A 288,358-nucleotide genomic window follows, 5' to 3' on the forward strand; every position below is an offset into this window, starting at 1 on the left:
TTAATGTATAGCTATATACATATACTACGTGTAGGGGTATATGGTTATGGGTTTACACTGCAGTGGGGTACAGTGAAAATACTATAATCCGGACTGAACCGTTCAAAGTGAATCGTCCTGATTAACAAATGTCCGGATTAACGAATTATGGGGACATTGCTCACTCTGATCATATTTGGATGTTCCGTACAGTTATTGTCCGGAAAGTGATGTTTCCAGTTTCAAGGGGTTCAGACTTATAGAGTCTTCCTTTCATTGAGCATATACGTTCCTGTATTAATGCCTAATATTTTATGCTTTATTTACAATAATCATGTTTGACATATGCGACCACCCATGAGATACGGGACCTTATTGGTGAAAAATCATATTATGACCTCTCATATTTTAAAACTACAGTATCTTAAGAACACGAAAATACAACTCATAAGCTTCAATTCATATTTATTACAGAGATACACGGCATCCAACATTTGGACTCATTATATGCAAAGTCCCAATTTCAAACGCAAAAACTGTAAGCATTGCAGTTTCTAGATATTATGTCTGATCAATGGAAAGTAGACATATATGCTGAAATGTTTTGAAATAATAATAATAATAATAATAATAATAATAATAATAATAATAATAATAATAATAATATTTTAATAATAATAAAATAATTTTTCTGTTAAGTACGAACTCAACAGAAAAATGAGATATTTTGTACATTCCGCACACATGGCGATTTTTACGGAAGTTGACGATAAACGTCTTTCTTTGTGACATCACAGCACAATTATATTGTATCCTAGCATCCATAAGGTCCCTATTCTCCTGGTGGGTCTCATATGGTAGAAGCCCTTTTTGACGAAATTTCTTATCAGGTACATGATAAAACAGCTTGTCAAGCGAAGCATTGTTATGTAAGTTAAATGTCAATGAAAAAACTGTCATATTGAGTTATTTAATCTAAAGCTGACATTTTCAGGGCTCAAGTGAAACATGAAAAGATTTTCAGGTTAATCTTAGGAACGTCACTCATCCTAATATGGAGATTGTAATGAGCCTGTAAGTGTGACACAGTGGTGTCTGGCTGGACCTTCTTGTAACCGCAAGAGCCCAGTCAGTTCACAATTTCATTAAAATCAGTGCTTGCTACAGCTCCACAAAGATCTAAACGATATCCCAATAGGGGTCGCGGCAGAACGACCTTTCATCCGACTATTGAAACAGAACGTCGCTAGACGAGATTGCGATAGCGAAAGTCCCGATGTGTTTTTAATCACGCAACCTCGAGAAGATTAATATGGGGTATTCCGAACGACCGTTACGGACTGTACGACTGATTCCGAATGGTAGACATCATCTACCACTCGCATCTTAGGATATAACTTGAAACGGAAGATACTTTCTATAGTCCGTGTTACGTACTGCCTTACAGTGTCCAGAATTGTTCACTTTTCAAACTGAATCGAGAAATTTGTCTCAAAAAGTAGTCTGACACAGAAGTCGCCATTTGGTGCCGTAAAGCTCGAGAAGGATAATTTCTGATTGGCTAATGTCGACTTCATGTTAGCCATTTCATTGGTCGGTCAAAGTTTGTGAAATATCGTTCCGACGTGTCCTTAGATCGTTGGTGTAGCGGAAGCGGGGTCTAAGGTGACATTTCTTTTGAAATTGGTGGGTTCATTGCAAACAATAGCCTGACAAATTATGAAATCCATGTTTAACGCGTCAATATTCCAGCTACATGACAGCGGCCTGTAAATAATCGAGCCTGGAACAGAACATCCAGTGATTGATATTGTGAGCAAGGAGCCACGCCATCGGGGTACGTTAACTCGACATCAACCAAGTCACTGATTCTGACCACCCGATCCTTTTAGTCAACCCCTACAACAAGCTTAGGTTGCTTGGGGCCAATTCAAACCCGAATCTATCCGCGTTTTGTATGTTTCATGGTTAAAGTAGGTTAAAGATCTAGCGTGGATGAGGCGGGGTGAGTGAGAGGTAACAATAACATCATCAACATCATCAACATCATCAACAGCATCAGTGCAGCGGAAGTAGTGCCGCCACATACAGTATCCCCTCCGTCAACAAGTTCATGCAGTCACCGTCTACGACTGACGGCGGATTACATCGCCTAGTGGCTAGGCCTGGGTTTGTCACCGCCCTTCTGTCGACACACCAACACCGGCGCTTGGGAATGATGGAGGATGTAGTCGCTGACGCTGCCGAGAATGGTACGTCGGATTTTACCATGACCTCTCGTGCCGGTCACCACGTACGTAGCGTCCATCTTCTTAACCAGATCGCAGATGGCGTGCCCTGGCTTGTTGTCATCTAGAACCATCACCTCGCCTGTCACCTGTGGAGATTTCAACCGGGTCAACATTATATAGAAGGGTGATTATTTGTTTATAAATAAATTGCAACCGAATCCGTCGAATTTGATTGGTTAACCAAGCAATATATTTCGCATTTATGTTTCCAAAAAGCGGAAACAACATTAGACCCGCCCATTAACAAACTGCAACTTCCTGATTGGCTGATTTTAGAATAGGCTTGTGTTGCAGTATTGCGAACCATGTCACTCATTTCGTACTGTTGTCAACAGTTTCCTGTGTGTCTGTGAAGTTATTGTTGACGTGTTTATTTATGACAATGCACTTGAATATATGTTTGAGTTATAAAAATAAAAACCGGTGTCTGCACCGACTTGGACACCGGGTGTTTATAACTCCATACACTCCATAAACGCAAAAAAAACATTGAAGAACGTTCATAAGTATTTGTCAACAAGAGAACACCTGTATCTTGTTAATGGTGAGGTGAGGTGAGGTGAGGTGAGGTGAGATGGGGTTTTACATCGTGTTCAAGATTATTGCACTTATATAGCGATGTGCATGCACGTGTGTGTGTGTGTGTGTGTGCGTGCGTGTGCGCGCGCGCTTGTACTTGTAAGGTCCGAGTTTATAGTGCTAGCCCACTGAGATATCATGCCGCAGATTAACATGAATACCCGACTCAGACACAGTATACCGACTCCGAACCGACCAGTCCTTCTTGTTGCCCCTTAATGCCGAGCGCTAGGCAGGGTAATAACAAGTACCATCGTTTAACGTCTTTTGGTAAGACGCGGCCGGGATCGAAGTCCGGGCGGACGCTCTAACACTAGACCACACAGGCGGTCTCATAATACAGACCAGGATACCCATGCAAACGTACAACAAGCATGATGTTTGGGGGACCCTTTCTGACACTGAATCCAAGAAGTGCGTGGAGGTCATGTCTTGCATTGTCAAGGCGTGCCATTACTGGTCTGCACTGACTCGAACTTTAAATGACGAGTGGTGAATTTCCTCCAGACAACAACGATGATAAAAGTGAGTGACTTAATAGTTTATGCCTTATCGGCAATATTTCAGCTACATATATTAATGAGTGATATGGGTGTTGCGCCGCTTTGTATTCTTGGTGTAGTATGGCGTGTCAGCTTGAAGTCAGAGGATCCTGGCGGGGTTAAGGGACGCAACTTTACACAGCGAATTCCGGCGCCTCAAGCGAACATCCATGCAGTCTATCAGCTGTATAATCCCTGACGAACGATCATTCTACGGACATTAGGGACCAAATGCCTGACCTAGTCATAGCCTATATGGCTATATAACGGTCGCCTCTAAATATGGAGTCTCGGTCAGACAAACTAATGGTTGATAGCATGAACACCGATCGGCGCCGGCGAGGTCCGGTGACTCACAGCTTACAGCACACAAGAACCATTCGATCCATGATTCCGTCCACTCTTTGGACAACCCACATTAAAACTAAATATATACAGGATAGTGGTTTCGGAGTTATCTTCAAAATTTCCTCAAAGGCCACTACCTTGACTTGGACACATTAGTTAAGTGTTCAGCAACCCATGCTTGCCGTAAGTGGCGACTAACAGCGTCGGGGGGTCAGGCTCGCTGACCTGGTTGATGCATGTCATATCGTATCCCGACTGTGTGGATCGATGTTCATGATATCAATCACTGGATTGTCTGGTCCAGACTCGATTATTTCCAGACCGCCGTCATATAGCTGGGGTATTGTTGAGTGCGGCGTCAAACAACAAACATACAAAAACACATCTTTTATGTGTTAAAGCGCAATAATGCAACACAATCCTCACTCACCAGGGATCTGCTATGAGATGTTTGTTATGATTGAAATTCGCTCGGATTGCAAGATAAATGTCAACTGTACCAGAATAATGCCCCCCGGGGTTGTAAACAAAAGCGACAAAGCAATTTCTATGACCACAAACAATCTCTGTTCAAACAGATTCGATTGTAGGCTCAAATACAAACAACAGAAATACATCATTATTCTTCTTTGAGGGCATTTACTCGTTAGTGTGGAGAAAAAGGATAAGTTATGTATACAAACGACTTCTTTATTACAATTGAGGCAACGTTTAGGTGTAGATTCGGACACTTTAATCAAACAAGGGATATTTGTTCATACACCGTGTATAAACATCATCAAACTCAACCTTATCTTCTGCATAAATACCAACCATCCCTAAGCATATAACCCCATACTTCATCTTGTTCTTCATCACTTGCTTGATAAAGATGTCAGAATCTACACCGAAACGTCGCGTCTATTGTAATGAAGTAGTTGTTTATCTGTAAGAATTGTCTGTGTTAAAACAAATACATCACAAGAAACAGAATGGAATGAGCCTTGCTGATGAGAAAAATGATTATTATGAAGGCAGCATTATGAAACACAGTGTTATTCGTAGATAAGCTATCTATCTAAGTGGTATAAAAATTGCCTGGCAAAAGAAAGTATACACCTATGTTTGAGGGTGGCTTATCATGACAAGAAAAAGAAATGGTTATTCGATGGTGATGCATTTGATACGGGTATAATACAGTAAACTATGGTTATAACGAACACGCTAAAACGAACTGACCGATATAACGAACTTATTTTTTAGTCCCGTCCATTTGGTGTATATATGCTGCATATATGCTTATAACGAACTACGGGTATAGCGAACTAAAATTAGTGGTCCCTTTGAGTTCGTTATAACCGTAGTTTACTGTAGTTGCGTTTTGGACCTTAAGTTTACAGTGTTTAAGCGACTGTTTTTACCTTGGTAACGGCAGGGGACACCAGAAATGGGCTTCACACGTGACGAGCCAATGCTGTAACCCTTAGGCTTACATCGGAGTCGAACTCCGTCCACTCACTCACTCGACAGACAGGTGCCTACCCGACTCACCCCATACTTGTTCATCTCTTCCAGGTATTTGGCCTTCAGCTGCTCGGTCTTACCGTTCACCTCCAGTATCATCTCCTCGATCCGGGCCGGGGCTGAAACAGGAGGGACGTGCATATGGATAATTATACATTTAATATGATTTACCTATACAGCAGTGGAATAGGTCCCCGTTAAACCTGGCTTGTGAGGTGAGGTGAGGTGAGGTGAGGTGAGGTGAGGTGGGGTGAGTTCTGGATTCCGATTCCGATTAACGTATTGCATCTTGATGAATATTCCAACTAAAGTTGCTGGGTGAGTGCGTGCTTGCTTGCGTGCTTGCTTGCTTGCGTGCGTGCGTGTGTGTGTGTTTTGAGAACAACCTTTTTTCAGTTGTATGCAACAACTTATTCATACACTCAGCGCCATCAATCAGTTTATTCGTTTACACTATTATCACAAAGAGTTTGACGATTGGGTATTTTCTACAAAACAAACTGTTCAAGTTTATCACCACTGTTAACAAACTATTCATATTGAGCATATTTCTAAAGAAACTATACATGTATAATACCTACCCACCCCCACCCCAAATCAAATGGATGCTCCCATAGCGCTTTCATAAGTACTTTAGGTAGACAGGAGCCCAGTTCAGCCTTTTAACTGTTGCGTAGGCATACATTTCTTTTGGGTTAAAGCCGGCGCCGCTGGAAATGTCGAAGTTGGTTTGGAATAAAATCTGCAGACGTTTGCTCTAAATTTAATTATAGGTAAGAAAGAGAACAACCAACTCGAAACTAAGTTTTCCAGTTTACCTTTCACCAGGGAATTAATGTGATAGAGCGACGACATTAATTCCCTTGGGAAAGATACACCGCAATTCCTTGTTTCTCGTTAGTCGTTCTCATAATGCGTCCCAAAGGAAATCACCGTTCACACTGCACAAGTTCAATCGAAGTGTGAAGGCGACGCTTCCAATTCGTGACAACTCGTTGTTATTCCGGAACAAGCCGAATGGTCATCTTGCAGGCTACGAAAAGAGGCGAGTCTTGACGAATGGTATTTCCGATACAAGTACTCATTTAGGGTGTGATTCGTTTTGTGTTAACTGCAACGCGTCTTGCACCAACCGTGAAAAGCTCATGGGGGTTAATGGGAATCCATGCATGTAAAAAAATTCCAAAAAATTCCTTTACTGGTAGTTTTACGTGAAATGTGATGATTACATGGGGGTCTATCAATAAAAGATATCAAATCTATTTTTAAAAGCCCGGAAACCCATTTTTTTAGTAAACTGTTGGGCAAAAGAAAGTATACATCCATGTTTGATGGCGGCTATAAATGAAACACACAAGAAATAGTTATTCGCTGGGGATTTATATGACACGAGTATCACAGCTGTGGACCTCAAGTTTGCACAGTTTTTCGGCGACTGTTTTCAGCCTAGTGATGTTTTGATGACGTTTGTAATTGTTTGGTCACGTCTCATTTTCAAGTGTATATTTTCTTTTGCCCAGTAGTTTATTTTCGTGGGTTAAGTGTTGTCAAACACTCTTATTGAGACAGGGTGTTTATGAGGATCTCGTGTTTTCCAGCGTTTAGATTTGCGGTGTAGATTGAAATCAAAATCGATTTCATTGAAAGAAACATTCATAAAGGGTTATTTTTTTGAAGTTGTAAACTTTCTTGTAATATTTGTGAACATTACTTGTTTTTTCGTGGTGAGTTTATTCTTTTTATACAGAAACTCATCAACAACGATAACTTTCAGTGGAACAAACCCGTCTATATGGCTCCAGCAGCGATGATTTGTTGCCTTAAAATAATCTGAAAAAAAATCAGTTGCCATGGCATTTGGACTTCATTTTACCAAACTTTATTTCTCAAGTTTGTGTGGTGGCGTGGGTTAAGAAGGAATGTTTGAAATAGATAATCAAATTTAGTTTCATTACAAAAAAAATGTTTCAGTTTGTTTTCACGAGATGCAAAGCTGAAAACATGCATTTGCGCGTCACTAAGAACATGGCGTCCGTCCGTCCGTCTGTCTGTCTGTCTATCTATCTATAATATATATATATATATATATATATATATATATATATATATTATACAGATCATCTTTTGACTCTTATATTTCTCTCCTTCTCTCTCTCTCTCTCTCTCTCTCTCTCTCTCTCTCTCTCTCTCTCTCTCTCTCTCTCTGCACTCTCTTAGTAGATGACAATACGCCCTCGATAAGTACAGTGTTATGATCTAGGTCAACAGCAGATCCATGACAAATATTTATAAATATAAACACTCCTTAGCTGCACAGTTATGAAGCCTGTCTACATGTTTTATTAATTCGCCAAACTAGTGGAAAGTTTCTAGAGTTAAAAAAGGTTTATTCGCCTCTGAGATAGCTCATTAGTTTTAAGCAAGATTTATGGCCAAAAAACATACATAATTTCATACCGCCTTCCTGCCATCTAGGCTCCTTACGTCACTGAGGAGAAAATAACGCCTGAGCATAAAGCTTAAAGTCGAGAGCCGTCTTGCGCTCCTCTAATGCAAACTATATACAGCTGGTGGGGTTTTATTACGTTGGTTATTTTACGCATGTTCGTGAGAGACATATATACATATCCAGTGAACATATACAAGCATGTAGGGGCGGTCGGGTAGCCTAGTGGTTAAAGCGTTGGCTCGTCACGCCGAAGACCCGGGTTCGATTCCCGACATGGGTACAATGTGTGAAGCCCATTTCTGGTGTCCCCCGCCGTGATATTGCTGGAATAATTGCTAAAAGCATTCACTCACTCACTCACTACAAGCATGTAACTAGATAGGGGTTGGTTTAGAGTTACTGTGACCTGTCTCATCATTTCGTTTCTACGGCTGAAATGAAAATCCGCTGTTTCCTTAACTAATGGGGGCACGGGTGGCCCAGTCGTCTAAGGCGCCGCAATTCGCTGTGCAGAGTTGCGTCCCTTGGGCATATCAGAAACCTATCATTGTGGGTTTGAATCCCGGTTCACCCCGATTATGTTTCTAGGTTTATCAGGTAAACGTTTGAGACCTGTATCACTTCGGGCTTTCCTCCCACATTAAGCTGACACGCCGTGATATAACTTGAATACTGTTAAATGCGGCGTTAAACCCAACTCACTCACTCACCTTTGCTAAAGTTTGGACTTATATCAATCTGTAGTTGTGGTGAAGTGACGTCATTGATTATTTTATAAACGCAGTAAACGCGCTATGGTGTCATAGGACTTTCTGGTCCATCACTGGATTTTTATGTCTGTCGTCGCATGACAGGGGTACTGCCGTGTGGCGTTAGGCAACAAACACACACTTGATTTTTTATTCCTACTGTGTGAGTGGCGGGTGCTGCCGGTGGAGCGGGACATGCTTACCCATTTCGCGAACACCTGGTGTCATCACCGATTTTCAGTTAACTGTTATTTTTAATATATTTTCCAACACAATTTTGTCGATTACGCTCTGTGGAATCATGATTATTTTCTTGCGCTGAAGTTTTATACCCTATATTCTGTATTAATGTTCAAGAAAAGGGGCCCTGTGCACCCCGATTATGTTTCTAGGTTTGTCAGCACCATACCCGTGCTCGTGGGTTTCACCAAAGTGGTAAACGTCTGAGACCTGCATCACTTCGGGATTTCCTCCAACATAATCTGGCACGCCGCGATATAACTGGAATACTGTTAATGCTAATGTTAGCGGCGTTAAACCCAACTCACTCACTCACTCAAGAAAAAAGGCAGCCACATAAAGCCTTTAGTAAGGTGATGATAAATACATCACAAAAAGAAAAGCTAGCTACATAAGTTTTAATTAAGCTACATAAACTATACTGAAACTTACAACCATAACCACATCAAATTTAATCACTGAACCGTATGTATTAATATGATTGTCATAAGAAACGTTTGGGAATCCTTAATCGTGTGCTACCTTTATGGGTTTAAAAGATACCTTATTTCATACAAGAGATGTAAGTCTCATTTTAACTCCCATACAAATGACAGTACGACTATAATAACGTTTTGCACACCAACAGTGCATGCACAATATCATGTACACACCGTGTCATAAATAAAATGTTTTGTCGACACATGGTGATTGCTTATTGGCAACAAATATGGTTGTAAAAGATAGCGAAATCTGATGGTGGGAGAATACGTAACGTGGCGTGACGTGGCGTGACATGACGTGACGTGACCTGATGTCAAGATAACCATGCTACCTGAAACCACTAACCACTGAGTTACAGTTAACCAGCTAGCATTGACTAGTTAGGAGGTCCTCCGTAAACATACAAGTCTCAGGGGGCGGTCGGGTAGCCTAGTGGTTAAAGCGTTCGCTCGTCACGCCGAAGACCCGGGTACAATGTGTGAAGTCCATTTCTGGAATTCCCCACCATGATATTGCTGGAATAGTTGCTGAAAGCGGCGTAAAACCATAGTCAATCAGTCATTCCAAGTCACAATGCTTCGGCGATTCGCCAGTTTCGGCTTTTTGTCGCTTAAAAAAAAAAAACTTCAATATTTTTTGCGTTTATAGGGTATTAATGTAAAATCCCGGTGTGCAAACTTGATAAATCTGCTTAGCATGTGTACGCACCGGATTTTACGTGTATTCATTCCATACTTGCAAGTACATATTGAAGTCAATTCTTATAAATTAATACATCAACAAAAAAAGCTTCAAACTGCTTATTTAATGATGAACACACAAAAACTGTAGACAACAGCGACATCGTTCACCACCGTAATGCAACTCAAGCCCCGCCCATTCTATTACCCGGAAACAGTTGTGCATTCCTGAATTTGTTTTCTGTTTATGGATCTATAAACGAAAATGTTTGCTTGTTTAGTCAATCAAATATCATGACATCACTGGCAATGTATTTATTTGTTAATAAACTTGAAAAAAATGTACATAATTAAAATCCATATTTATTAAATTGATTAAAAAGGCCGTGATAATATTACCACTTGAACAAAATGTCGGAAGCATTTCGTGTTGCGCATTAATGAAACTTGGAGACAAAGGAAACACGTCATACCTTCACAGCCAGTGACAGTGAGTACAATTATCAGGGTCACCTGCACCGAGCTATATTCCTAGTCCGGGAAATGAAAGAATTATTAGATTAATCCATACCGAAGGCAGTAGCTCTGTTTAATGAAGTTGTACAGCCCTCTTATTAGACCTTCAGTCTGAGAGAGCGGCGCGTTCCCTGCAGGGAGACCAAGGGATCCATTCGCCACTCTGTTGAACATGACGACAGCTGTTTTGGTCATCTTGATTAATGCCAGGGAATTGAAACTACCAGTTGTAGGTGCCATATGTGACTACTGTCATTTAGTATGCGACTACTCAGAGAATAACCGACGGGTTACGAGGAATTGCGGGTTATCTGTCGCGAGTGAATGAATGGAGTTAATCCCGAACCTTCAGCTGAAATTAAATTTTAACCTTACAGAGACACGTAACTAAAGTAAACGTTTTGATGATGTCATCAGTGTGTGACGTCATGAATAATGGATGACGTCATATCGCTTCAAATGACCAATCAGCTAAAATGCATCTATATCGGAAATTTATAACCTTCAATCTTTCAACCCTTAATGTGTGTTTGTTTGTTTTGTGTGTTTGTTTGTTCGTTGTTTAACTCCGCACTCAGCAATATTCCACGGCGGTATGTGAATAATCGATTCTGGACCAGACAATCCAGTGATTGATATCATGAGCATCGATCTATGCATTTGGAGTGATGACATGCATCAACCAAGTCAGCCAGTCTGACCACCTGGTCCCGTTAGTCGCCTCGTACGGCAAGCATCGTCGTCTTTGGCGGGTAGTATTGTCATGTTGAAACGTGTGTTCTCGTACCCTTCATACAATGAATCCAGTTCTTAGATCGAGGTGGGGTAGTCGGGTAGCCTAGTGGTTAAAGCGTTGGCTCGTCACGCCGAAAACCTGGGTTCGATTCCCGACATGGGTACAACGTGTGAAGCCCATTTCTGGTGTCCCCCGCCGTGATATTGCTGGAATATTGCTAAAAGCGGCGTAAAACCATACTCACTCACTCACTCTTAGATCGAGGTATCTGTGAGAAACATCACTGGTGTACGATCATATATTCTGATCACTTTGCGATACTTCAGGGAGTGACTGAGTGAATGTTGTTTAATGCCACAGTCACTCACTCACTGATACCTTCTTGTGATAAGACTTCCTTCGGGCTTTCCTCCCACATTAAGCTGACACGCCGTGATATGACTGGAATACTGTTAAAACGGCGTTAAACCCAACTCACTCACTCACTCACTCTTGTGATAAGAAAACATGTTTGTGTTACCATGCCCAGTCAGAGATTACTGCTCTGGTTTGTCTGCTCTAGACTCGATTAGTAACAGGCTGTTTATATATTACTGGAATATTGCCAAACACCATCCACTCGCATACTGTACGACATGTCATGGCTCTGTTGAAACAGCTGTTTATTGGGAATGGAGACATTAATAACAGAGGAGCTAAAGAGGCTGTAACTCACGGTTGATTTTATCATTTTGATTTAATTTTTAAAATATAATTTGATTTAAAACTTTAAAAAAATTAAAAAAAATTTGGATAAAACTCAACTGCTGAAGGGTATCTTCGACATCTCTTCTTTAAAAATCAATCAATTTGCTTTTTTTCGGCAAAATTTTACATTTCAAACAGTGTAGGAGTCATGTGGTTGAACATTCTTTTTTTTTACCCCAGTCGTCATTGAACCAAATTATTTTTACGCGAAATTACTCATTCACAGATTACTTTTAACAAACTTGTTAGAAATGAGTGATGGTTAAAAAGACATTATCAAATTTAACAACGGTTCTTTCGATTTTCAATTTCATTAAAAAAGAAAATCGATATAGTTTCTTTTGCCCCTCAGTTTATATCTCAGAAAGCAAGTTCACAAAACTAGACCGTCTGTTTGAACTTGCTGAAAAACAATGTTGGATCAGGAGCAAGAGCTAATCAATTTTCAAACACAGATTCATGAATATTTATAGATTAAAACTGCCCGTGAAAAGTCTGGCAAAGGTAGCAAACTGTTTGTTTACATAACGGTATATTGGATGATGGTAGCTGATGGACTTCTCCCGCTTGTAATCTAATTGTATGTAAATCTTTTATCGAGTGCATACAATTCTGGTCATACGAAGTGTTACATTCTCGTGCGCTTTTTTCAAGTCACTTATTTTAAAGAATGAAGCTGTGAAAAGTATGGTAGCCGAGAGGGGACATCGCTTTCTCGTCTTCAAATGTGTCCGCGAGAAAGCGATAACACGAGACGAGACAGCGACATTCATATCGCTTTGTTTGCTGTTTTACGCCGCAATCATCAATATTGTAGCTATATGACGGAGGTCTGTGAATAACCGATTCTGGACCAGACAATACAGTGATTGATATCAGGACAACGTGGGATACCTTGACATGCATCAACCAAGTCTCGAGCCTGAGCACCTTTAGTCGCTTCTTAAGACAAAATTGGGTTGCTGAAGACCAATTGTAACCCGGATCTTCACGGGTAAAGGCAGTTACACTTGACACATGACATGCCGGTGCAGACCTCCACGTGCGCCACTTTGTCAATTATCACTTTAAAAACTGTCTCCATACAACTAATAATTGCCCCGGAAAGCAAACATACCGTAAACTACGGTTATAACTAACTCAAAGGGACCACACATTTTGGTTCGTTATAACCGTAGTTCGTTATATGCATATACACATCATATACACCGCAAATGGCCGGGAAAAAAACCTTGTTCGTATATCCGTCAGTTCGGTTTAAACGTGTTCGTTATAAACGTAGTTTACTATGCAGTAAACTACGGTTATATCGAACTCAAATGGGCTACTTATTTAAGTTCGTCATAATCGCAGTTCGTTGTAAGCATATATACAACATAAGACAGCAAATAGCCGGGGCCAAAAAAATAGGTTTGTAATATCCGTCAGTTGGTTACAAGCGAGTTCGTTATAATCGTAGTTTACTGTATTCTCGTCAAAGGAATTTCCAGGCTTTTTGTGTTGTTTCAGAGTTTACACATTTCCAGTTTGAATACGATCCTTTTTTAAGGACATTTCGTAAATACAGAACTGCAGTACAGCAATCATGTTTTGTTGTAATTACAGTGAACATCACTGCCCTGAAGGCCAGCAGCAGAAGCCATGCATCTGTCGACCCAATTATTATCTCCATCACACAAACACACTCGCGGCAGGATGTGGAGCAAGAATTCATTGTTTCACAGCACGTGTTAAGAGTTTCCTGGGAGGGGGTGGGGGAGCGAGTTGTACCATTCAGAACTGGCTCCCACAGGAGATATCACTTGGATGAGATCAAATGACACTCGTTGATAAAAGTGGAAGCCTGGGAATTTTTTCCGCTCTCATCAACTCGTGTTGATATATTTGACATCAAAAGACACGTGCGTGAGATATATAGAGACTCTAACCCGAGTGTCTTTAGATATCAAATATATCAACAGGAGTTGATAAAAGTGGAAGCCTGGGAATTTTTCCGCTCTCATCAACTCGTGTGATACTATTTGACATCAAAAGACACGTGCGTGAGATATATAGAGAATCTCACCCGAGTGTCTTTAGATATCAAATATATTAACACGAGTTGATAAAAGTGGAAAAATTCCGAGGCTTGCCGAGGGTATTTGACACTTTTATCAACGAGTGTTGATATATTTGCTATCCAAAGACACGAGGGTGAGATTTTATTTATCATCCAACATCATTCTTCCAACTTTTTCTGTTCGTTGACAGTAATTACCAGTCTCTAAGTGTAAAAAGTACTGCTAACAGCTTCAGTAGCAGAGCCATTAGTGATGTCATTTGATTGTGACGTCATGGTAACCAATGACGTCACAATGGTCTGCAAAGCATTGTGGTGTAATTTCACTGCAGCGATATCTACAGTGTAGAAATCGCTTGATCTCATCCAAGCGATATCTCCCGTGGGAGCCAGTTTTGGATGACAAATGCCTGTTTATATGTCACAGGAAGAACAAATGGAATTTCTTGTGGATATTTCACGGAGGAAACCTGATAAGGGGTCGAGTGGGGTGGGTGGAGAAACAGAAGTCTTGAAGGCTTGACTAACCTGAACTTGGATAGTTTTAAGAAGTTTGGGGAACTGACATTTTGAAAGCATCATACCGTATGTATACCACAGTCGTATGTTTCATAAAAGTGGTGACCGTCTGAGACCTGCTAATCTTCCCAAGGCAAGGGAGTTAACTGACTGGCCAGTTTCCATCCTTGCCTAACTAAAATATTGCGTTATATTTTGGCTTGACTCACGAGTCTTTGCATAGTCGAATGAAAAGCAACATGGCGACTACCGTGTAGATGTTGGTCGACTGCAGGGTTTTCAGAGCATGTACGTCAAATGGGCGTCGACAGATATTTTCCATGTTTTTACGGAAGGTATTCAGGTGTTTTCGTGCACTTTGGGATAGGATATTGGATCAACCGCGCTCAAGCAATTCTCGACTTGTTCATCAATCCAAGAGTCCTCCCGTTGGTGATTCCAAGACTGTCACCAAGTGAACTGCCTCACTGACATTAGAAGACCATAGGCGATCACGAAGAACATACATAGATTTAGCTAACTCAATTCATTCTTGTAACACTGCACCAACATCGGTCAGTCCAAAGTGGATTTATTTCAGGATTGGACTAAATCTTTATTCAAGACCACTATATAGCAATTTGAGAAATAATCAATACATCCCCTTTTTAGTCGTAGATTATCGTGTTTCCTCGGCTTGTCTAGACGTATTCTCCTGAAGATAGCATTAACCTGAAGAACACTATCAGGGCCACTGACACATTGTACAACACTACTGACTATTGCTGGAGAGTGCCCCCCTCTTGTGGCGGCCAGATAACTGAACTATGTACATAATTAGGTTCATTTGGGCCATTTAATGTTGGACCTGAATATGTTAAACTGAGGAACACATCACAGGAACATCTTAGGAACCGATCATTTGACATAGTTGAGGCAGGTGGGAAGCCTGGGAATTGTTTGAAAAAAGTATACTGTGCCCCAAAGTACTGTAAAAATGTTTTGCCTCAAGGTGGAAAAAATATGTTGTGCAAAGAAAATGTATTGTTCCCAACAAATGTACATTCTATCTGTAACCAAAATATATACATTTTCTGACGTTCCTGAAATTCAACATATGTCACGAAAAAATGTTGTGAAATACATCTTTCGCGATTTGAATAGTTATTACTATATTTGTGGATAGAAATCTTTGAGTACAGATTCTCAAAATAGTACTTTCAAGAGCCCATGGCAATTCCGGGTTACAATAGGTCTTCATGGTCAACAGGCTTAGCAAACACACAAATATTTGCCATTTGCTTTTTTTCTGATGTTGCAACCCATTCAAGATGACGTGTACATGAGAGGTCATAAGATTAAGTGTTTCCCCAACGCCCAGCAAGTTCGCAACAGACTCAGTATATTTCATGGTTGAAATTATATCTGAGTATGTCTCTCTGTCCTCTAAGAATTTTATCAACGGTGATAACGCCTTCTCCTCATTGGTTCACCCCTGTTCCCCTCAAGTTGAGCTATCTTCACACCTCGCAGATTGTAGCCATGGTCAAAAGGGAACAGTCCTTAATGTTGCATTGGCATGATGTCAGCGAGAGCATCTTATGATACCACCCTTCTACATTGCACATTATAGCGAAAATATAAATAGAATTATCATTATACCGCCTGCGTGTCATCATATTGCGTGACGACAGCCATTATCACGCCCATTGTTAGGTGACGTCATCAGGTTTGTTTCTATGGCGTTTCCATATTTGTAAACGTGGGTCAGTGACATTCGTTGTGTGTTGATTGCAGTAAATGTTTCAAAAACGATATTGTTGTTTATGTTTATTTGATAACAAATTGTATCCATTTTAGCTATAATAACGGTCTTCTGCAAATTATAATGTCCTGAAAAATAGCGTTACCATTATAGTATGAGTCACTGACAGGGTTTCTCGATATTTGAAGACGGAAACAGAATTTTGACTTTGTGAATATTACTGGTTAAGTTACCATGCTTACTGCTTACGTTGTGGACAATACGGCCCCCAATAAGCATATGTCAATGCACATCATTGTCAACACAGTCTTAGTGAAGAGCAATGATAGAGGAAGAATGCAACTTTCTCAGAATTAATGACGATGATGACAACAGTGAGTGAGTGAGTATGGTTTTACGCCGCTTTTAGCAATATTCCAGCAATATCACGGCGGGGGACACCAGAAATGTGATGACAACAGAATGTGACTGTTCGATGAATTTTTGTCCGACGGGACCGGGTGTGTAGACGACAGATACATCTAGAACGTTCTGTGACTTCATTTACTTAACATTTTGTTGCATTGTTTGGATGTTGAGTCGTTCTGATTGACATGTGCCTACTATCACTGTTTAATACACAGAAGGGAACGTTATATGTGTCCCTATTCTGATATATAGTCTCTGGTAGTATCTAGTACTTTCGTCAAAAGTAGTCAACTTTCATGGATCATTAACATCATTCGTAAATGGAATATCCTCTGGTTTCACCAATCATAATTATCCTATCTCCTCTATAAGACGCCTGGGGGTTTATTTATTAATTTGGCGTAAGCCGTTGAGTCGGGACCTATAAGAGCCAGGCGTGTATTGAGACCCCTGGTGTATTCTGTTTAATGCTGACACAGTGAGAACTCACTGCCAATCTTCCGTCATACAAAGGGTAAAACGTTCATTATTAATCACCAACACATCTCAGTATTAGAGGCTCGGCATCTAATAAAGGCCCATCCTCTATTAGACAGGGCAAATACCCTGGCGTCAATTAGAGGCCGGGTGTATTGAAGGCATGAATGACATTTAATGCAGGATATACGGTATATTTCTGCAAGTGTCAATGCGCCTGTGGCAACGCAAAAAATATCCAAATTCTAAATTGATAATTTGGTCTTTTGAAGAATAGGTCATTTTATTAAGATTTTTGTGAAAATTATAATATAACAATGTTCAACAAACTGTACCTTTCTACCTAGTTCAACGAACTTTACATTTAACATAGTTCTAGAAAGCTTTTAAAGAAAGCTTTTATTTGGTATATGGCAGAGTGATATTAATTATTTCTGAAATGATGCATAGTTGCATACCCGAAAGCTTTTATTTGGTGTATGGCAGAGTGATATTAATTATTTCTGAAATGATGCATAGTTGCTTAATAATATGTATGCTGCCAAGTTGAAATAAAATTGCTGACTCAAGACTTTTAATGATGAATTCGGTCAGAAATAGATTTCTTGACCCTGGAAAAATAGGTAAAGACACCAGAAAAAAGATTTATCTTTGTTTTTAGTCGAGATATGAGATATTGAAATTTGAAAGGCGGCCATTTTGAAAAATGGCCTCCAAGGTCACCAGAAATCTAATCTGGTTGGGTTCCCGCCTTGAATCAAATTAATTTGGGATAAAACTAACAGTGTGCCAAATTCCATACTTGTATCATACAAAGTGCACTATCTGACCAAAATGGGAATATAAAAAATGTCAGCAAGCTATCAGTTTGTCGTATGAAACGACTTAATGAGTGGAGTGGTGGTTGAGTGGTTTCCATCGTATCCCAAGAGCGTGGATCGATAATCATTGCATCAATCACAGGTTTATCTGATATAGACTGATTGCTTTATTTACAGACCGTCATCATATAGATAACACCTTGCTGAACAACCAAACAACAAACAAACACTTCTTCCTTACTGGATGTGTATACTTGCTCCAACGAATGGGCAATTTCCCCTTCACTTGTGGTCTGATCAGAATCAAACAGTACCAAACTGTGACGTGTTTGTTTCCGACCCCAAGGGACAACTGAACGACTTATCGAAATCGAAGTGATTGCTTTCTGAGATGTGTTGCTCAACAATTACTGTGGGGAGCCCTCGGGGAATGGCAGCTCAGCCTCATTTCCGAATTCCCATATTTCTCGAATTCCTCGTCTGATATATTTAAAAATCTGGTTCCGGGGCAGTGCAGTAGCAATCAACACACATCGGCATCTTGTTAGCTGCCGAGATTTCTCCCAACAGACCAGTCAATTCCGAATTTAAATCCCCCGGCGTACTTTCAATGGAGAATGCGTTCCACGGGCTGGTGGGGATCTAGGTGTGTTGGTGGGTTAATATTTAAAGTGACATCAGCAGTATTTCACTCATACCGTGATTAGAAAAAAAGATTTACACTAATAACGAGGATAAGGGGTTTGTTTTCAGCGACATATGTAAAACATAGACATCGTATCTGTAAACAAGGGGTAACTAATTTCGATAATAAAACTTAGGGTCGCAGTATTTTTCATATACCTGAATACTAATCTTTTTTAATTCCATATTCTGGGCTCCACTTACAACAACGTGCTATGGATATTCTAGTATTATGTCATATCATACAGGGGGCACGGGTGGCCCAGTCGTCTAAGGCGCCGCGATTCGCTGTGCAGAGTTGCGTCCCTTGGGTACGCCAGAAACCTAAGATTGTTGGTTCGAAACCCGGTTCGTCCCGATTATATTTCTAGGTTTGTCAGCACCATACCCGTGCTCGTTGGTTTCACCGAAGTGGTAAACGTCTGAGACCTTCATCACTTCGGGCTTTCCTCCCACATTAAGCTAACATGCCCTGATATAACTGGAATACTGCTAAAAGCGGCGTTAAACCCAACTCACTCACTCACTCACTCATATCATACAGTAAATACAAGCGACAAAAGACATTTTGATAATCGTTAGAATTCTCTACTGAAAGAAGAGTGGGCGCGGATCGTACCAGCGACCCACCGGTCTCCGAACAGACGCTATATCCACTAGTCTACGGAGCTGGTCCAATATTCATGGCAATAAATGAAGCGATAAAACCCTTTCCATAGCCAATAGAAAGATCTGCATAAAACAGAGTCGATTGTACGATTCCGACAATATCATGAGCATATGGTTATGAATCACTATCAAATAGTGATGATACCAGGTGTTCGCGAAAAGGGGAGCCTATCCTGCCCCGCCGGCGGCACCCGTCACAAACACATGCAAAGGCAAGTCAATTGTTCACCTGAAAAAACACGGGAATGTATGGTCTAACATATGAGACATTAATTTATTGTCACTGATGCGTCAAATTTGGAAGCATGATCTTCGTGTATGTGTGTGTGTGTATGTGTGTTGTGTACATGTGTATGTTTGTGTGTGTATATGTGTGTATGAGTGTGTGTGTGTTTGTGTGTATGAGTGTGTTTGTGTGTGTGTGTATGTGTGTGTGTATGAGTGTGTGTGTTTATTTGTGTGTGTGTATGAGTGTGTTTGTTTGTGTGTGTATATGTGTGTATGAAGGTGTGTGTGTGTTTGTGTTTGTGTGTGTGTGAGAGAGAGAGAGAGAGAGAGAGAGAGAGAGAGAGAGAGAGAGAGAGAGAGAGAGAGAGAGAGAGAGAGAGAGAGAGAGAGAGAGAGTGTGTTTGTTTGTGTGTGTGGGTTATTTGTTTGAATTTGTGATCTGGAAAATGCTGGATCAATAAATATAATTTTGTCCATATAAATATAAGTTTTACAAAAGAAAATAGTTCGCGGGTAAAGCTAGGTGTTATAAACATATGTTCTTAGCTCCTCCTTTCAGAATATTGATGCACTGATGCGGAAACATTTCGGCGATTCTTGAAAAATACGTCATCAATAGCCGTAAGACGTAAGAGCCGACTAAGGAGGAACGGGTGGCCACAATGTATGACCAAATGACTGATGGAACACCAGCGTACCCCAGTGGCGTGATATGAGAGGTGGAATTTGATTGGTCAGGGGGATGGAAATATAAGGGACATAGCCACTGGTGGGGCTACGATCGAGCCACGAAATTCCAGCCTAGTTGAGCAAGGATGAAGGCCGGACTTCTCCAGATAGTTAATGCCCTTGACTCGGGAAGATGGGTCCAGACCAAGGTTGTATAACTGGAATATTGCTGAGAGCGGCGTAACACAACATACACTGTCTCTGTTAGTTTTTTTTGCAGTCCTTATGTGGAAAGGATTTTAGACAATTTTATCGATGTCCCAAACATTTCAAGCCGGAGGCTCCATGACATTTTGAAGTATATAGAGAACACAAAAACAACATGTTCATCGTTTCTTACATTTTTCACGTATGTGAATTGATATACGTTTAAACATATTTTAAGGATATTCTCCGTACAGTATATATGTTACATTACAACTGTAGAATATGCACTTTCCCTGTTATAACACGCATATTACTTACACTGACTTAATTTACGAGCCCCTTATACAGCAGCATATGCCACGAAGGTGAAATATGGAAAAAAAATTGTTATTGCATTGCGGTCCTCGGTTGGCGTCTTGTTTTTTCCAGTGTGTCTTTATATGGAAATAAGTTGTTGCATGCAATTCGCATTTACAATTGTCATGATAGAGATAAAGTCGCCTTGACATTGGTTTGCATTGAAATTAACGCTTCTTTATTCCAAAAAAGAGAATTCATTCGGAAACACGATCACCACATCAAATTACTGTACTGCTAGTGGTCTATTTTTAACATGTGTAAATCGATAGGGATACGCTTTAGAAACACGCGAGATGCCTTTGTCAAAATTGATAAAAGTCAATAACACTACATTTTTCAGCGTTATTTTCGAGCATTAACAAAGACATAAATATCATGTAAGTTTGTAGTCTATGACCCAATGATATTATGTTGAGGACCCCTGTTGTTTAAGAGGCTGCTTGCTACTTTATAACAAGCTCTTACAAATGGATGTTTAAACAAACCACTAGCAAGTCGGGGTAAGAAATAGGGAGACGTCTTGCAGCTCATTTAGAGAGTTTGCGTCAATTGTCAGTAATGCTCCATCAATATGGCAGCAGTGGATAAGCAAGAATAATGAGTTACACACAATGCATTATGTGGGGAATCAAACCCACATGTCCACGGAACGTGTTTATACTGCAATTCTATCCTCCGCTCTTTTGCACTCTGACTTCGCAACTTCTCAGATATGCGCAGACCAAGGTCTGGTCTGGTGCATGTGATCACGTGCTGAAACATTTGATTGATCCGACCAATCATAGCAACTACCTGTCTGATGTTGAGCAATTTCTTGGAAACGATTATTTTCGCAAAAGCATCAAATGATGTAATTATACATCTTTTGTGGTCTTCGCGATCAATGACGTCATGGTCAAGGAGTAGTCAGTGTTAACCAGGCACTAACGCCCACCATACCCCTAACGCACTACACTAGCTCTAACTTCAACCTTGCCCCTAACCCTTACCCTAAACCCTTACTTCCACTTCAACCTTATCTCTAACCCTCACCCTTAGCCCTAGCTCTAGTTTCAACATTGCCCCTAGCCCTCACCCTGAACCCTATCTCTTACTTCAACCTCGCCCCTAACCCTTACCCTTAACCCTAGCTCTAGTTTCAACTTTGCCCCTATCCCTTACCCTTAACCCTATCTCTTACTTCAACCTCGACCCTAACCCTTCCCCTTAACCCTATCTCTAGTTTCAACTTTGCCCCTATACTTTACCCTTAACCCTATCTCTTACTTCAACCTCGCCCCTAACCCTTCCCCTTCACCCTAGCTTTAACCTTGCCCCTAACCCTAACCCTTACTCAAACCCCTTGTCTCTTGATCCTACACCAATCCCTAACCCTCATCCTAACCCTAGCATTACCCAAACCCTGACTGACCCTAGCTCTCACCCAAACCTTGCTCCTAACCCTAAACCTAAAACCAAATCCATGTCCCCAACCCCAACCCTAATCCTTATCGTCCCTGATATTACCTCTTACCCTAACTGACACCTCACCCCAGCCTTACCGAACACTTACCCTGAACCCGAACATTTACCCTGAACCCTTACAATGCTTCTAACCCATGTCAAGCCCTAACCCGAGCCTTGCTCCAATAATTTATTTTTCTGTATGATTTTACCTTAATGATGGGCAAGTCTAGAATATGTTTTGTTTGTTGTTTAACGCCGGACTCAGCAATATTCCAGTTATATGACGGCGGTCTGTAAATAATCGAGTCTGGACCAGACAATCCAGTGATTGACGTCATGCACATCTATCCACGCAATTGGGACCGATGACATGCATCAACCAAGTCAGCGAGCCTGACCACCCGATCCCGTTACTCGCTTCTTACGACAAGCATAGTCGACTTTTACAGCAAGCATGGGTTGCTGAAGACCTATGGCAGGTCTAGAAAAGCGGCCAGTCTGTGGACGCCAGTCTTTTATACAGACCCCTTGTTCTTATTATTTATATGATCTACAAATTATGGGTTAAGCTATTAATCATTGTCTTAGAGAACTGAACAAGTCAAGCCTAACCCTACTTTGACCAACGGTGGGGTGGCCTCGTGGTTAAAGTGTTCGCTCGTCACGCCGAAGACCCGGTTTCGATTCCCGACATGGGTACAATGTGTGAAGCCCATTTCTGGTGTCCCCCGCCGTGATATTGCTGGAATATTGCTAAAAGCGGCGTGAAACCAAAACTCACTCACTCACTCGCTCGTCACGCCCTAGAGAATGAGTCTAGAATGATTAAGCAAGTCTAGATTGCCTCAGCTCTATGCCAATGTAATTAAGCATAGTTGTGGGTTCCGTTTATATTTAGAACTATTTTTTTGGAATTACGTGTTAGTCTAGCATAGTACTTACACGAATCTCCCGACCCCACAGAATACTCCGGACATGTGGCAATTATCACCTTGTTGTCTGGGTGATGGAAGTTGTCAATGTACCCTGAAACAAAACATCAAATTGGTTATTTTATAAAACAACAATCAGTTTCGTTAATTGTCAGCGAGCCTTTGGGGCACTTTCTCTCGAATAGCTAATATATTATTGATGTAAAGCTACATACACTAAATAACCGTACATTGTACGTTCAAGGACGCATGTGTCGTTGTGTCAGCCAATCATTTACATTCATTCCTATTTGGTAACGATGGACGTTAGCATTGGAGCATTTCCGTATTCCAGTGTAGGAGGTATTATGTGATTAGTGGCGCTTGTTTCCGAGTCCGTTTGGCTGATGTGAGCTAGTCTGGATAAAGATGAAGAGGTGCTTAATGAGTTTACAGGGCATAGCAACATGGGTTGGGTCTCGCCGTGTCTTGTTGTCATGTTTCCCAGGAGGATTGAGTTGTGGGGTCTGACGCTACTTTAAATGAGCAATATCAAGCACTATTGCTACAGAAGAATGGACCTCGTACATTGGACCCATCAGACGATGAGTGAGTGAGTGAGTGAGTGAGTGAGTGTGTGAGTGAGTGAGTGAGTGAGTGAGGGAGGGCGGCAGGAGAGAGTCAGTCAGTGAGCATAGTTGAAAACCTCAGTTTTCATTTTAAAAAGGGACACCAGGATAGGGGGTAAGAGTTTTACATATTGTCGCAATCACAGGAAGATTGATTGATTGAGCGAGTGCGTGTGGTTTAACAGCACCTTTAGCATTATGTCAACATTACACCAGCAATATTACGCCATGGAAATGGACCCACCACAGAAAGCTTAAGCGGTATGACGAACTATAATACGTATATTGGAAATGACACTTGATACAGACTAGATGTTAAACCCTACTTTGTGTGTGCAATATAGACAATTCCAGGGTAAAGTGAAAACAACTCCTTCACTACAGGGCGTTAATAATACATGTCGCAAGCAGTGTTCCTGGTCTTCTCGATCAGGCTCAGCTGGAGCTTCTTCTGTCATGTGATGTAGTACAAACATGTAGCCAAATATACATGTGGAACTTAATTAGCGTACTTGTACCTCATCATTTGATGATGATGATGATGATGATTTCGCATTCGGTTACCTTATGTGGATGCGATATAATTGTTGTAAACATAACATGTAACATGTAATTACTTAGGGTACCTGTACCTCATTATTTGGTGGTGGTGGTGATGATGATGATGATGATGGTGATGATGATGATGATGATGATGATGATGATGATTTCGCATTCGGTTACCTCATGTGGATGCTATGTAATTGGTGTAAACATAACATGTATACATGTTGCAATTACATAGCGTGCCTGTACCTCATGATTTGATGGTGGTGGTGGTGGTGATGATGATGATGATGATGATGATGATGATGATTTCGCATTCGGTTACCTCATGTGGATGCTATGTAATTGGTGTAAACATAACATGTATACATGTTGCAATTACATAGCGTGCCTGTACCTCATGATTTGATGGTGGTGGTGGTGGTGATGATGATGATGATGAATGATGATGATTTCGCATTCGGTTACCTAATGTGGATGCTATGTAATTGGTGTAAACATAACATGTATACATGTTGCAATTACAAAGCGTGCCTGTACCTCATGATTTGGTGGTGGTGGTGGTGGTGGTGATGATGATGATGATGATGATGATGATGATGATGATGATGATGTAGACATAGGCATCTCATATAATTCACGCGAGCCGTGAAGGAAACCCTACACTTGTAACCTTATATCGTGTGTGTTTACATTCAACTCGGCTGTATGTCTTATTTAATTCATGTTTATCATTAACAAAAACATCATTTCCACTCGCCCGCAAGGTAAAGAAAGACGTCGTGTTTTAACACAGTGTCTTATTTACCCGTGAAACAAGGATGGCGTTGAAAGCACCTGTGACTAACTGCACGTAAGTGGTTGTGTATAACCATCATCTGTTAGTTTAGGTCTGAGATACACAGCCTGTACAGTTAGCTCAAGGACGACAGTACACCATCGACCAGAGAGTCAGCTACGCTATCATTTAATACAAGCAATCAAGGAAAGGTTGCTGCAACTCCATATTTAGACCCAAAGAGTTAACTTATTTTAAAATATATATCTACAAAATAGAAAATCAAATCCAAACGGAACCAATTCTGTATGGGGGGCAGACTGCCCAGTAGTGTATCGCCTCTTCAAAGCAGAGTTTGGAGCTCTTGTTCTGAGACATATCGCTTTGTGGTCTTTGTGGACCACTGTAGTGGAGATTGTACATTGATGCAAAATATGATTTTTAGCTGTGCTTTTATTAAGTAAGCTAGAGATATCTCGACAATCATATATTTGTTTTTAATGTCCCACGTGTTTTTATTACGCTCTCATTTATAAATTTAAAACACCATCCAGCTCCCAGGAAAATGAAAGAATTTCCAGTTTCATAAAAAAAACCTTGCTCTTTTCTATTGGAAGACTATCTTTTCTATTGGAAGACTATCTTTTCTTTCGGAAGACTATCTTTTCTATTTGAAGACTATCTTTTCTATCGGAAGACTATCTTTTCTATTGGAAGACTATCTTTTCTATTGGAAGACTATCTTTTCTATTGGAAAACTATCTTTTCTATCGGAAGAATATATGAAGAAGGGGACATTTCTTCAGGCTGCAATTTTTGTAATAGGTAACCGATCGCGCAGTTTCAAGCAGGGGTTGTTATCATAATTTGAAACCTTCAGCTGATCTGGTGAAAGACCATCCGACTTGTGAGGTACAATCGACAAATGTCCGAGGTCCCGGCTACAGAAGCAACATGTCATCATCGATGGATGAACATCCCTGCTTTTCAGCTCTGATTCCCACAGTTGGAGAATAATGTATTGAACAAATCATTTTACAGAGGACGTAGTTCTGCATTTGGGCTGTGATAGATCGCTTCCTGTACAAGCTCAAAGAGAGAACGTGAAGTCATTATGTGCGTATTGTACCGAGTTATTTTTCTGTGAATAGGACGATTCTAATTTGTAGGGATTCTGTTCCTGTTCATGAGGTATAGAATCACTAGAGACTAGATATCGTTTGCTGTTGTCGCCTCAGGCATTGCTGTATAATATAACTGGACTCTAGAACGACCGGGACTTATATATTGTATTTAGTTGTCGCCTCAGCTCAGGAATAGCCCTATAAATAACTGGACACATTAATTGTTAGACTCTAGATATCGTCTTTAGTTGTTGAATCAGGCAATGCACTATAATAAAGGTAATTCAAGGACACCACGACTCGAGAATTCTAGAATTCTGCACTACAATATACCTGGACTCAAGGACGACCAGACTCTAGAATTCTGTACAATAATATACCTGGACTCAAGGACGACCAGACTCCAGAATTCTGTACTACAATATACCTAGACTCCAGGACGACCATACTTTAGAATTCTGCACAATATTATGCCTGGACTCAAGGACGACCAGACTCTAGATTTCTGCACTACAATATACCTGGACTCCAGGACGACCAGACTCCAGAATTCTGCACTACAATATACCTGGACTCAAGGACGACCAGACTCTAAAATTCTGCAGTATAATATACCCGGACTCAAGGCGACCAGACTGGCAGACTCTAGAATTCTTCTTTAGATGTCGCCTCATGCATTGCTCTTACGGTCTATGATATACGTATAATCTAACATAAGTTAGGGGGAACAGAGGCCTGTCTGTACACACATGTCCACTTAAAACGTGATGTAGTTGTTGATACCAGCATACGTAAGTTCAGTCTAATGGCGTTATCTAGCAACGACAATAAACATAAGACGTGCTGTATCAGTGTTATTATGGAAACCAGAGCTCCTCCTTGAAGACAACGAGTAGCTTGTTACTTGAAAGAGTCGCAAGATTGGCAGCCGTGTGCAAGTTATAACTGTCTCATCTGTAAGGTTGGGGCGAGGGGGGGATCTACGTTTCCCATTACTTAATTTGAATCCCACCGGACGTGGGAAATACGGTGTCTTTACGTAACTAGATGGTTGAATATGGATGTGTGATATACATATCTTGCAAGTAATTAAATATATAACTTCCTGTGTTTTCAATTTAGAGGTTTCTAAAGAAGATTCGATAACTGAAAATTTTATTTGAAGTATGAGTGACGTTTGAGAATTGGTGTATTTCAAAATAACTCTCTTCAGTTTTTTCATGGGATTCTTTTGAAAAACCACATCGCCTCATTGACTTTAAATTCTAGGACCTCAACTCTATATTGCGCAAAGTTATTAAGTAATATCAATATCTTAAATTGCCCAACGTGCAGGTTTGTAAAGTGCATTAAAGAAATTGTTCTTTGGCGGTGACGGTCAAACGTATATTCTATGCCGCTGGCAGACCAATCGGAATGAAGAATTCTAAAATGTCACGGTTGAAAGAAATATAAAACCACCATGCCACACTTGACCGTGGGTTGAAACCGCCCACGTTATCCGAGGGGGTAAGCAGCAAGCATATATATATTACCCCCACGTTCCGTCAGCGCTGGTCCCCACCCGCACTCTGCGTTATACAACTCTTGATGGATTAACGGGAGGGTAAGCCACGCGGTCCGGGGGGTGAAGGTTAGATGACATGAACAAGTTGACGTGGGGGTCATGGTGATTGTAACACGTCAGCTGCGTGAGCGAGGGGTGAGGAGGGGTGAGGAGGGGTTGACACCTCAGTCAACGAGAGAAGGGAGACGATGTTTATTTCTCATAAATCACGGTAGTGACATTGAGAAGGATTGCAACCACATCACCCAGAGAGTCAGTGATTACCATAGATGAGTTACTGTGCTAGATTTGCCAAGGCCGGGTCGATACAGGAGTGAGTGAGTGCGTGAGTGAATGAGTGAGTGAGTGAGTGAATGAGGTTTTACGCCGCTTTCATCAATATTTCAGCTATATCACGAAGGGAGATTCAAGAAATGGGCTTCACACATTGTTTGTTTCTTTGTTGTTTAACGCCCCACTCAGCAATATCCCAGCTATATGACGGCGGTCTGTAAATAATCGAGTCCGGACCAGACAATCCAGTGATTGACATCCTGAGCATCGATCCACGCAATTGGGATACGATGATATGAATCACCCGATCCCGTTAGTCGCCTCTGAAGCTGGACCCGGTTTCACCAAGCAGGCTCAGTGTTATGATTCATTAACCATGTTTGAAATATACTGCGGGTCGTAAGGGCCTGCTGAGTATAAAACTCAGCCCGAGAACAAATCTGTCGGCCCGGGCCTACGGGCCGATGTCTATTTCGAAAAGTGGACTAAAGTCTCCACACAGCATCTACATTTTCTTCGAACAAAACGAAGCTCACTGATCGGATTATGTGTGATTTATTGAATCACGGAACATCCGTTCGGAATGAATTAATGCTGAAAGCCATGAGCTATGGCTGTTGAGCAGTCAGGTCCAATGCACTTTCATCTGCCCATATAAATCAGTCGATCTCGAAAGGTAATGAATCTATCGTATTCGTAGCCATCACTTTCAGGACTATTTCTGACATTAACTGGCAAGCGTGTCAACACCAGAATTAGGTTACATATGTAAACAGAGCGTGATGTATGACGATGTCAACATTTTTCGTACGTGGTCACACAAATTCGCCACCTTGACATGTTTGTCAATTGCTGGAGGCGGTCAGTGTCGCCCTTCATCACTACAGCTGTCTGTACTCCTTGGACCTTGATGTAACCTGCACTCTACGTCTACATACATCATACATGGTCGCCGCCATATAGCTGGAAAAACAAACAAACAAACAAACAAACAAACAAACAAACAAACAAACAAACAAACCCCTGACAAAACAGAAGAACCAAAAATGGATCCCCGAAAGGTAGAATTGGCCTGCTCCAACCTATTTAGAGTCAACTAAAATGGACTGGGTGGTCAGTATCTCGTGTGATTTAGCTGATAGCGAGTCACCGTGACCGGATGCCTGGATCGGTGCTCATACTTTCAGTCACTTGTTTGCTTGACGCAGGCTCGATTGTGAACAGGTTTTGTGTTATATGAATAGTTTCAATACAGTGCCTTTGGCTGTAACATGTATCAACACTCTACGAACATAGTATCAAGACAATATCAACGAATGTTGATATATTTATGTCAGGCGACACGAGGGTGAGAATTTTTTTTTCAATATCATAATGAAGCAGTAATAAGGCTAACACTGTTTACAATTTTAAAATCTAGTTAATGTTTGAGATTATGACAGATTATGAACGTTTTGACATAAGCCTTAATTCGGGAAACCCTCATTGACATCAAAGAACTATGTTAAACTGACACCTGATGTAATAGAAACGCTGTAATGAGATAGGACTGTATAGTGTCAAATGTCGCTACAGTGCAGGACAAGGTGATCGCTCTCAATGAGCTTTCCGGCGGGGGATGTAATACACACTTAAGGTCCACCATTGTCACCTGGTAAATGTATGCGTCGCTCCACTACCCAACCGAACCCCCAACACCTACACCGCACATCTGTGTGGTCCTGTACTAGATGAAGCTGTTTAGAACATAGCAACATGTACGTTGTATCAGCGTCATTGCCATAAACAACGTAGACACATTAATTAACATTCCAGAAAAACACCTGCTTTGATGTTGACAAGATAGAAATTATGCCTGACATTCGTTGTACCAGACATATACTGAGGCTTTCCTTCGCTTTAAGCTTAAAACAAAGTCTCAAACATGTTTTTTATACAGAACAAGCTTCTGAAAGATCTAATTCCAACAACAGGTAGGTTTAAAGCTTAAAAACAAGTCTTAAACATACACAAGCCTATAAAGAACAGGCATCTCATAGATCTAGTTTCAAAAAGAGGCAATTCGATCTCTCAAACAATAACAGTTGAGAAGAAATAAGTTTGTTTTTTACAGAAAAACAAGTTATTGCTTGCAGCCAAGCCTGAGTCACAGCCCCATGTAGAACAACAACGCACTGATCTATCTTCAACAAAAGGCAATTCATGCTCTGAGAGAATAAACTGTCCAGGGAAGACACTTAGCTACTTACAGGGTTTAATCCTACATCCCATTGTGCCTACATCCCAATTTGCCAACATAAATATGAAGATTCGTTATCCTCAGTGCCAGACGCAGCCACCATTCAATTTGCATCCTTTGCAAGAGTGAAACCAGGGTCCACTTGCACAAAGCGATCTTAGCGCTAAGATGATCGTAACTCCCATACTTTAACATAGGCTTACACTAGTCTTAGCGCTAAGATCGCTTTGTGGACGTGGACCCTGGTTTCACACTTGGATCCAAATTGAATGGTGGCTGGGATGTAGGCACAATGGGATGTAGGATTGAACCCTGTAAGTAGCTAAGTGGCTTTCACTGAAAAGGTACCTTCCCGGAAGTCCATGTCGGAAGTTCAGCTACAGGGAGGATGGACGGAAATGAAAATCGGAGATCAGTTTCAGTGTGTGAATGATGGTGACGAGGACAAGCTGCTTGTGTTTGCCACTGATGATATACAGAACCGTAATATATCCGTGACTTTCATTATGTGTTATGTTTTTTATTTCATTTCGCAAGTGTTTCCCATTGTGCCCACATTGTTTTGTTGTCCCAGTATGGACAAGATTATCTCATATCACAGATGAAGCAGGTACCAATCATGTGCATCATCTTCTGAGCATCAGACCGAAACATTTCTGTAGGCCCAGTTGGACTTTAGGCACATTGAGAGGACACCGCTTCCAGATCAATCAAGCCTTATTGTCTGAACTGAACTAAACTGAACTGAACTGAACTGAACTGAACTGAACTGAACTGAACTGAACTGAACTGAACTGAACTAAACTAAACTAAACTTTGATACATGCAGGTCGCTAGCAGTGACATTACATTCAAGTATTGATTATACAAAATGTATGAAATTTTCTTTCCAGGTTTGAAATTTATCATTATTATTTTATACAACTTAGTTTCTTCATTTTTTCCAATCTTCGGCTTTTAAAGAGTAAATTCATTTTATACATGTTAGGTGTAATATAATATAATAATATTTATGCATTAGTTGTTTCCTCTCTTCTTCAAATGAAGGACACAAATAACAAAAAAATGAAATTAATCACTTTTGTCATACGTTAGGCACAGTTCGCATTTTCTTCCAGATAATGGTATTTTTCTTCCATCTGGTGAATTGTGATTGGATGTTTTAAACAAGAGTAGAGTTCTCCAATCGTTTATTAATCATTTTTTGATGAAATAATTTTCAAAATTTCCACAGTCATTTGTTTACAATTCTATACATGGATCCTTTGGAAGAGTCATCTCTTACAATAACAGGATTGTAACTGGATATGATGAGGTTTATCTTCAACTATATTTTTAAGATTGCCTTGACTTTAAAAATCTTGTGATATCCAAAGGTAGAAATGTTATAAATAACCATTAACCATTGTGTGACGAGACAGGGCACTGGTAGTTTACGCCTCTGCAACAGGAAGGTTATGAGACAAGCTGGCATGTGATTTATTTATGTAGCCATAAACAATGCTGTATTCAAATTAGACATTTTACCTTTCACCAAATGACAATAATGTTTGTTTTATGTCAGTGACAATATCTCTAATTATCATTTTGAGACACAATCGTTTCTGGCAGCATCTGCCGTGTCACTCGTTTTTCCCCGTTAAAATCAACTTTCTGCATGGGTCTCATAGTTCTCTTCTACTACCAGACATTAATAAGCACACTGCAATATACATCACCATTTACATATGATACGGAATAATGGGGATATTTGTGTGAATATTGAGACGTAGACGTCTTAAATATAACCGACAGTCGGGGTTTCGATGCCAAGCCGCGTCATACCAAAGGAAGTTAAAAGATGGTACTTGTTATTACCCTGTCTGGCACTCAGCATTAAGAGGCGCAAACAAGGACTGGTCGGCTCGCAGTGAGTATACTGTGTCTGAGTGGGGTATGATATTAAACTGATACATGGTATCTCAGTGGGCTAGCCCTATAAAATCAGCATTAGTCCGGACTAGTACAAGCAGCCACACGCATACACGTGCATGCACGTCCCGATATATTTGCAGTATTCTTGGAAGCGACGTTAAACCCCATTTCACCTCACGATTTAATATCATTTATAGTAACTGTAACACATGTTCTATAACTTGATCAACCATAAGAATTCACATTTCATTATCTGCTGTTAAAATGGACCTATTCAACATGGGAATGCTAACGTGTAGACAAGCATTGGGTGCTAAGGACCTGTTCTACCCAGGAATTCGAGCGGCGAGACATTTAGGTGGCACAGGGGACCAATTCTGTGTTTGTTGTTTAACGCCAATTTATTCCAACGGTGGTCTGAAAATAAATAAGTCTGGACGAGACAATCCAGTGGTTGATATTATGACCAACGATCCGAGCCGTCAGGGTACGATGACACACCATCAAACAAGTCACGGAACCTGACCACCCGACCCAGATAGTCAGCTTAGGAAATTAACGGATAGACAAGCAGTAGTTACTGGGGACCTATTGTTCTTTCTAGGGACTTAACGGGTAGACAGGCAGAAGTTACTGGGGACCTATTGTTCTTCCCAGGAAATTAACGGGTAGACAAGCAGTAGTTACTGGGGACCTATTGTTCTTCCCAGGAAATTAACGGGTAGACAAGCAGTAGTTACTGGGGACCTATTGTTCTTCCCAGGAAATTAACGGGGAGACAAGCAGTAGTTACTGGGGACCTATTGTTCTTTCTAGGGAACTAACGGGTAGACAAGCAGTAGTTACTGGGGACCTATTGTTTTTCCCAGGAAATTAACGGGTAGACAAGCAGTAGTTACTGGGGACCTATTGTTCTTCCCAGGAAATTAACGGGTAGACAAGCAGTAGTTACTGGGGACCTATTGTTCTTCCCAGGAAATTAACGGGTAGACAAGCAGTAGTTACTGGGGACCTATTGTTCTTTCTAGGGAATTAACGGGTAGACAAGCAGTAGTTACTGGGGACCTATTGTTCTTCCCAGGAAATTAACGGGTAGACAAGCAGTAGTTACTGGGGACCTATTGTTCTTTCTAGGGAATTAAGGGGTAGACAAGCAGTAGTTACTGGGGACCTATTGTTCTTCCCAGGAAATTAACGGGTAGACAAGCAGTAGTTACTGGGGACCTATTGTTCTTCCCAGGAAATTAACGGGTAGACAAGCAGTAGTTACTGGGGACCTATTGTTCTTCCCAGGAAATTAACGGGTAGACAAGCAGTAGTTACTGGGGACCTATTGTTCTTTCTAGGGAATTAACGGGTAGACAAGCAGTAGTTACTGGGGACCTATTGTTCTTCCCAGGAAATTAACGGGTAGACAAGCAGTAGTTACTGGGGACCTATTGTTCTTTCTAGGGAATTAACGGGTAGACAAGCAGTAGTTACTGGGGACCTATTGTTCTTCCAAGGAAATTAACGGGTAGACAAGCAGTAGTTACTGGGGACCTATATTTCTTACCGGAAAATTAACGGGTAGACAAGCAGTAGTTACTGGGGACCAATGATTCTACCAAGGAAGTTTCAACGGGTAGACAAGCAGTAGTTACTGGGGACCTATTGTTCTTTCTAGGGAATTAACGGGTAGACAAGCAGTAGTTACTGGGGACCTATTGTTCTTCCCAGGAAATTAACGGGTAGACAAGCAGAAGTTACTGGGGACCTATATTTCTTACCGGAAAATTAACGGGTAGACAAGCAGTAGTTACTGGGGACCAATGATTCTACCAAGGAAGCTTCAACGGGTAGACAAGCAGTAGTTACTGGAGACCTATATTTTTTACCGGGAAATTAACGGGTAGACAAGCAGTAGTTACTGGGGACCAATGATTCTACCAAGGAAGTTTCAACGGGTAGACAAGCAGTAGTTACTGGGGACCTATTGTTCTTTCTAGGGAATTAACGGGTAGACAAGCAGTAGTTACTGGGGACCTATATTTCTTACCGGAAAATTAACGGGTAGACAAGCAGTAGTTACTGGGGACCAATGATTCTACCAAGGAAGTTTCAACGGGTAGACAAGCAGTAGTTACTTGGGACCTATTGTTCTTTCTAGGGAATTAACGGGTAGACAAGCAGTAGTTACTGGGGACCTATTGTTCTTCCCAGGAAATTAACGGGTAGACAAGCAGAAGTTACTGGGGACCTATATTTCTTACCGGAAAATTAACGGGTAGACAAGCAGTAGTTACTGGGGACCAATGATTCTACCAAGGAAGTTTCAACGGGTAGACAAGCAGTAGTTACTGGAGACCTATATTTTTTACCGGGAAATTAACGGGTAGACAAGCAGTAGTTACTGGGGACCAATGATTCTACCAAGGAAGTTTCAACGGGTAGACAAGCAGTAGTTACTGGAGACCTATATTTTTTACCGGGAAATTAACGGGTAGACAAGCAGTAGTTACTGGGGACCAATGCTTCTACCAAGGAAGTGTCAACGGGTAGACAAGTAGTAGTTACTGGGGACCAACAATTCTACCCAGGAATCCCATCGGGAAGACAAGCATGGGTTGCTGGCGACCCATTCTACCCAGGAATCTCTACGGGTAAACAAACATGGGTCATTGAAAACTATTCTAAGTGGGAATCTCAACGGGTAGACGTTCATTTGGTACTAGGAGCCTATTCTTACCGGGAATCCCAACATGTTGACAAGCCCGGGGTACTGGAAACCTATTCTATCCAGGAATCCCAACGGGTTGACAAGCCCAGGGGTACTGGAGGCCTATTCTATCCAGGAATCCCAACGGGTTGACAAGCCCGGGGTACTGGAGACCTATTCTATCCAGGAATCCCAACGGGTTGACAAGCCTTGGGTACTGGAAACCTATTCTATCCAGGAATCCCAACGGGTTGACAAGCCTTGGGTACTGGAGATCTATTCTATTCATGATAACCAACAGGGTTCTTGATCTTGAGGACATTTCAAGGCCAAATTTGCTCAACTTTTAATCCTGAAATTTATCTGACATGTTCCTGACATTTTGCGACAACAGACAGAATCTGTCTTTGAAATACAGGAAAATTAAATGAATGTCGAAAGGCGAGTTCCTATTTGAAATTTGACCCTCAATGTTCATCAGAGTGTCTAAGGATACATAAGACAGATGCCACATTTGCCACAAAGCGAGAGATGAATCCGCCCACGTTAACCAAGGCAGTTTGACGGCAGACATGATTACCCACACGTTCTGTGTAAGACGTGATCCTCACCCCCGACACTCCGCGTTACATAACTCCTGATGGATGCTCGGGAGGGTAAGCCACGCGGCCCGGGGGTGAAGGTTACATAAACAAGTTGACATGGGGGTCATGATGATTGTAACACGTCCCCCTGTCAGCCGGGTGAGCGAGGGGTGAGGAGGGGTTGACACCTCAGTCAGCAGAATTACAACGACATCACCGAGACGGTCAGTCATTACCCTTGACGGATTACCGTGCTAGATTTGCCAAGTCCGGGTCGATACAGGGTTCTTGAAATAGAAGTTAATAACAGCTGAAGCGAAATTGGGTTTAACGTTGTGATAAGATTATTGCACTTATATAACGACGTGCATGTGAGTGCGTGTGTGTTTGTACTTGTTCGGACTAAAGCCGTTTTTCAGTGCTAGCCTCCGAAATACCATGACGCCGTTTAACATGAAGAGCCCACTCAGACTCATTATAGTGACTCCGAGCCGACCAATCCTTGTTTTATCCCCTTAATGTCGAGCGTAATAATTATTTATGTCGTGCGTTGGGCGTTAACAGCGATTTGACGACTTTCTGTTGCAATATTGCACTGCGGGGAATCTTTAGGGGTTGAAATCTGAGTCTTGGACATGATTAACGAGCGTTTCGACCAAGCTTCCGAAACCACTGGACTAAAAGATCTAACAGTTTCTAAGTTTATTTGTTTGAAGTAGATCTCTATTTAGACATCAGCTGTTTGAAATAAATGGGTTACAGAACCATAAGTGTTATCTATGAGCTATATCTAAGTTGGACCTGGACATTTCGATGTCGGTTCAGTCGAATGTACTGATATATATCGAACTATTTGGTTTAAAATACTATCTATAACAAAATGGCTTAAACATCTTGTCAAGCAACTTAAATCGTTTTGTTTCACTTACATGGAACCTGCCCCATGTTTTTTTACTTATGTCTACTCACAATACTTTATTTGTAAGTAAAAATAACCATTACAATTGGATTAAAACAAACATATAAATTGTTTTCAATTGCTCCGTAGTTTTACAGCGATGGTAGATGTGTTAAGAAAGGTACGAGATATACTTGCGCTTCTCAAAACTGTTAATGTGGAAATGCCAACTTCGAGATAAAGGTACAAAATAGTAAAGTCAAAGTTGGACCCAGTACGAGGATCGCGCGAGGATGTTTTTTTTATCTCGTTCTTCAAACCGGGGGTATAATAGATCTATTGTATTCTACCTATCATTTTAGATGACTATCTTAATACATTGATTGGCACGCGTGTCAACACCAAAATAAGTACAGATTGTAACTATGGCGTGATGAACGACGGTCTGTCAACATGATGTGTAGGTGGTTATAGAAAGACCTACCACTTTGACATGCTGGGCAATTGCTGTAGGCGGTCAGTGTCGCCCTTTATCACCACAGGGGCGGTCGGGTAGCCTAGTGGTTAAAGCGTTCGCTCGTCACGCCGAAGACCCGGGTTCGATTCCCGACATGGGTACAATTTGTGAAGCCCATTACTGGTGTCCCCCGTCGTGATATTGCTGTAATATTTCTGGAATATTGCTAAAAGCGGCGTAAAACCATACTCACTCACTTTATCACCATAGCTGACTTTTTTCTCTGCACATATACTCTGATTTAACTCAACGTCACCTCTTCGTGTGTCTTTTAAAAGCTTATCATGTTTGAGAGTGAGTCTGGTTTTAAGCAGCTTTTAGCAATATTCCAGCAATATCAATGCGGGGGATACCAGAAATGGCTTTCACACATTGTTCCCATGTGGGGAATCGAACCAGGGTCTTCGTCGTGACGAGCGAACGTTTAAACAACAAGGCTAACAGCGCATAGTAAGTGGCTTATCTTTATTACGTGTAATTGAGAAAACATGATTGTTTTACCAAGAGTAAAGATTATCACCTTTCGTTCGGGTTGCAGCAGGATTGCTTTCGATGTACACTGCCGGGGTATAGAAAGTATCCACGTGAAAATTGGATTTGTCCAAAAATGTTTCAAACCTTATCACAACGTTACAAGGGTGAAAACAGGCACCGAAACACTACAAACTTAAGACCCAAAACACAACTATGATACCCGTATCAAATACGTCACTGTCGAATAACTATTTCTTGTTTCAACTTTTAGTCACCTTCAAATGGTTGTATAACGTCTTTTGTTCGGCAGTTGTTTTGATTTAAACGCTCGACTTTCTTTGAAAACAAATTTGATCAAACAAAAATGGTACTGTGGTAAGAATAACCTGCAGCCGAAAAATGAACTAAATCTTAGCAAATGCCATGACAACGCATGTTCTATGATTCATAAGTGTATCTCCGGATTTCACTTCCGCTATATTGACTGACATGTGCCAGCTGAAGCATTTCGGTCCTTGACATTAATGTTGGAATTTACAGCATCATGTCAGCATAGCGTGTCGAAATCTGCTAACCGAGGCTAAATAAGATTATAGCATTTAACCTGAGCAAGCTATTTTTAAAGTTCTTATATTATTTAGTTCTTATACAGCTGGGAATATTTCCTTAAAAATGTGCATTCATGGATGCTAATTTAATATATCCGTTTCAATGTGTATGATCGTAGATATACTTGGCTGACACTTCTAAATTTTACAGATGGTATTTTACATCAATATAAGTCCGTAACGGGAAGGGGCATGGTGGTCTAGTGGTCGAAGGCGTTGTTCAGAATGGGTTCGAATCCAATATTCGCTGTCATTATTAGTTTGTCAGAAAAGTAACCAAAGTGAGTGAGTGAGTGAGTGAGTGAGTATGGTTTTACGCCGCTTTTAGCAATATTCCAGCAATATCACGGCGGGGGACACCAGAAATGGGCTTCACACATTGTACCCATGTCGGGAATCGAACCCGGGTCTTCGGCGTGACGAGCAAACGCTTTAACCTCTAGGCAACCCGATCGCCCCCGGTAACCTAAGACCTGCTTTCCTCCCAAGCGCAGCTGCCACGTCGTGTTTTAACTGAAGCATAATTAAACGGTGTTGGGGACTTTTAATCCAACTCACTATAACTCAAAGTGGAAGAAACTTGAATTACAGATTGTCGACACACATGTAGGTAGAGATTGGCATTGGGGCAGGTAAAACCATGCAGATATCTCGAAAATCAGCGTCATTTCGGGAAAACAAGTTTGAGTGTATCAACTGTTTTTTTACTTGTGACCTTGAAACAGCTCTAAAACGAGGTCTGTATGGTGTCCCGTGTCGCTACAAAAAAGACAAGGTGACCGATCTCAATGAGTCACATCCGAGGATGTATTACACAGGTCCACTAGTCTGTCACCTGGTAAATGTGTATATATTTAGTAGAAGTGTCATCACTGACTATGTAGACAAATTCAACATAAAGAAACGTCCATGCATTGGTTTGTTTATGTGTTTGTTTGTTGTTCAACGCTGCACTCAGCAATATTCCAGCTTTATGAAGTTGTCTGTAAATACTCGAGTCTGGACTAGACAATCCAGTGATTGACATCATGAGCATCGATCTACGCAATTGGGATACGATAACATGCATCAACCATGTCATCGAGTCTGACCACTTGATCCCGTTAGTCGCCTCTCACGACAAGCATAGTCACCTCACAAGCATTTGTATATAGATTGATTCGAAATTATGGCTGTAACTGGTTGCATAAAAATGGCTTTCTAACCTTGAAGTATAAAACTAGGCTGTAAATGGTTGCATAAAAATGGCTTTCTAACCTTGAAGTATAAAACTAGGCTGCAACTGGTTGCATAAAAATGGCTTTCTAACCTTGAAGTATAAAACTAGGCTGTAACTGGTTGCATAAAAATGGCTTTCTAACCTTGAAGTATAAGACTAGGCTGTAACTGGTTGCATAAAAATGGCTTTCTAACCTTGAAGTATAAAACTAGGCCTCAATAACTGGTGTATCCAACGCTCCTGTATAATACACGTATCTGCTTTCAAGAAGAGGAAATTCGAACTCTAGAGTCTAGAATACAAGTTTGCGGCGAAAGTCACCTTGCCGCCTGTAAGATAATGAGGCCATGAAATAAGACAGAAGGGACATTGTCGCGTTGTCGCCCTTACAAACACACGCAAAAAATATCATAATTAACCGTAGCGCGACATCGCGACAACGAGATAAAGAGAAAATGTCTGTTTTAGGATTCCATACAATAATAAGTTGTTGCTGTTGTTGAAGAAAATACCATTTTGCTAAAGTGAGTCACTGCGTCTTCGTGTTGTCCAGATGTCAAGGTCAAGCAAGCAAATATCCCTCACTGACATAGAAATGGATTAGAAAAATCCTATCATACCCATCAGACCCACTTTGTAGTCTTTTACCGTTACACAATGGCGGTCATAAATATAAAGTCAGTGCACTTATAACGGGATATTTCCTACCGTTTCCACATATGTACATGTTAGTGAGAAATCTGTTTTTTCACATGTTGAGTTGCATTCACGATTGGGAAAGTGTATTGAGTTTAACCAAATTATTTGGAATACGACATTACTTTTGTGGATAATTGTCAAACCATAGAGGTATTCTTACGAAGAACATGCATATGCATACTTCTTAGAATCAATTGGGAACATACAAATACCGGGTTGTGTAATATTGTGTTCACAATAAACTGCGCTGTGCAACAATGTACAATATACTGCAATGTGCAATATTGTATGTACAATATACCGCGATGTTAAATATTGTATTCACATACCGTACTGTGCAATATCATATTCACAATTTACTTGCCTGTGTAATATTGAGTCACCATTTTCCACTGCTATAGTCACGAACGGATTTACCAGGGTTTATCAATTTGTGCTGAAGATTCGCGAATATATTGTTGTTGGGTTCCAGGCAAATTTGTTTGTTTGTTGTGTTTGTTGTTTAACGCTCAGCAATATTCCAGCAAGGTGACAACGATTTGTAAATAATCGAGTTCGGACCAGACAGTCCAGTGATTGACATAATAAGCATCGATCCACGCAACTGGGACACGTTGACATGCATCAATCAAGTCAGCGAGCCTGACCACCCGATCCCGTTAGTCGCCTCTTGCGACAAGCATAGTCGTCTTTTATGGCAAGCATGGGTTGCTGAAGACCTATTCTACCCCGGATCTTCACATGTCCAGGCATGAAGTAATTGACCTCTCCAACACACTTTACATAGTGGGATAGCTATGTACATGCTCTGTTCGCTGATGCTTATCATAATGAGAGATTCAGTTTGAAACAAAACTGTACTCAAATCTTGAATTTCAAACAGTCGTATTTATCGTGTTTGTCTAGTTCACGTGACTATCATATTACACAACAATATACTTATATAAATATTGCTAGATATCAGATTGTAGATCCATTAAACCACAACTGTTTTCTCTCAAATATTCGGCTGTCCTGCTGTTGGAACTACACGTGGAAGAATCGGTCGTTATGCGGTTTACATGTAGATGATGCAATATCACTACTCCATCGTTGCCCGAGGTATTACGTAGGTAGCGGAAGAAGCCGAGTGGATCCGAATGGTATATCTAACTGTTGTGACGTGAACAGGGGTGTGTGTGTGTTGGTGTGGGGTGTGTGTGTGGGGTGGGGTGTGTGTGTGTGTGAGGGGGGAGGGGGCAGTCTTCCACGAGGGAATGCTTAGGGGAACTTGTGAGGGGATTAAGTAACAAAATAAGATTATATGTGTTCAAAAGGTACATGATAACTTTCTACGTACCTTATCTCTACCTTGCCTTCTTTTTCATTTGCGAGTTGTTGATTTATGAAAAATGTATCTGACACAGATATATGGTAATAATGTGACACAAGCAAATTGAGGGTGTTTCCCTTAGTGTTTTGACAGACACTTGTCTATCAGCATACGGTAGACTATAAACATACCGCGCCATCGTGTATATAAATCTTCTCAGTACAGACATGCTACTACCATAACGATCGTGTTATCTATAATAGATCCTACCACCAGTAGGTTTCAGACCTATGGGGAATCCGGGGAATAATGTCATCGTATCCCAATTGGTGAAACGATGTCATTCGGTGGATTGTCTAGTACAGACTCGGTTATTTACAGCCAGCGATTATACAGTTGGAATATTAATGAACGCATCGTTAAGAAACAACACGAAACACAAATCAGGACAAATATAAGATAATGGCCATTTTGGAAATTCGCCAACCTGACGAATGTATTGAGTGAGTGACGTGGGATTTCATATTACATCGGCAATGTTTCAGTATTATTAGCATTTCGTATCAAGTTTTTTGTATTTTTTTAAGTAATGCATATAATGTAATAACTACCATAGAATTAAATACAATGTACGTTGTAAGTTGTACGATTCCGAGGAACATTTGTTTATGAATAACTATTAAAAAGTGATCATACTAAGTGTTTGCGAAGAAGTTAGCGCATCGCTTCCCCCCAGTGAGGTCCGTTACAAACACATGCAAAGGCAAGTCAAGTGTTCACCAACCCAAACACAGGAACAAATTATGTACGATAAGTCACAGCTACAAAACATTTCAATTCAATAAAAGTAAAAGAAGGTAAAAGATATCATTAAGAGAATAATAAATTCAAAGTTATTGCTCGACAACATTAAGAGCTACTCACACTGGAACGCGTAGCCACTGTGGTCACTGAGGTCGGCAGCGAACACAACTTTACAGCCGCTCATCTTAAGTTCAGCTCGTATCTGTAAAAGTTTACTTCTCTTCTAGTACACCTGGACAGCCCGCTCTGGAATAGGACGCAACAACGACATATAACAGCGGACTGGCAAGAGCTCATCCAGTTGTGACGAGGTCACCGTGTCACTGCAGCTGATAGTTTGTGTTCCTCCGCGGAAGATCTCGGCGCATCTGAAGCAACCTGTCAACAAGATAGAGTGAGTCAGACAAGCCCTTGCTGCTGTGGGTTTACGCTATATGTAGCCGACACGTAGATCTGATATATTATAGGGGGTAGAAGATTATATAAGTTAGTCATAATGTTTTACGCCGCAGACAGACACAATTCAGGCTTTTCAGCTGGACAACGTAAATATAGTCCCGTTTGGACCATGCAACCATCGATCCCATTCGTCACAACTCGCCCCTTTCCGTAACCTGCAAGAAGACTTGTCCCCCTATCGATGAATGTTATGTGCGAAAATACGAGAAAGAAATCAGAATGCGCTTATAACTTGAAGTACTTCGGTCAAAGAATCCCTCAGGAACAATTTGAATTTACATGTCTTGCATTTAAAAATATACCAAGGATACAGTTAACTATGTTTATTCATACTGTATAATACTGTAGGTCCTGATGTGTTTTCAATAGCATCTGGACTATATCGGGGTAATATTTGTGAATAATTACGCCTGAGTTGACAATACTTTTTAGCTATGTCTTTTTGCGCTTAGGCAGAACCCAATCGCAAAAATTGCCGCGAGAGGGTCACGAGTCGCTATTCGGTTTGTCACGGAATAACACGAGTTGGTCACGAGTCTCTATTCGGTTTGTCCCGGAATAACACGAGTTCGCCACGAGTCTCTATTCGGCTTGTCCCGGAATAACACGAGTTCGCCACGAGTCGCTATTCGGTTTGTCCCGGAATAACACGAGTTGGTCACGAATGGTTTGACCAATGCCATCGGAGCACGATGACCTGAAACCAATCGTAGATCCTGTCCACCTGACCATCCAATACCCATAGGATCCCACAGGGCTTTTTGTTTGTTTGTTTATTTCTTGTTTGACGCTTTACTCAGTTTTACTTATTTACAGAGTTTTGTAAATAATCGAGTCTGGACCAGACAATCCAGAATGATATAAGGCAAGGGTTTCGTTGTTGGGATATATAAAACACTGGTATGAATTAAGAAGTTGTATAAAGATGACGTGTGGCGACGGGACAGAGTGGCTAAAATAACTGATGTAATCTCTGTTAAAGAAAAAGGCTTATGGTATAGTCATTTTGGCTCCTTTTTTCACAATTATTTTCCAGTAAAACACAACTTTGTTTTGACATACATTACATTATAGTCATCTATGCATACTAACGGAAAACACCGTGATTCATATTAATTTCAATATAAATATATTAATCCTGAAGTTAGTGAGTGAATGAGTATGGTTTTACGCCGCGTTTCGCAATATTCTAGCAATATCACGGCGGGGGACACCAGAAATGGGCTTCACATATTGTACCCATGTCGGGACTCACTCACTCACCTAATATGGCATAGATGTTTTACAACCATATACAGATGTCAGATGCTTGAAGTATCACACGGTGAATTAAAACAAGTGACACTCTCTCTCAATGTGTTGAGTCAATACCAGCATAAATATTTGTATAAAGTGTTTTTCTGTCTGCCAGACGGAACGCAACTGTTGTGCGTTCAACTGTTTGCACATATTATATGTTCTGTTTCGATGCCTCAATATGATATTAGAAGTTCATTAAAAACACATTTTGCGACACATTAACTTGAGATAAGTATTTGAAATAATTGAACACTTAATTTTGTCACTTTGATCTGGGAATGTTGTCTTGTTTTTGAAGTTTTGAGTCATGTGTCTGTATTAGTTCCCCCGTAGAGTATAGAGGTCAGCATGGGTTTAAGTGCTGTGATGAAGTGTTATTGCGGTAGCATAAATACACAGGAATGCAGTCTTCTTTATGGGCCTAAAGCTGCGGATATCTTCGTCTCAGCGGTGGTTGTTTATGGCCTACACACAGTTCAGACAGCGAATACATCATGATGTATAACCACATACAGGTGTACCTGGCATACAGGTGCATCACACACAGGTGTACCTGGCATACAGGTGTACCTGACATACAGGTGTACATCACATACAGGTGCATCACATACAGGTGCATCACATACAGATGTACATCACATACAGGTGTACATCACATACAGGTGCATCACATACAGATGTACATCACATACAGGTGCATCACATACAGGTGTACCTGGCATACAGGTGCATCACATTGGCGTATACTTGTATATTATATATGGTTTTCAAGATGACGCATATATTTGAATGTTTTTATATTATATATATTATAATAGATATAATTATATGAAGTTGACAGCACAACGTATAAATTATTATGGGTGTTAAATTTCCTGTGTTACATTTGTTTTAGAGTTTTCTTCACATTCCGATTATTTGGATTTTTGTATTAGTAAGGTGAGATATATTTACGTCTTTCTGATTCAAATACTGGACACATAGACCGAAATTCAACTCCAATGTCGTTTTTCCACAAAGAAGATAGATTCAAGTCAATTGTGGTACTTTTCCCTTCTTCCTAAAAAACGGGTGGTTCCACAGGGTATTCTTTACTTTGTGTAGCAGTAATGAGGGTGCCCACCCCCTCCTCCCCTGAATCGGGGATGTACATACAGGTGTACATCACATACAGGTGTACATCACATACAGATGTACATCAAATACAGGTAAACATCACATACAGGTGTACATCACATACAAGTGTACAATACATACAGGTGTACATCACATACAGGTGTACATCACATACAGGTGTACATCACATACAGGTGTACATCACATACAGGTGTACAATACATACAGGTGTACATCACATACAGGTGTACATCACATACAGGTATACAATACATACAGGTGTACATCACATACAGGTGTACAATACATACAGGTGTACAATACATACAGGTGTATATCACATACAGGTGTACATCACATACAGGTGTACAATACATACAGGTGTACATCACATACAGGTGTACATCACATACAGGTGTACATGACATACAGGTGTACAACACATACACGTGTACAACACATACAGGTGTACATCACATACAGGTGTACAACACATACAGGTGTACAATACATACAGGTGTACATCACATACAGGTGTACAATACATACAGGTGTACAACACATACAGGTGTACATCACATACAGGTGTACATGACATACAGGTGTACATGACATACAGGTGTACAATACATACAGGTGTTCAACACATACAGGTGTACATCACATACAGGTGTACATGACATACAGGTGTACAGTACATACAGGTGTACAATACATACAGGTGTACATCCCTTACAGGTGTACAATACATACAGGTGTACAATACATACAGGTGTACAATACATACAGGTGTACATGACATACAGGTGTACATCACATACAGGTGTACAACACATACAGGTGTACATCACATACAGGTGTACATCACATACAGGTGTACATCACATACAGGTAAACGTCACATACAGGTGTACATCACATACAGGTGTACATCACATACAGGTGTACCTGGCATACAGGTGTACATGACATACAGGTGTACATCACATACAGGTGTACATCACATACAGGTGTACATGACATACAGGTGTACATCACATACAGGTTGTACGGACATACAGGTGTACATGACATACAGGTGTACATGACATACAGGTGTACATGACATACAGGTGTACATGATAAACAGGTGTACATGACATACAGGTGTACATCACATACAGGTTGTACGGACATACAGGTGTACAATACATACAGGTGTACATGACATACAGGTGTACATGACATACAGGTGTACATCACATACAGGTGTACATCACATACAGGTGTACATCACATACAGGTGTACATCACATACAGGTGTACAACACATACAGGTGTACATGACATACAGGTGTATATGGCATACAGGTGTACATCACATACAGGTACATCACATACAGGTGTACAACACATACAGGTGTACATCACATACAGGTGTACATGACATACAGGTGTACATGGCATACAGGTGTACATGACATACAGGTGTACATCACATACAGGTGTGCAATACATACAGGTGTACATCACATACAGGTGTGCAATACATACAGGTGTACATCACATACAGGTGTGCAATACATACAGGTGTACATCACATACAGGTTGTACGGACATACAGGTGTACATAAGATACATGCACACTTTGGGAGAGCACGGGTTTCGTGCTGACAAACAATGGATCTAACTATACAAACAAGGGCAAATCTAGAATTCAGGGTTACGAGCTTCGGATCCCGGCACACGCAACACTGTACAGAGTAGCGGCAGCGCCCTTGACGACTTAAGTGGAACCATGGAAACCTCACAATGAAACGTCACTATTAGGGCTCTACAGCACAGGCTTAGCTCACAGTAACCGCTTAATTGAGTTCCTTAGGAGGTAATAAAACACCTGAATTGAAAAATCTATATTCTGTGACCGGCACTACAGCCTTACCCACAGGCATGTCGGAACAGCACGAATGATTCAGTTAAACCTTGAACTTATATATGCTGTGCGCCGCAGTTGGCAATGTTCCAGTCATGTCACGGTGGGGGAGGAGGGAAGGGGATGGGAGGGGATGGGAGGGGTGGGATGGTCACTAGAACAGGCATCATTTAACTCCATTAACTCGATATAAAGACGAGGTAACATTAGGGTTATAATACCAATCGACACAATTGTCTAATCGCGTCACTCCGCTTGTCTCGAACAACGAATAAATCGATGTAATTAGGATGGTCCCGTGAATCCAGAAGTTCAAGTTAAAGAATTGACCATGTGTTGTAACTGTGCTTCAGAAGTATAAACATAGTTTTCAGTCATACATATATGCAGATGTGTATGTACATTAGGTAAACATATACTTGTATATTATATATGGTTTTCAAGAGGACGCATATATTTGAATGTTTTTTATAATATATATTATAATAGATATAATTATATGAAGTTGACAGCACAACGCATAAATTGTTCGTGTGGGTGTTAAATTTCCTGTGTTACATTTGTTTTAGAGTTTTCTTCACATTCCGATTATTTGGATTTTTGTATTAGTAAGGTGAGATATATTAACGTCTTTCTGATTCAAATACTGGACACATAGAGCGAAATTCAACTCCAATGTCGTTTCTGCACAAAGAAGATAGATTCAAGTCAATTGTGGTACTTTTCCCTTCTTCCTGGAAGATGGTGGATATATCCAAAACGGGTGGTCCCACAGGGTATTCTTTACTGTGTTTAGCAGTGATGAGGGTGCCCATCCCCTCCTCCCCTGAATCGGGGCGGTCGGGTAGCCTAGTGGTTAAAGCGATTCCCGACATGGGTACAATACGTGAAGCCCATTTCTGGTGTCCCCCGCCATGATATTGCTGGAATATTGCTAAAAGCGGCGTAAAACCAAACTCACTCACTCACTCCTCCCCTGAATCCCGACTACCATGAAATTATTCACTCTGAATCCCATTGTTGACTCCTGGAACAGGAATACCACTTTAACACAAATCTCAAAAGCGCATCTCGGAATCCACACTACGAAGGCAGAATGTCAATCACAGACGAAAATCTATTGACCACGCTCCTAGGTCAAAAAAGGATGCGATTTGATATTAAATTAGTGAAAACAAATCGAAAAAATATGATATATAATTATTTTTAAATGTTATAACTGCGAACCAAATACGATTGTATTTGCGTATCGCGTGCAACCCTGATGAGTGCTGAATCCTCTCTAAATACGCCCTGAATCCCAGGTACCAAAATGGGATTGGTAGCTTCAGCAACCACGAATTTGTATTCATGAAACGTGTTATACTATCAAGTGAATATTACCAATAAACAGATATAGTCCTAACGGTCTCATTTCTAGCCATACCATGCAACACGGGATTATGCATTTGCGTCATTGGTGAGGGTTTGAGTGGCGTTGATGGAGACTGGTGTTCTGAAGACCTCATGGACAGCGACGATGACGGAACATCCTGCAGATGGCACGATCATAGATCGATCGTAGACTCGACTGTGTGTCTATTTACACTGCTATGGTAATCAGCTTGTACAAACATAGCCCAGGTATTTATTACAAGCCTCCTTGATTACATTGTACGGATGACACGAGAGATGGACCAGCTGTCGTAACAGTTGTTATGAAATACCGTTATGCAGTCATGTATAAAAATTATATTATTTTTATTATTAATAATGTTTTGCCTTCAATCCGATACAAGCGTATTTGACACGATACATGTGTCTATGACGACGATGGGTAGAAATTGTTTAAAAAGGTTGCCCATTTATGTTTGTGTTTGTTTGTTTGTTGTTTAACGCCCCACTCAGCAGTATTCCAGCTATATGATGGTAGTCTGTAAATAATCGAGTCTGGACCAGACAATCCAGTGATTGATATCATGAGCATCGATCTAGTCAATTGGGATACAGGTCTTGCCCATTTATAATAATGATATATTTGAAAATATGTATTTTTCATTGAAACCATAATGCTTTTGTTAGAATATTAATAATATTTATCTGAATGATTTGAGTGATTTCATGAGTGGGTATTGTTATACGCCGCGCACCGCAATATTCCAGCCATATCATATCTGGAGATACCACAATATCTACAGTGTATTCATATTGGGGATCGAACCAGCATCACTGGCGTGACGACAAACACTGTACCCACTGAGCTATCCCCACCTAGCCCTGAAGAGCTATCATTGAATAACAGTAACTTTTCTGTATTTGTTAACGCCAAAGAGTGAGTGAGTGAGTGATTAAAGGGATATTGCTTGACGCAACGCTAATTCATCTATGTGACGTAATCGAGCCTCGATATGGCAAACCAGTGTTTGAAAACAAGAGCACCGACCCACTTCACGATGACACGCAATCAGCATGTTGTTATTATGATAGGGTAATATCCTCGCTGAGCACGCCTTTCTTTCGTTCTAATGGGACATAGGGATAGCCTAGTGGTTAAAACGTTCGCTCGTCACACCGAAGACCCGGGTTCGATTCCCGACATGTGTACAATGTGTGAAGCGTATTTCTGGTGTCCCCCGCCGTGATATTTGCTGGAATATTGTTAAAAGCGGCGTAAAACCATACTCAGTTACTCACTTATTTCTCCAAAAATAATATCGATATATTGCACATTTTCACACCACTAAATCACGAAACGATGGATGCGTGAACTCCGTTATTTAAAACTGGATGACTCAATTTGGATGGAATCCGGTTTTTCTTAGAACTGAGCATGTAGAACGTGACCATATAAAAATGTGTACAAGCACCATACATGAATTGATGTTTAGGAAGGGCGATTGGGTAGCCTTGTAGTCAAAGCGTTCGCTCGTCACGCCGAAACCCAGGTTCGATTCCCGACATGAGTACAATAATTGAAGCCTATTTGTTCCCGCCTTCAAATTGCTGGAATATTACTAATAGCGGCGTAAAACCATACTCACTCAGACATTATTGTGACATAATGTTGATAAAATACTCGAATAAACCTTTATTAAGTTAAACTAATGGCATATTTATTAATTTATGAAGGGATATTGCCGCAAAGTATTCATTAATCTAGCTCCAAATGTCAGTAAATGACAAATATATTGTTCAAAATCCAATTTTCTGCTTCCAGCAACCGTTCTGGAAATTCCCCCAAATGTAATTGTGTTCCATGCCGTACCATAAAACCATATTATTACTATAAACGCATTAGCACGCCCGGCTCCGTAGTTGGTGCTGTATGACGTCACAGAGGCGGTCGGTGTCCGGCGGTATTAGGGCGGGGGGGGGGGGGGGGGGGGGGGGGGGGGGGGGGCATTGGGCTTGTATCGGACAACAAAACAGGGTATAATGTCAAATGTGGTTTAACGTCGCCTTCAAGGTGTTGGTGAGCGAGGTGTGTGTACCTATGTGGGCGTGCGTGCGTGCGTGTGTGCGTGCGTGTGTGAGTGGGTGCGCGTGCGCGTGTGCATGTGCGTGTGCATGTGCGTGTGCGTGTAGGGGCTAGTTGTACTAGTCCGGTTCTATAGTGCTATCCCAATGAGATACCATGCAGCAGTTAAATATGGATACTCCACTCAGACACATTAAACTGACAACCGGTCCTTGTTTTGTCTCCCTTATTACAAAGCTCCAGACAGGGTAACATCACGCAAGTACCATCTTTAACATTGATTGCTCCGACGCGACCAGGGATCGACCATCGACAATACGATAGACACGTGTTCTATCCTAAAAGGTCATAAGTTTAGAGAACTGTTGTGAAACGGATGTCTATTTAACCATCACTCATTTCTGCAACAGTTTGTAAAAAGTAAGTCTGGGTAATTTTGTGTGAAAATAAATTGGTTCAATGAAGACTGGGGTTTGAAATGTATTTGCACCCCAACGACCCCTACATGTTGAAATGTTGTAAATTTGTGCCGAAAAAGATGCAAATTTATTGATTCTCAAAGTTAAGCTGTCTAAGATATTACCCATCAAGTTTAAATGAAAATATGTTTAAAAAAATAAAACCATGTGGTATATTCTTAACTTAAGGCCAGTACAGTCCATTTTTATTATACAGTAAACAGTATAACGAACTCAAAGAGACCACAAAGTTTAGTTCGTTATAACCATAGTTCGTTATAAGCATATATACAGCAAAATACAGCAAATGGACAGGATAAAAAACCATTTCGTTTTGAGCGTGTTCGTTATAAACGTAGTATTAACGCTAACTTAAGATATTGTTGATTGATAAAATTAACTTGGAGGTATAGTTTCGTTTGCTTCTCAGTTCATTGTTTATCTCAATCAATCAATTGATGCCCTAGACATTAGAACAAAGTCTCAGTTCCACACGAATTAATGCAACCTCCAGCCCAAGACAGTGAGCTCCAGACTATGAGACACAGACCCGTTTACTTTATGCCACTGTTTTCCTATCCTCCTCTTCCTCATCCACCCCCCTCCACACCATCATTAATATTCATCATGGTTATCATCAGAGTCATTCTGGACCTTCACATTCTGAGCTCTTGCGCGTCGTCTCCTCTTGAATTTGATTGATTGTGAACCATGGCTTGGCATAATAATATACAACACTGATGACATAGTGCCCCATCCCTTGAGTATCGTGTGCAGGAGACCTTAAACGTTCTTCCTAAGAATTTATTAGAGACAAGCGAATGGAATATGTGCTTAAGTAAGTATATCCATCATATCAGGTCGAAGAGGGCATCTACGTCAGCATTGAGTTTCAGGTTCTGTGGCATACTGCGGTCGGGTAGCCTAGTGGTTAAAGCGTTCGCTCGTCACGCCGAAGACCCGGGTTCGATTCCCGACATGGGTACAATGTGTGAAGCCCATTTCTGGTGTCCCCCGCCGTTTTATTGCCTGAATATTGCTAAAAGCGGCGTAATACCATACCCACTCACTCACTCTGTGCCTCACTGTGCTTTGTTACAGTTCTAGCTCGTTGGTAACTGGAATTACACAGCAACTCGCGACATGACATGGAATCACGAAATATCACGATGATTGACGAAGATAGCTGCTTGTGTGCTCATACAAGCTATTATGACGATAAGGAATATCAGTTTCAATAATGACACATTCGTGAAGATCCGGGGTAGAATAGGTCTTCAGCAACCCATGCTTGCCATAATAGGCGACTATGCTTGTCGTAAGATGCGACTAACGGGATCTGGTGGTCTGGCTCGCTGACTTAGTTGACACATGTCATCGTATCCAAATTGCGTCAGTTAAATATAATATTCACGTTTTATTTCATTCAGCTCGCGCCCGTAACGTACGTACGCTGCACACGCGGCTTAATATATGTTGGATTGTAACCACATGATCCAAACTTAATGATGATATTTACCTTCAGCAAAATGTATATTTCTTGAAAAGCGCACATTTAAATTTTGTCATTACTGTACGTAATATTCCTTCATGGCGTGTTTTCAATTTATAAGTATTAGCACCGTTATTTTCGTAACTTAATCATCGGGGTATTCGCGATTCTATTTCAAGTTGCGAGGTCTATAGCATAGTTCGATTGTCCGTACACGCAATTCCCGTTTAAGATTTAAACACTTACAGTACGTTAGGCTCCAACTGAGAACGATGTGTTGCAAACAGCTCCATCAGTAGTAGTCACCATCAGCAGTGACAGAAGCAATTGTCAGATTGCGATTAAAATTGTCATGAGACGACCCCTCTTATGGTGTCATTCCCTGTACCGTTGTGTAGCGCGTGCAGTATGTGTTTGCGCTGTTCCTCCTACCGTTGTGCCCCCATCCGTTCAAGATGTAAACTTGTACACATACCAACATGATAGTTTCTTAAACAACGTTTTCCAGTGATGGGAATAAAAATAGCAAACAACAGATCTTGTTAGGTACAAGGTATTCATTGCCGTGTACCGTATCGACATTTAATAGACTATTCCTGATTTTGAGTTATTTTGCAATTCATCGTTCTCATTTGGAGCCAAACGGATTATAGATGCCGTTCAGTAGTGAAGCGGAACTGAAATCAGCATACGTGCTTTTGTACAGCTGTTGTGTGAGACGATTGATGAATGGTTTGAGTGAGGGGCTATGACTGCACTGATTTAATGATGCCACGAGAGGTGAGCAGGCGGCGCCGTCAGTGACAACAATTTCCGTGGCAACACATCTAACTTTTAAAATAGGAGGCACTTCAATGAGATCGATAGGGGAGCTAAGATACCAATATCAGGAACTTATGTTTGTTTTACGACTAATCTTTACCCGTGTGAATGTAGATCTGAAGCATGTTGTGTCTGAGCCTACTGTGTCTGTTATTCACTGTGTGCCGCCTGTTGGTGTCTCAAGGGAGGATATCTGTAGTCTACTGGTGTCTCAAGGGAGGATATCTGTAGTCTACTGGTGTCTCAAGGGAGGATATCTGTAGTCTACTGGTGTCTCAAGGGAGGATATCTGTAGTCTACTGGTGTCTCAAGGGGGGATATCTGTAGTCAACTGGTGTCTCAAGGGAGGGTATCTGTAGTCTAATTGTGTCTCAAGGGAGGGTATCTGTAGTCTACTGGTGTCTCAAGGGTGTGTATCTGTAGTCAACCGGTGTCTCAAGGGAGGGTATCTGTAGTCAACTGGTGTCTCAAGGGAGGATATCTGTAGTCAACTGGTGTCTCAAGGGAGGGTATCTGTAGTGTAATTGTGTCTCAAGGGAGGGTATCTGTAGTTAACCGGTGTCTCAAGGGAGAGTATCTGTAGTCTACTCTTGTCTCAAGGGAGGATATCTGTTGTCTACTGGTGTCTCAAGGGAGGGTATCTGTAGTCAACTGGTGTCTCAAGGGAGGGTATCTGTAGCCAACTGGTGTCTCAAGGGAGGGTATCTGTAGTCTACTTGTGTCTCAAGGGAGGGTATCTGTAGTCAACCGGTGTCTCAAGGTAGGGTATCTGTAGTCTACTGGTGTCTCAAGGGAGGATATCTGTAGTCTACTGGTGTGTCAAGGGAGGGTATCTGTAGTCAACTGGTGTCTCAAGGGAGGATATATGTTGTCAACTATAGTCTTAAGGGAGAGTATCTGTAGTCTACTGGCGTCTCAAGGGTGTGTATCTGTAGTCAACCGGTGTCTCAAGGGAGAGTATATGTAGTCTACTGGTGTCTCAAGGGAGTATATCTCTAATCATTGGTGTCTCAAGGGAGGGTATCTGTAGTCAACTGGTGTCTCAAGGGAGGATATCTGTAGTCAACTATAGTCTTAAGGGAGGGTATCTGTAGTCTACTGGTGTCTCAAGGGTGTGCATCTGTAGTCAACCGGTGTCTCAAGGGAGGGTATCTGTAGTCTACTGGTGTCTCAGGGAAGGTATCTGTAGTCTACTTGTGTCTCAAGGGAGGATATCTGTAGTCTAATTGTGTCTCAAGGGAGGGTATCTGTAGTTAACCGGTGTCTCAAGGGAGAGTATCTGTAGTCTACTTGTGTCTCAAGGGAGGATATCTGTAGTCTAATTGTGTCTCAAGGGAGGGTATATGTAGTTAACCGGTGTCTCAAGGGAGAGTATCTGTAGTCTACTCTTGTCTCAAGGGAGGATATCTGTTGTCTACTGGTGTCTCAAGGGAGGGTATCTGTAGTCAACTGGTGTCTCAAGGGAGGATATCTGTAGTCAACTATAGTCTTAAGGGAGGGTATCTGTAGTCTACTGGTGTCTCAAGGGTGTGTATCTGTAGTCAACCGGTGTCTCAAGGGAGGGTATCTGTAGTCTACTTGTGTCTCAAGGGAAGGTATCTGTAGTCTACTTGTGTCTCAAGGGAAGGTATCTGTAGTCAACCGGTGTCTCAAGGGAGAGTATATGTAGTCTACTGGTGTCTCAAGGGAGGGTATCTGTAGTCAACTGGTGTCTCAAGGGAGGATATCTGTAGTCAACTATAGTCTTAAGGGAGGGTATCTGTAGTCTACTGGTGTCTCAAGGGTGTGTATCTGTAGTCAACCGGTGTCTCAAGGGAGGGTATCTGTAGTCTACTGGTGTCTCAAGGGAAGGTATCTGTAGTCTACTTGTGTCTCAAGGGAGGATATCTGTAGTCTAATTGTGTCTCAAGGGAGGGTATCTGTAGTTAACCGGTGTCTCAAGGGAGAGTATCTGTAGTCTACTTGTGTCTCAAGGGAGGATATCCTTAGTCTAATTGTGTCTCAAGGGAGGGTATATGTAGTTAACCGGTGTCTCAAGGGAGAGTATCTGTAGTCTACTCTTGTCTCAAGGGAGGATATCTGTTGTCTACTGGTGTCTCAAGGGAGTGTATCTGTAGTCAACCGGTGTCTCAAGGGAGGGTATCTGTAGCCAACTGGTGTCTCAAGGGAGGGTATCTGTAGTCTACTTGTGTCTCAAGGGAGGGTATCTGTAGCCAACCGGTGTCTCAAGGGAGGGTATCTGTAGTCTACTGGTGTCTCAAGGGAGGATATCTGTAGTCTACTGGTGTGTCAAGGGAGGGTATCTGTAGTCAACTGGTGTCTCAAGGGAGGATATATGTTGTCAACTATAGTCTTAAGGGAGAGTATCTGTAGTCTACTGGCGTCTCAAGGGTGTGTATCTGTAGTCAACCGGTGTCTCAAGGGAGAGTATATGTAGTCTACTGGTGTCTCAAGGGAGAGTATCTGTAGTCTACTCTTGTCTCAAGGGAGGATATCTGTTGTCTACTGGTGTCTCAAGGGAGGGTATCTGTAGTCAACTGGTGTCTCAAGGGAGGGTATCTGTAGCCAACTGGTGTCTCAAGGGAGGGTATCTGTAGTCTACTTGTGTCTCAAGGGAGGGTATCTGTAGTCAACCGGTGTCTCAAGGTAGGGTATCTGTAGTCTACTGGTGTCTCAAGGGAGGATATCTGTAGTCTACTGGTGTGTCAAGGGAGGGTATCTGTAGTCAACTGGTGTCTCAAGGGAGGATATATGTTGTCAACTATAGTCTTAAGGGAGAGTATCTGTAGTCTACTGGCGTCTCAAGGGTGTGTATCTGTAGTCAACCGGTGTCTCAAGGGAGAGTATATGTAGTCTACTGGTGTCTCAAGGGAGTATATCTCTAATCATTGGTGTCTCAAGGGAGGGTATCTGTAGTCAACTGGTGTCTCAAGGGAGGATATCTGTAGTCAACTATAGTCTTAAGGGAGGGTATCTGTAGTCTACTGGTGTCTCAATTGTGTGCATCTGTAGTCAACCGGTGTCTCAAGGGAGGGTATCTGTAGTCTACTGGTGTCTCAAGGGAAGGTATCTGTAGTCTACTTGTGTCTCAAGGGAGGATATCTGTAGTCTAATTGTGTCTCAAGGGAGGGTATCTGTAGTTAACCGGTGTCTCAAGGGAGAGTATCTGTAGTCTACTTGTGTCTCAAGGGAGGATATCTGTAGTCTAATTGTGTCTCAAGGGAGGGTATATGTAGTTAACCGGTGTCTCAAGGGAGAGTATCTGTAGTCTACTCTTGTCTCAAGGGAGGATATCTGTTGTCTACTGGTGTCTCAAGGGAGGGTATCTGTAGTCAACTGGTGTCTCAAGGGAGGATATCTGTAGTCAACTATAGTCTTAAGGGAGGGTATCTGTAGTCTACTGGTGTCTCAAGGGTGTGTATCTGTAGTCAACCGGTGTCTCAAGGGAGGGTATCTGTAGTCTACTTGTGTCTCAAGGGAAGGTATCTGTAGTCTACTTGTGTCTCAAGGGAAGGTATCTGTAGTCAACCGGTGTCTCAAGGGAGAGTATCTGTAGTCTACTGGTGTCTCAAGGGAGGGTATCTGTAGTCAACTGGTGTCTCAAGGGAGGATATCTGTAGTCAACTATAGTCTTAAGGGAGGGTATCTGTAGTCTACTGGTGTCTCAAGGGTGTGTATCTGTAGTCAACCGGTGTCTCAAGGGAGGGTATCTGTAGTCTACTGGTGTCTCAAGGGAAGGTATCTGTAGTCTACTTGTGTCTCAAGGGAGGATATCTGTAGTCTAATTGTGTCTCAAGGGAGGGTATCTGTAGTTAACCGGTGTCTCAAGGGAGAGTATCTGTAGTCTACTCTTGTCTCAAGGGAGGATATCTGTTGTCTACTGGTGTCTCAAGGGAGTGTATCTGTAGTCAACCGGTGTCTCAAGGGAGGGTATCTGTAGCCAACTGGTGTCTCAAGGGAGGGTATCTGTAGTCTACTTGTGTCTCAAGGGAGGGTATCTGTAGCCAACCGGTGTCTCAAGGGAGGGTATCTGTAGTCTACTGGTGTCTCAAGGGAGGATATCTGTAGTCTACTGGTGTGTCAAGGGAGGATATCTGTAGTCAACTGGTGTCTCAAGGGAGGATATATGTTGTCAACTATAGTCTTAAGGGAGAGTATCTGTAGTCTACTGGCGTCTCAAGGGTGTGTATCTGTAGTCAACCGGTGTCTCAAGGGAGAGTATATGTAGTCTACTGGTGTCTCAAGGGAGTATATCTCTAATCATTGGTGTCTCAAGGGAGGGTATCTGTAGTCAACTGGTGTCTCAAGGGAGGATATCTGTAGTCAACTATAGTCTTAAGGGAGGGTATCTGTAGTCTACTGGTGTCTCAATTGTGTGCATCTGTAGTCAACCGGTGTCTCAAGGGAGGGTATCTGTAGTCTACTGGTATCTCAAGGGAAGGTATCTGTAGTCTACTTGTGTCTCAAGGGAGGATATCTGTAGTCTAATTGTGTCTCAAGGGAGGGTATCTGTAGTTAACCGGTGTCTCAAGGGAGAGTATCTGTAGTCTACTTGTGTCTCAAGGGAGGATATCTGTAGTCTAATTGTGTCTCAAGGGAGGGTATATGTAGTTAACCGGTGTCTCAAGGGAGAGTATCTGTAGTCTACTGGTGTCTCAAGGGGGGATATCTGTAGTCTACTGGTGCCTCAAGGGAGGGTATCTGTAGCCAACTGGTGTCTCAAGGGAGGGTATCTGTAGTCTACTGGTGTCTCAAGGGAGGATATCTGTATTCTAGTGGTGTCTCAATGGAGGGTATCTGTTGCCAACTGGTGTCTCAATGGAGGGTATCTGTAGTCTACTGGTGTCTCAAGGGAGGGTATCTGTAGTCAACCGGTGTCTCAAGGGAGAGTATATGTAGTCTACTGGTATCTCAAGGGAGGATATCTGTAGTCTACTGGTGCCTCAGGAGAGGGTATCTGTAGCCAACTGGTGTCTCAAGGGAGGGTATCTGTAGTCTACTGGTGTCTCAAGGGAGGATATCTGTATTCTAGTGGTGTCTCAAGGGAGGGTATCTGTTGCCAACTGGTGTCTCAAGGGAGGGTATCTGTAGTCTACTGGTGTCTCAAGGGAGTGTGTATGTAGCCTACTGGTGTCTCAAGGGAGGCTACTTTAGTCAACTGGTGTCGCAAGGGAGTGTGTATGTAGCCTGCTGTGGAGAGGAACTGTCAAAGTATATGCTGCTGTAACGTTGTTTATCTGTCGAAGTGCTGCCCGCGGTCTGTGAGACTGTCGCGTGTACAGGGCACTTACAACGGTGGAGGATGAAAGGGGTGAATGGCGGAGTGAACTGTGTGACTCAGCGGATAAAGATGTATACCTTCCACTCCTGATCATTTGATCACATTCAGCAATCAATTTCCAAAGCCGTTTATAGGGGAAGGGGGCATGCGCTAAGGGAGCATCACATTGTGAAGATCCTTGCAGCAATTAGACGACTGCTGAGTCGGATGCTGGTAATTAGATGGATGCTACTGACGGCACTGCTCATATTGATTCTCCCATATGTTTCAAATTCAATGCTGAATAATTGTGACAGTCGTGTCTTATATGTATATATAAGTCTAGAATATCTGTCCATGCATGGTCCAATATGTGTCTATTCACTGTCTAAATTATGTGTCCATTCAAGGTCTATATTATGTATGTGTCCATTCAAAATCTAGAATTTATGTCCACCAATGCTCTAGAATATATGTCCATTAATGCTCTAGATTCTGTGTCAGTCCATGGTCTAGAATCTCAGTCAATCCATTGTCTAGGATCTGTGTCAATCAATGGTCTAGAATCTTTGTCAATCAATGATCTAGCATATGTGTGTTAATCAACAGTCTACAATCTGTGTCAATCTATGGTCTAGAATCTGCGTCAATCCATAGTCTAGAACCTGTGTCAATCCATAGTCTAGAATATGTGTCAATCAATGGTCTAGAATATCTGTCAATCACTAGTCTATAATCTTTGTCAATCAATGGTCTAGAAGTTGTGTCAATCAATAGTCTAGAATCTGTGTCAATCGAAAGTCTAAAATCTGTTTCCACCCATGGTCTAGAATCTTGTCAATCAAAGGTCTAGAATCTGGGTCAATCAATAGTCTAGAATCTGGGTCAATCGATAGATTAGAATCTGTGTCCACCCATGGTCTATAATCTCTAATCTATGGACGGAAACTCCCTCTCTCATGTTTCTCTCCTTTCACCTTTATCTCTCCTCTCTTTTTTTATCTGTAGCCCTCCCCTCTGTCTCTGTTGTATATCAACACGCGTACTCAAGCAATGGGGGCAAGTTGGCCGTACATGTATTAATACAGGGTATATATGAAGCCTGGCAGAATCCCTCCCCTACTGTCTCTGTTGTATATCAAAAAGCGTACACAAGCAATGGGGGCAACTTGGTCTGACTTGTTTTAATACTGGGTATATATGAAGCCTGGCAGAATCCACCCCCCCCCCCCCCCCCTCTCCCCTCCCCGCACTCTCATTGCACTAGATGATGGACCTTGAAGATGGTGTTATCAGTCATAAATCAAGATAATAAAAAAATCGTTCACACATCTGCACTGGGCTGTGACTTCGCTGACGTTGGAAACAGTACGGCGGAGTGACGACAGCCTGTATAAAATACCGATTTAAAAAATGTCTTACTCGAAACATGCATTGACATGAGGGGGTGTATGTTCAATCGCCAGAGATTATCGACTGCCAATAGGTGATGTGACATCGATCATTACGTACAGACACACTCAATACACACACATGTGTAAATCACTGGTTGTATACCAGGTACAAGAGGTAAAGGTTAAGTTATTGATCATACATACAATGGACGTAATACAAGTCTATCGTCAGCGTATCATAACCCACGAACAAATGCATGTACATAAACACAGGTAGAGCCTATAAACTATACACCGTCTTCCAAGGTTTAAATGATAAAGTCTTACTTTCCAATATGCTCGTAGTGAGATCGCTCCTCCCTCGAAGACTTCCAGGAACCCGGAAGTGATGGAGATGAACACTGATGCTTAGTGACCGGACTGGCTGTTATAGAATGACCACTTCGTCAGCTGGAAAATCGTGCGTTTGTGGCAAGCCCTCACATCGGATCCCTCCAGCATGAGGGCTTGTATTGATCAGCTGATTCCGACTGCGCTAAAGGCTTGGGAAGAGCGAGCAACGGGCAGGCTACTGATGTGGGGAATTCGGCTAAAAATACCCACTTTCAACCTAAGTCTAATAAATCAATTAATCGTATGGGGACTGAAGAAATACTATTATGAGATTGGCTACCACTTTCTCCAAAGCATGTTGAGATATGTGTCATTGGCTGTCTTGATAGGCGACAGTTAACGTTCATCAATGTTTTTGTCAGCTTCATCGGTGCCCGGGGAGGCATTATTACACGGCCCCGATATCGGGGGATCCGGATCTTGTTACAGGGATGACTCAAACCGACATCAACTGCATTAATTCTCTGGGATGACTTGCGATTGAGTAGCATTCATGAAGTACGTTCACAATGTTGTTAGACTGTTTTTTAAAGTCGGCCAAATTTGTTATTTTGGTGAAAACTTTGTGCTCTCTTCTCAATATTACGGTTGTAAGAGAGTGTGGCGTGTGTCATTCTCCAGTAACTTCGACACACTGAAATGAAGATTTACTTAATTTAATGTTTAGATAATACCTCAATAAAGACATGTCAAGGTAGAAAGTTAAACAAATCGGTCATTTTAAATTAAGCACAAGGATATATATAATCGGATTGGAACTGTATATTACTCGAGAAAATATTGTTAGAAAAGTTGATAATTCGATGGCAGGTGATGTTCTACGTATATTATAAGATCATCTAGGTAGATGCAAGTATCATCCACCTATATATGAGTATCTTCTACGTAGACGAAAGTATCATCTACTTAGATATAAGTATCTTCTACTTAGATATAAGTATAATCTACATACATGAAAGTACCATCTACCAAGATAAGTTGTTTAGATTGTGGCACTACTAGGCTTCAATAGTTTGGGGCCTCTCCTGGAATCCCTACGGTTTGCAGATTTCATTGATTTGAACAGTGCACGTGGTAGAACACCACGTGTAGAACACCTCAGGTAGAACACAACAGGTAGAACACCACAGGTAGAACACCACAGGCAGGACATAACCTCAGACGTTCATCGCCGTCAAGGTCACACGATCTTCACACAACACGCGACCCGTGAAGATCCGGGGTAGAATAGGTCTTCAGCAACCCATGCTTGCCGTAAAAGGCGACTATGCTTGTCGTAAAAGGCGACTAACGGGATCGGGTGGTCAGGCTCGCTGACTTGGTTGATGCATGTCATCCCAACTGCGTGGATCGATGCTCATGATGTCAATCACTGGAGTGTCTGGTCTAGACTCGATTATTTACAGGCCGCCGTCATATAGCTGGAATATTGCTGAGTGCGGCTTTAAACAACAAACAAGCCAACCACGCAATACGCAAGTCAAACAGAACGTTCATTAAGACGAATATTTGCAGTATTCGAACACATTTCTTGTCTTCACTTTTGAATTATATTTACATTGAAACATTTATCCTCCAGTTTTGATCTTTCAGCTATAGGTACATGCTTGATCTTGGATATAAGATAGTTTAAACCAGCTGCATGTCCCAACTTACAGACAACTACCTACATCATACATGTAATCTACGTTAATCTACTCAATAAAAGAGTACTTTAAGTAATTACGGCAAACCCGTGACTACTGCTTGTCATGTGGTGTATTATCATCTGTGACGTCTAAGAGCGAGTGAGTGAGTTGGGTTTAACGCCTCTTTAAACAGTATTCCAGTTATATCACGGCGTGTCAGCTTAATGTTGAAGGAAATCCCGAAGTGATGCAGGTCTCAGACGTTCACGACTTTGGCAAAACCGACGAGCACGGGTATGGTGCTGACAAACCTAGAAACATAATCGGGGCCAACCGGGAAATCGAACTGGGATACGACGACATGCATCAAGCAAGTCAATAAGCCTGATCTTTACGATAAAGAATAGGTTGCTGATGACTAGTTCTACCCCGGATCTCCACGGGTCGAACAATACATCCTTCCATAGAAAATAGATTAAATCAACTGTATATAATAATACCAACCTAGCATACACATACCGTATTAAACACATCACCGTCTAATAACCATTGCTTGTTTGTTGTGTTCTCAGCCACCATCAGACTTTCTTTTGCCCGTCGGTTTATGTTCACGAGCGTCCGCCCGGAGAGCGGAAGGGCCGGGGTTCGATCCCCGGCCGCGTCATAGCAAAAGACGTTAAAAGATGGTACTTGTTGTTACCCTGTCTGGCGCTCGGCATTAAGGGGCTTAAACAAGGACTTGTCGGCTCGGAGTAAGTACACTGTGTCTGAGTGGGATATTCATGTTAAACTGCGACATGGTATCTCAGTGGGCTAGCACTATAAATCGGCATCAGTCCGGACTAGTACAAGCAGCCACACACACACACACACATACACGTACATGCACGTCGCTATATAAGTGCAAAAATCTTGGATGCGACGTTAAACCCCATTTCACCTAACCACTTTATGTTCACGACAGCTATATAAGCAAATGATGAACGTTTTGTGGGAATTGATGTTTAAGAATAATACCGCAACGTATATATGTATACATTATGTTTGTTTGTTTGTTGTTTAACGCCGCACTCAGCAATATTCCAGCAATATGACGGCGGTATGGACCAGACAATCGCCTCTTACGACAAGCAAAGTCGCCTTTTACGGCAAGCATTGGTTGCTAATGACCTATTCTACCCCGGATCTTCACGGATCGTATACATTATGTATAAATCGCAATAGTTTTGATAACGGTAAAACATATATATGGTACATTTAAACAGAATCTCATATACATATCAACTCCACCTTATACAGTTGAATCGCTCATAAAATGCCCATGACATATTTAAAGAAAACGATTCCGTTTCAATACACGGAACGAACGCGCCTAGAACGTTTTGAAAGTCAACCCTGTAACGATACAGGGGGCACGGGTGGCCCAGTCGTCTAAGGCGCCGCAATTCGCTGTGCAGAGTTGTGTCCCTTGGGCACGCCAGACATGATTGTGGGTTCGAATCCCGGTTCGCCCCGATTATGTTTCTAGGTTTGTCAGCACCATACCCGTGCTCGTGGGTTTCACCGAAGTGATAAAAGTCTGAGAACTGCATCACTTCGGGCTTTCCTCCCACATTAAGCTGACCCGCCGTGATATAACTGGAATACTGTTAAAAGCGGCGTTAAACCCAACTCACTCACCCAATCACTGTCACGAGACACAAGTGCCACGACGAGACATTTAAATGTAAAAATAATGGTGCATAATAATGGAGTACCCTGGTTAAACTGCAGTATCTCAGTGGGCTAGTATAGTTAGGTATCTCAGTTGGCTAGCACTATTAGAACTAGTACTAGCAGCCCCTAGTATCTAGTATGGACTGCTGGCGACTGGACCGACGCTGAACGAGTTGAAATCACTGACCTATAACCCCTAACATATTGACGCTGACCAACTGGTTAATTTTACAAATATCCTGGAGAAGGTGTTCACCTTCTCGCTGCTGAACGCAGAGGTACGTCATGTCGTCATGTGCGCGCACACGCACGCACGCACGCACGCACGCACTCAGACAAACAAACACACACACACACACACGTCGCTATATGATTGCAATCAACGCGACGTTAAACACAATTTCACCTCACCTCACTTCCCCGCTGTGTTGCGGCAATACTGCTGAAGAAGGCGTAAAATCTCACTTAATAAGTTGAAAGCCCTGATCTGAACGTCCATAAACACTGCAGCCAAAACCTAAAACGTCACGGTGTGGGAAGCAACGACCGGCTTTCATCAGCGGCGTTGCGTGCAAACGGCTAAACCCACAAGGTTACGGCACCCTGGTCCATCTGTTGACCTATCGAGAGCAATCTTTGAAACATTTACATTTGATGGACGAGAAAGTGGTGCGCTATTGAAAACAAGGTGAGGTGAAATGGGGTTTAACGTCGCGTCCAAGATTTTTGCACTTATATGCACGTGTGTGTGTGTGGCTGCTTGTACTAGTCCAGACTGATGCCGATTTATAGTGCTATCTCACTGAGATACCATGCCGCAGTTTAACATGAATACCCCACTCAGACACAGTATACTGACTCCGAGCCGACCAGTCCTTGTTTAAGCCCCTTAATGCCGAGCTCCAGACAGGGTAACAACAAGTACCATCTTTTAACGTCTTTTGGTATGACGCGGCTGGGAATCGAACCCTCGTGAACATAAACCGACGGGCAAAAGAAAGTCTGATGGTGGCTGTGAATACAACAAACAAGCAATGGTTATAAGGGTAACAACAAGTACCATCTTTTAACGTCTTTTGGTATGACGCCGGGCGGACGCTCTACCACTAGACCACGGAGGCGGTCATTGAAAACAAGCAGCAAGACAGATCCCGGGGTGATGCAGAGGCATCACACAATTAAACAATAAACTAGCGCTTGAATTAACAAAGATGACGTCTAAGGAACCAAGTGAGTGTGTGTGTGTGTGTGTGCGTGCGTGCGCGTGCGTGCTTGCGTGCGTCAATGTATGTGCGTGTATGTGTATGTGTATGTACATGTGCGTGTGCGTGCGTGTGCGAATACTCGCATCAGTTTTAGAACCATGAGGCTCATGCTTAAAATGTTTGCTCGTCACGTACATCTTACGTGTGCACACACAGCACTCACGTACATAACTTATGTACAAAACTCACGTACATAACTCGTCTATAACTCACACGCATACCTCTCACGTATAACTCAGGACATTACGCCATTTTGCCTGTTCCATGAGTGAGTGAGTGAGTATGGTTTTACGCCGCTTTTAGCAATATTCCAGCAATATCACGGCGGGGGACACCGGAAATGGGCTTCACACATTGTACCCATGTCGGGAATCGAACCCAGGTCTTCGGCGTGACGACCGAACGCTTTAACCACTAGGCTACCCGACCGCACCTGCCTGTTCAATGAGATACTTCTTTCTCCTACCCACGCCTGGTACTTTGAAACCGTGTCAGGCCAGATATTTGTCTTTTGTATAACAGTTACTGTCTGTCTAATATCATCTGCTGTTTCCTACCCCAGTGAAAGGGAGAAGGAGTTTTTACCAATTGTCAAGAACTCAATCCGTGATGACACATCATCTGGACCTAGACTGTATGTTCATCATTCGGTGAGACCCATAAGCATGGTATGGGATTCGAACCCACGATCATTTTGCGACAACTGGGCCATCCGTGCCTACAAAAAAGGTGAGGTGAAATTGGGTAAAATTAACGTCGCGTCCAGGATTATTGCACTCATATAGAGACGTGCATGCACGTGTGTGTGTGTGTGTGTGTGTGTGTGTGTGTACTAGTCCGTAATGTTGCCGATTTATAGTGCTAGCTCACTGAGATACCATGCCGCAGTTTAACATGAATACCCCACTCAGACACAGTATACTGACTCCGAGCCGACCAGTCCTTGTTTAAGCCCCTTAATGCCGAGCGGCAGACAGGGTAACAACAAATACCATCTTTTAACGTCTTTTGGTATGACGCGGCCGGGGATCGAACCCCGGACCTTCCGCTCTCCGGGCGGACGCTCTACCACTAGACCACGGAGGCGGTCGCCTCCAAAATAACCATGAGCACACAAGAGCACAGTTTGAGAAGTAAACATTTATTTCAACAAAGGATAAATAAATTATGCATATAAAATGGCATCTCTGTACAAATCCTATGTTATGACCCGACAAGGATTTCATCAATGTTTGGCATGAGTTTCTCCAGCAGTAATACTAGATGTGATGAGGATGAGGATGAGGAACAGTGCGAAGTCGAGTTAGCAAGACGCTTGGACAGTCCCGAATATATAATTCGAAAACTAAAGCAAATACAATTTAACTCTCTTGGAGCGCTCAGCATTGCTCATGTTCACATTAACCGATAGCATGGGATGAAGATTGGGCCGTGTGTTATGGTGATGGATGAAACACTGGCATGTCTGAGAATGTTAAGAAATAAATCCAGAAAATATAAATGGGAATATAGAACAGAAATAGATGGATAGTCTTGGGATTCCAGTATATGTAATGGCAGTGTTGTCCAACAACGTATGATTGCAAAACTATGGCGACAACCAAGAGGCAAGGTTAGGTTAATATCATGTTTTCCTTTGGAGATTGCGTGGTCAATAGTATGTATAAAGTTAAACCTCATTAATCCGGACTGCACATTAAGTAGTGAAAACAATGACCGGATTAAGGAATCATGGGTACGGGGGAAGTCCTTTGGTCATATATCGACGTTCCCCGCAGTAGTCGCGGGCCCGGATTAACAGTGTCCAGACTAGAGAGGTTTCACTGTAAAGGGTGTGGTAGAAAGGGATAGGACTTATGTTTGCAAAATTAAAATGAATGTGTCAATTCTCATTATTACACCATCGAATGTTTTCATAATTTCAATATTGACAAAGTTATCTAAAGCACAATTGTAAATATTACGGGAAAATCACAATATTAAAGATAAGTTAACAATAAGGGACGATCTTTTTTATCTGTTTTTTTATGTGTTCACTCTGTATTTAAGTATATCGTCTGTAAAATACATTGGACAAGCGCATTTATGATCAATGACGTAAGTTTTTTTTATGTACATAATTTACATGGTGTAATTATTCAAATGTATATAAGGTCGTTAATGAAGGTTAGAAATTCAATGTGAAGGAAATTCAATGTGAAGGAAATTCAATGCTCATTTTAAGTTTTCCATGACGTGATTGTCTCAAACAATACAATGTACACACACAGAACAGAGTGACACAATGAAATACATTAACGGAATATGTACAGACAAGCCCACATTCGGTTCCTGGGACCTGGAACATGTGCTTCCCGTTGAATGGTATCTGAGAGAGTTATCTCCCCTTGTATGTGACTTCAAGTCCAAAGTTCACAGCTCAGATACATTGCACCATTCATTGCCGTGGCATAATATACACAATACTTGACTCCTCACAGCGTCAAGGAATCCGCTCATTGTACGATTAGTCAACGACTTATCCTCCTTCTCTTCAAAATGATGTTGAGAGTTCGAAACGGTTTCTATGAAGACGCTTCAACTGGTTCTACAAGTGGGTGAAGCCGTCTTCACACATGTCGCTGGTTCGAGTGGGTGGGGTGTTATTGTCTAAATACACGTAATCTTTTGTGTGAAAAACTTGGTCCTCAGAATTTTTATCGTCGCCGAAGTACTGGTTGTCATTTCGCACAGAACCGTTTTCGGATTGCAGTCCGTTCAGCTTAGGGTGGTGCCAGCCATTGGATTGCATGACGTTGGATTTGAGAGTGCCACCGAAATGGACGTTAGTTCTGGATTTGGAGTGATCTCCTTTCGACGAGGTCTCGGAGTAGACAGATTTGATTGGACCTCTTCTGGTTTTGAGGGTACCTGTCTTTATCAGCTGGATCCAGGCGAGTCGCGCCTCTGGGTTGTAGAGGCACCGGAATACGAAGATGAAGAATCCTTGCAGTGAGTTGAGGATGCAGAAAAGATAGTTGAAGACGACCCTGGCTTCGTTGACTGCGATTGGTCCAAACACCCACGTGACACCAAGGAGAATCATGACTGTGAAGGCTCCGCGCACCTGGGCGGGGGTCACGTGTTCCTTGTCCTCGCGCTGCTGTTGTTGAAAACGAGGCTTGAGGATGACCCTGGCCACCATGATGAAGACGATGGTGTTGACGAGGACGATGAGGCAGCCGGGGCCGACGAGGGAGACGTAGTATGCCACCTTGTTGGCCTGGGAGATGAAGCAGCTGCAATGATGAAGAGTGTTTCAGTCACTTGGGGTTTAACGTCCCTTTGAGTTATAATGTGTGTCAGCTTTAATTGAGGAAAGACGCAGGTCTTTTATGTTTGGTCATGTTTACCGCTCACGAGCGTGAGTTTGACGCTGACAAACAAAGGATCATAATCGTAGGTGAAACGAAATTGAACGTCGCGTTCAAGATTATTGCACTTATATCGCGTATGTGTGTGTGGCTGCTTGTACTAGTACTGGTTTTATAGTGCTAGCCCACTGACTGAGTGAGTGAGTATGGTTTTACGCCGCTTTTAGCAATATTCCAGCAATATCACGGCGGGGGACACCAGAAATGGGTTTCACACATTATACCCATGTCGGGAATCGAACCCGGGTCTTCGCTTTAACCACTTGGCTACCCGACCGAATCTCTTCAACGCGTTTTTATATCACCAGGACGCTGTGATATTGAAGTAATATTACTTATTACGCCCTTATATTTTTATGTGGCGAAATTCGCCATGCTGTCGCAGCAATGATATCATTATAGAGCTGTCATGTTGCTGACTATGCGGTGAAAGAGTTTTAATATGACTTACTACGCCCTAAAATAGCAGCACTGTTACTTTGTCTGTTTGTTTGTTGTTTAACGCCGCACTCAGCAATATTCCAGCTACATGACGGCGGCCTGGAAATAATCAAGTCTTGACCAGACAACCGAGTAAATAACATTACGCAATTGGGATACGATGACCTGCATCAACCAAGTCAGCGAGTCTGACCACCCGATCCCGTTAGTCGTCTCTTACGACATACAGAATAGCTTTTTACGACGAGCATGGGTTGCTGAAGACCTATAATTCTACCCCGGATCTTCACGGGTCCAGATCTGTTGCTGACAATGTGATGTCAGTACGCCATGCTATTGTAGTAATATTGTTGACAACGCCGTCAAACGACCCTCACCAAGACTGATGCTTTCAAGTAAATATATACTGATCTAGGTACTCCCATTTCATGTTAAAATCCGTCTGGTGTTTAAGGGGTTACCGTGATGAGGTTTAAATACTCCACACGAACATGGAAAAAAAAGCACAGCCCCAGGTCACTTATGTACTTACAAGTCATATGCGGGTCGGTAATTATTGAGGTCCACTGACAGCGTGATCACAACTATCACCACGGGGACACCTGGAAGAGACATTTACGAAGATTAATATCATGCAACTATCATGTCGATATCATGTAAATATCATGTCGATATCATGTAAATATCATGTCGATATCGCATAAATATCATGTCAATATAGTGTAAATATCACGTCGATATCGTGTAAATATCACGTCGATATCATGTAACTATCACGTCGATATCATGTAACTATCACGTCGATATCGTGTAACTATCACGTCGATATAATGTAACTGTCACGTCGATATCATGTAACTATCACGTCGATTTCGTGTAACTATCACGTCGATATCACGTAACTATCACGTCGATATCGTGTCAATATCACGTCGATTTCGTGTAACTATCACGTCGATATCACGTAACTATCACGTCGATATAATGTAACTGTCACGTCGATATTATGTAACTATCACGTCGATATCATGTAACTATCACGTCGATATCATGTAACTATCACGTCGATATCGTGTCAATATCACGTCGATATCGTGTAAATATCACGTCGATATCGTGTAAATATCACGTCGATATCATGTAAATATAACGTCGATATCGTGTAAATATCATGTAAATATGTCGATATCGAGCAAATATTATGTAAATATCACGTAAATATGTAAACATCATGTCAGTATCACATGTAGTCGACTAAAAGTAGCAATTCTCAACTGGCTGTGTGTGTGTGATCGGACGGTACCGATGGATGGTGCTCATGCTGTCGACCACTACTGTCGAACACCAGCATGTCCAGCTGTAACATTACAGACAAGGGCCCCGTTACACAGAGCGATCTTAGCGCCAGTGCTGTCGTAAGTCTTTGTAAAAGTATGGGAGTTGCGATCATGTTTGCTCTCTGTGGAACGGGGCCCCCAACGTTTAAAAACTGACTCTCTGGCTGATCCGCGTGGGGAATGCTTCTCGTGAGAACGACACTTTAAAGAGGATCGATTGTCAGGTTGACGTGACTGATGACGTTGGGCGTTGATCACGCTGCAACCACTGGCTTACCTTGCCCAGAATCGTTTATAAATTTACATGTCGCCATGATAAATCTGGATTCTACCGTGAATTTGGAAAATACTCGATTTTGTATTGGTTACAAAAGCAAAATTGCGGTTGCTGATATTTAAAGGATGTCTGGCAATACATTTCATTCAGAAATTACGATAGAAATCTACAAAGAGATCTAAATCAAACATTTAACATTTGCAACCTCACACTGCGCGTTCGGTTCCAAATTTTATTTAGTGCCTTTAAATTTACACAGTTTATCTCCTAACTGATGCGGCGTAAAACCAACACTCCCTGATATACAATTGACCTACCCCATGCAACAACGCATCGCTTGATCATGTAGAACCTAGCATATTTGGCAAACACGGTGACGAGGGCTTGGTACATCTCCACCGCCTCAACCAGCATCCACATCAACGTCGTAAGCAGGAAGTAGTGCAGTAACACTGCGACGCCCATGCACAGCTGCTCGCCGTAAGTGGTGGAGCTCTGGGCGCCCATGAGGAAGGCGACGTTCATCAGCAGCATGGAAGCGCAGAGATTCAGCAGGATCTTTCCCGACTTGTCTTTGTTCATACATCTGGTAACACAAATATATACTTCGAATTAAAAAACCAATACTATTTCTGAAGATTTACATTAATATAGTTTTAACTCTAGGAACTATATGAATTGAGTTCGAGACAACCGGAAATTCGACACATCCAGGTCCCAGTTCCACCAACCGATTATAGTGCTAAGACGATAGTAACTCCATGCTTGAACACATACTTGAGAAGATCGTAGCGATAAGATCGGTTTGTGGGACGGGCCCCAGCTTGACAAATTCGTGTTAAAATACTGAAAAAAATGTCTCTGTATGAGTTTGCCGAGGACGGACTGTGAGTTCGACACAACCTGGAATTAGACACTTACGAATTCCAGACAATCAGGTTTGACTGTAGTATAGACTCTGTAAACGTCTTTAATTACTGAATAATTGATAACAAAAAATATCTTTTGGTGAATATGTCGATTTATAAACGTGTTATATGATGGGTCAAGTAGATGAATCGGGTTTTTCAATTCAATTTGATAGAATTTGTGAAAACCTTTACCAGACTTGGCAAGTAGTATAAATTTCCCAGTCGTTTTGTCATCAACGTTACTTGTTTAAGACGGATCTTTACGGGTCACTTCCACAGCTACTAGTCTCGTTTACCTGAAGAATGAGTGAGTGAGTATGGTTTTACTGCGCTTCAAGCACTATCCCAGCGATATCCAGCGGGGGACACCAGAAATGGCCTTCACACATTGTACCCATGTCGGGAATCGAACCCAGGTCTTCGACGTGACGAGCGAACGCTTTAACCACTAGGCTACCCGACCGCTCCTTACCTGAAGAGCCCGTATGTGAGGATGGTGAGGATGAGGCCGATGAGGGAGATGGCGCAGCCGACGTAGGAGATGTAGGTCAGGATCTGCTCGTGTATAACGGGCGACGGGTGGGCGGGGTTCGGGTCCTGGAATCAACGGAGTGGTTGCTGTACAGTAAACTACGGTTATAACGAACTCAAAGTAGCCACTAATTTTAGTTCGTTATAACCGTAGTTCGGTATAAGCATATGTATAGCATATACACAGCAGTGGCCGGGACAAAAACATAAGTTCGTCAAATCCGTTATTTCGTTATAAGCGTATTCGTTATAAACGTAGTTTACTGTACATTGTTAAAATATTGCTAATCACGGGTTATTGTGAGTTGGGTTTAAAACCGTTTAAACAGTATTAGTTACATCAGCTTGATGTGAAGGAAAACCCACAGACGTTTACCACTTTGATGAGAGCACGGTAATGGTGCTGACAAACCTAGATACATAATCAGGACGAATTTTGGATTCGAACCCACGATCATAGGTTTCTGGCACTCTTGACGACCTCTGGTTGATGGGTCATAGATGAACTGTACACGAATGGTCTCAGAACGTGATATCCAACGAACTGGTAAAATAATGAATGTCTTAGGGTTTTTCAAAACACAAATTCTAAATGTGTCTGTCCACTTACCATGAGTATGGCAAAGCTGGTGAGATGGTTGGTGTGACACTCGGTGGTGTTGTCGTCGAGCATTAACGTCGTCACGCCGTCGTACGACCACGTCCTATCTGCAATTACATGAATTAGAGAATTATATATTATCAGAATCTCTCATAGTGTTTTCATTATCAGCAATTATAACCTCTACCGAACCTTTTGCAGCAGAGAAACCTACAACACTACTTTACTTTTAGAAATGAGAAATTTTGATATGATTTTGAAAAAGTGTTTTTTGCTCCATTTTTTAAACACTAAAATGGTTATTAATGTGTTACATAATATGATGAATGGGATCAAATCTGAGTGTCGAGTGAATATTTTTTACACCTTGGAAAAACTACAACTGACCTCACATGTGGTAGGGGCAGTAGTCTCCCTTGCACATGGTTCAATTTTAAATCGATAAATATGTCCAAAATTAAAACAAGATACCATCTTTTTTTATTTGTGAAAGATTTGAAATTATTCTATTATAAATCGATAAATATGTTCTAAGTTAAAACAATATACTATCATTTTTTTATGTGTGAAAGGTTTGAAATTATTTTATAATAAATCGATAAATATGTTCTAAATTAAAACAATACACTATCATATTTTTATGTGTGAAAGGTTTGAAATTATTTTATTCTTTTATTAAAAGGGTTATTTCAGCACTCAAGACTAATCTGACAAATTAAAACAATAATAGAAACTACACTCTTATTGTGTAGTAAATGGTATGGATTTCCATTTGATATGGAAGAATCTGCATACACACAATACGATGACGTCATTGTCAGTGGCGCTCGTCAATTAATGAGGGTGACATGGAATTCAACTCACTTTCTGGGTCCCAGTAAACACAGGAGTGATTTCTGCCAGCCTGCAATGCAGATACATAACATTGTTATTGATAATATACAGTTACACCTGGTTAACTCGAGGTCCTGGGAACCATCCAACACGTTTCGAGTTATCCATAATTCGAAACAAGCGGAGTACATAATAGACATGATGCCTATCAATTTTCAACGGGAACCATAATGCCACAGGGTTGAACTATATCGAGTTTATGGACTTCATGCTGAAGGGGACTCGAACTAAATGCCACACAGTCTTTAACTATATCGAGTTTATGGACTTCATGGTGAAGGGGACTCGAACTAAATGCCACACAGGGTTGAACTATATCGAGTTTATGGACTTCATGGTGAAGGGGACTCGAACTAAATGCCACACAGTCTTTAACTATATCCAGTTTATGACTTCATGGTGAAGGGGACTCGAACTAAATGCCACACAGTCTTTAACTATATCGAGTTTATGGACTTCTTGGAGAAGGGGACTCGAACTAAATGCCACACAGTCTTTAACTATATCGAGTTTATGGACTTCTTGGTGAAGGGGACTCGAACTAAATGCCACACAGTCTTTAACTATATCGAGTTTATGGACTTCTTGGTGAAGGGGACTCGAACTAAATGCCACACAGTCTTTAACTATATCGAGTTTATGGACTTCATGGTGAAGGGGACTCGAACTAAATGCCACACAGTCTTTTATATCGAGTTTATGGACTTCATGGTGAAGGGGACTCGAACTAAATGCCACAGTCTTTAACTATATCGAGCTAAAGGACTTCGTGGTAACGGGATGGGAACTCTAATGCCAAAGTCTTTACTATGTCGAGTCATAAGACTTCGTGGCAACGACGTTTCATTGTATGAACGTACTATTCAACATCTCTGTTTGTCCCGATATGAATGAAATACAGCCGATGCTACTTTAAATTTTAAGTCACCAACTCACTTTTTCGTTATTTACGTTAGGATATAAAAAATGTATCTTTATCAAAAGTGAGTGAGTGAGTTGGGTTTTACGCCGCTTTTAACAGTATTCCAGTTATATCACGGCGCGTCAGCTTAATGTGGGAGAAAAGCCCGAAGTGATGCAGGTCTAAGACGTTTACCACTTCGGTGAAACCCACGAGCACGGTTATGGTGCTGACAAACCTAGAAACATAATCGGGGCGAACCGGGATTCGAACCCACAATCATAGGTTTCTCTTTATTAACAACAACTGATGCTTCCTTTCTTTCAGTCATCTGCAAAGTTGGATAAACGTTTCTCCCCAATCTGTTTACTCACTATAACAATTTTATCTAAAACAATACATTGTACTGTCTTCTGTGGAGCAGTGTCTCACCTCGATATTACGCATTTTGTAGATTATAGGGGCGGACAGGTTCTTGACCACTACACCCTTCACGATAGTTGTGACGACACGCTGGTCATCCAGTCCTTCTGGGAATCGGTCGGAGGGGATAAAAAACATTGACTTGCGGTAGCCGATAAACTGGACCCTAACAGGCCGACGTCCCATGCTGCTGGCGGCTTCGATCGCCTCTGGTGGCAGGGTGATGGACAGACCACTCTGGAAGAAACACATAACTGGGTCACATACAGGGGGCGCTGACATGATGTCGGACCGGAAGTTGAGATAGATGGAGACAGGAGGACGCTTCACGAAGATTTCTCAGAGAATCTCACATTCCAGATATTTTGTCTCTTTTCGAACGAGAGTGGGTTAATGTTCAAATTAAGAGACATTAGAGTGAGTGAGTTGAGTTTTACGCCGCTTTGAACAGTATTTCAGTTATATCATGGCGTGCAAGCTTAGTGTGGGAGGAAAGCCCGAAGTGATGCAGGTCTCAGACCTTTAGCACTTAGGTGAAACCCACGAGCACGGGTATGGTGCTTACTAACCTAGAAACATAATCGGGGCGAACCGGGATTCGAACCCACAATCATAGGTTTCTGGCGTGCTTAAGGGAAGAATCTCTGAAAAAGCGAATTGCAGCGCCGTATACGACTGGCTATCCGTACCCCCTTGTAGTCAAATAGTTTAACGTCGCGTCCAAGATTATTGCACTTATATAGCGACGTATATGCACGTGTTTTGTGTGTGGCTGCTTGTACTAGTCCGGTCTAATGCCGATTGTTTTGTGGTTGCCCACTGAAATACCATGCCGCAGTTTAAAATGAATACCCCACTCAGACCCAGTTTACTGACTCCGAGCCGACCAGTCCCTTTTTAGCTTCTTAATGCCGAGCTCCAGACAGGGTAACAACAAGTAGTCAAAGGACTAGAAGTCACAACATAGACATGGTAGTGTTAGTAATAGTAGTAAAAGAAACAGCACAAGTAGCCATCATTGCATTGTAGTGTAGTAGTGATAGTCGTGTGAATGGTAGCAGTTTGATTTTGAGGGAGAACAGAGAATATCAGCAGTAATCGTAACTGTAGTATCATAACTTTGGGAGAACTTGGGACACAGAAATTCCTATTTGCACCAATGCAAATATCGTTATCGCAGGGAGTTGCCTCCCTTAGAACGAGCCCAAAGACCGCATTAATCAAATATATCCCCATCGCACTTTCTAATTTTATCGAAACCTTCAAGATATATTCCAGATAGAAAAGTGTCAGAGTATCATTGTATTACATCAGAAAACTCCAAACAATGTTACGCGGTAAATCCAGTGTCCACCTATTCATCATACAGATAAACCTAATACCATGGTTATAAATATACGATGAGGATGAAAATACGGGGATGCTGGCAACTGCCTCTCGTTAGATACCCCACGGGAAGACTGCAGCAGCACACTGCTGTCAACAATTATGTTAGGGAAACAACAAGCCAGGTTGAAAATCCTTGTTTACAGAATACATTATGATACACAATAAGTCACTGTAGACACCGTAACCACACAACACAGGCCTGGCCTCACAATACAAAGGCTAATTAAGCGCATCGTAAATAAAGGATAACTTCACACGTGGGAGATATTTCTTTGTCTAATTGCGTCAGCTGGGCCTGACCCTGCGTGCACTGGGGTGTGTGGGGCACGTCCTGCCCTTGATTACCTGGCGGACCGGAGTCTTCATCTTATCTCTGTCGTTCTCTGGGGAGGGAACCATACACCAAGCTACATCTTGGTGCTGGCAGTCAAGTCTGGGACGAAACGAGACAGTCAACATGATTGTCGGCGTTTTTCTTTCTCGTGGGCGATCAAACAGTATCCTCGGCACAGAGGGGCATATTTATACCTGGGAGACTCCCCTGTACCAGGAGTATATTTATACCCGGGAGACTCCCCTGTACCAAGAGTATATTTATACCCGGGAGACTCCCCTGTACCAGGAGTATATTTATACCCGGGAGACTCCCCTGTACCAGGAGTATATTTATACCCGGGAGACTCCCCTGTAAAAGGAGTATATTTATACCCGGGAGACTCCCCTGTAACAGGAGTATATTTATACCAGGGAGACTCCCCTGTACCAGGAGTATATTTATACCTGGGAGACTCCCTTGTACCAGGAGTATATTTATAAACGGGAGACACCCCTATACCAGGAGTATATTTATACCCGGGAGACTCCCCCGTACCAGGAGTATATTTATACCCGGGAGACTCCCCTGTACCAGGTGTATATTTATACCCGGGAGACTCCCCTGTACCAGGAGTATATTTATACCCGGGAGACTCCCCTGTACCAGGAGTATATTTATACCCGGGAGACTCCCCTGTACCAGGAGTATATTTATACCCGGGAGACTCCCCTGTACCAGGAGTATATTTATACCCGGGAGACTCCCCTGTACCAGGAGTATATTTATACCCGGGAGACTCCCCTGTACCAAGAGTATATTTATACCCGGGAGACTCCCCTATACCAGGAGTATATTTATACCCGGGAGACTCCCCTGTACCAGGAGTATATTTATACCCGGGAGACTCCCCTGTACCAGGAGTATATTTATACCCGGGAGTATCCCCTATCCAAGGAGTTTACCCTATCCCAGGTCTATCCCCAGTCCCCAGAAGGGTCACCTGTACTATAACCTATGAACCAAGCGGCGTCTGTACTGAGGACCATCTATTATCTCCCCTTGTCTCCGACCTACCTCCACAGTGTGGTTGCCGTCAAGGAGTTGAGGTCGGAAGGTCACAACGTTGCTGTCGTCCGGGGAGAGGTCCATGGCTCTGACATTGACGTTGGCGGACATGATGGGTTCTGTGTTGTTGGTGGAGGCGCTGTACGTCTCCAAAAGCTGCACCAACCTGCACAGCATCAACATCAGCATCAAACTGACTTCATGACTAGGATGCTACATTTCTTCATCGGAGTACAATGTGTCTAACATTCAGTCTAATACTTAGGCCCTATTTCATAAAGCGTCCCTAACGCTACGACTTTCCTAAGCCGAGGTTAAGATTTGGGAACAGCCATCAAGAACTTTATATAATTTTCTTAATTCACTCTGCGATTAAAAAAGCACATATCGTTTTTCAGAATGGTAATGTAATAATCTATCACGTAAAATAAGTATAGGGTGTACATAGAAAAAACACAGTATCTCAGAATGAAATACAAAGTAATAGATTCCTAATACATACTACTTAAAAAGTTAAAGAACACCCGATTCTCTCCTATTACTATATACCGCGATTCGCTGTGCATTGTCGCGTCCCTTGGGCAGGCCAGAAACCTATGATTGGAGGTTCGAATCCCGGTTCACCCTGATTATGTTTCTAGGTTTGTCAGCACCATACCTGTGCTCGTGGGTTTCACCGAAGTGGTAAACGTCTGAGACCTGCATCACTTCGGGCTTTCCTCCCACAATAAGCTGACACGCCGTGATGTAACTGGAATACTGTTAAAAGCGGCGTTAAACTCACTCACTCACTCCTATTACTATAGATACTCTGTCATGACTTGAAAGAATCGGGCGTTCTTTAACTTCTTTTGTGTGGATTCCTGAGCATCGAGTGGTAGTAGACCTTTGATTTCAGCGTTCAAACACTGACCTTTGACTTGTCTTGTTTTTGTTGTCACACTCGATGCTGACGCTGACGTTCACATCGGCGAGGTTGCTCACCACTGACGTCATGCTGTCGGCGATCTGTAATCAACGTTACATTGTAAACATTTCATTTTTTCACGCAACTAAACTTTTCTTGTTTGTGAATCTGAGGACAAGTTCTAATTGATATGAAGCCGCCGCATTTCTCAGTGCAGAGTTGCGTCCCTTAGGGCGCTCAAGTATCCTATGATAGTTGGTTCGACCCCAAGATTTGCCCTGAATGTATCTGTAGGTTTGTCAGGACCATATTGCGTTGGGGAATTTCACAAAAGTGTCAAACGTCTGATACCTAAATCACTTCGGGATTTCCTCTTTCATCAAGTTGCCAAGCGAAATCACGCCCTCACTCACTCACTCACTCAGTGGACAAGTATATACGGTGAATGTACTGACTGTCCTAACAGGTCAATGGCATTAATAACAGCTGTCCATCTACATTTTCTGCTGGCCACGGGCCAAGGGACAATCAGTTATGTCGACTCTGATCTGCACTCAGTTTGCGTAAAACCTTTTCCATCAACAACCAAAGAGGTCATATGTGTCTGCGCATGTACATAGCTGACCTTCACCTCGTACTGACTTCACGTCAACACCGGAGAATAACTACATGTAGTTTCGATTTTCGATAAAACCGAGTTATGAATCTAAAGCAATGTGCATTTTAGTTCCGAGGGGCAAGTGGGCAGATGGCACATTGGCTTAAGTCCTTACAATCCGCTATACAGAGTTACCTCCCTTGGGCGTGCCAGGATATCATAGTCATCAGTTCGAATTATAAAAAAATCTCTCAATGTTTCAATGGAATACCCATGCTAATGATATTTCACCGATGTAATCGTTGACTGTTCCTTCACTACGGGTTTCCTCCAACTTAAAGCTGACATGCCGTGATATAACCCAGATACCGTTCAAAGCCATGATAACACCAACTCACTCACTCACATATTCATTCAGGATGCAGTCTCGTGAAAATTACAAGCACGGCGATGGGGTAGCCTAGTGGTTAAAGCGTTCGCTCGTCACGCCGATGACCCGGGTTCGATTCCCGACATGGGTACAATGTGTGAATCCTATTTCCGGTGTCCCCCGCCGTGATATTGCTGGAATATTGCTAAACGCGGCGTAAAACAAAACTCACTCACTGACTCAAGTTCAGCCTAACATTTTACATAGAAAATGAAATGTTTTAAAAAAGCCACAACAATCTGTATTGAATTTTAAATCAGAAAACATGTCAGTGCGTATGTGCGAACGTGTCTGCGTACGTGTCTACGTACGTACGAACGTGTCTGTTTGTGTTGTTAACGAAAGTATAAGCTACATAGACACTTCGTTATGTCATCAGTGTTGGAGCCGGCCCGAGAACTGTTTTTGTCATTATCACAAATGTGGCACACGTTAAGAGGGAAATGCATCGTCGTACTATAAGAAGACTAACAACTTGAAAATCTGCCAACATTTAAACTGGGACACGGTTTCATAAAAAGACCGGCATATGGATCTACTGGTGGTATTTGAATCATGTTACCTTCACTAGGGAGGCTATTATTTTATAACTCGTTATCGCTAGTTACACATATAAAGCATGCCAATTTCTGAGGTTAAGCGGGAAATTAAGACAACGTTCTAGCTAAGTCTAATTCTGCCCATATGTGCGACCTCCTGGCCCCCGGTGCGAGTTATATGCACGTAGTACCTGCCACATTGACGACGGTACAGCACGGATGTGCGGGGAGCTGTTTTTGTAGTTCCTGCAAAACTATATTTTGTATGATGTGTTTGTTTGTTGTTGAACGCCGCATTCAGCAATATTCCAGCTATATGACGGCGGTCTGTAAATAATCGAGACAACCTAGTGATTGATAACATGACCATCGATCCACGCAATTGGGACACGATGATATGCATCAGCCAAGTCAGCGAGCCTGACCACCCGATCCCGTTAGTCGCCTTTTACCACAAGCATAGTCGCCTCATACGGCAAGCATGGGTTGCTGGAGACCTATTCTACCCCGGGTCTTCACGGGGACAAATGATATGACTCTGCCCCTGTGACCATATCGGGTAGAGACGCAGAGGAAGCCATAGAAAGGGTATCTCAAAAGTCAAAAGATTTACAAAACATGGGAATCAATAATCAGTTCTTGTTTTTTTACTTGAATAAGAGTATGTCACTTTGTTAACAAAATTAATGTTTCTCATAAAATGAATAAAATGGATATGATTTCAATTTTTTATGGATACATATTTAGCGGCGCAGAACATTTTCCCAGGGGTATATATAATTTTAAGATGTAGAGGATCCAAAAAACAATCTTCACACAACGAAAGAACATTTTCCTGTGTGGCAGAATGTCTGTCCTCTGTTTCATCTTACGACATGCTTCAAAACAGGTGTTCGTGCAAGACCGTCAAAACACGTGTGCACAACAAATGACTATCGACACATCTTTGTTTGAAACCCAACGACATCCGGGTTCGTTTGACGGGAACAACAACAGGAGATGGGGAAGATGGATATTGTACGCGATGTGCAAGTCAATATGGACATTCCCACAAACACAACACTCCCCGTCAAATGAGCATGCAGCAGCAGCTATCTACCGAGGAGTAAAGGGGATTGGGACGACGGCGTGAACGTCTCCCAGGGTGATTGAGGACGATGCGTTTGTGACACTATGCAGGGATGGGAGAATGCAGGCAGTCTATCAACTTGTTTACCGACTCACAACGACGTGTGAACATATACACGTTATGCCATAAGCTAGATAGTATCTGTTCTCAGAACAGGGGCCAGGGATGCGGAAGGGGAGAGAATGTTATTGAATCTCGCTTCATTACATCGAAGCTTGAGTAGATTGTGTTGTGATGCACTCACGGTATTAACAAGGAAAATACCGCACTTGGTGACAGTTTGCACATGACCATTATCATAATATAACTGCGATCATTTTTTAATGATGTGGATGTATCTGGTTGACGACAAGCTGTAAAATTTCTGACAGATTCGCTGCTTATCAGCGCTGTCATAGTTATCGCATTCGTATCATACATATGGTTCGCTAAGAGGGACTATCAAAGTGTCCGGTCGGATATAAACCAATAAGTTGTATATTGCTTATCATGTAAAGTTTGTTTGTTGCTTGCAGCCGCACTCCATATTCAAGCTACATGGACCACATAAGCCAGTGATTGATATGGTGAGACAATGACGACATGACGTACCTCTGCGTTGAGCAGCGAGTAGCTGAACACCTTCTCCAGGATATTTGTAAAATTAGCCAGTTGGTCAGCGCCAATCTGTGAAGGATTAGAGGTCAGCGACTTCAACTCGTTCAGCGTCTCTCCAGCCGCCAGCAATCCATACTAGACAACAAAAAACAAACAAACAATATGACCGCTGGTCAAGTCTGGGCATTACGAACATATTAAGTGCATCAGACAACTTTCTTTATGTTAAACTACAACTGTTGCTGGTGCTGCTACTACTAACTCTGCTACTACCACTATGACTACGATGACAACGACAATACGACGACTTCTACGACTACCACCACTTCTACTACTACTTCTACCACCCCATCACCACTACTACTACTACTACCTACCACTACTGCTTCCACTACCAGTATTGCTAATAGTACAACGACTTCCGCTGTTTTTATATATGACAGAAAGGTGTATTCTAGAAGCATGGGTGATTTATTTTTTATTTCTGACATGAGTATTTATTGAATCCATTCACAAGTATTAACACTGTAACACGCACGCATACCTATCATTTACCTTATAAACAAGTGCCGTCAAGAACTATGGTCCTTGTCAATAAAACAATAAACTCCACTCGAAATACCTGGTCAAGGATAAAGAGATCCGACTCACAGTTCTCAGGTGAAACAGACTTGCCACAATGCCTCAAGGGCGTTACAACGCATTTTAAAAGTTGTAGTAGTGAGTGAGTGAGTTGGGTTTAACGCCGCTTTTAACAGTATTCCAGTTATATCATGGCGTGTCAGCTTAATGTGGGAGGAAAGCCCGAAGTGATGCAAGTCTCAGGCGTTTACCACTTCGGTGAAACCCACGAGCACGGGTATGATGCTGACAAACCTAGAAACATAATCGGGGCGAACCGGGATTCGAACCCACAATCATAGGTTTCTGGCCTGCCCAAGGGACGCAACTCTGCACAGCGAATCGCGGCGCCTTAGACGACTGGGCCACCCGTGCCCCCCAATAAATGTCGTAACAAATGAAGATTTAAAAAAAGGGCCATTGAACGCTTGCTCAAGACAGTCGTTATTGCCTCCACTTCAACATGTAAGCATTGTTAGGTGTACTGACCTCTGGGCACTGGGACGAGTCGACCTCAGACCATCTGGCCGTGTTGCTGGCCAGAGCGAGGCACTGCCTGGTGGCCATTTTGGGCTGGTTGATGCTGTCTTGGGCGTCACACAGGACGTGTATCTTTAGACCTCTCTTGGTCAGCGGCCAGTTGTAGCGTCCGGTCCGGTCATACGTCATCTCCTCGGGGCAGACTGCGGAGAGGGAACACAAGGTAAGTTGTTGGGTGAATGGGTGTGTGGGTTTGTTTGATTGTTTGTTTGTTTGTTTGTTGTTTAACGCCGCACTAAGGAATGAGGGCGGTCCGTAAATAATCATGTGTTGGCCGGACAATCTAATGATTGATATTATGAGCATCGATCTACGCAATTGGGATACGATGAGATGCATCAAACAAGTCAGCGAGCCTGACAACCGAGCCCGTAAGTCCGCCTCTTAAGACAAGCATAGTCGCCTGTTACGTCAAGCATGGGTTGCTGAAGACCCATTCTAACCCGGATTTTGGTGTGTGGTTGGTGAGTGAGTAGTTTGATCAGTGGTCGGGATTTGGGCAGTGGACGTTTATCATTTCAGTGAAATTGACCAGCAAGAATATGGTGTTGATAGACCAAGGGTTACCATGGAAGCAAATAAGGGATTCGAACCAACGACCAGTGAGTTGGGTTTAGCGCTTCTTTTAAGTTAACAGTATTCCAGTTATATCGCGGCGTGTCAGCTTAATGTGGGAGGAAAGCCCGAAGTGATGCAGGACTCAGACGTTTACCACTTCGGTGAAACCCACGAGCACGGGTATGGTGCTGACAAACCTAGAAACATAATCGGGGCGAACCGGGATTCGAACTAACAATCACAGGTTTCAGGCGTGCCCAAGGGACGCGACTCTGCACAGCGAATCGCGGCGACTTAGACGACTGGGCCACCCATTCCTCCTACGAGTGTCTGTAAGAACCCTATGATTCAAGGTATCATGTTGAAGTAAAACCTTACCCATTTAATATTTAAAAGAAGCAAAACATTGTTTTTAGATTGAAGGAGACAGACATTTAGATATGAGAAGACAGTCATACATATATCAGAGGCAAACCAACATAAACGTCCCGCACAAATCAGGCCTGGAAACTTTAAAATGACCAGACGGAAGTTCAAAATAAACCTGATCGTGATTCAATAACGAAGTTTACAAGGGACGGATGATCTGAGTCGTGGAAGATCGCCCAACACAGCTCTTCCGTCGACCGGGGCGTTTTTGTAACAAATGCACTTCACTCCGAACAAGCATTAATACAACCATCCTCGGAGTGTCTCGTCAAGTCTCGTCACGTCTTGCTCGAAACGGAGACTCAAATATCCTCCGTCTTAAAACCATTCCTTTGAAGCCCTACTGTCAATAATCTCCACTACCTTTTCAATGTACCGCTGTCAGCATGCATCAGTGGGTGGATTCGACGCATTACAAATTCCCATCATCATCATCATCATCATTATTATTATTATTATTATTATTATTATTGTTAGTAGTAGTAGTATGTACAGATTGAAATAAAAAAAATGTAGCAAAGAGGGTTGCCCCCTCTACACGCAGCCCAGACAGCGAATGGGACTTCTCCCAGGAAGCGCTGCCTAGTCGAACGCACCCAGAACTTTTCGGAGGATGTGAAGACCTCCCAACACTGCAGCCTTCTGCATTACCGAGATTGTCAGAAGGGCTGTATTCCTGGCAGCAAACCCGAGTACCCTCCCACAGTCAGTCAACGGATTGGGAGTTACCAAACCTATGGCACCGAGAACAATGGGGAGACGGACAACGTGGTACTTGTGATGCAAGCGTAACATTTCAAAAGCGGGGGCCGCAAATTTGCCATGTTTCTCCTAAATCTTGTAAATCACATTAGTGTCAAAAGGGACAAAAAATTCAAAGATAAAAATGATTTCTTTGGATTTATCGAAAAGGACAAGATCAGCTTTGTTGGCCTGGATAGTTCTTAGACTGTACACACGGGCCTATTCCAAAGAATTCTGTATTTATCATTTTCCATGGCGCCCTCTTCATTTTATGGGTCAACCATGAATGGACCTCTGAGTCAAAACCACAAACTTGGCAAAGACGGTAATAAAAGGATTGAGCCACTTCATCATGTCGCTTGAGATACTGTGTTTGTGCCAAAGCTGGGCATCCACTGACAATGTGCTGGACAGTCTCATTAAAATTCATTGCATCATCTAAATTTCATATTCTTCTTCGTATTCGTCTTATTATTATTATCTCACACCGAAGACCTGGGTTCGATTCCCCTAATGGGTACAATGTGTGAAGCCCATTTCTGGTCCCATCGTCATAAGGCATACACTTAACTTTGTAAACATCTCAAATAATTATCCAATGTTCGTCCTGAGTTTGAAAAGTGTAACGCAACTTTTTCATCTCCGTACCTTGTTCTATTTTGAGCTAAATGTTTCTTATAAGAAGGTATTTACTCCAAACGTTTCAGTGTTTTCCCTTAAGTTCAAAGCAAATGGATTCGGAATATTTCACAGGAATTGATTGATTATCAAAGCGTTGCATGAAATACCGTGCTCCGCGTACACGTTCGAGTAAACCTTGAAAGACAGTCACTTGTGTGTTTATATTCTTCTGTGCGTAACACTATTGATCTACTTTGTTGATATTACTATGACAAAGCGTCTCAGCTACAGGACGATGATAAAACATCACAATGGCCTCCCATTTGTTACATATTTCACCATGAAGATGTAAAATCTATGTCATGTATTGATTGTGTGCACGTAGCAAATGACGTTTTTGTTTCCAACCAATAATTAATACATGTATGCAAAGATATTAAAACTAAAATATACTGATTAGACTTTTGTTTTGAACTTTCATAGGGTTTTACTAACCGGGTATATGAATAGTGTTTTAAACTGCCGGGCAAAAGGAAGTTTGCACCCATGTTTGATTGTGTTAGTGAGTGAGTGAGTGAGTTTGATTTTACGCCGCTTTTAGCAATGTTCCAGCAATATCATGGCGGGGGACACCAGAAATGGACAATCGAACCCGGGTCTTCGGCATGACGTGCGAACACCTTAACCACTAGGCTACCCGACCGACCCTGGATCTGAATAGAGCTTTACTACGATGGTATATGTGAATAGCGCTTTACTCACAGCGCATCGATATCTGTAAAAGCTTTACTATGATGACATATGTGAATAGCTCTTTACTCTCAGCGCAACTGAATAGAGCTTTACTACGATGACATATGTGAATAGCTCTTTACTCTCAGTGCATCCGTAAAAGCTTTACTACGATGACATATGTGAATAGCTCTTTACTCTCAGCGCAACTGAATAGAGCTTTACAACGATGACATATGTGAATAGTTCTTTACTCTCAGTGCATCTGTAAAAGCTTTACTACGATGCCATATGTGAATAGCTCTTTACTCTCAGCTCAACTGAATAGAGCTTTACTACGATGACATATGTGAATAGCTCTTTACTCTCAGTGCATCTGACCGAGCCAAGGTCTTCCGCGTAACTGAGCGAACGCTTTAACCACTGAGCTACCCTGTCGCGGGGAACAAAGCCAGGTGTGGGCGTTACACTGAGGTAACAGCAAGGCCGATCTCCCAAGGCTCTGCAGTCAATCATATTAAAGGTGTACATTTCACATTATTTGACGAGACTAGCACTCCCAGCTGTTGACATATGCCGAACTCTGGTGGCATTTCCCGACATATGCCGAACTGTGGTGGCATTTTACGCACATGCCGAACCTAACCATATTGCTACTCCGCCATCATGTTAACCTCATCTTACCCGCATGGCTACCGTTAAACAGGGTGAACTTCATCACTTCACCACTGCAAACCCTCGCTATAACGCAACCTGATTGGCGTTAAGCGCACATGCTGTCGTACAGAAGGTAGTGAAGATGGCTTGGTGAACTTTCCATTAGGTCCAGTGTTTAGCTATTAGCTTTTCTGCTTTGAGTACTGATACACGAGTGCACCCCTTTATAACGCCAAACATACACGTAAGCAGTTACGACAATGTTTATTATTTACACCGTGAGACCGTAAAACAGGTCTATGTGTTTCACTAATGTCCTTTGATGTCTATCGCTGATATTTCCAGAATGACGGCAACACATTTTCCGTGATAATGGCTGAGGTACGGTAGGCCGGTGGTGCGTATATTCTCTAACAAAATCAGCCCGTTCTACCATGACCTCACGCAAACTTAGTGATACCCCGAGACGAACATTAGTCTCAGAAATATCCTTTTTAAGAATGTACCGTCAAAATAAATAATAAAATCCAAATGGAGTTAAGAACATTTGTTTGTTTGTTGTTTAACGCCGCACTCAGCAATGTTCCAGCAATATGACGGCGGTCTGGAAATAATCGAGTCTGGACCAGGCAATCCAGTGATTGATATCATGAGCATCGGTCCATAATATTGGGATACGATGACATGCATTAACCAAGGCAGCGAGCCGGACCACCCGATCCTGTTAGTCGCCTTTTATGACAGGCATAGTACCAATGCTTAGAGTTGAGGGAATCTAAACTTGTCAAATCATTCTAGACTTGAGTTGGATATATATTTTAATTTATTCTATTTTTTTAATTTATGCACATAGTAACGGCGAAGCGTTGTTTTGATTAGACAAAAAGGAATGTTTTTGAAAAAGATTCAACACTCCAAGCGGTAACCTAATTCCATTTTTTATCCTAAATGATACTTGTGTTCCTTGCTATAAATCATTAGGTGGCGCTTTCTTAAAACTTTGTAGACAATTTGTATGCATAATTAGGCAAGCGTCTCTGCCGTCACGAGTTATATTTGGAACTGAGAATAAAACCGTTGTTATGAAAGTTACGATTAAAACCAGCTGCACTGTGCACAAAAGAGCTATTTTTTAAATCACATTTCCGTGCAGATGACGAAAGGTCACTTTGCATTTACCTTCTATGCAGTCGTCGTTGTCGGCGCCATTCCTGCAGACGCAGGTGTAACCGTCATCCACCTCAACGCACCGTCTGTCAGCAGAGCACGGATTGCTCGTGCAGGCCGTCACGCGCGTCTCACACAGGGAACCTGTCAAAGAATGACGTGTTACGTATTTAGTGGAAACTCGATCATCCAGATACATAGTCCGGATTAACGAAGTTCAGAAAAGACATGCCTTAAAACAATATATTCGTGGTTCGAACTTCACTCATCCAGGAGGGTTTATGTTTCGATACGTGAAAATGAAATAATCAAATAAATAACAACAACATGTTCAAGTTGCACGTGAAGAATAACGCTTGATTTGCATGAAATGTGTTCTGAAGAGATCACATGGCAGGCACATGGCTGTTTTGTTTGTTTGTTGTTTAAAGCCACGCTCAGCAATATGCCAGCTGCTTTACGGCGGTCTGTAAATAATCCATTCTGGACCAGACAATCCAGTGATGGACATCGATCTACGCAATTGGGATGCGGTGACAAGCATCAACCAAGTCAGCGAGTTTGACCACCCGATCCCATTAATCACCTCTTTTTAAGACAAGCATGGACGTCAGGAAGTTTTAACCCGTGGGTTCAAATTCTCAAACTTAGGAGAAAGGTGCAACTACATGCACATATTTAGTATTACAATTGAGTGAATTTTATCGATTGTCCCGAATAATAACGTACTATACATAGCAAATACAATTAAAAAAACCATCATAAAATAAATACAAAACGTTGACATAGTTACAATTTGACGGTAACAGCTAATCGCCATAAGTTGTATGCATGCTTTAGAACAACCTTCCGACTTTCATTATGCACGGAGCAATCTGGCACAGGTTAGTTAACGCGGCTGGTAAATGTTTGAGAAATGTCAGCCCTCATTATATCCTGCAAGAATAATTTCCTCCACAATCACCTCCTAAAATACCAATGACACGCACTGATTCCATGTGCCCCTACCATCACACCGTCACGTAGGCCCTTGGGCTATAGGAGACCCGTGAAGACCCGGGGTAGAATAGGTCTTCAGCAACCCATGATTGCCGTAAAAGGCGACTATGCTTGTCGTAAGAGGCGACTAACGGGATCGGGTGGTCAGGCTCTTTGACTTGGTTGATGCATGTCATCGATTCCAATTGCGTGGATCGATGCTCATGAGATCAATCACTGGATTGTCTGGTCGAGACTCGTTTATTTCCAGACGGCCGTTATATAGATGGACTATTTGAGCTTTTGAGTCAGTGGGTTGCTTTTTCATCGCTAAAGGATGGTACGTGGATTTAGCACTAATTTTATGCTCAACTTAAACTAATGTCTTTTTCATGAGCGGACAAGTGTTTTCGAGATTAGCCATTTGAACGAGATGTTATGTAACATGTATGCGAGAGGACGGGTGCGCCGGAGAAACAGTCCCTAGCAAGAGTAGTAGGTGCAATGACGTCATTGCCACTGATTGTATTTCTTATCGCAGAAACAATATACACGGGGCATATCCTGTATGATAACATATACCGTTATCTTCCTGGCTATAGGGAGTCTGGAATGCACGAAGACATGAACTCTATACGTCAAGACATTCAGGTCGCTCAGTTGATGAAGCATATCTGGTGGATGCGGGTCGGGGCTTGATAGAGTATTCGTCATCTTGTGTCGGTATTTGCTGTTTTATAAGTACACTGCCGACAACAGGTACCTAAATGGGCATCGGTTTCATGATCAACACATTCACAGACAAGGGACCAGTTTCACGAAGCGATCTTAGCGTCCAGACTATCGTATGTCCTTACTTTAACATACGTGTAGGCGCAGAACAATCGTAATGCCGAGATTGGTTTGTGGAATGGTGACAGTATGCTTCATCAGATGTGTATATACACAAAAGATCGTGATAAAAAATTAGGCCTCACATTGTTGTGCTTGTTTTCGAACCCGCATATCTTAAAATCGAAAATTCCGAAATAAATACAAAATTAAAACAAAGTTGTTTTTATTTATCGCGGACAGTAAAGATCGCCTTGACAATACAAATATTCCAAGGAATTTTATGTGACAAAAAATGGATTCTTTACCAACGATAAGGCATAATTATTTTCACCTTACCCATCCAAATGTAATTTTCAGATTTAAAAAAAAATCCTGCACAACGCATTTTGTTCTTTTTTTTATATACCTTCCGGCTACATTTCGTACAACGCCACCAGCCCCTCAACTGTAGCATTTATCTTAAACTATAATTTTATTATACTCCTCGAAAGACCGCCCAGTGGATAGAGCGTCTGCTGGGAGAGCGAAAGGTCGCGATCGGTGATGCGATTCAATGGCCGTTAAATTGTTAAAAGTGAGTGAGTATGGTTTAACGCCGCCTTCAGCAATATTCCAGCAATATCACGGCGGGGGATACCAGAAATGGGCTTAACCATGTCGGGAATCGAAAACCGGGTCTTCGGCGTGACGAGCGAACGCTTTAACCACTAGGCTACCCGATCGCCCCAGTTGTTAAAAGAAGATGTATACCTATTGTTACCCTGCGAAAACAAAGACTGGTCGGCTCGAGTCAGTATACTGTGTCTGAGTGGGGTATCCATGTTAAACTGCGGCATGGTATCTCAGTGGGCAAACCAAACCGGCAAGTCCGAACAAGTACAAGGAGCCACACGCACGTCGCTACATAAGTGCAACAATTTTGAACACCATTCCAGCTGACACACCTCACCATATCTCTACACAGCTCTGATCATTCTGAGATGCAATTGGGTGTAACGTCGCGTCCAAGATTATTACACTTATATAGCGACGTGCATGCACGTGTGTGTGTGGCTGCTTGTACTAGTCCGGACTGATGCCGATTTATGGTGCTAGCTCACTGAGATACCATGCTACAGTTTAACATGAATACCCCACTCAGACACAGTATACTGACTCCGAGCCGACCAGTCCATGTTTTAACCCCTTAATGCCGAGCGCCAGACAGGGTAACAACAAGTACCATCTTTTAACGTCTTTTGGAATGACGTACCCGGGGATCGAACCCCGGACCTTCCGCTCTCCGGGCGGACGCTCTACCACTAGACCACGGAGGCGGTCCATTGGTATGAACATTCTCAGCCTGTTCCTATATTTCTTGTTTGTAAAATTACCCTGAGGACATGGCATAGGGTACACATTTTAAGCGCTTCACAGATGGACTAATATGATTGTTGTCGTTAGTTAGCTGGATAAGCACACATACGAAGATCCAAGTTCGAATCCCAATTTTGTCTTGATTATGATCCATTTGCAATCGGGGTTCGTGAATTTACACGACAATAGACAACTTTTGATCTTCCTCTAAACTTAACCGGACACGCCGACATTGCACTACTGTTCAAGGGGTGCCATAAACCCAACTCACTCACTCACTCACTCGTTGTGTTAATCACGTACGATCTGACTTACCCGTGTAATTCGACGAACACGCACATGAGCCTGTGCTGCCGACACATGTGCCGCCATGTTGACAAGGTGTGATGTCACAGTCGGGAATGACGGCGTCGCAGTTGACGCCGGTGTACTTGTCCGGGCATTGACACACCTTCACAAAGGAAGTAGGATCTACCGTACAGGTTCCAAAGTTGGCACAAGGGGTCTCACACGGGTCTGTCAAGTTACAGTGGGTACCCACGAAACCTGATTGGCATAAACACAGGAACTCCGTATCGGATGTGTTCCGACAAGTTCCTCCATTTTCACACGTGCGTTCCTTACAAGGGTTCTCAACGTCGCAGTCTTTGCCGTAGTATCCGTCGTTGCAGTCGCATGTGTATTCATGAGACGTTGTGTTCGTGCAATCACCATGACGACAAGGGGAGGACACGCATGGATTGTAGAACGAACACGTGTCTCCATAGAAACCGTTCAGGCATTTACAGGTAAAGTTTCCTTTCTTTAGAAAAGCGAAATTTTCACAATATCCCCCATTTTCACAATTCACAAGTCGGCAGCTGTTGAGATATTGACACTGCAGGCCGTACCACTCGTCAATACAGTCACATTCATAATCACTATTAGATATGTTTCTGCACGTGCCTCTCAACCCGCACGGGTTCTCGCCATCGCATGCGTTATAAAACTCGCACGTGTCACCATAGTAACCAAGGTCACACATGCATTTCGGACCTTCAGTCGTTTCTTTACAAGTGCCTGACGATCCGCAGTCGATGAGGTGGCAGGTGTCGTAGTGCTGACACTCACCCCCGTAAAAGCCAGGATGGCACTCGCAGTTGTACGTACCGGTGTCCGTTAGTACACATGTACCTCTGTTCTGACATGGCGACTGAGAGCACGGGTCGAACTCCAAACACTGTATCCCCGTGAATCGGACCGTGCAGTGACATCGGTAGGTTCCGTTTCCCAAGTGTTCACATGTTCCGTTATTTTTGCAAGGTTGTTGTGAAATACAAAGATTCATCTCGCTGCACGTATGTCCATAGTAACCGGTGGTGCACGCGCAGGCAAACTCGTCATCGGAGACCCTTGAACACGTTCCCCCGTTTGTACAGGGTGTTGGATTGCAGGGGTCTTTCAGTTCACAGTTTTTACCCGTGAAGTGGTCGGGGCATGCGCAGGTGTATCTTCCGGTTGTATCCATTGAACAAACGCCATTGTTTTGACAAGGAAGAATACTACATGCATTGAAATACTGGCACCTGATCCCATAGAAGTCGTCGACACAAGAACAAGAAAACTGTTGATGACCGAGAAAGTTGCAGCTTCCTCTGTTTTGGCACGGGGCTTGAGCGCACATGTCTTGGAGAGTGCAGTTCTTGCCCCGCCAGCCTTCCGGACAATCACACTGGTAGTTCAACGCTCCGTCGTCTTGACGTCGGCAGGCGGCGTTATTTTGACATGGTTTGAGGTACTTACAGGCATCGAAGTCGTTATGAAGACACTGAGGAGTAAATCCTGAAATAAACAAACGTGTGATAAATTCTCGCTCTGTAATACCCTGCCTGTGAAGGTGTTCTTCTATGAGAAACGTTATTGTTTGTTTATATTGTTTAACGTCGCACTCAGCAATATTCCAGCTATATGATGGTGGTCTGGACCAGACACTCCAGTATTTGACATCACGAGTGGGATACGATAACATGCACCAAGTCACCAAGACCGACCACCGGATCCCGTTAGTCGCCTCTTACGACAAGCATGGGTTGCTGAAGAATCTCGCTGTGCATTACCCTGCTTAGGAAGATTTTCTTCTTTCAGAAACTTACAACGAATAGACTAAAAAAAAACAATTGTACGCGTTGGTGGTGTATATACGACTTAACGATGTGCTGCTTATCACAAACATCCAAATTCAATACTAAAGTATGCAAATCATAGTAAACAGCCCTGTATTGACTACGGGATATATATTATAGATAACAGTAGCATGCAATATATAATTTGGATTGTATACTGTAACCCGAGACGGGAGGTAATGACAGACTACAGACTGTACACTGTGTTAAACTTAATCCAATGTTAATTACATACTGTTCCTGTTTCCGTGTTTTCGGGCAACTACCCGGAAAGATTGTGTTCATCTTGATGACATGACCTACTTATAAGTATTGATGAGGTAGATTTATTCCAGTTAGTAGTGGAGTAATAACCTTTTACAATAATGTATAATTTCATATCGTAATGAAATGACAACCCTTAACAGGTATTTCCTATAACAGTAAAATATTTACTTGTAACACACACACACACACACACACACACACACACACACACACACACACACACACACACACACACACACACACACACACACACACACACACACACACACATATATACACATATTGTAGTTAAGTATTTACGTTTAACAGTTATTTCATTTCGTTTTAAAGTATTTACGTATACGTTTTACAGTTATTTCATGTGTACATAACGCATTTACGTTTTACATTTATATCATCTCGTTGTAAAGAATTTACGTTTTACAGTTATTTCATGTGTACATAACGTATTTACGTTTTACAGTTATATCATCTCGTTGTAAAGTATTTACATTTAACAGTTATTTCATGTCGTTGTAAAGTATTTACCTTTTGTGGTTACTTCATGTCGTTGTAAAGTATTTATCTTTTACACGTATATCATGTTGTTGTGAAGTATTTACCTTCAATATCATTGTATAATTTCATATATTTGTAAACTTTTAGAAAGTCCTATTTGGTTAAAATAATATAACAGTAAAGCATGTTGTCAATCAAATATTCTTCATAATTCTGAAATATTTAACAATATCAGTAGTGTATATCATAAGGCAATGAAGTGTTTACCTATTCCAGTGTTGTTGATCATGACCTTCATCTTATTGATGCCACCGGAACCGGAAGTAGTTTTGACAGAGACCCGGAAGAAGTAGAGTTTGCCAATCTGCGTGTCCGAGATCACGTCACACATTTCCGCATCTGCCACCGACGCCGGGACCACGTAAGTCGTATCTGTCGAACCAGTTACTTCCACCTCAAATCCCGTTACTTCCGGTCGCCCGGCCATTGGGTTCTTCCAGCATAGCGTGATGTCGGAAACTTCCGTCGCAAAGCAGAACACCGTGGGATCTGGAAGTAGTCATTTAAATTTATCCATGTCCTCTTGATTCAATCTGGCGAGTGCAACCTACATAGTCGGTTGACACAGAACTGAGTATGACGAACCTCTTAACTTATGCAAATGATCTATCACAGGTATATATAATTTATTAAGTAACAGTGTAGATCCTTGGCAATACTATATGAGGGATGCTTATTTGCGCTTCTCAAACCTGTTAATGTGACAAATGATAAATGGTACAAAATTTACAGTAAAGTTAAAGAGGGGGCCAAGTCCAAGGTTCTAGATAGCGTTCTTGTTTTTTGGATTTCGAATTCGAAATAAACAGGCAAACATATATGTACTTATATAGTGAAACTGTCAGGATCGGGCCTCCTGTAATTACCAAAGGCAGTGTTCAGCGTTCTACATATCTTCTTTTACTTTATTCCACTATACTATATCTTAATTCTGCCTTTGATTATCTATTTCATAATTAAGAAAAACAAAAGCTTCACATGGCCGTATTCTGCACTATAATAACTCTGAAAGAGGACTCTGTTTTACTGTCTGGTGACTATTGTTATGTATTAGCAATATTACTTGAAGAAGAGACTGTATTAATATTGTCAGTGGCAGCGAATGATTGAAGTGCTAATTAGATACCAAGGTGTGTCAGCAGCAAGAAGTGATTACAGTTATCTGCCCCTGGTTGTACACAAACATGGAAGGCTTTATCGTCCAAGAAGTTTCGGGAATGAATGAATGAATGGATATTGTTTTACGCCGCATCAGCAATTTTCCAGCTATTTACGGCGGAGAAGTTTCGGGATGGGACAGTTCTTAGAAGGCTGGCTATACATATTTAAAAGCGAGAAGAGAGCGTTTCCTAAGTGCGGATTAGATATCTAGCTTTAAACGCCATCTACCCACCAGTTTCCAAAACTAATCCGGATTCAAGAACAACCAGACGCTCTACTAACATTGGGCATTGTAAAGAAACTCTAACATTGTCTTTTTGAAATTAGGGTAAATTACGATAGATCAGGTCCTCGTTCCATGAAGCAATCGCAGCGCTAAGACGGTCGTAACTCCCATACTTTAACATAGACTTAGCGCTAAGATCGCTTTGTAGAACCGGGCCCTGGCCAATGAGTGTACTCACGTTTGACGTTATTGAGCGCAATATGAATCATTGATGTCCCGGTCAGGCGAGGTGACCCCTCGTCGGCTGCAATAACAGGGAAGGATAACTCTCGTATACTGTCAGGGGGTGGCGATTTCAGAGTTATGTCCCCGTTGCTTGAGATCTTCAAATACGTGTCCGCCCGCTCATCAGGGATCGAATACTTGAAGACCTGATTATACAGCTCGGGGTCTCGATCAATAGCCATCACTGACCCTATCCGTTCACCGGAAGCATACCTGTAGATTTTGAAGGCCTCCGATTTTTTGCTGAAGGTGGGAGCGTATCTGTTCTTGACCGACACGATTATCATGACGTGTTTAAAGTCCAGTTCGCTCCTTTGACCTGCATACACAAAGAAGGTCAGAACTGTTCCAACTGACCACCTGACTGTCTTGTTGACGGACAGTATCCCCGTCGTGACGTCCACTTTGAAGCAACTGGAATTGACGCCGGGAGAGAGATACATCCTCTCCATTGATGCCCCTGTTACGTCGTCGTAGCCGGTGACGTTGAGGACGGGGGTGCCTGGAGGAGCGTTCTGATAGATGCGGGCGGGGTAGGGAGACACCGTTAGTACTATAGCACCTGTAACAACCAAAATGAGATCATATCAGCATCTTAGGTTAAACACATTAATATTAAGGTTGAACACATTAATATTAAGGTTAAACACATTAATATTAAGGTTAAACACAGAAATATTAAGGTTAAACACAGAAATATTAAGGTTAAACACAGAAATATTAAGGTTAAACACATTAATATTAAGGTTAAACACAGAAATATTAAGGTTAAACACAGAAATATTAAAGTTAAACACATTAATATTAAGGTTTAACACAGAAATATTAAGGTTAAACTCATTAATATTAAGGTTAAACACAGAAATATTAAGGTTAAACACATTAATATTAAGGTTAAACACAGAAATATTAAGGTTAAACACAGAAATATTAAAGTTAAACACATTAATATTAAGGTTTAACACAGAAATATTAAGGTTAAACTCATTAATATTAAGGTTAAACACAGAAATATTAAGGTTAAACACATTAATATTAAGGTTAAACACAGAAATATTAAGGTTAAACACAGAAATATTAAGGTTAAACACAGAAATATTAAGGTTAAACACATTAATATTAAGGTTTAACACAGAAAAATTTAGGTTAAACACAGAAATATTAAGGTTAAACTCATTAATATTAAGGTTAAACACAGAAATATTAAGGTTAAACACAGAAATATTAAGGTTAAACACAGAAATATTAAGGTTAAACATAGAAATATCAAATCTTTCTCGAGCATCAGCGAGTCACTTTGAATTCTGAGCGTCATTCATTGTTGTGTACAGTTAAAAATATTTTTCAAATGTCCCGCTTCATATGTAGGTCACTCTGTTATCCATGCTTGATACATACATTCATTGCGGGACCAATAAAAGCTCGATGTCGAATAAAGATCTGATTCCTTAAGTTTAGTGGCCCTGCAATTTTTCCTTCCGGCAAAATCAACTTACCTAATTTCTCAATGTTTTAAATGATTGTTACTAAGCTCAACCGATCCGATTTTCATTCATGTGCTGTTATGAGTTCGGGGGCGGTCGGGTAGCCTAGTGGTTAAAGCGTTCGCCGAAGACCCTGTTCGATTCCCGATATAGGTACAATGTGAGAAGCCAATTTCTGGTGTCCCCGCCGTGACATTGCTGGAATTTTGCTAAAAGCGGCGTAAAGCCATAGTCACTCACTGTTAGGAGTTCATTAAATACATCCTGTCTTTCAACAAAGAAGGGTATGTTCGTCGCCGGCAATAGTTTTAAGTCCATCTAGTGCAGTGCGTAATATATCGTGATAAATTTTGATCTGTATAAACCCTACAATTGAATTTCAACACCGAGAAAATAAACTTAAGTCGACAAACGCTCTGAAAACAACAGACTAACCACAAGAATGCATGCCAAAAGATGTCACTAAACTCAGAAATTCAATATTTTGCAGAGTTAAGCTTGTTGTCTCAAATCTTATGGGAAACTAAAGGTTTTTTTATCCGACATCGAAATTTTGAATTGGTCTCTTGGGAGTTGAGTTCAATGTGTGCCCAGTTCTGTGGTTCGTATGCTTGTTTGGAAAAGAATATAAAATAAATTTTGTTTTTATGAGGAAAATAAAAACGCCCAACCTCCTCTAGTTACAGAAAACACGTCCGGGTAATATTTACTTTTTTATACACTGAAACAATACCGCAACATTGCTTGGGCTGAGTTTTTATTCGATAAGACCCGTAACAAAAATATTAAACAGATGAGTTCTCACAAGTGTTTTTACTAGATCTATCAAACGAGTCTTAGTTAATCAATATTTGCCGAGAGTTTGATATACATTGAAAAACACCAATGGTGAATTCTATGTAAATCATCAATTTCTCCATTTTTTTTTTCAGTTTAGAAGAGATTGATCTCTATTGTTGACTGTATGTGTAGAGGTACATTAAACTTTGTTATTGTTTTTAGACACGTTCATTCACCTAGAAAGTGGTCCCTTTAAGTATTAAAATGTTATAAGTAAATTCTGAGTTTGTTTCGTGGATAACTATACTGTCCCTGTCTCCGTTTCTGACACGATGGTCGTTAATGAGGACCACTGACCACTCGTGTCCTGTTGCTATAGTAAATACTCTCTAAACCGAACATATATCCGCATTAACGAGATTAAACAGTACAGTTTCCAGTAGAGCCTCGGTAATCTAGATTTCAAATTATCCTTAATCAAACATCGGACCATATTAACGAGTTTCTCCCTAATTCCACTGTACCCATTAGCGAGGTTGCATATCATTAACCATTAGAGACTTTACCCGAGATCATAAAAAATAGACAATAGAAAAACCATCTGACCAGATTTGCTTAACAGACCTTTCTTAACAATAGTTACAGAAATACATTTGAAACCAACATCCTTTCCCCGTATCCTAGACTAACACATAATTTGAGTAATTCTTCAAGATGCAATTTGTAATAATTTCCCGTTTTAAGACAAACGTCGGAGAGGTTAATCGTACATAAAAAATATAATAGAAAATAGATGTTTATATATGAAGCATGATCAACATATAGAGTAAAGCTGTATAAAATAACATTTTATATGTATTTTTTTAAGTAGGAACTGAACAATATTATTATACGAAACATCCTCAGTGATGCTTACAATAACACGGAAAGTAGACGCTTATGAATTACCACTGATGTTTACCGTATCATTATATTCTTTGATAATGAAACTGCACAGTGCAAACCCATGTTTACATTGTAATCATGCGCTGGGAGATGTATCTTTTGAAAATAAAATAAGGGGTATAAAAGCATAATAGCGGTTTGAAACCACATACCCATTGTCTGGGAAATCTCCAGCATCACAAGGACCCCCAACGTAGTCAGCATGTCTTTCATCCTCATCTTTCACAGACTGCAAAGTAAGACAAACGAGTTAATTTCAATTTGACATGTCACGTGGTATATTTCAAACTGTAAACTGTATAAAAAATTACCTCACGTGTATAAACTTCACCTCAAAGTAATAAAACTTTTAAGAGATTTGATTAAAAGATTCTAGTAGCCGTGATCGAGAAGAGCAGGTGTAGTTTGACTCAATCTCGTGGTATCCTTAAAGACGGCCGTGAAACAAATGGGGGAAGTTTTTTGTCGTTAAATCATGTTAACATTTTCTTCAAGATTCCCGACAAGTTCCCCCTGCCAGTGGCCTCTAATACAGCTCTCAGTCAGTGACTCAACTCCAGTTGAGATTCCGTGCAGCAGAAGTTAGTCCCTCAACAGGTATGTTATGTTTGTGGCAAAGTTGAGACAACGCTCGACAAATAACAACACCGACCCACAGACCCGTGGGCCGTCACAGGACCCCCCGTGCGGGGAATACCATCCCGTAGCCTTGCTCCAAGGCTGTATTGAAATATAAGTCCATGGATGTGCAGTAATTCTATCCCCATAATAACAAGTCAATATATGTGGACCAATGACTGCAGTTTCTTATAGGGACAACTTCATTTTATTATTTACATAGTCTAGAAATTATGATTTGAACTAATAATTAGAGACTTGTGCAAGTCTAACTATCCTGTAATCCCCCGACTCGTTGGCGTGTTGCTATTGGTCGATCAAGTGCATACAGTTGGATTGTACTGGTTGGGTTATGTTTGAGTTACCGCTGAACGTTGTGGAGAAACAAAACCGGAATTTGGTCGGCCTTCAAGGGCAGTGAATAACTGAGTATACTCGGTACAGATGTATTGAGCAGTTTTTGTGTTAAATGTGAGATGGGGGTCTTGTTTGTATTGCGGCCAGCCATTGTTGACATGGAGAAGGTATAGATGATTAGTGAGTGTGAGTGAGTGAGTTGGGTTTAACGCTGCTTTTAACAGTATCCCAGTTATATCATGGCGTGTCAGCTTAATGTGGGAGGAAAGCCCGAAGTGATGCAGGTCTCAGACTTTGGTGAAACCCACGAGCACGGGTATGGTGATGACAAACCTAGAAACATAATCGGGGCGAACCGGGATTCGAACCCATTATCATAGGTTTCTGGCCTGCCTAGAGGACGCAACTCTGTACATAGAATTTCGGAGCCTTAGACGACTGGGCCACCTGCGTTCCCTTATAGATGATCAATGGCCCGCTCGGGCAAAAAGGCGACGAGGAAAAACATGGACAGACAGGCTGCACAGGCATCAAGATCTCACAGCAGATAAGAGTAACCTTCGCATGCACGCGTTACACATCCCGATATCTCATTAACAGAGAAACCAGTTGATAGGATGCCTTTCCTAAGTGAGTTAAAAGTGCAATTTCGTGAGAAAATAAACTTGTCTGTTTTTTTGCCAATATGCTCAGCTGCTGAAACAACTTGACCGAACAAACTGGCTACTGGTATTAACACATAATTCTACACTGGTCAGTCGTGGGAAAGGCGGCGTTTGGATTTGATATTGATACAATTCAGCATCATTAGGCTTGATTTAACCTTGAAGTATACCCAGAAATAGCTTGCTTACATCAGCTCGACAACAAAATTCGTTTACCAAACCCGAGGCGTTGACCCGGGGCCAATCATCCAGTGGAAAACCTAAAATCGATACTTCCTGACGAAGTTGCTTCAAAGATTTTCTGATTCAGTTCTACCCATGCGATGAATTTTGCTTACTTTGGCTAAAGAATCGTTCTTTCTGAAGTTGGTTTATGAGAAAATCGATGCGTTCTGTTCCATCGTTCAATGAGTTTAGGGGCAGTAGGACCAGCGCGATGCCGGATATTACATAACATCCTCCACCTCGATCTGTGATGTAGCTTCAGTTGAGCAAAGTAAAAAAATAACGAAATTGACACAAGTGTAAGTTTATCGATTTGCTTTAACGATTGGAGTTTCGGAGAGTTTCAAAACTTGACCAATTTAGAACATTTTCGCGATGAATAGCTGAATGCGTTTGAGAAAAGCAATCAGAGATGCGCTATGATGTTTAATGATGTTTAATCAGCCCAGAGTCACATCGTCTTGTCAATATAGCAGGAACATGTTTCTTTCCCAGAATATGGAATCGCGTTTGCGTCTATTAACAAACATTGACTTCTGGGTGTTCAGTTGAATCCCGAATGACGACTTGAAACAGGGGCGTGCATGGCTTAATAATCGGTGATAGAAGAGCCAAGCTCTTAATTTTATTAGTTTCAAATACAAATGTCGAAAACTCTTTAGTCATGTCTATATACCACGTGTGTTGGTCAGCTGTGATTCCCGCGATATAACGATGCATATACCAGTGTATCGAGGTTACGTCCATAGAATTTTGGGAGATGAGGTGAGGTGAAATGGGGTTTAACTTCGCGTTAACTGATTATTGGACTTACAAAGCGACTTGCACACGCGCATGCGTGCGTGCGCCGGTGTGGCTGCTTGTAATAGACCGGACCAGGGCCGGTTTACAGTGCTCGCTTACTGAGTTTAACATGAATACCCCCTTCAGACACAGTATACTGACTCCGAGCCAACCAGTCTTTGTTTCATCCCCTTACAGGCACGGTAACAACAAGTACCATCTTTTAACGTCTTTTGGTATGACGCAGCCAGGGGACCGAACCCCCGACCTTGCGCTCTCCAGGCAGACGTTCTATCCACTAGGCAACGGAGGCAGTCTGCTAGATTTGGAATATCAGCTAGTTAGAGATTCCAAAGCAATGGAACTATATGTGTACAGCAACGAGCCATTACGACATACCAGTTCCATTTTACAGTTTCTCCATAAATGAACATATATACCACGGTATCACATTACACATAGTTTATATATTGATTTTTTTACATTTTTTCTTCTTTTTTTATGTACCCATGAGAACAGCATGTTCAATTTTGTAAATACCTTTAACAGAGGCTGGCCACAGCATGGAGAGTTTCTGGACAAATGGGTTTCCAGAATTAAGATGGGACGTGTTACGCGCACACTTACAAACTTTGAAATATAACAATTAGGAAGTCATCTTGCTATTTTGTTGTTTGAGCTGTCTTAAAGGCAAGTGCACGTGGTAGTTATTACACTAATTGTCGTGGCATTTAAAATGACGTATTTGGGTCACATGTAGCCTTGCCCAAAGGCTTACTGTATGATAAGTCCATGGATGTGTTGCAGTTATATCTTTATGATAGGTAAGTGTAGATAAGCGGACGCCGGTAATTATAGAGGCAACCTATTTTTATTATTTATATCATCTAGAAATTATGATTTAAACAAATAATTATTGATTCAAAGACTTGTGCAAGTCTAGGTCACATTTGCCTTTAGAGCTTCCACCCTTCGGGTATCGATAGCTGCCTTTCTGTAATGAGGCCACGATAATCTCAATCTTAGGTTTTCTAGTCAGAAATAACTCAAAGCAAGATATATTTTTGCCTTAGAAACTCAAAGAACACATTATTACTTGATTCTTTAAAATTGTTTGTAGTTCATATGTTATTGAATGGTACCATAATGGTATTTATGTATCAGTAGTTATTAATGCTGATATGATGGTATTTATAAATTAAGGTACTATACAAGACATCGTATCTTTGATGATATTACCCATAAGGGTATGATAGTATGAAATAACTTCCCGATATTTGAACATTCTCAATGCTGATTGGTTAACAAAAGCTATCATACCTCCCCTTTCTTCATAGTTGAGAAAAATACGATCATGACGTCACAAACTGATTACAATGACGTCACCTGAACACTAGATTGCCTTCAGTGCAGTTTATCAATAGGTTAGTATTCTACGTCATTCAGTCATTACCTTGTTCTAATGACAACTGTGTTAATAAGGTTAGGTATATCTATATAATGAAATGATATACCTCACACATACCTCTGTTAAACCGCCCACACCATCTGATGTCCCAGGGATGCTGAGAATGGGGTCGAAACCAACTGATCTGTGTACACAGGAGGAGTGCATCATCACATGCCGGAGCGTGAACATTGACGACCGTGACATCTACATATACGCGGAACCATAGACATATTTCCAGGTGTCCGTGTTGTCTTTGAGAATAACAGTCTGGTATCTTATGACCTGCTATAACAGTAAATTGCCAGATTGGCTGTAGGTGCGAGCACTGACCTTAGATAATTTATATAAATATTTTTCGTGAAATGTACCTACAAAAATACGTTGACATTCTTTAATCTAATCTTTGAGACTTGCAGAGTATAGCATAACCGTATGACAACCCACTTCCCTCTAAAATAAAATTAGAATATAAACTGCCGGTCATGTTTGATAGTGGCTAGAAAAGAAACAAACACGAAATGTTTAATCGATGGTGGTGTATTTGATACGGGTATCATAGTTGTGTTTTGGATTATAAGTTTGCGTGTTTCTGCGACTGTTTTTAATCCTAGTAACGTTTCTATAACGTTTGCATCTTTTTGGTTAAATCCAATTTTCAAGTGTACACTTTCTCTGACCGTCAGAGTATGGAAAACTGAATTGTATCAAAGTTCAGATAGAAGGATAAATTTGAGTAATGGACTTAGATGTTTAAGTGTAAACTAAATTTTATTTTCTGCATGCTAACGTATATAAAACACTTACTTAATTAAAATCAAATCATGAAATAAATGACGTTCCCCGTATCTGTTAAAACGCATGCTTTGAGTGTTTGTGAACTTATTACGAGCAATTTAGTTTGTTTGGAGATGTTATGTGTTACATAAAGCGGTAATACATGTAGTTCTACTCAGCATAACAAGTCTAAACACACTCCTCGCACGTAATAGCTCGTTACACGGGATGCAGTCCTCACCCGGTGAAGGTCAGGTAAAATACCGTTAGACCAAAGACCTGTTACCTTCAGCATCGCAGCCAGTAAACCCATCACACGTACCTTGATTGAGCCTGCGATGAAGATAGCATGTGGGAGAAGGGGAGTGTGGATGCGGGAGGGGCAGGGGGGGTTTGAAAGGCTATGGTGTAACAGGATCTGTGATGCACTTTAATGCGTTGACTGCTTCACGAGGGCTGTTAAATGGCAACACAAGTCCTGAGAAAAAGGTCATTACGATACAGAAATGGTTGTGCGGTAGTTGTCAGTTTCGCGCTTACCTTGGTATGTACCCGTACTCGTGGGTTTCACCGAAGTGGTAAACGTCTGAGACCTGCATCACTTCGGGCTTTCCTCCCACATTAAGCTGACACGCCGCGATATAACTGGAATACTGTTAAAAGCGGCGTTAAACCCAACTCACTCACTCACCTTGGTATATGTGTTGGGAATGGTAGTATGCATGAATTATAACACGTCAGGTTCTTGATCTGACAACCACACATGCCATATACAAAGCAATACTCTGAGGTTTTAAACATAAATATATACCGAAGACATACACTGACACTATAATTTGAAGTAATACTGAAGCCATATACGAAATATAAAACAAAACCATTTCCATAATTCATAGTCGAGCTCTTCTAAAGGCAGAGTCGGTTGTACGATTCCGACTATATCATGAGCATGTGTTGTTGAATCACTATCACATAGTGAGGATACCAGGTGTTCGTGAAAAGGTCAGCGTATCCTGCCCCATCGGTGACAACCATCACAAACACATTCAAAAGTGCAAAAGCACATACACTGAAGCCATGAATTGAACTCATACTGAAACCACTCCCTTGTCAAACTGAAGCCACAAACTGAAGTCATGCAATGAAGGCATACTTTGAAGTCAAACTGAAGCCACAATCCTTAGTCAAACTGAAGCCACAATCCTTAGTCATACATTGAAGGCATAATTTGAAGTCAAACTGAAGCCACAATCCTTAGTCAAACTGAAGTCACAACCTGAAGTCATACGTTGAAAGCATAATTTGAAGTCAAACTGAAGCCACATTCCTCAGTCAATCTGAACCACAACCTAAAGTCATTCACTGAAGCCATAATTTGAAGTCAAACTAAATTCCAAGTCATAGGTTGAACCCGTGGTTGGAGCCATAAGAAACATGTGTTAGAGCCTTAATCCCAAAGTCAAACTGACGCCATGTCTTGAAGTCATACACTAATAAACATGTACTAAAGCCATATATTGCAAAGTCCTTCTCCTCAGTTACACACTTAAGCCATATACTAAGCGTGTACACCGGTGCCATCGTGTCTGCTTGGTGTATCGTGTTCATATGTTAACGCTTCTCGTAATGAACTAACGCGTTTTTAAAGCTAGGCACTATTTAAAGACTTCACTTCACCCTCAACTCGAGCCACAACTGTATCACAGTCACTAAACTGCATGCTACACTGGTCTGGCTGTGCTACAGACACTACATCCACTAAACTACATGTTACACCCCACATTCTGCATTCTGTTACAGGGAAGGCAGCAAGCATAAACAAGGGATGATGTGACGTTTATTTTGTACTCCATGTATAATCAAGCGATGATGTGACGTTTATATCACACGTCACATATAATCAAGTGATGATGTGACGTATATACCATACGTCACGTATAATCACGTGATGATGTGACGTTTATACCAAACGTCACGTATAATCACGTGATGATGTGACGTTTATACCAAACGTCACGCACAATCAAGTGATGAGATGACGTTTATACCAAACGTCACGCATAATCAAGTGATGAGATGACGTATATACCATACGTCACGTATAATCAAGTGATGAGATGACGTTCATACCAAACGTCACGCATAATCAAGTTATAATGTGACGTTTTCACCACACACCACGCATATTCAAGTGATGATTTGACGTTTATATCAGGTCAAGCTGCCATGCAGCTACAACTGCACGGAGTACACTGAGGGCATGCATCGCGCACTGTATCAAATCCTGCTGATGTGAGACAGCATCTCGCACTTACACGTGAATACATGCTTCACGCACAGTGCGGCGGAGAAACAGCATAAAACGCATTCAGCGCTCTCCTCGCTCAAAGACTCCGCCTGCCTACAAACACCTACTAATACACTCGTAATTATGTCTATGCTCGTGTTGAAAGGGGGCAACGGGTTTTACGTGTGTCTCAGAGCAGTCAGAAATAATCCCTAGAGTGCTTGCCAGGTAAAAAGATGCCCGCGTTATCACCTGGTACATCTACTTTTCACTACAACAGTGAAACACAGCCAAATTACCACGAGTAAGACGGAAACAGAACACACACATTCATTGATAAACCTTGTTTCTTTATACTGGAACTCTGCTAATCCGGGTGATATTGATAGAAACTAAACCTGTCAGAATAATGAGATTCCACGGTATCAAATCACCATTTTGAATACTTCACAAATGCTTTGATAAGCCGTGTGTCTTTAGTTGGAATCACAGACAATCTGGGCGATATTTGTGGAAACCAAACCTACCAGAGCAATGAAACTTGCTCAGTTCCAGATTACGAAAATAATAAATTACCTTAATGCTGTAATATTAAGATCCATGCCTTAGAATGTGTAAATACATGTGGGTGATCACTAGATACTTAAGTTCACACGGGTACAGCTTTGACAACCTTCGTGGATCAAGTTACACATATATTTTAATGCCGTTAAGAATGTTTCATATTTGAAACAAATACTCAATCGTGCCCGGAGTCCCGAAGGTCAATGACCAGCTGACCATCAAGAAAGTCCCAGTCTGTCATAAAGACCCTTAAAAATATATCCAATACAGCTAATGGAAGTCTATAATAGTGGGCAAGATTACTTCTAAATTCCTCTCAAATAAGATTACCACAGTTTCAGGAAAATAAAGAGGGTATCTGGGCTCCTTTTTATTATATTTTATTAACATTATTTAACAACTGTATTTTCTATAGGATATGTTCATTTCAGAGACAAGATGTTCGTCAAGAAAAGGCCCAACGTACATCACCAGACCATTAACGCGCAAATAAGGTGTGTCGTTTTAAATAAATTGCAAGGCTAATTGGCCAAGGCGATACTCTTGGTCCAGCTGTTTTCAGACGTTGTCGGTACCGAGGAGACTGTGGTCCGTACCGGGGCTGTACTATCGGCGTATTGTCGGAGTGTAGATACTGCGAACAATATGAGGAATGTGGACAAACGCCCATTGTATATCTAGCATGACACGCCGGATTTATCCCCGACATGGCTTGGTATGCTTGCCATTCACCCAAACAAAGAGATGCGATAAAAATACAAAATGCAACCTATATGCCTTTTTAATTCGTGTTTTGCATCCGTCTTCGTGTTGAAATGTCTGTGACTGATGATAATACGGATGTCTCGTAATTTCAAATGTCAAAGGCAGACATGGAGTAAACAGATTGCACTTTTAAAAACAACGGAAGAGGCAAAAAGGAGCAAATACCAGTGAGTGGTTATCTTTCATGGCTGTAAATGTTTTGTTTTCAAATTATTTCAAATTACACATAGCCGGAGATGAAATATTACATAACAACGTCTGATGTGAAGAACTGAATTTCAAACGGAACGATTTTTAATTAAGATCAAATACCAGGCATCAAAGTCTATCAAGCAGCTGAGTGAGTGGGAGTTTATATATAAGAGACCAAGAAATGATTTCTTTTACCGTTTATTCACCCAGATAATCTTTGTAACAGTTCATTCACCTTGGCACTTGGTAAATTGTGAGTACACGCCTTATTTGACCGATTTTGGTTGTGGTAAATATTGAAGCTGCATATATATATATGCTGCGTATATATACTGAAAACCTCTGCTGCGTATATATTGACACATTAGCTGCGCATATATTGACATATATCATTGCATATATGTTGACAAATACCTCTGAGTATATATTCACAAATACCTTTGTTCCAATATTTGACACATTTCGCTGCGGATACATTAACAATATCCGCTGCGGATACATTAACAATATCCGCTGCGTATATATTGACAAATTCGCTGCGTGTATATTGACATGTATCATTGCATATATGTTGACAAATAACTCTGCGTATATATTCACAATCACAGATGTTTATGTATTTGACACATTTCGCTGCGGACACATTCACAATATCCGCTGCGTTATACAAATAGCCCTGCGTATTTATTTGACACATTTTGCCGCGAATAATTATACTGATAAATTCCACTAGGTTTATACTAACAAATACTACGTATATATTGACAAGTTCCGCTGCGTATATATTGACGAATACTGTGTATCAAGGCGTATCTCTTGTGTCCGTGTATCAAGAAAGTGTGAATGCTTCTCACACAGGTGATATTGACGTGCAGACTATACCCAGTACCTAATCCAAGCCGTGTCAGAACACCCCACACATGTGAGCTATGAACGTACCCGACAATCAGCTGATAAAAGTAGCGAGTTATTAATATCAGCTTTCTTAGAATGGGCGTCTGCCTGTCACAATGTCAATATCTATCTTCAAACTTTGGTACAACAGCACGGTGCTGTTTATGAAACGTTCAGTTGTCAAGCGTAACTTTCTATTTCTAGAGTGTCAAATTTTATATTTGAAAAGAATTCGTTTTGGCTTTTGGACTCAGCAGGTAATTCGTTCAGTAGGGCGCGATTTAGCATAGATAAATTGAAACGTATGACGTAAAACATGTATTCATAATATGACTTCATGTATAATAACCTCGATGATGAAAGAGAAAAATATGATCACAATATTCATCGGTGAATTTACAGTATTACATTTATTTGAAAAACTAAACAAATGTAAAATATATTTAGATTTTAAAAATTATACAGTGAATAAGTGAGTGAGTTTTGTTTACGCCGCTTTGAACAGAATTCCTGTTAGGTCACGGCGTGTCAGCTTAATGCCCGAAGTGATGCAGGTCTCAGATGTTTACCACTTCGGTGAAACCCACGAGCACGGGTATGGTGCTGACAAACCTAGAAACATTATCGGGGCGTACCTGGATTCGAACCCACGATCATAGGTTTCTGGCGCGCCCAAGGGACGCAACTCTGCCGCCGTCTGAAGGTAAGGTGGAGACTATAGGGCACATTGCTTTCAACGATTTTCAATTATCCATTCAACACTTTTCCCCACCATTTTTCTTTTTACCCCCAATAGAAAGTTAAATCAGATAATCGAAACAGATTATTTTCGGCCGATGACGTGACGTTAAATTTTGTACTGTAAAAGAATGATCTGAACATTGTACAAACGTCAAATAAAACAAAATGTAAAAATAAAACATTCAAATATCCTAATGGCATTATCGCTTATTCTGTCGAAAGATGTAAACATTCTGAACCTAAATTATGCCATGCTCCTCACCTTGTAGACATTTGCAGTGACGTCATAAACGTACACACATTTATCTGACGTCATGAAACCACGGTTACGTATTCTGTAGACAAATGCGAAGATGTAGATTGCAAAACATTCATCCTCAATGTCGCTGAATCCTCACTATAACACGCGCTTTGTTCCTCCCCGCAACAAGAAGAACTTGACGACGCCAAAAACGTGCACAAGTTTACGTGACGTCATCAAAACCCGCCTACGTATTCCTTGAAAAGGTTTGAAGATGTTTAAAGATCTCAGCGCTAAAGAAATTGTCGATAAAGTTGTTCCAGGATTATCCTCTCTCGAAGTAGATATAGGCTGTTTAAACATACTGTGCGAACTGGGGGTCGTCTCATTAGACGTTATCGACGTTTCTACCCTACACTATATCGGCCCGTGTCAGGCATACCATAGGACGGCTACAATGTGAAAAAGCAGCTGCAAACATCTAATTAAACTACTGGGCGAAAGAAAGTATCCATTTGAAAACTGGATTTAACCAAAATGAAACAAACGGTATCAAAACGTTGCTTGGCTGAAAACAGTTGCCGCAACGCTGAACATTTACGTTCGAAACACAACTATGATACCCGTATCAAATACATCCCCATCGAAATACCATGGATTTCTTTTTTTGCTTCATTTTTAGCAACAATCAAACTTGGTGTGTGCCTTCTTTTGCCCGGGTGTATATAAAGAATACCTGTTCTCGTGAATATTCTAATTATAAGCTACCTGCTTTGTTGATACTGTGTTGTTGACGTCGGACCTATCTTGGAGCTTTAGGTGGTGATTACATTATTCATGTGTTTTGGATTCCAATCAACCTTGGGGCGGTCGGATAGCCTAGTGGTTAAAGCGTTCGCTCGTCACGCCGAAGAACCGGGTTCGACTCCCGACATGTCCCCCGCAGTGATATTGCTGGAATATTGCTAAAAGCGGCGTAAAACCATACTCACTCACTCACTCACTCCAATCAACTCTTATATCAGGTTAACCATACATTCAATTTAGATCCAACACTTAGATTCGGGGTTTTACATGACTGTTTGGAATTCTCTGCTACCCTTGTCAATATATGTGTGATAAAGTAACATTGATTTTACCTTGAAATAAATTTGTAAAATCATAAAAAAACATAAACTGAAGCTTTTCCTTCAAAAATCAAGTTCGATAACAAAAATGGTTAAAGAGCGTGCGTCACAAACACGACATGGGTTTGATTACAAAATTAAAAACACAACCTGTAATGTCTTGGGTGCCTTGTAATATGGCTGTTATATTATACTAAAGCGACGTAAAACACTACTTACTCATTTAATCGCATGGTCCGGTATTCATGATCATAATTGTGTTTTAGTACGACGTTGTTTCAAACCCAGAGCCAAACAGATTCATCTTAACTCGGCAACTGTCGTAACCTACTATCCTCAACACACACTTACGTAAGCCTTGGAGCTAACGTCGCTTTGTACAAACGACCCTGTCCACATTTCAAAGCTGAGGATTGTTTTATACAGGCATATAACATTCAGCCTTAATTACCACAGAGGAAGATAAGCCTTGAGTGGCGTTGTTGTTTGTCGTTAAGGACGTCGACGCCCCTCCCAGTCAACAGCCACACGCAAGACTCCCTCCTCCCTTGTCTGACCTCAGCATCATCATCTTATCTCATCATCTCCTGCCCACGGAAGTCGTGAATAGTTGATGAGGCGATGTTGGTTCAGAAACAATGACAGCCATTCCTGATTAATGCGTCGTGTTAGATCATAGAAGAAGACCGACACTTGAACTCTACAATGCTTCAAAGCTCCACCCCCCCCCCCCCCCCCCCCCCCACACACACACTTTCTTCTTCTCCTTTCGCCAATCAAACCAGCATCCATCACTTGAACATGATATAACAACCTATATTTTAAATACTATGTTATTTCCAAGCCTATTAATCAACTATAATACCTAACTATTGGACATAATATTCGCATTTGGTTCGTCAGCAGCTTTTAATTGAACAAAATGGTTAGTTTACAGCTTGAGGAAAAGATAAAAGCAACATGCCAGATGAAATAACTGTTAATCATCGACATCAATGCATCTTGCCAAGGGTGAATTTATCTACAACACACGTTATTCGTGAATTTGAATACCGTTAGAAGTACCGTTATAGATGACTTGGGCACATGTGCGTGATACAACCATGCGTCACAGGGATCTAATTTACTGGTACATCCTGTTAAATATAACATTCCTGACTTTAATAATTGAACAGAGAAGTCTTGATCAATGAAATCAATGATCCGTCACTTTAAACAGAGGCAGCATAACGGCAGACTGCATCCATCTTGGTTGTTTTCATGGATTAATGATATCATGTACGGCCAAAACGTATGTAACCAGTGTAGCGATGTCATGTATAGTGCAATGACGCGATGCAATTTTAATGTGCAATTCATTTTTGAAAAAACCCAGTGCAGAAATATAATGTACCAGTAGTGAGTGAGTATAGTTTTCTGCCGCCTTTAGCTATATCACAACAAGATCACGATGGGGACACCAGAAATGGGCTTCACACATTGTATCCATATGGGGAATGGAACCCGGGTCTTCGGCGTGACGAGCGAACGCTTTAACCACTAGGCTACCCGACCGCCCCTTAGGTAACGGTAACAGTAAAATACAGTCTACTGATACAATGTCACAGAACACAACAGTGTAACGATACAATGTTACAGTACAATGTTGTGTGAAGATACAGTGTTACAGAACAAGGCAGTGAAACTGTACGTTACAGTAAAATAAGAGTGTAACGAGATATTGTAACGGATTACAGTGCAATAATATAAAATGCAACGATTATTATTTAGCGTAACTCTATAAAGTTCCAATACTATGGAGTGTTACGGTATAAAAGTGTCGAACAACACTATCGATACTCTGACATAGTTCAGTTGGGAAAGGGGTGAGTGAGTATAGTTTTACGCCGCTTTTATCAATATTCCAGTAATATCACGGCGATAGGGAAACGGGATTTTGATTTCAATATAAATAAAATAAACAGGCAAAAGACAGTATACACTTATGTTTGAAGTTGGATGAAAGTGACACAAATATAAACTGGATAATCGACGTCGATACGGGACGCAAAACATTTTGAATGATATCAAAACGTTACTTCGCTAAAAACAGTCGCCTAACACTGCAAACGTAAGGTCCAAAACACATCTATAATACCAGTATCAAATTCATCACCATCTAATGATAAGATCTTGTCAGTTTATTTTCAGCCATCGTCAAACATGGGTTTATACGCTCTTTTCGCCGGCAGTTTACAAACGAACACAGAAATTAATACCAATTCGGCATCCTATTTTTCAGACGTTATCGGTTTCAGCGTTCCCAGCGAATATTCGCCAGACAATGATAAACTACAGGACAGTTTATCAGATAAACTGATCAGAGCGTGTAGACATTGATGCAGGCTTGGCGCTGATTATCGCAGATGTAGATACAAAACCAGATCAGGATGCATCGTTGAGCTGCATCCCCAGCCGCAATTAAACGTCATGCTGGAGAGACTCGCTGAGACAACCACATCTCATAACACTCAACTCGCCAGATAAAGTCTCAACACGTCCCCAGTTGACCATAACACTCCGACAAGCCTACAGATCCATGAAGATGGAAAGGAGAAAGTTGTTTGAAATTATAGTAGATGCCGATAAAAGAAATAGAATACGCACAACGTTGTTTGGGCTGTGGTGGAGTATACGTGCTCTCAATGAGAGTGGTTTAGTGCCATTATTCTGTAAATGTCTGTTTGTTTGGAACGCTGGGGCTATCAGCATAGGGCGGTGTATATCTACATCTGTGGGCATATGGCAGCCTCCTGTCTGTTGGGTTGGTCAGTACATTACTAAATGGGCCTGGCTGGTGCAATAACAGGCCGTGTCGCTTTAAAATTTATATATTGTTTTAATTTCGCCCAGCGTTTTTTCTTAACCATGCTTGCAACGCGATGCATGCTCGACAGGTTCTGGGGTTCATACAACATGGGCGAGTGAGTGAGTTAGTGTGTGTGTGTTTTGTTTGTTTGTTGTTTAACGCCACACTCAGCAATATTCAAGCTATATGACGGCGGTCTGTAAATAATCAAGTCTGGACCAGACAATCCAGTGATTGACAATAGAATCGATCTGCGCAATTGGGATACGATAACATGCATAAACCAAATCAGCGAGTCTGACCACCCGATCCCGTTAGTTGCCTCTTATGACAAGCAGAGTCGCCTTTTACGGCGACCTGTTCTAACCCGGATCTTTACGGGTATTTGGGTGAGTGAGTGAGTGAGTGAGTGAGCTAACGAGCGATGAGTGTGCGAGTGAGTTTGGATTGACACCGCTTTGAACCATATTTCAAGCATGCATTTTGTAGACGATTACAACTTTGGTAAAGCCAGCGCACAGGGTGTGCTGACCAACATCATCAGACTAAATATGGGCTTCGAACACATGACCACAAGTCCCATATAACCAAGGCACACAACTCAGCACAGCGAAATGCGACGCCTTCCACGACTGGGCCACCCATATCCCCTATATCAATTGTATAAGCGGTTGCTGTTGTTCTGAGGAACAATATCAAGTTAATCATGTAAATAAGTGCTGAAAGTTTTGTTGTCTAAGTCAACATGCCCAACCATCCCTGCATTGTAAGTTCATGGCCGAAGCTTCATCTGTAAATAAAGTTTGCCAAAAAGAAATTTAAACAGTGATGTACATTCTAAACGGCGCAAACACAGGCAGGTGCACGTGCAGCCCTGGCTATGCGATGGGTACAGATACACATTCATCCTGAATGCATGGTTTAGCAGGTTTCCATGGATACCTGGGTAATGACTGGGGTAAATATTTTTATTATGCGAGGCGTTATTCAAGTAGGCATTTTCATGTGTTTTTTTATAAGACTGCGAAAAAAAGAGAAAGGTGCGTGAAATTTTATAAAGGTCGTTTGGAACGCAGTGACGTAATACTGACAAACACAACTATGACGTCATACATTTACCGTAATGACGTCATATCGAGTTATGTCTGCATGCTGTGTCGTTTTAAAAAGACGAACTGGCCTAGCGGTGATAGGGCACTGCTTTGAAGTAGTGCACTACATTCAGTATTTTAACTTATTTATCATTTTATATTTAAGTGGGTAGACGAGTGACGTCATAGAGATTTCAAGATAATAACAAATAACGTCACAATGAATCGGGGAAAAATACCTTCAACTACGTGCACATCTAAAAAAGAAATCCTTCTCAACTTTCAAGCATACTTTTCAACAAATTCTTGTAGATAAATGTTAAAAGAATTTGCCCATCTTAATTTAGAGATTGGGCGATTCAATGAGTAGAATAGGATGTGGTATTTTATAGGGCCTGAGAAGTTGGTATGTCATAGTGACACAACAGATATATGGATTTCAGCTTCAATTTTCTTTTTACACAAAGTTCCGGAGATGCGTCTTGCACCTTCATCGAGTGATGTACATTTCACGTGATGGGCGATGCCTCGCATAACAACAAATACATGATTGTTACTTACCAACAGACACGTGAAGCAGAGTAACGCCACAACATACACGTGGTAGTAAGTCACTAATAGACACGTGGAAGGTAACCCTCAACAGACACGTGAAGGTAACCCTCAAAAGACACGTGGAGGTAACCCTCAACAGACACGTGAAGGTAACCCTCAACAGACACGTGAAGGTAACCCTGAAAAGACACGTGGCGGTAACCCTCAACAGACACGTGAAGGTAACCCTCAACAGACACGTGAAGGTAACCCTGAAAAGACACGTGGCGGTAACCCTCAACAGACACGTGAAGGTAACCCTCAACAGACACGTGGCGGTAACCCTGAAAAGACACATGAAGGTAACCCTCAACAGATCCGTGGTGGTAACCATCAACAGACCCGTGGTGGTAACCCTCAACAGACACGTGGCGGTAACCCTGAAAAGACACGTGAAGGTTACCCTCAACAGACCCGTGGTGGTAACCATCAACAGACACGTGGTGGTAACAATCAACAGACCCGTGGTGGTAACCATCAACAGACACGTGGAGGTAACCATCAAAAGACACGTGGTGGTAACCATCAACAGACACGTGGCGGTAACCCTGAAAAGACACGGGGAGGTAATCCTCAACAGACACGTGAAGGTAACCCTCAACAGATACGTGGTGGTAACCCTCAACAGACACGTGGCGGTAACCCTGAAAAGACACGTGAAGGTTACCCTCAACAGACCCGTGGTGGTAACCATCAACAGACACGTGGTGGTAACAATCAACAGACCCGTGGTGGTAACCATCAACAGACCCGTGGAGGTAACCATCAAAAGACACGTGGTGGTAACCATCAACAGACACGTGGTGGTAACCATCAACAGACCCGTGGTGGTAACCATCAACAGACCCGTGGAGGTAACCATCAACAGACACGTGGTGGTAACCATCAACAGACACGTGGTGGTAACCATCAACAGACCCGTGGTGGTAACCATCAACAGACCCGTGGTGGTAACCATCAAAAGACACGTGGTGGTAACCATCAAAAGACACGTGGTGGTAACCATCAACAGACCCGTGGTGGTAACCCTGAAAAGACACGGGGAGGTAATCCTCAACAGACACGTGAAGGTAACCCTCAACAGATACGTGGTGGTAACCCTCAACAGACACGTGAAGGTAACCCTCAACAGACACGTGGTGGTAACAATCAACAGACACGTGGTGGTAACCATCAACAGACACGTGGTGGTAACAATCAACAGACCCGTGGTGGTAACCATCAACAGACCCGTGTAGGTAACCATCAAAAGACACGTGGTGGTAACCATCAACAGACACGTGGTGGTAACCATCAACAGACACGTGGTGGTAACCATCAACAGACCCGTGGAGTTAACCATCAACAGACACGTGGTGGTAACCATCAACAGACACGTGGTGGTAACCATCAACAGACCCGTGGTAACCATCAACAGACCCGTGGAGGTAACCATCAACAGACACGTGGTGGTAACCATCAACAGACCCGTGGTGGTAACCATCAACAGACCCGTGGAGGTATCCTCCCAACAGACACGTGTGTGTGTGGCATGGTATATGTTCAAGCAGTACAGCGTAGCCTGGAGGCTGTGCTTCTGTACATACTTAACCATCACAGACTCAAGTAGTAGCGGATGTTCCTGGAGAAACACGCCGCCAGTGACGGACCATCCATCCACTTGTTTGTACATCTTTCTGACCACGGGAAGCTTTTACTCACTGACGCAACGGGGAATGACGGCACGACAAGCACATGGATACTTCCACTCAAGTATTCGGTGCAATATGCTTGATTTAAAATGCGGGTTTTAGAACAGTGTAACAGCTGTAAGCTGGTTTAGTGAAATGGGTTTTGACGTTTTTGTCAGTTAAGGGAGCCAGGAACGTTAATACATTCAGTTCCAATAAATACGTACACTGTACATACTCCCTCCCTGACACTACAGCCGTACACTGTACATATACCCGCCCTGGCACTACAGCCGTCGGTCACGTGATCATAGTTCTGAGAGAGTGAGTGAGTTGGGTTTAACACCGCTTTGAACAGAAGTCCTGTTATGTCACGGCGTGTCAGCTTAATGTGGGAGGAAAGCCCGAAGTGATGCAGGTCTCAGATGTTTACCACTTCGGTGAAACCCACGAGCACGGGTATGGTGCTGACAAACCTAGAAACATAATCGGGGTGAACCGAAATTCGAACCCACAATCATAGGTTTCTGGCGTGCCCAAGGGACGCAACTCTGCACAGCGAATCGCGGCGCATTAGACGACTGGGCCACCCGTGCCCCCCGTAGTTCTGAACATTCTAGACAGACGTATGAGTGTACGTCATTAAGTACATACCAATAAATACAATAATATCATATCTTTTCCAGACTCAAAATATTGAAAGTGACTCGTTTCTACATTCAAACTTAATTTACATAAGATTTGATTTGAAGTTTTATCAATTTTCTCTGTCAAGGGGTATTGTTCAGTTGTGGTTTGTTTTGTTGATCAAGGCTACAACGAATGAAAATAGTTGTCGGTTTTCTTACTGAGCAGGCAAATTATCTATCGGCGTTACCAATATCCTGACTTCTGTTTGACCCCCGAGTTTGCAGCTGTGTTGCCTGTGCACAGACTCGCAACACGGAATAACCGTCTGTATGACAGTAGGTGTCTTCTTTCTCGCGAACACCTGGTGTCGTCAATGATTTTCAGTTATCCATTCATGAACTTGTCACCACTATTTTTACTTAAAGGATCAATGGACAGATAATCGAGACTGATTTATCTCTGGCGTTGACGTTTTACATTTCATTAACTGTGCGTATTTGGGAGATAAATATCATGCGTTTACATTTACGGGAGGTATGTGTTTACATTTACAGGTGTTATGTGTTTACATTTACGGGTGGTGTGTGTTTTCATTTACGGGTGTTATGTGTTAACGTGTACGGTGGTATGCATTTACATTTACGGGTGTTATGTGTTTACATTTACGGTGATATGTGTTTACATATACAGGTGTTATGTGTTTACATTTACGGGTGTTATGTGTTTACATTTACGGTGATATGTGTTTACATATACAGGTGTTATCTGTTTACATTTACGGGTGTTATCTGTTTACATTTACGGGTGGTATGTGTTTACATTTACAGGTGTTATGTGTTTACATTTTCGGGTGGTATAAAGTATACGATGATCTGATCAAACTTACTATTTGATTAATGCGGTATCATTTGCGTCAAACCGAATGACTTGCCTTTGCATGTGTTTGTGGCGGATGAAACCGCTGGAGCAGGATACGCTCACACTTTTCGCGAACACTGATATCATCTCTATTTGATAGTGATTCATAAACTCATGCGTATGATAAAGTCGGAATCGTAAAATGAACTTTGGAACTTTCTTATGAACATGGAAATGACTGTAAAGCTTTTGTTTAAAATCTGTGATTGAGAAAAATAGATAGTTGTCATTCGAAGTGATAAATAATTCAGGGATCCATTTAAAAACGTTTGTCATCCAAAATCAGATTGCAACACAACACCCACTTATCTGCAATATGACGTCATAGGCCTCAATGTCTGCTTTATTAACGATAACGACAGGGTATATGTAGACAGGGAACAAAAGTAGGTGTTTTCTTGGACGTCATGGAAACTAACACTGTTTCACAAATCAAACAAACTCGCAAAAAGATAACTTTTTGACATTATGACAAGACTACGTGATCGTTCCACGGTGATCAGAATCACATACTAAACTGTCGGGCAAAATAATATAAACTTAAAAACTGGGTTGACCAAACAATTACAAACGTCATCAAAACGTTACTAGGCTTAAAACAGTCGTCGAAACACTGCAAACGAAAGTCTAAAACACACAACACTGGTGCCTGTATCCAATACATCACCATCGAAAAAACATTATGGTTTGTTTCGGTTTAAGCCACCATCAAACATTGGAGTATAGTTTCTTTTGCCTGGAGTGAGTGAGTATGGTTTTACGCCGCTTTTAGCAATATTCCAGCAATATCACGGCGGGGGACACCAGAAATGGGCTCCACACTTTGTACCCATTTCGGGAATCGAACCCGGGTCTTCGGCGTGACGAGCTAACGCTTTAACCACTAGACTACCCGATCGCCCTCTTTTGCCTGTTCATGATGAATCAAGCAATTAGCTTCATCCAAGACGTCACTTTGAGGCCAGAGTAACCAAAGTACCGCATCCCAGGGGCTGAGTGGGCGCGGACAAGTCTGGTTAACCGAAGCATGACGTCAAACAGTTAACATGTGCTGACAAACAAAGTAAACATCGGTCATTCCTTGGTCAACGCGCGTTCACAGGGTGGACCAGGGGTTTGAAATCGCACCCGAGCATTGATAACGATACAAAATAACAAGGATAAGCAATGTTGATAGAAAAATACGGAGCCATGAGTTTAGGACTAACGGTTTTTCTTTTACTGTTATAACAGACTCAGAGACGCTGTCATAAGCATTTTCATCATTTTTAGCCACCATAAAACATGGGTGTATACTTTCTTCTGCCGAGGAGTGAATTTTTCTGTCCTATACTTTTGAAATAAACGACGAATGGGAGTTGTTTATCGCACAATAAATCACTACAGGAAGAAAAAAAACAAGAGGGGCGCAGCCTCGAGTGTTTTTTTTTTCCCTGTGGTTTTTCTTGTACGATATGCAACGGCCACGAGTTGTTCATTTCTTATATCAGATATCAACATTATGTACAGCCTCTTTAAAGATGTTAAGAAAATGTAAATGTTTTAAAATATTTACCCGAATATTAATAATGATGACTTTCTCAATAGAATCCGACCTCGGGAATGTTAGACAAGTCCATTTTAAGCACAGGTGGGTATTTCCCGCATATTCTCACAATTCTCACGACAATTACCTGTACCTTTTCTCCCAATACCGATTGTCATATCTCTCACAGTTTGGGATGCGATCGTTCGGCCATCGCGTTTATCTGCGTTGCCCAGCAAAGATTATAGGAAACAATTCACAAGACACTCTAAAAAATAACGTCGTCCAATATACGACGTCATTAAGTTGCGAGCGCATGTTCGAATCTAAGGAAATTACGTCATGATAGAACAATGTTTTATCGTGAAATAAACCACACTTCGCTCTTCATTGTCCTTTGATATATCGCGTAGCTATCCTTTATAATTATATACGAGAAATCACACCATATTCTTATCGAGTTGACTACCTCTCGACATTAAGGCATTGGAAGAAAATGAACACCTTATCGCAACAGCGAAAGAATGTTAAACTTTTGATAATATCTCGTTTCTATTTCTAACCTAGATATACCATGTTTGCAGGTTTGCGCTGCAGCCGTTGTTCAACCTACATCAGGGGCGGTCGGGTAGCCTAGTGGTTAAAGCGTTCGCTCGTCACGCCGAAGACCCGGGTTCGATTCCCGACATGGGTACAATGTGTGAAGCCCATTTCTGGTGTCCCCCGCCGTGATATTGCTGGAATATTGCTAAAAGCGGCGTAAACCCATACTCACTCACTCACTCACTCAACCTACATCACATTTGCCCTTTAATAATCGGATCAAGGCCACACAGCGATGAGCAACGATCAAGGCATGGTGTCACGGAAGCGACCAACTCACACAGTCTGACCAGCCGATCCCCTTGCAGTCATCACGTCACGAAAATCACCGGCACTTGGCAATTATTCCGACCCGAAATCCTAACAAGGCAGAACAGACATGTCACCTTTTCATGCCCAAGTCAGGCTCGTTTATCTGCACCTTATTGTACGATGTGTCGTGTGGCCAAACCCAATTCCCTCCTTGGATATCAGAGAATATTTACACAAATGTTGTCCTCAGTTATTTACAAGGTAGTTATTAAGGTTGTTGGCTAGGTAGTAGGCTCCTTTAACGCCTAGCCACGGAGGGCAATGGGAACCTGTTGCGTCGTAACTATGATAAATACGCCGTGACTATGAGAAATACGCCATGAGTATGATAAATAGGCCGTGAGTATGATGAATACTTATCATCGTGCAGTGACGTGTTGTATAAAGTTTGTGAACCTTGTTAGATACACAGATGGGGGGAACCTGTTCCTAACTTCCCAGACGATGTGACTAGTTTTCTAGACATGAATGTGTACTTCCTGACTGCTGTGGGCGAACCAGGACACCCTACTTCAGCAAGCAGAGACTGTGTTTTGGATTCTCGTCAATCGAGCGAACATTAATGGTGGATACATAGGCTCTGAAGCAACTGTCTACTTTGTGATATGTCCCTCACAACATCCCATGTTTATAATCATGTATAAAAATATTATTCTACTGATAGGATTATTTCAAGTAGAAGGACATTCTACATGTCTGTACTCAGAAACTCCCCCGTGTACTAAAATGGCGATGATAATGTTTATATGATATGTGTCTAGCACGATTGATGACGGAGGTATGTTGAAGCGTTTGCTTGTCACGCCGAAGACCTGGGTTCGATTCCAAAATGGGAGGAATATGTGAAGCCCATTGTAGGTGCCATATTCCTCGCATAACCTCAAAACAAAGTATGAACGTGGGTTTCACATGAAATCCCAAAATATTTTTTGTACTAAGACGACCATTATACATAAATATTATTTTTTGGTATTTTACCTGTAACATTGTTTAAATTCATTGCTAAAAAACGGTTGAAAATTAACGCCACCATATCCCAAAATAAACAATTATCTGTGAAGTGTTACAAAGACATGTTTTCCCTGGCAGCCTCCATGTGTTTCTAAAGATAATGATCTTATTTATATTCTTATTTATATTCTTAAGATCTCGCGAAGCTAGACTCTCCATGGCAGACAATGGAAGACATGGTCAAAAACGCCACACGTTTAAATATAAAAGTGTCAATGAATTATGACTCCATCTTGAAAAACCAACAACATTGTTGAAGCCACTACCACATGGACCATTTACACAGCAAATACTCCTCCAACTGATGTACAGATGCATTACGCTAGAACCCCCATTCTGCAGCTCATCATGCTTTTTCTTCTCTTCATCATTTTTTTAAAACTTACATGCTTTGGCATGCTTTATACACACGTTTTTTTTTCGTCAGGTAAACACAAGCGTGCATGTTCTGTCACAGGTCATGTTGATGTTTACATCGTGCATGTAATTACATTTCGTTTAGTTCCGATGGCCCTATCTCTGAGGACGAGCTATAACATGGTACGTTTGAGCTGGATTTGTTTAGAATCACCGTTGCAATTTACATGTCAGGGGTTAAGTAAATGACAAGGCCGAAGGTAATAAACATACAGTTAATATTGATAACATTGTAGTTCTTCAGCTAACATGGAAGCCTCAAGATAACACTCCATACAGTCCAACCACACCGGGTAGGCTAGGCGCTTTTGTGACATACGACAAATATTTTTCTTTAAGGGGTCGGACGGTTTTAATATGCCCAACGCACGAGTATCTGAGCAGCGGAAAGTTCACATTCCTCTTGAGCCGTGGACGCCCTACCCTTATGTAGACGGGGTATTCGGGTGGGACTGTTTTTGCTACTTAAGCACACAATAAACCATGCTGTTTCAACGTACGCGGCCCAGTAAGACAGTATTTCGCAAGACCAATTATCTCGTTTCTCGGTGTTTCAGTGTTCTCGGTTGCAAGGGCACTCCTGAGTAAGGTGAATACAGGTGAAAACAAGTGAATGCAGGTAAAAACAGATGTGAATACAGATGACTGAAGGTGCGTTTGGGAAGGTTGATAGCATAGAGGCTATACAGACTCCCTCTAAAGAGCAAATATTCATTTAATTTTTAAATATTAATAATTTTACTTGTGGAACGCCCCTTGTATATAAGTCACGCTTTAACACAATCGTATATCGTTTTTAATAGTGTTATTGTTATAATTATTATTATTTTCACCACGCTTGTTTTATATTTTGGTCATTGCACTTATCAAAGTTTACATGAAACATAAAAAGGTCCTCTAATAAAATATTGATTTGTTTGCGTTACGTCATTATTCATAGCCATTTCTTCCGCTATTCGGTTTAAGAGGTGTGCTGAAACACTCAACAAATCAGTAGGACTAATATAAGCGATACAGCCTAGTGTTGTTGGTTTTGCACTTCACAACATAACTCTTGGAGCAATTATTGTGATGATGAGAGTGCCTAGGATGCTATAGCATCATCGCGTCAGCTGCAGCCACAGTGGGTATATTGATATGACGAGATAGTCCCACTCATCCACAGTTAATGTCACTTTTCTCTTAAAACGCATATATCTGAAATCGCATGGGACAATCAAAACATTAAAAAAATACATCCAACTCTGAAATAAACAAAAACTACTAACAGTTGGCCGTGGTGGCTTCAGTGCGTTACGCTTTCGTGATATTAATTGTACACCAGCTTTCAATGTGGGTTGGTTTAGCATAAAAATATTTAATTCATAGGAAAAGGAGTTGGCACCGATTGTTATCACCCTCTCCCATAGATTAAAAAACATGCTGATATGACACATAAAAAAGAAATGGAGACATATATTTATTTTAATACTGCCCACTCAAACATTGTTGTTTGTTTCTATACTACTAAAAAAAACGTTTAAGTAAAACGTCAAGGACAGAGAATAACCAGTCTCGATTACTAGTATCCGACGAAACAGACTGCTTGGGGGGTAAAAAGCAAAATAGCGGTGAGCTTAAGTATAGCAATATGAACGAAGATACGTTCTTTGTCGGGAATCGAACTTCTTTTGAAGATGGGTGCAATGTTTTAGACACGCCGTCACAATGGGTGTGAACTTTCAGTAGTTTCTTTACGATTACATAATAAAATATCATACTGTTTATAACCATATAGTTATGGATGCAAGTGCTCATAAACCTTATATGTAAGTCGTGCCTTTGAAAATATATATGTTTGTATATACATGTCGTTGGAATAAATAGGTCAAGTTTCATTGTGATATCTAGTAAGTCAATATTAACATAACAGGTGTCTTTCACACTTTTCAGTGTGTTTATCAATTCGTATTTACTCATTGCGGTTTGTGTGAAAATTGATATTTAATGAAAAAATGATATTACCCCATGTTTTCACAGGGTTTCTCGTGATTATGGAAATGTCTTTTGTCGCGGTTATTTACCGAACCGGCGGTTTGATCCTCGCTTCAACCTACAAGATATGAATCATTACGAAACGTTGGCTGGTTGGGTTGTCGTGTCATCGTACCCACACAAGGCGCATCGATGTTCACACTATTGGCCATAAGGGGTATATTCGATTACACACTATGGATATACAGTTAACTACGTTTATAACGAACACGCTTATAACGAACTGACCGATATAACGAACTTATTTTATAGTCCAGGCCATTTGTTGTATATATGCTGTATATATGCTTATAACGAACTACGGTTATTACGAACTAAAATTAAAGGTCCCTTTGAGTTCGTTATAACCGTAGTTTGCTGTACTGACATGTTGAAGCATACAGTTAAAACGCAAAATAATTTATTTAATTGCCAAAAATTAAAAAAATAAATGATGAAAAATGTTGTATAGTTCTCGCTACTATAATTCCTGAAAAATCGCCAGACTATCGGCATTAGGTATATATATGCAGATATAGTCGAACTGAGATCATGGAGATGTCCTGACTCACATATGTAAACACTGAGCTCAAATGTTGTGATTAGCATCAGCAACACGGGCCAGGTATCTTTTAAAGTGGAGGCAAGTACATCCATTGCACACAGCTACTCCTCCAAGGAAGCTGGGAAATCTACCCCGCTTATGTAAGTCACTAAAAGCTTTCAAGTTTGAAAACGACGAAAGAGCTTTACAGTTTTTCTCTAAAACAAACAGTATCGGCCGCCTGCATGGGTGTGTGGTCGTCACAATGATGTGGTATTGTGTTAGTCAGACAGAAAACGCTGAGGTTCTTACACTGTAGACTTAAGAAATTGCCAAGAGAAATACAAGCCCTTGACTGATAACCTGTCCTAGTGGATGTCATGTTTAACACTATAACGAGTTCTACAAACAATCTGTATCGAATCTACAGCTGGGTGCACTGTTTTAGACACGCCGTCACAAAGCGAGGGTGTGAACTTTCAATTGTTTCTTTACGATAACATAAAAAATATTATTCTGTTTATGCTCCATATAACCATATAGATATGGATGAGAGTTCTCATAAACCTTATATATAAGTCGTGCATTTAATTTATCCTAATCCACAGAATAGATACATTTAGCATAGCATAAAACACACACACTACTAGATATCAATTCAAACAACAAAGTAATTATTATATTGACGGTGATAATATATTTCTTATGAAACTGTGCAATTACAATCTGTATTTATTAAAAAAAACGCCTTTACGTAACGTGCGATTCGATGAATGAACTTTTGCGAGTGAAAGAATGAATGAACTTTGAAATCTTATGTTGAACATCAATTCATACACAATCACATATGAATGATAATTTTATCTTGAATTTCATAATTTACAGACAAAGAATGAAGCTATCTACCTGATACATACACAATGGTAATAACTGACCTGTTAGTGTAATGTTTCACAAGAGATAGTCCAGGTGTATCGCATAATCCGTGCTACGCTGAGCCCAACATAACACTGTTTGTCATCGGGCCGAGCGAACGCGGGGTACCTATAACTACGTCACAGTCCGATAAACCACAACGAGGCTCTTCCCGCGCGGGTCGCCAGCATGGCATGCGCACTTTGCAGACAGGAAAGGATTCTGGTCGTCAGTACAGGTGCGCCCGACATTAATCTTAAGAAAAAGTTATAAGCTCTTTCCGTGTTTACAAATCACTGTTCTGTAAACCGTTGTGACAGAGATGGCGATAACGAAGAAATAAAAGCAGTAGTTTAATTGAGAAGCGGGAATTCAAGTGAAAGTATCGGAATTAAGTTTTTCCCCCGTGAGAGTAAAATCATGGTAATAAAACATATGTGATTCATAATGTTAATTTCCCCTTGAACCAGCGGCGTTACAAAACACGCTGCTATGTTTGATACAGTAAGTTCCGTAGCCCCCAACACAAGGAAGCGCTGCCATGTGTGAAAACTTCTTAAACAAACAAATGGTTCGTGAGGAGTGACAGATGAGCACATACATCTCTGACAAAATATGAGATCAGTTTTGAGTAACACGGAAAAGCCTCTCGCTCTTGCAACTGACACCACCTTGTGAGCAAGATCCCCGTTATAGCGCTCACTGTGATGAACCCAGAGCACTGCCGTGTTTCTTATGTCCCCTGTAGCACAACATGTTGAGTGCACTGTAACTCGGTGTGTGTATGTGTGTGTGTGTGTGTGTGTGAGAGAGAGAGAGAGAGAGAGAGAGAGAGAGTGTGTGTGTGCGAGAGAGAGAGAGAGAGAGTGTGTGTGTGTGAGAGAGAGAGGGGCACGATAACCCGACACTGAGCATGAGAGAAAGGGAAAGAGAGAAATGGACAAAGAGGGAGAGAGCGAGAGATACAGAGAGCACAATAAAACCTAACGCTAAACATATGAGAGAGGGAGAGAGAGAGAGAGCCTAACAACTAACACTTATGAGCATTAGAGAGAGTGAGACAGAAAGACAGAGAGAGAGAGGGAGTGGGAGAGAGAACACGCATGGGAGAGAGTGATAGACAGAGCGAGATAGAGACAGCACGATAACCTAACTCTGAGCATGAGAGAGTGAGAGAGATATACACACAGAGAGAGGGAGAGAGATACAGAGAGCACAATAAAACCTAAGGCTGAGAGAGAGAGAGAGAGAGAGAGAGAGAGAGAGAGAGAGAGAGAGAGAGAGAGAGAGAGAGAGAGAGAGAGAGAGAGAGAGAGAGAGAGAGAGAGAGGAGGCGTGGGACGTAAAGCATTGGGCGTGGCAGTGTTTAAGATCTGTGTAATGCCACTGGAAGCCACACAGTTGTATTTAAATCCAATTCATACTGATAACGGCTTCCACTTGACAGTCAATCTACACGTTGAAATAACAATGTCAGGAGTGTCTGTCTCATGTGAGGTGCGACGTCCACCTGAAGACAGTGCCGTCCATGACGCACCGAGGTGCTCCTCAGTATTGACTACCCAGCAGGAAGGACGGAGGGGCAACGCTGTAATTTATTATCATTATATAAAGGTAAGGCAAACACTGTAACGTTTTCTCAAGCACTTCTTTCAACGTTTCTGCTTAAGATTTTCATCCATGCATGTTTACATAATCCATTAATCAGCGATGATCTATGATGTGCCAAGTACTTACGACTTACGACGTAGGATGGAGAGTTGTTGCAACAATAAACATCAGTTGGATGTTATAAAAATTAAAATGAGTTATCCCCAAACGCGTTTATGAAAACCATACGTATCTCCCAAGTAGTGTTTACGATAATGTTGTTTACGTCGGTGTATGTAAACACAGATAGAACCTCTTAGTGGAACACCGATCAATGTTCCACCATCCATCTTAATGACATTACGTACATGTAGATGCTTGTGACTGAGGCAGGTGCGTGCACGACATTGTTTCATGAAAGGGTTGACCCGACATGACCCCACGTGCAAGGACTGAGCTGGTCAACACTGACCAATCCCTGCAGGCCTTTCTGTGATTGATGTCAGTGGTCAGTAAATCAACAGGACACGTGGACGTTATGTAAGCTACACTGCTGAAATAATGACGTCATGTAGGGAAAGACGACGATGGTTGGTTGTTTGGTTGGGTTGTTGTTTAACGCCGCACTCAGCAATATTCGAGCTATGTGACGGCGGTCTGTAAATAATCGAGTCTGCACCAGACAATCCAGTGATTGATGTCATGAGCATCGATCCACGCAAAGACGACGATGATGATAATGATGATGATGGTGATAATGATGGTAATGATCGTGAACATAGTTGGTGGTTATTGTTTGATTATATCACGTAAGATCATATTATTACATACTACTAGTACTGCTGCTGCTACTACTACTGTTGCTACTGCTACTGCTACTGCTACTGCTGGTTGTACTACTGCTACTACTACTACTACTACTACTACTACTACTACTACTACTACTACAACTGTTTTTGCTACTTCTACTGCTGGTACTACTACTGCTTCTACTACTTCTACTACTGCTGCTACAACAGCTACTGGTACTACTACAACTGCTGCTACTGCCACTGCCACTACTACTACTACTACTGCTACTTCCACTACTATTACTGCTACTGTTGCTACCACCGCTACTGGTACTACTACTACTACTACTACTACTACTACTGCTGCTGCTACTGCCACTGCTTCTTCTATTTCTGCTACTTCCACTACTACTACTACTACTGCTGCTACCACTGCTACTGGTACTACTACTACTACTACTACCACTGCTACTGGTACTACTACTACTACTACTACCACTGCTACTGGTACTACTACTACTACTACTACCACTGCTACTGGTACTACTACTACTACTACTGCTGCTAAAGCTGCTGCCACTGCTACTGGTACCACTACTACTGCTGCTTAAGCTGCTGCCACTGCTACTGGTACTACTACTACTACTACTGCTACTGCTGCTGCCACTGCTAATAGTACTACTAATGCTTCTACTGCTACTGCTGCTGCCACTGCTACTGGTACTACTACTACTACTACTACTACTACTACTACTACTACTTCTTCTACTGCTACTGGTACTACATCCAGCTAATGACATTGTCAAGTAGAAAAGCTCATTTATCCGTTTACATAGTAAAACAAATGTTATGCATAACTCCATTAAACATAAATTGTGTCACAAGGCATTAATCACTCACACGTAGAGAACGTTAAGACGCTAACACGTTTTATCCAGGTAAACACGCTGATCTAGGCCGGTAGACCTTAACGGGAAAGCTTTGATCTACCGCTGATTAAACTTACCTGTCGGCCGACCAGGACATCGGGACACAACGGCTACGTCGTGAACGACTTCCAGGCGGGCCGAGTCATCCTTGTTTTGATTACAAACTAATACGGTGACTGCGCGGTCGCCGATGTTTGGAAGTTAACGACTGTTTCGTAAATATTTGATTGTCTAATATTGTTATAGTGAATAAATGCTGTGACTCGATTACTGCGTTGAAACAGCCGATGAAGTTGTATGAACAAGACGTTGATGACGTTGAGGATGTTCATGACAGTAAAGGCAAACCGTTAGTCCTCAACCAATGGCTCCTGATTTTTGTATTAACATTGCTCACCCCAGTTTTTTACTGGCGTTATTAATGCCCGCGTTCGATCTCGAAACCTTGGACGACCCTGTGAACGCGCGTTGACCGCGGAATGACAGAAGTTAACTTGGGCTGACCACTGTTTTAACATGTTAACTGATTGACGTCATGATTCAGTTGACCAGAGCTGCCTTTGTTTATTCAACACCTGGGGGTGTATATAAACTGCCGGACAAAAGAAAGTATACACCCATGTTTGATGGTGGCTAAAAAACAACAACAAGAAACATCGGGCAACATAGATGGGTTTGGGGCCTTAAGTTTGCAGTGTTTCGGCGACTGTATCCAGCCTTGTAACGTTATTCTAACGCTTGTCATTTTTAGTAAAATTACAATTTTAATATTTATATTTTCTTTTGCCTGGCAGTTTAGGTATTCTGATGTTCGTCAGGGAAATTATAACTTTCGATTTTTGAAATTAATACTTATGAATCAATAATGAAACCGTGATGCTGAGTCTGCATCCTTGTGTGTTCTGATCGTTATATAGAACTTTCTTATTGTTTTACATCGATTGAAACTGCCTGCATTGAAATGGCCAATGGCCGCTTTCTCCGGCTATACATTGAAGTACTTGTTTACTCATCATAGTTTTGTTTTATCATATTGATACATAAGGCTATAGTGTCTCTCCTGACAGGCATTTGACATTTGATGTCCTAGGCTTTTAGGTGATCAGTTTCCCACAGTCCTAAGATTTCCTTGATTAAGACTGGTTAACTGGTTACCAGAAATGTGGTAACCTCGGTTGACTTAGATATAATCATCAAACGCACGTTGGCTTAAAACGCAGAAAGACATACTACGAAAATAAATGATACCTACCAAAATGATTGTACTCCTTTTAAGATATTTATGTTACTAATTAAAGTGCTCAAACGTTTTAAATGAAAGTTCAAGCACAATTTTTATGCTGAACCTTAATTCAGGCTGCTACTCTACTAGTTTACTTGTTGTCTACTCTGACGTCCGCGTCTTTTGAAGACGCGGACGTCAGAGTAGACAACAAGTGAACTAATCGGTTTAGTAATCAACCAATGAAAACGCCCGCAGCTTTAGTCGTTTCTTTATTGACGCTTGGGATATTAAACCAAGTCACGTGGCTTTCGCCACATTCACGGGATAAGTATGTTAATATAAGTTAAGTGTATATTAACTCGGAGGATATGCAGAAAAGGAAATAAAAAGCTTTCAAAATAATCACATTTACAAGTGAAGCTGGCACTTGTGTCCTAATATGGTAATAAATGTCCATATAAAATACAAACAGGGTAAACAGTCCGTGATTATTCATCGAGGAGTAACGGTTATAAGAAATAGGGCACGAATAAAGCCGCGTGGTAGTTATAAGTATTGATTGTCTTGCTACTATGTCATTGTGCACATAGCTGTGATAATGGGTTTACAATGTTTCTCATATAAACCCCATAAACGAAGTTTGCATTAATACCGCTTTGAATAACCGCTTTTCAGATATCATGTAAACTTTGTTTTCTATTGTACCAAGAACATTTTAAGCTTTAGAATCAATATGTTCTCTTTGATGTTCAAGAGAACAGAAATGTCCTCTAATATTTGAAGTCGAAATTTGAACTCGGCGGAATAAAGTGCTTCCAAGATTTCGTACCAAAATAAATCAATTTTACAGGGAATTGTGTGATATAATGAACGCATCGCCGTGGTAGGATTTAAGTGAGAATTAGTTCGGTCAAGTGCGGACTAGATCCTTAATGCTGATATAACGGGATATTAGTCATTACCGTTAAATATCAGTATCGACATCGTTGACACATGTTTCTGATTACCCCATATTATCATGTCAAAGGGGTGATATTCAATTATACGAATGTGATTGACTAACATTATTAAGCCCTGATTAGATCTTATCATACTGCCTTGTCCAGAAATGGCGGTTCTTCTCTGACGGAATTTCTGCTTGAGATGGCATATTAATGTTCAAGAATTACTACACATAATATTGAATTATATTTTTTTCGACCGTGAAAAAAGGAATGTCGTACTCATTTTATCGGTGTAGTTGGGCATACTTCCTAATTAAATCATTTATAGTTTTACGGTAGTATGTAAGCAGGGCTGGATCACCCGAGATGTGTTGGGAGCGGTGAGGACATTGAGGAAACACTGTGGAGAGCTGAGTCCAAAGGACATTGAGGAAACACTGTGGAGAGCTACGTCCAAAGGTCATTGAGGAAACACTGTGTGGAGCTGCGTCCAAAGGACATTGAGGAAACACTGCGTAGAGCTGCGTCCAAAGGACATCGAGGAAACACTGCGTGGAGCTGCGTCCAAAGGACACTGAGGAAACACTGTGTAGAGCTGCGTCCAAAGGACATTGAGGAAACACTGCGTGGAGCTGTGTCCAAAGGACATTGAGGAAACACTGAGTAGAGCTGCATCCAAAGGACATTGAGGAAACACTGTGTAGAGTTGCGTCCAAAGGACATTGAGGAAACACTGCGTGGAGCTGCGTCCAAAGGACATTGAGGAAACACTGTCTAGAGCTGTGTCCAAAACCACACTGCAAGGGAGGCGGATGTAAGGCTAGACTACTGTTTTTTTCACGTTTTGTTGGACAACCTGCTGTGAGGTTAAGCTGGAAGCATCCGTGAACGGGATATGGATTACACTTGACACTTTATTGAGGCCACATTTTCTTAAAGGTCAATATTAATGGAGTATATGTTAAGTGATCACAATCAATCGGTATATTAATATATTCTCTCATTCTCTCACCCTCTCGATCTTCACTATCTTAGTCTCTCGCTCCCCTCTCTCTTTACTATATCTCTCCCCCCCCCCCACCTGTCTCTCATCCATTTTCTCTCCACTATCCCTGTCTCACCCCTCTCTCTCTACACTATCTCTCTCCCTCTCTCTCACCCCTACCTCTCTCTCTGAGGGGCGGTCGGGTTGTCTAGTGGTTAAAGCGTTCGCTCGTCATTCCGAAGACCCGGGTTCGATTCCCGACATGGGTACAATGTGTGAAGCCCATTTCTGGTGTCCCCCGTCGTGATATTGCTAGAATATTGCTAAAAGCGGCGTAAAACAATACGCAATCACCCACTCTCTCTGACTCTCCGTCTCTCACTCTCTCGCACAGAGACAATCAAACACATACACATTCTCTCTCACACACTCACTCACTCACTCACTCACTCACTCACGGCGTCGTAAAACAACACACATTCCTGACGTTTCCTTTGAAATCCTTGGTAGTACATCTCCAATAAACCACCTTCTGCCTTTCTCGTTCCGATTTCATACATAAAACACATAAATATCAGCTACCTCGGGACGTGGGAAGACATTTGTAGTCTAGCCATCTCGAATACGATGCACACAAGACTTCGGTGAGCGCATGTTTAGGTGAGGTGAACGAATTTCATTAATCACGCCAGTGAAGCGCGGGTCAGTTTTACACACCTCCCCTCAATCATAATTCCTAAAATAGACACAAGTAAATCAACAAGAAACTTCAAAGTGCACCGCGATTCGCGTTTGTGCGAATACCTAACACTAAAAAGTCCCCTTTGAGCGAATTAACCGCCAAGGCTCATGAGGACAACTTAACGACAACTTAGCGATTGAGCGGCTGGACTGCATGTGTTTTCATGCAAATTGTGTGTGGCTCGTGTTACCGATAGAGCAGGACACCTTTTCACGAACACCTGGCGTTGTCACTGATCCTCGGTGATCAATTCAAAGAACTACCGTTACGTTTTGAATTTGATAAATGTGTGATTATATGTTCGTGCGCTTGGCAGCTCCAACATATAAGTTACGAATACAGGCAATTTAAGCACACGCATGGTTAATAACGTGACTAGTACCGTTGTATTCCTTCATGTCTATTTATATTTCACCTATGCGACTTCAACGATGCAAGTGTTAATGTCCCTATGCGTTATAAGACTATACACTATGAATCATATATTTTCCACCTGTAAATAAGCGTATGACGTGGGGAATGTTATGGCCAATGCAACCCGTGCAGATCCGGAGCATTGGTCTTCAGCAACCCATGCTTGTCGTAAAAGGCAACTATGCTTGCCGTAAGAGGAACCTGTCGTAAATGGCGACTAACGGGATCGGGTGGTCAGGCTTGCTGACTTGGTTGATGCATATCATCGCATCCAAATTGCGTGGATCGATGCTCATGATATCAATCACTGGATTGTCTGGTCCAGATTTGATTATTTACAGACCTCCGTCACATAGCTGGAATATTGCTGAGTGCGGCGTTAAACAACAAAGAAATATGGCCAATGCTGTTTTATATTGCGTATGAGGTGTACATCTGCCACTTGAGTGGAAACGTGATACTTACATCCCGGGTCGTACGTATTGTTGTGGGTGAGTATACAACGATCGTACATCAATACATCAATACATCACGTATACATTTCAGCCAAGTCAACTGCAAGGACGTGACCGGAATATATCAGCGCCATACAGAGGGCAGCGGGCAATCCCATGATGTGTTGTAATCAATTACGTTTCCAGAAAAAAACTGATTTGCACCAGAAAAAAAGTCCCACTGGGAATATACATAAGATGGTTACTGCGATAAATGGGTTTCCTATAGAAACAAATACCATAAAGGATGGAGATGGGGCTGCAGAGGGTACAGCTTCAGAAGAAATGAATACAGTTTTTTTTAATGTCTGTGTTTTAAAAAAAGACCAACAACTGTCGAGCAACATCTTCCCGAGGCAAGTGAGTTAACTGACTATAAAAGTCCAGTTTCCACCCTTGCCGAACTAGGCTGGTATTATGGAGTTACATTTTGGCTGGACTAACGAGTCTATGCATAGTCCAATCAAAATCGCGCACCGAAATCGAAATCCGGTTCGTAAAGTGTCCTGCAGATTTCGGTCGATTGCAGGATTTGCAAAGCATGTGCACAGCTAACTCGTTGTCAACAGATATTTTCTAAATCTTTTCATGTTTTTAATCAAGGTGCTCACGTGATTTGATGCACTTCGCGATGTAAGACTGAGTCTCGTTTTATCACAATATAGATCTTGATTATCGATCAGATCGTCTTGACAGGGCGCCACCGTTTTGTTTGAAGCAAATGCAAGTGATACGAGAGGTGGAATCTGATTGGTCAGTAGGAGAGGCATAGAAAGGACATAACTGGCAATAGCCACTGGTGGCTCTACGATCGAGCCCAGGAATTCCAGCGTAGTTCGGCAAGCGTGAAAACTGGACTTTTAAAGTCAGTTAACTCTCTTGCCTCGGAAAGATGTCGAGCAAAAGAAAGAATATACCCATGTGGCTAAAAAGGAAACAAACAAAATCTGATTTTTCTAGTGTGATTTATTTGATGCGGATAATATAAATTTAGTTGTGCTTTGGACCTTAAGCTCGCAGTGTTTCGTCGACTGTTTTCAGCCTAGAAACGTTTTGATTACAGTTTTTTTATAGGTCAAAATTCAATTTTCAGGTGTATGCTTTCTTTTCGGTGTTTTTTATGACAAAATTTTACTTCCCAATATATAATAAGTAACAGCCAAACACAGGTACAGGTAGGTCAAACAAACGCATCTAGCCAACTCTAGCTAGACGCACGTACAGAACTGACTAAACACGGATTCAGATAAAAAACTATGATTTTTTTACCAATGGTATTGCTTTCCCTAAAGGTTGCGAAGCGAGCGAAATGGGTCTTAACGTCACGATTATTTCACTCACATAGCGACGTGCATACATGTGTGTGTGCGTGCGTGCGTGCGTGCGTGCGTGCGTGCGTGTGTGTGTTTGTGTGCGTGTGTGACTGCTTGTACCAGTCCGGATTGATGCCGGTTTGCTTCGTGGCAGCTCAGATACCATGCCGAAATTTGACATGGATACAGTTAATACTAACCCCGAGCTGGTCAGTCCGTGTTTTGCCCCCTCAATGCAGAGGGCCTTGCAGGGTGACAAGTATCATCTTTTAACGTATCTTGGTATGACCCGACCAGGGGATCGAACCCCGACCTTCCGCTCTCCAGATAGACGCTCTATCCACTGGACCGCGGAGACCACCCTTAAACATCCGTTGTTTGGGACATGTGGTCTAAGTATGCTCATTCCCGATGTTTCTATCCACTGCGTACATGACATGTTACAATTACACTAGACGCAAACAATATATTTTAAACATTATCCCGCGAAGATCCGGGCTAGCATAGGTCTTCAGCAACCCATGATTGCCGTAAAAGGCGACTTACGGGATCGGGTGGTCAGGCTCGCTGATTTGACTGATGCATGTCATCGTATCCAAATTGCGTAGATCGATGCTCATGATGTCAATCACTGGATTGTCTGGTCCAGATGCGATTATTTCCAGACCGCCATTATATAGCTGGGATATTTCTGAGTGCGGCGTTAAACAAGAAACAAACCATAGAAACACCATACCATATTTCTGACGGTTCCTTTGCAATCCTGGGTATACATCTCAAATAAACCACATCTTCTGCCTTTCTCATTCCGATTCCATACATAAAACACATCAATATCTGCTACCTCGGGACGTGGGAAGACATTTGTAATCTAGCTGTGCATTAGCCATCTCGAATACGATGCACACAAGACTTCGGTGAGCGCATGTTTAGGTAAGGTGAACGAATTCATTAATCACGCCAGTGAAGCGCGGGTCAGTTTTAAACACCTCCTCTCAATCATAATTCCTAAAATAGACACAAGTAAATCAACAAGAAACTTCAAAGTGCACCGCGATTCGCGTTTGTGCGAATACCTAACAGTAAAAAGTCCCCTTCGAGCGAATTAACCGCCAAGGCTCATGAGGCCAACTTACTGGTACCCCTCTTTAGCTAATTAATTTGTACAGACATTCTTCAGTATCTTCAAGAAATCGTTATAACCTCTTTGGACCCGTCATGATCCGGGTTAGGATAGGTCTTCTTGCCGTTAGAGGCGACCATGCTTGTCGTGAAAGGCAACTAACGGGATCGGGTGGTCAGGCTCGCTGACTTGATTGATGCATATCATCGTATCCAAATTGCGTGGATCGATGCTCATGATATCAATCACTGGATTGTCTGGTCCAGACTTGATTATTCACAGACCGCCGACATACAGCTGGAATATTGCTGCATGCGGCGTTAAACAAAACAGCAACAACGTCAGATTGATGAAGATGCCTGGAGGCCTCGCGGGTAAAAATATAATTTGTTTATATGACAAAATTACATCAAGACAAATATATTTAGTCGCATAATAATGAAAGCTTTATTAACCTACTTATAAAGGTTAGTAATATTCATGAACGACATTGATTGACCCCGGCTCCAACATGCATCGTGTATAATATGTTTGACAGTTGGTCGAGTCTAGAGCCTGTCACTCTCACTGATTAATGGTACTCCTGTTCCGAGTTCCTGGGTCGAGTGATGGAGATCCTATTGAGTTATATAATGTCAGCATCACCAATAATTACAGTTCGTGAATACTTCTATGTAACATTATCTTAACGGTTACGTCGGTGCACGTTTCACTCTTCACTATTCAGATCCATCCCGACCATTTCACAGAGACGATTTAAGCAATTACCACAGACCTCATTGTACTGTATAGGAGTAGGTTTGCCTTTTTTTTTAATGTTTATCTGATCGCAACCAAAAGGGTGAACATAGCGTTAAACGTAACTAACGGCCCATTGTTTTAAAGTAACGCGCATATAACATGACTAATATGTCATAGGCTACAAAGCCGATTGCTGGTGTCAAGCATCGTGGCAGTACTCACATACACATTCGCTCTCATTCGTCTCCTCATCCATTCACTCACTGACTCACTCATCCATTCACTCACCCACTCACTCATTCATCCACTCACCCACTCACTCATCCATTCACTCACCCACTCACTCATCCATTCACTCACCCACTCACTCATTCATCCACTCACCCACTCACTCATCAGTTTATTCATTCACTCAGCCACTTGTCCATCGATTCATTCACTCACTCTTCAACTCATCCACTCATTCATCCATATCTTCATTCACTCACTCTCTCACCCATTCACTCACTCATTCACTCACCCACTCACTCATTCACTCACTCATTCATCAACTCATCCACTTATCTTCTCATTCATCCATATTTTCACTCACTCACTCATCAACTCATCCACTCACCCATCCATTCATTCATCAAATTTAACTCACTCACTCATCCATTTATTCATTCACTCACCCAATCACGCACTCACCCACCCTCTTATCCACTCATTCACTCATTCTTTCATTCATTCGGGGCGGTGGGGTAGCCTAGTGGTTAAAGCGTTCGCTCGTCACGCCGAAGACCCGAGTTCGATTCCCGACATGGGTACAATGTGTGAAGCCAATTTCTGGTGTCCCCTGTCGTGATATTGCTGGAATATTGCTAAAAGCGGCGTAAAACCAAACTCACTCACTCACTCCGCTCATTCGCGTACACGCCCTACCAACCACTTCAGCACAATGCCACACATTAATTACATGTACGGACACAACAGAGTAAGAGGATATAACTTCTCTTGGGACACACAAGGCTTGTCATGAACATCTTAACACCTACCTTAGATACCGCAGTATCCACGAGTCATTAACCTGGATCTATCTCCAGAGGTCATCCCTAGATGACTCTGAACATGGACTTAATTCTCAAACAATGTAGACCTAACACCCGTCACGGCAGTGAGCCTTCCCGTAGCCCCGGATGTTGATCTGGAGCCATACATCACGGGAAAGTAATACACGCCAAAACACAAGGGGCAATGTTGGAGAATTATTCAGATAGCGGTTCCTCCTCTTATTGTCTGTGCAGAGAAGTCGGGTTGACAGTTGCGGTATATCATTGCGTGCTTAACGTTTGTTTGTATGCCCTAGCCAGGGCTGTGATAAAACACAGGCAGGCCGTGGTATGACCCCGACAATGATTATTTAATTCTTCCACACTGTGGAATGTGCAGAGCCGTGAAGGTTCTGCTCGTTTGACCGAGCGAGTGTGTGAGTGAGTATGGTTTTACGCCGCTTTTAGCAATATTCCAGCAATATCACGGCAGGGGACACAAGAAATGGGCTTCACAGATTGTACCCATGTCGGGAATCGAACCCGGGTCTTCGGCGTGAAGAGTAAACGCTTTAACAACTAGGCTACCCGACCGCCCCGAGTGTTAGAGTGAATGCTGTTTTACGCTGCAGTTACCAACATTCCAGCTATATCATGGAGGCTTGTAAATAAGCCTGAACAATACGAACTGGTGGTTGATATTATGAACATCGCCCTTCGTTGAGTGCGATGACACGCCAAGTCACAAGGTTTTTTCATCTCGATCCATTTTATCTGGCTCTTGTGGCACACATAAGTTACCAAGGGACCAGTTCTATCACAGAATACCTGCGAGATTGCATGAACGAAAGAAGGTGAACGCAGTGTCAGCGTTAACGGAATTTCAATTAGATCTACTTGAAGGAAAATGGTGTTTTCAAGTGAGTTGAGTTCGTACAGTATTCCAATTATATCACGGCGTGTCAGCTTGATCTGGGAGAGGGGCGGTCGGGTAGCCTAGTGGTATGAGCGTTCGCTCGTCACGCCGAAGACCCGGGTTCGATTCCCAATGTGTGAAGCCCATTTCTGGTTTCCCCCGCCGTGATATTGCTGGAATATTGCTAAAAGCGGCGTAAAACCTCACTCACTCACTTAATGCGGGAGGAAAGCCTGAATTGATGCAGGTCTTAGACGTTTAGCACTTGGGGAAATCCACGAGCTTTGGAAACATAATCAGGGAGAACCGGAATTTGTAATTTTTGCTTTTAAGGGTGGCCCTGGTGTGATTCCAAGTATGTGTTAAATTTGTGATATTAATATTTGTGGGTCACGATGGCATTATTGTTAAAACATCGTAAACAACCCGGGGACCACCAACGCTCCCACGCACCCAACCACACCCACTCACTCGACACAGTGGGGATAAAGTGGGGCACGTGTGTACATGGAGAGAGGTCAAAAATGACCATTTCATGTTGCCATGTCAGTAAAAGGAAAATTTCATATAGACCTGTAACACTTGTCGCAGATCACTTTACAGTCCTGAAGAGACCGCGTCCGAGATGTGGTGCATAGAGCGTCTGCACGGAGAGCGAAGGTCGGTGGTTCGATCCCCGGCCGCGCCATTCCAAAAAACACGTTAAAAGATGGTACTTGTTATTACCCTGCCTGGGACTTGGCACTAAGAGGATAAAACAAGGACTAGTCGGCTCGGAGTCAGTATGCTGTGTCTGAGTGGGTTATTCATGTTAAACTTCGGCATGTTATCTCAGTAGGTGAGCACTAAAACACGGCGTTAGTCCGGACTAGTACAAGCAGTCACACACACACACACACACGCACGCACGCACGCACGCACGCACGCACGCACGCACGCACGCACGTACGCTGGCACACACACACACACGCACGCACGCTGGCACACACACACACGTACGCTGGCACACACACACACACTGAAGTTCTGTATAAGGTTAATATAAAAAACGCTAAACATAAAAAATGCTGTAAAGGAGTCCTGAAGCCAGGGATGGGGATGGGGACGGAATGAGGGTAATTGTTTTATGGTATATATGCACTAAGATCTTTAAGAGAAACTAAGTTAGAGATGACAAGAGGATGGGAATATGTTGCATGGGGTGCGGGGAATGGAGGTGATTGTTGTAGAAAATATTCTCAAGGTTCTGTAGAAGAGACTACATACAGGTTCACAAAGTTCTATGCAGTTGCAAAGCGCACTGACACTATCAGGTCGAAGTGTTACAAGACTCACTGGTTAATACCACATACAAGGAACGCTCTTCAGGATCCCGGTATAATTGAACCTAATGATGTAATTGATACACTATTCTTGTAAACGTATGAGACTAATAAAAACCTCATTCATCATCAGCTGCACAGCAGAGGCTGAGGGTAAGTAAAGCTGAACAGCCAAGGGACCGGCTGTAACAGATATATCAGAGTACCAGGGTGGTCAGATCTCACATTTTGGCTAAACTGTACTTGGAACAATACAGCGAGAACATGATACTTTCTCTAACACACTTTCTGAGAGAGAGAGAGAGAGAGAGAGAGAGAGAGAGAGAGAGAGCGAGAGAGAGAGAGAGAGGGTGACAGGGAGGGAGAGGGGATGAGAGACAGAGCTAGTGGAGAGAGACGGCGAGAGATTGGGGAGAGAGAGAGACAGGGGGTGTGAGAGAGAGACAGGGAGAGTGGTCAAGGGTGAGAGGGAGGGAGAGGAGATGAGAGACAGAGCTAGTGGAGAGAGACGGCGAGAGATTGGGGAGAGAGAGAGACAGGGGGTGTGAGAGAGAGACAGGGAGAGTGGTCAAGGGTGAGAGGGAGGGAGAGGAGATGAGAGACAGAGCTAGTGGAGAGAGACGGCGAGAGATGGGGAGAGAGAGACAGGGGGAGTGAGAGAGAGACAGGGAGAGTGATCAAGGGTGAGAGGGAGGGAGAGGGGATGAGAGACAGAGCTAGTGGAGAAAGACGGCGAGAGATTGGGGAGAGAGAGAGACAGGGGGAGTGAGAGAGAGACAGGGAGAGTGAGAGAGAGACAGGAAGAGTGATCAAGGGTGAGAGGGAGGGAGAGGGGATGAGAGACAGAGCTAGTGGAGAGAGACGGCGAGATATTGGGGAGAGAGAGAGACAGGGGGAGTGAGAGAGAGACAGGGAGAGTGAGAGAGAGACAGGGAGAGTGATCAAGGGTGAGAGGGAGGGAGAGGGGATGAGAGACAGAGATGTTGCCAGTAATCGGTTTCATGGGGTTTCCTGATTTCCAGGGTTTACTTGTAGTTTAGTAACATCACAGTGTGTCAGCTTCATGTGGGAGAAAAGCCCAAAACTCGAAGAAATTACCACTTGAGACCAACGAGCGAGGCATGGTGATGACTCAAAAGGTTCATGGTCAGAACTTATCTTGGATTCGAACTCACGATCAATCGGCCTTCGTACAGCTTAGGGCTTGTGTGCGGGGATGTGGAGACCAATAGCGGGCACCGACGCGGCCCGGGACACGAGCATAAGCCGAACGTCAATCGCTGTTTGTGGAGGGCTTGAAATGCTCCAGCAATGGCGACATGTTATCTCATATTGATTACGAATAAAATCCGCACTCACAGTGGATGAGATCCGCTTTACATTACCGTTGTTTCGCCAAATAAACTTCTACAAAAATAACCGTCTAAAGTAGCCTGATTTGAAGTGCATGTAAACGCTGGCACTTGTAATAACCTGATTCAGGCCCGCAACTGAACTTGACTAATGTCATGGTATAATACTGTGTGCAGCGTGTGCGATGGAAGGCTTCAGGTATAATTGACTTAGTGGATTCACAGGCGTTTTGTGGTCATCAAAGTGCCATTAATACAACCCTTCATGACGAGGCTCTCAACATCTGACGGCTAACGGGAATAAATAGATTTATTTAATATTTAATTTTTTTTTAAAAATGTGACAAAGAAAACAGGGACAGAAATGCTACCTATAGAATAAGCTGCCGGGAAAAAATATGCACACACCCAAGTTTTTTGGTTGCTTAGAACGAAACAAACAAGAAATGGTTATTCGGTAGTGATGTGTTTGATTTGAGTATCGAAGTTATGTTTTGGGCAGATTTTCGGCGACTGTTGTAAGTCTAGTAATGGTTTGATAACGCTTTTTGGGTCCAATCCATTTTTTAAGTGTATACTTTCTTTTCAATAATCAATATGGAGATAAACATACTGTGTTTTCAATGTAGAGCTAGGGTACCTGTAGAATTAACATTCAAATGTTAAATTTAGGGTCAAATTATAGAAAAGCGCCAAATTCCAAGCTCTCCCCAAAACTTAAAATACTTTATCTTTGTAGATTTCTATCGTGTTTTCTGCACGAAATGTATTGTTACATATCCTTTGAATATTGTAGTAACTGCAACTTTGCATCTTGTAACCTTTATAGCTATGATTGTAGATATGATTATTTAAACATGCCTACCGCCGATGACTGAAAAAAGTACTATTCTATGAATTTACGCTTCTGCGGTGATGCAGCCGTCAAACCAGCTGTTTCAATCAGAGGGGGTTTATTGTGATTAAATAGCCTCTCATTAACCAATCAGAATCGAGTAATTTCAAAATTCATGGTGAATAATCATTTAAACTAGTTTAGTTTAGCTTTAACGATGACGTCACAAGGCGCTACCGAACCAGAGTATCGCATCGAAGGGGTTCAGAAGGCCTTGGTAAGGCGCGTTCACCAAAGACTCCCAAGGTTTTGATATCAAACGCAGGCCTGGAAAACCATTGTAAATAATGGATGAGCAATGTCAATAAAAATTGGGAGACATGTGCGTTTACGACTAAAGGATTTTGTCCTTCTGTCATAATAGACGTCTTGTTCATACAACTCCATCGACTTTATCAATTATTAATCGAGTCACTACCCTTTAGTCACTCTGACAATATTAGACAATCAAATATTTACGAAACAGCCAGTTAAATTCCACATATCGGCGACCTTGCAGTCATCGTATGAGCTTGTGATCAAAACAAAGGTGGTTCAACAGGAAATGGTTATTCAATGGTGATATATTTGATACGGGATCATAGTTGTGTTTTGGACATTACGTTTGCAGTTTTCAGCCTTGTAACGTTTTCTAACGTTTTTTAAGTTTTTGGTCAAATGCTATTTTTAAGTGTATGCAGTAAACTACGTTTATAACGAACACTCTTCTAACGAATTGACCGATAAAACGAACTGAATTTTTAGTCCAGGTCATTTGTTGTATACAAGCTGTATATCTGCTTATAACGAACTACGGTTATTACGAACTAAAATTAGTAGTCCCTTTGATTTCGTTCTAACCGGTTACTGTACTTTCTTTTCCCCGGCAGTTTACAAACGTTTAATTAGCGGTGGGTAGAGAATCGGTTTTACACAGTGAACCTATGTAGGGAATCGAACCTGGGTCATTGGCGTGACGAGCAAACACTTTATCCACTGGGCAAAGTGGCGCTGGTGGCCCAGTCGTCTGAGGCGCCGCGATTCGCTGTGCAGAGTTTAGTCCCTTGAGCACACCAGAAACCTATGATTGTGGGTTCGAATCCCGGTTCGCCCCGATTATGTTTCTAGGTTTGTCAGCACCATACCCGTGCTCGTGGGTTTCATCGAAATGGTAACCGTCTGAGACCTGCATCACTTCGGGCTTTCCTCCCACATTAAGCTGACACGCCGTAATATAACTGGAATACTGTTAAAAGCGGTGTTAAACCCAACTCACTCACTCACTCACTTTCCAGACTCGTGTCTTCAGCGCGGTGAGCAAATATTTTGACTGCGAGGCTATCACTTGCTCGCTTGCTAACAAGGTGACATGGATGTACCACGGGCTGACATCACATTTTGCAGTGCAGTCCCTTAGTTGTGCCAGGATTCGCTGATAGTAGGTTTGATTCTCAGATTCTACACGAATCCTAGATCGTTGTTCTTGTTATCACGAAACTACACGCATAGAATCTTTCTATCACACTAAGTACACACACTAATCCAATTTGTACACTACTGTTACAAGCGGCAATTTACATTACTCGAACATTCTGGATATCAAACGCCATACGACCATACAGTAAACATGCATAGCTGTATGTATCCGAACTAAAGATATATAATTACATGGACATAGCTTACCAGAAAAGATATAAAAACGTCAGAGAATAATCAGAGAATTATCAGCCAAAACAAATGACATTGGCATAAAAAGGAAATTATATGAATGGAACATTGAATAAATGATGACACCAGGTGTTCGCGAAATGGACAAGCATGGCCCGCTCTACCAGTATAAATAAGTCTCAATATTGATATGATATGATAATGATAAAATATTACCTCTTATATTTAGATATAAAACGTCAACGCCAGGGATCAACCAGCCTCGATTATCTGACGCAACATATTCCATTGGCCAATAGTGGTGAAAATTGTATCGATGGGCCATACATCCATGCCTGCCACGGGGGCACTCAAAGGCGCCGCAATTCGCTGTTCAGAGTTGTGTCCCTTGGGCACGCCAAACACCTATGATTGTGGTAACGAATCCCGATTCTCCCCGTTTATGTTTCTAGGTTTGTCAGCACTCTACCCGTACTCGTGGGTTTCACCGAAGTGGTAAACATCTGAGACCTGCATCACTTCGGGCTCTCCTCCCACATAAAGCTGACGCGCCGTGATATGACTAGAATACTGTTAAAAGCGTCGTAAAACACAACTCACTCACACACACGCATGCATACATGCATTCATCCAAACATTTCGTTCATGTTAACTTACGGTTTAGGACTCAAGTCAATATCACGTCGTTTCTCTGTAGTCCAGCTCTTGTTAAAGTCACAGGACTATGAAAACAAGCTCCCCAGATCGGCGTCTTTAAGGAAAACACGCGATTTGAGCACAGCAAACCAAGAAGGGCTATCATGTATTGCCTTGTTTGGTGGTTATTTAACATACAAGCCTCAGTCCTCTCTCGGTCTCAGCTTTGATAACACTAACGACTCGGCCTGCCTAGCTCCGGCCCCTTCGATTGCGAAAGCTTGTTTGCTTGCATTCCGTCAAAGCCAATCTCATGGGAAAGAAATGGTGCGAGCTAATAAGGTATCTGTGCTTGTGACTCAAAAGGTTTGACCCAGAACACTTTGTGCTGATCCATAACTACTTTGTCATGTCAGAAAACAAATCGATATATACTGGTATATTAAGACTAAATATCGTTTTGATTTATCATTTCGTGTAATTGGTTCTTCCTCAAGTGGTCCAGACAAAGTTGATCTCCGTATGTTAATTGTAAACGTTTTGTGCGTATTATACTGCTCAAAAGAAGTAAAAGAACACTCGATTCTTTCTAGTACTATGGTTAATCTGTCACAACATGACATATGAACTACACTAACATGAAAGTGAGTGAGTGAGTGAGTTGGGTTTAACGCCGCTTTTTACAGTATTCCAGTTATATCGCGGCGTGTCAGCTTAATGTGGGAGGCTGACAAACCTAGAAACATAATCGGGGCGAACCGGGATTCGCAATCATAGGTTTCTGGCGTGCCCAAGGGACGCAACTCTGCACAGCGAATCGCGGCGCTTTAGACGACTGGGACACCCGTGCCCCCCTAACATGAAAGAATCGAGTGTTCTTTAACTTCTTTTGAGCAGTATATGTACTAGTCTCGTGTTTCATTTGAACTTCAAAATGATATGATATGATTGATATAAATAAATGTTATAAATGACAATGAATGCTACTAATACCCAAAGTAGATATTAACTAAACTTGGATCTCATTCAGAATAGAGGTTTTATCAGTGTTTTGGATGATATAAATGCTCAGAATGAATAATGACACAAAAATCATGGGAATGAATAAGTTATATATATGTTATTAATGTGTTACAAGACTTGAATGAACGGTGAATAACGGTGTAAGAATCTACATTAGAACAGAAGTTGTTATCCATAAAGTTGAACGTTTGTCTTGTAGACGAAGACGATATAGCAATGGTATCCAAACCTCAATGCTCTACAATATATAAGTTGTATCGGAGCCTAAATGATGCTCTATGTATAAATTGTATCCAAACCTCAATGCTGGTCTATATATGCGTTGTATCCAAACCTCAATGTTGTAAGGTCCTATGAATATAGTTGCATCCAAACCTCAATGCTGGTCTATATAATGAGTTGTATCCAAACCTCAATGTTATAAGGTCCTATGAAATAAAGTTGTATCCAAACCTCAATGCTGGTCTATATATGAGTTGTATCCAAACCTCAATGTTATAAGGTCCTATGAATAAAGTTGTATCCACACCTCAATGCTGGGCTATATAATGAGTTGTATCCAAACCTCAATGTTATAAGGTCCTATGAAATAAAGTTGTATCCAAACCTCAATGCTGGTCTATATATGAGTTGTATCCAAACCTCAATGTTATAAGGTCCTATGAATAAAGTTGTATCCACACCTCAATGCTGGGCTATATATGCGTTGTATCCAAACCTCAGTGTTGTAAGGTCCTATGTACTAGTATATAGTTGCATCCAAACCTCAATGCTGGTCTATATATGAGTTGTATCCAAACCTCAATGTTATAAGGTCCTATGAAATAAAGTTGTATCCAAACCTCAATACTGGTCTATATGATGAGTTGTATCCAAACCTCAATGTTATAAGGTCCTATGAAATAAAGTTGTATCCAAACCTCAATACTGGTCTATATAAGAGTTGTATCCAAACGGCAATAAGGTCCAATGAATACAGTTATAGCCAAACATTCATGCTCTTCATGTATCTGATCCTCAATGATGTAGGTTCTGTATATGAAGGTGTACTTTACCCTCAATGCAGTAGGGTTTTACACACAGAGATGACACTGTACTTTAACGTCAATGCAGTAGGGTTTTACACACAGAGGTGACACTGTACTTTGCCCTCAATGCAGTAGGGTTTTACACATAGAGGTGACCCTGTACTTTACCCTCAATGCAGTAGAGTTTTACACACAGAGGTGACACTGTACTATACCCTCAATGCAGCAGGGTTTTACACACAGAGGTGACACTGTACTTTAACGTCAATGTAGTAGGGTTTTACACACAGAGGTGACACTGTACTTTACCCTCAATGCAGTAGGGTTTTACACACACAGGCGACACTGTACTATACCCTCAATGCAGTAGGGTTTTACACACAGAGGTGACACTGTACTTTACCCTCAATGCAGAAGGGTTTTACACACAGAGGTGACACTGTACTTTACCCTCAATGCAGTTGGGTTTTACACACACAGGCGACACTGTACTTTACCCTCAATGCAGTTGGGTTTTACACACAGAGGTGACACTGTACTGTACCCTCAATGCAGTAGGGTTTTACACACAGAGGTGACACTGTACTTTACCCTCAATGCAGTAGGGTGTTACACACAGAGGTGACCCTGTACTTTACCCTCAATGCAGTAGGGTTTTACACACAGAGGTGACACTGTACTTTACCCTCAATGCAGTAGGGTTTTACACACACAGGCGACACTGTACTTTACCCTCAATGCAGTTGGGTTTTACACACAGAGGTGACACTGTACTTTGCCCTCAATGCAGTAGGGTTTTACACACAGAGGTGACACTGTACTCTGCCCTCAATGTAGTAGGGTTTTACACACAGAGGTGACACTGTACTTTACCCTCAATGCAATAGGGTTTTACACACAGAGGTGACACTGTACTTTACCCTCAATGCAATAGGGTTTTACACACAGAGGTGACACTGTACTTTACCCTCAATGTAGTAGGGTTTTACACACAGAGGTGACACTGTACTTTACCCTCAAAGCAGTAGGGTTTTACACACACAGGCGACACTGTACTTTACCCTCAATGCAGTAGGGTTTTACACACAGAGGTGACACTGTACTTTGCCCTCAATGCAGTAGGGTTTTACACACAGAGGTGACACTGTACTCTGCCCTCAGTGCAGTAGGGTTACCCTACACTGTACTTTAACGTCAATGTATCCAAACCTCAATACTGGTCTATATAATGAGTTGTATCCAAACCTCAATGTAATAAGGTCCTATGAAATAAAGTTGTATCCAAACATCATGCTGGTCTATATAAGAGTTGTATCCAAACGGCAATGTTGTAAGGTCCAATGAATACAGTTTTAGCCAAACATTCATGCTCTTCATGTATCTGATCCTCAATGATGTAGGTTCTGTATATGAAGGTGTACTTTACCCTCAATGCAGTAGGGTTTTACACACAGAGGTGACACTGTACTTTAACGTCAATGCAGTAGGGTTTTACACACACAGGCGACACTGTACTTTGCCCTCAATGCAGTAGGGTTTTACACACAGAAGTGACACTGTACTTTACCCTCAATGCAGTTGGGTTTTACACACAGAGGTGACACTGTACTCTACCCTCAATGCAGTTGGGTTTTACACACAGAGGTGACACTGTACTTTAACGTCAATGCACTAGGTGTCTGCTAAAATGGTACTTTAACGTCAACGCAGTTGGGTCCATCAAATAAAGTTATTCTTTCACCTCAATGTACTAGGGTTCTATAAATATTGTAACCCTGGCACTTTAACGTCAGTGTAGTCGGGGATCTTTGAATAAAGTTGTACTTTAATGTCAACGCAATCGGGTCCTCTATATAAAGCTGTATCAAAACCTGTGATGTCTGTATAGATTATAAAGTTGTATTTTATCTCGATGCAGTAATCTTCTCTACACACAGTTATACCTAATCCTACAGGCACTTCACAAGTACATTTAGACTGTACTGTTCGCTTATCTAGACTTGCCTATTATGTGGATTAGAATTGCAGTTGTAGATTCTATGTATAAAGTAACCCCAATGCAGGGCGGTTCTATACCTAATCGTGAACGGACTTGACACGAACATGTAGTTGTAGGTTCATGTATGTTCTATGTATAAAGTTAACCTCAATACAATACTTAACCTCAATACAATAAGGTTCTATACACAGCTCTCCCAAATCGTAAACGGACTTGACACGAACATGCAGTTGTAGGTTCTATGTATATAGTTGTACTTTACCTCAATACAATAAGGTCCTATACACAGCTCTCCCAAATCGTAAACGGACTTGACACGAACATGCAGTTGTATGTTCTATGTATAAAGTAACCTCAATACAATAAGGTTCTATACACAACTAAACCTAATAGTAAACGGGCTTGACACGAACATGCAGTTGTATGTTCTATGTATAAAGTTGTACTTTACCTCAATACAGTAAGGTTCTATACACAACTATACCTAATAGTAAACGGGCTTGACACGAACATGCAGTTGTATGTTCTATGTATAAAGTTGTACTTTACCTCAATACAGTAAGGTTCTATACACAACTATACCTAATAGTAAACGGGCTTGACACGAACATGCAGTTGTAAACTCCATGTATATATTTGTACTTTACCTCAATACAGTAAGGTTCTATACACAGCTATACCTAATAGTAAACGGGCTTGACACGAATATGCAGTTGTAAACTCCATGTATATATTTGTACTTTACCTCAATACAGTAAGGTTCTATACACAGCTATACCTAATAGTAAACGGGCTTGACACGAACATGCAGTTGTAAACTCCATGTATATATTTGTACTTTACCTCAATACAGTAAGGTTCTATACACAGCTATACCTAATAGTAAACGGGCTTGACACGAACATGCAGTTGTAAACTCCATGTATATATTTGTACTTTACCTCAATACAGTAAGGTTCTATACACAGCTATACCTAATAGTAAACGGGCTTGACACGAACATGCAGTTGTAAACTCCATGTATATATTTGTACTTTACCTCAATACAGTAAGGTTCTATGCACAGCTATACCTAATAGTAAACGGGCCTGACACGAACATGTACCTAACCACCACTACAGTGCTAGGAGCAGACAGAATCTGGCACATGCAGCCGTCGGTGGAAAATAAATATGGAAGGGTGAAAAGGAAATGAAAATACGAAATTCCTACAATGTGTCCGTACAGCCATCCCGACATGTGTTTTTGTTGGCTGCCAGTTACGGCGAGAGGAAACAAGACACACACACCCATACAGCCTGTCTATCGGGTTAGTATGCTTATTGATGTCTCCCACCACACGGTACAGGATCAATTGTACAGCCTTCAACCGTGTTGGGATATCGGGTACTGATCACGTCTGTTTACACGTGGAGTGTACGCAGAAGGCCAGGACACTCCCATAATGCACTTGCCTCATTCACAGATCACATCTGTGACTTCTGTGATACCTGACATTGTTTGGGGACTTGGCGTTAAAAGAGCGTCTACCTCTTGGTGTTTCTTCTGGTGCACCTTGAGACCTACTTTCACCAACTTTGGGTCTGAGAACATGTATTTGAAAACAACTCATATCTGTACGTTCGCTCGTCACGGGACCCGTGAAGATTCCGGGGTAGAATAGGTCTTCAGCAACCCATGCTTGCCGTATAAGGGTACTATGCTTGTCGTAAGAGGCGACTAACGGGATCGGGTGGTCAGGCTCGCTGACTTGGTTGATGCATGTCATCGTATCTCAATTGTGTGGATCGATGCTCATGATGTCAATCATTGGATTGTCTGGTCCAGACTCGATTATTTACAGACCGGCGTCATATAGGTGGAATATTGCTGTGTGCGGCGTTAAACAACAACAATTTAAAAAATCACTCGTCACGCCGAAAGCCCGGGTTCGATTCCTGACATGGGTACAATGTGTGAAGCCCATTTCTGGTGTCCCCCGCGGTGATATTGCTGGAATACTGCTAAAGGCGGCGTAAAACCATACCCACTCACGCAATCACTCCTATAACTAATATACTTGGTATAAATGGAAAGATGGGTGTTTTCATACTTTCTTTGGTCAAAGTAGAGATCTTAAATACAATGTTAAATGTTTACTATTTCGTCATACGACTCTTGCTCAAATGGTGGTGGCTAAGGTTACAACATTCAAAGCCACGACAAAGCTTTCCAAATGTTTAATGGTAGATATGCGGAGGACATTTCCAAATTTGACGCACCAGTGACAAAAATAATATCTGATGCAATTCCTATTTTGAGATGTACCATATGTTACGTGTGTTTTTGAGGTAAACAATTGCCTTGCTTTGCCTGTGTTTGTGACGGGTGCCACACATTTTACGAACACCTGATATCATCACTATTTAATAGTGAGTGAATTTTACTTTACGTCGCTTTTAGCAATATTCCAGCAATATAACGGCGGTTGACACCAGAAATGGGATTCACACATTGTACCCATGTCGGGAATCGAACCCGGGTTTTAGGCTTGACGAGCGAATGCTTTAACCACTAGCCTACCCGACCGCCCCCTATTTAATAGTGATTCACAGTGTAAACACATGCTTATGATACGGTCGGAATCTTAAATGGACTTCAAGGGAACTAACTATTCCTGACGCATATACTCCATCAAGCTTAGGGAAGGTCGGGTAGCCTAGTGGTTAAAGCCTTCGCTCGTCACGCCGAAAACCCGGGTTCGATTCCCGACATGGATACAATGTGTGAAGCCCCTTTCTGGTGTCCCCTGCCGTGATATTGCTGGAATAGATGCTAAAAGCGGCCTAAAACCATATTCACTCACTCCATCAAGCTTAACGAAATCGACTAAATTTAGCAAGACAGCACAAATGAAATTACACAAAGTTCGACGCTCCACAAAATAATCCGTATTCATTTAGTCATATATTTACAAGCTTAACTAAATCGACTAAATTAAGCAAGACATAACAAATAAAAGTACGCGACGTCCCAAAAGAACATCCGTATTGTGTCGAACGCTGTAGCTATTTTGAAAACAACAACAACAAAGATTGATTTGCTGTTGAAAAAACACATAATCGAATCACGATTTAGCACGGAGCTAATTTCGCAAATCACAAAAAATAATCTTGCTATTAAAAGTACTTTTATCAGCGCAGATTCAGCTGAGATTGAGTTCCTTGTTCTCATCCTGTACTTGTGCGGCTGGGTTCACCATCAACAGCTGGTTTATGTTTAACTCCACGCTATTATGTTATGGTATTATTATTATATTTTGATACCGCACCACAACGGAAATTAAATTAACTTTTGTTAGGACTAACCACAATTTCTATAGAAACGAAGCCTGCACGCTACCAGAGCCGTGGATGGAGCTCAACTCGCGTGTGGAGCTCCAACCATACAAGTTCAGTCTACTGATGAAACCTCTCGGTTTAATAAAACGCTTGCGAAAATCAAGTTAAATGAGTAACATGTCTTCTGATTATTATGCCTTCGCAGTAAAATGAGAATTTACCGAAGGCGTACACTACCTGTAACCTGTGATAAATGGCAGACCCTCACCTTTCTATCATCAAATATTAATCTCTACGCTTCTGTAGCCGGTGCGTTTCAATTCTCTCCACCAAGCTAATTAATCTTGGAGCCGCACTTTGAAGTCACATCGAGAGATTGTTCGTTATCGGAATACATGTCCACCGAATTGTGAACATCCAAACGCGGCATATGGACAATTACTGTTCCCTCGTCTAGCTAAGTGGACATTACGTTCTGATTTGTGTCAGAATTTATGAAAGCCGTCGCCCTTTTTGAGAGAGACTTGATTGTTACCTGAGATCGACGCTCCGTTACTATAGCAACAAATACAGAAAGGTGCCCGCCATCTGCTCGGCGTAGTGTTTCGTTTTGGACTTGTTGTTAGATGTGAAGATATGGTGTGTTGGGATTGTGTAATATCTTCTGATTTGCATTGGTTTATGCTGAACAGATCACTATTGGATGAACAAAACATGTCTGGCACGTGCGGCGCATCGGCACTGGAACGGTCTTGACCTTCACTTCGCGCTGTTATTCATGATGCATTTTCCTGACATTTTCATAGAGCTATGGAGATACGACGTATATATTCCGGTATCCTCTCCCATATTATCATAAGGTAATCATTTCAGTGTACGCGTTCCCCGCTTAATAAAAACCACACGGTTCAGGTGTCTTTTAGCAGTGAATGAAACCCAGGTCCTTGTATACAGTAGTGGGTGAGTATGGTTTTACGCCGCATTTAGCAATATGCCAGCGATATTCACGAAGAGGGACACCTGAAATGGGCTTCACACGTTGTACCCATGTGGAGATTCGAACCCGAGTTTTCGACATGATGAGTGAACGCTTTAACCAATTGGCTAACCCACCGTCCCTATATTCAATCAAATCATGTTGGATAATCATATAGCTTATCCAAACAGATTCCCCACAAAACAATAAAACATTGATAAATTTGGTTTAAAATAAAAATTTAGATACTCATCTTTTTTTCTGAAAAGAGATGAGTGAGACATATTTCATTTTCTTAATTTCTTAAAAAAATAACCCGATGGCTGAAGTGGTATTTTCATTCATAAAACATTAGATTCTTTACACCAAGGGAATTCTCTACCTTACTATTACCCCGGTCTTTGGATCAGTGTGCACTCAAATTTCATTCTCCTCTCCCTGGGGAGTATACAATCAAACCACACATAACATGAGATTGCAGGTTTTATAGGGAAGTGGGAGAGGATGACTATTCTAATCAAATAATTAATAAATAAATCTTTCATAACTGTTCCGTGGGGATTATTGGGCAGCATATTGGGGTACCAAAGGCCTGCCCTGACAAACAATTAATTAGCATACAGTGTTTATTACCTGGGGAAATACGTTAAAATCCGTTAAAAGACAGAAACAACAACTCCCAACAACAAATGACCAGCCTCCCATGGCCAACAACAAATAACAAACAAACTACTGAACAAAATGAAATACCAGCCCACCCCGACTCCAAAAATAACTAAATAACTAATTAAATAACTTAATTAAAAAATTAAATAAATGAAGCAACCCCCCCCCCCCAAAAAAATAAAAAAATAAATAAATAAAAATTAAAAAATATTTTTTTTATAATAAAATGAAATAAATACTACTACTACTACTACTACTACTACTACTACTACTACTACTAATAATAATAATAATAATGAAATAAAATATAATAAATTAAAATAACAATACAAAAAAACCAACTGAAAAACACACACTTTGTTCCTCGGTTGGTTCAGTGAAGCCCATTTTTGGCATCCCCACGCCGTGATATTGCGAGAATATTGCTGAAAATTGCGAAACCCCCCACTCATTCCCACACTCGACCATCACGGCAGTAGAGGGAGCAGCAGCACCAATCACAGGTGTAGCCACGTGTGCAGGTGACTCTCGTGAACAGGGAGGATGAAATACACCTTCACAACACACGTGTAACACCTTTGGGCGATGATGCGATGTCGGTGATATCAGGGGAAGAGGGGGATGCTGCAGACGGGAGGTATCAATGCAATGGCAGTGCGAGGGGTTGACCTTTTAGATAATAATGGGTGTGTGTATCAGGATGCTGTTACTCCAGTTGATGTTGCAATTTACTCCAGCCAAATGTTTCCCTTCTGTCATCAATTACACAAAACGGATGCAAAGCTTGGCCCTCATACTGTAATTAAACAAGAAAATTTATTGCTTCCTGGGCTGTTTCTCGTAAACACACCAACAAGTCCACACTGATGCTAAATTCGTCCAAGGACATATCCGACATAAACGATTACTATGAGTAAGTGAGTAAGTATGGTTTTAGGCCGCTTTCAGCACTATTCCACCAATATCACTGTGGGAGACACTATAAATGGGCGTCACACATTGTACCAATGTTGTGAATCGTACTCGGACCGTTCTCCTGACGAGCGCTTTAACCACTTGACTACATCCCACACCGCTCCATGACAACCGTGATAATGAATTGAGAAAATATTGTACTTTGTAATTATTTATTTTGAAATTAATTATAAAAAGCAAAAAACGTTTCCTAATGCAGTTCCTTATCCGATATTATCTTGGCAACGTCACCAATGTGTTCAATGATGTCAAATCTTATCCATGACGCGGTTGTGGCATTATTGCACAAATAAAATTAATTATGATATTTGTAAATTCAATTTGGTAATTTGTTATTTCACTCTATAATTTCGACACTTAAAGTTTACAATAAATTAGTGCAGATATTATTTAAACGGCATATTTGTGTAAATATATTTGCGTAACACAAAAAAATATGGATATCTTTGGCTGGTACCGTGAAGAAAGAAATTGGCGTTAAATAGGCCAAGGCTGTTTGGAAACGTACGCTGAAACAAAACGAAAAGACAAACGGTATCAGACTTTTTTAAACAGTGAGTGAGTGAGTGTGGTTTTACGCCGCTTTTAGCAATATTCCAGCAATATCACGGTGGGGGATACCAGAGATGGGCTTCACACATTGTACCCATGTCGGGAATCGAACCCGGGACTTCGGCGAACACTTTAACCACCGCCCTCTTTTTAAACAGGTTCAGAAATCATATTACACTGGTTTTCATTCCAAGGGCACTTGCGACCCTCGCCGCACTACAGCTTTGTTCAGTCGCTTGGAGGCTAATGACATGGCACCAGTCTAAAATCATATAATATTGTGCTGCGTACCGATACTCTAACAGCCACACAGCATGTCTGCCTATTGTGGGAGGAAAGCCCGAAGTAAAGCAGGTCTCAGACGTTTACCACCTTGGTGAAATCCACGAGTACGGGTATGGTGCTGACAAACCTGGAAACATAAACGGGGCGAATCGGGATTCGAAACCACAATCATAGTTTTCTCTGCAGTTGCAAGGGGCGGTCGGGTAGCCTATCGTGGTTTGTTCGTTACGCAGAAGACCCGGGTTCGTTTCCCGACATGGGTACAATGTGTGAAGCCCATTACTGTTGTCCCCTGCCGTGATATTGCTGGAATATTGCTAAAAGCGGTGTAAAACCAAACTAACTCACTCTGCAGTTACAAAATTCAAAGCGAACATTAATATTGCCATTCTAAGGTCTCAAGAATGTCTGTCCAAACTTGTGAAACAAATCATACGAAACTGATCTCAGATCAGTTACAGTGCGAAACAACGTTACTCCGGAAACCCGAGCTTTTGGGTGAGCATTGCAGGGAACAGCCCGGATTAAGCAGGTTTAACTATTTGGAGAAGGAGTATTTTGTTAGCAGACTCTCTTATTAACCTATAACATAACTGCATCTGGGATGCTTATTAAGTCCCATACGGTACTAAACCCTCAAGAATATGAGCCCCGCATTCCTCCTTAACACACTGAAGTTCAAAGAGATACATCTTCGTTGGACACCTATCCTGCAGGTGTCTTGCATTATTCTTAGAAATGCACCCGTCTTGGAGTTGGTCCAGATTCATTATCGTGACATAGCTACAAGTGTTTACTGTTCTAGGGCCTCTATCTCATCATCATCATCATCATCATCATCATCATCATCATCATCATCATTGTCGTCGTCGTCGTCATCATATTATTATTAATTCTCAAAAATTATACACAGATGTTTCTCTGTGTATGATTGTTTTCCATCAGAAGTATCTTTTCTTTCTAAACCCTAAATATAATGAAAAACTTCATTTGTCAGTTCGAAAATGTTTGATTAATATGTATCAGAACAAATACGATTTAGTTGATTTTTTCCACATTCTGCTGACCAGGAAGTTCAGTTGACAGGGAAGCATGTGACGTCATCCACTGTATCATTTTGGATTCCAAAATGTGAATACTCAGTAACACCAGCAAAGTGAAAATAATAAAAACTGCTGTTGATTTTATCTCGTGATGTGTTCAGAATTGATAGTTTCACTCATGACCATGTAAACCATACACACGTTAAAATAAAAAGGTATGTTTTTTTTATGGAATTGAAAATTGAAAGAACAGTTATTAAATGTGATTATGTCTATTCAACCATCACTCATTCCTGCAACAATCTGTATAAAGTAATCTAAAGCTGGGCAATTTTGTGAAAAAAATAAATCGGTTCAATGAAGACTGGGGTAAAAAATGAATTTGCATCCATATTACCCTAATTTAATGATTTCAAAGATTAGATGTGGATGATACCCATCAGCGGTTGTGTATTATGCATTGCGAAAACGTAATCTTCAATTTTAGATCAAATTAAATTTAAAAAATAAAAACATGTTGAAGTATTCTTTGAGTGCTGGCAAAGCGCCAGTACAGTTATTTTGTTTGGCTATAATAAAAGTTTCCTTTGCTCGTCAGTTGATATCCTCCATATATTCAAGACATAACCGTATTAAATCTAGATGTTTAGAGATAAGAGAAATTAAAATCAATGAAACTAAACATCCTCTTTCAACTATACAATTGAATTTCAGGAACAAACTGATATTATTCTTAAAATATAAAATGTCTGCTTAAAATAAAAATTACTCGGGTTTTACGGATAGTTCATAATGGGATCTAGAAGTCAATTCATTTATTCAAGCAATACTCATGCTCGCTATTTTAACAACGTGTCAGGCCCATATGATAGTGACCATGTGAATGAATTGGGTTTCATTCCGCTTTGTAATTTAAGGTATTTAAGTGTTATCACGGGCGTTTCAACTGGTCTAAGACAACGAGCAAGGGTATGGTGCTGACAAACCTAAAAATGTGGACGAATTTTGGATGCTGGTTCATCTAATGGACGCAATATCGCACATCGAATTGTGGCCTCCACCCCAAACCCCACCCCTCACACCCCACCCCCTTCACTCACGCCCCTACCCCCTATATACGATGGAACTACAAAAAAAAGTCTATTAAATCAGGCCAGAAAGAATATTTTATCCATAAACATCCTACTCGCTCCCAAAATATTCAAAGAGGGAAGAAGTCGGTTTATAGTTCGTCTGTTTATAGAATGGTTGTGGAAATAAACGAAGCATTCTATACAGCCATTGCGGAAAGTAGTATTTCACTGAATCGCATCCAGCGGTACATAACAGCCCTTGAGATGTTCTTCATATGATACAACTCGGAGCCAGCGCGAAAACAAACACTTTGTTCCTCTACATCTATGGAAGGGCAAATTGAGCTAGGATCTTGAACCGCCTAGGTGGCAGCGACAGACACAAGTGTGGCCTATCTTCCTTAACTCTTGTGTTCTTGAAGTCAAGGAATGCCAACGCCCAGCTTCCACCACACAGTTCCACCTGCAGTTCCATTGATGCCAAAGTCTCATGTGATGACCTTTTGACGAGGTCGCCGTCTGGTTTGTGGGCCTTTCGAATCAACGCCCGGAGTTATCTCCCTTTATTCCATCATTGACAATAGGAAAGGTATGCCTATAGTGTTTTATAAATAACCTTTCTTTTGATTTGTTGGAAATAAGGTAAAATACAAACTTCGCTTAAATATCATCGAAACGTATGTTTTTAATAAAAAAGAACAACTTGTATCAGTAGGGCATAATATTTACTTGGAATACGTGGAAATCAGGAAAATATAAATATTATTGCAGTGGAAACAATATTCTATTGTTTCTCTGAAAAATTAATAAACCAGGAAGTGTGTCTATATTGTTCAAATTACCTAATATTTGCAACAAAGGGCGTTAAACATCGATATAAACATGTTCAAACAGAAGTGTCACACAAGCAGACGACTTCCGGTGGGAAGCAAAGACAGGAAGTGAAGCCATCTTTATCACAGCGACCAATGACAGAGAAGTCAGCTCGCTGTGACTCACAACGTGTGCTCTTCCATGCCTTGCTTTCACCCGTTTCACATTCATGCAATAGAGACGTCGGGTCTACAAGATCCCGATAAACCCGTAATTACAAATAACGTTAGGGCGTTTGAGGTGAAACCACTTCTGACGTAATGAGTGGGTGAGTGAGTTAGTTTGGTTTTACGCCGCGTTTAGCAATATTCCAGCAATATCACGGCGAGGGACACCAGAAATAGGCTTCACACATTGTACCCATGTCGGGATTCGAACCCGGGTCTTCAGCGTGACGAGCGAACGCTATAACCACTAGGCTACCCGACCGCCCCTGACGTAATGAAGAGTGGATGAGCGAGTATGGTTGTATGCCGTTCTATGCAATATTCCAGACATATCAGGGCTTGTGGATGCCAGAAATTAGCCTCAATACTTTACCCATTCGGGGAATCGAACCCGAGCCTTCGGCGTGACAAGTGAACAATTTAACCACAAGGCTACCCCACCGCACCGACGTAACATAAATCTATGTACGCGAATTACAAACACGCCGACTCAACATTTAGCGTGGATATGTTCGGGAATGTTTATTACAAAGTTAAATGTTGCAGGCAAAGACCTTGGTTAGTGTCTCTGTACATAAACAGCTGATTGACTAGACGCCAAGAGAAGAAAAAATACAACCTTCCAATGAATGCAGTGGAACCTCGAACAAGGACGGTTCTAAGATGCCATCAAGTTCTTCACTCTCCTTTGGCATATGAACCTACCACAAGTGTGCCGGTATTAATAGTGTTGTTTATGAACGAAGTATGAGATGTAAACATAATTTAAAAATGAATAATCGCCAGGAAATATCATATAAACAGGAATTGTGGCAATGCAGTTGCCAATTTGGCCCTTGAACCACTGTTCGTTTTACAGCGTGAAAAAAATGTATGTATCGTGAAATGATTGTTTATACAAAATTATCCACTCAAGAATGGAAACGTTTCTTTGGAGTGTGCGCGCGAGTTTGGCAAGGGTGCCGGTTTGAGTGCAACGAATGTGCAATAACGACGCCAGTCTCACCGTTGTAGTTCTGCTGTCTCCTTTCTTCGCAATAAAAGTGTCGGATTTTTACAAATGTACATCTGAGTATTCTGTAAACTTTAGTGAGTAGATTCATGATTTTGTTTATACTTGAGAAATAGTTTATAGCTACGCAGGAATTCGTCACTCTTTAGAGTTCGTTTTTCTTAAAATGTTACGTCATAGTTCACGTGTTCAACGGTAGACACGATGCATGTTTCCAACAATTATTGTTCATGCTTTGCTGTCAGATGAATTGGTGGAAACACGGTGTTGCTTGTCTTGGTGTCAAGCATATTATTGATTTTCAAAGATAAAATGTCTAAGTTTTTTTGTGTCCGTAGAAGTAGTCTTTAATTCTTTTATATTCTATCGTGTCTCAAAAAAATGATAAACCGGAAAGTGAGTCTACATGATTCAAATGAAACTAACATTTGCAACAAAGGGTGTTAAACATGGATATCAACATGTTCAAAAGAAGTGTCACAATAGCAGACGACATCCGGTGGGACGCAATGACAGGAAGTGAAGCCATCTTTATCACAGCGAACAATGACAAAGAGGTCAGTTCACTGTGACTCACAACGTGTGCTCTTCCATCCCATTCATCATTTTCAAATCCATGCAATAAAATCCCGTCGACTCAACATTTAGTTCGAAAGTGATCGAGAATGTTTATTACAATGTAAGATGTTGCAGACAAAACCTTGGTTAGTGCCCCTATCTATAAACAGCTGATTGACAAGATGCCATGCCAAGAGAAGGAAAAATATCCTTCTAATGAACGCGATGGAACCTCGAACAAGAAAGGTTCAAAGTTGATTTCAAGTGCTTAACGCTCCTTTCTCATCTGAACCACTACTCATTTTACAGCGATTAAAAAACATGTATCGTGAAATGATTGTTAAAACAAAATTATCCACTCAAGAATGGAAACGTTTTATTAGAGTGTGCGCGTGAGTTTGGCAAGGGTGCCAGGTTAAGTGCAACGCCAGGATCGCCTTTGCAACAACGACGCCAGTCTCACCGTTGTCGTTCTGCTGTCTCCTTTTTTCCAGTGTCGTAATAAAAGTGTCAGATTTTTAGAAATGTACATTTCGGTATGTTCTGTAAACATTGATAGTAGATTCATTGTTTTGTTTAAACTCGAGAAATAGTTCGTTTTTTTCAATAGTTACGTCAGCGTTCACGTGTTCAACAGTTGACACCATGCATGTTTCCAACAATTATTGTTCATACTTTGTTGTCATATGAGTTAGTGGAAGCATAGTGAATAGTCTTGCTTGTCTTGGTGTCAAGCATATTATTGATTTTCAAAGATAAGATATCTAAGATTATGTGACAGTAGAAGTTTTCTTTGATTATTGACTAGGCGCAGGTACAGTTCATGTTTTGGATTTAATATCACTAACTTAAAATATTTTCACTTGAAAATAAAACTGATGATAAAATCAACTGAGAGATAGTTTCCTCAGCTCCTCAGTTGATTTCCTCCATATACTTAAGACAAAACTTTTAATAAATCTAAATATTTAGTGATACGAGAAATTAAAATCAATGAAACTAACCATCATATTTCAACTTTACAATTGAATTTCAAGAACGAATTCTGATTTCTTTAAAAATAAAATTTCTGCTTAAAATAAATATCCCTGGAGTTTGATCGATAGTGTTTCCTTGGATTCTATAAGAAACATTCAATTCATGTATTCAGATAATATCAATACCCATGTTCGCTATTTTGACAAAGTAAAGGCGTATATGAAAGAGATCGTAAGTGAGTGAGTGAATTTGGTTTCAGGCCGCTTTGTGATTTGAGGTATTTCAGTAATATCACAGCATGTCAGCTTGGTATGGGAGGAAAGCCCGAAGTGATGCTGGTCTTAGACATCAAGCACGGGTTTGGTGCTGACAAACCTAAAACATAATCTGGACGAATTTTGGATTCTGGTACAGCTAAGTGACGCAACTCTGCGCGGCTTTTGTGTTTCTAAGACGACTGGGCCACCTGTGCCTTCCACATACGATTAAACGAGAAAAGAGAATATTGAAGCAGGTCAGAAAGAATAGTTTATCCTCTTTAGGTCCATAAACATCCTACACGCTCTCAAAATACCGGATTCAAAGAGAGAAAAAGGCGGTTTATAGTTCGTCTGTTTATAAAATGGTTGTGGAAATGAACGAAGCATTTTAGACATCCATTGGAGAAAGTAATATTTCACTGAATCGCATCCAGCGGTACATAACGGCCCTTGAGATGTTCTCCATATGATACAACTCGGGCAAACCCGAAAACAAACACTTTGTCATCAACATTTATGGAAGGGCAACTGTGCTAGGATCTTGAACCGCCTTGGCAGCGACAGACACAAGTGTAGCCTATCTTCCTTAACTCTTGTGTTCTTGAAGTCTGGGAATGCCAACGCCCAGCTTCCACCACACAGTTCCACCTGCAGCTCTATTGATGCCAAGGTCTCATGTGATGACCTTTTGACGAGGTCGCCGTCTGGTTTGTGGGCCTTACGCATCAACGCCCGGAGTTATCTCCCTTTATTCAATCATTGAAAACTAGGAAAGGTATGCCTCACAGGAACTCGTTATTGGTCAGTAAATAAAAATATATACCCCCTATATGTAAAGAGAAAAGGAGCGTCACTCGCCATCTTGCCTGTTTGTTTACATTCGATATCCACAGCGATTTTTTTATTATAAGCTCATTGACAAGTGCATTTCTGGCCGTAGATTGATCGATAATACATTTCTACACAGGTACAAGTCATCTACATTCGAAAAATGTCCCTTACTTACCGAAATATCTACAGTTTTTTTTGCGATCTGGGAAAATGTTTCCAACCCCGAGCGGTAGTAAATTTCAAACGCGGGCAGAATCGAGCGAGCCAGAAGTGTCACACTAGCAGACGACTTCCGGTGGGAAGCAAAGACAGGAAGTGAAGCCATCTTTATCACAGCGACCAATGACAGAGAAGTCAGCTCGCTGTGACTCACAACGTGTGCTCTTCCATGCCTTGCTTTCATCCGTTTCACATTCATGCAATAGAGACGTCGGGTCTACAAGATCCCGAAAAACCCGTAATTCCTCAAACATTGAGGGTACAATTGCCAAATAACGTTAGGGCGTTTGAGGTGAAACAACTTGTGACGTAATGAAGAGTGGTTGAGCGAGTATGGTTGTATACCGTTCTTAGCAATATTCCAGCAATATCAAGGCGTGAAAATACCAGAAATTAGCCTCACACACTTTACCCATATAGGGAATCGAACCTTTTTACCATTAGGCTAAAGTTGAATATTGCAGGCAAAGACCTTGGTTAGTGTCTCTGTACATAAACAACTTATTGACTAGATGCCAAGAGAAGAAAAAATACATCCGTCTAATGAATGCAATGGAACCTCTAACAGGGACGGTTCTAAGATGGCATCAAGTGCTTAACGCTCTTTTGTCCTCTGAACCTATCACAAGTGTGCCGGTATTAAAAGTGATGTTTACAAACGGATTTTGAGATGAATAATCGCCAGGAAATATCATGTAAACAGGAATTGTGGCAATACAGTTGCCAATTTGGCCCTTGAACCACTACTCATTTTACAGCGATGAAAAAACATGTATCGTGAAATGATGGTTAAAACAAAATTATCCACTCAAGAATGGAAACTTTTTTTAGAGTGTGCGCGTGAGTTTGGCAAGGGTGCCAGGTTAAGTGCAACGCCTTTGCAACAACGACTGCAGTCTCACCGTTGTCGTTCTGCTGTCTCCTTTCTTCCACTGTCGTAATAAAAGTGTTTAGTTTACAGCCAAACAGGAGTTCGTCACTTTTTAAAGTTCGTTTTTTCTTCCATTGTTACGTCGGGTGTCACGTTATCAATGGGACATGCAGGCTTAAAAGTGTTGTTCATACTTTGCTGTTAGATAAGTTGGTTGGAGCACAGTGGATGAGGTGTTTGCTTGTCTAGGTGTCTGCGACGTGATAGTGCTTCGTTTTGTAAACGCTCAATATATTTGTTATCATTAAGAAATAATTTGGCATTGTGAAATGTCTGAGTGAGTGAGCGAGTGAGTGAGTTTAGTTAGGTGAGTAGGTGGCTGGGTGGATAGTTGCGTGAGTGAGTGAGTGGGTTGGTGGATAGGTGGGTTGATGGGTTGGTGGGTGGGTAGTTGTGTTAGTGAGTGAATGAATGAGTGAGTGAATATATATACCGCCTCACACTTCAAACAGTGGCGTGAACATCGATAAATTTGATGGAATCACACACATCAATACATACGATACGAAGATACATAAGAAGAAGGAGAAGAAGGTGAAGAAGATGGGGAGGAGAAGAAGAAGATGGGAGGAGAAGTGGAAGAAGGGGAGAAGAAAGGAGGAAGAGAAGAAGAAAGGAGAAAAATGAGGAGAAGAGGAAGGAGAAGAAGAAGGCGAAGAAGAAGAAAGAGGAGGCGAAGAAGAAAGAAGGAGAAGAAGAAGAAGAAGGAGAAGCAAAAGAAGGAGGAGAAGAAGAACAAGGAGAAGAAGGCCTTCATTCCAGATACAAAAGCACGTGACCGTTCTCCGCGTGTGATTATGTGTTGATATAAAATGTCGGGCAAAAGAAAGATCGGACCAAAAAATGTCAAAACTGAGCAAAACGTTACTAAGCTGAAAACAGTTGCCGAAACACTGCAAATTTAAGGTTCAAAACACATCTATGGTACCTGTATGATACATCACCATCGAATAACCATTTCTCAAAACACGGGTGTATACTTTCTTTTGACCAGCAGTTCATAACCTCTGTGAACAGATCAGTGCGCCGCCATGTAGCATTCCCAGTTACAGTCCGTTTGTGTTACCACAGTCGTCATCGAGATAGAGTAAAGATATTGGCCACGTGATGGACTTCAGCAAGCAACAGTCCAAGTTGTGGTTGTGACCAACAAGCAATTCCGACGACATCCGGGTTGTGACATGAGCGAATCAGATTGCTTTAAAACTATCATGAGACGATCCCTCTTGTGTCGTCCTTCCCTGTACAGTTGTATAGCACGTGCAGTACGTGTTTGCACTGTTCCTCCTACCGTTGTGCCTCCCTCTGTTCAAGATGTCAACTTGTACACATAACAACATGGTAGTTTCTTAAGCAACTTTTTTTCCAGTGATGGGAATAAAAATATCAAACAGCAAACATTGTTTGCCGTGAACCGTATTGACATTTAATAGACTATATTCCCAATTGGACTTATCTTCCAATTCATCGTTCTCATTTGGAGCCAAACGGACAGTGCCTGGGGATTCAGGGGCGGTGTGGTAGCCTAGTGGTTAAATCGTTCGCTCGTCACGCCTCAGACCCGGGTTCAATTCCCTACATGGGTGCAATGTGTGAAGCCCATTTCTGGTGTCCCCCGTAATATTGCTGGAATATTGGTAAAAGCGGCGTAAAACCATACTCACACATACGTATTTGGCATACGTTCAGCAATAAGCTAGCATCATTTATCGTCTTTTGTGAGTTATATTAGCTCAGCGGTCAAATCCTATCCTTTCAACGTTAAAAGTACGAGTTCGAATCCCTACGTGAGACTGCTTTTAACCAAAGACGGCTTCTACCCTCAGTGGCCTACTAATCCCTATCTAAACCACATAATACTTCAAACATATGTACCTTTTCTCACAGCTTGCCAGGTATTAGTGGTCACTGCAAAGCGATTTGTTACCTGTAACGATCTTGACAAACGACTGTCGACTTTGCTAACGGTAAATCTCTAACCCCCGGCATACGTGAAATGAACGACGTTCCCAGGCCACAGCGTCCCCCCTTACCCCCTCCCGGGGCTCGGTACGACCTTTCCTGGGCTTGAGGAGGGGTGAGACAACATCGGAGTTAACATTCCACAAGATTCAACACAAATCCCCGTGACTGCTCAAACACCTAGCGCTGTTGACTTCGGATGTGGGTTCTGAGGCGACTCACCCTAAAAAATGTCAATCAAAGATTTGTCACTTGGTGACTAATGCTTCTTAAAGGTAACAGAAACAATTACTTGAGATGTTTGTGTGGAGTCATTTTAATTTTGCTTCTGTGGTGAGATGCTGTTGTTTCTAACAAATGTTTTATTGGACAGAGATCATGTGGACTTTTCTTGTCAAATATCATGTTAATCGCATCGAGAGACCTGACAAAAAGATATATTTTCATCAGCGACGCAGGCACGAAATTATCATGTCAACATTCTCAGGTCGAGAGATAAGATGAACATGTTGTTTTCATTAGACAAGTCAAAAGGTCTATTTCTTCTTTTTCTCGCTTAAATCTCTTAACCTGAAAAGCATAGTGTCAATCTGGGAGAATAAAAATATTCCGTCACAAGGTGTTATTTCTCTCTAGTGGAATATCGATTTTGTGTTGTCAGACAAACATAATATTTCATCCCTAATACATAACAAATAATGTCTTGCCGAGCCTTTTTAGACAACAAACACAGTATGACTTTTTAAAAGTTCTTGCATTCTCACATCCTCCGTTTATGCGCCATTGGAGCGCCTGACCCATCTCCTTCAGAGGTGACAGGGCCCGAACTAACTGATAAACTTAATGGTTCCTTTATCCGGACACCTTGTGATCTGAGCTCCAGGTTGTCCGGATTAACACGGGGTCATTGTAAACTCATGTATTTCTTTCTAATAAAAGCAGAATATATTTTTGTACCGAGGACGAAGACCAGTTTATGTCATGCCATCACAACACTGAAGTACAGAACTATATTCTTGCGCATGGCAAACTACTCTTATGTATATCCATACGCGTATATCTGTCATATAAACAAAAATCCAGACAAAAAAGTGTTGGGACAAAATGATAATGACATACACCAATCATCGCATACATATAACGATTGTAATCCTGGTGACATAGAAAAGATGAAGAAGAGCAATACAGAGGGGGGACACCAGAAATGGGCTTCGCACATTGTACCCGTGTGGGGAATCGAACCCGGGTGTTTGGACGCTTAAACCACTAGGCTACCCCGACGCCCAAATCTAGAAGAGGAATGAACTCGATGCTTCCTCTCTAAAAATGACAGTGTTTCTTATTGAATGATGATCAATTACACTATTTCTTTAATCGTACTTCATATATACACTAGGGCGGTCGGGTAGCTTAGTGGTTAAAGCGTTCGCTCGTCACGCCGAAGACCCGGGTTCGATTCCCGACATGGGTACAATGTGTGAAGCCCATTTCTGGTGTCCCCCGCCGTGATATTGCTGGAATATTGCTAAAAGCGGCGTAAAACCATACTCACTCACTCATATATACACTTCCTCCTTGGTTATCGCTAACCCGTCCCCCGTCTCTACAGCCTCCCTACCCCTCCCCATATTCAGTCAGAGGGTTTATCGATGTGATCCGGAGCTAGAGGCCATCACACCGGGGTGTTAAACCTAGAGATAGTTGCCGCGTTCCCAATAAACAGTGTGTGTATTAACACCAGATACAGTGGGTCATCACCCACATCCTTGACGACTGTTTGAGACAGCTGGGTACACCGAGTGCCATCTTAGGACACATATTCCACAGCATACCGCCAGTAGATAAGCGGATGACAGTGTCGGCAAAACATGCACAAATGTTGCGATTACAGAAAACACCATCAGTATGTCAAAGTTTCTCTGAAGCAAATTTTGCATTTATAGGTTAAATGTGTGATTGGCTTGTAATTGAACGCATGACTTGAACATGACTTGAACCTTGAAAACTAGATAACTAAACAAGAGATTAGAAAATGCAAACTCACTTTCTTCTGAAGTACGAGAGGCGAAAATAAGTCTCTCAATGTTAATAAAGTTTTCAATTCTGAATTTATTGTTTTTAAAAATTCTTTCCAGTACTCACTGAAATTTCATCATCTGGCATCCATCAACCATCCACCGTAAACAATAAACAATGTAACAGACAACAAACATTCTGTAGGCTTCTACATCTAAAACCATCTCCTCGGGGCAAACCATCTAAAACCTGAATAACGCTCAACGTCACCCCCAACGACGCAGCATGATAGTTTAAATGAAAGCTGTGAGGAGCCTGTCGGATTCTATTCGGGGAGTCATCATTATCAAAATTAAGGTAACTTTTTTTAAAGCTGGCACATTTTATCAACATCCTTAAAGCGGCTGTACATAGATAAAGCTGATATCTCATATCCGAAATAAACGACATGTGGTTATTGGTTATCGTACAATAACACACTGCAGGAAGAAAAAAACACTCGAGGCTGCAGTGTTTTATTGTACGATAAACAACCCCCACTCGTCGTTATTTCTTAAGTAATACGGGGCGGTCAGGTAGCCTAGTGGTTAAAGCGTTCGCTCGTCACGCCGGAGACCCAGGTTCGTTTCCCGACATGGGTACAATGTGTGAAGCCCATTACTGGTGTCCCCCGCCGTGATATTGCTGGAATATTGCTAAAAGCGGTGTAAAACCAAACTAACTCACTCTGCAGTTACAAAATTCAAAGCGAACATTAATATTGCCATTCTAAGGTCTCAAGAATGTCTGTCCAAACTTGTGAAACAAATCATACGAAACTGATCTCAGATCAGTTCCAGTGCGAAACAACGTTACTCCGGAAACCCGAGCTTTCGGGTGAGCATTGCAGGGAACAGCCCGGATTAAGCAGGTTTAACTATTTGGCGAAGGAGTATTTTGTTAGCAGACTCTCTTATTAACCTATAACATAATTGCATCTGGGATGCTTATTAAGTCCCATACGGTACTAAACCCTCAAGAATATGAGCCCCGCATTCCTCATTAACACACTGAAGTTCAAAGAGATACAGATGGTTTATCCTTTACATCTTCATAACTACAAGTGTATGAAGCCCATTTGTGGTGTCTGTCGTGATATTGCTGGAATATTGCTAAAAGCGGCGTTAAGCCAAACTTACTCACTCTTAAGTAATACATGTATTACATCTTTTATATTCTTGCCCCAAACAATTTTACCTCTTTAATCTTATGGGAAAGTGTGTTAATATAGGCCCCACATATCAGTTCAGCGAAACATGATTAATCACTTCTAACCAACCAGAGTGCGCAGATGTTAATGAAACATTAAAATTTATTTATTACTTAATGCGTGTTTATTCATTACATGTGTGTTGCATCCTTGTGTAGATTATACTAAACTGGGCGGACAGTGCTGGGATTCCACGGACAAGCACTGGCAGTATAATCAAGCTTGGAATAGACTCTAGTCTTGTAGTTGGCAGGTCATATACTCATCAACACTATTAAAAGGCCACATTTAATATATCACGATGCGCTAATACCATATCTGCCCATCCTTCCAGAGTGAGCTTGATGTTACCGTTAATACAACGTGCGGGCCAGTTGGTCAGGTGAAGAGTGAGAGAGTGATTTAGTGAGTGTGGTTTTACACCGCTATTCAGGACAAGGAACACAAATGGAAATAATGTTTGTTTGATGAACGCCGCACTCAGCAATATTCAAGAAATATGACGGCGGTCTGTAAATAATCGAGTCTGGACCAGACATTCCAGTGATTGACATCATAAGCATCGATCCACGCAATTTGGATACGATGACATTCATCAACCGAGTCACCGAGCCTGTCGACTAACCGATCCCGTTAGTCGTCTCTTAAGTAGTGAGTAAGTAACTATGGTTTTAGGCCGCTTTTAGCAATATTCCAGCAATATCACGGCGGGGGGCACCAGAAATGGGCTTCACACATTGTACCCATGTCGGGAATCGAACCCGGGTCTTCGGCGTGACGAGCGAACGCTTTAACCACAAGGCTACCCGACCGCCCCGCTTGTCATAAGAGACTTAACAATGAGTGAGCCATGGTCCAAATTCCTATTGTTGGGAACGGAAGCTGCGTCTTCGGCGTCATGGACGTACAGTTTAACCATTCCAACATATAACATCATCAACAATCTGTCTGTGTGCTCCAGATTCGATTATAAACAGGCCGCAGTTACGAATGTTTTTTTTCTCAGTTACGAATGTTGTAATAGCAGTGAGCGCGGCGTAAAATAACATTCTTGGCTAGATTCGCGCGTGAGCACCGCGGGGGTGACGCGTCCCATATAGATTCGTGCTGGAAGCTACACGACCTCAGTGGTGTAAAACAACACCGTGCTCTGAAAGCAACTGGGCTTCCACCGAACATCTGCAGCAAGTATCAAATACCAACAAAAGACCTTTAATGTGATTTCATGATATAAGTTCGAGAATGAAGTGGTCGTTTCCAAAGTAAATAAGGACATTACTGACTATGTGGTATCAAAGGTGCCGAATGTTTTATTTTCATAAGCAGTAATGTGACTTAATGACTTTAACAGACAACACAAAAGATCCAAGTAAAATCTCAAGTCTCAGGTTCCTGGGAATACCAAATTTCAGAGGGCTGCTTCGCATACAATGGCATGAAACAACACACACACACACACACACACACACACACACACACACACACACACACACACACACACACACACACACACAAACAGAGAGAGAGCCTTTAGAGGCCAAACTGATTGAAGACTGATGGAAGTCGGTCGTGGTCACGTGGTCTGTCATACACACGTGTGGCTGGGCGGAAACAAGAACATTTTCCGTAAACAATCAGATCCGCTCGGCTTATTCCGCTGCGACATTGAGAACAGCTCAGCGGCTCCCGTCACCTGCACCAGGTCCAAAGCCTTGAATCAGGTCAGTGACACGACACTTGGCCCGTCTGGGAACTCAGGTTTTATTCTTCAATCAAGTTTTCCCTCTTTCTCAGATCAGTCTGGCTTTTTTACAATTTCGTTAAAAACATTGTCTGGACCGGACTCGTCTGTAGGCTGTACCTTATTGTCCCCCTCAGCGATTTCGGCGAAGAACAGGTCTCAATTGGCGAGGGCTTGTCGTAAGAGTCGACTGAACAGTGTTTGTTTGTTGTTTAACGCCGCACTCAGCAATATTCCAGCTATATGGCGGTGGTCTGTAAATAATCTGGTCAGGTCCGGACAATCCAGTGACTGATATCATGAGCATCGATCCATGCAATCGGGATACGATGACATGCATCAACTAAGTCAGCGAGCCTGACCACCCGATCACGTTAGTCGCCTCTTACGACAAGCGTAGTCGCCTCAACCATTAGTGACAGCAAGCGAACTTCCGGGTTAGAATAGGTCCACAGCAACCTCTGCTTGTCGTAAGAGTGAGTGAGTGAGTATGTTTGATGCCGCTTCTAGCAATATTCCAGCAATAACACGGCGGGGGACACCAGAAATAGGCTTCACACATTTTACCCATGTCGGGAATCGAACCTGGGTCTTCGGCGTGACGAACGAACGCTTTAACCACTTGGTTACCCGACCACCCCGCTTGTCATAAGAGACGACAGAAAAGATCGGGTGGCCAGGCTGGCTGACTTGGTTGATGGCGTGTCAGCGTACCCCGAAGCCGTGGATTGTTGCTCGCAATATCAATCACTAGATTGTCAGGTCCAGAGTGCAGCGTCATTCATATATTGCCACCTGCGACGTTTAACAACATTAAATTATCAATCACCAACAACCTCAATCGAAGATGCCTATTTTGTTCCAGCATTCCCACATACGCATATAGGTTTGAAGCAGAAATAAAAATGAATATAATTGCAGTGATTTTACCATGGTATAATGTCTTTGAAGTGAACTCGCATGAACTCGTTTAAACCATGAAACTATTTATTTTTAAAGTTGGAACCTGGAATCTATCAAACGCCATCGCAAGTGATATCATCACTTTTCGTCTCATTAGAAAACAAAAAAACTGAAGTTTTCTTTTAAAAAGCAACCGACGAATATCCTCAGGCTCGAGCTCAGCAACGCGTGTCTCTCCGGCATGCGCCTTGCCAGATCACCAGAAGCAGTCAGAAACGAGCGTGCAGTGATAATGAGCCGGTCAACTTCAAAGCTCCAGATCTGTCCCGAGAACCTCGTGCAAAGCGACCTGCACGTGGGAGGACCCGTGATTCATGCTGGATGACATAACGTGGGCGGGATCATCCAGGCCACGACATGTCATGTTTTTGTTTGTTGGAGCGAGAGGGTTGATTGTTGTGACATCTTTGGTCATGGAGTTTTAAAATATTTAAAAAAATTTATTTCCATAGTTTCACTCTGCCTAAAGGCATTTTTTGCACAAAACTCCTTAAAAAATTTGATTAGCTTTGCCTGGCCTAACAAGATTTGCACAACAAAAAAGGTATATTTTCTGATTTACTAAACAGTATCCCAATGTTTATTTATATTTAATAATGTTATCAGCATTTGCTTCCAGTGCGACGTTTAACATAAATACTTTCACCGTTGTGGGATTTCGGGTCAAAACACAGAGTAACTGTGTTATGTGCTTGTTTAAAAAAACTCAACAGCAAAGTGTATTGTCTCTATCGATGTCATGGTGTTACATTAGGAGCAAGGTAAGTGCACATGGTCTATACCTTCGCCATGGTGTTACATTAGGAGCAAGGTAAGTGGTCTCTACCGGTGTCATGGTGTTACATTAGGAGCAAGGTAAGTGGTCTCTGCCGTTGCCATGGTGTTACATTAGGAGCAAGGTAAGTGGTCTCTACCGTTGCCATGGTGTGTTACATTAGGAGCAAGGTATGTGCTCTCTACCGGTGTAATGGTGTTACATTAACAGCAAAGTATGTGGTCTCTACCGGTGTCATGGTGTTACATTAACAGCAAAGTATGTGGTCTCTACCGTTGCCATGGTGTTACATTAGGAGCAAGGTATGTGCTCTCTACCGGTGTAATGGTATTACATTAACAGCAAAGTATGTGGTCTCTACCGGTGTCATGGTGTTTCATTAACAGCAAAGTATGTGGTCTCTACCGGTGTCATGGTGTTACATTAACAGCAAAGTATGTGGTCTCTACCGGTGTCATGGTGTTACCTTTACAGCAAAGTATGTGGTCTCTACCGGTGTCATGGAGTTACATTAACAGCAAAGTATGTGGTCTCTACCGGTGTCATGGTGTTACATTAACAGCAAAGTATGTGGTCTCTACCGGTGTCATGGTGTTGAATTAACAGCAAAGTATGTGGTCTCTACCGGTGTCATGGTGTTACATTAACAGCAAGGTATGTGGTCTCTACCGGTGTCATGGAGTTACATTAACAGCAAAGTATGTGGTCTCTACCGGTGTCATGGTGTTACCTTTACAGCAAAGTATGTGGTCTCTATCGGTGTCATGGTGTTCCTATAGGAGCAAGGTATGTGGTCTCTACCGATGTCATGGTGTTACATTAACAGCAAAGTATGTGGTCTCTATCGATGTCATGGTGTTACATTAACAGCAAAGTATGTGGTCTCTACCGATGTCATGGTGTTACATTAACAGCAAAGTATGTGGTCTCTATCGATGTCATGGTGTTACATTAGCAGCAATGTATGTGGTCTCGACCGGTGTCATGGAGTTACATTAGGAGCAAAGTATGTGGTCTCTATCGATGTCACGGTGTTACATTAGCAGCAAAGTATGTGGTCTCTACCGGTGTCATGGTGTTACATTAACAGCAAAGTATGTGGTCTCTATCGGTGTCATGGTGTTACATTAACAGCAAGGTATGTGGTCTCTACCGGTGTCATCGTGTTACCTTTACAGCAGAGTATGTGGTCTCTACCGGTGTCATGGTGTTACATTAACAGCAAAGTATGTGGTCTCTACCGTTGCCATGGTGTTACATTAGGAGCAAGGTATGTGCTCTCTACCGGTGTAATGGTATTAAATTAACAGCAAAGTATGTGGTCTCTACCGGTGTCATGGTGTTTCATTAACAGCAAAGTATGTGGTCTCTACCGGTGTCATGGTGTTACATTAACAGCAAAGTATGTGGTCTCTACCGGTGTCATGGTGTTACCTTTACAGCAAAGTATGTGGTCTCTACCGGTGTCATGGAGTTACATTAACAGCAAAGTATGTGGTCTCTACCGGTGTCATGGTGTTACATTAACAGCAAAGTATGTGGTCTCTACCGGTGTCATGGAGTTACATTAACAGCAAAGTATGTGGTCTCTACCGGTGTCATGGTGTTACATTAACAGCAAAGTATGTGGTCTCTACCGGTGTCATGGAGTTACATTAACAGCAAAGTATGTGGTCTCTACCGGTGTCATGGTGTTACCTTTACAGCAAAGTATGTGGTCTCTACCGGTGTCATGGTGTTACAATAACAGCAAGGTATGTGGTCTCTATCGATGTCATGGTGTTACATTAGCAGCAAAGTATGTGGTCTCTACCGGTGTCATTGTGTTACATTAGGAGCAAGGTATGTGGTCTCGACCGATGTCATAGTGTTACATTAGGAGCAAGATAACTGGTCTCTACCGTTGCCATGGTGTTACATTAACCGCAAGGTATGTGGTCTCTACCGGTGTCATGGTGTTACTATAGGAGCAAGGTATGTGGTCTCTACCGGTGTCATGGAGTTACAATAACAGCAAGGTATGTGGTCTCTACCGGTGTCATGGTGTTACATTAGCAGCAAGGTATGTGGTCTCTGTCGATGTCATGGTGTTACATTAACAGCAAGGTATGTGGTCTCTATCGATGTCATGGTGTTACATTAACAGCAAGGTATGTGGTCTCTACCGGTGTCATGGAGTTACAATAACAGCAGGGTATGTGGTCTCTATCGGTGTCATGGTGTTACTATAGGAGCAAGGTATGTGGTCTCTACCGGTGTCATGGTGTTACAATAACAGCAAGGTATGTGGTCTCTATCGATGTCATGGTGTTACATTAGCAGCAAAGTATGTGGTCTCTACCGGTGTCATTGTGTTACATTAGGAGCAAGGTATGTGGTCTCGACCGATGTCATAGTGTTACATTAGGAGCAAGATAACTGGTCTCTACCGTTGTCATGGTGTTACATTAATAGCAAGGTATGTGGTCTCTACCGGTGTCATGGTGTTACTATAGGAGCAAGGTATGTGGTCTCTACCGGTGTCATGGTGTTACATTAGCAGCAAGGTATGTGGTCCCTACCGGTGTCATGGTGTTACATTAACAGCAAGGTATGTGGTCTCTACCGGTGTCATGGTGTTACATTAACAGCAAGATATGTGGTCTCTACCGGTGTCATGGAGTTACAATAACAGCAAAGTATGTGGTCTCTACCGGTGTCATGGTGTTACATTAACAGCAAGATATGTGGTCTCTACCGGTGTCATGGAGTTACAATAGCAGCAAAGTATGTGGTCTCTACCGATGTCATGGTGTTACATTAACAGCAAGGTATGTGGTCTCTACCGGTGTCATGGAGTTACAATAACAGCAAAGTATGTGGTCTCTACCGATGTCATGGTGTTACATAAGCAGCAAGGTATGTGGTCTCTATCGATGTCATGGTGTTACATAAGCAGCAAGATCACTGGCCACCACCGATGTCATGGTGGTACATTAGCAGCAAGGTATGTGGTCTCTATCGATGTCATGGTGTTACATAAGCAGCAAGATCACTGGCCACCACCGATGTCATGGTGTTACAATAACATCAAGGTATGTGGTCTCTATCGATGTCATGGTGTTACATTAGCAGCAAGGTATGTGGTCTCTGCCGGTGTGATGGTGTTACATTATCGGGAAGATAACTGGTCTCTGCCGGTGTCATGGTGTTACATTAGCAGCAAGGTATGTGGTCTCTGCCGGTGTGATGGTGTTACATTATCAGCAAGCTAACTGGTCTCTGACGGTGTGATGGTGTTACATTAGCAGCAAGATAACTGGTCTCTGACGGTGTGATGGTGTTACATTATCAGCAAGATAACTGGTCTCTGCCGGTGTCATGATGTTACATTTTAAGGAAGATAACTGGTCTCTGCCGGTGTGATGGTGTTACATTATCAGCAAGATAACTGGTCTCTGGCGGTGTGATGGTGTTACATTATCAGCAAGATAACTGGTCTCTGTCGGTGTGATGGTGTTACATTATCAGCAAGATAACTGGTCTCTGACGGTGTCATGGATTTACATTATCAGCAAGATAACTGGTCGGTGTGATGGTGTTGCATTATCAGCAAGATAACTGGTCTCTGCCGGTGTGATGGTGTTACATTATCAGCAAGGTAACTGGTCTCTGACGGTGTGATGGTGTTACATGATCAGCAAGATAACTGCTCTCTGACGGTGTGATGGTGTTACATTATCAGCAAGATAACTGATCTCTGTCGGTGTCATGGTGTTACATTATCAGCAAGATAACTGGTCTCTGACGGTGTCATGGTGTTACATTATCAGCAAGAAAACTGGTCTCTGACGGTGTCATGGTGTAAAATTATCAGCAAGATAACTGGTCTCTGCCGGTGTCATGGTGTTACATTATAAGCAAGGTATGTGGTCTCTACCAATGTCATTGTGTTACATTAGCAGCAAGATAACTAGTCACTACTGATGTCATTGTGTTACATTTTCAGCAAGATAACTAGTCACTACTGATGTCATGGTGGTACATTAGCAGCATTATATACGTATATATTGTCTCTACCGGTGTCATAGTACTTTAATGGCCATATACCTTCCTGCTTATTAAGTACTATGACACCGGTAATGACCACACACTTTGATACTAATGTTAGCGTTACAAGCCCCTAGGACCGCCTCCGTGGTCTAGTGGGAGAGCGTCCGCCCTGAGAGCGGAAGGTCCGGGTTTCGATCCCCGGCCGCGTCATACCAAAAGACGTTTAAAGATGGTACTTGTTGTTACCATGTCTGGCGCTCGGCATTAAAGGGCTAATACAAGGACTGGTCGGCTCCGAGTCAGTATACTGTGTCTGAGTGGGGTATTCATGTTAAACTGCGGCATGGTATCTCAGTGAGCTAGCACTATAAATCGGTATCAGTCCGGACTAGTACAAGCAGCCACACACACATAAAACACGTGCATGCACGTCGCTATATAAGTGCAATCAATAATCTTGGACGCGACGTTAAACCCCATTTCACCTACAAGCCGCGTGGGCCAACATTGGCCCCCACTACCCCACACTGGTCAAGACTCTATTATTTTCCGCCTACCGTGATAGATCTTAAATATTGCTGACTATGACGAAAACTGACTCTCACTTATTCAATCCTTAAATAAAAGTGAGGGGGGCCACTTTTCTTCAACGGAATCCCGTTATGCTAAGACACCTCTTAAAGCGGTGATCGTGTTGGGAAACGGGCCTATTTCACTCAACACTAAAGAATCTCACCGCTGAAAGATTACGTACATGGAGATAAGCCGTCATGTACGGAATGTCACGTGACACAGTTACGTCCTCTGGACTCTCCGCCGATACCCGCCGGGGTTTCCGATAGACAGCGGATATTGTTAACGTTTTTGTTTCACCTCTGGCCCCGAACAAACAAACACATTGGAACTTGAACTTGGCGCATATCACTTTTATTTGCCAAAGATAACCGTTTTGAACAATGATCAGAAGACTGCGCTCCACTCCCGCCGGAAATAATCTACATTCGAGCAAACCTCGTTACCGCATACCGTCAGCCATTCGCGATTACTCGTTTAATTCCGGTACAAGCCGAATGTCAACGCGTTCTAATCACGGCGCAATTTGTAAGTTACGGAAAGGAACGAGTTGTGCCGATTGATCGTCTGTTTAGCTTTCTCATTGAAGTGGTATGCCTTTGTTTGAACAAATGCGAATGATATCAATTTTGAAATAACACAAGGGGATTTGTATGTTCATATTACAAATACATCAGAGATGTGGGATACGATACAAGCTATTAAAATACTACTAGCGTGACGGCTGATGTTTTGGATGCCTGGGCGCATAGCTGGTAGACTTTTAACATTATTCTGATATGATAGAACAATGGCATTAAATCCTTGACTGCAAACCCTCACTAACATAATATTTGGCTGGACATACCAATTGACCAAGAGATCACATCGAACGCTTGGCTTCTATGGTCATGTGCGTACAGAATTTCAAGCTTTAAACTAATTGTCAGTAAATGTTTGGTTGGCGTTCTTGAAGTTGCTGAGTAAGTAAGTAAAACTTCTAATTGTCAGGGTCAAAATACTGATATACTGCTAGGATTCAGTAAAGTCTTTCTCACATACTAACACTGTTTTAATACATAAATATAGTTTTGTTGGTTTGTTGACTTGGTTGATGTATGTCATCGTATTCCAATAACGTGGATCGATGCTCATGATGTCAACCACTGGATTGTCTGGTTCAGACTCGATTATTGCCAGACCGCCGTCATATAGCTGGAATATTGCTGAGTGCGGCGTTAAACATTAAAGAAGAAGAGAAGAAGATGTTTGTTGTTTAAGGCTGCACTCAACAATATTCCAGCTATATGACGGCGGTCTGTAATGACTCGAGTCTTGACCACTGAGTGAGTGAGTGAGTTGGGTTTAACGCCGCTCTAAACATTATTCCAGCTGAGTGATGCAGGTCTCGGGCGTTTACCACTTTGGTGAAATTCACAAGCACGGGTATGATGCTGACAAACACAGAGACATAGTCAGCGCCACCTGGGAATCGAACCCACAATTATAGGTTGCTGGCGTGCCCAGCTGCGTCGATCTATGCTCATGATGTCAATCACAGGTCCAAATACGATTATATGGCAGGAATATTGCTGAGAGCGGTATTAAACAACCAACCAACCAACAAATACATAAATAATGTAAGGACCATACATGAACAATTATTACAGTTCAAATAACAATAATTTGAAAACTGACTTACAACTGTTTCTTATCACATGTCCGTAACAAAACAATATATTCACTAACATTTTGCCTCATGATCAGCCAGCATTTTTTTATTGCTGTTGAACTAGGGAAATACAGAATAAACATTGTATATCTCTAGGTTCTGGTGGGTGGTGGGGTAGCCTTGTGGTTTAAACGTTGACAAAGCCCTTGGTTCGATTCCTTATTTTGGTACAATGCACGAAGCCAATTCCTGGTGTCTCAAACTCCATGATAAAGCTGAGGTAGTGCTAATAGCGGCGTAAAACAACGCCGACTCAAGTTCTGCTTCGGAAACAAACCCCACTGAAGCCATCTTTTTCCACAAAATTATTTTGTTTAAATAAATAAATAAATAAATAAATAAATAAATAAATAAATAAATAAATAAATAAATAAATAAATAAATAAATAAATAAATAAATAAATAAATAATATCCTTGAAAAGCATATCGAACTCCAGTTTTCAGTCAGAGGTATTGTTTTCAAGAGAAAACGGAGCGTGATTTTTTAATAAAATGGTTGTAAGTGCAATACAAGCGGGCAGAAAGAACAAGCATTTTGTGCTGACTTGCAACTTTGATAATTACCCCTTCTTGGCAGCCTATAGTTCAGGACAAATAACCACTTATACTTGTTTGTCACACATGGTGTTTCTCGACGAAACGTCTTCAAATTAAGCCATTTAATCACCAGGGAGAAAGCCTACATAGACACCAGATGTGCGACGTATTTGCATCAGATATGGTACATGTTTGTCACAATCAAATGTAACTGTATCGCTTTCTCCCTTGATTAAACTATTTTAAAATGAGGCTAACTTTCCTAAAACAACACGAAAATAAAACAACACAGCCTTAACCGATGTTGGTTTGGTTTTGGGTATCTGAGAGCTCGGCTCATAATTCGAGACGGATATGGCTTTTCGATAGATCTCTACCCCACTATGAAAACAAAAGACGTGTATCGTGCTATCAGCGATCGCGATGCGCGGACCAAACAGAGTTGCCTCCCTTATCTGAAATCTCCCAGGCGGTGGTTTATTTTCTTCTGCAAGTACAAAGCTCTGTATCTGCCATCTTCTCTTGGTGACATTATTTGCAATGACACATGCCTGAACCAATTATGTTATATTACTCATATGATACAATCAAGTATTATATTTTTGTTTATTGCAATACAAACGCTAAATGCATCCTGTTTGTTGATATACAGTATCATTGTTTATGAAACTGGTGGCATTTAAAAAATAATTGTTTTTTTCCACAACATACAGACACTTTTACCCAATGTATCGGAGTCACAGTTACGAGGGTTTATGTTTTGAGTAAACCATATATTCATCTGTTTTTCTCGCTACGTCATTGTGAGTTGAAACGAGATGGGGTTCATCTTCCTGAGGCAAGGGAATTAACTGACAATGAAAGTCTAGTTTCCACCCTTTCCGAACTAGGTTGGACTTATGGAGTTATATTTTGGCTGGACTAACGAGTCTATACATAGTCCAATCAAAATCGCGTAACTAAATCAACATCCAGTTCGAAAACTGCCGTGCAGATTTCGGTCGATTGCAGAATTTGCAATGCACGTGTACCGTCAACTTTGCGTCAACAGATATTTTTAAAATCTTTTCATGTATTTAATCAAGGCGCTCACGTGATTTGATGCACTTCGCGAAAGTAAGACCCGTTTTATTACAATATAGATCTTAATTATCGATCTGGGCGCCGCCATTTTGTTTGAGGTAGGTAGAATTTGATTGGTCAGTTGGGGTGATATACATGTCAGACAGCCGCTGTGACAGTGTACAATGTACACCGCGTCTACTGGTTCAGACAACAGTTGCCACAGTGTATATTACACACCATATCTACTGGTTCAGACAACAAGTGTCACAGTGTATATTACACACCATATCTACTTGTTCAGACAACCGTTGTGACAGTGTACATTATACACCGTGTCTACTGGTTCAGACAACAATTGTCACAGTGTATATTACAAACCATGTCTACTGGTTCAGACAAGCGTTTTGACAGTGTATATTACACACCATTTCTACTGGTTCAGACAACAATTGTGACAGTTTCTATTACACACCATCTCTACTGGTTCAGACAACCGTTATGACAGTGTACAAGTCACACCGCGTCCAATGGTTCAGACAACAATTGTCACAGTGTATATTACACACCATATCTACTGGTTCAGACAACCGCTTTGACAGTGTACATTTCACACCGTGTCCACTGGTTCAGACAACACTTGTCACAGTGTATATTACAAACCATATCTACTGGTTCAGACACTAATTGTCATAGTGTATATTACAAACCATATCTACTGGTTCAGACAACCGTTATGACAGTGTACATTATACACCGTGTCTACTGGTTCAGACAACAATTGTCACAGTGTATATTACACACCATATCTTCAGGTTCAGACAACCGTTGTGACAGTGTGCATCATACACCGTATCTACTGGTTCAGACAACAATTGTCACAGTGTATATTACACAGCACATCTACTGGTTCAGACAACAATTGTCATAGTGTATATTACACACCATATCTACTGGTTCAGACAACAATTGTCACAGTGTATATTACACACCATATCTACGGGTTCAGACAACCGCTTTGACAGTGTATATTACACACCATATCTACTGCTTCAGACAACCACTGTGACAGTGTATATTACACACCATATCTACTGGTTCAGACAACAACTGTCACAGTGTACATTATACACCGTATCTACTGGTTCAGACAACAGTTGCTACAGTGTATATTACACACCATATCTACTTGTTCAGACAACAAGTGTCACAGTGTATAACACAAACCATATCTACGGGTTCAGACAACAATTGTCACAGTGTATATCACACACAATATCTACGGGTTCAGGCAAACCTTGTGACAGTGTACATTATTCGCCGTGTCTACTGGTTCAGACAACAATTGTCAAAGTGTATATTACACACCATATCTACTGGTTCAGACACTAATTGTCATAGTGTATATTACACACCATATCTACAGGTTCAGACAACAATTGTCACAGTGTATATTACACACCATATCTACGGGTTCAGACAACAATTGTCATAGTGTATATTACACACCATATCTAAAGGTTCAGACAACAATTGTCACAGTGTATATTACACACCATATCTACGGGTTCAGACAACAATTGTCATAGTGTATATTACACACCATATCTACAGGTTCAGACAACAATTGTCACAGTGTATATTACACACCATATCTACGGGTTCAGACAACAATTGTCATAGTGTATATTACACACCATATCTACGGGTTCAGACAACAATTGTGACAGTGTATATTACACACCATATCTACGGGTTCAGACAACAATTGTCACAGTGTATATTACACACCACATCTACGGGTTCAGACAACCGCTGTGACAGTGTATTTTACACACCATATCTATGGGTTCAGACAACAATTGTCACAGTGTATATTACACACCATATCTACTGGTTCAGACAACTGCTGTGACAGTGTATATTACACACCATATCTACTGGTTCAGACAACAATTGTGAGAGTGTATCTTACACACCATATCTACTGGTTCAGACAACAATTGTCACAGTGTATATTACACACCATATCTACGGGTTCAGACAACAATTGTCATAGTGTATATTACACACCATATCTACGGGTTCAGACAACAATTGTGACAGTGTATATTACACACCATATCTACGGGTTCAGACAACAATTGTCACAGTGTATATTACACACCATATTTACGGGTTCAGACAACAATTGTCACAGTGTATATTACACACCATATCTACGGGTTCAGACAACAATTGTCAAAGTGTATATTACACACCATATTTACGGGTTCAGACAACAATTGTCACAGTGTATATTACACACCATATCTACTGGGTTAGATGAGACTATCGAGGCCCGCACATATCATGAAATCGAAATGTCCCCAATTAGGTAATCCAAACCAGATGTCCCTTCCTTCGTGGAAACCGCAGTCTATGTGAGAGGAAATGTGAACCCCGTTATTCTAACAGTAAACTACATTCATGCTCAGATCCCCAATTGTCGTACAATCACACATTCTCCACAACAAACATATATCCCAATTATATAACCAGCACACTGAAAGACACGGGGATCCTCGTCTGATTCACATAAACCCCGTCATCCACGAAGCTATTGCTATTTTTAGAGGTCAAACGTAAACAGTTCAAAATGCTATATTCAAATTGTGGGTGTGGTGTATTGGTGGTCGGTGGTGTAACAGCACGAAGACAATTCTCGCTGGGAAATTATTACAGGGGCTGTTTCTCTAGTCTACTTAATAACAACAGTTATATTAACCGACCATGGTTTAGTCGGTACTTATAAAGGCGTATTCAATCACTTTCACAAGATTGATTGTGAGACAGTATCTATCTGCGTGTGAAACCACGGTCATTTTTCATAATTATTTTTTTATAAATGCCGTCATTTGAAAGGTAACCGTATTTATTTCAGTACCGGAATTGTCAGCCGCACACAAATAAGAAACTATGACCCACGTAGCCGAAGACCGAGAGCGACGGGTACATGGGTCATAACAAATATTTCTAATCGTGTATAGCTAAATTGTGTGCACGATGCTATCAATGAACTGAAACCACAAGAAGTGTGCCTCTAAGTCGTATGACAGGTCGTATATGTATCCCCTGGGCGGTTACAGGACATTGCGAAATATTTTGACACCCTCTTCTTTTTCCGCCCTGATGCATTCATCTTGCCATCTATACGCCTTAACGATACTCCCACGACAAGACTTCCCAGCCTGAGTGCAACTCTGTCTGCGTTTCCAATGTCATGGAAATTTCTACCTACTTGCAACGTTTAACGTGCTAAGTGTGAACAAATAATTTTTAAACAGTGTTGTTAAGCAAATAATCTACCTTCCACCCTTCTCGAGAGCTTTGGACACTTGACATACAATTAACAGATAATCATGTGATATATCATCGGGTATGTAAACAGTTTAATGTTTAAATACAAGCTGTAGGATTTTGCGTTTGTCTTTTTAAAATATCAATTCGATTTGTTAATATATATGTAAAATAATCTTACTATACAGGCGTACGTGAGTCTCATTCTCTGAAAATATACATTTCACGTGAAGTGGCGGTGTATGTGTCTTTCATGTAAAGTGATGCTGTAGGTAGTAAAATGTGTTCTTACCTCGAAACAGCTACATCCAACCACTGGAGTTGTTCTGTTGATAAACAGCTCCCACTTGCTTTTCCCCGACTCCTCCCAAGCCCCGAACAGTGATGTCGCATGCACAATTCAGACATGAGGCCTGAATAAGTCACACAATCACAGGCCAGTCACGTACATGCGCAATGCGTAACAGTGCATCGATGTGTGACGTATAATGGGCTATGAGACTCGCGCGTAGTCTCTGGACATATATAATCATGATAGAAACAAATAACTGAAACAAATATATTGAAAAGGGACCCCAGTGTGATGGGAGATTCAGTCCCTGAGGAAAATCTAGACTTGTTTCATTGGGACTTTTGCATTTCAGAAAGGGATGGGCGCAGAGAAGAAAATATGGTTCAGGGACTGTGAGACAGGCCAAAGGGGTTATTATATACGTGTGACGTTGCTTATCAATCTTTGTCAGTGTTTATCATGAATCATAAATCATGGTTATTATCAAAATGTTATTGTCTCCAGCTTGAGTTCAAATTCCGTAAATTGCTGACGGCTAATATCCACGTGTGAATTGGATTAGCGGGCTTGTAACGATAATCCATCCATAGCACGGCGGGAAATACTAAAAATAGATTCCACATGCTATTTTCCCATATAGAAGTCGATCCCGGGTTTTCGACATGGCGAGCTAACGCTTTAATTTCTAGGATACCTCATCGCCAGGTTAATGCTGTGTGAATATTTACTTGTCAGAACATAGTGTGATAGAATGGTGAGGTGATATAAAGCTTTAATGCAGCTCAAGACTATTGCACATATATTGCGACGTGAATGCACGTGTGTGTGTGTGTGTGTGTGTGTGTGTGTGTGTGTGTGTGGCTGCTTGTTCTAGTCCGGAATGACGGTTTTATAGTGCCAGCCCACTGAGATACCATGTCGCAGTTTCACATGGACATCCCACTCAGACACAGTACACTGACTCCGAGCCGACCAGTCCTTGTTTCAGCCCCGTCATACTGAGCGCCAGGCAGGGTAACAACATAAATGTCTTTTAACGTTTGGTATGACGCGGCCGGTGATCGAACCGCCGACCTACCGTTTTAAAACATGTATAAACGATTATTGACGGCATGTACTATATCGGAGTGAAAACCATTCGAACTACATAAACTCTACAAATATGTTATAACGACTGAACTAATTCTACAAATCTGTGATCACGACTGAATTAATTCTACAAATCTGTAATCACGACTGAACTTATTCTACAAATCTGTAATCACGACTGAACAAATTCTACAAATCTGTGATCACGACAGAACTAATTCTACAAAACTGTGATCACGATTGAACTAATTCTACAAATCTGTGATCACGACAGAACTAATTTTACAAATCTGTGATCATGACAGAACTAATTCTACAAAACTGTGATCACGATTGAACTAATTCTACACATCTGTGATCACGACTGTGATCACGACAGAACTAATTCTACAAAACTGTGATCACGATTGAACTAATTCTACAAATCTGTGATCACGACAGAACTAATTCTACAAAACTGTGATCACGATTGAACTAATTTTACAAATCTGTGATCACGACAGAACTAATTCTACAAAACTGTGATCACGATTGAACTACAAATCTGTGATCACGACTGAATCCTTAAGGACTCTATGGTCTGTTACATGCATTAGGCTTAACTCGAAGTACGGTTAACTCGATATAATTCTGATTTCATGTTCAGCTGTATGTAAATAGAGGAACTTAAGCAACGTAAGCCATTATGTGATCACGACAGAACTAATTCTACAAATCTGTGATCACGACAGAACTAATTCTACAATCTGTGATCACGACAGAACTAATTCTACAAGCTGTGATCACGACAGAACTAATTCTACAAATCTGTGATCACGATAGAACTAATTCTACAAATCTGTGATCATGATTGAACTACAAATCTGTGATCACGACTGAATCCTTATGGACTCTATGGTCTGTTACATGCATTAGGCCTAACTCGAAGTACGGTTAACTCGATATAATTCTGATTTCACGTTTAGCTGTATGTAAATAGAGGAACTTAAGCAACGTAAGCCGTTATGTTTTATTTGATTTAAAAAAAACCTATCATTTTATGTCAAACCGTCCCAAATGATATGAAAAAGTGACACGAAATGAACACAGTGAGTTAATTAACCCGGACAAAAATATGTTCAATATTAAAAACAACACCCTTTAGACATCAAAGTCTTCACATCATAAATGACATCGTTTGACCTCACTTAACATCAAGTATTTTGAGTTCAGTTTATATATATATTTCCTTATTCAACTCGGCTCAAAGGCTCAGTTCATCTATTCATAGAGTTTGAATGTTTAAAGAAACCGCAATGTTTTTATCATAAATTCACATCATGATATTACATCGAGCTAAGGTCTGCCACATGTAAAACTTGCATATCTTAATACAGAGTGAAAAATATATATTTTTTCAGTCCTAGCCAGTTGGAAAGGGAGGTAATTACCTCAGGGCGAAATTTAATTTAATTTCAACAGCTGGCGCCCCGTTGGATTCTGACCAACCATTCGCTGTCCCACCCACGTGCGCCCAGCGAACAGATCACTTTCCCTATACTCAAATTTCTGTCAACCAGCAAAAAACTCGCTCTGCCTTTATTTCAAGTCGGACATTATTCCGTTGCGTCATATGGAGAAACGGGTCCCATGTTGAAAAAAAACCCCACAGTACAATGGAGCCACTGTGTCACTGTAGTCCGACACGTCAGGTCTCGCTGTTTAAAGCATTACGTCTTTCTTATTGTGCTGATTATATTGGCCAGTTTTGATCCATAAGCGTTGGGAAGAATGTTGTTTGTAACTAGGTTAAACAATTATTCTCAGTTCTGTTCTCTGTATTCGAGGCAATTGGTCCATTTACAAAGGAACATAATTTTACGATTGGCGTTAGGCAAGAGAGCATAAAAAGCACTGTAATGGTATTGTTAAACAACTGATTTTCTTAAAAACTATGCTGGTTTACAGAACTTATTTAGGATCATTACAATAATTACACCTTCATACACGAAATGCATGAATGTACACTTTGCAATATATCTTTCTTTTTTCATTATATAATGGACATTTTAATGTGACATGAAATTTATCTCAATTAAATTTACATTACAAAGTGTGTAGATTCTGTCCTCGTTGCGACCATTTTGCCAACGACCTATATCTGTTTGTAACCCCGCCCTACCAGTTCTCATTTGAGCTAAACATCTTCTGTTTTTCAAGGTTATTAAGCAAGTAATGTTCGGAGTTTAGATACATTTTGTGACATGAATAGTTTTCATATCTCGAGCTTACAGTTATAGATGCTTGCCATTCCTTACAGAAAATATATCTCAATTTCAATGTTAATTCATTTCAAGAGTATTTATCATCTGCGACATTTTGATAAACCCTAACATTTTCATAACCCAGTATAATGGCGCCCAAAACTATCTTTTTTGAGAAGCTATAACATGCCATAGTCATTTATTGGAAGACGGCTATTTGGAATATAAATAAGTAATAACCAATATGTTATACCTCTAATAAATCATTCGTTGAACAATGACATCTCCCACATTCACCAAATTGCCATACCATTTGGCGTACGTTGTAATGTGTCTAAAATCGTTTACATGCTCAAAATGGTGTTCTTTCTAGTACATTAAATGTTTGGCAACCCCACTGTTCAGATATATATACGAGAATAGGTTTTATCTTCAAGGTGAGGTGAAATTGGGTTTAACGTCGCGTCCAAGATTATTGCACTTATATAGCGACGTGCATGCACGTGTATGTGTGTGTGTGGCTGCTTGTACTAGTCCGGACTGATGCCGATTTATAGTGCTAGCTCACTGAGATACCATGCCGCAGTTTAACATGAATACCCCACTCAGACACAGTATACTGACTCCGAGCCGACCAGTCCTTGTTTTAGCCCCTAATGCCGAGCGCCAGACAGGGTAACAACAAGTACAATCTTTTAACGTCTTTTTGTATGACGCGGCCCGGGATCGAACCCTGGACCTTCCGCTCTCCGGGCGGACGCTCTACCACAGGACCACGGAGTTTTATCTTCAAATCAAATGCCTTGAAATACATGGGGTAGGTTACAAGTCCGATTCTATTCATTGTTCGTAAAAGTTCATAGGGTGCTCTTTACCCTTTAAACTAGTTCTTTCAACGGATTTTTGCATATTTAGATTTGAGCTTAAGAAATACTCCAAAATATCTACATTGAAAAACTAATTCAAGTTTATCATTACCAAATATTCACATTCACATTTCTTCACAGCACCGTATTTTCTGAAAACAACAATTTTAGTTTTATCAAGATTTATGGATAGTTTCCACTTGCCGCAATATGATGTCAAGGTATGCAAATGCTTTCAATTCAGAAATAATTTAATAGCGATTTTTTTCACATGTCTCTGTTATTATTGACTTCTTTGATGACAGAAATACGCAACAGGGGATGACGTATGTCCGAATATATATATACGAGTCTCATCTAGACTGGTTCCCGGATCCTCCGCTTGGTGTCGCTGCACTTGTTCCGCTTTTCAATCGCACCATACCCGTGCTCGTGGGTTTCACCGAAGTGATGACTGACTGACTGACTGACTGACTGAGTATGGTTTTACGCCGCTTTTAGCAATATTCCAGCAATATCACGGCGGGGGACACCAGAAATGGGCTCCACACATTGTACCCATGTCGGGAATCGAACCCGGGTCTTCGGCGTGACGAGCGAACGCTTTAACCACTAGGCTACCCGACCGCCCCCCGAAGTGATGAACGTCTGAGACCTGCATCACTTCGGGCTTTCCTCCCACATTAATCTGACACAGAGCAATATAACTGGAAACCCAGCTCACTCACTTACTCACTCTTATATATTCCGATCAAAACCACAGGTCTGTCAATAAAATAGTCAAAACGTATTACCCCATTAGCAATGCATTATCATTATCCCTGGCAATAAATCAGTGTGCACTCGCTTTTTCCATTCTCAGCTCCCGGAGGTGTGTACACGAGAATTTCGTGCTGGCGCGTATTACTGCAGGATGCAGTTCCAGTTGTCTTGGCTCAGAAATGCCCGGATGTTGGTGCGGAGGACAGCGGTTTGCAGACCATGTCTACGATGTCCTATATACGTACCGCCCGGAGAGCGGAAGGTCCGGGGTTCGATCCCCGCCCGAGTCATACCAAAAGACGTTAAAAGATGGTACTTGTTGTTACCCTGTCTGGCGCTCGGCATTTAAGGGGCTAAAACAAGGACTGGTCGGCTCGGAGTCAGTATACTGTGTCTGAGTGGGGTATTCATGTTAAACTGCGACGTGGTATCTCAGTGAGCTAGCACTATAAATCGGCATCAGTCCGGACTAGTACAAGCAGACACACAAACACACACACGTACATGCACATGGCTATAGAAGTGCAATAATCTTTGACGCGACGTTAAACCCCATTTCACCTCACCTCACCCCACCTCACCTATATACGTATGTACGGGGGTTACTTATATGTGTACAAACATATATGGAACCGGACTTGGCGGTAGGCACTTAGTAAACACGGATTTTCTTGGCCGTATTACAAAGGTTAAGTGTTCTAGTTTCACACATTTGCTTGACCGTATTACATGGAGACAATGTTTAGTTTCACACAATCGCATAACCATATTACACTGGGACAGTCTTTCCGTTTCAGTTTCACGCAATTGGTTGACGGAATTACAGAGAGATAATATTTCCGTTTCACACAGTTGATTTACTGTATTACATTGAGACGATGTTTCAGTTTCGCACAATTGGTTGACGGTGTTACATGGAGACAATGTTTCAGTTTCACGAAATTGATTTGATGGTATTATATGGAGACAATGTTTCAGTCACACACAAATGATTTGACGATATTACATAGAGACAATTTTTTAGTTACACACGACTGATTGACGGAATTACAAATAGACAATGTTTCAGTTTCACACAAATGATTTGACGATATTACAAAAAGACAATGTTTCATTTTTTCACACAAGTGATTGACGGTATTACAAACAGACAATGTTTTAGTTTCTCACAATTGATTTGACGGTATTACAATGAGACAATGTTTCAGTTACACACAACTGATTGATGGTATTACATAGAGAAAATGTTTCAGTTTCACACAGTGTGTTGACAGTATTACTTAGAGACAATGTTTCAGTTACACAGAACTGATTGACGGGATTACATAGAGACAATGTTTCAGTTTCACACACTTGATTGACGGTATTACATAGAGACAATGTTTCAGTTTCACATAAGTGATTTGACGATATTACAAAGAAACAATGTTTCAGTTTCACACAACTGATTGACGTTATTGCATAGAGACAATGTTTCAGTTACACACAGTTGGTTGACGGTATTACATAAAGGCAGTGTTTCAGTTACACACACTTGATTGACGGTATGACAAAGAGACAATGTTTCAGTTTCACATAAGTGATTTGACGATATTACAAAGAAACAATGTTTCAGTTTCACACAACTAATTGACGTTATTGCATAGAGACAATGTTTCAGTTTCACACAATTGATTGACGGTATTACAAAGAGACAATGTTTGACGGTATTACAAAGAGACAATGTTTCAGTTTCACACAGTGTGTTGACAGTATTACTTAGGGACAATGTTTCAGTTACACACAACTGACTGACGGTATTCCATAGAGACAATGTTTCAGTTACATACAACTGATTGACGGTATTACATAGAGACAATGTTTCAGTTTCACACAGTTGGTTGACGGTATTACATAAAGGCAGTGTTTCAGTTACACACACACTTGATTTGACGGTATTACAATGAGACAATGTTTCAGTTACACACAACTGATTGATGGTATTACATAGAGACAATGTTTCAGTTTCACACAGTGTGTTGACAGTATTACTTAGGGACAATGTTTCAGTTACATACAACTGATTGACGGGATTACATAGAGACAATGTTTCAGTTACACACAACTGATTGACGGTATTACATAGAGACAATGTTTCAGTTTCACACAGTTGGTTTACGGTATTACATAAAGGCAGTGTTTCAGTTACACACACTTGATTGACGGTATTACATAGAGACAATGTTTCAGTTTCACATAAGTGATTTGACGATATTACAAAGAAGCAATGTTTCAGTTTCACACAACTGATTGACGTTATTGCATAGAGACAATGTTTCAGTTTCACACAATTGATTGACGGTATTACAAAGAGACAATGTTTCAGTTTCACACAACTGATTGACGGTATTACATAGAGACAATGTTTCAGTTTCACACAACTGATTGATGGTATTACATAGAGACAATGTTTCAGTTTCACACAGTTGGTTGACGGTATTACATAAAGGCAGTGTTTCAGTTACACACACACTTGATTTGACGGTATTACAATGAGACAATGTTTCAGTTACACACAACTGATTGATGGTATTACATAGAGACAATGTTTCAGTTTCACACAGTGTGTTGACAGTATTACTTAGGGACAATGTTTCAGTTACATACAACTGATTGACGGGATTACATAGAGACAATGTTTCAGTTACACACAACTGATTGACGGTATTACATAGAGACAATGTTTCAGTTTCACACAGTTGGTTTACGGTATTACATAAAGGCAGTGTTTCAGTTACACACACTTGATTGACGGTATTACATAGAGACAATGTTTCAGTTTCACATAAGTGATTTGACGATATTACAAAGAAGCAATGTTTCAGTTTCACACAACTGATTGACGTTATTGCATAGAGACAATGTTTCAGTTTCACACAATTGATTGACGGTATTACAAAGAGACAATGTTTCAGTTTCACACAACTGATTGACGGTATTACATAGAGACAATGTTTCAGTTTCACACAACTGATTGATGGTATTACAAAGAGACAATGTTTCAGTTTCACACAGTGTGTTGACAGTATTACTTAGGGACAATGTTTCAGTTACACACAACTGACTGACGGTATTCCATAGAGACAATGTTTCAGTTACATACAACTGATTGACGGTATTACATAGAGACAATGTTTCAGTTACACACAGTTGGTGGACGGTATTACAAAGAGACAATGTTTCAGTTTCACACAGTTGGTTGACGGTATTACATAAAGGCAGTGTTTCAGTGACACACTTGATTGACGGTATGACAAAGAGACAATGTTTCAGTTTCACATAAGTGATTTGACGATATTACAAAGAAACAATGTTTCAGTTTCACACAACTGATTGACGTTATTGCATAGAGACATTGTTTCAGTTTCACACAACTGATTGACGCTATTACATCGAGACAAAATTTCAGTTTCACATTACAAGGCACCAATAATAACCTAAAGATTATTACTGAAATAGTCAGCATACCTATTGTGTTGAATCTGTTGTACTGAATCACTCTATTGAATTGAAGAGAAAGAAAGAAGACATATTAGCGTGTGTATAAAAAAATACATATATCAGTTTCCGTTGCCGGGTTTGAGTTTGAGTCGTCGGCGTACAAGTGGACCACGCCCATATTCCCGCCATACAAAATTTCAATTGAATTTGCCAGCCCAGCAATTTTCAACAGTTGCAAGAAATATCAATAGTTTAGATTCTCATAACCCGATTCATTTTGCCAGCATTTCTCGGGGGACGTGGAATATGAGTGTGTCATACTTGACATGGCGACACTCGGTCTAGTGGAAACATTCAGACATCGTTTGGTTGCAGCACATTTCCAGAATTCCTGCAAGTGTCACAATGTGTTGTGACGGGTTTAAAGACCACATCTTAGCACATTTCAGTTTTAGTTTTGGTTTGGTTTGTTGTTTTACGCCGCACTCAGCAATCTTCCGGCTATATGACGGCGGTCTGTAAATAATCGAGTCTGGACCAGACAATCCAGTGATTAATATCATGAGCATCGATCCACGCAATCGGGATCGATGACATGCATCAACAAAGTCAGCAAGCTGAGCACCCGATCCCGTTAGTCGCCTCTTACGACAAGCATAGTCGCCTTTTACGGCAAGCATGGGTTGCTAAAGACCTATTCTACCCCGGAATCTTCACGGGTCTTACCACGAAGTCACACTGCCAGCATTGCGGCAAACATTGGATACCGGGGACTGTACCTTCCATGTTTGTCCACGTGGGTGTTCATAGAATTAAACAATTTTGAATGGAAAAAAAGCATGAGTCATCTTATCAAAGCGAAGTTTATAAACAACTGGTATTAAACAACCGGCACTCCTTTCATCTGACTTGCGAAGAAACAGAAGCAACAACATCATCGTCATCGGTGTGATGCGGATCACGTACATCTACGGACGTACATGACACCGTGCATTGCGAACAATGAAGTCCATTCAGTGTTTTTATTGTATCATTTTCCAACCTTGGAGATTTACGACAGCTACACGCAGAACCATTCAAAATGCATGACGCGATATCGATTTTTTTATTTGGCGCAATAGTTTATCAACAACAATTAAATCTTGAACACGATAAAACATTCGTTTCCGCCCTTTTTGTTTCAAAGTTGTAATGGAAAAGTCATCATTATTTTAAAAGAAATATTTCTTCCATTGCTTTTTTCAACAAAGACGGGGGAGCAACGGGGACCTAGTTGCCTGTGGCATTACGATTTGCTTAGAAGAATTACGTCCCTTATCTTACCGGGATCCGATAATCATTAGTGCGAATATCAAAGCTATACCCGTTCTCATGGGTTTCATAAAGGTGGTAAACGTCTAAGTCCTGAATCACTTCCAGACACCAGGATGGCCAAGTCGCCCAAGGCACCGCAATTCGCAGTGGAAGGTTTCATCCCCTGGGCACGCCAGAAACCTTTGATCTTGGGTTCGAATCCCGATTTATTCTGATTATGTTTCTAGGTTTGTCAGCACCAAACCCGTGCTCGTGACACGAAAAAAGTCTTGACTTGGGTTTCACCAAAGTGGTAAACGTTTAAGACCTGCATCACCTCGGGCTTTCCTCCCACATTAAGATGATATGCGGTGTTATAACCGGAATACTGTTCAAAGCGGCGTACAACACAACTCACTCACTCAGTGTGACGAACATTACAACGATATTTCAACATCCGAACCACGTGCACGTACACGTCAAACACTACATCGGTCGTTCAAACAAAGAGTGAGTGAGTATGATTTTACGCCGCTTTTAGCAGCATTCCCGCAATAAGACGGCGGGGGACACCAGAAATGAGCTTCACACATTGTACCCATGTCGGGAATCGAACCCGGATCTTCGACGTGAGAAGCGAACGCTTTAACCACTAGGCTACCCCACCGCTCCTTCAAACAGTGAGACATTTCCCCTGTATGACATCCTGAGTCGCATTCGTTCACCACATTCATGACAAACTCGTCAGCTCAGCAGACAGAGACTGAACACCACTGTGTTTAGGCCCATTGACACTGCGTGCAAAGGAAGCACTAGCGGATCCGTGAGTCATCGCTCTGTACAACAGGCAAACTGATGTTATACATGTGATGGGGGTGGGGGAGCGGGGGAGGGGTAGTCTCATGTATATCTGCATTCACATCTCTTATGTCACCAGACAAGCGCTGGGACGTTGCAGACAGGAAGTTGGTCGATACGCTAGTGTTGCTTCCAGACATTTCAAATAAGCACTGAAATGTTATTCCAAACATTTTTTTCTCTCGGCGACATTTTATAACGACGGACGATGTCATTGCCTTGTGCTGTAGCAAGTCTGTAGTGGTTCCTACATGGTTCGTACATGTCACGTGACCTCCCAGGGCTGGCGATTCCATCCGAGACGATTGGAGTTTGTTTGGTTGTTGTTTAACGCCGCACTCAGTAATATTCCAGCTATGTGACGGCGGTCTGTAAAAAAATCGAGTCTGGACCAGACAATCCACTGATTGACATCATGGGCATCGATCCACGCAATTGGGATACGATGACATGCATCAACCAAGTCAGCAAGACTGACCACCGATCCCGTTAGTCGCCTCTTACGACAAGCATAGTCGCCTTTTAGGGCAAGTACTTATATATTGGAAAATACATTTTTCTGGTTAGTGAGTGAGGGGAGGTGAAATTGGGTTTAACGTTGCGTCCAAGATTATTGAACTTATATAGCGACGTGCATGTACGTGTGTGTGTGGCTGCTTGTACTAGTCCGGACTGATGCCGATTTATAGTGCTAGCTCACTGAGATACCATGCCGCAGTTTAATATGAATATCCCACTCAGACACAGTATACTGACTCCAAGTCCTTGTTTTAGCCCCTTAATACTGAGCGCCAGACAGGGTAACAACAAGTACCATCTTTTAACGTCTTATGGCATGACGCGCCCGGTGATCGAACCCCGGACCTTCCGCTCTCCGGGCGGACGCTCTACCACTAGACCACGAAGGCGGTCGGTTAGAGAGTGAGTAAGTTGGCTTTTGCGCCGCTTTTAGCCTTATTCAAGCAACATTTTGCTGGACACATCAAGACAGGGTATCACACACTGTATCTCGACCGAGTCTTCGTTATGACGAGGGGGCATGGGCGGCCCAGTCGTCCTAAGCGACCCATTCGCTGTGGGGAGTTGCGTCCCTTGGCACGCCAGAAACTTGAATCTGTGTTCGAATCCCGGTTCGCCCCAATTATGTTTCTAGGTTTGTCAGCACCATACCCGTGCTCGTGGGTTTCACCGAAGTGGTAAACGTCTGAGACCTGCATCACTTCGGGCTTTCCTCCCACATTAATCTGACACGCCGTGATATAATTGGAATAATGTTAAAATCGGCGTTAAGCCCAACTCACTCACTCACTCACTCACCTAGCTGTGCAATATATACCACAATGAAATGGGTAAAGTCAAATCAGTCAAGATATAGAAACAAAATTATGAAACAGGAATCTGTCTTCGTGCCAAACTAATCATTTAGACATAACAGTCATGAGACCAATGACCTTGACATTGACCTTTATGCGAGTCTGCTGACGCAATGACGTCTTAGGACAGACTCAGATTCTGAAAAATTTGGCGATTTGTTTGGTCTGAAACGGAAACTAAATAATAGTTATTCAAGGTTGTTTTAATTTCTTTTATGTTAAACTTCAGCTTATAAATAATTTTATTGGAGTATATTGGTTAAAGTTCAGTGTCAAGTACATTCACAGATACAACAAAGAAAAACTAATAGTAATAAAACTTCAATGTTAAATGCCGGGCAAAAGAAAGTATACACTTGAAAATTGAAATATAAACGTTTCCAAAACGTATTTGGTCTGAAAACAGTCGCCGAAACACTGCATACTTAAGACCCAACACACTGGTGAGATACCCGTTTCAAATACATCACCATTGAATAACTATTTCTTGTTGGTTTCATGTTTAGCCGTAATCAAACATGGGTGTAACTTTCTTTTGCCCGGTAGTTTAGTTCAAGTTTACAAACTAAACTCCGACGCTGTTTTGAAACTTTCATGTACATGAGGTGAGGTGGAATTGGGTTTAACGTCGCGTCCAAGATTATTGCACTTATAAAGCGACATGCATGTACGTGTGTGTGTTTGTGTGGCTGCTTGTACTAGTCAGGACTGATGCCGATTTATAGTGCTAGCACACTGAGATACCATGCCGCAGTTTAACATGAATACCCCACTCAGACACAGTATACTGACTCCGAGCCGACCAGTCCTTGTTTTAGCCCCTTAATGCCGAGCGCCAGACAGGGTAAAAACAAGTACCATCTTTTAACGTCTTTCGGATGCTCTACCACTAGACCACGGAGGCGGTCGTCATGTACGTGTACACAGAGCCAAGGTGTATGCGTCATGTATGTCGGGTCCTGTAGCTCACCTGCAGCTATCAGACACATGTACAGGGCTTACCTTGACGATGCAGGGTATCACCCAGGGCCCGCTTACACAAAGTTATTGTAGTTACATTATTGTAATTTTTGTTTTAGTAGTGATCGCTTTTTGTAAGTAGCCCTGGTTGGAACGCCGTCGCCTCCGATCCTAGCAGGCAGCAGGTGTGTGGACGAACGAATTGTAGTGGTGGAGCAAATTCTGGATCCAGTTCTATAAAGTTATCTTAGCGCTACGACTGATGTAAGTCAGATGGGGGTTACGATTCCGTTAGCCATAAGATCGCTTTGTGAACGCGACCCAGGTCAAAAAATTATTATTTTATCTGCGGAAGTTATAAGTGAGTAAGTATGGTTTTACACCGTTTTTAGCAATATTTCAGTAATATCACTTCGGGGAACACAAGAAATGGACTTCACACATTGTACCCATCTAGGGAATCGAACCCGGTACTTCGGCGTGACGAGGGAAAGCTTTAACCACTAGGCTACCCCACCACTCAGTAGACAATATTTTCGTATATTTGTTGTACTACATGTATACATTTCCCAACTTGTGTTATATAGGGTGCCTTAAAATAACTTACTACATGTATACATTTCCCCACTTGTGTTATATAGGGTATTTTAAAATAACTTACTACATGTATACATTTCCCCACTTGCGTTGTATAGTGTACCTAAAACAACTAACTACATGTATGCATTTCCCAACGTGTGTTATACAGGGTACCTTAAAAGAACTTATTACAAGTATACATTTCCCCACGTGTGTTATATAGGGTACCTTAAAATAACATACTACATGTATACATTTCCCCAGGTGGGCTTTCCACATTGTACCCATGTGGGGAATCGAATCCGGGCCATCGGCGTGACGAGCGAACGCTTTAACCACTAGGCTACCCGACCGTCCCGAAAACCGTATGTTCCCTACATCTGTTGTTTCAGGAGTACAATGGAAGCGAGTCATTATCAGTTATGATAACAGTACACTGTGTATGTAGCCAAGTGGTGAGCACGTTTACTGTAGGGCTCGACCGCCTCCGTGGTCTAGTGGTAGAGCGTCAGCCCGGAGAGCGGAAGGTCCGGGGTTCGATCCCCGGCTGCGTCGTACCAAAAGACGTTAAAAGAAGGTACTTGTTGTTACCCTGTCTGGCGCTCGGCTTTAAGGGGCTAAAAGTGCTCGGAGTCAGTATACTGTGTCTGAGTGGGGTATTCATGTTAAACTGCGGCATGGTATCTCAGTGAGCTAGCACTATAAATCGGCATCAGTCCAGACTAGAACAGGCAGCCACACACACACACACACACACACACACACGTGCATGCACGTCGCTATATAAGTGCAATAATCTTGGACGCGACGTTAAACCAAAGTTCACCTCACCTCACCTCACTGTAGGGCTCAAGCTCATATGTGATGCAAACTGCCAACAAAACTATTTCAATGTGTGAATATCAATCGGTAATAGTACAGTTACATGTAGACGAACATTGACATGTAGCCTCTGTAATGAATAGAAAAACACTTATCAATTTATCTTTTTTTATCAAAAGGAGCAAGAGCCATTTCCTGAAAGTGCAGTAATCTAGACTTGCCCACTATTATAGACTTGCAAAGGTTGTATTGGATATAGGTTTTTCAGGTTCTTTAACACTATTGATACATGTAAATAATCGAATTTTGACCAGGTTTTACATGATTAATAACATGGTCAACGACCCAAATCCTCGGGGGTACAACATGCCTGCTAGGTTAGACATTGTGACCCCACGATCCCAATTCAAATCGACCTTTGAAATCACGTGGTGCTGGAACGGGAACCGCATATCTGCCAACGCGATGCAAAGCAATACTCACAGTTGTGTAGAGAACAGCCCACACAGATGAGAGTTGTTTGTTATGTTAAAATGTCCTCAATCTCAAACTCGTAGTCTTAACAAAAACACTGACTTCAATTTAATTGTATCTTGATTTCCAATCCCATTACAAGCGCTTACGAAGTAATTGTTTGTGATTTAATGAGTGTTTCAACCGAGAATTTAATTATCGAGATTCTCTACAGTTTAGACTGAAAATAAAAATAACTACAAATAACATTAATGTCCCGGAGCTACATCTAAAACAAACTGTACCCACACATGTATTAGTCAGCGATAACAAACCCGGAGAGCTGGCCTCTTGGTAACCGAGGTGTTCTTTAGTCTTTGTCGGCGTGCAAGATCGCCTGCAGGGGGTCTGGACTGTTTCTACAGTGCACATGTGGAGGTGGGTCGTTATAACAGCGCGTGGTATGTTGATGAAGACACGGAAGAGGGAACTGTATTTGTTTAATGGTCGATCTAATGTACGCTTGGTATTTATATACTGGATTTATATAGTTAGAGAACTTAATGGATCCATGTATTTTTATATATCTGTCAGCTATCCGTACAGATTCTGGATCAGACTAAGTTTAAATGTGAGGTGAAGTGGGGCTTAACGTCACGTCCAAGATTATTGCACTTATATAGCCACGTGCATGCACGTGTGTGTGTGTGTGTGTGTGTGTGTGTGTGTGTTGTGCTTATTCCCCACTCAGACACAGTACTAGTATACTGACTCCGAGCCGACCAGTCCTTGTTTTAGACCCTTAATGCCGAGCGCCAGACAGGGTAACAACAAGTACCATCTTATAACGTCTTTTGGTATGACGCGGCCGGGGATCGAACACCGGACGTTCCGCTCTCCGGGCGGACGCTCTACCACTAAACCACGGAGGGGGTCTCGCTAAGTGTAGAGAAGGGAAAAGGTTATCCCTTGTGTCTGGTAACTTCGGGTCTCAGCGCTGTTTAATAAACAACTGCAAACATGGGATTGTCTGTTGAATCACCCGGCATTAACTTCTGAACCAAACAGTGACATTTGAGATCAGGCCTTGAGTTGTAGCACACTGTAGCCTATGTTTGTCATAAGAAAAGAGGGGCACGAGTGGCCCAGTCGTCTAAGGCGCCGCAATGCGTGGAAAGTTGCGTCTCTTGGGTGTGCTTGGTAGGCTGGAAACCTTTGATTGTGGGTTCGAATCCCGGTCCGCTAAAATTATGTTTCTTGGTTTGTCAGCACCTTACTCGTGCTTGTGAGTTTCACGTAAGTGGTAAACTTTACGACCTGCGTCACTTCGTGCTTTCCTCCCACACAAAGCTGACACGCCGCGATATAACTGGAATACTGTTAAAGTGGCGTTAAACCCAACTCACTCACTCACTCACTCACTCACTCACTCAAGAGGAGACTAAGGGCATCGGGTGGTCAGGCTCGCTGGCTTGGCTGATGCATGTCATCGAACACAATTGTGTGCATCGATGCTCATGATGTCAATAACTGGATTGTCAGATCCAGACTCTATTATTTACAGACCGCCGTCATATAGCTGGAATATTGTTGAGTGCCGCGTTATAACTACGAAACGAACAAGCAAACATTGTACAGTCTTTGAACCTGGTGTTGTTTTAGGTTCATATTCTTGAATCATTCTAACAAGGCGGTTGTCGGTTCATATTCTAGCCACAGCCCACACTGACAACAAGCCGCCAAAGATCTTGGTGTTTTCATGGAACTTAATAATAATTAAAAAAATGTAATGCGGTGAAATTCGATACACTTAGTTTTTGTTTGGTGCTTACCGCCGCACTCAGCAATATTCCAGCTATATGACGGCGGTCTGGGTAAATAATCGAGTCTGGACCAGACAATCCAGAGATTGGCATCATGAGCATCGATCTACGCAATTGGATACGATGACATTCATGAACCAAGTCAGCGAGCCTGACCACCCGATCCCGTTAGTCGCCCCTTACAACAAGCATAGTCGCCTTTTCCGGCAAGCATGGGTTGCTGAAGACCAATTCTACCCCGGATCTTCACGGGTCTCATACACTTTGTATTTTATACAATATGTAAATACGGTAAAGAAGCTGACAGTGATTGTGGTTTTGGAACAGAAATGTCTTCATCTTTGATTTGAATTATGTCAGAGTTGGTGAGAGACGAATACCACGAGACAGAGAGTTCCACAAAACCGGAGGAATGTAACTGCAAGAACGGCAGCTGTTTGTGTGTTATCAGCAGATCAAACAGGCAGATCTCAGTGATCTTACATGGGTATGCTTGGATAGTGTCTCACATAATTGTGTAGTTTGACCCAGTTGATGTTAACACGGACAGGAGGCGGTCGGGTAGCCTAGTGGTTGAAGCGTTCGCTCGTCACGCCGAAGACCCGGGTTCGATTCCCGACATGGGTACATTGTGTGAAGCCCATTTGTGGTGTCCCCCGCCGTGATATTGCTGGAATATTGCTAAAGGCGGCGTAAAACCGTACTCACTAACTCACTTACACCGATAGGTGAGTAAAATCACCTTAACATAGTAGAGTAAAGGTTGTTATGCTCGTGTTCTTTGGGTTCTCTTGCTGGTCCTATTGATGACCGGCTGCCAGTCCATTTATAGTTTGTATAGAAGTGTATCGAGTAAGCCGTTGAACCATCTTCCCGTAGCAAGGGAGTTAACTGACTATAAAAGTCCAGTTTCCAACCTTGCCGAACTAGCCTGGAATTATGGAGTTAATATTTGGCCGGACTATGCATAGTCCAATCAAAACAAACCGCTACCGTGGTCTAGTGGTCCACGTCATGCCAAAAGACGTTTAAAGGTGGTACTCGTTGATACCCTGTCTGGCGCTTGGCATTAAGGGGCTAAAACAAGGACTGGTCGGCTCGGAGTCAGTATACTGTGTCTGTGTGGGGTATTCATGTTGGTATCTCAGTGTGCTAGCACCAAAAATCGTCATTAGTCCGGACTAGTACAAGCAGCCAAGTAGTACAAGTGCTGTCTGGCATCTTGATCAAAACATATGACCGAATCCAAGCTATAACTACGGTTATAACGAACACGCTTATAACGAACTGACCGATATAACGAACTTATTTTTAGTCCGGGACATTTGTTGTTTATATGCTGTATAGATGCTTATAACGAACTACGGTTATAACGAACTAAAATAAGTGGTCCCTTTGAGTTCGTTATAACCGTAGTTTACTGTATATTAGTCCGCTGATTCTAAACTAATGTTCTGGTTGATAGAAATGATTTCCATAGTCAGTAATGTCAAATGTTGCCGGTAGGTCTTGCAACACACGCACAAGGAGACAAAGCCTCCATTATCTGCAGAGCATTGAAGGACATTCATAATCAGCTGCAAGGTCGTCTCATTGGCCAGCTCTGTATATACAGTTTGATACTTAACAAACAGGTTATTTCGCCGTAAATTGTCTTTTCTAATGTTTTTTACACGTAGGAGAGATTGGACAAGTGTTTTGGGGGTTCATATTCAAGCGAGCAACTCCTTGACCTCTGTGTTGTCTAGAGACAGGCTGTCGCCTCAGAACGAGGCGTTTTGTTGGTCCATATTCCAGTGACACAGGGCGTCCTTGACCTGGGTCTTTTCTTGGCTCACATTGTGACGTACAACATGCGCTCCATGTACCAAATGCTGTTAATATAAGTGACAATATTATCAAAATTATATTTCCATAATCATAGAAAATCTCTGCTGAAGGCATAGACCGTTGTACGATTCCGTATATATCATAAGCATGTTTATGTATAACCATCGAATAGTGATGATACCATGTGTTCGATCTGCGTATCCTGCTCAACTGGTGGCACACTTCAGAAACACATGCAAAGGCAAGTCATTTTTGATGGTACCCTATATGACACGTACGGAAATGTATACACGTACTAAGTTATTATTCATAGTACCTCATATGACACGTGGGGAAACGTATACACGTTGATAGTTATTTTTTATGGTACCCTATATGACACGTGAGGAAACGTATACACGTTGATAGTTATTTTTGATGGTACCCTATATGACACGTGGGGAAACGTATACACGTTGATAGTTATTTTTGATGGTACCCTATATGACACGTGGGGAAACGTATACACGTTGATAGTTATTTTTGATGGTACCCTATATACCATACGTGGTAGTACAGCTTTTAGGTGTGTAGTGGATAGAGCGCCTGCCTTGAGAGCGGAAGGTCGGTGTTTCGATCCCTGTTCGTCCCAACACAAATGCTGAAAGATGGTACTTGTTGTTACCCTGCCTGGCACTTGGCATTAAGGGGCCAAAACATGGACAGGTCAACTATATATAGCTAGGGGGGCATTGTGTCTGATTAAGATATTCATGGTAAACTGTGGCATGGTATCTCAGTGGGTTAGCATTACATAATAATCTGCATCTGACTAGTACAAACAGCTATATACTATATACGTGCAATAATCTTGAACGCGACGTTAAACCCCATTTCATTTCACCTCTCCTCTCATTATGGTGTACGTTGTTGTGCTTCCCCCTGTAACATATATACATGTTTTCGAAAGGGGTAAAATTGAAGATGCCAGGCACACATGATACTAAAATAAAAAGATGACATCAAGTGTCCTTGTGTCAAACCAAACATTGAGACACAACTGCTCCCGAGACAAACGACCTTCACCTGAACATGCGTCTGCTGATCTGTTGATTTCTTTAGATTAAGTTTCCGGATTCCACTCAATCTACGACTTCAGATCCACGAGGTGTGATGATGATCAATGAACCAGTTGTCATGTGGATTAGAGGAGTCAACATTTCATAGATAAGAGCATATCGGAAAATCTCTCCGGTTTCACTGACCCAGCCATGATGGCGGATAGGTGGAAAAATTAAATATTTTGTGTAAACATTAAGCCATGCTGCAGACATACGGCGTGAAATAGATCGAAATCTAAATAGCTTTCTACTCAGGCCTTGAAGAAGTTTGCAAAAAATACGATGAGGCATATTAAAAGGGTTGTAATCTCTGTAATGTAAACTCTAAACATCCGCTGACTTTGCTTGAATTATACAGACATGTTTGTTTAGGTTTGTGTGATGCTTCAAGCCATAATAGCTGGTGATTATGATTATTATGATTATCATTATTATCATTATTGGGGCGGTCGGGTAGCCTAGTGGTATAAGCGTTCGCTCGTTACGACGAAGACCCGGGTTCGATTCCCGTCATGGGTACAATGTGTGAAGCCCATTCCTGGTGTCCCCCGCCGTGATATTGCTGGAATATTGCTAAAAGCGGAGTAAAACCATACTCACTCACTCACTCTGCACAGTTGCGCCCCTTAGGTGTACCAGAAACCCAGATTCGACCCAATTATGCTTCTAGGTTTGTCAGCACCATACCCGTGCCCATGGGTTTACCAAAGTGGTAAACGTCTGAGACCTGCATTACTTCGGGTTTTCCTCCCACATCAAGATGACACGCCGTGATATAACTGGAATACATGACCGCCTCCGTGGTCAAGTGGTAGAGCATCCGCCCGGAGAGCGGAAGGTCTGGGGTTCGATCCCCGGCCGCGTCATACCAAAATAATTTAAAAGATGGTACTTGTTGTTACCCTGTCTGGCGCTCGGCATTAAGGGGCTGAAAGAAGGACTGGTCGGCTCGGAGTCAGTATACTGTGTCTGAGTGGGGTATTCATGTTAAACTGCGGCATGGTATCTCAGTGAGCTAGCACTATAAATCGGCATCAGTCGGACAAGTACAAGCAGCCACAGCCACACACACATATAAGTGCAATAATCTTGGACGCGACGTTAAACCCAATTTCACCTCACCTGAAATACATAGTTAAATCAAACTCATTTAGTCTGCGCTTCATCCTTGACCTGCGAGGACGTAAACAGATTCTTCTCACTGGATAACACAACTGACACGCTCGCCGGGCTGATATTTTACATACCATTTATTAACATACTTCGAGAGCATGTAATATGTTTTACGAAAGATGTTTTGCAAGAAAGACACATAGTGTGCCTTGGTTCGGAATTATACTTGTCGACCCGTCAAAATCCGGCTCAGAAAAGGTCTTCAGCGACGCATGCTTTCCGTAACAGGCGACTATGCTTGTTGTAATTGGCGATTAACGGGATCGGGTGGTCAGGCTTGCTGACTTGGCTGATGCATGCTATCGTATCCCAGTTGCGTAGATCGATGGTCATGATGTCAATGACTAGATTGTCTGGACCAGACTCGATTATTAACCGACCGCCGTCATATAACTGGAATATTGCTGAATGCGGCGCTAAACAACAAACTGTACAAACAAACAAACAAGCTAATATCATACTGCCGTGATTTCATATTAGCTCACCTGCGCTTAAGGATCCTTATATCTCGGCTCTGCCGTCCGTCAGTTACAGCATAAGATATGTGGAACTCAGTTAATACCATCTCTCAAAGGGGCCTTTTATTCTGAATATATTTGAAGATCAGACTTGTGTTACTGTATTAGAGCCAGTGGTACACACGAACATGCACAACGAAACCTCGTTGATCCGGACCCCGTTATTCCGGACCTTTCACCTTCCGGAAGAACTTGTTGGGTGAGGTGAGGTGAAATGCGGCTAAACTAGCGTGTTCAACTTTATCAGCTGACCTGTTATGTATGGTGGCTGATTAGGGCCATCGCCATTTCGCCATGAGATAGCCACGCGTTATCGCGACAAAGCGATAGCACGAAACGATATAGCGATATTGCGTTACAGCCAAAACGAAATTAAGATAACACGCAACGACATTGCGACAGCACGACACGACATGGCAATAACAGACAGGAGATGGAGATATGGTGACGCCATACGGCGACATAGTCATATTGCGACATGGCGATTTTGCTCAGTCGCCATTTGAGAAATAAAAGAAAGCGGATACGTAGGATCATGCCGAACATCTCATAATAGAGGGCGGAAAGTAAGTTAGATAAACACACTCATAAGCCCATATACTGAATTAGGAAGCACCCTGTATCTAACCGCAGCTCAATTCTTGCAATTCCGTAATGAATTATTCCATCCTTGCTGAAAAATGTCTTTTTGTTATTTTTTGGCAAGACAAATGATCAATTGAACTACATATGATGAGAAATATGTGAGTATCACCGAACAAGGCTAATAAAATGCGCTGTTATCTTCTTGAAGCATTTCAAAGTCGAGACCTAAAATCACACATCAGTTAAAAACAGTTCAATTTACTGTAAAATCCATATCAAATCCTGGAGAGGGGACGGGTTTAGTGGTAGAGCGGAAGGTCCTGGGTTCGATGCCCGGCTGCGTCATACCAAAAGACGTTAAAAGATGGTATTTGTTGTTACCCTGTCTGGCGCTCGGCATAAAACGGGTAAAACAAGGACTGGTCGGCTCAGAGTCAGAATACTGTGTCTGAGTGAGGTATTCGTGTTAAACTGCGGCATGGTATCTCAGTGTGCTAGCGCTTGAAATCAGCATCAGTCCGGAATAGAACAAGCAGCCGCTGACACACGTGCCTGCACGTTGCTATACAAATGCAATAATCTTTGACGCGCCGTTAAATCCCATTTAACCTCACCTCACCTAAAATGGAGTTTGTGTGTGTTACGTCACAGATTCTTTGGACACCCAAACACTTGATGAGTGATGACATATAGTAACAGTCACACCGGACAACAGTGGACACGGGTCCAATATGAAGACAGTACACACGTGTCCAATATGAAGACATTACACGGAAAATGATGATATGAAGAACATGAGAACTCTGAAGGCTGTAGGATTTCATCGGAGTAAACTTGGGTTGTCACGGCACCTAGCACTAGGTTTGTTCTACAGTTTAGGGAGAGAACCTCCCACATCATTCCGCTGCCACCGCCTATGTTGGCTCTCCCATCAGTTCAGTACGTCATACATCACTGAACTCAACGCTGTACTCATTCTGTAAACATGGACAATACAAAGTTGTATTTTTTTTATAGACGGTAGTAACTTATCAAAATGGCATTATACCTAAATACCTAAAAAGATTGTTTCATCATATAAATACGTAGGCGTATATTTTACAAGAAGATACACTCGGTCAAATAATACACGTAAACTTGCATTGCCAAAACAGAATTTAGTATGTATATTAAAAAGTTATTATAGTTTTTGACAATATTACATGTCATTACTTTCTACTATTTGATACAAAAATAAGCCCGATTCTATTGTATGGAACAGAAAGTGGGGGATGGAACTTTTGGATGTTATTGAAAAGGTACATGTATATACGTGTAAACAGTTTGGGTTGTAATATATAGCACACAAAACTCAGGGGTGATTGTGGAAGGGTTCCCACGTATCTCTGTAGGTGTTTAAAGGTTTTGAAAATCTTCGCCTGGTTACGTACTTAATACAATATTCTATTAGAAGTTATCATCTAATATTTCTCTAGATGGTATTATATACCATGCAAAAGATGTAGGGGATATTTTGTTTTGAGGGGAAACTACTGGAACATACACCAATGTCTGGCAATGAAAGTAAGTGATATATTTCGTAAGAACATTTCCGAAGAAATCTAGCTCCAAACACAACATTGGACAGTCATCAAGCACGTGATCTTGGAAAAAATAAACTAAAATATATTACAAAGTTAAAATTATAAATTTGATATTAGATCGATGTTATTTGACACGTCACTACCAACCATACTCTTGACAATCATGGAATCCATGCCGGTATTATAAATACAAAACGCGGACATTCTGTACCCTGTTATACTCAATCAGCTTACAGGCCTAGCGAGTATAAGATTCCCGAACTTAAGTTCAGGCTCAAATCACTCTTGAGAGATATGGGCCGAGGCTCAGATCACTCCACCCTCGTGGACGCCCAAATCATTCTCCGGCTCAAATCACTCTTTAGAGATATGGGCCGAGGCTCAGATCACTCCACCCTCGTGGACGCCCAAATCATTCTCCGGCTCAAATCACTCTTGAGAGATATGGACCGAGGTTCAGATCACTCCACCCTCTTGGACGCCCAAATCATTCTCTGGCTCAAATCACTCTTGAGAGATATGGGCCAAGGTTCAGATCACTCCACCCTCGTGGAGGCCCAAATCATTCCCCGGCTCAAATCACTCTTGAGAGATATGGGCCGAGGTTCAGATCACTCCACCCTCGTGGAGGCCCAAATCATTCCCCGGCTCAAATCACTCTTGAGAGATATGGGCCAAGGTTCAGATCACTCCACCCTCGTGGAGGCCCAAATCATTCTCTGGCTCAAATCACTCTTGAGAGATATGGGCCGAGGTTCAGATCACTCCACCCTCGTGGACGCCCAAATCATTCTCCGGCTCAAATCACTCTTGAGAGATATGGGCCGAGGTTCAGATCACTCCACCCTCGTGGACGCCCAAATCATTCTCCGGCTCAAATCACTCTTGAGAGATATGGGCCGAGGTTCAGATCACTCCACCCTCTTGGACGCCCAAATCATTCTCTGGCTCAAATCACTCTTGAGAGATATGGGCCGAGGTTCAGATCACTCTACCCTCGTGGAGGCCCAATCACTCTCCGGCTCAAATTACTCTTGAGAGATATGGGCCAAGGTTCAGATCACTCCACCCTCGTGGACGCCCAAATCATTCTCCGGCTCAAATCACTCCCATTTATGATTTACTACTTCAAATGTCCATGTTTTAGCATATGTTCTAGAATGTTTGTGTATAAATTAATAAATTGTTTTATTGTGGGCGTATGTGATTGGTGTTGTGGGCTGTGTGAGTTCTTCAATGACACATCATGATACAGTCGGTATTGAACAATGGACTTTGCTTTGAGAAGAAATCTAAATTTCTTATGATCAAGGAGAGAATATTTGTTTTTATTCTTGACCCAGTTATGTTTTCGTCTTTTTAATGTTTATAGATTATTATATTGATATTTTATTTCAACACGGAAATGATTTTATTTTATATGACACCTTTCCTAGCGCTTGTGTATATGTTGGGTTAATAAAAGTCGGCGAAGAGCATGTTCCCTTCAAGCAAACACAGGCATATTTTAATAAATGAAACAACTTCGTGTGCATGAATAGAAACCAAAATGTCTACATCGTGTGCAGAAACCGTCCAAGATATCAAAACTTTCTGTTAATGCATTCCACATGAACATCCATTTTAAACTTGGTATATTGTCCAGGTCGCAGCTGGCGTCATCATTGATTTTCAGTATTCAATTTAATTAATTTTCACCTCTATTTTTTAACTTTCACGCCAAGTTGAATTTGTTTCGTTGGGAAATCGAAACTGGTTATGCTCTAGCATTGACGTGTCATATTTCCACAACAAACAATAAATTATTTACAATGTTAGAATTATATAATTGATGGTAGATCAAGGTTACTTGACACGCCTCCACTAGCCACATTTCTTCAAAAATGGTTGACTACGACGAGGATATTGATTGATAACAACATCTACAGATGCTACAGAACATCAAAACATATTTGTATGCATGTAATGTCTGGGTTTTCTTTGAGATGGATATTTGATCCTGTCCTAACCACAATTTCAGGAAGAGGCAAGCTAATGTGGTTTGAATAATATTTTATTCAGGAAACAATATTTATAATTAGTTACCTGAACAGACAACTAAATATTATTTCCCTTCTAAACAGCACGTGTTATAACACCCAAAAATGTTTAACAAACAAAATTTGTGTGTTTACCGTTATACTTGCCCTGAGAGCCAGACGCGAATTGTGCACATGTAAAATAGATAAATGTTGTTACAGTACTGTGTGGAATTGAATATGATATTGAAATAATGAACGTTTTCATTAGGCGAAACATTTCAAAACGATATGAGGTGAGGTGAGGTGAAATTGGGTTTAACGTCGCGTCCAAGATTATTGCACTTATATAGCGACGTGCATGCATGTGTGTGTGTGTGTGTGTGTGTGTGTGTGGCTGCTTGTACTAGTCAGGACTGATGCCGATTTAAAGTGCTAGCACACTGAGATACAATGCCGCAGTTTAGCATGGATACCCCACTCAGACACAGTATACTGACTCCGAGCCGACCAGTCCTTGTTTTAGCCCCTTAATGCCGAGCGCCAGACAGGGTAACAACAAGTACCATCTTTTAACGTCTATTGGTATGACGCGGGTGGGGATCGAACCCCGGACCTTCCGCTCTCCGGGCGGACGCTCTACCACTAGACCACGGAGGCGGTCAAAACGATATGAAATTAAGGTGTTGAAGATCGTCTTTAGTTGCTACAAAATATAGTTTTAACATATGCACCTACCTTTAGCCACATCATAAATTATATATATTTCATATGGTTATCTTTAAATACTCTTATCGAAAATCAATTGACAGACACTACAAGACATACAAATAATTTTATAAAGAACTGTTTGTATTTGGATTGTTTTATTTGAGAAATGAATACTTTCGTTGGACGACATATGTAACTGTAAGACTGTGTTGAAATTAGGTCACACGGGGATCAGCAGAAAATTGAGTGAGTGCGTGAGTGAGTTTGGTTTTACGCCGCTTTTAGCAATATTCCAGCAATATCACGGCGGGGGACACCAGAAATGGGCTTCACACATTGTACCCATGTTGGGAATCGAACCCGGGTCTTCGGCGTGACGAGCGAACGCTTTAACCACTAGGCTACCCGACCGCCCAACAGAAAATTGAAACTACAGCCGACAAGTATTTTGATTTTAGTTTTGAGTGTGTTGATTTTACATCTGTATGTTATGTAGAGAACATACAGTGTTCAATTATAATATCCTCTGAATTCTAGTGTTGTGAGGGGCGTCGGGTAAAAGCGGCGTAAAACCAGACTCACTCACTCTAGTGTTGTGAAATCCAAATCATGTAATATATTCTCGAAAAGAAGATCCAGGAGAAATGTATAGAGGATATTTAATGTGCCGAGTGAAATATCATGTTTCTCTCATCTAGTGACGGGGAAAAGGAGATATTTTCACGAGTGGCATATTTTCCCCCTTCACAATGACGCAATTACCTATGCACACATACACATTGCTAAAGTGCGGTTTATCAGTACAAATATTTGGAGGAATCTGTGCCTGTCTATTAAGTTATGAGATACAATTGTATCGATCTTCAATTATCAAGTGCATGCGTTCAAAAACAAACGGGGGCGGTCGGGTAGCCTTGTGTTTAAAGCGTTCGCTCGTCACGCCGAAGACCCGGGTTCGATTCCCGACATGGGTACAATGTGTGAAGCCCATTTGTGGTGTCCCCCGCCGTGATATTGCTGGAATATTGCTAAAAGCGGCGTAAAACCATACTCACTCACTCACTCACTCACTCAAAAACAAACGTTATCATCATTTCCTTTATGAAACTTTTTGTTGGATGTTTGTGATTGATTAAAGCCTCAAGACACGGTCTGTCTGAAGTGATGCTGATTCCAAAGTAAAATGGACATTTTAAAAAGTTTTCGCGTCCCAGTACTCATATATGTGCAGGGTAATGTATCACCCATCTTTGCTATGGACTGGGAAGCTTCTAATATTTTCGAGTTAAAGCATTTAAAGGGCGACCATCCCCGGAAAAAATTGGCTGCTTTAGTAAGTTTGGCTCAAGTCGTTCAAACACAGGTTTCTTTGTCTGTCGACTCCGATTTAATGATTTGTATCAATCTAAGAGTCTTGAGTACTCTGATTGACCTAGGTGTCCATTAGGCATTAATTACAACGTTTAGACCTGGGTCCACTTGCACAAAGCGTTCTTAGCGCTAAGATGATCGCAACTCCCATACTTTAACATAGGCTTACAATAGTCGTAACGCTAAGATCGCTTTGTGCAAGTGGGCCCTGGACTTAAACTGGGCACCAGACACAGAAGCGCAGTCGCCCTTTAAGTCTTTTACCCCGTTCACATGTGCCTCTATACATATGTGTGTATATGTGCATATGTCTGAAGAAATACATAGTATTACGTGAGTATACTTGTCATGTGAACGCGTTTACTCATGTCTGTATATTTACACCTGGATCAAATTTGCATCATGTCTGGAGCAGGTGCAAAAGTAAATGTAAATTGCACAGTGTGTATATGTTGCAATGAGGATGACCTAATTAAAATCTGTTCTTTTGCCAACACCAAACAAATTGTAAACAGTTGCCAACATTTATGCGTATATACAGAGTTGAGGGGAAGGTGTTTTCTTTTGGTTTCAAGGAGTCAAAACTTTGTGTACCAATTAAATCAAATACATGCTGCTTCACGCGAAAGAGGGCGGTCGGGTAGCCTAGTGGTTCAAGCGTACGACATGGGTACATTGTGTGAAGCCCATTTCTGGTGTCCCCCGCCGTGATATTGCTGGAATATTGCTAAAAGCGGCGTAAAACCATACTCACTCACTCACTGACACCGATAGGTGAGTAAAATCATCTTAAAATCGATAGTAGAGTATAGGTTGTTATGCTCGTGTTCTTTGGGTTCTCTTGCTGGTCCTATTGATGACCAGCGAAAGATGTCGATGAAGTAACTCTCCTCTCATTCAACTTTGATTGGAATACAACCTGTTTTGTGTTGAAAGTCGTGAACAGACTGACGAATATGTGTACTTTACACAATTTACATACTTTATTTACACATCTAAGATGCTTTTCATGTGAACGCATAGTAAATTTACATATACGCACGTATGTATAGCTACACGTGTGTAAAATTACTTACGTTAGTAAATGCTGTTCATGTGAACGGGGTAGAAGTGTGCAAGGTATACTTTTAATACACTAAATATACTTTTAATGTAAAATTCTTTACTGGGACACTCCATGTATAGTGGTTAGAATTTGTTTTCGTCTGACCCCAGTGCCCTTATTGTCAGAAACACTGCTTTCCCAAACTCGGTTATATTTGATTTGTGCATAGCGAGTGAGTGAGACGAGTATATTTTAATATAGTATTACGGAGACACTGTGAAAAAACGCATATTTGTTATTTTTTGGTCATATTTGGCAAAATGGCCACCGAAATCAAATTAAGTTGTTCTGGGTATTAGGGCACGAGATAACCTAATACAACAATGTCGTTGCACAGGTTCAGTGAGTGAGTTGGGTTTAACGCCGCTTTTAACAGTATTCCAGTCACATCACGGCGTCTCAGGAGGCAGGAGATGGACTAAAGTGAGTGAGTTGGGGATTAACGCCGCTTTTAACAGTATTACAGTTATTACAACTTAATGTGGGAGGAAAGCCCGAAATGATGCAGGTCTCGGGTGTTTACCACTTCGGTGAAACCCACGAGCACGGGTATGGTGCTGACAAACCTAGAAACATAATCGGGACGAACCGGGATTCGAACCCACAATCACAGGTTTCTGGCGTGCCCAAGGGGCGCAACTCTGCACGGCGAATCGCGGCGCCTTAGACGACTGGGCCACTCGTGTCCCCATCATACATAACGTGTTCACATCGAATGAAGATTGGATGAGAATGAACATTCCAAATGTTCTGTTTAATGGTTGTGAAGACAACAGTAACCAACAATGACATACATGGGATATCATAACATAGAACAACTAAATTAATAGAACCTGGAGATGGTTTTTCCTTAGAGGGTATAATGAATGGATGAATGAATGTATATACATTGCAGGTATAGAGTTAGAATAATCACACCAAGGGATAACCACTCTGTATCCAATCAAGCACATACTCATGATGTAATCAGAATGGTACATACCCGTGAAGATCCGGGGTAGAATAGGTCTACAGCAACCCATGTTTGCCGGATTAAGCGACTATGCCTGTCGTGAGAGGCGACTAACGGGATCGGGTGGTCAGGTTCACTGACTTGGTTGATGCATGTCATCGTATCCCAATTGCGTGGATTGATGCTTATGATGTAAATCACTGGATTGTCTATTCCAGACTTGATTATTTACAGACCGCCGTCATATAGCTAGAATATTGCTGAGTGCGGTTTTGAACAACAAACAACAATAAAAAAGCATACATGAAACTGAAAAGGACATGTTGTGTTTTTCGAATACTGTCACGCCTCGACAGTTACACTGCGGCGGTGTAAACATTCTGTTCCGCTGACGGTGGTATGTGTGTTGCGCTTTACCCTATAAGGTAGTATTCATACTATGTCAATTGTTGTCACAAAGGTCGAGGGATACAAAACACATTTCAAATGCCTTTGCTACACCAATTGAGAAACTATTTTGACATTTCATATAACGCTTCGCTGAAACTGTTCTACATCATGTATCTGTACATGGCATGCTGTCCCCCTTTAGAGTGAGTGAGTGAGTATGGTTTTACGCCGCTTTTAGCAATATTCCAGCAATATCACGGCGGGGGACACCAGAAATGGGCTTTACACATTGTACCCATGTCGAGAATCGAACCCGGGTCTTCGGCGTGACGAGCGAACGCTTTAACCACTAGGCTATACGCCCCCCCCCCCCCCCCCCCCCCCCCCCCCCAAGGGGTACAACAGGTCTTCAGCAACCCATACTTGCTGTAAAAGGCGACTATGCTTATTGTGAGAGGCAACTAACGAGATCGGGTGGTCAGGCTCGCTGACTTGGTTGATGCATGTCATCGTATCCCAATTGCGTTGATCGATGCTCCTGTTTCAATCACTCGATCGTCTGGTCAAGGCTCGATATAATAACAGACCGACGTCATATAGCTGGAATATTGCTGTGTGCGGCGTTAAACGACAAACAAATAAGCAAAGTTAAATACCACATCCCTCCACAAAATATGATACTCTGTATAAACATAGTCCTTCCTTCTCGGAACTTGCAGGGCGGAGAGCTCTTCTCAATGTTTTGACAGCTAAAGGCGTTACACTACGACACGAGAGATACGCGAAAAACGTCGGAAAAAGATGGCCACGTTCGAAGTGTTTAAACAGTGGTGCACGCCCTTTAAATGCACTTGAACCGTTGTTGTATAACGGTACATCTCTTCCTGTGTGTATGTGTAAATCTGTTAGGTCATTATAAATTAATCAGTTTAGTCAGTTTTTCTTCCAGGTTTAAAAAAATGTTAGGCGGAGGATTTAATTTTTACTATTTTTAAAAAGCAAATGATCAAGGCATCTGTGTACATTCAGTGTCGATGGTGTGATTCACATAGAGCATGATCACACAAAGTCATGTTCCTCGTCTCCTCGTACGTGGTGACAAGGAAATGATACGGAGCAGGCGGGATGGGAATCAAATAAATAATTTCTTCTGGCCAACCGAGAAAACCTGGAACAAGCAATTCGAGTGAATGAGTGAGTGAGTGAGTTGGACAAGAGTGGGTGAGTGAAAAGAGTGAGTGAGTGAGTGAGTGAGTTGGACAAGAGTGAGTGAAATGTTAGTGAGTGGGTGAGCGAGCGGGGGAGTGAGTGAGTGAGGGAGTTGGACAAGAGTGAGTGAAATTTCAGTGAGTGGGTGAGCGAGCGAGTGAGTGAGTGAGTGAGTGAGTGAGTGAGTGAGTTGGACAAGTGAGTACGTGAGAGATCGAGTTAGTGGGTGAGCGAGTGAGTTGGACAAGAGTGTGTGAGTGAAATGAGTGAGTGGGTGAGCGAGCGGGTGAGTGAGTGAGTGAGTTGGACAAAAGTGAGTGAAATGTCAGTGAGTGGGTGAGCGAGTGAGTGAGTTGGACAAGTGAGTACGTGAGAGATCGAGTGAGTGGGTGAGCGAGTGAGTGAAATGAGTGAGTGGGTGAGCGAGTGAGTGAAATGAGTGAGTGGGGGGAGCGAGCGGGTGAGCGAGTGAGTGAGTTGGACAAGTGAGTGCGTGAGAGATCGAGTGAGTGGGTGAGCGAGTGAGTTGGAGAAGAATGAGTGAGTGAAATGAGTGAGTGGTTGAGCGAGTAGGTGAGCGAAAGAATGAGTTGGACAAGTGAGTGCGTGAGAGATTGAGTGGCCAGGTGAGCCGGTGAATTGGACAAGAGAGTGAGTGAGTGGGTGAAATGAATGAGTGGGGGAGCGAGCGGACGAGCGAGTGAGTGAGTTGGACAAGTGAGTGCTTGAGAGATCGAGTGAGCGAGTGAGTTGGACAAGAGATTGAGCGAGTGAGTGAAATGAGTGAGTGGGGGAGCGAGCGAGTGAGTGAGTTGCACAAGTGAGTGTGTGGGAGATCGAGTGAGTGAGTGAGTTGGACAAGAGTGAGTGAATTGAGTGAGTGAAATGAGTGAGCGGGTGAGTGAGTGAGTGAGTTGGACTAGTGAGTGCGTGAGAGATCGAGTGAGTGGGGGGAGCGAGTGAGGTCGACAAGAGTGAGTGAGTGGGTGAAATGAATGAGTGGGGGAGCGAGCGGGTGAGTGAGTGAGTGAGTTGGACAAGTGAGTGCTTGAGAGATCGAGTAAGCGAGTGAGTTGGACAAGAGATTGAGCGAGTGAGTGAAATGAGTGAGTGTGGGAGCGAGCGGGTGAGCGAGTGAGTGAGTTGGACAAGTGAGTGCTTGAGAGATCGAGTGAGTGGGTGAGCGAGTGAGGTCGACAAGAATGAGTGAGTGAAATGAGTGAGTGGATGAGCGAGCGGGTGAGTGGGCGAGTGAATTGGACAAGAGACTGAGTGAGTGAGTGTGTGAGTGAAATGAGTGAGTGGGGGAGCGAGCGAGTGAGTGACTTGCACAAGTGAGTGTGTGGGAGATCGAGTGAGTGAGTGAGTGAGTTGGACAAGAGTGAGTGAATTGAGTGAGTGAAATGAGTGAGCGGGTGAGTGAGTGAGTGAGTTGGACTAGTGAGTGCGTGAGAGATCGAGTGAGTGGGTGAGCGAGTGAGGTCGACAAGAATGAGTGAGTGAAATGAGTGAGTGGATGAGCGAGCGGGTGAGTGGGCGAGTGAATTGGACAAGAGACTGAGTGAGTGAGTGTGTGAGTGAAATGAGTGAGTGGGGGAGCGAGCGGGTGAGCGAGTGAGTGAAATGAGTGAGTGGGGGAGCGAGCGGGTGAGTGTGTGAGTGAAATGAGTGAGTGGGGGAGCGAGCGGGTGAGCGAGTGAGTGAAATGAGTGAGTGGGGGAGCGAGCGAGTGAGTGAGTGAGTGAGTTGGACAAGTGAGTGCGTGAGAGATTGAGTTAGTGAGTGGGTGAGCGAGTGAGTTAGACAAGAGAGTGAGTGAGTGCAATGAGTGAGTGAGTGAATGAGTTGGACAAGGACAGGAAATGGAAATAGCCGAAATACATATTACATATACGGTACAAAAAAACGAATATTTCAAAATTGATTTTAAAACATACATTTGCTCAAATTTATATAAACAAATATGAGACCCATCTAAAAAGTCGACAATATTTGAAATCCCAGTATGAAGAGGCACAGTGACTTTCTTCCGCTCGCACACTGCAGTGAGAGACCTCGCCTAGTTCAATACATTGTTCTCCATGTTGTATCGGAACCGGCAAGTCGGGCCATCATATGAAACCAGTGCTTCAGACTCTCTATCAGTAGTACTGCATTGAAGTAGTGTTTTCTTAACGGATGTAACTTTGGGCGTGTCCCGGGGGTCTCCGTAACAATTCAAGTGCACGTGTTGTATTTTTAGTTAACTGACCAATGCATCGTCTACAGGAAACAAGAGCTCGAAATGAGGTCTGTTCGAAGTGAATGTGCGTGAGTTATGTTTAACGTCGCGTTTACAGTTATATCACGGCGTGTCAGCGTATTTTAGAGCATTACAAAAGACAATTATAATTACGCAATTTGTAGATGTGAAAAACTTTGGAGAAACCCACGAGCACGGGCATAATTCGTATATACCATGCTGAGAATCACATTGGAGACAACTAAGCGAATGGAACCCACTACCAGTAGATCCTGAATGACTAAGGGACGCAACTCTTTACGCTGAAACGTGACGTCTTAACCTCTGGGTCAGCCAAACCTTCTCACAGCCTGCGAAATTGATCGGGTTCCCATTTCAAAGGGATAAAAACGACTGAAGAATATTTTGCCCTGCCACAGTCTGATGACAAGGAGTGAGAACTCGATCCCGGCATAGTATGGCTACAGACATTGTGAAAACGCGTTATCATTTTTTACCCGAAATTAGGAGATTTGTTTATCTCGAATGAGTACACATCGAATGAGATTTTAACCTGTACTTGGGGGCATGGGTGGGGCATTCGCTGTGCAGAGTTGCGTCCCTTGGGCACGCCAGAAACCTATGATTGTGGTTTCGAATACCGGTTCGCCCCGATTATGTTTTTAGGTTTGTCAGCACCATACCCGTGCTCGTGGGTTTCACCGAAGTGGTAAACGTCTGAGACCTGCATCATTTCGGGCTTTCCTCCCACATTAAGCTGACACGCCGCGATATAACTGGAATACTGTTAAAAGCGGCGTTAAACCCAACTCACTCACTGAACCTGTACAACGACATTCTTGAGTTGGGTTATCTCATGCCCTAATACCCAGAACAACTTAATTTCATTTGGGTGGCCATTTTGCCAAATATTACAACAAACAAATATTCGTTTTTTTCACAGCGTCCCAGTAATACTATATCAAAATATAATAACTAATACTCAGTCAGGTTTATTTCGTAATTCAGCTCACAGTACAGCTGTAAGATACATTATATTTTAAGTCACGTTTAGAATGTTACACGTTTGTCTATCTCATTTCAAATAATTGTCATAAATATAAAGTATCAAAAAAGGACATTAACATCAGAGGAGTTAAATAAGTACCTAACAAGTCGTTTTAGTATTGATCCACGCATATACCTGATGTGAAATCGGGTGAGGTGAAATGGGTTTTAACGTCGCGTCCAAGATTATTGCACTTATATAGCGACGTGCATGCACGTGTGTGTGTGGCTGCTTGTACTCGTCCGGACTGATGCCGATTTATAGTGCTAGCACATTGAGATACCATGCCGCAGTTTAACATGAATACCCCACTCAGACACAGTATACCGACTCCGAGCCGACCAGTCCTTGTTTAAGCCCCTAAATGCCGAGCTCCAGACAGGGTAACAACAAGTACCATCTCTTAACGTCTTTTGGTATGACGCGGACGGGCATCGAACCCCGGACCTTCCGCTCTCTGGGCGGACGCTCTACCACTAGACCACGGAGGCGGTCGCATATACCTGAACAGAATTAGATTCTCAATACTTCGAAAATGTCTTCATCTAAATTCATCTTCATATTCATCACTACTCGACGTAGCAAAGATACTAATATGAATACCTCAAAGGTATTTCTGTTTGAATATAAAATCCATAGCTTTTTGTATCGATGTTTGCCAGCTAAAACCTTCAGAGAAATATTTATAACATTTTTTTAATAAAGCTCGAGCTGGTAGCAAAAAAAGGATGTTGGAAATAAACTTAATAGATGAGAGTGCTTCGCGTAAAAATAACATCTCGATAGCAGATTCTTCAGTATAGTGAATGAATACGCCCATTCCCTTTTAATATTTCCTTTAAAGGATTTTTAAAATACACCACCTATTTTTTGCCATAAAAGATTTTTTCAGGGATATATTTACATGGGTGTCACTGCATATGAAAAAACCCTGTTATTAAAACATGGCACATGTTTGTTCAGATAATGGAATTTATGGTCTGTTTGAGTTGGCTTCCGCCACAATGAAATTATGATTCTAACATAAACAAAATGCGGGATTTTAAATTGGGTCTGGAAATATATCTGTGAAAGGTTGAATTCAAAATGATGATCTGCAGAGATGGTCATAGTTGACACTGCCCGTTGAAAACACTTTCAGGTGAGGTCGTCATGGAAACCGCTACACTGCAAAGCAGAACTGAATCAACGTGTGTGTGTGTCAACGCGTGTCTGAAATGTATGGAATCCTAGAAGGACATTGTTGCGTTGTCGGCATTCTAAAGCCAAGCAAAAAGTGTCAAAATTAACTACAGCACGACGATGCAACAACGCAACATTTTGAACAAGCGTCGTGCTTTGAATATCATTTCTTTTTTACCAAAGAGCCACAAAGCGACGGTCTTCAAAATCGAAATGTCGCACTATCTAAAATGTGAAAATGTCGTTAAAATGTACCACAACGAGACATAACCAATATGACCTTGAAAAATGTGGCGTTGGCCAAAATGTCGCTTTGGTTGATTTTGTCAGATTTCTTTGTGTTGTTGGACAGCCTTCGTGGTCTAGTGGTAGAGTGTCCGCCCGCGTAAAACCAAAAGACGTTAAAATATGGTACTTGTTGTTACCTTGTCTGGCGCTCGGCATTAAGGTGCTAAAACAAGGACTGGTCGGCTCGATGTCAGTATACTGTGTCTGAGTGGGGTATTCATGTTAAACTGCGGCATGGTATCCCAGTGTGCTAGCACTATAAATCGGCATCAGTCCGAACTAGTACAAGCAGCCACACACACACACACACACACACACACACACACACACACACACACACGTGCATGCACGTCGCAATATATATGCAATAATCTTGGACGCGAATTAAACCCGATTTCACCTGACCTGACCTTGCAACGATAATATGATGAAAGACGTTTTATGTCGTAGAGGGTGGGGTAAGGTTGGCCAAGTCGTGGCAGGCGCCACCACAATTAGCTGTGCGCAGTTGCGTCCCTTAGGCGTGACAGACACCTATGATGGCGGGTTCGAATCCAGTATTCGCCCTGAATATGACTGTAAACACCAACCCCTGCTCCTGGATTTCATCAATTTCCATAATTCGACATAAGTCTACTGACACGCCGTGTAACTGGAATACTGTTCAAAGCGGCGTCAAAACCAAACTCACTCACACACTAAAATTAGTATTTACTCTACTTGTTGAATACGAAATATGATCACGATTTACTTAAAATATGAACCTCGTAGATAGCGACTCTCACGTCTACATCAAGGGCTATTCTCCGACATTAAACTGACATGTCGTTTAAAGCGACGTTTAACAAAACTCCCTCACTCACTTTCAGATCGTGTGTAGACAACAAGAGAGTAGGTATGATACGTCCCTTTTAGCCAACTAAAAATGTTAAATGTTTATATACTGTCAGTTAAACCATCGAACTGGTTCACGTGATGGCCATCGTACAATTTTTTATATCAATTACAAGTTTTGGATCCGGACTTATGATTTTTAGGATAAAAGGATCAAAAGAAAATACGTGAGGAATTCTGTGATCCAAGATGTTTTTTTTGCTTTAATTGTTTACAATGAAAAATATGCTTGGGTCAAAGACTTGCTCGTGCTCGAAGATTAAAAACATACACATATTAAATTTTTAATATCAACCTTTTTGACATATACATCTCGAAAAAAGGCATGCACTGTTCATATAATTCAATATTAAATATCCATTTAAAAAACCCTTGTCCTGTATTAATTCCTGACTATCATTTGTGTGTTTATACAAATTAGTGGCATACCCATATTGAATACAGAAACTGACATCGATTCTCTAGTGACACGTTTTATAACCATGACAATAGTGTTTGCAATCGTCTGCAGGAACACAACGTGTCTTTGTGCCAACACTTCAGCAGGTATCGTTGAGGTGAGGTGAAATGGGGGTTAACGTCGCGTCCAAGATTATTGCACTTATATAGCGACGTGCATGCACGTGGTTGTGGCTGCTTGTACTAGACCGGACTGATGCCGATTTATAGTGCTAGCCCACTGAGCTACCATGCCGCAGTTTAACATGAATACCCCACTCAGACACAGTATACTGACTCCAAGCCGACCAGTCCTTGTTTTAGCCCCTTAATGCCGAGCGCCAGACAGGGTAACAACAAGCACCATCTTTTAACGTCTTTTGGTATGACGCGGCCGGGGATCGAATCGGACATTTTGAGACATCTCCTGATTCTTACAGTAGGTACCCGGGTAGGGTCAGGTATATAGGTGGTGGGTACCCGGGTAGTAAATTAGGACTCGTCCCAGCCCTAATCCTTATCATTATCGACATTAATAATTACTAAAGTCTAAATGTAGAACGTTTCCGTTGTCTTGTGGTAGAGCGTCCACCTGGAGAGCGGAAGGTCTGGGCTTCGATCTCCGGTCGCGTCATACCAAAATACGTTGAATATTGCTGAGTGCAGCGTTAAACAACAAAACAAACAACATTGAAACATGGTTCTTGTTGTTACCCTGCCTGGCAATCGGCATTAGGTAATGGACTAAAACAAGGACCTGTCGGCTCGAGATTCTGAGAGGGCGTATTCATGTTAAATTCATGCGGCATATGGTAGGCCTATCTCAGTGGGCAAGCACTATAAAATCGGCATCAATCCGAACTAGTACAAGCAGCCACACACATATGTACTTGCATGTCGCTTTTGAAGCAATCTCATTAAAATCAGATCTTATAGTTCTCACTACCGCTAAGTGTAACGAAGGTGTCACGCGCTGGGAAGGAGCTTGAAGCGTGCTGTGGGAAGGGAGGTAACTCTAGCCTAGAACTATGGCCGCTGTTAGGCGAAGCTCCCTGGTTGTGGCGACGTCAATCCGTGATTTAGCTGCATCGGTGAGAAGCTTATTACCAGATGTAGATGTTAATGTCATACAATTAGACAAAACAGGTATGTTGAAACGGGTTTTATTCATGTTTGTTTTGCGATGACATAATAATAACGATACATATAGCCTTATAGGGAATACATGGTTACATAACATTATCAGCTGATTTTGACCATGGTGAGTTGTGTTGACATAGGAACACGTGACATCAAAGGGTAAGGGAAGCATGCGGCGAGACGGAGAACGAGTTGTCTCGTTTCGTGAGGTGTGGGACGAGTCCATATTGACTACCGGGTACCCACCCCACTATTACCCGACCCTTCCCGGGTACCCGCTGTAGGTCTCAAGAGATAGGTACAGAATGTCCGATTGGGAATAGTTTGACTGTAGCCCTGGAAAAAACGTATTTAGATGTACACGTATTAAAACGATCTGCTCATGCATACACAGAAGTTGACTGAGGTTTTATCTTTTTTCAAAAATATAAAAGTCATAAAGAAATGTGAACATTTGTCACATGTTGCGTAATAGGGTTTGGACGGGTAATTCGGGTACTCGATTCGGGTGGGTCCGGAGTGGGACCCGGCCGAGTACCCACAGAACTACCCTGACCTGTGGTTAGTCATGTGATACATGTATATTGTTTAATGACAAAACCTCACTATAGTTCAGTGGTTAGGCTACAAGTCACTAATGTTCACATTTCTTTCTAACGATGAACATATTCCTTTGGACTTTTAACTTTGCGTAAAGATAAAGCTTCAGTCAACTTCAGTGTACGCATGATCTGATCGTTTGATAGAAGTATCTAAATAGTTTGGGCCAGGGCTGCGGTAAAACAATTCCCAATCAGACATTTTGTTCCAGACTCTTGAGACCTGCAGTGGGTACCCGGGTAGGGTCGGGTACTAGGGGATCGGGTACCCGGGTAGTAAATTTGGAATCGTCCCAGCCCTATTATGTAAACATGGAGTTCTGGATAATTATGTGACTAACCACTAGGTCCGGGACGTTTAACTCGGGTACCTGGGTCGGGTGGGTACTGAGTAGGACCCGGGTTCCCACAGGACTATCCGGACCCGTGGTTAGTCACGTGATATATTGTTTAATGACAAAAATTATCTAGAATTCTATTTTTAAACTACAAGTCACTAATGTTCGCATTTCTTTCTGACTATGCACCCATTCCTTCTGATTTTTCATTTGGTTCAATAAAGATATAACTTAAATCAACTTCAGGGTATGAATGACCAGATTGTTTAATACGTGTATCTAAAAATGTTTTTGGCAGGGCTATGCTAAAAATGTTCCCAATCAGACATTTTGAGACCTACAGTGGGCACCGGGGTAGGGTCGGGTAATAGGGGGTTGGGTACCCGGGTAGTAAATTTGGACTCGTCCCAGCCCTACTAACCGTGGGTCCAGGTAGTCCTGTGGGTACTGCATATCCTACTCGAGTACCTGTGTTTACTCTCACAGCCCTTGAGTGGCTTCTTCACTATAAATGCATATATTCTACAGACCACTTATTGTCATTACAAACAAAATTGCATTTAATTTCCCACCATTTCTGTATATTTATGATCACATTTTTTAGCTTCATCTTTAAATTTCTCCATGAACTTGTAAGATAGGCAAAGAGGAGTTACTCCCCTTGATGATACAATGCGAGTCAGACCTCCTGTTTTCATTGTTTTATTTTCTGTATCATTGTTGATTTTATGCAAAAAAAATCCCAATGTCTTTAACAGTTATATAGATGTAGGCCTCATTGACAGCAGGATGAAAGGGACATGACATCAACCTGAATTGTTTGATAGTACATAATGTGATAGTAGACACAATTTATGAAAAACAACTTCTTCTACCTGTGAAGATCTAGGGTAGAAAAGGCCTTCAGCAACCCATGCTTGCTGTAAAAGGCAACTATGCTTGTCGTAAAAGGCGACTAACGGGATCGGGTGGTCAGGCTCACTGACTTGGTTGATTCATGTCATCGATCCCAATTGCGTTGATCGATGCTCATGATATTAATCATTGGATTGTCTGGACCAGACTAGATTATTTACAGACCGCCGTCATATAGCTGGAATATTGCTGAGTGCGGCGTTAAACAACAAACCAACCAACCATTGATCCACCCTTTACCCATCCATCACCATCCATACTGTATAGGTCTGGGACGGGTAACTCGGGTACCCGGGTCGGGTGGGTCCTGGGTGGGACCCGGTACCCACAGGACTACCCGGACCCGTGGTTAGTCACGTGATATATATTGTTTGATGACAAAAATTATCTAAAACTCTATGGTTACACTATATGTCACAAATATCCCGTTTCTTTCTGACAATGCACCCATTCTTTCTGACTTTTATATGTTTGAATAAGGTCTTTCCATGCATTAAACTTCAATGTATGCATGGCCGGATCGTCTTATACGTGTATCTAAATACATTTTGCAAGGGCTAAGGTCAAACTTTTCCAAATTGGACAGTTTCTACCTATCTCTAAATATCTACAGCGGGTACCCGGGTAGGGTCGGAAAAAAGGATGGTGGGTACCCGGGTAGTAAATTTGGACCCGTCCCAGCCCTAATCCTTATCGTTATCGACATTAATAATTACTTAAGTCTAAATGTAGAACCGTTTCCGTTGTCTTGTGGTAGAGCGTCTGCCTGGAGAGCGGAAGGTCTGGGGTTCGATCTCTGGTCGCATCATACCAAAAGACGTTGAATATTGCTGAGTGCGGCGTTAAACAACAAAACAAACAACGTTGAAACATGGTTCTTGTTGTTACCCTGCCTGGCGATCGCAATTAGGTAAAGGGCTAAAACAAGGACCAGTCGGCTCGAGAGTCTGAGAGGTCTGACTTTGATGTGTGACTTTGCTGTGTGTGTGATCTCCAGGCTTGGTGCCAGCGAGCAGCCTGTGTCAAGTCAGTGGAGTGGTCCTCTGTGACCCTAAGGTGGTGGTGCAACTGATTGGCCAGATTGATCTCCCCTTGAAATGGGTTCAGTCAACATGGGCAGGTTAGTACTTGTTTATTGAATTCCTGAGAGTTAAATCTTTCTTCTACTTATTGCCAATGGGAAGAATAGACTGTCCCATGTTCTCGTGCTGATTTAACTGAAATGATATTTTAGCATAGTCTGTTTCATTGTATATGTCAGTACAAGAGCCAGCCAACATTTTGTTCTCTGTTGATCCACAGGAGTCCGTATCTAAAAATAGACGCCCTCATGCATATTCATGACCATCTCCTTCAGGCTCGCGTGTGGAGATGGTCATGAATATGCATGAGGGCGTCTATTTTTAGATACGGACTCCTGTGGTTGATCTTTATAATTTGGTTTGTAAAACGACCTTTTGCCAACTTTGACCGACCAATGAAATATCAAGAAGACATCATTAGCCAATCAGAAAGCAGCATTCTTGAGCTATTCGGAACCAGTTTCAAACTGGCGACTTCTATTCCAGATTATGATATTAAAAATATTTTGACAAAGTTCTTGATACAAAATTTAAAATGTGAACAAAAGAACATTCTGGAATGTCTAATTGATGGCTGAGATTGTACGGCAGTACTTCCCACTGGCAATACAGTCTCCTCCATTCAAATGGTTATCCCACTGAAGCGAGAGATAGACAATGATTTTGACGGAATCAGTCGTACACCCCGTAACTGTCATTTGGAATACCCACTGAACCCTGTCAACCTTATGATTGGAAAACGCATTCAGACAGTCACTTGCCTGATCTGGTAAGCACCCCTCTGATTGGTTGTTCTGACATGACCTGTAATGGAATGTCCTCAGATCTTTGTTTTGTGGTAACAAAGACTATGATTTGTTTTTTGTGATTTGTGATTTGTGAAGTGCCTGTCTTTGGTGACATTTTAGACAATTGACTTCATATGCAGGGATATGCTGTAGCATTTCTTTATATTTTGAGTCCTCATAAGAATTAACGCGAGCGTGAATTAAATGCAAAAAATGCGAGTGGTGTCGCTTTAATTAAACTTCGCATTTATGTCTCCAAAATGACTATCAACAATAAGATGGCCTCACTGCACACTATGGATAGCGGAAATACCAACTTGAATATAAACAACTTTTTATTCCACGTCATGGTTTAATGAGCAGCAGTTGTATATACACCAATGTCATTCAAAGACTAGAAATTACACAATGGGCATCCGGTGAGTTATCACTGCTTGGGTCAAGAGTTCTACTCACTCGTGTCAAACTCGGCATCAGTGGGTACTCCAACAGTCCAGACAGACGCCACCCACGCAACACTGCGCCAGCAGGACCCTATGTGCACCGATAGGCTTCATCACACTTATCCTCAGATCGCATTAACATTTTTGGCTAGGGGTCAGCAGTCGTATTAACTTGGAGATGCATTAATTTCATGATTTCAAGTATATACCCCCGGTATATTAAAAAATTCACATTTGTTAAATTATTTTCAGGGGTGGAGTCCATCATGTCAGCTGTACAGGAGAGTAAGGTACACGTGTGTTTGTTTACATGAGTGAGTGAGTTAAAATTTAACGTCACTTCGGCATTATCGCAGCCATATAGCGACAGTGGGTATAGTGTTACCCCTCACATGCTGTACCCAAGTGAGGAATCGAACCTGAGTCTTTGGCTACCCTTCCAGACCCATTTTTGTATAGAATCAAGGAACTTTTAAACATTTGTTAAATCTAATAATTCAATTCTTTTTTAATACATCATTGTATTTCAACTCAAAAACTAATGAGTTGGAACATTTGTCCGTCATCAAATGCTGTTTTGGAATAAGAGAGAAAAGGTGCATCATCAATGGAAGGAGTATGGATAAAACACAAGTTGATAACAAATGCATTTTGCCATTATTAACAGACCATAACAGATCCAAATAAATGCATTTGTGTTTTGGAGAATAACAGCTCCAGATAAGCGGGCTATTAGTGTAAAATATGAATTAATTTTGACTTGCTTGCGTACAAATATGCATGAAAAAATGTCAAAACCCAAATAGTATAACATATCACACGCTGCCTGTAAGTACCCAATGTATCTTTTTCAGCTTGCATACCTGTATTTCTTTACAGACCTTTATTTATAAATAAAATGCAGGCATCACACACATGAACTCTACTGCAGTGTATAATGCATAAAAAGTTGCTATGTCTTGCTTATTGTAAATTAGGCAATCTATCTTTTTCATCAAGCATACCTTTAATTTCTTTATAGATCTTATTTTATACTGATGGAATGCAGGCATCACGCCTACATGAACTCTACTGCAGTGAATAGTGCATAAAAGGAATCTGTGTATCGCTTATTATCCCCCACCACAAAGTGAGACAGGGTATACAGAAACAGAATTTCTTTTTCGTCCGTTCGTTTCTCCGTTTGAATTTTTGTCCATTTGCTTCTCTGATTAATTTTTTGTTCGTTCGCTTTGTCCGTTCGCTTCTCTGTTTGATTTTTTGTCCATTTGCTTCTATGTTTTTGTTCGTTCGCTTTGTCCGTTCACTTCTCTGTTTGATTTTTTGTTCATTCGCTTTGTCCGTTCGCTTCTCTGTTTGATTTTTTGTTTGTTCGCTTTGTCCGTTCGTTTCTCTGTTTGATTATTTGTTCGTTCGCTTTGTCCGTTCGCTTCTCCGTTTGATTTTTTGTTCGTTCGCTTTGTCCGTTCGCTTCTCTGTTTGATTTTTTGTTCGTTCGCTTTGTCCGTTTCGCTTCTCCGTTTGATTTTTTGTCCGTTTGCTTCTCTGTTTGATTTTTTTATTGCTAGCTTCTCCATTCGATTTTTTGTCATGACATATTAAAAGCCATCCCAGTGCCTGTCTCTTCTTAAGGATATATAGGACTCTTCTTTTATTGTCAACATGACTTTCATGTTGTTCACTATCATATGGACCAACAAAATTCTCATGTGCCCCTTTCTCAGAGGATGGTGGTAACGCTGTTCACTTGTTGTTGATTAAACCTGTATTTTCTCATGTGAGTTTATACCATGTGTTACACACTTGGGGCAGCACACAAAGATATACAAATCTACTGTAAGAGTAGTGGCCATAAAATTTCCGAGTACCGTGATGGAATTCGAACCACAGACCTTCTGATCCAAGGATGGACGCCTTGTCCACATGACCAAAGAGGTTAACCCTGTCAGCAATCTGACAAGGTAAGGATGTCATCTGTGGGATGACTCCACGCCCTGCTACATACTCCCCCTTCAACAGAAGGCACGTCCCGGGCCACATAGTAGGGTACTGAGGCTTATTTTGCTCAAATTTAATATGAACCAGTTCAGCCCCACGTTGGGCGCCAATGTAGCGGCCATAGAATTTCCGAGTACCATAATGGGATTCGAACCATGGACCTTCTGATCCGAGGTTGGACGCCTTGTCCACATAACCAAAGAGGTTAACCCCGTCAGCAAGCTGACAAATGTCTACTCATTGGGGTAAAAATACCCATTAGACTGGACCGAAGGGAGTACAAATATATTTTGAATACCCATTTTAAATGATAACTTGTGAAGAAAATACTCAATAGCTCAAGAAACTATCTGGAACCCTGGAGAATATTATAATGGTTCATACCCATCAGATCAGACATTTTATTTGGTTTGATACTCCTTTCCGTCAAGCTATCAAATCAGAGTAAAACATATGATTTTAATGATATTAATATTTCTAATTTCAATTGGACTGCATCAGTGGTCTAGTGGTAGAGCGTCCGTCCGGAGAGTGGAAGGTCCAGAGTTCGATCCCTGGCCGCGTCATTCCAAAAGACGTTAAAAGATGGTACTTGTTGTTACCCTGTCTGGCGTTCGGCATTAAGGGACTAAAACAAGGACTGGTCGGCTCGGAGTCAGTATACTGTGTCTGAGTGGGGTATTCATGTTAAACTGCGGCATGGTATCTCAGTGAGCTAGCACTATAAATCGACGTCAGTCCGGACTAGTACAAGCAGCCAGACAAACACACACACGTACATGCACGTCGCTATATAAGTGCAATAATCTTGGACGTGACGTTAAACTCCATTTCACCTCACCTCTAATGTCATTACAGAAACAACCGACCTTCACCTTTACCCGAACTGGAGAAGGGTATGGCCAGGTTATTGGGGAGTATGTCATCGGACATGTCATAGCTCATGAAAGAAAATTCAAACAAATGTTCAAAACCAACGAATCAAGAATTTGGGATGCGTGAGTATTATGATCAGACAAAGAAGATACGATTCCTTCCCTGTCTTTCCTGTTAAGATTCAAGGGCAGAGTACGTCCCCAGTAGCCTACATTTGATCTTGGATCAAATGACTCACAGCTACAATAGCTGGACCCTCCAATGAAATTACAATGTACGTCCTGTATGAAACAAGCTGTGATATCATCAATACTTTATTCGCTTTGTTGCATACTGTGTCAAATACAATGTGGACTCTTGCAGCTTATAGCGGGAGGACTCTTCTCCCTGTCATATTACTCATGAGAACGTTTGAAGTAAAAGTCTTCAGGTTCCATGAGGCTAAAAACATAATAGTCTTGGTTCTCAGGCACTGCCTGCATCATCATAAAGTTTGCCGCACGTTTCGTTTTCATTTCCATTTTTGTTTTTAAAAATTCTTCGTTTTTTTAACAAAAAATTCTTCGATTAAAATACGGTTTTCCAGTACAGTGAACTACATTTGTAACAAACATGCTTATAATGACCTACCTGATTTAACAAACTTATTTTTTAGTCCCGAACATTTGTTGTATATATGCGGTACACATGCTAATAACGAGCCACGGTTATTACGAACTAAACTTTGTGGTCGCTTTGAGTTCGTTATACCCGTATTTTACTGTATTTTATTCATCAAGGAATACATTTATGTAGGGATTCCCTTTCCCAGGATGATTGTACACAATTTGATATTTGGTTACACAACTGTTTATTATTGGTTATGTACCAGGTAAAAAAACCCGGACACTGCCCACCCGCACTATATTTTCAAAAAACATTGCCTGAGAACCAATTGTTTAATTTTTTTAAGCCTTAGGTATATATCGAAAACTTGCACCATTCATAAGCAGGACTCCATTTAGGGAAATTGAGTTAACTTGCACCAGGTCCACGTTGACAAAAGCAGGTTGCACTTGGTCCCATAAAGTTATCAAAGATGAAACAGATTCATATCTACTTTACATAAATACAATCTCATTTTTCTGATTACCTCCATCATTATTTTGCATATATCATTATTTTACATAAATTAGTAAAAGGTGACTTTGCTTGTCGTAAGAGGCAACTAATGGGATCGGGTGGTCAGACTCGCTGACTTGGTTGAAGCATGTCATCGATCACAATTGCATGGATTGATGCTTACGTTGTCAATCACTGGATTGTCATGTCCATATCGATTATTTACAAACAAACAAACATAAATTAATGATGCTGTGTCGTAAGACAGAATAGGACATCAGTCCCTGATAAGAGTATGGTTTGAATGGTTTCTGATCTCAGCCTCGAAATTTGTGCCAAATCAGTGATAAGAGGTTTTAATTCCAAAAGGTCGAACTTGGGTATCAGCATCGTTTTCAGTTTATTGGTGATCAGACTGGTGACTTGCCTGGCTGCCATATGTCATACATATAGAAGCTCAGGTCCATCTGTTTCCCCTCCCATTTGTGTCAGTATGTTTTTTGAAGGAAGGTTTATTTTCTTTCACAGAAACTACAAGTATATCCGCTCTTTGTCAACTTTGACCATTGGGGTGCTTGGGCTGGGACAGATTGGTACAGAAAGTATGTACGCATGTATACACTATAAGTTGTAGTCGGTACACGAGGGGTATATGTTTTTTTTTGCATCCCACGTCAGGTTTTGGTGAGTGGTATAAAAACTAACGAGGGACGCATAAAACCCCATGTACCCCGAGTTATCCTGCTGCAACAAATTATCCTACCAATATGTTTTAATATGACATTGTAAAAGAATTCAAACAAATTCAAAATTGTTAAAAAACAGCTGTCCAATTGAGCTGATGTTAACATGTATCCGCCATAGAAAATGTATGTTGTTCTAGGGGATACTTCTTCAATATACAACACAACTCCGTCTGCGGGTCCACAACGTTTTATTGTGCATGGGAGCTTCTAGCTGTTTCGTGTTCAGCTCCCAGATCTCAACTGCCAGCTCGCGACGATCTTGATGGATATATCTCTTTCTAACATTCATTACTATTCTTTATAAGGTAATACAGCTATGCTATGTAGTATCTCGTCCGCAACCCACATGCCTCACGTGCAGTGGTCGTCCTGGTGATCTAACTCTTGGCCTTATAAGACAACAGCATGAAGTTGAAGTCCCACAACTCCAAGAGTATGTATGGCCGGCATCCCGCATCCCTCACTAGCCCCCAGTGAAACAGCTATCCAGTGCACGCCTGACCTGTGACCTGGTCACTCTCCCACGAGGGGTTTGCTTGAGGGAGAGGGGGGAGGAAATGTGCGCTACTGCCCAGCGCACACTGCTCGCGGTACATTGTATATTACCGCATGTGGTATACTGTATATATCTCTTGAAATACTGTATACTGCATGTGATACATGTGTTATGTCGCGTGTTTCCATTGACTCTGCGAAAGCATTCAGTTTTTTTCTTTGAAACGGGTACAAGGAATTTATTCTGCCTCTCAGAAATCCGCATGCAGCCTGACTTGCTCATGGAGGGGTATATGTGATTTATTCCCCTGCTGAGAAATTTGTTGCATTTTTATTGTCTGCATTTTCCTGATGCATTATTTTGAAATGTAGTTCAGACACATGTTTTAGGGATGTGGCGTTGTGGCAGGTGTTGTGTTTATGATAGGGATTCTGTGTGGTTGGTAGGGTTTGTCTGGTCCGCCGCTGGCTACTTACAGCTGTGATGAGTCTTATGACGCAGACCCGTGAAAATCTGGGGTAGATAAGGTCTTCAGCAACCCATGCTTGCTGTAAAAAGGTGACTATGCTTGTCGTTAAAGGCGACTAACGGGATTGGGTGGTCAGGCTCGCTGACTTGGTTTATACATGTCATCGATCCCAATTGCGTGGATCGATGCTCATGGTCACTGGATTGTCTGGTCCAGACTCGATTATTTACAGACCGCCGTCATATATATGGAATGTTGCTGAGTGTGGCGTTAAACAACCAACCAACCAACCAACTTATGACGCAAGTTCCCAACTATTTACTAAGTAACCCTTGTGTGGCATGTACTGCAAGTCTGTGACTTGTATCATTATATAATACAAAGTGCTCTACCACATTCCTTGACCTAGAAGCTGCCATGTGTTATTTTACAGAAGCGCATGCTGGGTCCAAGTCTGGTCTAATAATTTATGGCATGGACTTGAGTTAATAAAAATAGAATGGGAATTACCCAGAAGTGGTGTTTCCTAAACCTAACCAGTCAGATGTCTCTGTTTGTTGGAAGCTCCAAACATTATTGTTGCTGACACATTTTGATACGTCCGCTTTTGTCTCTTCATTATATAATAAATCAAATATAGATTTTACATGAGGTCACTAACTGTGTCTATGAAACCCCCAAAAGTAGTATCTACTTGACACTTAATTGTGTCGTGCAACCTCCAGAAAGGTAGGCCTAGCTGCCATGTATTGGAGTTTGACATGTTCTTGCCAACATTTCTTTACAGTTACCCGAATGTGCAAAGCCATGGGGATGACAGTGTGGGGGCTGGCAACAGGGCAACGGAAATCTGATCATCCGTATGTCGATGAATTCAGGTATGTGGTCATGAGAAAATGTTTATTCTGTTTATGTGGTTGATGTTTATTCTGTAGCCCATTGTTGTTATGTATGTAGGACTCAGATCTGTGGCGGAACTCTAATCTGTAAAGTATGGCCCATTGTTCTTACGTATGTAGGACACAGATCTGTGGCGGGACTCTAATCCATAAAGTATGGCCCATTGTTCTTACGTATGTAGGACTCAGATCTGTGGCGGGACTCTAATCCGTAAAGTATGGCCCATTGTTCTTACGTATGTAGGACTCTTATCTATGGCGGGACTCTAATCCGTAAAGTATGGCCCTTTGTTCTTACGTGTGTAGGACTCCGATCTATGGCGGGACTCTAATCTGTAAAGTATGGCCCATTGTTCTTACGTATGTAGGACTCTGATCTATGGCGGGACTCTAATCCGTAAAGAATGGCCCATTGTTCTTATGTATGTAGGACTCTGATCTATGGCAGGACTCTAATTGGTAAGGCCCATTGTTCTTACATAATTTACTACCAAAAGAAGTTAAAGACCACCCGATTCTTTCATATTACAATAGTTAAGGAGATAAACCTACATTATTTTCAGAGCCTGGTGACCTTTAAATTTAACCACGCTAAATTGAATTTTGAATCAAACGAGTGAATTCAGTGGTCCTTAACTTCTTTTTCATTGTAGGTGAGGTGAAATGGGGTATAACGTCGCGTCAAAGATTATTGCACTTATATAGCGACGTGCATGAACGTGTGTGTGTTTGTGTGGTTGCTTGTACTAGTCCGGACTGATGCTGATTTATAGTGCTAGCTCACTGAGATACCATGCCGCAGTTTAACATGAATACCCCACTCAGACACAGTATACTGACTACGAGCTGACCAGTCCTTGTTTTAGCCCCTTCATGCCGAGCGCCAGACAGGGTAACAACAAGTACCATCTTTTAACGTCTTTTGGTATGACGCGGCCGGGGATCGAACCCCGGACCTTCCACTCTCCGGGCGGACGCTCTACCACTAGACCACGGAGGCTGTCCCTTTTTCATTGTAAATATCATGTGCTGTAGAATCTGTGTTATCTTTGGGGAATAAGACTTTTGCTAATTAGCAGTCCAAACAATCTTGATTTAAGTCCCTCAACTACTGGTTTGTCCGTCTTCTTGTTGAGATTTAATGAAGAATTGACTTCAATATTTTTTGCAATTAGGGAGGTATAAATGTAATAAAGTGCTGTGAACACAGTTTTTGATGTTTATGCCTCCATTAATGCAAAAGATATTAAAGATAAATAGGTAAACAATAATAACTTCATCACAGTCTGCTTATTTATTCAGTAACACAGAACGAGTATGTCATTGTACCCTAATGGTGTGGATAATTGCTCATCATATCAATCACTGGTTTACTGACTTTAGAATGTGTCCATCTCCAGGTGTACCAATGACCTCTGTGACCTGCTTTCTAAATGTGACTACATCTGCAACATCCTTCCGAGCACCCCACTTACCCGGAATCTTCTGTCTGGGGACGTCCTTGCCATTTGTGCAAAGAGGGTAGGCCTTGCTATTAATGTTGCACCACGTCCATAACCTCCTGTCTGGGTGGGTCCTTGCTAGTTGTGCAAAGAGGGTAGGCCTTGCTATTAATGTTGCACCACGTCCATAACCTCCTGTCTGGGTGGGTCCTTGCTAGTTGAGCAAAGAGGGTAGGCCTTGCTATTAATGTTGCCCCAGACCCATAACCTTCTGTCTGGGTGGGTCCTTGCTAGTTGTGCAAAGAGGGTAGGCCTTGCTATTAATGTTGCCCCAGACCCATAACCTTCTGTCTGGGTGGGTCCTTGCTAGTTGTGCAAAGAGGGTAGGCCTTGCTATTAATGTTGCACCACGTCCATAACCTCCTGTCTGGGTGGGTCCTTGCTAGTTGAGCAAAGAGGGTAGGCCTTGCTATTAATGTTGCCCCAGACCCATAACCTTCTGTCTGGGTGGGTCCTTGCTAGTTGTGCAAAGAGGGTAGGCCTTGCTATTAATGTTGCCCCAGACCCATAACCTTCTGTCTGGGTGGGTCCTTGCTAGTTGTGCAAAGAGGGTAGGCCTTGCTATTAATGTTGCCCCACGTCCATAACCTTCTGTCTGGGTGGGTCCTTGCTAGTTGTGCAAAGAGGGTAGGCCTTGCTATTAATGTTGCCCCACGTCCATAACCTTCTGTCTGTGGGGGTCCTTGCTAGTTGTGCAAAGAGGGTAGGCCTTGCTATTAATATTGCCCCAGACCCATAACCTTCTGTCTGGGTGGGTCCTTGCTAGTTGTGCAAAGAGAGTAGGCCTTGCTATTAACGTTCCCCTCACTCTGAACCTTCTGTCTGGGTGGGTCTTTGCTAGTTGAGCAAAGAGGGTAGGCCTTGCTATTAATGTTGCCTCACACCCATAACCTTCTGTCTGGGTGGGTCCTTGCTAGTTATGCAAAGAGGGTAGGCCTTGCTATTAATGTTGCCCCACGTCCATAACCTTCTGTCTGGGTGGGTCCTTGCTAGTTGTGCAAAGAGGGTAGGCCTTGCTATTAATGTTGCCCCACGTCCATAACCTTCTGTCTGGGTGGGTCCTTGCTAATTGTGCAAAGAGGATAGGCCTTGCTATTAATGTTGCCCCAGACCCATAACCTTCTGTCTGGGTGGGTCCTTGCTAGTTGTGCAAAGAGGGTAGGCCTTGCTATTAATGTTGCCCCACACCCATGACCTTCTGTCTGGATGGGTCCTTGCTAGTTGTGCAAAGAGGGTTGGCCTTGCTATTAATGTTGCCTCACACCTATAACCTTCTGTCTGGTTGGATCCTTGCTAGTTGTGCAAAGATGGTAGGCCTTGCTATTAATGTTGCCCCACACCTATCAACTTCTGTCTTGGGAGGTCCTTGCTTCTTGTACAGAAAGGTTAATGCTGCCAGAGAAAGAAGGTGTTAAATGTTTGAAGAAAACGCAACCAAGCAGTTGTTCGAATTGCACAAAATTTGCACAAAGTATGACAAATTTGATGCAGTAAAAGTTTATCACTGATTCCATTTGATGTTTGTGTGTCACAATAACTTTTACCTTTGAGTATATCATTCACACAGATAATAATCTCACTTTGTCGCAGAAAAGTGTCCTCATCAACGTGGGTCGTGGTGATATCATTGATGAAGATAGTCTCATCAATGCTGTGAACCAAGGCTGGATCGGCGGAGCAATACTTGACGTGTTTGCCAAAGAACCTCTTCCAGAAAGTAGTCGACTGTGGACTTTGCCGAATGTAACAGTGTCCCCTCATGTCTCTGGTCCAAGTCAGCCCTCACAGGTATGGATGATCCCATGCAGGTCTATGTTAGGATTTGTCTTCACCAACTCATGCTTGTCTTTAGAGGCGACTTGCGGGATTGGGTGGTCAGGCTCAGTGACTTGATTGATGCATGTCATCGAATCCCAAATGCTTGGATTTGATGCTCATGAATGCACTCACTGGGTTGTCAGATCCAGACCTGATTATTTAGAGTCCGCTGTCATATGGCTGGGATATTGCCGAGTGCAGCATTAAACAACAAACACAAGTATGGTAGAGCGTTATGTGACAGATATATTGAGTGAGTGAGTATGGTTTTACGCCGCTTTTAGCAATATTCCAGCAATATCACGGCGGGGGACACCAGAAATGGGCTTCACACATTATACCCATGTCATGAATCGAACCCGGGTCTTCGGCATGACGAGCGAACACTTTGACCACTAGGCTACCCGACCGCCCCGACAGATACATTGTGTTCCTCAGCTTGATTCCATGTGCCACCCCTGCCAGCATTGCAGGAACTAATATTTGATGAAAATATTTGCCCGGGATAACTACCTGACCGCCTGCCCGTGGTTTGTAACTTTTCTGTTGGGGTTCAGGAAATGACCACTGTTCATGTCCACTGTCTGGCAGATAATTTTAGCCTACTTACATATTCAGTTTTGTTATAACTCCTTGTAGATTCTTAAGTAATTATTTTTGCATTATTTCTACTGAATCAAGACATGGCTTTTGGTATTATATCATCTGCTACGCTAGTCGCACTGTGTATGTAGGAAGGGATCATGAGACTGCTGGGAAAATCAAATGTTGTGAGATAGGTCTTCAGCAAACCATACTTGCCGTAAAAGGCGACTATGCTTGTCGTAAAAGGCGACTAACGGGATCAGGTGGTCAGGCTCGCTGACGTGGTGGATACATGTCATCGATCCCAATTTCGTGGATCGATGCTAATGATGTCAATCACTGGATTGTCTGGTCCAGACTCGATTATTTACAGACTGCCGTCATATAGCTGGAATATTGCTGAGTGCGGCGTTAAACAAAAAACATGTTGTGAGAAAGCGTGAGCATTGCTGGCATGACAGGTTGTCCTTGTGTAAGTGTATGTGAATCTAAAGAAGAATAAAGAAGCAAAGTGTCTACTGCGGTTGATTTGGTTATTTTGACTGGCATTAACAATGGCTTCTCATACTTTTGCTGTTTTTCAATATTTATGAGGGGGCACGGGTGGCCCAGTCGTCTAAGGTGCCGCGATTCGCTGTGCAGAGTTGCGTCCCTTGGGCATGCCAGAAACCTATCATTGTGGGTTCGAATCCTGGTTCGCCCTGATTATATTTCTAGGTTTGTCAGCACCATACCAGTGCTTGTGGGTTTCTCTGAAGTGGTAAATGTCTGAGACCTGCATCACTCTTTTTGTATTTGTTCCAAAAAAATCCTTAAAAGATCAGAGTAATGTCAAAGTCACTGCCATAACAAAGTTAACATGGATATTGTGTGAGCTGGCTGTGATTGGCTACGATTGGGCCATTTCAATACCAGCATGCAAGGCAGTAATATGACTTTTGATTTATTATCTCTCTAGTTACCCAGAGAGCATCAGACTGGAACCTAGCCTCCTTCAACACTCCTCCAATATATACGTAACTTACTCTTGTTCTTTTTCAGGTTGCGGAGGGATTTGTGAACAACTATCGACTATTTTGTGAGGGAAGTCCTCTAAAATTCCAGGTCGATTGGAAAAAAGGATATTGATTGATGTTTATGAATAGCTTACTCCAAGGAATGAATGTCTAAATCACTAATTCACTTCAACATTGTATCCTGATTATATTCAAGCCTACCAATGAAAAAACGAGACTGCAATAAAAAACTGTGATCATGTCTACAATGTGCGATGAAACGGTAACGTAAAACAATCACCGCAAATGTGAGAGCATGCTACCCAAAATATGGAAATCGCAGCACTAAAGCAAACCGACCACAATGTTCCAAACTTCTGGTAAGCTGGGATAAGTTGAGTTGTGACATGACAGTTAACCCTGGGATTATGTATGAGGTCCGCCCACTGGTGCGTACCATTGTGAAGAAAGGGGTAGTGGGTGGTCGGCGATAAGTGGGACGATGGATTTGTCCGTGTCCTGTTCTAGTGGCGAGTTCTAGTGTTCGAGTTCTAGTGTTCGAGTTCTAGTGGCGAGTTCTAGTGTTCGAGTTCTAAGGGCGAGTTCTAGTGGCGAGTTCTAGTGTTCGAGTTCTAGTGGCGAGTTCTAGTGTTCGAGTTCTAGTGTTCGAGTTCTAGTGCTCGAGTTCTAGTGGCGAGATCTAGTGTTCGAGTTCTAGTGGCGATTTCTAGTGGCGAGTTCTAGTGGCGAGATCTAGTGTTCGAGTTCTAGTGGTGAGTTCTAGTGGTGAGTTCTAGTGGCGAGATCTAGTGTTCGAGTTCTAGTGTTCGAGTTCTAGTGGTGAGTTCTAGTGGTGAGTTTAAAAGGACATGATGGTACTGCTGATGTGAGGCACCATGGGAGCGTAGTCCAATTCATCATCATGACCTGCACATATGTGCACAACGTTTGTGCACCCTCTATACCTGTAACAAACCAAATTCTGTACACCGCCTACTTGTCAGAAACGCGCTTTGTGAGTTGGTTCAACTTGTTGTGGATTACAAGAAGGCATGCACAGATGAGAGAAGTTTTCTGTCATGTCACAAGGATCAACAAACAGTGAGAATTTACATCTCACTGCACTAATACAATGATACACATCTAGAATATTCTATTAGCACTGTATGACAGTTTGGTAGGTTATGGTCTTTTTGTTTTAGTGGCCTGTATATTGAGCCTGATTTTATCCTGGGTGTATTGAACCTGATTTTATCCTGGGTGTATTGAGCCTGATTTTACCCGAGTGATATGAACCTGATTTACATGTGTTAAGTTTCTTATTGACATACATACATATAAATATATTTATATGTGACTAATAAAATGATACCATATTGGACTGATGTGTGTGTTTGTCATTGAGCCTGACTGTGATGGACTGCATTGATGTTGTAAATTATTTGTCAACATAATCCCCTCCACGGTCCACACATCTCTGTCAACTATGCTGGAGTACCTGGTGGCTTAGAAAGTCCAGCACATCAGAAATGACGTCATCATTTGGGTAAGACTTGGCAAACAGTTCTTTGTTAATGTTTGGGAAGAGGTGGAATCTGATGGTGGCGAATATGGAGAATGTTTTCTGTGACAAACTGTTATATACACAAAATACACAAGACAATGTGGCCTGTGATGTTAGCTATAGTCTTGTACCGCAGCGCTAATAAAGATTACTCACAGATTGGTCTAGATGTTGGTTGGGCGCTTATTGGAGCAGGGCTGACTATGACACCTCTGAGGCCTCAAGCTGAAACCAAGATGATTCCAATCTCATTAAAGTCAGACCTTAGTCTTCGCTACCGCTAAACAAAGATCTGAGGACATCCCAGTAGAGGTCACGTCAGAACGACCTTTTATCCGACCAATCAGAGCGTCGCTTACCAGATCATGAAAGTGACAGTCGGAATGTCATTTCTAATCATGCATCCTCGAAAACTTTAACAGGGGGTGTTCCGAACGATAGTTGCGGGTTTAACGACTGAATCCATACAATCTAGACCCTCTATTAGCGATTCCAGAATGTTCTTTTGTTCAGGTTTCAAAATTTTAATCGAGAATTTGTCAAAATATGTTTCGAAGCGTTGTCACCAATTTGAAAATAGTGCTGCAAAGCACGAGTAAGCTGCCTTCTGATTGGTCATTCCATTGGTCGGTCAAAGTTCGCGCAAGGTCGGTCTGACGTGACCCGTAATGGGATGTCCTCAGATCTTTGTTTAGCGGTAGCGAGAACTAAGATCTGATTTTAGTGAGATTGTGATGATTCCAGAAATTGTGCCACCAAACTGCACGGAGACCCAATTATAAACAGGGCTGAGACACAGCCTATAGAAACTGTTATTTTGGTTTCATACTATAATAATAAAAACTCAACTTAGTGATAAAATTCATACGCGGTAAATATGACCTCTGGCCTTTATTAATAAAACTGAATTGTTTTGTAAATGACACCAGCAAGGCTGTCGCTACATAGCGCTCACTGAATTCTCATCAGAGTTTACCCGTGAAGATCCCTGTCTTCAGCAACCCACGCTTGTCGTAAAAGGCGACTTTGTTTTTCGTAAGATGCGACTAACGGGAACGGGTGGTCAGGCTCGCTGCCTTGGTTGATTCAGGTCATCGTATTCCAATGGCGTGGATCGATAACGTCAGTCACTGGATTGTCTGGTTCAGATTCGATTATTTACAGACCGCCGTCATTATAGCTGGGATATTACTGAATACGGCGTTAGACAACAGAACAAAAAACAAACTATTACTATTATTGATAATAGTAATAATACTGATAACAGTAATAATAATAACAATTCCTACTTCCTGTGTTAACATAATCATCAAATATGATGCAACATTGATTTTAAACATATTTCCCCATGTCCGAATCCGAGGTTTGCTCCGATTATGTTTCGAGGTTTGTTAGCATCACCTGAGTAAGTCTGAGACCTGCATCACTTCGGGCTTTCCTCCAACATTAAGCTGATTCGCCTGACATAACTGGAATATTATTGAAAGCGGCGTTAAACCCACCTCACTCACTCATTACCCATGTCGGATCAAGCTCGGTTGCCCATAATTTTCTGAATTCTAGAATTGATTGAAACGTCTGTAAAATATATCCACGTCCACACATTCGGGCCCATTCGGGTTATTCCGTTACCCACATAATTCTGTTTGCACTGACCCCCCAGATTATAGATGTTTGTTTGTTGTTAAACGCCGTATTCAGCAATATTTCACCTATGTGACGTCGGTCTGTAAATAATGGAGTCTGGACCAGACAATGCAGTGACTGACATGACCATCGATCTACACAATTGAGATACGATGACATGTATCAGCCAAGTCAGCGAGCCAGACCACCCGATCCCGTTAGTCTCTTACGACAAGCATGGGTTGCTGAAGACCATCCTAACCCGGATCTTCAGGGGTGTGATATAAATAAGATCTTGTATACCGATTCGATTATTCTCTTGAATATTCTCGGAGTAAAAGATCTGTGCCGATGTTCACAAGGAGTCTGAGAATTTTCTTAGGTACTGATTTTTAAATTTTCTTACAAATCCTGAGCTAAGAAAGAAAAATGTAAAGTATGAATTCACAACGAGTCTCAGTATTACTGACAGCAAAGTATTAGTTTACTATCTTAAATATTTACAAATCAAAGAAAATTCGAACTCATTGCATCTTGGGATACACAATTTTTACTTACAATTTTCGTTATACCTATCAAGTGACATTTTGGATATCCCCTTATCGATGAATCGGAACGAAACACGACACTTCAGAATTTCGTAAGCTTATGAAGGCATCTTAGAAAACTATGCACTAACACGCCATGTGAACGTGACTTTAGAACTTAAAATTTAAATTGGTTGTTTGGGAAACTTGGATTTGGTTGTGGATTTAAGATTTCTTAAGGCTAAAAAGAAGGGTGAGTGAGTATAGATTTACGCCGCTTTGAACATCATTCCAGTTATGTCACGGAGTCTCAGCTTGATGTGGGAGGAAAGCCCGAAGTAATGCAGGTCTCAGGCGTTTACCACTTCGGTTAAACCCACGAGAACGGGTATTGTACTGACAAACCTAGTAACATATTCGGGAAGTATCGGGATTCAAATCCGGGTTAAAAGGTTTCTTGCGTGTCCAAGGGACGCAACTCTGCACGGCAAATTACGGGGCTGTTGACGATTGGGCCACTTTTGTCACCGGAAAGGTCTTAGAAGCCTTGTGAATACTGGTCTTTAAACAGAATGGTCACTGAGGTGAGTAAGGTGATGGGGAAAACCCGAATCTCCACAAGGCCCGGTTTGAAGGATCAGCGTACGACCCTGCAAACACCAAAACGTCGATTTCCCCCGGTATATGGTAATTAAACGGAGAAACGACTTAACATTAAAAAAAATTGATAAATTGGTAACCGTCCAGGAAATGTCCGGAATGTGTCGAGTTTTTCAAGCGTAAATTGACGGAAAAACGATGCTGTTTGCTCCGCCTTGTACACATGTGAACGGCCAATCACATTGGGCCGGTCCTCTGACGCACGTGATGGCCTGACTTCCTTCAGGAAGGAGGAGGTTTCGTATGTCTGGCTGCCGTTGATGGACAAAAGTGAGTGAGTTGGGGATTAACGACACTTTAACGAAACCTATGATTGTGAGTTCGAATCCCGGTTCGCCCCGATTATGTTTCTAGGTTTGTCAGCACCATACCCGTGCTTGTGGGTTTCACCGAAGTGGTAAACGTCTGAGACCTGCATCACTTCGGGCTTTCCTCCCACATTAAGCTGACACGCCGCGATATAACTGGAATACTGTTAAAAGCGGCGTTAAACCTAACTCACTCACTCACTCACTCTGAAATACTCAGAAAACATATTATCATTAAGTTCGAGTTCTTTCACCAATGTGTTTTATTCTCCCGTTTCTTTTCTTTTTTCTTGTAGTTAATGTATCCACTGTGATCTTTTTTATTTTGTTTGTCTTCTCCTCATGAGATACAACAGGGTTGCTGTACGTTTTCGTTGTTTCTGTTAGATTCTAGAGATGGTTAATGATCGAGCAAATAAAAGACTGTTAAATAAAATTGGATCCGTGATATATTGATATCCTTCACGAATGGTCAAAGGCATAAAACCATAATTTTGCCTTTAACGCGCTGCTTCAGTATGGGCGGTAAAGCAGCGCGTTATTGTGGAGAAAACACGCGTTGTCGCGCTGCGGCGCTCGTGCGCTGCGTCAGTGTGGGGGAGCCTTTAGGCGACTGGGTCACCTGTGCCCCCTGGAGGACTATAATTAATAGTGTCTTTTAGATACGTACACTCACCATTGTCTTTGTTACTGTTTGCATTTGTAATGATGCGGGCCTTGATATAATCACACTGACTGAATGATCTGAATCGATGGTCCTGTGACTAAAGCGGTTGATCATCACGTTGAGGACTCGAGTTGAATATCTCACATCAGTTATTTAATCAAAACTGAGTCTTAGTGGCCTTGCAGGATTTTGCTGTGAGAGTCAAAGCGTCGTAACATAATTACTATTGCTGTTTGTTTATTTGTTGTTTAACAACGCAATTAGAAATATTCAATCTGTATGACGGGGGTGACAATCCAGTGATGAACACCGATCTACGTAACTGGGACACAATGACATGCATTAACCAAGTCATCGAGTCTGACCAGGTCTAACCTTGATCTTCATAGGGGTAAGTAAAGTTAGGTTAACAGGGCGGGGTAACAGTCCGTATTACAGACCCTGATACAAATATATCAAATACAAGCCATGCAAGTGTATAATGTTTGGCAAGTCTAGATTCCTGCCGCATCGGGAAATGAATAGAGTCTCTGGGCTCCATTTTATTCATTTTTAAAAGGATAATTTAACAACTGTTTCTTCTGTACGATATGTTCATTTCTGAGACTAGATGTAAGTCTAGGGTAACATATATACTGTTGAATAACCAAGCAGTGTGATTCCATAATATATATTTACAGCGCGATCTGAGGCGTTGAATGCACATAACTTACAGATAGCTAGGTAGCTAATAAGCAGGTGCGAATGAATAAAACCGTCGCCACGCCAAGTATTTACTGGGAACATCATGAGAGTCTTTTAACTTGCAAGGGCTTTGTCAGATTACGTGACCAGACATATTAGTATGCACTGCCGCACAGTGTCTTCTCCGTTTATAGCTGTTTCTATTCACGGTGGATATGAGGACAGAGTACTCGGTAGATTGTTGACGGGGGACCCCCGAACTCAATACGTGACAACGTAGCACTGATGCCGCCTGTCAATCAAAATCTCAGCTCGTGCCCTCGTCTCTTTAGTTCAGCAGTAAGTTTAGTTTTCATGAAGATATCAGCAGGATGGCGTCACATGGTTTGACTGAATAACTGCAGTAATCCCAGTACGCGAATTGCCTAGACTGAAAGTCGAGTTTTGGACTCGGGTAATACGCATATCAGGACACATGAGAATGGTGGGCGAGAGGGACATCGCTTTCTCGCTCTATCGCTTTCTATCATGACTAATATGAAAGAATCGGGAGTTCTTTTACTTCTTTTGAATAAATCGATGTAAAGCTTGAAATTAGAGTTAGACTTAAATATAAAGGCAAAAAATGACAGTTGACTTAATTAATTAAACTTTGCATTTATGTCTCAGAAATGACAGTTGATAAGACGGTACACTTTGAATATCGGAATACCAACTAAAATATAAAGCCAAACAACATTCTATTTCCACATTACGGTTTACTGTGACCAATATGTCATTCAAACACTAGAAATTACATAATAGACATCCGGGAGTGTTACCAGAGCAGAACAGTTTATTTCTCTCCCCATCACCGGCGGTGGTACAAAAGAGTACAAAAGAGCAAGCATGTAAAAAGGTATTAATATGTGACAAGATGACAGTGTGTCATGCATGGATATGTTATATCTTTTCTGTTTTGTGTTTTCTTACTGTTTAAATATTTCATCAATAAATCTCGATAGGTTCTTTACACTGGTGGTGCGAGGACATCCAGATTGATGACCTCTACTCCGCAAACAGAATAAACATTGATATAACCTAAGTGTTGTTTTAGGAATACCATGTTGTCTTCGAGGAAGTATATACACTACTCAGCGCTATGAAGCTATTTGCTTATTGTTTTGATAACTGGGCGTAGGAGCTGGGTATCCCATAAAACTCCTAAATACGGTCATAAATCAATCAATTACTTTTTACGCAGAAATCCGTGTATTGTCATAAAATCACCTACGTATGGAATACTGTAAGGGACATTCTCGCGATCTCGCATTCTCGCGGTCTCGACCTTTGGAAACGAGGTAAATATGCCAAAATTTGGCCAAAATCTCGCGTTCACGCTATCTCGCATTCTCGTGTTTTTGGTACATAGCACTTTTTGTCAAAAGTCGACAACCCGAGAATGAGACATTTGGACATGATGCAAAATCTCGCAATCTCGCAATCTCAACTTGTCAAATTAGGCCACAAAAACACAAAATCGCGAGAATGCGACATTTCATTTTCTCGCGATCTCGCGTTCTCGTGTTTTCGCGTTTTAGACGCTGTCCGTGCGCATGCGTAATATCATAAGGTCAAGCGCATGCGCACGTTAGTAGTCCTTTGGTCATGCTTCTTTCATGCTCTTCATTCTCCAAGTAGCATTTCGCAAACTTATGACTTGAGCTTGAAAATGCTATGTAATTTACATACACAAAGTCTGTTTCATCTCCCGTTGTTACAGTTTCCTATGTACTTTATAATAAAACCCTCAACATGCTCAATATAATTTAACAAAAGAAATTGTGTACATGAATGCCCAATGATAGTGAAAACATTAACGTGTCCGAAAGCTGGAAACAAAACTATCACCGTCAGTGAGTGAGTGAGTAATGTTGCTTAAAGCCGCATCAGCAGTATTGCAGGTATTCGCGGCTACACTGTCAGTTACAGAAATAATAACAGGCCAGTGAGTTTCTCAATGAGGCAATATTATACACGGCTAGCAAATTCATGAAAGGCAAAATTCTCACAGACCAATTTGAAATACAAAATTAATTATCATATTTTCATCCGCTCCAACCTGACTACAAAGCATCCCGCTTTACATTATTTTATAGCTAAAATGGATAAAATTATCATTAAACCGCCCACATGTTATCATAAATGAGCGGGCCACTGTTAAAGCCTACGTCTGTATAGTTTAGTTATGTTTAAGTAGATAGTGAGAAGATTTTAACATTCCCTCAATATGTATGATTTGAAATGTGACTGGAGAAATCTCAGCTCTCTTTCTCTCTTTTATGATTAAAACCCACCTCGGTCTCTGGGGTTGGGTGAGGTGTGGGGTAGGGGTCTATAGAGGTGAGGTCTGGTGGTGTAGGGTTTGTAGGCGAGGGTTAGGTGGTACAGAAGGGTGGCGTGGTTGATGAAGGGGTGTACGTAAAGTCCCCATTATCAATATCATATTGTAACATTTTCGAGGTATGTACTGGTCAGCCAAGATAATTTAAGTTGTGACCTGACAATTAACCCCGCATGACTTTGTATGAAGTTTGTCCACTGATGCGTCGCATTGTGAAGAAAGGGGTAGCGGGTGGCCCGCGACAAATAGTGCGATGGATAAGTGCGTGTCCTGTCTCGGCTAACAACGAGTTCTAGTGGCGAGATCAAAAGTACGTGCTGAAGAGAGTGAGTGAGTATGGTTTTACGTCGCTTTTAGCAATATTCAAGCAATATCACGGCGGAGGACACCAGAAATGGGCTTCACACATTGTACCCATGTCGGGAGTCGAACCCGGGTCTTCAGCGTGACGAGCGAACGCTTTAACCACTAGGCTACCCGACAACCCCCGTGCTGAAGAGAGGTACCTAATGGCTGTGGAAACGGTAACAGCAAATTTGCATCGATAACAATAAGGGAATTCATGTGCTGTAATACTGGAATAGGGGCGATCGGGTAGTCTAGTGATTAAAGCGTTCGCTCGTCACGCCAAAGACCCGGGTTCGATTCCCAACATGGGTACAATGTGTGAAGCCCATTTTTGGTGTCCCCCGCCGTGATATTGCTTGAATATTGCTAAAAGCGGCGTAAAACCTTACTCACTCACTAATACTGGAATACTTAGTGTAGCCAAGAGGGCAATACTCAATAGTGTCATGTCATTCAAAGTGTGTGAGGGTTGAAACCTTAGCGTAGTGATATAGTTGACTCAGTGAGATACTCCTTCATTAATCCCATGTGATTGTTTTTGGGGTTCGGGATACTGTAAACGTAATATATTTAACTGGATTTATATTGAGATAAATGGATAAACATAGCACCTGTCTGTACATTCTGATGCAGTTTCTGTATCTGACCCACTCGTCAACCAAGTTGGACAAATTTGCTGTCCATTTCTCTTTCAATCGCTATTTTACGGAAGCGTGGTAGGGCCACGGTGAAATTTTTTGTTGTCTAAGTATCTCCTACGTAGGACTTAGTTTCTCCTACGTAGGACTTACTATCTCCTACGTAGGACTTACTATCTCCTACGTAGGAAATAGTGATTCTATGCCATCCTAAGTCCTACGTAGGAAATATCTTGGACGCGACGTTAAACCAAATTTCACCTCACCTCATCATCGATTGAATGATTGACTGATTGGGGGTCATATTGTTACTGGCGCTTTTGCATTGTGGTGGTGTCATAGGATGATATGACGGTGGAGATGAGAATATGTCTTACTTTTGAACATGCTTTGTTTGTTTGTTGTTTAACGCCGCACTCAGCAATAGTCCAGCTATGTGACGGCGGTCTGTAAATAATCGAGTCTGGACCAGACAATCCAGTGATTGACACCATGAGCATCAATCCACGCAATTGGGAAACGATGGCATGCATCAACCAAGTCAGCGAGCCTGACCACCCGATTCCGTTAGTCCCGTCTTACCACAAGCATAGTCGTCTTTTACGACAAGTATGGGTTGCTGAAGACCTCTTCTACTCCGGATATTCGGGGGTCTGTGAACATGTGAATGTGATAGTTGGAAATATGTCATATCAGTGAATACGTCATACTGGTGAATGTGTCATGTCGATGAATGTCATCCGGTGAATTGTATGTCATGCTGAGGCTGGATAAGACTACGTTCACTTTGCAGTTGAATACACAACGTTCTTGTATTCTTTCTTTATTTTCAGTACTATACAGGCCACAGTCCCTTTGTACACAATTTATGACATATTTATGGCAACAATGACAATGATAAAATATGTAACTATTCTTTCTTCTTTACTGTGATTCAGATATTTAGCGATATTAATAATGAGCTTTTACAATTCAATATTCAATTCTTTATTGTATGAAAGGCCACAGGCCCCTATACAACGGAGTTACATAACATATTTTATAAAATACAAAGTCAAGGTAACAATTCACTTCGTAACAAAAAAGCATTATGTATGTACAAAGCCAGTTGATGTTGTGTTATAAGATCCTTGCAAGACAGTAATGAAGACAATCTTTTAGCATTAAAATGAGATAGAGACCACTGCGGGAAGTACTTGTCTCTTAGATTTTCGTATATAGGGCAAATAAACATGAAATGGTATTCGTCTTCGACAACAATGTCACAAAATGGGCATAATTGTATCGATTTTTCAATAGATGAAAATCTCCCTGTGTTAATTTTTATATCATTCAGGCCAAGTCTGAAACGAATAAGGGTGTTACGAGAATTCTTGTACGGAAATTTGATAAATAGGATTCTGGTTCAAGCAATGAATACTAATACCACCTATATAACTTCAACCATTTTAACAAAAGTAACGAATGATTCGATCCACTTGACAATAACGCGTACATACACAGCAAAAAAAATGCAGTTTCCGGTATCCGGATACCTGCCGGATACCACCGGACACTTACCCAAAACGCGTCCGGGTATCCGGTGGCAGAAACCTTGCCGGATACCAGATCTGTGGTATCCGGCATGGACACCTCACCTGAAAGTATGTCACCTGGAATCCGGGTATCCGGCACCGGATACCTCACCGGATACCTCAATCTGGGTGTCCAGGGATCCGGCACCGGATACCTCATTCTGAGTTTCCCAAAACATGTCACAATTTGGGGGGTGCATTTTGTTCAATTAAGTGTGAAACACCTAAAAATATATTGGAAACTAACCATGAAAATTGAACATTGCTGAAGGTATCCGGCAGGTATCCGGCAGGTATCCGGATGCAATTTTTCGAGATGTCTTTCTCCTAGTAAATAATGTTAGCCTGGGCATAGTAGATAGCTGTAGTAATATTCTGTGTTATTTTGGTTGTAAATATCCCCTTAAAGTTGAGATCTATGGGCAGGTACTTTTGGTGAAAACATTTTTCAAATTCATATATATTTCATTTTAGATGTTCAGCGTATTAAATGAAAAGCATTCAGTCCTGGTATGATGGTATCCTTACATTTCATCTTCATATTCCCAGTTTGTTCTAGCTTCTCGTGGTTGAAGCGCTCGATTCACCACATCGGTACATTGCTTGGTGTCACCCATCATTATATTGTTGGAATTTTGCTCATAAAGTGACATAACACCATATTCACTCTGACAAAACAAATGAAAGTCATTGGCTATGTGCTCACTTGGGCATTTGTTCCTGGTGAGATTAAAAGATTATTTTGGAACTGTATCAGTACTTGTTACATCTTGACAGACGAGTTTCATTGAAGTTTGAAACAGAATATCATTAACCCAAATGGGTGCATCCACAGAAAACACCTAATAAAGTACCGGTACATAAAAATATCAATGTAATTTTTCTACTGACATGGAACTAAAAACTTCATTCAGTGAGCTGTATTAATTGTAGGAAAACATTCAGGGCATTAGTATATTTGATATATGTTAGCACCTATGTTATGAATGATCAATATCATATTTCTTTAAAGAAGCAAAACAAAAAAAGTTGTTAAGATAACAAATCATATTTATTGATTTTATGACATTTCATTGGTTCAGTAACCAAAGGTGTTTGCAAGAACATTCAAAAACAGAAACAGATGCTTCAATGCCATTTTCTAAATAAACAAATCGGTCAAATCTCAGAAGAATTTCAAGGGAGAAGAATATCTAAAGTCAATTATGTTTGTGCAGTAAACCACAAAAGTCATTCAGATTTGTATAGTCAGCGTCAGTGTACACCACATAAACATAGTCTCACTGCTGTGGTATTAATTCCTTTAGACTTGATTAATGTCGTAATAAAACAACCTACAGAATCACACTGATGTGGCATTATTCATTCAGAATCATCACTTTCTGAGGTGAACCTGCTAGTTGTTCTGGGGAGGATTATTCATCACCCTGAGAGTCCTTTGTATGACTTGTCTGATCTGGTGTCATTGTGAAATCCAGGTGCCTGAAACAATTTATAACATCTTTAAAATCTTGTTATTAAAAATATAAGAAACACACATATATTGACAAAGGGTAAAAAGTTGGTTTCTCAATGAGTAAGGTAATGACAGTTTATCAAGCAACTGTTAACCAAACCATGTTAACCAATGTAAAAAAGCCATAGCAAACAGTAAATTTTACAGAAAATACAAAATTGTAATTGATCTTCTGAAAACAATTCCTGTAGTGCCATAAGGCAGGCTCCCCTGAATTTTTCTCAAATGTTTGCATTACATCAAAACATAAGGAAGGGTAAACAAGGCAATGCAAATTGCATAAAATAGGTTCTTATACATAAAAACAGAACTACCGTATTTGATGTAATAAGTGCCTCGCTCTAATAAGCGCCCACGGGAATATTTGCTAATATATTGGCTAGTTAACAATCCCAATTAGCACCCTTTCCAATTGATCAATGTATACAACGCTTATTTATTTGCATATAATACACATTCGTGTGTGATATGCACCCTTAATTATGGGGAATTTCATTCTGGAAAAATATATTTGTCGTACATTAACATTTCAGGCTGCCAGCATAAAGCACAAAATTTTGAGAGCGCCCTGGGCGCTTATTCTGTCGAATACGGTATTCATAATTATCAAAACTTTCAATCACACAAGTCATGTAAGTGATCTCAAAATATTATATAATGAGTGTGCAAGTTAGTATAGTTTCACAGAGCTTTTAGCAATATTCCAGCAATATATCTGCGGGGACACCAGAAATGGGCTTTTCACACAGTACCCATGTGGGGAACAGAACCCAGTGCTTCGGAGAACGCATTACCCACTAGGCTACCAAATACAAATATCATCTCAAATACAAAAGTAAGTAACATTAGGATTTCATACAACAGATATTTTCACCAAATATCAAGTCACTATACAACTGATTGAATTACTGATTAGAGAAGCAAGAACATATAAATGTAGCAGCTGAATCAGGCTTAATTTGAATCGTTCCTTGCTTCAGTTGCAATGGGAGCCACATTGAAAATAATTATCTCACTTATTATTGATAATTAATATCTACCATTAATTGGTAGGCCAAAATAGACACTGATGCAAAAAAATCAACTGAAAAGAACCACCTGAACAATCGACTAAAAACTATGTATATTACATTTTGGGGACCTTGCTGGCAATAGCATGGGCGGATACAGAGGGGGGGTGCTGTGGTGCGCACCCCCCTTTTTATTTCGAAAATAAATCTTTATTTCTGTATAAATTACCACCAAAGACAATAAATACTGTAGCTGTAAAAAAAGCTGTATCTGCCCATGATTAGTCATGAGTAAAATCATTATCATATTTTTATCATTTATCCTATCTTTAATTAAGATTAACAATAACGGGAAAAACTGCCAAATATATTGGTCAAGTGTAATCATTATTTAAGTAGTTCTATTTGGTTTTGGAACTTTTCAAGGGTCATTGTAAAAATATGTGTATTCCTATTTGAATACTCGTTTGATTGTTATAAAGTTACACAGTATTGCATCTATCGTCTGTTTCTAAATACAGTGGAACCCATCTTTGACTTGTGTGACATAATTGAATCATACCCCAATTGAATCATACCCCAAGTGCATTGTTATGCATCTGCACAGAGTGGTCAAAGTCCTTGTCACACACATAGTTTGCTACAAGGCAGAATCCAATACAGTTGAGACATCAGGTTGTATCCAGAAAAACTGTCTGATAATCTCAAGTATGGTCTTGGTAGGATCAAGGGATGTAGCTAATCCTAAATAAACATTAAACAAATGACATAATCTCTTCTACAGAACACTTGATCAAAGCCTGCCCCACCTTTGATGTTTATCATCTTGTTACGCTCACAACAGCTCATTAGCAAGATGAACTCAATGTCAACTCATGGTGGATTAGGGATTAACAGGGCAATTAGTGTCAGGTGGGTATTATCACTTGCAATTATCTGTTAATTACTTAATTGAGTAGTGACAGCTTAGTTAGTTTCCAACCACACTGACAAGTCAGTTTACAGTTTACTAGTAACATGTTTCTGTGGACCAAGGAAATGTATCTTGCCAGATACTTAAAAAGTTCTACTCATAAGTGATAAAATAATGTCAGTTTTGATATGCAATTCTCCCTTCAAAGACATTTAACATTTGATATACATAAACTGTCTGTTGAAACTATGATGATGCTAATATACAAGTCGCACAAAACAACTAATTCCTATACTGGTACCTAGCCAAACATACATATTTTTTATACGCGTATGCACATGCTTGTACATATATACCTCTACTGGCACATCACACATACAAACAATCATTAGATGGATGTAATGGTTCAAAAATATTTTACATACACAAACAAGTGAACAGATTCTGTAATAGCATGGTTAATATTGGGAGATGTTTAAGCATTTCCATTTTCACAGAATCGAAGGCATATCCTTTCAGGACTCAGATCAGCTTGTAGTGATTTAAATTCACATAAAAATGATTCATGTGAAATGACCTATCCCGCATGTGTGGCACCTGTTATAAAAATACCATTCATTACTTATATGTGTGTGACAAATTATGCTATTATTAGAAATAATAGGTATTATTATTATACAGCATGGATATTAGTGATTTAAATTCACATAAAAATGATTCATGTGAAATGACCTATCCCGCATGTGTGGCACCTGTTATAAAAATACCATTCATTACTTATTTGTGTGTCCAAATTATGCTATTATTAGAAATAATAGGTATTATTATTATACAGCATGGATATAAGAAAGCTTTATATGGAATTGTTGAAAATTATGTACAGGAAAACATTGAAATAAATCAATCAATACGTGCATTTATCTCAGAATAGATTTAATCAATATGGACTTCTCCTTCATTATCTAATTATAATCAGATGATTACATTATTGCTCAACTGATAGTTTGCAATAGTATAGAATTAGTATTATATTATTAATTATTTTGTATTTGAGCATCATTTAGATAAGCCAATGAAAAAAATATATGTTTAAAACACATGTAGTAGAACATATTGCAATAGTTAAGACCCGAAAAGAAGTTATGTGTAGGATCCTCAAAATGGTATCCACAAGAGCAGGTTGTAGAATCATGTTGGTGTTTGTTGTTTAACTCTGCACTCAGCCATATTCCAGCTAAATGACGGTGGTCTGTAAATAATCAAGTCTGGACCAGACTATCCAGTGATTGACATCATGAGCATCCATCCACACAATTGGGATACAATGACATGGATCAACCAAGTCAGCGAGCCTGATCAGCCGATCCATTAAGTTATCTCTTACAACTAGCATAGGTTGATCATGTTGATGGGGACTAACTTCAACCTGGAATCCCCATGTGAGTATGTATGCGGCTGTTAGCTTTGTTTGATGTTTAACGCCACACTCAGCAATATCGCAGCTATGTGGCAGGAATCAAACCTGCATGGGTCTTCAGCACGAAGAGTGAACGCTTCAACCACTAGGCTACCCCACCACCCAAAATTCCCCCATGATAAAGTTGTCATCATGGTTATTGTTCAGCTAGTTCAAGTGAAAATGTTCATACCCTTAAAATGTCTTATCTTCCACATCACGATGATCTCTGATGCAAAACTTCCCTGTCATTAAAGCTGTTCTTGATTCTTCACATCTGGAAAAATATGTTGAGGCTATTAATCATCTCACAGAGTAAAGGGAGTATATGAAATAAGACAGTGAGTCACATAAGCATAGAAATTATCCAGTTAAAGTAAACATATTTCTTCATTATATACATAAGCAAATACTAACATATGATAGACAGGCTACTTGTTATATAAAAATATAATTATATCCTGATACATTTACTTACATGTTGGCTATGAAAGTTAATGTGTCACATGTGACAGGCTTACATGTGGTAAATTACTTTAATACGTGATCATTGTAATATTCACATATTCCTTACCTTAATGTGTCACTTCAGCTGCCAGCATTACCTCAGCTGCAATCTCAATATTTGGCCAATTTTGACGAAATGACCGATCGTTTTCAGTGTATAAGCTGGGCCTCGTCTTTAATATAACTTGGCTCAAGTTGACGACGCGCATAGAGAGCCGGGAACCAGCTTATGTCGTGTTAAACGGGTTCCGGGCTCCCTATGCGCATCGCCAACTTGCGCCAAACAATATTGTGATATTAGAGACGGGGGCCCAGCTTTGTGTTAACCCGGAACAAGCCAATTTACCCATATTCCCCTGCGGTCCAGGGCGCCATTTTAGAACATGGACGTAAACAAACCTCGTGTATCGATATACACTGTCATGCTTGATTACGATAAGCTTACCTCGTGTATCGATACATTGTTCTCATTCACCTCCACCACGGAAATGCCGGCCGAAGTTCCTCTGAGCCATACACAACGCGGAAGTCAACAGTATTTGGAAAGGCGATTGGCAGCAAATGCGGATGCCAGGTACGTAGCAGGGCTTCGTGACCTTATGATTTCCGTGCAGAGATCTTATGGAACGGATTGATTTTGATATTTTCCTGCTCTACATACTTTACCGTAAACGCCAAGGGTCCTTTTTTTAGTATTATGGTCAACTGTTTGTTATGACGACAAGGATTTGCATAAGGGGCGTAATGGATTTGTGGTCAAAACAAGATGATCCAAATTAGATCCGCTTTTTATAGATAATGAAGAAATGTACAAAGATCTAGGAACGATTATTAACTCTAAACTTTTGTGGGATGCTAATACAGACTATAATTTACAATAATGGCCACCAAAGACTTTACTTTTTTTACGCTTAACATATTTTTATAATTACACTGTTATGTCCTTGTTTTGTATAAGCTTCATAACTAAATAATTCAATATTTCATGGAATGACTCTGACCTTGGCGAGGATCTTTTTTGCAACAAGTGATTCCCTATGTAAAGTGTATGTTGAATGACCCAATAATTGTTTGACAGTTGTTAAATATGGGATTATGTTTTATCTCTGAATGTTTGGGATGAAATATTTTAATAAGGACAGTTCTAAGTTGGAAACTCAACTGGGGCCTTTTCAATTGAATTCAATGTACAGCATGTACAGTTTGGATAATTCTGTAATGTGAATGCTACTTATTTTTGCAGAATGTCTGGATGAATGAATGAGTCAGTCATCTGCACAGCATCAATGGAAAAAGGGAAGCAATGAGGAACAAGAGAAGAGTAGCAGTGAGTGGTAAATATTTGAAATTATTCTGTTTGGTTCATCATGTTCATGTAGCTATTCTGCAAATATTTTTTCAGTTTGCTTGTTCTTTATCACCTGTTGGCATGGATGGCCTAATTATCAAAGGCACCACAACTTGCTGTGCATAGTTGCATCTCTTGGGCTTGACAGAAACCAATGGTCGTGGGTTTGAATCGAGGGTAGCATCATACACTTGCTTGTGGGTTTCATCAAAGTGGTAAACATGTAAGACCTGCATCACTTCGGGCTCTCTTCCCATTTCACTCATTTAACACCACATCCAACAATAGTTCAGCTAAATGACAAGGATTATAAATAATCAAATCTCAAATCCCAACTAGGCAAACCAGTGAGTAATGTTATGAGCTCGATCCAGACGCACCGATGATGACTGTTATGGACAACATCCCACGTTATTGGGTACGATTACGAGCGATCAATGAGCCCACTTGCTACCTCATCTATTACTTTGGCTTGTATGGGAAGCATTTTTAAGAGATGTCAGTTAATGATTGTTTCAACTCATCAGCATGGAACAATATATATCTCAAATGTTTGGTATATAACAAAACTCAAAGATGATAAATTAAGTGAATTTGCTGCCTTTTATCTGTAAGTACATGTTGCAACAATTCTTTTCTATTGCTACAATCTTTATACATAATTTTGCAGAAACTGAAGTCCAGCTTGAGATACCCGGATGACTGGTTGACAGTCTGGAAGGACCCTTCCAGATATCAGAAGTGATAGGCAGACAGTGATGAGGAGAATCCTGTTATTTCAATGGGGGCCTACCAAGAAGTTATATCCCAATTGACACTGGGACACACTCACAAAGGCTGGTCTGGCTAATGTGAGAAGACCAACCAATGCCAAGTCGGAGAGGGACCCTTCAAGGACGTTGAAGAAATTATTGTCTTTGGCCATGTGGTAATCACTTGAAAGGAATGATGTTTGCGACTACTTGTCTATAAATGTGGACCCAAACACCAAATAGAATGTTCACAATTCTACTAACACAATGCAACAGGGATAGAGCCGATCTGGCCTCCCCTCATCCTGGTTCCTGTTTTTCCATGGCAATATAGAAGGGAAAGGATATTTGAGGGCAAGTAACTCTGAACTGGTGAGCATGGTCTGCTTATGCTTTCAAGCGAACAGTTATCCCACTCTGTTATGAGTATTGAAGAATAGGAGGAAATTGCATACTGCATCAGGAACCATCATGTGAACAATGTTCAGTGTGTGATATAGGCATATAAATAAAAGAAATTGATAATTTGTTTGTTGTTTATGTTTCTTTAGCCAGGTGTGTAAATGGGGATTTTCCAATATTTTGCCTCAGTTTGATAGCCACAGTTATCGGATGAAACCATGCATTGCTTGGACATCTTTGGAATAACACATTGATCTGCTATGTCAAAGGTCAATGTCATAGCCAGACAAAAAAATTGTTAATGGCCAAACTCTTCCTTAGGGCAGGGATAGAAGTTGGCAACAGGTCATACACTTACTTTTTACCCCCCCCCCCGGCATATAATACGGGGTGATATAGCGATCAGCCAGTCTGTCTGTCCATCCGTAATCATTTCCTTTTCCAGGGGAAGGATTCCCAAACCATTCAGTGTATTTGATCGAAACTTGGCAAATCTATCAGGCACATACTGAAGTGGTGCCTTTTGGTATTTTGGGATTTTTCTAAAAAAAAAAAAATTTTTTTTTTATGGAATGACGTTGGACATAGACTCAATTGGGGATGGGGTTCGTTTCCGGGGCAGAATTCAAAAACCATTCAGTGTATTTGATCGAAACTTGGCAAAGCTATCAGGCACATACTGAAGTGTTGCCTTTTGATATTTTGGGATTTTTCTAATTTTTATTTTTTTAAATTTTTATGGAATGAAGTTGGACATAGACTCAATTGGGGATGAGGTTCGTTTCTGGGGCAGAATTCGAAAACCATTCAATGTATTTGATCAAAACTTGGCATTCATATGGATGCGACCATGGTGGATCTTTTGTGGATAAACAATGTATGCTTCTTAAAGAACTTTAAACTGTTGACTCATTACATACAGAAATGCACATTTACTAGTGGTTACTTTACAGACATCTGCCGGGGGGTTATGTCATCTTTCTGATGACTCTTGTTCTCTAATGTGCCTTTTCCTGCAGAAGTCTAAATAACTCTTACTCATATAGTTGTATATCATTGTCATATGTTTGTCAATGTTATACTGAATGAAGCAATTTACAATTGTTTTTGAAATAGTCGCAACTGATATTGAAGGTCAGATTAACTTTTAAATGTCTTTCAGTAAAAATGTTCACAGTAACTGAGGAACAGCTCTCTGTAGTGTGATGAAATCTGGTACATGTCACCCTCAGAGTGAGGCATATTGTGTTTCAAACTTAAATGAAGCTGGTATGCTCGTAACAAGTACTTGTACCTTTACAAATAATCATATTATCATCTCACTAGGACCAAAGGCCCAAGTGAGCACACAGTCGATGAGTTTATACTTTCACTCAGAACAATCTGGAAGTCTGAACATGAAATTTAAGGATATCATCATACACGTATTAGAACTGATGTTTGTTCATTAAACAGCTTAACATCTAAAAAGATTGAAAAATTGTCTTCTCCAAAAGTACATGCCCATAGATCTCAACTTTAAGGGGATATTTACAACTAAAATGACACAGAATGTTACTACAGCTATCTGATATGCCCAGGCTAACATCATTTACCAGGATTGCATCCGGATACCTGCCGGATTCCTTCAGCAATGTTCAATTTTCATGGCTAGTTTCCAATATATATTTAGGTGTTTCACACTTAATTGAACAAAATGCACCCCCAAATTGTGACACGTTTTTGGAAACTCAGAATGAGGTATCCGGTGCCGGATCCTTGGTATCCGGTGCCGGATCCTTGGACACCCAGATTGAGGTATCCGGTGAGGTATCCGCTGCCGGATACCCGGATTCCAGGTGGCATACTTTCAGGTGAGGTGTCCATGCCGGATACCACGGATCTGGTATCCGGCTTGGTATCTGCCACCGGATACCCGGACGCGTTTTGGGTAAGTGTCCGGTGGTATCCGGCAGGTATCCGGATACCGGAAACTGCATTTTTTTTGCTGTGATAACATGAAACATTTCGTTTCGCTGATTCACAATCAGTTTAAGGAATGCTTTAAGTGGCTGTAAATATAGAACATCTCCAAAGGTAGAACGCGTTAACATTCATACATTTGTAGGAACGACATTTACGCATCAATGACTCGCGTAAAGGCGACACGTTGGTTCATCATTCAGCCTTGCTTGATCTAAACCGAAACGTCGCCAGTGAATAACGAAGTTGTTATCCTTAAATTGTGTCTACCACGTCATCCGCCAACATCTAAGTAATGCCTACCAAACAGTTTAAGAAGCTGGTGGGGTTTTCAGATAATATTTAGCAGCTGAATGAAGATGTATATGTAGTTACAGTTATGAGTCAGTGATTATGGTTTTACGCCTCTTTTAGCAATATTCCAGCAATATCACGGCGGGGGACACCAGAAATGGGCTTCACACATTGTACCCATGTCGGGAATCGAACCCGGGTCCTCGGCGTGACGAGCGAACGCTTTAACCACTAGGCTACCCGACCGCCCCTTCAGTTATAAAAATTAAGATAGTAAAATATGTAAAAACTATTTATTACAACTGTTATCATCACATTGTATTTAGACCGATGGTTCAGCGGCACGTGCATGCAGGAATTGTACGTGTGCCAAAGTATTTAACGTGTTCAATTTTACAGACGAATTGTATACTGCACAAAAACGTTAGGGGTAATTTTTTGGGATATTTGGTTGTATATGAAGACAGAGCAAACAATTTCATAAAAACATATCCCCCATAATATTCAATCACTGGATTTTTTGGTCCAGACTCGATTATTTACAGACCGCCGTCACATAGCTGGAATATTGCTGAGTGCGGCGTTAAACAAACAAACAAACAAACAAACAAAATATGCATGATTCCTAACGTTTTTATTCAGTATATTTACAGTGCAGAAACCATCAACTGCATACAAAAAGTCTCACAACGAACGGGTACATAAATTGATGTGAACATGCATTTCTTTAAACTCCGCACAGCGGAATCTCGTCCTCAACGAAATCACAACTGCTCATTGAGATCACTGGGCGTGGCGACAGTGTCATGCCACAAGGTGGACCTTTGATAAGAAATATCAGATCAATTGTTATTAACCTCTTAAATCACCCTTCCTTGCACCCCACCCTCCGTGAACGTCATGGCTGCATTCGGGATGGTCCGGAGATATTCAGCGTGTATAACCCCGCCTTTATCAAAGTCTACTTTTGATATTCAGCTTGTCAGTGTTGAATAATAATACAGTTTAAGTTACACTGAAAAAAGACTTTATTAGCATCTCAAGGAATGCCAGACAACATACAAACTCAAAGGACATCGGCAATCTGTGAACACAACGTGAATATGGATTTACCCTTAAATCCACCCGTATAGGCTCATTATTAGACTTCCACGCCTGTGAACAGCCCGAGGTTTTTTCCCCTACACTGCTCAGCCATTTGTTTGCACTGATCGCTGGCAACAACGAGACGGTTTCCCGGTATTGGCTGACTGATAATAACGGGTGCCCTCGCCCACTTCTACCCGTTTGTTGACGGGTATCTATATACACCCAAACTAGGCCAAACCGTTATTTAAGGCACATCTATTCGCCTGCCGTTGAGGTGTGGTGAAGAAATGAATGAACACTTCGGAACAAGTTCGTGAGAGGAGTGGTCACTCGGATTTCAGAAACAAGGGAAAAGTTTGTTAAGAGATCATTTAAACCCTTTGTGTTGTAAAAGGTAAGACTGTCATTGAAAAGGTAATAGTAAGTTTTAATGTATCTCTTATGTTCATTAAGTAAGATATTGATATATGTTCCATATTCTTAATATACATATAAACTTTCAGTTTTTATTTAATATTCGACAATGTAAACAATTGACACATGTATATTTCTGATTCAGGTTAATCAGTGGTATATATCATATTAATATATACATTACACATGTATATCTTAATCATTCTCGGCTCCCATTTCAGTACTATAACAATCAACGATGTTAATCATTCTAAAAAAACATGTCAGTGTTTGATCAAGTAATTTGATCAAGTAATTTGATCATTTTCATTCTAATCAGTTATGAAATTGTCTGTATGTCCTGTATGCCACTCAAAAGAAGTTAAAGAACAACCGATTCTTTCATATCACTGTTGTTAATTTGCCATGACAGATAAATTATAATGGAAGAACGAAGAAGAAAAATATTTATTAACGTAAAAACAGTAAAGTGGTGAATATGACATAAATTAAAGATACATCCACCGGTCAGCATTGACCTACGAGACACGAATATACGTGTTATATCAATAGTCAAAATATAAAAAATAAAATGTACATGAATCCATTAAAACGGGATTAAATGGGCAGTGACATGATAAGAAAGTGTGTGACAACGACGCTTATACATTTTTGTTAGTAATACGGTTAAATTATTACACAGTGAATCATTATTCATTACATAATTAAACTTGTCTGAGTCATATATGAATATAGTTAACTGAAAGCATCGAGTGTCCTTTGACAGCTTTTCTTCAGTCTATGGTTCAAATAGCCTCACGCTTAACGCTTTGGAGCGATCACGCTCATAACCCTTTCACAGCCGTCACTGATCACGTTGTTCTCGCTGACGACGTTGTCACAATGAAGTTAAACACCGCCCTGTAACTTGTTATGAAAGTGTGTATAATGTAGCAACGCATACCCCTCTTTGAGCGGAATATCACCCGGCATCGTCAAGTCAGTCGTGTTGAACGTGACATGGTCTTGGTTGACGATTTCAAACGCGACTGTTGAAATGACGCGATCTGAAATGTAGTTCTCCTTTCAAAGACAGATAATGTATTCTGTGAATTAACTGCCATGGATTGTCAGACAAGGTGTGTGCATAATAACACGGTTTCATTACAACGAATTTAATAGCGTACTTTAATTCATATCATATTATATTTTATTTTCTGGAAGTATGGCACCGACTAACTAGTATTCATGATGGTATTTACCTTAAAGATTAATGAGTCACTACGGTTGAATAATATGTAGAAAAACGACGGCCACAGCTATGAATAGGCAATCACAATGAGTAAAGGAACAGATCAAACCACTTGGTGAATAGTATTCATATTTCCCGTGAGAATTGCTACTGTCAAAGGAATTTACATTTTGTATTCATGTCTTGTGATCACCGATACATGAAGCTACACAGTGAGTGTGACATTGTCCTCAAATACGTTGATACTCTGCTCAGTGTGACATCTTGTGTAATATTGGTTGTGAAGTTTCGAATTTTCCAAATTGGTAGAAATTCCAGAAATATCCAGTAGATAATATAGACTGGTTGACCGTCTGTGTGACCTTCGACCTCCGTGTGACCTTCGACCTTCGTGTGACCTTCGACCCAACACCAGTGCACTCTGAATCATCCTCGATTGTCCAGTGTATTATATCTCCATTTTATTCGGATAAATACCCTGAACCCATTCGCTGCCATGCTTCGTTTTGAGCTCGATTTCAACAGCACGACAATAAAATTATCCGTCAAATCCCTGAACAGTGACTGAAAGTCTGTGCTAACTTAGTAGACAGGAGCGATAGTGGCAGTGACGTCACTTCCGAAACGAAGCTTTGAGAGCGAATGGGTTCAGTATTTATCATAATAGAATGTAGACAAGTGTGCCATACCGACCCTGAAACAAATGTATCTAATCGGTCCATGCAAGCGTATACTATTTGGCAAGTCTAGATTACTGCAGTATCAGACTGAAAATAAATAGAGTCTCTGGGCTCCTTTTTATTATATTTCATCACAATAATTTAACAACTGTTTTTTCTTTAAAATATGTTCATTTCAGAGACTAGATGTTAGTCTATATGTAGACATAATACACTTGATATTCCAGGATAATTTAAAGTGTATCATATATTTATAATTAAGGATAAACATAAATATCCAACGAAAAAGCGACTGGAGTTACCATATAAATAAAAAAAATTTAAAGATTCACATCTAATTTGCCTAAAGTATATTACGCAAGAGGCGGCATCCTTAACACAGTTTTTTTTGTCTCGGTATAAATACTTTGAGAAAATTAGCATCAGTATGTAAAACAATTCATGTCAGTCGAATTTTATATTTACAAACATATTCCGCATCAAATAATCATTTTACGCACATATTTCTGTTCACGTTTTGCCATGGTAAACAAAGGTTAATCTCCCAAACATAATGACTTCTCCACCGATCCTAGAAAATATTAAATTAAAAATAATCCCCCGTTATCCCACGCGTGTTGTAAGATCAGACGAGAAAGAGGATTGGTTGGTCAGACGCTGTGATTTGACTGATCCCGTGTAATCCTGCCCCCGGGGGTCAACTGTTGCTCATTATATCATTCACTGGTTTGCCTGGCCCAGACTCGATCAAAAAAGCTGCTGTAATATAACTGCAATATTTCTATCAGCGGTCTTAAACAACATTCACCAACTTACCCTGGGTGAGTGCGAGAGTGAGTATGGTTTTCCGCCGCTTTGAGCAAAATGCCAGCAATATCACGGCGGGGACACCAGAAATAGCCTTGACACATTGTACCCATGTTGGAAATCGAACCCGGGGTTTCGGCGTGACGAGCGAACGCTTTAATCACTAGGCTACCTGAAGAAATGGTTAAACGGGAATGAGTGAGTTGGGTTTAGCGCCGCTTTGAATACAGTTCAAGTTATATCACGGCGTGCCAGTTTTTTTGAAATGTTAAAACATTACGGTGACGTCATATTACGTCATAAGATTCGATATTACGACCTGTTGAATTGTAATAATTCAGCATCTGTTCAGTTAATATGCATTATATTCGCCCAACCAATGCAATAAAGACCCATTTAGTCTTCTTCAACCAGTTTCTATACACCGAACATTCAGTAACGAACGCGTCATGTAGGGATAGTGTCGAGTCATGTACACTTGAAGAGCATTCAAATCTGTTGTAAACTTAGTGTTAGTGCATGTCGCATTCACTTTAGCGACAGTATTGCGACATTATCGACGCATGAATGAAGTTGGTATGCGTGTGATATGTTGATGGTGAAGCAACAAGGGGTGCCGCGACACACCCATGTCGTCGTTATGTCAATACATCTTCAACGCCCCGACAACAACATACGGGCCACGCCCAGATATCCGTGACAGTATTGAGCGGGTCTTGTAATCGTTTAAAACATCTTTTCTTATTTCAGTTTTGAAAGGTACGGGAGGTGTCTTGATAACTCAGCAGTGTAAGTAAACGTGACTGGCCCAAGATTAATTTTGAGCCCCCGTTGATTTGTGTGTTATTTCATAAGGTAATAAAAGGGATTATTATTAACATGTAATTGCATGTATTCATATTGCTATGTACACTCGGATATGTCATGTTTGACAGGGCGGAACACGTACATTGAGTCACGATTTCAGCTGCTATTGTTGCGTGTCACGTTGCCTCCAAGTTGTTTTTCACGACCCTTCCGATTGCATTTTATCACCACCAGTTAACGATCAACCGAGCGGATGTGTACTGCCAGACGAGTCGAGACTACGCGTTATGATGATGATGATGATTCTGTGATGATGATGATGATAATGATGATGATTCTGTGATGATGATGATGATGATTATATGGGATGATGATGATAATGATGATGATGATTCTGTGATGATGATGATGATTCTGTGATGATGATGATGATGATGATGATGATAATGATGATTCTGTGATGATGATGATGATGATGATGATGATATGGGACCGACCCTTTAATAGTCTTAGGGGGCGGGGTGGGGTGGGGTGGGGTGGGGTAGGGGTCTAAGATTTTGAATGGGGTAACAAATAGTTCCAGCTACAGTTGCAAAACCAGATACATGTTTTTGATTTAAACTATGAGCCTATTTTTTTTCAAACAGCACCTTGCAACAATGCAGACAATTTCTTATATTGTTCAACAGTTTGAAGCATAATTATTATTTTTAAGCATTTTCTGGGACAATTAAAATTCCAGACTCCTCTGTCTTACCTGGAAACGATACTTCCCAAGCAGCATATCCTGTGTTAGGTTTATATGCACATTAACATCTCATCCTACCGGGTACCCATTCTCTGCTGGGTGAAGAGAGGCCGATTTTGAACAGTCATCAACTAAACAACCGATTAGATTAAAATTAAATTAACGAAAACTGATAGGCAAGTGTCTTTTGAATACCGAGCCTTATCCGAACATAACTTTGTGACGGAATGCAATGAATGTTGATCGGCTGGTTACAATGTGACATTTCATTGTGCGGTACCACAACACAAGGGCGGTGTTTTTCATGCTATCAACCATTGGGTTGTTTGGTCCAGCACCCATTTATACAAAACTATCTAAGCGAAAATACTATTTAACTCCTGTAAAATAACAACAGAGTTAACGTTAAAGCAGCTTTGTGCACGTGGGCCCAGAATCGAAGCCTGTCGGCGACGTAAAATAACATTACTCCACGTAACATGTAGTTAGTAGATGGGTTCGAATCCCAGATTCGCACTGATTATGTTTCCAGGTTTGTTAGAACCGTACCCGACCTCGCCGGTTTCACCAAAGAGGTAAACGTCTGAGACATGCACCCCCACCCAAACTCACCCCCTTACTATAATGGTAAGGGGGTGAGTTTGATTTTTGTGCATGTCTTAGACGTTTACCACTTTGGTGAAACCGCATCGTATTCCTATTGCGTGGATCGATTCTCATGATGTCAATCACTGGGTTGTCTGGTCCAGACTCGATTATTTACAGGCCGCCGGAATATAGCTGGAATATTGCTGCGTGCGGCTTTGAACAAAAAGACCCCCCAAAATAATATAATGGTTGATGATCTGTTTTTGTTTTTTCTCAGATGTCGTCGGTATTAAGCCGCAACGTCGCCACGACGGCTGTGGACGACATGATCATCAACTTCGACTACGACAATAACGACAGGAAGCAGTACTTCCTCCCGGGGGAGCTGATGAAGGGGACAGTCGTGCTGCATCTGCGTTCAGGAATCCGCGTCAACCGCATCGTCATGAACATCAAAGGCATGGCCAACGTCTCGTGGGAGATCCCAGAAAGGAAGAAAACCTACACGTCTAATGAGGTCTACATAGACATATCAAAATCTCTTTTAGACGGCGTCTTCAAAAGTCTGAACCTTGGAAGAGGAACTCACGAGTTTACGTTTAACCATCAGCTACCCGAATCTCTTCCATCGTCGTTTCGCGGGGTGTACGGCAGCGTGACGTATGTTATGAAGGTGGAGTTGGAGGCGACGAACCCCGTCCACAACACCGTCACAAGTCAGCCGTTCTTCGTCTTCCGTCGGCCACCTTTATCGCGACAAAGCTACCTTCCTAAAGAGCTAAAGAACAGCAAGAGGTTCCTCAGCTGCTGCAACTACGGCAAGGTGAAGGTCTCTTCAGCGTTAACCAGGTGGGGAGGCGTGCCAGGTGAGAATCTTTCGGTTAACGCTCAGGTAACAAACTGGAGCGACAGGGACATCCTGCGCATCTTCGCCTCCATCGTCATGACCAGCGTGTACCACGTCAAGGACAAGAAGATTACCTTCCGGGAAATTATAAGTCAACGTGAAGACGAATACGGCTTCAATAACCGTCATGGCCGTCGATGGCGTGCGGTGAAACTACCAATACCGCCCTACATCGCCGACACCGACCTCGTCGGCTGCAACATCATGGACGTCACCTACAGCTTTCAGTTCATGGTTGAGCTTGACGACTACAACCTTGATGTCGAGGGCCCTGTCATCATCGGGGGGCATCCCCATGGGTACGGTCCGGCGTCCGACGCCATAAGTCTTGCACGGCCGGCGTCCGAGATCCGAGACTTCCCCAACTACGGTCGCATGGGTCGCAGCATCGATGATTTTAGCGAGGATATCTTCTTCGACAGGTGATGACTGAAACATGTTTCGAGGATTTCAGAAATTGATTTATGTATCTAAAGGAGCGAAAGTGTTTGAGGATACCTTCCGGATGCGTGTGGAGAATAGCCGACGTGAGAGCTTTACTGAAATAGATATTATATTTATATCGATGCCAATCACTTTCGCAACATTTGACATTTGGTTGAGGCTGGATAATTTGTGCAATTAGTGGACACTCGTGAGACTCAAGGGCTGCACGCAGGATAACATATATGTCCTATACTCCAAGCTTCACATATTCAGTGCAATAGAGAATATATTTAGCCTAGTATCATCCTCGATACACAGCAATGCTCCGTGCGTCTCGCCTAACGAATGCGCCTGAGTTCGAAGGATGGGGTCGGACCCTTCCGATGTGAAGCAAGGATCACAGATTTGTGTGACATAACGTGATTAGCGCCAGTTTAAACCTGTTCAGGAAACAGCCGGTGTTGAAACATTGTGTCATCCTCGGTTATGCAGGGTATTATATCTACATTTTGTTACGATACGTACCATGGATCCATTCGCCACCACTGTTACCATCAACATGGCACAGTGTGTCTCTCGTACATATGTGATGTTTTGACGGCTGTTTGTAGCGTCATGTAAGTTAATCAGGCTGAAATGTAACTATTGTAGCGAATGAGTACACGGCGTATGTCATAATAGAATGAAGCTCTGTGTGATCAGCTGGCGGTGTTGATAGCAGGGCAGTCATCGTTCTATTATTAGACTAACATCTAGTCTCTGAAACATATTTTACAGAAAAAAAACCAAAACAGTTGTTTAATTACAGTTATAAAATATAATAAAAGGGAGCCCAGATACTTCCTTCATTTTCAGCTACTGCAGTAATCTAGACTCGCCAAACATTATAGACTTGCATGGGCTGTATTGTATATACTAGTATTTGTTTCAGAGTCTGCTTGACAGACTTATCTTGTGTACTTGTAATATATACTATATAGGGTGTATTTTACAACTCCTAGCATAACGTTGATATGTTCTTTATCCAGTTCTAGTATTGGCAGAGAATTGTCTCAGATTGGGCGTATAAACCCTTCAATGAACAATTTCAAGATACTATCAACGTTTGCAGTTTGGGCAAACAATGGATATCGGGTGTTGTAGCGATAGATGGACACTGCTATTATTTATAATGTACCATTTATCCACGACTTTGTATTTGTATGTCTGTGTAGCTCGTCTATAAATCAGTAATAGCGAACCTATTTATTTTGTTTGTGGAGGGCTTGGAGCTGAGGGGAGACAGGGACGGTTGTGGGGTAGGGGAGAAAACTGGGTGTGTTGGAATGGAAATATGGGATTGGAGGGGTGGGGGTGGGGGTCTTATATGTGTTTTAGCCTTTTTTTGTTTTACTTCACACATCTGTAAGTAATATCATTAAACATCCAAAATATGATTTGACTATTTCAGAATATATTATGCTGACACCTTCATCACGTGGAAGGAGTTAGCATGTACTCCGGAACGTTGTGTTCCTCATAATAAAGAAGTTGACATCCATAAATTCTCTCTCTTAAATGTTCCTGTGTTCAAGGGGCGGTCGTGTAGCCTAGTGGTTAAAGCGTTCGCTCGTCACGCCGAAGACCCGGGTTCGATTCCTGACATGGGTACAATGTGTGAAGCCCATTTCTGGTGTCCCCGCCGTGGTATTGGTGTCATTTTGCTCAAAGTGGTGGAAAACCATTTTCACTCACTCACTCACTCACTCACTCCTGTGTTCAGATGGGCCGAAGATGAAACAAACACATCTTTCTCAAGTTTCAAATTTAAATTATGCCTTGCAATTTGTGTTTTCTTTATGTATGTTGTGTATGTGTTGCAAAGTGAGTAATGTACTTTAAAACGGCATCACACTAATCTGATCTGTCTCGACATGTGCTTTCCTGTGTACAGGGGGGCACGGGGGGGGGGGGGGGGGGGGGGGGGGGGTGATTGTGGGTTCGAATCCCGGTTCGCCCCGATTATGTTTCTAGGTTTGTCAGCACCATACCCGTGCTCGTGGGTTTCACCGAAGTGAGTTGTATACTCGCGCGTAGGCGAACTATTTTAATTTGAGATAAATAAATTCTCGAAACATTTGTTGGCTAAAAGTGACGATTTTTCTGGGTATAGGGAAACTAAACAACCGCACTAATCACTACAGTCGGATATTTTTCCCAACTGAAATATCGCAAATTGATTTTAGCTAAACACTATTGGGATGTGAGATATACTCCGATTGAATAATTATACCCCGATTTACAGTTATCCTTGACTTGTTATGCTCATGATGTCAATCACTGGATTGTCTTGTCCAGACTCGATTATTTTACAGACCGCCGTCATATAGCTGGAATATTGCTGAGTGCGGCGTTGAACAACAAACAAACAAACAAATGCTATATGCCCGGGTAAAAATCAAACCCCTCTCTATATACATATAGACACTTGTCTATATGTTTAGAGAGGGGTGTGGTTAGTTGTTTGTTTTGTTGTTGTATAACGCCGCACTCAGCAATATTCCAGCTATATGACGGCGGTCGGTAAATACACTGTAATACATTGTATTTCTTCATACAGTTCAACTACACCATATTTAAACATTGATTGTTTTTAAGGTATGATTAAATAATTAGTAAACAAAAATAATAATATTTATTTATAACCCATATCTACACCCGCACACTGGCCCGCGCCGCTTTGAACGCCAGGTATAACTGGTAAGCCAGGATAAGTCGAATTGTGACCCGTGACTGAGTATGAGGTCTGCCCGCTGGCGCGTACCATTATGAAGAAAGAGGTAGCGGGAGGTCCGCGACAAGTTGTACGATGGATATGTGCGTGTCTCGGCTAACAACGGGTTCTAATGGTTCTCAATAGCAAAAGTTCAATAGCACTCAATAGTACGTGCTGATGTGAGGTACCCGATGGCTGTGAAAATGGCGACATCAAATGGGCATAGATAAGATGAAATTGAGAAGTGTCGTGAGAATATTCAGGGAATTCATATGCTGTAAGCATGGAATACTGTTTTAACCCCAGAGAGCTATACTGAACAGTGTCCTGTCATTCATAAAATGAAGTTTGAAGTGTGTGAGTTTGGTTTTACGCCGCTTTTAGCAATATTCCAGCAATATCACGGCGGGAGACACCAATAATGGGCCTCACACATTGTACCCATGTCGGGAATCGAACCCGGGGCCTCGGCGTGACGAGCCCCTGTAAAGTTTGAGACCTTAACGTAGTGATAGGTGACTCAATGACATACTCCTTCATTAATCCCATGTGATTGTTTATGGGGTTTCAGCATACTGTAAACGTAATGTATTTAACTGGATTTATATTGAGATAACTGGATAATCATAGTACTTGTCTTCACATTCTGATGAGGAAAAGACTGCAGGTCCAAGTTGTTTCAGCATGGTATCTACACGGTATACGGGACCGGATTTGTTTGATTTGCAAGAAACAGCAGTTCGGCTTTGAGCATCTTGTCAAACGCAGTATCATGCCTTCCGTTAGGTTCCCATCTCGGTATTTTTTTATTGCACGTAATTATAAGTTTTTGTTTGTTTGTTGTTTAACTCCGCACTCAGGAATATTCCAGCTATATGATGGCGGTCTGTAAATAATCGAGTCTGGACCAGACAATCCAATGATTGATATCATGAGCATCGATCCACGGAATTGGGATTGATGACATGCATCAAGCAAGTCAGCGAGCCTGACCATCCCATCCCGTTCTTCGCCTCTACGAAAAGCATAGTCGCCTCTTACGACAAGTCGTAAGTCGTGCACGTAAGTACTTTGCTTTGCAGAAATAGTTTTGAGTTCTATTAACAACTTGCGATGTGACTGCGTATTACGTCATCTTAATCCCATCTTTAGTGATTGCCGTACCTCAAAATTCAAATAAGTTTTGATCATATCAGAGACACTGACTGGAGTTAGTAGTTGTTTTCGCACTACATACGAATGTACGTATTGGCGAACAGCGTACTGGTCGACGTTAAGTTGGGATTTGATCACTGGACGATTTCGTGACTTACTTGGGCTGAAGAAACTACTCTCGCCTTTCGTCAGGACCTATACCTTCTGCTCTGACGCGCTTTAGTTTTATTTGTTTGTTGTTTAACGCCGGATAATCGAGTATGGACCAGACAATCCAGTGATTGATATCACGAGCATCGATCCACGCACTTGGGTGTAACCAGGAGTTGCACACCCGGTTATAATTATCTATAAATACGTAAATTAAATGCAAGTATATTGATGTACATGAATTATATATTACTATGAAATTGTTAACTTCACTATTAGATGAAATGACTCACGTTTTATACCTATATGTACGAGGGGCGCAGGTGGCGGCCAATTATATTTAATTAATTGGTTTTCCATAAAGGATGACAGGGTACACAGTACAGGGATCTCAGAGTCATGTAAAGAGTTAAGGTTGTCACGAGTCAACCAAGATGATTAAGAGGTATTAGTGGGTAGCATTAAACTATACAAATTGTACAAGGGAGGGAACCAGTTCTACTCTTGTAATTGGAAGCTAGATCATATATTAAAGACTTAATAGATATGGTAAACCTGAAGGTACGAGGTCAGAACCTCGGATAAGTCACAAAGAAGCTGGGTACTACTCAATCTTCATAACAGACTCACATGTTGGTCAAACCTCGTGACGTCATAGTAATTTATCATTAGAAAAGTGTAAGGATAAAATGGGGTGGAAAATCATGATTCAGGGAGAACGGTTTGCGGGACGCAAGTAGCTAGGTCAGAGGTCACTGCGCTCCTAAGTAATTCAGATTGCTGCCAGTACGTTTGTGCGTTATCTGTTTTACATTCTCCAAACCTGTCTTAAATAAAACCTATCGCATCTTGAAAACAAGTCGTTGTGTTCCTGCTGTGGTGCCTCCTGATTGCGAAGATCAAGAAAAAGGATCCAGGTTACATGGGATTGATGACATGTATCATCCACGTCAGCGAGCCTGACCACCCTATCGTATCATGTTAGTCGCCTCTTACGACAAGCAAAGTCGCCTTTTACGGCAAGCATGGGTTGCTGAAGAGAGTGGTGCGATTTTTTTCTATACGAATATATTATGCTGAACACCCTATCATCGAGTTCCTGTGGGTTCAACTTATCCTGGATAACGAGTAGTAGAATTGCAATACCAAAATGTCTATTTTATATAAAGTTGTTTCTTTTCAGTCCACCTTCGTCAACAATGTAATGAATCAGCTTCGTTCTATTCATATACCGAATACCATACACTTGACTGATCCCACTCTATAGACAGAAGCTGGCGCATCCTAATGGATATCACAAGAGAAAACTGTCGTCACATCAATGGTATCCCTGTTTTATTGACAATATGTCTCGATACAGTATCTAACATTGTCAATACTTGTAACACAAAGATTATAAACGCAACAGGCTCACTTGATTATCCAAAGAAAGGCGTCTTGCTGACGGCTGGAACACCCCCACACGGTATAATGGTGCAAGTTAGGTTGGATTTTCTCTCTGTCGCCACCATTGTAAGCTTCATTGACGAACATAGACAGCGCCAGAAGCAAGGCGATATACGACGCAATATCTCGACCAGACAGCACTGGGGGCACGTGCATTAATAGTTACATCGCTATGCCGAGAAAGCATTCATTTGTTTTCAGAAATAGCCGCACAGCTCCAAAATGTATTAATCTATTTACTTCGACGTACTCTGTAAATAAAGTATTCGATTACCGTATTCTCTTTTGTCTAATGTGTATATTTAAGTTTGTTTTGAAAGATTACAAGACATGATTATTTGAATCTTTTTTGCCGTTATGCTTTTCTTTTCTGTTGGCAGAGTTTATGATTATTGTGTATAATAGTCTCGTAAAATTGCCGAAAATAGCTAATTTTCTCCGTTTTTCTACCAGCGATTTGGTGGTGTCCCGTCCCATGATGTCGACAAACCAATTTGGCGAGCTCCCAGACAGACAATAGTTTATCAATGTCTCACTTTTGTACATACAGGGGCTGTCGGGTAGCCTAGTGGTTAAAGCGTTCGCTCGTCACGCCGAAGACCCAGGTTCGATTCCCGACATGGATACAATGTGTGAAGCCCATTTCTGGTGTCCCCCGCCGTGATAATGCTGGAATATTGCTAAAAGCGGCGTAAAACCATACTCACTCACTCTGTACATACATAAATCAACTTTGTAGAAGTAAACATTGATAGAATGCACAGAACCATTCAAAAGAATTATGAGAGACAACTTATCATAAAATTCGTACAAATGTGGTTTAAGGATGATATAGTAAAACGTTATCCATATAAAGATGCTTTCTACGATTAAGAATTAAAAAGCGACCCGTGCAGATCCGGGGTAGAATAGGTCTTCAGCAACCCATGCTTGCCGTAAAAGGCGACTAACGGGATCGGGTGGTCAGGTTCGCTGACTTGCTTGATGCATGTCATCGATCCCAGTATCGTGGATCGATGCTCATGATATCAATCACTAGATTGTCTAGTCCAGACTCGATTATTTACAGACCGCTGTCATATAGCTGGCATATTGCTGAGTGCGGCGTTAAACAATAAACCAACCAACCAAAAGAATTAAAAAGCAGACTTTGGCAAGTATACAAAACACACTGGCATCGCTGAATATAAAACACAAAGTTTGTCGATATCAGGTTTATCTGCAAGGTTCTGAGACTTAACAATACATTCATTGTAAAGAGTTGCCCTGATATCGTGATATAATACGCAGTGAAACAAAACATAGACCCCGTCTTCTACGCTGTCATAACAGTGAAAACATTTTCTATTTTGAACAATTATACCTTCATACCGACCCACAAGTAATCTAGTTCCCGCAGTGTCGACAGTTTGATCACTCAGGTGTTATACTCGTCTTGGTTGAACAGTCACTATGCTAATGTCGAAGTTTAGCTATGAGTAGATATTTTCATACAGTTGACGGTTGAGATATTCACCATTGGCAACATCTTAAGACTTTTTGTTTGATGCTGATGCAGTGTTTAGTGATGTGAAGTTTTCGTCTTCACCCAAACTCTTTGATCAGCTGTGTCCTGTTCATGTTGCGTCTGGATGTCACATGTTCCCATGTGTGTACCGTTCGTCACCCAATAGGCCTCAGCACACATAGATCAGTACACTACAGTATGTACAAAAGGCAGCCCACCGTGTTCTCCCACGATGTCAGCACAATTTTCCGAGTTCCCACGACGTCGACAAACCCAATAGTATGGTAGTTTCCGCAGTGTCGAAACAATATTTCATGCTTGTCAAAAATGGAACAAAAATATTTGGCCTTAGATTTAAAAGACCGTATTCCTAAAAAATGCATTGTCGTTCCCACAAAATTCGGTTGGGTCTTCTTTACAATGTCATTAAATTTGTTGAAATATTTCTGTCTCAAACAAGTTTGTAAAATGCCACGTTCACATGGTGTTACAGTCGACGATATGTGGACCAGTCCGGGATTTCGAAATTCAGGGGGCGTTAGGGTAGCAAAGTGGTCAAAGTGCCCGCTCACCATGCTTGAAAAACAAGGTTCGAGTCCCAACATGGTTACAATATTTGAACCCATTTCTGTCTGTCTGTCTGTCGTGATGGTGAACAAACATTGCCAGCTACATGTATAGTCACTCATTCGCTCGAAACAGTGTTAGGTGTCGATTCCCAAATTGAAAGAATCTGTACATAGAAGAGCCAACAACCAACCAACAAGTAATATACAATCAACAAATGTATTACAGAATTAACCAGGTCTACAAATCAACACAGACCACTGCACAGCAAGCACAATGGCAGCCCACAATAGCGTGGTAGTACTATATTCAATGGTAACAAATAACATGATTGCAGTTTTCAGTATCAAATACAAAAATACAGTGGTGATAGCAAAAGTCAGTGATGATAATGTATCGTCACTCGACGGCGACAGTGGTCAATGTTCAGAGATGGGCAAGGCAGGGAATCAGGGATGATGAGCCATCCTCACATGACATCTTGTACCGAAGCGTTGAAAAGTGAGTGAGTGAGTTGGGTTTAACGCCGCTTTTAACAGTATTCCAGTTATATCACGGCGTGTAATCTTAATGTGGGAGGAGTGATGCAGGTCTCAGACGTTTACCACTTCGGTGAAACCCACGAGCACGGGTATGGTGCGGACAGACCTAGAAACATAGTTAGGGCGAACCGGGATTCGAACCTACAATTGTAGGTTTCTGGATTGTCCAAGGGACACTGCGGCGCCATAGACGACTGGGCCACCCGTGTCCCACAAATTGAACACAGAAAGGGACACGAAATCATGACAATCGCACATCATAGCCACCAGATAACTATTTACATACTAAGCTCTAAAGGAACCTAATCTGCCTTGCAGACCTTCGTGTTCACCAGCATAGTCTACAGGACACTTATCCTGCCTCAGATTCTCAGATGGAACACGGACATAGTTTACAGGGCACGGGTATGGCGCTGACAAACCGGGAAACATAATCAGGACGAACCGGGATTCGAACCCACAATCGTAGGTTTCAGGCGTGCCCAAGAGACGCAACTCTGCCCAGCAAATCGCGGCGCCTTAGACGACTGGGCCACCAGTGCACCCCAGCGTTGAAAAGCGTGAGAGACGAATTGTGTCAGAGAGGAGACGCATGCTCTTGTCCCCAGGGTATACCGTCTGCCTAGCTTCCAGAACGTTCTAGACCTTGCTCTCCGACTTAATAGAATGCTGGACGAGTCTCGCAATTACCACATCATTCTAGCATCTAAATATAGTAGCTTCCTGAGGACTGCTTACCTTATATAGTACAACATTCCTGACGACTAATCATTGCCCAAATACAATGCAATGGGCGTCTACCGAATTTCAACAGAAGCAATGTAATACCGTTACAGTCGTTGTTAAACAATAAAACACACTGTCAAATAACAACAGGTCAACAAAAACATCAATTGAAAAATTGATTGGTGGATAAGCGTTGTGAAAAGGGATTTTATTTTAATCCGTTTTTAAATAAAAGAATACTGCTTCTGAAATTTCCGGACATCAAATAACCATAGTAAATCCGAATACGCATAATGTTGATTTCCTTATTAGGGCTGGACTCGTTATCCTTCAGCTGACTGAGATGCAGTACAAACAACCTATCTGCACTGATACCCGACCACACCCCGATGTAAGGGCAACAGAAGGTCAAGGAGAACATGTTTACATGTGTCGGGTATATTCTCTCACGCGAAACCCACCCATTCACCAGATGTGTAATGGCCCAAATAACACTTATAGTTAATAGACGGTTAACGTTTGATAACAACGACGTCTGGTTTCACGAACGCCAGCTTATGTAAGTAGCAGGTGCGTGCGGTTGCCTCCCCTCTCTGAACCACCCACCCGCACAACGTGGTCACGCTATGGTGCACCTCGTGATCTCTTTATCCACCGAACTTAAAAAAGATTTAAGAGCCGTTTTGCGGCACAGGTGGCCCAGTGGTCGAAGGCGCCGCAATTTGATGTAACGGTTACCTCTAACGGCAAGCATGGCTTGCTGAAGTCCGATGTCTCACCCGGAATCCCAACGGGTGGCCCTAAATTAAACATATGTGTGCGTGAATATTCCCTTCAATACGTGATTGATTGGTTGGTTTGTTGTTTAACGCCGCACTCAGCAATATTCCAGCTATATGACGGCGGTCTGTAAATAATCCAGTCTGGACCAGACAATCCAGTGATTAATATCATGAGCATCGATCAACGAAATTGGGATCGATGACATTAATCAACTAAGTCAGCGAGCCTGACCACCCGATCCCGTTAGTCGCCTTTTACGTCAAGCATAGTCGCCTTTTACGGCAAGCATGGGTTGCTGAAGACCTATTCTATCCCGGAATCTTCACGGGTCTTCACTACGTGAATATACACCCGTAAGCATTAGAACATTTACCTTGCGTGTAAGTGCCCAATAATGCTACGTGTAACAGACAGGTTATCAGTTTTTAGCATCCTCATCTTTTCGGACTACAAGGGGGCACGGGTGGCCCAGTCGTCTAAGGCGCCGCGATTTGCTGTGCAGAGCTGCGTCCCTTGGTCTCGCTAGAAACCTATTATGGTGGTTTCGAATCCCGGTTCGCCCCGATTATGTTTCGCTTTTCGCAATATTCTAGCAATATCAGAGCAATATTCCGTCTGCATCACATAAAAGTTCCAAGTTCTTGTCCGCGGCAGGATAGGATTTCCAGAAGGTCGCTCTGTGGGATCGGACCAAGTTGGATACTCTCATATCCAGGGAGAGGTACTTTATTTGGTGAAAACAGGTGGTCTTTTCCATGTGACCGTTCTGGTGGACAGCGGACGTGAAGCTTGACCAGTGTCGCCGCGATATTGTATGAAGACCATATCGTGCCCACCCAACCATTTTGTCATGATGATTATAATACTATAATCACCACTGACCGACAACAGGGCAATCACGCTATCAAATGGTTAAGTTAACTATAGATTAACTCTACTAGCAATATAATATAAAAGAATCAGGTTTCTTTAACATCAAGGTACATCCACCGTCTAGGTACTGTATATAGGAATCACGGGTATAACGCGAATATTCCGAGGCGCTGTTACTATAGTGTTAGTCATGGGAAAATGATGGCCGTCAAGTATGCCTCACAGTCATATACAGGTTCACTGTAAGGTCATCTGGGTATTATATATCTCAATAAGTGGTGTTTTGATTATTGAAAGAATGAATTCTTCTTAAGCTTATTTTGACTCGGCAAGTTTTATTATTGTTGCTTCTGAAGGCTACGTGTTTGAGGTCACTTCCTTGAATGTGTTTACAGGAGATGCGGTGAAATGTGGTTTCATGTCGCGTGCAAGATTATTACACTTATATGACGTGTGTTTGCCCAATTGTACTTGTTTGTTTGTTTGTCTGTTTGTTTGTTTGTTTGTTTAACGCCGCACTCAGCAATATTCCAGCTATGTGACAACGGTCTGTAAATAATCGAGTCTGGACTAGACAACCCAGCCTGTATTTACAGGAGACACAGTCAAATGTATATTGCATACCTGTGTTATAAACACTAGAAAATAACTAAATTAATATATTAACGAATAAGAAGCAAGGACACTGAAAATATTGTAAAATGGGAAACAGTTCGGATTTGTATGGTATCCTTAAAGGGACACTGTTGCTGTTGTTACTGTTGTTGCTGTCGTCGTGACGTCGCGAAAATGTGACAAACTGAAATTTTGATAAATTGTGACGTTATCGTCACATAGTGGCGCTTTGAATAATAGTTTTTGTTTTTACCAAAAGGCAACAATGCGACATTTTGTTAGGTCAACATATGTCGCGTTGTTGCATTGTCTTAAATGTATAGACCTGTTTTTAAACGCGAAAATGTCCCTTCTTACATAGATTTGAATGGTATCATAATTGTCAGGTGCATACATAAAATCTCATGCTGTCTTTGCATAGATTCATATTAGAAATCATTATTTTGTGAAAGGAAGCACGGGTTCGCCTATTTGTATGAATCGTCGCAATTCGATGTACAGAGTTGCATCCCTGGGACACGCATTACATCTTTGATTACGGGTTCGAATCCCGGTTTGGCACCATTATGTTTCTCGGTTTGTCAGCACCATACCCGTGCTCGTGGGTTTTATCAAAGTGGTAAACGTCTGAGACATGCATCACTTCGGGATTTCATCCCACATTAAGAAGACATAATGTGATGTCAAAAGATGCGTTAAACCCCTACTCATCCCAGTGAAAACACTTAAAAGCATCTGTGTAAATGTACAATTATCAAAGTTATTTTCAAAGAATTATCATTTGATGGTTCACAAATATTACGAGATTTTACAACCGCTTTTGATACTCGTTGTGACAATAACCAAATTCCCACAAGCTCATTCACTCACTCACTCCACAACTGGTAAACAAAGGCTCGAAATACGTCCGTGTCTGACACTGTTGGAGTCCTTTCAAAGACGAAACAGTGTTGTTGCTGCTTTAAGTGTTTCAGAGATCGCCTTCTAACTAAGCAATTCCGGCTGACCTGTCCCTCTTTGGGACTCATGTGTGTGAGTAGGGTACACATATCTATTGTTTTGGGTTAGGTATTTTGGTGTTCATAGAATTTCTGTTTTTGTATTGATATGATTTCTGTTTTTGGATAGATATGATCTCTATTTTCGTATATAGATATAATGTCATTTTTATCTTGTGCTGCTCTGTTTATATACGTTCGAGCAGCTGTCCATCTCTCAGAAATAGAGTTAGTTTGGCCTTCGCTATTGCATCTCTTGGCTTTAGGAGATCTATGACAGATAGCGGATCTAACTGCAGTTTTAACCGGTCCCGGACTGGGGTATGGTCTTGACATCCCAGTAACAAGTGAGCAATGGATTCAGGTTGATTGCAAGATGGACAAACCTCGTCATAGTGCTTTTTTAGACCGAGTCTGAGGCGTGAGATGGCAATTTTGTTTTAATTGAGTATGAGTATGGCTTTTGTTGAATCTTGGAGTGAATTTTGTATAGCCATCTGTCGATCTTACTTGCGTCCCACTGGGCTTGCCATCTTCGGGCTGTGGAGGCTTTGACTTTGCTTTGTATCTCTAGTTTACTGAAGGGAATAGGCTGTATCTCCGCTTTGCCTAGAGCTAGCTTCGCCACTGAGTCTGCTACAGTGTCATGTCAGCTGGTACTTATACCACGTGGTCTCATTTGGCCACGCCCAATGAGAGCTCGGATTATTAAAAGGTGGGTGCGTGGTTTATAAACTATTAGTTCCGCTCCTTGGAAACACGAAAACAGGGATCATGGACTGACGTGTGTTGTTGTTGTTGTTGTTTTGCCGTATTAGGATACATCAACGGTAGTTTTGTTCTGCTGAGTTCAACCCACTATTCACGTCTTTGTCGGCTGAGACTTCTAATTCAATCTAAACAAATTTGATTCGTGGACAACATATGGTAATGTTTACAAAGTATAACAAATTCTTTATTGACCGTAAAGGCGAGAATAACATGAATAGGTTGAATAATGACAAAAGAAGGATGATGTTGTAACATCATGATGCAATGAGAACACACGATGAGGACGCCATTAAGACAGGAATCCTATTAAACACGATACCTATAAATAGGTGGGGTGAGTATTACTGAGGTATTGTAGAGGTGCGTTGATAGTTGAGTCTGGACTAGACAAACCATTGGGTTATACACTGAACAACAACCCAACTCCTCTGGGTACGTCATTTGTGAAGTGTTAACAGTTGGCGAAACAATTTGGACCAGAGCAATAATATGACAACAAGAAATTGCGACAACCCCCCCAATACGACAATGTGATAGTGCGATAACGCCACAATACGACAAAGTGATAGTGCGACAACGCCACAATACGATCGCGACAAGGTGACAGTGCGACAACGCCACAATACCACAATGTGATAGTGCGATAACGCCACAATAAGACAATGTGACAGTGCGATAACGCCACAATACCACAAGGTGACAGCGCGATAACGCCATAATACGACAAGGTCACAGTGCAACAACGCCACAATACGACAAGGTGACAGTGTGACAACGCCACAATACGACAAAGTGATAGTGCGATAACGCCACAATACGACAAGGTGATAGTGCGACAACGCCCCAATAAGATAAGGTGATAGTGCGACAACGCCACAATACGACAAGGTGATAGTGCGACAACGCCACAATACCACAAGGTGACGGCGCGACAACGCCACAATAAGACAAGGTGACAGTGTGACAGCGCCACAATACAAGGTGACGGTGCGACAACGCCACAATACAAGGTGACGGTGCGACAACGCCACAATAACACAAGGTGATAGTGCGATAACGCCACAATAAGACAAGGTGATAGTGCGACAACGCCACAATAAGACAAGGTGATAGTGCGACAACCCCACAATAAGACAAGGTGATAGTGCGATAACCCCACAATACGACAAGGTGATAGTGCGACAACGCCACAATACAAGGTGACGGTGCGACAACGCCACAATAGAAGGTGATAGTGCGATAACGCCACAATAACACAAGGTGATAGTGCGACAACCCCACAATACGACAAGGTGATAGTGCGACAACGCCACAATACGACAATGTGATAGTGCGGCAACGCCACAATGCGACAACGCCACAACAAGACAAGGTGACAGTGCGACAACGCCACAACAAGACAAGGTGACAGTGCGACAACGCCACAATACGACAAAGGGATAGTGCGACAAAGCCACAATACATCAAGGTGACAGTTCGACATCGCCACAATAAGACAAGGGGATAGTGCGACAACGCCACAATAAGACAAGGTGATAGTGCGACAACGCCACAATACCACAAGGTGACAGTTCGACATCGCCACAATAAGACAAGGGGATAGTGCGACAACGCCACAATAAGACAAGGGGATAGTGCGACAACGCCACAATACGACAAGGTGATAGTGCGACATCGCCACAATACAAGGTGACAGTGTGACAACGCCATAATACGGCAAGGTGACAGTGCGACAACGCCACAATAAGACAAGGTGATAAGATTAAAAAATATACAATGTAAACAATTTACTCGATCAGAGAAGCTTAGTTGAAGTCTGAAGAGACAATTTTAATGTTGGTAGATTAACTTAGAATCTTAAACGTAATAAGTAGGTGTTATTCGGAAAGTTATATATTACTTAGAGAACCGTAAATATCCGGTTTAGAATAGGTCTTCAGTAACCTATGCTTGTCGTAAGAGGCGATCGGGTGGTCAGGCTCGCTGAGATGGTTGATGCATGTCATCGCATCCCAATTGCGTAGATCAATGCTCATGATGTCAATCACTGTCTCGTCCAGACTCAATCTCATTAAAATCAGATCTTAGTTCGCGCTACCGCTAAACCAAGATCTGAGGACATCCCATTAGGGGTCACGTCAGACCGACCTTGCGCGAACTTTCACCGACCAATGGAATGACCAATCAGAAGGCAGCTTTCCATTTTTTAACGTCACCAATTTCAAATTGGCGACTACGCTTCGAAACATATTTTGACAAATTCTCCATTACAAATTTGAAACCTGAACAAAAGAACATTCTGGAATGGCTAATAGATGGTCTAGATTGTATGGTTTCAGTCGTTAAACCCGAAACTATCGTTCGGAGTTAAAGTTTTCGAGGTTGCATGATTAGAAATCACATTCCGACTGTCACTTTCACAATCTGGTTAGCGATGCTCTGATTGGTCGGATGAAAGTTTGTTCTGACGTGACCCCTAATGGGATCTTTGTTCAGCGGTAGCGAGAACTGAGGTCTGATTTTAATGAGATTGGTCCAGACTCGAATATATACAGTCGATTTATAGCTCGATTAATGCTTAGTGCATACCAGTGTCATTTAATAAATTAGTAGAGTACAACAGGTGCTTGGTATAATATTACCATTATTATACCCCCCAATGTATATCTCCTATATATCATCCAGGTTGATGGGTACACGGATAGTCAACATGGGTCGTCAGTAACTTTGATCCTGCAATAGCTCTGATCGAGTGGATCATATTGAAGGACGAGTCGAAGAGACAACAGCACTCAACATACACTTTCGGGCTAGTTTATCTAATCGAACACGCCCTCAAAGGAGTGAAATTGCTGTGCAGTCTTAACAACGTGTCCAATGAATGAGCTATTTCTGGATCGGGTAATATGATATAGTGAGAAAAAACCCAAAGCAATGTGCAATTGTCCGCAACAAGTTGGGGCATTGTCTACAACACAAAGGTTATGTTTGATTGCGAGGTAGATAAAATTGTGGAGTGATAGCTGTTTACGGTATCCATTGAATGCGCGCACAATTCTAATCTTTTCATCAGAGCCTGGGACACGCGCAAGTGTTGACCTTTCTTAATGGTGAATATTTGTTTGTTTGTTGTTTAACGCAGCACTCAGCACTATTCCAGCTATATGACGGCGGTCTGTAATTAAACGTGTCTGGACCAGACCATCCAGTGATTGATATTATGAGCATCGATCTACGCAATTCGGATACGATGACATGCATCAACCGAGTCAGCGAGCCTGACCACCCGACCCCGTTCTCAGAACCATTATCGCCTCTTATGACAAGCATGGATCTTCGCAAGTATTAATGGTGAATATAGGGTAGGGGGTTGACCTGGGTGGGGTGGGGTGAACCAGGGGAGATAACTAGGGATGAGTGACCAAACACATGACAGCTTAAATTTTGGCCGTTCAAAAAATACATGCACGCTATTTTGGGTCCAGTCGGGAAAGATAGTTCAACTGTCAATCATATTTCAATTGTATGTTATTCCTAACAACATACTTTGACATTTTAGCGTTATGGGTTAGGGTCTTGGCAAACGAAAGTATACACCAATGTTTGATTGGGTCTAATAATAAAACAGGAGATATAAGACCTGAAGTTTGCAGTGTTTCGACGACTGTTTTTAGCCAAGTAACATTTTGATAACGTTTCAAATATTTTTCTCAACTGCAATTTTCCTGTGTATACTTTCCTTTGCCCGGCAGTGTATTTTAGGTTGAGTCGGGGAATGGTTGAACTATCAATCATATTCGTATGGTACTGTATTCCTAACAACAGGATCTGTGAAGATTCGGGGTAGAATAGGTCTTCAGCAACCCATGCTTGCCGTATAAGGCGATTATGCTTGTCAGGCGACTAACGGGATCGGGTGGTCAGGCTCGATGACTTGGTTGAAGCATGTCATCAATCCCAATTGCGTGGATCGATGCTCGTGATGTCAATCACCGGATTATCTGGTCCAGACTCGATTATTTACAGACCGCCGTCATATAACTGGAATATTGCTGTGTGCGGCGTTAAACAACAAACAAACAAACCAAATCCTAACAACAGACTTTGACAATTTAGCCCTTTGGGTTAGGGTCAGAAAATAACTTCTTGGAAGAAAAAAATAATATTTTTGGGTGTGGTAATGTTTTTTAAACTGATAAAAAATATTTTCTCCTTCCTCGTGACGTTGCTGTTACCCGGGAATGCACGGCGTCCTTGACAACAGCAGGGCATGGTTACCATGTCGTCAGTGTGTTCGTGGCGGTATGACAGTTGTTTTACAGGGGTCTGTCTGTTGGATGTCGCTTCACAATAGGGTGTGATTACTTGGGGATTATTTATGATACGACTACGGTCATCCAATAACACAGAACACTTCCACACGCGGTGTAAACTTGTATAAAATTATTAACTTGACGCCCCGCTGACAGACTCAATGCTTTACCGTCATGACTAACAAAACAGGTAACAAAGCCCAGGTCCCTTGTATAATTAACAAGTTGAGTTATGATGCCAATTATAATATCTCATGACTGAGTTGGGAGAGATAATTTATTTGTAAATTTATTTCTATAGCTGGTTACAGATCTACAGAAATACATTGATTATAATGCACCGCGAAACCTCGGAATCCGGTGGTAAAAATTGAATTTGAGATGAATCATTTATTAAATATGTTAGGGTCGGGGGCAAGTTTGGGGGAGTGCTGCCGCAGAGTTTGTCTGCATTTCAGGTGCCATGCATGTCACTTATGTCCTGTTTGTCAGAATAGCACCGACCGCCTCCGTGATCTAGTGGTGGAGCGTCGACCCGGAGAGCGGAAGGTCCGGGGTTCGATCCCCAGCCATACCAAGAGACGTTAAAAGATGGTACTTGATGTTACCCTGTCTGGCGCTCGGAATTAAGAGGCTAAAACAAGGACTGGGCGGCTCGGAGTCAGTTTACTGTCTGAGTGGGGTATTCATGTTAAACTGTGGCATGGTATCTCAGCGGGCTAGCACTATCAATCGGCATCAGTCCGGACTAGTGCAAACAACCACACACACCTCGTGCACCTCTCGTGGCAATTTTTGCGACCGGGTTCCGTTTTAGCGCAAACGGGCATACCTAAAACAAATGTCTACTCGTTGCGCAATGGTTCACATATATTACCCGATATATTATATATATTTCAGATGCAATTAAAAGCACATCGTACCATGCGGAATTATAAAGTATGATTGAAAACACATAACATTCATCGATAGGGGCACGAGTCTTCTTGCAGGTTACGGAAAGGAGCGAGTGGTGACGAATGCTTCTTGCAGGTTACGGAAAGGGGCGAGTGGTGACGAATGGCGGCCATAGTGTCAAACTGGCGACTTCCATTCCAGACCATATGCTTTATAAAGTATTTTGAATGAGTCACACAAGAAGTTTTGCGTTAAGCTTTAGAGATTAGACAACATATTCCGCTGATAATGTAACGTAAGGATATGAATATATATATTTTTTTTATTACAACGCGTTTGTATCCTTATCTATCGGGTAGTTGTCCGATTTTCGATCACGGACATTGATAAACTTAATTTCGTTTATCATATAAACTCGTTAATCAGACATGATCATAAGCAACCAAACATGTCGGATTAACGGGACCTGACTGTATGACACTTGTACTAGTGTCTGAAAGTTCAAACACGTCATCACGTGTCTGTATGTCACGTGTCATACATGTCATGTTTAACCTGTACCCTGCATGTACAGACACACCAGGACGTGTCTGAATGTCATGTGTCATGCTTGTCTATTATAACGCTGAGCCAGGTGGGGTCTGTTACGTTATCTATGTAATGAAGTAAATGAAAACAATCCCTTAATACCTGAACCATACACATTGCAACAGCGTGTTTCCGTGTTCACGAAGAAAACTGTTTTTTTCCTCTGTGTCGATACCTGGTACAGGACAACAGCGGTATCCTGTCTTATAAGCCGACCCGTCTCTCCGTTGCATGAGGTTCTAACTGCGTGTTAACTGGGTGCGGAGAGTCAACTGAACTATGTCCCCCTGTCACGTACGTTTTCGTTTCAATATTCCAAAACTTTGCACATGTATCAACGTCAGTGTGAAGTATTGCATTTTGAATTTTCCAATAAATAAATAAATAAATAAATAAATAAATAAATAAATAAATAAATAAATAAATAAATAAATAAATAAATAAATAAATAAATAAATAAATAAATAAATAAATAAATAACGTTTGGATTCCAGTATTTGAATGGTTATTGACTGTATACAATCGATAAAAGAAATCCCAATGCGACACAAAATGCACAGAGGAAACTAACGCATCCTTACTCCTTTACAAGTTTTTTTTAACAAAAGTGCGTCAGTATATATGCGAGCCTCTGATCTGCATCAAGTCAGGACTAATAGCCTCTTGCTCCCTCTCTGGTGTCGGTTGTAAGTGTCTTGCACGCAAGCAAGCAGTGTTCCCACACTTCGTAACACAATCTGAATAAATATTGCATATGACTTGTAATTACACTGCTTTTGAACACCTGTGCGAATCATGGGGCCTGTCAAAAAGGGTTGGCTTTGTTCAAGGGCTGGGGGTGAGAAAAGTCAATGTTTGAAAGTTTTGTGTGGTAGTAAATCCAGACGTGACGTCATTGGCCCAAATGATGTTTTGAAAAGTGTCAATGATTATTTTGTAAGTCTTGATTAGAAAATTTACTACAGTGAAATCACAGTGAATTGTTGTGTTTGATAACTGTAATGTTGGCTTTTTAATTTAGGGTTAAGGTTGTGTGTACGATCCTGACATCTCCAATGACCTCATGACACGATCATGTACAATGCAGAGGTCACCATGACATGCTAGGACCATGTACAAGTTAAATAATATTATGGTCAGTTGCAAGCGTATTTGCACCTTTTTTCAAGAATACTGAAGCCAACACTCTTTCTGCCTACCACCCAGCTAGCCTACAGTCTTTCTGTCTGCCACACAGCTAGCTTACACTCTTCCTGCCTGCCACCCAGCTTGCCTACAATTTCTGTCTACCACACAGCTAGCTTACACTCTTTCTGCCTACCACCCAGCTAGCCTACACTCTTTCTGTCTACCACCCAGCTAGCCTACACTCTTTCTGTCTACCACCCAGCTAGCCTACACTCTTTCTGCCTGCCACCCAGTTAGCCTACACTCTTTCTGCCTACCACCCAGCTAGCCTACACTCTTTCTGCCTACCACCCAGCTTGCCTACACTCTTTCTGTCTACCACCCAGCTAGCCTACACTCTTTCTGCCTGCCACCCAGTTAGCCTACACTCTTTCTGCCTACCACCCAGCTAGCCTACACTCTTTCTGTCTGCCACCCAGCTTGCCTACACTCTTTCTGCCTACCACCCAGCTTGCCTACACTCTTTCTGTCTGCCACCCAGCTTGCCTACACTCTTTCTGCCTACAACCCAGCTAGCCTACACTCTTTCTGCCTGCCACCCAGCTTGCCTACACTCTTTCTGCCTACCACCCAGCTAGCCTACACTCTTTCTGCCTGCCACCCAGCTTGCCTACACTCTTTCTGCCTACCACGCAGCTAGCCTACACTCATTCTGCCTACCACCCAGCCAGCCAACACTCTTTCCGCCTGCCACCCAGCTTGCCTACAATTTTTCTGTCTACCACTCACTTGGCCTACACTCTTTCTGTCTGCCACCCAGCTAGCCTACACTCTTTCTGTCTACCACCCAGCTAGCCTACACTCTTACTGCCTACCACTCACTTCACCTACACTCTTTCTGCCTGCCACCCAGCTAGCCTTCACTCTTTCTGTCTGCCACACAGCTAGCCTACACGCTTACTGCCTACAACCCAGCTAGCCTACACTCTTTCTGCCTGCCACCCAGCTAGCCTACACTCTTTCTTCCTCAAATGACACGCAGTCAACAGCGTCACATATACTGACACCATGATCCCCATTTGAGCTACTGGGAACATATTCTGAGCCGGACTCCCCACAAGGTCCAAGTGAGACAGACACACGGTAAGAGGCCTTGATTCCAAGTTTAAAAGAATAAATTCCACAAGACCAAATAGCTGCTTAGAGGTCCGAGTAGAGAACTATGAAGGCTGTATGGAACTTGTCGTGCAGAACGGAGCCACTAACAGCAACATTAAATAGTGTTTGTTTGTGACCTTAAGGCGAAGTAACCTAAACCCTAAACCTATGTAGACAGCTTGCTTGGCAGAATACTGTTTAATGGAAATCGGATTAACATTCTGCATGCCGTCATAAGATCTACACGTATCTGTATGCGTCAGTCAGTGGGCAAGATAGAAAATGTGTGATGTGGGTGGGTGGATGTTGGTTGTTGAATGTGGGATGCGAGTGGTTGGTTGTGTGATGTGAGCAGTGGAATTTGGGTTGTGGGTTGTTGTTCGTGGTTTGTGAGTGGTTGGTTGTGGGATATGGGTGGTGTGTTGTGTGTTGTGAGATGTCGGTTGTGAGATATGAGTGGTGTGTTCTGTGTTGTGGGATGTGGGATGTGCATGGCTTGTTGTGGGATGTCGTTTGTGGGATATGAGTGGTGTGTTCTGTGTTGTGGGATATGGGTGGTGTGTTGTGGGATGTGGGATGTGGATGGCTTGTTGTGGGATGTCGTTTGTGGGATATGGGTGGTGTGTTCTGTGTTGTGGGATATGGGAGGTGTGTTGTGGGATGTGGGATGTGAGGTATGGGTGATGGGTTGTCGGGTGTGGGTTGTGGATGGTTTGTTGTGGGATGTCGGTTGTGGGATATGAGTGGTGTGTTCTGTGTTGTGGGATATGGGTGGTGTGTTCTGTGTTGTGGGATATGGGAGGTGTGTTGTGGGATGTGGGATGTGAGATATGGGTGGTGTGTTGTGGAATGTGTGTTGTGGATGGTTTGTTGTGGGATGTCGGTTGTGGGATATGGGTGGTGTTTTGTGTGTTGTTGGATGTCGGTTGTGAGATATGAGTGGTGTGTTGTGTGTTGTGTGTTGTTGGATGTCGGTTGTGAGATATGAGTGGTGTGTTGTGGGATGTGAATGGTTTGTTGTGGGATGTCGGTTGTGGGATATGGGTGGTGTGTTCTGTGTTGTGGGATATGGGTGGTGTGTTCTGTGTTGTGGGATATGGGTGGAGTTTTGTGTGTTGTTGGATGTCGGTTTTGAGATGTGGGTGGTGGGTTGTGGATTTCGGTTGCGAGATCTGGCTTCTTGGTTGCGCGTTGTGGGTTGTCGGTTGTGGATTGTTGGTTCGGGTGTATTTCT

The 288,358-nt window shown here is 41.6% G+C and overlaps 5 protein-coding genes and 2 long non-coding RNA genes across 10 annotated transcripts; 3 read left to right on the forward strand and 4 right to left on the reverse strand.

Annotated features, from left to right (window-relative positions):
• Positions 1–654: 654 nt before the first annotated feature.
• Positions 655–60,110, reverse strand: LOC139445285 (uncharacterized). Its single transcript, XM_071226417.1, has 5 exons — positions 59,924–60,110; positions 42,048–42,305; positions 23,076–23,159; positions 5,270–5,361; positions 655–2,356 (listed from the first exon to the last, which is right to left on the reverse strand). Exons 2-5 carry the CDS (start codon positions 42,109–42,111, stop codon positions 2,132–2,134), a joined length of 465 nt encoding a protein of 154 aa, XP_071082518.1. The 5' UTR covers positions 42,112–42,305; positions 59,924–60,110; the 3' UTR covers positions 655–2,131.
• A 6,680-nt stretch (positions 60,111–66,790) lies between these two features.
• LOC139444735 (uncharacterized) lies at positions 66,791–183,396 on the reverse strand. 3 transcript variants are annotated; one of them, XM_071225669.1, is made up of 17 exons: positions 183,289–183,396; positions 98,555–98,631; positions 95,147–95,755; positions 93,729–94,010; positions 90,850–92,355; positions 87,379–87,510; positions 82,408–82,601; positions 81,292–81,432; positions 78,011–78,105; positions 77,107–77,263; positions 74,337–74,564; positions 72,974–73,013; positions 72,119–72,216; positions 71,450–71,574; positions 70,384–70,652; positions 68,985–69,054; positions 66,791–67,876 (listed from the first exon to the last, which is right to left on the reverse strand). In XM_071225669.1, the coding sequence occupies exons 2-17, from the start codon at positions 98,619–98,621 to the stop codon at positions 67,186–67,188; spliced, it is 4,704 nt and encodes a 1,567-aa protein (XP_071081770.1). In that variant the 5' UTR covers positions 98,622–98,631; positions 183,289–183,396; the 3' UTR covers positions 66,791–67,185. The 3 variants fall into 3 exon arrangements, with proteins under 3 accessions (XP_071081770.1, XP_071081771.1, XP_071081769.1); XM_071225670.1 differs by lacking the exon at positions 183,289–183,396 and adding an exon at positions 144,288–144,325; XM_071225668.1 differs by lacking the exon at positions 183,289–183,396 and adding an exon at positions 125,197–125,301.
• Positions 114,639–131,751, reverse strand: LOC139446514 (uncharacterized). The gene is made up of 2 exons (XM_071227820.1): positions 131,668–131,751; positions 114,639–115,646 (listed from the first exon to the last, which is right to left on the reverse strand). Exons 1-2 carry the CDS (start codon positions 131,749–131,751, stop codon positions 114,639–114,641), a joined length of 1,092 nt encoding a protein of 363 aa, XP_071083921.1.
• Positions 183,397–221,554: 38,158 nt separating the features above from the next.
• On the forward strand, positions 221,555–238,631 carry LOC139445565 (glyoxylate/hydroxypyruvate reductase A-like). The gene is made up of 9 exons (XM_071226721.1): positions 221,555–221,672; positions 224,516–224,638; positions 226,084–226,121; positions 228,688–228,827; positions 230,335–230,408; positions 232,305–232,395; positions 233,817–233,937; positions 235,509–235,706; positions 237,363–238,631. The coding sequence occupies exons 1-9, from the start codon at positions 221,555–221,557 to the stop codon at positions 237,447–237,449; spliced, it is 990 nt and encodes a 329-aa protein (XP_071082822.1). The 3' UTR covers positions 237,450–238,631.
• A 10,538-nt stretch (positions 238,632–249,169) lies between these two features.
• On the reverse strand, positions 249,170–253,880 carry LOC139445851 (uncharacterized). Its single transcript, XR_011651886.1, has 3 exons — positions 253,765–253,880; positions 253,384–253,467; positions 249,170–249,777 (listed from the first exon to the last, which is right to left on the reverse strand). It is a non-coding gene; the product is annotated as an uncharacterized lncRNA (long non-coding RNA).
• Positions 253,881–254,213: 333 nt separating this feature from the next.
• On the forward strand, positions 254,214–256,384 carry LOC139445974 (uncharacterized). Its single transcript, XR_011651904.1, has 3 exons — positions 254,214–254,271; positions 254,941–255,031; positions 255,716–256,384. It is a non-coding gene; the product is annotated as an uncharacterized lncRNA (long non-coding RNA).
• A 3,111-nt stretch (positions 256,385–259,495) lies between these two features.
• On the forward strand, positions 259,496–267,473 carry LOC139445327 (arrestin domain-containing protein 2-like). Of its 2 annotated transcripts, none has more exons than XM_071226450.1 (2): positions 259,496–259,938; positions 265,097–267,473. In XM_071226450.1, the coding sequence occupies exon 2, from the start codon at positions 265,097–265,099 to the stop codon at positions 266,150–266,152; it is 1,056 nt and encodes a 351-aa protein (XP_071082551.1). In that variant the 5' UTR covers positions 259,496–259,938; the 3' UTR covers positions 266,153–267,473. The 2 variants fall into 2 exon arrangements, with proteins under 2 accessions (XP_071082551.1, XP_071082552.1); XM_071226451.1 differs by lacking the exon at positions 259,496–259,938 and adding an exon at positions 263,445–263,531.
• The last annotated feature ends 20,885 nt before the right edge of the window (positions 267,474–288,358 follow it).

This window comes from Haliotis cracherodii, unplaced genomic scaffold (assembly GCF_022045235.1).
Source record: "Haliotis cracherodii isolate W230 unplaced genomic scaffold, xgHalCrac1.p SCAF_6, whole genome shotgun sequence".
In the NCBI taxonomy this organism is placed as follows: domain Eukaryota; kingdom Metazoa; phylum Mollusca; class Gastropoda; order Lepetellida; family Haliotidae; genus Haliotis; species Haliotis cracherodii.

Coding starts and splice junctions, on each gene's coding strand:
- LOC139444735 (XM_071225669.1), bottom strand. CDS start 98,621: ATGAGGATGAAAGACATGCTGACTACGTTGGGGGTCCTTGTGATGCTG. Junction 92,356..93,728: donor GATCAACAACACTGGAATAG/GTAAACACTTCA, acceptor TGTTTATTTCAG/GATTTACTCCTCAGTGTCTT. Junction 81,433..82,407: donor ACTCGTCCCAGTGCCCAGAG/GTCAGTACACCT, acceptor TTTGTTGTCTAG/TATGGATTGCTGGCGGCTGG.
- LOC139445327 (XM_071226450.1), top strand. CDS start 265,097: ATGTCGTCGGTATTAAGCCGCAACGTCGCCACGACGGCTGTGGACGAC.
- LOC139446514 (XM_071227820.1), bottom strand. CDS start 131,751: ATGGATGAGAGACAGGTGGGGGGGGGGGAGAGATATAGTAAAGAGAGA. Junction 115,647..131,667: donor AGATAGTGAAGATCGAGAGG/GTGAGAGAATGA, acceptor GTGTCTTTTCAG/GGTTACCACCACGGGTCTGT.
- LOC139445285 (XM_071226417.1), bottom strand. CDS start 42,111: ATGAGCGGCTGTAAAGTTGTGTTCGCTGCCGACCTCAGTGACCACAGT. Junction 23,160..42,047: donor CAGTGGCTACGCGTTCCAGT/GTGAGTAGCTCT, acceptor GTTTTGTTTCAG/GGTACATTGACAACTTCCAT. Junction 5,362..23,075: donor TGTGGGGTCGGGAGATTCGT/GTAAGTACTATG, acceptor CTCCTGTTTCAG/CCCCGGCCCGGATCGAGGAG.
- LOC139445565 (XM_071226721.1), top strand. CDS start 221,555: ATGGCCGCTGTTAGGCGAAGCTCCCTGGTTGTGGCGACGTCAATCCGT. Junction 226,122..228,687: donor CAGCTGTACAGGAGAGTAAG/GTACACGTGTGT, acceptor ATGTCATTACAG/AAACAACCGACCTTCACCTT. Junction 230,409..232,304: donor GGGACAGATTGGTACAGAAA/GTATGTACGCAT, acceptor ATTTCTTTACAG/TTACCCGAATGTGCAAAGCC.